The 272,807-nt window shown below is 41.1% G+C and overlaps 23 protein-coding genes, 4 long non-coding RNA genes, 1 other non-coding gene and 3 pseudogenes across 44 annotated transcripts; 21 read left to right on the top strand and 10 right to left on the bottom strand.

Annotated features, from left to right (window-relative positions):
• Window positions 1–1,234: 1,234 nt before the first annotated feature.
• On the top strand, window positions 1,235–9,733 carry LOC103715686 (transcription factor EMB1444-like). 5 transcript variants are annotated; one of them, XM_008803409.4, is made up of 13 exons: window positions 1,235–1,388; window positions 1,783–1,909; window positions 2,021–2,424; window positions 3,333–3,539; window positions 5,632–5,710; window positions 5,809–5,850; window positions 5,988–6,047; window positions 6,824–6,916; window positions 7,016–8,062; window positions 8,262–8,363; window positions 9,085–9,225; window positions 9,296–9,421; window positions 9,505–9,733. In XM_008803409.4, exons 3-13 carry the CDS (start codon window positions 2,324–2,326, stop codon window positions 9,601–9,603), a joined length of 2,097 nt encoding a protein of 698 aa, XP_008801631.2. In that variant the 5' UTR covers window positions 1,235–1,388; window positions 1,783–1,909; window positions 2,021–2,323; the 3' UTR covers window positions 9,604–9,733. The 5 variants fall into 5 exon arrangements, with proteins under 5 accessions (XP_008801631.2, XP_038980022.1, XP_008801630.2 ...); XM_039124094.1 differs by lacking the exon at window positions 6,824–6,916; XM_008803408.4 differs by having other exon boundaries at window positions 6,824–8,062.
• A 44-nt stretch (window positions 9,734–9,777) lies between these two features.
• Window positions 9,778–12,691, bottom strand: LOC103715687. The gene is made up of 2 exons (XR_005510863.1): window positions 10,540–12,691; window positions 9,778–10,128 (listed from the first exon to the last, which is right to left on the bottom strand). It is a non-coding gene; the product is annotated as an uncharacterized LOC103715687 (long non-coding RNA).
• A 991-nt stretch (window positions 12,692–13,682) lies between these two features.
• On the top strand, window positions 13,683–26,909 carry LOC103715684 (annotated as a pseudogene).
• A 2,401-nt stretch (window positions 26,910–29,310) lies between these two features.
• Window positions 29,311–29,471, top strand: LOC113463283. The gene has a single exon (XR_003387271.1). It is a non-coding gene; the product is annotated as a U1 spliceosomal RNA (small nuclear RNA).
• Window positions 29,472–36,052: 6,581 nt separating this feature from the next.
• Window positions 36,053–39,405, top strand: LOC113461837. Its single transcript, XR_005510862.1, has 3 exons — window positions 36,053–36,458; window positions 37,386–38,941; window positions 39,086–39,405. It is a non-coding gene; the product is annotated as an uncharacterized LOC113461837 (long non-coding RNA).
• A 2,810-nt stretch (window positions 39,406–42,215) lies between these two features.
• Window positions 42,216–52,415, top strand: LOC103715683 (very-long-chain aldehyde decarbonylase GL1-8-like). Its single transcript, XM_008803404.4, has 7 exons — window positions 42,216–42,501; window positions 45,727–45,864; window positions 49,403–49,548; window positions 49,832–49,951; window positions 50,020–50,232; window positions 50,320–50,400; window positions 52,031–52,415. Exons 1-7 carry the CDS (start codon window positions 42,466–42,468, stop codon window positions 52,098–52,100), a joined length of 804 nt encoding a protein of 267 aa, XP_008801626.1. The 5' UTR covers window positions 42,216–42,465; the 3' UTR covers window positions 52,101–52,415.
• A 1,271-nt stretch (window positions 52,416–53,686) lies between these two features.
• Window positions 53,687–61,016, bottom strand: LOC103715682 (tropinone reductase homolog At5g06060-like). The gene is made up of 5 exons (XM_008803403.4): window positions 60,643–61,016; window positions 60,336–60,543; window positions 57,250–57,466; window positions 57,033–57,139; window positions 53,687–54,046 (listed from the first exon to the last, which is right to left on the bottom strand). Exons 1-5 carry the CDS (start codon window positions 60,738–60,740, stop codon window positions 53,867–53,869), a joined length of 810 nt encoding a protein of 269 aa, XP_008801625.3. The 5' UTR covers window positions 60,741–61,016; the 3' UTR covers window positions 53,687–53,866.
• Window positions 61,017–69,827: 8,811 nt separating this feature from the next.
• Window positions 69,828–71,165, top strand: LOC103715702 (zinc finger protein 10). Its single transcript, XM_008803430.3, has one exon. The coding sequence runs from the start codon at window positions 70,036–70,038 to the stop codon at window positions 70,882–70,884; it is 849 nt and encodes a 282-aa protein (XP_008801652.1). The 5' UTR covers window positions 69,828–70,035; the 3' UTR covers window positions 70,885–71,165.
• Window positions 71,166–85,166: 14,001 nt separating this feature from the next.
• LOC103715679 (ethylene receptor 2-like) lies at window positions 85,167–93,586 on the top strand. 2 transcript variants are annotated; one of them, XR_005510861.1, is made up of 3 exons: window positions 85,167–87,284; window positions 89,202–89,466; window positions 92,209–92,598. XR_005510861.1 is itself a non-coding variant. In XM_008803398.4 (2 exons), the coding sequence occupies exons 1-2, from the start codon at window positions 85,596–85,598 to the stop codon at window positions 92,752–92,754; spliced, it is 2,235 nt and encodes a 744-aa protein (XP_008801620.2). In that variant the 5' UTR covers window positions 85,228–85,595; the 3' UTR covers window positions 92,755–93,586. The 2 variants fall into 2 exon arrangements, 1 of the variants encoding a protein (XP_008801620.2); XM_008803398.4 differs by lacking the exon at window positions 89,202–89,466 and having other exon boundaries at window positions 85,228–87,284; window positions 92,209–93,586.
• Window positions 93,587–101,310: 7,724 nt separating this feature from the next.
• On the top strand, window positions 101,311–103,449 carry LOC103715680 (AT-hook motif nuclear-localized protein 15-like). Its single transcript, XM_008803399.4, has 2 exons — window positions 101,311–101,734; window positions 101,852–103,449. The coding sequence occupies exon 2, from the start codon at window positions 102,274–102,276 to the stop codon at window positions 103,234–103,236; it is 963 nt and encodes a 320-aa protein (XP_008801621.1). The 5' UTR covers window positions 101,311–101,734; window positions 101,852–102,273; the 3' UTR covers window positions 103,237–103,449.
• Window positions 103,450–109,973: 6,524 nt separating this feature from the next.
• LOC113460899 (protein PLASTID TRANSCRIPTIONALLY ACTIVE 16, chloroplastic) lies at window positions 109,974–114,216 on the bottom strand. Its single transcript, XM_026807924.2, has 5 exons — window positions 113,527–114,216; window positions 112,929–113,393; window positions 112,771–112,839; window positions 111,702–111,760; window positions 109,974–110,646 (listed from the first exon to the last, which is right to left on the bottom strand). Exons 1-5 carry the CDS (start codon window positions 113,977–113,979, stop codon window positions 110,133–110,135), a joined length of 1,560 nt encoding a protein of 519 aa, XP_026663725.1. The 5' UTR covers window positions 113,980–114,216; the 3' UTR covers window positions 109,974–110,132.
• A 349-nt stretch (window positions 114,217–114,565) lies between these two features.
• Window positions 114,566–127,617, bottom strand: LOC103715678 (serine/arginine repetitive matrix protein 1). 5 transcript variants are annotated; one of them, XR_005510860.1, is made up of 17 exons: window positions 127,478–127,617; window positions 127,267–127,356; window positions 126,791–126,913; window positions 126,551–126,718; window positions 126,381–126,467; window positions 126,101–126,240; window positions 121,832–122,377; window positions 121,628–121,750; window positions 121,268–121,507; window positions 121,071–121,175; window positions 120,771–120,971; window positions 118,795–119,360; window positions 118,372–118,695; window positions 118,186–118,248; window positions 117,946–118,016; window positions 117,701–117,815; window positions 114,566–114,796 (listed from the first exon to the last, which is right to left on the bottom strand). XR_005510860.1 is itself a non-coding variant. In XM_039124090.1 (12 exons), exons 1-12 carry the CDS (start codon window positions 127,496–127,498, stop codon window positions 118,577–118,579), a joined length of 2,628 nt encoding a protein of 875 aa, XP_038980018.1. In that variant the 5' UTR covers window positions 127,499–127,617; the 3' UTR covers window positions 118,345–118,576. The 5 variants fall into 5 exon arrangements, 1 of the variants encoding a protein (XP_038980018.1); XR_005510857.1 differs by having other exon boundaries at window positions 118,372–119,360; XR_005510859.1 differs by having other exon boundaries at window positions 118,372–119,360; window positions 120,771–120,953.
• Window positions 127,618–134,613: 6,996 nt separating this feature from the next.
• LOC103715676 lies at window positions 134,614–136,641 on the top strand. Its single transcript, XM_008803391.4, has one exon. It carries the CDS (start codon window positions 134,990–134,992, stop codon window positions 136,418–136,420), a length of 1,431 nt encoding a protein of 476 aa, XP_008801613.2. The 5' UTR covers window positions 134,614–134,989; the 3' UTR covers window positions 136,421–136,641.
• Window positions 136,642–139,800: 3,159 nt separating this feature from the next.
• LOC103715675 (transcription initiation factor IIA subunit 1-like) lies at window positions 139,801–151,043 on the top strand. Its single transcript, XM_039124089.1, has 11 exons — window positions 139,801–140,230; window positions 140,373–140,543; window positions 140,696–140,848; window positions 141,079–141,133; window positions 141,252–141,310; window positions 141,616–141,741; window positions 145,105–145,236; window positions 145,319–145,373; window positions 145,491–145,669; window positions 145,758–145,841; window positions 150,720–151,043. The coding sequence occupies exons 1-11, from the start codon at window positions 140,114–140,116 to the stop codon at window positions 150,741–150,743; spliced, it is 1,155 nt and encodes a 384-aa protein (XP_038980017.1). The 5' UTR covers window positions 139,801–140,113; the 3' UTR covers window positions 150,744–151,043.
• On the top strand, window positions 145,848–150,211 carry LOC113463282. Its single transcript, XR_003387269.2, has 2 exons — window positions 145,848–147,147; window positions 147,276–150,211. It is a non-coding gene; the product is annotated as an uncharacterized LOC113463282 (long non-coding RNA).
• Window positions 151,044–152,331: 1,288 nt separating the features above from the next.
• Window positions 152,332–153,107, bottom strand: LOC103715700. The gene has a single exon (XM_008803427.4). It carries the CDS (start codon window positions 152,940–152,942, stop codon window positions 152,568–152,570), a length of 375 nt encoding a protein of 124 aa, XP_008801649.1. The 5' UTR covers window positions 152,943–153,107; the 3' UTR covers window positions 152,332–152,567.
• A 2,303-nt stretch (window positions 153,108–155,410) lies between these two features.
• On the top strand, window positions 155,411–159,474 carry LOC103715669 (ribulose bisphosphate carboxylase/oxygenase activase 2, chloroplastic-like). Its single transcript, XM_008803380.4, has 7 exons — window positions 155,411–155,522; window positions 156,087–156,406; window positions 156,525–156,630; window positions 156,748–156,833; window positions 157,601–158,073; window positions 158,700–158,981; window positions 159,130–159,474. Exons 1-7 carry the CDS (start codon window positions 155,478–155,480, stop codon window positions 159,246–159,248), a joined length of 1,431 nt encoding a protein of 476 aa, XP_008801602.2. The 5' UTR covers window positions 155,411–155,477; the 3' UTR covers window positions 159,249–159,474.
• A 13,220-nt stretch (window positions 159,475–172,694) lies between these two features.
• On the top strand, window positions 172,695–175,890 carry LOC103715670 (L-type lectin-domain containing receptor kinase S.4-like). The gene has a single exon (XM_008803381.4). It carries the CDS (start codon window positions 173,360–173,362, stop codon window positions 175,445–175,447), a length of 2,088 nt encoding a protein of 695 aa, XP_008801603.2. The 5' UTR covers window positions 172,695–173,359; the 3' UTR covers window positions 175,448–175,890.
• A 2,513-nt stretch (window positions 175,891–178,403) lies between these two features.
• Window positions 178,404–188,293, top strand: LOC103715671 (glucose-induced degradation protein 4 homolog). 5 transcript variants are annotated; one of them, XM_026807921.2, is made up of 10 exons: window positions 178,486–178,677; window positions 182,186–182,247; window positions 183,050–183,143; window positions 183,266–183,303; window positions 183,552–183,695; window positions 183,871–183,944; window positions 184,048–184,102; window positions 184,173–184,235; window positions 184,331–184,458; window positions 184,593–184,888. In XM_026807921.2, exons 4-10 carry the CDS (start codon window positions 183,301–183,303, stop codon window positions 184,711–184,713), a joined length of 588 nt encoding a protein of 195 aa, XP_026663722.2. In that variant the 5' UTR covers window positions 178,486–178,677; window positions 182,186–182,247; window positions 183,050–183,143; window positions 183,266–183,300; the 3' UTR covers window positions 184,714–184,888. The 5 variants fall into 5 exon arrangements, 4 of the variants coding, with proteins under 4 accessions (XP_026663721.2, XP_026663722.2, XP_038980015.1 ...); XM_026807920.2 differs by lacking the exons at window positions 183,050–183,143; window positions 183,266–183,303 and adding an exon at window positions 178,404–178,468 and having other exon boundaries at window positions 178,557–178,677; window positions 184,593–184,874; XR_005510856.1 differs by lacking the exons at window positions 183,050–183,143; window positions 183,266–183,303 and adding an exon at window positions 186,657–187,252 and having other exon boundaries at window positions 178,487–178,677; window positions 184,593–186,117.
• On the bottom strand, window positions 186,516–189,015 carry LOC103715672 (low-temperature-induced 65 kDa protein-like). 2 transcript variants are annotated; one of them, XM_026807919.2, is made up of 5 exons: window positions 188,677–189,015; window positions 187,866–188,123; window positions 187,620–187,760; window positions 186,908–187,510; window positions 186,516–186,838 (listed from the first exon to the last, which is right to left on the bottom strand). In XM_026807919.2, exons 1-5 carry the CDS (start codon window positions 188,732–188,734, stop codon window positions 186,792–186,794), a joined length of 1,107 nt encoding a protein of 368 aa, XP_026663720.1. In that variant the 5' UTR covers window positions 188,735–189,015; the 3' UTR covers window positions 186,516–186,791. The 2 variants fall into 2 exon arrangements, with proteins under 2 accessions (XP_026663720.1, XP_038980014.1); XM_039124086.1 differs by having other exon boundaries at window positions 186,516–186,835.
• A 95-nt stretch (window positions 189,016–189,110) lies between these two features.
• On the top strand, window positions 189,111–192,066 carry LOC103715668 (light-harvesting complex-like protein OHP1, chloroplastic). Of its 2 annotated transcripts, XM_026807922.2 has the most exons (4): window positions 189,111–189,304; window positions 189,422–189,544; window positions 189,646–189,734; window positions 190,578–192,066. In XM_026807922.2, the coding sequence occupies exons 1-3, from the start codon at window positions 189,122–189,124 to the stop codon at window positions 189,712–189,714; spliced, it is 375 nt and encodes a 124-aa protein (XP_026663723.2). In that variant the 5' UTR covers window positions 189,111–189,121; the 3' UTR covers window positions 189,715–189,734; window positions 190,578–192,066. The 2 variants fall into 2 exon arrangements, with proteins under 2 accessions (XP_026663723.2, XP_008801597.2); XM_008803375.4 differs by lacking the exon at window positions 190,578–192,066 and having other exon boundaries at window positions 189,646–189,868.
• Window positions 192,067–193,168: 1,102 nt separating this feature from the next.
• Window positions 193,169–202,806, top strand: LOC103715666 (protein TOC75-3, chloroplastic-like). 2 transcript variants are annotated; one of them, XM_008803374.4, is made up of 8 exons: window positions 193,169–194,581; window positions 196,939–197,160; window positions 197,305–197,412; window positions 200,367–200,558; window positions 200,667–200,915; window positions 201,447–201,701; window positions 201,908–202,190; window positions 202,346–202,806. In XM_008803374.4, the coding sequence occupies exons 1-8, from the start codon at window positions 193,397–193,399 to the stop codon at window positions 202,348–202,350; spliced, it is 2,499 nt and encodes an 832-aa protein (XP_008801596.2). In that variant the 5' UTR covers window positions 193,169–193,396; the 3' UTR covers window positions 202,351–202,806. The 2 variants fall into 2 exon arrangements, with proteins under 2 accessions (XP_008801596.2, XP_038980013.1); XM_039124085.1 differs by having other exon boundaries at window positions 201,908–202,245.
• Window positions 202,807–210,635: 7,829 nt separating this feature from the next.
• Window positions 210,636–213,006, bottom strand: LOC108511589 (annotated as a pseudogene).
• Window positions 213,007–213,014: 8 nt separating this feature from the next.
• On the top strand, window positions 213,015–221,557 carry LOC103715699 (pentatricopeptide repeat-containing protein At5g59600). The gene has a single exon (XM_008803426.4). It carries the CDS (start codon window positions 213,807–213,809, stop codon window positions 215,184–215,186), a length of 1,380 nt encoding a protein of 459 aa, XP_008801648.2. The 5' UTR covers window positions 213,015–213,806; the 3' UTR covers window positions 215,187–221,557.
• A 1,505-nt stretch (window positions 221,558–223,062) lies between these two features.
• LOC103715698 (transcription factor PCL1-like) lies at window positions 223,063–225,283 on the bottom strand. Its single transcript, XM_008803425.4, has one exon. The coding sequence runs from the start codon at window positions 224,459–224,461 to the stop codon at window positions 223,436–223,438; it is 1,026 nt and encodes a 341-aa protein (XP_008801647.1). The 5' UTR covers window positions 224,462–225,283; the 3' UTR covers window positions 223,063–223,435.
• A 2,611-nt stretch (window positions 225,284–227,894) lies between these two features.
• LOC103715665 (hsp70-binding protein 1-like) lies at window positions 227,895–233,258 on the bottom strand. The gene is made up of 6 exons (XM_008803373.3): window positions 232,964–233,258; window positions 232,542–232,684; window positions 231,225–231,275; window positions 229,751–229,972; window positions 229,529–229,631; window positions 227,895–229,219 (listed from the first exon to the last, which is right to left on the bottom strand). The coding sequence occupies exons 1-6, from the start codon at window positions 233,047–233,049 to the stop codon at window positions 228,637–228,639; spliced, it is 1,188 nt and encodes a 395-aa protein (XP_008801595.2). The 5' UTR covers window positions 233,050–233,258; the 3' UTR covers window positions 227,895–228,636.
• Window positions 233,259–233,838: 580 nt separating this feature from the next.
• On the top strand, window positions 233,839–234,951 carry LOC103715664. The gene is made up of 2 exons (XM_008803372.4): window positions 233,839–234,245; window positions 234,556–234,951. Exons 1-2 carry the CDS (start codon window positions 233,901–233,903, stop codon window positions 234,715–234,717), a joined length of 507 nt encoding a protein of 168 aa, XP_008801594.2. The 5' UTR covers window positions 233,839–233,900; the 3' UTR covers window positions 234,718–234,951.
• A 1,714-nt stretch (window positions 234,952–236,665) lies between these two features.
• Window positions 236,666–246,795, bottom strand: LOC103715663 (annotated as a pseudogene).
• A 2,701-nt stretch (window positions 246,796–249,496) lies between these two features.
• LOC113463281 lies at window positions 249,497–249,986 on the top strand. The gene is made up of 2 exons (XR_003387268.2): window positions 249,497–249,677; window positions 249,751–249,986. It is a non-coding gene; the product is annotated as an uncharacterized LOC113463281 (long non-coding RNA).
• An 8,415-nt stretch (window positions 249,987–258,401) lies between these two features.
• LOC103715661 (E3 ubiquitin-protein ligase RDUF1) lies at window positions 258,402–260,266 on the top strand. Its single transcript, XM_008803370.4, is given in 2 exon segments — window positions 258,402–259,848; window positions 259,850–260,266. Coding segments are annotated over 2 exon segments (1,236 nt in total). The 5' UTR covers window positions 258,402–258,762; the 3' UTR covers window positions 260,000–260,266.
• Window positions 260,267–264,182: 3,916 nt separating this feature from the next.
• Window positions 264,183–265,343, top strand: LOC120110139. The gene is made up of 2 exons (XM_039124084.1): window positions 264,183–264,552; window positions 264,979–265,343. The coding sequence occupies exons 1-2, from the start codon at window positions 264,302–264,304 to the stop codon at window positions 265,115–265,117; spliced, it is 390 nt and encodes a 129-aa protein (XP_038980012.1). The 5' UTR covers window positions 264,183–264,301; the 3' UTR covers window positions 265,118–265,343.
• Window positions 265,344–272,807: the final 7,464 nt, after the last annotated feature.

Here is a 272,807-nt window from a genome sequence, read left to right as displayed (position 1 = left end):
GGAAATGAAAATAAATGACTTTCATTTCAACAGTTTTTGTTGGTAGGAGTTCATTCCCATTTCAATTCTTAGAGGAAATAGAAATATCTCAATTTTTTAAAATCCAATTCTTACTCTATTCAAATTTTATTCTGATTCAAATTTCGATTACAGTTGTGAACCGGATGTTCTAGAGGGTATAGCCATTTCAATTTTCATTCCAATTAATTCCAATTCCAATTTTGGTCACGAATCATATATGTCCTAAAGGTTAATAAGGTGATTTATATGGTGGCTCAGGCAGTTTGGTGATCAATCAAATGGTGGTGAGTTCCCATAAGCGAAATTAGGGAATGCACGGCATGAATTGCAATGGCACGATGGTTTTATCCTACCTTAAATGAAAGTAAAGTGAGACGTCTTTTTGGCTACCAGAGATACCCCTCCACTAATCTAAATTTGTGCATAAATTACTGCTAAACAACTGTTTTTGAAAGTTGGAATCCGTGAAGCTTCCTAGCATATTGAATATCCTAATCTCAATTGCAGACCTTTATGTCGCATGCTATCGACCTCTTTGAACCCCTGAAATCAATTAGTTTTGTCCATGCTTGGCGTATGGGAGCATGCCCTCCGAGCCTAAAATCTTTTAACTAAGCCATAGTTGTGAATCGTAGATGATGGTTAATTTCCTGATACGTAGAGACGGATTTACAAGTCTGCAGATTCAGGATTGCGCAAAGTATTTGATAAGATTTTTTATTTCCTTTCTTTAAAAATGAACTTAAACATATATATCAAGACTTCAGGTCTATTGACACGTCGAACTCACGCATTTCAAAGTGGCGTTGCATTATTGCTTTCAAAAGTCAACGCTATCTGAAATATAGAAGTCGACGTTTTCTGTGGACATTTAGAAATAATTGTATATTTTATAGAGCAATGCTACTGTAACTGAGAAAAATCATTCAAACAAAGCCACTTCTGGTGCTTTGCACCAATCAATTTGCCTCATTTTGCTTGATTCAATGCGCCCAATCTCCACGCTGCGGCTGCTGTAACGTGACGAGAAAAATCGGGGAGAGAGAACAGTTGATGTGAAATTATGCTGTTGAAGGTGCGATCTTTAAAAAAACAAAAAAGAAGTGGCAAGAAAGGGTTTGACAATCACGTGCGAGGAAATGATTGGTGGTGGCGCATCATCCGACGTGGCGTTGACGCGAGGGGAGGCCTATTAAATGCGGTTCTTGGACGTTTCGTGTCCGTAAGGTGAAAGGGGGTCCCTGGACTTCGCAAGGCCCGGTGAGAGAGAGAGAGAGGGAGCGCAGGGGTTTGTGTGGAGGGTTTGGACTCTGGGCGAGAGAGTGGGAGAGAGCCCTCGTTCGCGCTGAAACAAGGGCAAGATCCAGGTGTACTTTGCTTCTCCTTTGATTTCCGTTTATGGATTCTGGTTTAGTGGTCGAGTTGTCTTCTTGATAGTTTTGATTCGAGGTGATTACGTTTCTCGGCTGCGAACTGTGAAATATGGCGATTTATGGGTTATCTTGCGTGGTTTTCTGTTTTCTTGATCTCTGATCGATGATAATACCTAATTGTAGTGATCTTTTGCCTTTCTTTACTGCTTTGTTTTTGCGCAGTGATCATCGCTTGTGTTTCTTGGCGAAACTAGATTTAGTTGGTCGCAGCATGATTTCAAAATTTGGAATTTTCAGAGTCTAGGTTTTTTTTTTTTGGTCTGTCTCCTGTTCGATCTCTGAAGAAAGTTCTTTTCTGCTAATTTTCATGTTTCTTGAAAATAAACAGATTGATAACTGAGGCCATAAAAATGTTGCCGCATGAAAAGACTCTGAAAATTGTCTCTCTCTGAAGTCGCTACCGTGGTAAAAGATATAGTGGAGGACGGCAAAGTTGGCTTGATCAAATTCTGACAGTTATGGTCTAGAGGGCAGCAAAAATTTGCCCAAGTTTTCATCTTTATCGAGATATCTTTTAACTAGATTTTGTCTTTGCTGATTTTTAAGTTTAACTGTTGGTGAGACAGGTTATCTTTCATGGCTATCATCTCCAGCAGCGCCAATCGCATCGAGAAATTACTTGCCTTCTCCACCATCAAGTTGTGAATTGGATTGTTCTCGCTTTAGATCTTAGGGCATTTAGATACTGAGAGGTAGAGAAAAGGTATGGGCTGCTTGCTGCTTGGTTCAACTGGACCACCGATAAAGCGACGAGCTGGTTTGCGTAGGAAACAAGCAGGACGGGGTTCTTACAGAGGCAGTTAGGGTACTGCAAGGGTCTGGTGGCTTGACATTCTACCTGGTTTGAATCACTCTGTTTGACTTGGGCAATGAGAACTCCTGCTGCATTGAGGCACCTGTTAAGGAGCTTATGCCACAATTCTCTGTGGAAATATGCGGTCTTTTGGAAGCTTAAGTATGAGAACCATATGTAAGTTGTTTCGCTTTTCATATTCTCAGAAGTTACCTCAAGTTCTATGCTAGGAGATTATCGAGGTCTTCTTTTAATAATACTGTGTTTTACCATTAATCTGCCGATGCCATGCGTATGCATGAACTGGCTACATCAGACACCCACCGGTTTATTCTTAACATGCAGATGGGTTGCTCCTTTTGGTAATTCTTGTTCTGGATCATTCCATATCTACTTAAAATGATGCTTCCGGTAGTTTTTGGATTTGAAGCAGCTAGTTTTCCAGAAAAGGATGATCAGAGCTGTACCAAAGCCTAACAATGAAGTCGCTGCTTACTTTATATATATATATATATATATATATATATATATATATATATATATATATATATATATATAATTTTGATGGTGCAACATCCATGATAACAATAACGTGGAAGTTATATTTGAGCTACATTTTCAGAAGCTAAGAAAAATATGCCTAAGTCAACATCCATATTCTTCAATGTTATTTGTGTGGCAATGCTCTAAAGGGGTTTGTAGATAGGCATCATGGTAAAACATCAACATCATGCACAAATAACTAATGAAATCAGTATTTGCTTTCTTTACATTATCGTATTTGCGTATCTATACTATGGATAGCGATTTACTTTTAGGGATAATTACATTACAGTGTTTGTTTATATTCCAATCACATAGGCTAGAAAGTGGTGCTCCTGTTGCTTGTCTTGGTTCAGGAGTATCTTGAGGTATATAAACCAAGATACTATTTCATCCAGGGGAAACACTTATATAGTCTTCTTTGCTTCTGTTATGGATTTTGAGTTTGGAAATAATTTCCTCTAAAACCTATTCATAAACATTAAAGTATGATTTTTCATATGTTAGTATCCATTTTTTGTGTCTTATGGTTATTTTTGCAGGACATTGACATGGGAGGATGGTTATTTGGACAATGCAAAAGAAGATGTTACCATGGAAAATACTTTGCGTGATGGATTACCTAGTGCTGAACCTGGGATCATTTCATTTCGCTGTGATAAGGATGCTTGGGTTGGAAGTTCTGCGGGATGCCCCATTGAGATGGTGGTCGCAAGCATGTCATGTGAGCTGTACTCACTTGGAGAAGGGTATGCTTACTTCTTTTTACTTTTTTAACAGATAGATTTATAAACTTCCTTGACATGTTAAAATATTATGTGAAATTTTCCTGTACTTCAATCTTTCCATCGGGGAGGATTTCACTCAACAAAGCACTCGCTCCCTCTCTCTCTATATATATGTATACACACAGACACACTCTATTGCTTGATTGATTTTTGGCTGCAAATTTAAAATCAACAGCGATGCTACCAAAATGCCAATCCATATAGTTCAGAAGCTAATAATAATTCATAGGATCTATAGGTTTGTTTTAAATCCTTCATAGATGATGACAGGCATGGCATTCTCTTTTACTTCAGTTTTTAGGAAAATCTAATATATTGCTTTTTGTGTGTTGATTGGTGCAGATTTGGTGGTTTTGAAATGTTTAAATTCAATGTTTTGATGTGTTTGTTTCATCATATTCCATGACTTTATTTGGTGGATGTTTGCATTTGGTCTTAAGCCAGCATTATTCATCAACAAATGCAGCCCGCGAGTTGCAGTACATAGTCATTTTTCTCTATTTGGACTTCTAGAATCAATATTTGTGAACATGCTTCTACCATCGGTTAGTCTAGCCCGGTGAGTAGAAAACATTGTAATGACGGAATTGTTTAGTGCAATATAATATTAAAGCAATGTGAAGTCCGAGGAAATTGCTGAATGTACTGTAAACTTTTTTTTTCAGTTAATGCAGATCAATATTCACGTTATCCTCACTAAGGAGGTATAGGTCTTTTACCTTATACAGTTCTCTACCTTTGCAAGGATTTTCCAGCTCAAGTACTTAGAACCTCAATTTAGTCCAGAATAGTTACTTTTGCATAGTCATGTTGCAAAGCAGTGTTAATCAATTTATGCAATTCGTTGCTTCTTTGGAGAACTTACCATATCTTCTACTTGTGTGTTCAATGCTTATATTGTGGCTGATGATCTTTCTTTCATTGTTCTAAAATACAACATAAGTATACTGCTCTCTTTAGATCATTTGTCCAATTGTCCATCATTTTATAGAGCTCGTACAAATTTCATTGACAACTCTTTTTCCAATTAATGGGCATCTATTCCTACAAATTTATTCTTCACCAAAATTCTGATGCTCTGTGTGACATAACGTTCCATTACTGTGAGTAAATGCCACTTGCAGTTCAGTGCATCAAGCAACCTGAGTTTCTTCAACGCCGTATATTTCACCCCACCCAAAGTATGTGTTGCTCCAGTCAAACATATTCTTATTCTTGTGCTAATGATCTTGCAGTTTGAATTCTTATCCTGCAACATAGGAATGAAACCAATATTTATGAGAGCTAATACTTTATAAAAACCTGCTCAACAAATAAAGTTCCAGTGGATGTAAAGATTGTGACAATGTGTCAATCATCTTGAAAATAACCAGTATTTATGTGTAATACTTCATTCAATGGATCTTCCTTTTCACATATTGTTAAAACATTTTTCTTGACCTGCACTCCTTATAATGGTAAACTCGCACCTTTCTGTCCAACCAAATTCTGTACCATTTCTTGCTAGGGTTGAAAGACAAAGTCAAAATGATCTGGCTTTTATTCCCATACAAACGTAATTAAGGCCCTATCCTATCTGCACATTCTACCTGATCTGCATAATGCCAGGCTGCATATGCAGGTTGCCTAGGCTCAGTATAGGGCGTCCAAGGCAACATGTACCTGTGCAGCCATATGGACAGCTTTCTAGAGAAGCGTTTCTAGCCATTTTGTAGAAATATAGATACTTCGTTCTTTCCCCTGTCTAAGATCAGAAAGTGCCACCCATAATTTCATTCCACGAGGAAAAAAGGTGAAACACCAAAGATGGACAGAGACAAAGGAGACAAGAAGTGTAAAAGCCAAAATCATTAAGCAAAGTAGCAATCTTATGACGAGACTCATCCAAGTTGGTGTGTCCTAATGCTGCATATTAGTTGAACTTTGCTGAGCTAAATTTCTGGGAATCTAGTAGGTTATTTCATTAAAATTGTCTCTAGAATGTTACCCCCAAAAAAGATCTCTTGAGAGTTCCTTTTGCTGCATAATTAAGTAAATGCTTATTACATAACAGGATTATTGGTAAAGTGGCCCAAACGGGGAACCATCGTTGGATTTTTGCTGGTGAATTCAACTCTAAGTCACCATCAAAGGTGAGATATTAATCAATCATTCCTAATTCTAAATTGATTAGTGTTGTGTTTTGACTTTGAATAAGGATGTGGACTGAGGCAGATGTTGCTAATTACAGTGCAGTGAGAAATGGCAACTTCAGTTTGCAGCTGGTATCAAGGTAATTGAAATCTTTGTAAACAGGATCAACAAAAACCTTTTGCTTTCAGTACGGATAAGTTAGTTCATTTTCAACCAAATTCTCCATGCATGACAACTGCTAATGTATGCACTGGTCATTGTTTCATGGTTTTGCAGACAATTCTGCTTGTACCTGTTATACCTCATGGGCTTGTGCAACTTGGCTCATCAGATATGGTGCGTTCTGTTATACCATTTTCATTGGTTGATGTTTGAATATCCTTAAACTAATGAAGGATGAATTGGACCTACTCTTAGGTAGTTGGGATAAGGCTTGTTATGATTTTCTATAGTTTTGAATTGTCCTTTTAATCTAGGTTCCTGATAAAGGGTATTTCTTTTGACTTAAAATGTTATTCAGTGGTGAACTCTTAAATCAGATTGTTGGACATTTCTATATTCTTTTTGTCTTCTACTCCTTGTAAGGCATAAGTTTTCCAGTTTGCTCCATTTAGAGCACTTAATACATATTATAGTTGGATATATGGTATTTTATCTTCTTGATTATCAGAAAAGGTGCTTACTGTCTGCAGTGAAGCACGAGACATGGTCGTCCTAAACTTTTAGAAGTAATAGCCTCCTTTTGCATTGTTTCTTCAGGATCAAATTAACCAATAATAATCTAGATTTTAGAACTTCACAGTTTGAATGTATCTTTTCAAGCTTATTCTGGAAGCATATTTGATCTTCTATATACATCATACCAAGGTTCGCCATCTCGGTACCGGGCCTTATACCATTATCATGCTGGTACAGTGTCAGTATGTCCGGTATAGGGGTCGGTTCAGCGTATCAAGACTCAGTACGTCCCCCATATCGAGTCTTGGTTCAATGCTGATATTATACGGCACGTTTAGTATGGGGTAGTATGCACCAGTATGGTGAACCTTGCATCATAAAATTATTGCATATATCCTGCCTAATACAAAGTTTGTTTTCCCTGCAAAGCACAGGTCATGGAAGATTCAACACTGGTGGTTCACATTAAAGATTTATTTTCTACACTTTATGATATCTCAGGGACTTGCAGTTCCTTAGCCCCAAGGGTTTATTGTCTGAATCCTTTCTCATCATTCACCATGCCTTTATTGGGGAATATTTCAGCTCCTTCAGCACTTAATAGTGAGTTGTTTAATTCTATCCAGATGCAACAGTTGCCGACTATTAGCCCTCATGTGCTACAAGATAATGTTCCAACCTCACAAGATGTTATGGACCATATATTTGATACAAGCACAAGATCATGTAAATATGACAACTTATGGAATGCAAGGTACAGCGACCTGTGGATAGATCCTGCTGAAGAGCCATGCTTACTGAATGGTTCTACAGACCTTGATAAGATACTCGAGGGTGATATCCCCTTCATTGACGATGAAACGAATTCAATCTCACACCCTAATGATGTGAATCATAGCTTGACCTATGAACAGATTGCCTTATCAAATGTTTTTGTGAAGGATGCAGAACTTGGTGACCCTGATCTTTGTAAAGTCAGTGATGTGACAAATCAGGAATTTGAAAAGGAGCATGCTGATATAGATGACAGATTTGTCAATTTCCCCATTGGCTCTGAGCTACACAAAATACTTGGGCTTCATTTTAATAACGAACATGATGACTATGTAATGGCTGCTGCTACAAAAGCTGATGAACTAGGAAGCTCGACTGCCATCTGCCAAACAGCAGGACCTGAATTTAATGGGTCATTGGTTGAGGAATCGAATGCATGGTTTGCAAAAGAAAGTGATGCAGATTATCTCTTGGATGCAATGTTAGCCAATTTACAGCATCCAAATGATAATTCATATGAGACATTCAGTTGTATGAAATCATGTAGTAACTCATCAGAAGAGTGTATGGATTCTTGTCTGACACACTGCAGAAATGAACGGAATGTCTGCAATTTGGGAGATTCATCTCCATCCAATCACGAAATGCTTACATTTGTTTCTGAGAATGAAGGTTCCACGAGTGCTCCGACTGATTCTTCATCCAAGAGCATTTGTATGTTGATCAACAAAAAGCAGAACAGTTGCATGGCCTGGGACAAAAATGACGGGGGCCCAAAGTCGTCGCAGACTAACAAAAGACGAAGAAGTAACAAACTTCACAAACAAAGGCCTAGGGACAGACAGTTGATACAAGACCGAGTTAAGGAGTTGCGGGAGCTTATTCCTGATGGATCAAAGGTGACTCTTTGATTGTCTTGTTGCATTACCTCCATGTTTGTGACCAAAATTATTTGTGTGTGCATATTGAACACAGCATAGTTGGCTTCATCTTTACAAATAAGTTTTTGCTTTGTTGGTCTTCTATGTGATCATATGACATAGAAGATGTTTTGCATCTGGCATCAGCCTTTTGATATCATCTTCTTCTATGATACAGTGCAGCCTTGATGCACTTCTGGATAGAACTGTAAAGCACATGTTGTTCCTTAAAAGTGTTTCCAGCCGAGCTGAAAAATTGAGGATGTCTGCAGTTCCGAAGGTACATTAGCCATTCTGGTACCTATCTATGATGACTAACTATAGGATATTCTATAAATCCAGGTTAAATTAGCTCTGGTTGATTGTTAATTTGGACTCTCCGAAAATAGTGTTACAATTGTAAATCTGCAGCATTTCCAGCTTCTTGGCAACTCTTAACCATTCCTTGGAGTTCTTAATCCATCCAGGAATGGGATTGCATATGCATTCACTTGCATAAATTGGTGTTTGTGTTTGTATCCTCAGGTTTTTTCATCATTCATGCATTTCTTTTGAACAGATTTCACTTGCTTGAGGAAATGACAAAATTTGGCTGTCTCGTTATTTTCTAAAGACATCCTTACTGTTATAACAGTTGTATTTGAAACTTGACACATCAATCCCATTAATATTGAGGTGGTAAATGATAGCCAGAAAATAATGCCTGTTCATGGAGACTGCCAAGGCCACCCTACACTCATGTTCTTAAATAATACCTGACATTGGCAACTGAGGTCTGTTGTTATTTATTTCCTTGTCACCCAGACTTGATTTTTTTAACAGGTTGGCAGTTTTTTTCCCTGTATTCTTGTTTTTATCTCTTTAGTTAAAAATCAGTGAAATGCCGCATCATCTTAGAACATTATAAATTTGACGATACGGATACTCTGTATGTTTGTAATTAATTACTACACACTAGGCATTAGTGAGCTGATGTCAAGTAACACCACATCAATTTACAGGTTACAGGTGAGGGTTGGAACTCTGAAATTTCTCAAACTCAGCAAAATGGAGCCAGTTGGGCTTATCAACTGAGATGCCAATCTGAAATTTGCCCTCTTAAAGTTGAAAACCTTGACCAACCAGGCCAAATCCTTGTAGAGGTACAAGACTATATCATTGGTTAAATTCAATGCTATACAGTAACTTATCGCATGCGATTCTACAATTCAGATGCTATGTGAAGAATATGGGCTCTTTCTAGAGATCGCTCAGGTTATCAGACGTCTGGAATTGATCATCCTTAAGGGAGTTCTAGAAACTAGATCAGACAAGCTATGGGCTCACTTTATTATTGAGGTAGGTAAATTGTATCCCACTTTGCTGCAAAATCCTCATTTTAAAGAACAGGATCGATATATAACATTAGCGCTCGTTGACAGGCTTCCAGAGGTTTCCACCGAATGCACATTCTTTGGCCATTAATGCAGTTGCTGCAGCGCAATCCCAAAGCTAATTCTGGTTGTTTGGCAAGTATGTAAATGCTCCAGATTTGTGATCATCTGTTGACCAATGTGAGCCACTTTTATTAAGGTGACATGAACAATTTCTACAAACTAGTCTGTGTAATTCATAACTGATATGAAGAGCTGGCTTTTTAAGTTGCATAAATTATTACAGAATATAAGAAAGCTACTGCACACCAAAGAGCATACTGAGACTTTAAAAGAATGATTGCATGCTTGTGATATATGGAGCTACCGATAAATACATCTCTTTGGGTGAAATCTGTAAACTCTCGACAAAATCTATGAAGTAAACAAATCCTTGAGGAAATCACACTCAAGTAGGTGATTTGACCAGCACGATCATATGCCACCAGCCACGGTATACAGAAGTAGGGTGGTATGTCTTGACTGGAACAGGCAGCGGTATGTTTCTGTCAATTGCATCTCCTTGCATCTCCCAAACCAAGCTGTTAGATGCAATTGACGGAAACATATCACCCTTTTATGAACAGATGGAATGGTGAGATGAACTGGCCGTACCAGCCGGTTCGGTCCGGCCTGTAATACAAGAAAGAACGTAAGAATACCTGTAGAAATTATAACAAAGATTTACAATAATTAGCATTGGCAAAGGATGTTGACCCTAATAAAAACCATGGTGAAGATGGGTTAACCTAAAATATGCGGGATGATGGCTGTAGTTACTTAAGCATCCACAAAGATTATTAGACATAGTATGAGATTTCATAAAACATAATCTTCAGATAATAAAGTACATCCAAATTACGACTCAGCATGGAACAAGAAAGAATTTTAAATGAAGCTTACAAAAGTTAGCAAATAAATTTTCAAGACATAAAAAAAGTAAAAATAATTTTCCTTCGATAAACAGGTCAAGTTCACTATCATATAAATTACTTATAGCTATGCAAAAATAAAAGCTAAAATCAAACTTTGCACGATCATTACCTTGAAACAGGAGGTTTAGCATCTTGCACAATCACTCCATCCATCTCTGGATCCCCAGTTAGCCCAAAGAATTAGGCATCAGACACAGGCGAGCAAGCAGCAAGAATCTGCTTATGAGCTTGGAATGTCTCATCACCAACCTCAGAGTAATGTGCTTATGAGCTTGGAATGTCTCATCACCAGCCTCAGAGTAATGTTAGAACCAATACAAGATTCCAACAGCTCCTTAAGACCCTTACCCATGTTTGGTGGTGGCAAAGGTATAGAAAATTGCCTCGGTATTTCTATGCAATTTCTAACAACCACTGTGCAACGCATGACTAGGCAATCATCCATAAGATAATCTGATGTTTCCAATGCGGTCCTGAAGAAAATGTTTATAATGCCTAACAAAAGATTTTCAGAATAATCTATAAAACCTCGCATTAAAAAAGAAAATATAGTTATGAGTCAAAAAGGTACAGAAGTGGAAATATACCTGGTGTGCACAAAGTAGAGAACCAGCACAGATAATACAAAACAGAACACCTTATTGAGAAAATACCAGTCAGGTCAGGGCTGATAAAAGATCGACAACAAATTTGTCCAGCACAGGACACCTTTGCCTAGTAGATGACACTGCAGAATAGGGAGTGGATTGGTCTCACAAAATGAAATGCTTTTGACAGCGCGTCTCATCAGATTTTAATCTGTAACCGATCACACTCCTGCTGACTCCCATATTGGTTGGGCTTTTATTACAGAAATTTTCAGTGCTCCACTTACATTTGTAACTAAGCTGTTTTTTCTACTAAAAAAAATCCCTTTTCAACATCCCTGAATTTCTGTCAAATAATTTGTTAATTAATTATCTATGAGCATTTCTTACAAGAAAATCAGAAAATGTCATTAAAATCCTCCTCTATAGGCATCAATTGTGAGGAAATCAGATAATATCGTATATTACTTAGATATCTCTGACTGCTTAAAGTCTGGGCTTTTATTGTTCCAAGAACCAATGCTGACATATGCTGAACTCAGTAGAGCTTAAATAAGAAAACTTAGCAAGAGTCAAAACATCGTCAAGAACTCAATTTGACCTCAGCCTATCCTCTTTCTTTACAGTTGCCGGCATCTATGCCCCTTGCCCAGTTTAAACACATAAATCAAGAAGCATTATTTGTATTCTATCTAAAACATTCCAGCACAAACAATTTAAGAAGAATTGTAGCACAAAATCATATCATAGTGACACATGAAAACATGATGGGAGATTTGAAAAACAAATAGCTATAAAGAAACTATAGCTAGAAGCATATCACATTCTCCGATTCTATTGAATCCAACCAAGAAGCAAAATAAATAAACGAATAGCGAAGCCTGGAACACAGCTGCAAATAGGAAAAGAAACAATAAAACATTCGAGAACCAAATATGTTCCTGCAACGTACCACATTCGCCCACCCCCTGCATTCAATAACCAGCCAGCGCCGGATCGAAGTTGCTGTGCACCTTGTGCTTCCCCTTGCCGCTCTGGTCGAGCAGCTTGAACAGGAATAGCACCCCCGTGCCCTCATTTGCGAGGGCGATGAACATCGGCACATAGAAGGAGTTGTCCCCGAAGTTCTTGCCATTCCGGGTAGAAGTAGACCGCCCACGGGTAGCCGCCGACGCTGAAGATGTCTCTGGTTATGTACATCCCGGGACCCATCCCCTTCACCAGGGAGCACCCCTTCGCTGTGTTCTGGTGCGACCCATTCACCGTCTCGCACACCCACTTGGACTGCGATTCGCTGAGGCAGCGGAGGAGGTCGGCGGTGGCGGGTTGCGACTGAGCCCCCCAGTCCCCTTCGGGCTTCCCCATCTCATCGGATTCTTGGATCGCTTCCCGAACCACGAGCGCCAATCCCTCGAATGTGGAACCGAAGAGAACGGAGATCTTGGAATTGCTCTGGGATCGGTTCGGGGTTCTCGGAAGCGAGGGAGGAACCCTCGTCTAATCCTATCCTTGGTTCTTGATCGAAGAGGGGATGGAAGAGGGAGGACTTTGCGAAACGGTGGACATAGAAGTGTATGGGGCGAGGGCTGATACTCTTCTTGGGTTGGGAGTCAGGGCGTCGGCCGGAAAAATCGCAGAGCTTTCTGAAAAGAACTCAGACAAGGAAAGGGGGCGAGGAGGTTTGTAATGAATTGTTAAAAAAAAAAAATACATGGCAATAAATTATTACTCTCGTGAGAGCAGCCAACAAAGTCATAAATAAATAAATAAATAAATAAATAAAACAAAAAAATAGCAAAAAAAATTAAAAATATCTATTTGATTTACTCCAAAAAAATTATGAGAATAATGCGCCGCATAAAATGCCACCTAATCTACTATATTATTTGCTTTTCGATAAACATAGATAGCTCGAAAAGACCCACAAGCCCTGCGAACCTTCGGATGATAAATTAATAGTAAGCATGTCGATTAGTGGAAGGACACAATAAAATATACTACCAAAGAAAGATTGGACCTTTTATGCTCTCCATATAACTTTTGGACATCCACTTGCATGGCTTAAAGGGTCGCTCAACTAACATAATCATAAACCTCATGCAAGAGTTCAAGAGCTTGAATGGATTGCAGGAAGCAATTAGATTTTCTGGTTGATAAAAGTTTATTTTTTAGATATTATCATTCAAAAAATCTATCAAATTATTATAAATTTCTCTAAATATTCTAGATTAGGTTAGTACAATAAGTAAGAGCATACACTACGGATTAAATTAGGGTCTATTTTTATAAAATATTCAGAAATAATTTTGGGATTCGAAAAGGCCCACTTAAATTATTTTTGAATATTTTATAAATAAAAATCTAGCCTACTGATCTTACGGGTTGTACTCATGTTACATTCCAATCCCAAGAAAAATTATATTAATTTTTAATATTTTAAAAAAATTTAAGTCAAAGCTGAGCCGTTCCAAATTCAACCAGGATTAGGAAATCCCTCCCACCCAACACCTGATTCCCACAGATCCAATGTAGTGCAGGTTAAGCCCGCGTCGGACGGGTCGAGGCGTCCACGTGGGGAACATCGTACGAGTCACACGAACCAAGCTGGTTAACGTCTAGAAAAACCGGTCGACGAGATCGCACCCCAACATCTCGTTTTTAAAAGTCGTGCCTCCGATGGATCTGCGACCCGAGCTCGGAGTCCGGACCTCCTCGGAGCCTCGAAGGCATCCCAAAATTTACGACCTTATCGCCTTCTGAAGTTTATAAGCGACCGAGAGGCAGGTCATGATCCCTGCTCCAAGATCCGGCGCTGACCGCCCGTTCGTGTCCCTTTCTTCAACTTCGATCCAAAAGCCCTCGCTCCCCCTGTCCCCAGCGAGAGCACAGAGAGTTTCGTGGAGAATATAGAAGAATGACAGGCCTTCGCGAGCTGGGAGAGGTCTTCCACACGCCGCTCTTCGCGAGGATCACCGTCCTCGCCCTCACCGCCGTCGTTGCCTTCTACCTCGGCCGGCACTGGTCCGACGGCTACCCCCAGCTCGTCTTCTACACCGGCGGCGCCGTCGGCGACCGCCACTCCCCCTACGTCGCCGTCTCCACCAACGACAAGCTCACCCTCTCCGCTCTCCTCGCACCCGACGCGGCCGTAGCGCCGCCGCTGCAGGACGAGTCGCCGGAGGCGCTTCCCTCCCCTCCCCCTCCTCCTCCTCCTCCGCCCTCGCTCCCGCCGACGAGGGTCGGGATCGTGGACGAGAATGGGACGATGAGGGAGGACTTCGACGTAGGGTCGTTCGACCCGGATTTGGTGGATGACGATGGGGGAGCGGGGAATGAGATGGGGAATGGGAATGTGGAGGTGGAGGGGAGGGCCAGGGTTAAGATTAAGACGTTTCACCTCTGTCCGAAGAGCATGAGGGAGTATATTCCTTGCTTGGATAACGAGGAGGAGATCAAGAAGCTCAAATCGACTGAGAGAGGAGAGAAGTTTGAGCGGCACTGTCCAGCAGAAGGAAAAGGGTTGGACTGTCTGGTTCCTGCACCGAAGACATATAAGACTCCGATTCCATGGCCTAGAAGCAGAGATGAGGTATTCTCTTTCTCCGTTTCACTCTCTTCTCCATTTGTCAGTTAATGTATCTATCGTGTTTCATGAACGCGTTCTGTTTTCTTGTTCCTTCGGTGTTGTTGATTTGCTGTAGTTTTGCTTCGATTAATTTAATTATTGAAGCCCGTGACTTTGGAAGCATGATCGGTTTGGCCAATTTGTACCTTTTGGTTGAGTTCTGAAAATGCCAAGATATTCTGTAGCTCCAATCAGCAAAATGCACTTATGTTGTTTGTTTAATTTCAACTAATTAAATCGAAGTTTAAGCAACTAGTACAGTTTCTAATTGCCTGAATAAAGAGGACTTAAAATCTAAAAGTTGCAAACTGCAAGAGAAGGTCAATTAATTTAATGTAGTATTTGTCTGATCTTTCAAAAAGTAATACAATGGAAGTAAGGATTGCACTAAAATCTGATTCCTATTCGTACACTATAAAATTAGTTTACCCATCATGCTTCGACTGTTCTTATGCTCCCACCTTTTCTTTTTTATCCGCTATTATTCACAAGTCTTTCTTGCTTGCATTTTTTACCAGAGCCAACCTGACTGCCTAGGAAACAGATTTTTTTTAACTGCCATGTGTTAATATCTTTGAGTACAATACCTCCAAACTACGCATTAACCATTTCCAAGGGAATGGGCTCTGAGCATGTATGTTCTTCGGACAAGCCCGTGTCCTCTTCTGATAAGGCCCCCAGCTCAGAATGCAACTAACAGAACTTTCGAGACATGTTATGCTCTGATAGGGCAGTGCCCATGAATAATTTGAAGATAGAAGATCTGTTGCATCTGACAATTACGGCATAGCACACAGAAACTCAGTTAATATAAACGCATTTTTTTAATTATTCAATTATGCGATGAAGTTCGCTAACGATTACAAAATCATTTCTGCCATCTGTAGCATAAGTGCCAACGAGGTTAGCCTTCTCTAGTGGGAGACCTTCTTAAAGTTGTTGTTTTGAAGAGAGAAAATTGAAGAAGTTGGTTTATACCTAAGCATTAGATAAGAGGAGAGGCTGGTAACATTGAACTAGTTTGGCTTTGTTGAAGGCTAATGTCATCTATGTTTTTTTTTTAAAAAATAAATCCTCATTTTTGAGTATGGGTTTCTTCTGAAAGCTAGATTCATCTTTTTGGAGCGTGAGATCCAAAACTAACAAGTGAACCAAGAAGGTGGAATTTACAAAATCCGCGGAACAATGGAAAATTATATAGAGAAGTAAATCATATAGTCCAAAGGTAGTCAACTACCCAATTCACCAATATCTACATCAAAGTATTATGAAAGTTAACCTGGAAAAAATCAGGATGCTCAATTTTAAAAACTTCTTTTGCTTAAAATCTAGCCAAATGGCTGTTGTTTTTCTCCTAGCTCTGCTGCTGCAAGCATCTCTTACACCATACGATCAAAATTCGTAAAGTGGCATTTTGTAGCTACCAACTCAACCTTTGTAATTTGCTAGAGGAGTAACAAACTTTGTTTACTGAATATTTCGAGAGGCACAAGTTTTTTAAAGTTACTGTATCTTGAGTTTTTAAATATACCTGTATCTCTTTTCCTTTAGAGCAGCCTTGAGCAAGCTGCAGCCATAAATTCAAAGTTTTTTTTTTTTGACTCCTAAGTAGCTTTGAAAGTGCCAATTGAAATGCAACACTCTTATCCCAAAAAAAGTAGAAGATAACTGAAGCTCGTACCCCAATCTTCAAATTAAAGTGTCATTTGAAGTGTCACTGAACTACATGTGAGAATCAGTGGTCCTTTGTTTCTTTCCTCATAGATAGATCATACAATCCACATTATTGATCCAATTTACTTTTGGAATATCTTGCTGTCATCTGAAGACTTTTACTCTGACATGCTATTCTCTTATCTCAAATTAAAATTTTATCACAGGTATGGTATAGCAATGTACCACATACACGCTTAGTGGAAGATAAAGGAGGGCAAAACTGGATTTCAAGGGATAAAGACAAATTCAAATTTCCAGGTGGTGGAACCCAGTTTATACATGGAGCAAAGCAGTACTTGGATCAGATTTCTAAGGTTACATAATGCCCAAAATGTCTAGTTTTTAACTTATGTTCATCTTGTCTATCTGAGTTTGATATTTCTTATTCCTCACATAAACATGCAGATGGTCCGAGATATCGCATTTGGTACTCATACAAGTGTTGCCCTGGATGTTGGGTGTGGTGTGGCAAGTTTTGGTGCTTTTCTATTGTCACGCAATGTCATCACCTTGTCCATTGCTCCAAAAGATGTTCATGAAAATCAGATTCAATTTGCTCTCGAACGTGGTGTGCCAGCAATGATAGCAGCTTTTGCAACACGACGGTTATTGTATCCAAGCCAGGCATTTGACTTAATTCATTGTTCAAGATGTCGAATTAATTGGACCCGTGATGGTATGTCATTCTTCCTTTTTCACTGAACCTAAAAATCACTAAGCTTTAAAATCTTGAAGTTATTCTTACATGCATCCATAAAGACACTAGCATGCAGTGCAAGCACTGTATTCTGATCTTCACTAGTCCGACTGCTCTTGATGGATATATATCTGCACTATCTCTAAACTTGGTGAAATTGATGTATATTCTCTGCCAACTTTCAATTGCATGACATGTTCCATGGCATATTCACAACAAGGACCATAAAATGTCAGTCATTTTTTTGGTGTTGAGTTCAGATATTTATACCTGCTTAAAAAAAAGTTCAAACATATAATTCTAGAAAGAGTAAAGTTGTGATTGCTAACATTTGCTTGGCTTCTTTGTGCTGATAAATTTCCGACTTTTGGTGAAGATGGAGTTTTGCTCCTCGAGGTCAACAGAATGCTAAGAGCTGGAGGATATTTTATTTGGGCTGCACAACCGGTTTATAAACATGAAGAGAGCCAGCAGGAGGCATGGAAAGGTATCTTCCTTCTATGTTCAAAGTTTTTGTGATGTAATTGGTGCTTATAGGCGGATAGCATGCTGCAATTGGCAAGTTTTTGAATATGTTAAACATGTTTGCATTTGTACCATCTCATATATCATCTCTTTTATGAGTTCTTATTTTCATATAAAATCAGTTAACACATTGACCTTATTTGACTTTAATGCATAGCAAATTCTATATTTTTTTGTTATAAATTGGATAGACTGAGTTTGATACATGTAGCATTCACCAATGATGCATAGTTTCGATAATGCATTTAGCACAATCTTTTTTTAGCCTTTAACTTTTCGGGGTGCTCAGTACTTTTTTTTTCATTGTTGTTTGTTTGACAATGTAATAAATAAGAGACTGTCATCTGAATAAGTTAAATAAGTTCAATTCTTTACCCTTATCCTTAATTCCATTCCCATTTTAAATTTGGGAAAATACCTCTTGACCTCCTCATGTATGCCTGACATGGACCCTCTTGCCTATAAAAAATTGCAATCAGGTTCCTTATCACAGGCATTCGATGAAATGTGATACATCCATCTCTCATCCCACAAAGAGTGCTAACGTAGTGCTTCAAAAGTCCAAAATGTCCCTTAATAGTAACAGAAACTCTAGAATAATCTGATAGGCCAGTAAAAGAAATAAAGCACAACTAGACCAAAGGGAGGAGGCCATGAATGCTTGCCACAAATGCCTCCTCGCTAGAGATGAAGAGAGAGACAGAGAGAGGAGGTGGCTTAGGTGGAGATTGAGAATGATGCAATGGCTCTTTGGGAGAGAAGCTCTTCCTCCTTACTTCCAACAATGCTCTAATATTTGTGGATTTATACAATTTGGGAGTGAAAATCTTGCTCTAATATTTGTGGATTTGGCTTCCAAGTTGACCTTTTTGGAGAAAGGCTTCCAAATTGACCTTGGCTGGATACCAAACCACGACAGCATAGAAGAAGAGGTATAGAAGAGGATTTTCAGATACCAATGTTGGATTTGCTAAGAAGGTAGAGAAGAAACCCAATCCTAAGCAGGTCTGGCCATTTTTTGGCAAGAGTATATGCCTAGACTTAAATAAGGTGGCTGATATAGAGATGTGCCACTGTCTCTTCTACCGACAGTATCCTACTGCCTATCCCCAAGTCAAACAACCTAAAAGATAAGAAACTCTTTTTTGTCCATAGCACAATTATCAAAAGGGTGTCTAATAATATGCCTAAGAGAGGTTTGGTTTCCTGGAATGCATTGATTTCATGGTATTGTTCAAATGGGTCTGGCCTAGAAGTTTTTGAGGCTCTCCAACTGATTCAGGAGAGTGGTTTCTTCTCTAATTCAAGCCGTAGAATGTTGTTTGAATTACCTATCAAAGATTTAGTTGTTTGGAATCTAAATGGGAAATGGGGTGAAGCCCTTGAAGTTTTTCAGCTCTCGCATCATGCTGATGCAAGGCCTACTTTAGTCACACCGGTGTCTGATTCTTCCTTCTTGAAACAATCTCTTTAGCATTATCTATTAAAATCAAATGCTAAGATCTTGGCCATTGCTGCCCTTGTGTCAATAGACTAATGTCAACTATTGGCGCAAGGAAGAAAATGCCATCTACTCTTTGAGATGGTGGACGAAGTAATGCTGTAGCATGAAATACTCTGATGTCTTTCTATATCCAAAGCAAACACATGTAGAAGAAATGTTTAATTCTTCTCAGGAAATGCTTTGAATGGAAAACAAGGCATGACTTTGCGGCAATGTTATCTCAAAATGCTCGTAGTTAGAAGTCCTAGATTTAGCACAACGTGTGATGGGTTTGATGCTCACGAGGGCTTTGTGAAGAACATATCTGTGAGCAATTTCTTGTTATACATGTTTGCCATGTGGGGAAGTATATTAATTGCAAGAGAGCTGTTTGGTGGCTCAAAAGACAAGGATCCAAACACATAGAAATGTGATGATAAATGGATATGGGATGCAAGGGGATGGTGTAGCTGTCCTTGGTCTCTTCTTAGAGATGAAAGAAGCTGGGTACGAGCGAAATGATATAACTTTCATTAGTATTTTATTGGTTATAGTCATGCTAGCTTGGTTAAGCAAGGATGTTGTTCAAGTCAATGTCAAAGGAGCACAACATAGCACTAAGGATGGAGCACCATGCCTGCATGGTGGACCTTTTTTGCAATTGTGCAGGAGCCCGCCATGGTGATGAAGAGCCAGAGGAGAGTCTCGCCATTGAGGAGCATGATGGCCTTTATGGTGTTGATCTTGACTAGGACGTCATTTCCCTCCAAGGCCTCCTTGATCTTGTTCACCATTGCCAGCATACCCTTGTCAAAGGAGAAGCCGGGCTTGGGGGGGGGGGGGGGGCAAGGGGGTGGCATTCCATGTGGGGAGAGATGCTGAGAATGGAATGTCATCAAGCTATTCGCTTGGCCCTCTTATTTCTGGTGCCTTCAGCAGATGTAGACCTAGCCTATAGCAAACACCAATGCCTTCTAGCTCCGTAGCAGCAGTAATGCTCCTATTTATTCCTCTTCTGCTTTAGAAACCGGGTTAGTGCTGGCTAAAGCTTAGCAGAATTGACTTCTCACTGAAAAAAGGATAATCATCAACTTCTAGCTTTAGAACATTTCGATACTTTGAAAAATCGACCTCGAACATAGGATGTCAAACCTTGCCTATAGAGGGTGGTTTTTAGTAGGCATAAGCTGAATCACAAAGGATAGAATTCTTACCATCGGTTAGAGCGGCTAAATCGAGATTGGGGAATACAGCTCCAAGCTAAGCTTTCAAAGCACGTGCCGCTAGAAGCTTGCCCACCCTCCAATGGACGAGGAGGTGAAGGAGGGGGTCGAGGGAGGCAGAGTCAAAGCGGCATTTTGTCGAGGAGAGGGCAATTTGAGCTCCATCTCTTTTTTCTTCCTCTACTAAATGGTAGGGTCAAATTGGATCATTCAAGTAACTTGAAGGTTCTAGTTGCAAGTTTTTGTAGTCGAGAGAGTCCATGTGCAAATCGGAATAACTTGAGGGGGTCAAGGGGTATTTTTCCCTTTAAATTTTTAAAGTAGCTATATCATTTTTGTTGCTTAAATACCATGGGTCTAGATACCTTTGATGTTTGAATATTTAATTTGAGATCATCCAAGTAAATATCCTTTTGTTAGTTCTTATGCTCATTTAATGTCCTATTCTGCATGGTTTTCAATAACTCTGTAATTTTTCAGTGTGCAAGCAACTCTTTTATTAAAAGAGAAAATCTGCCCTGAAGATTTTACATTTAATTATGTAACTATTGTTTTCTCGACTGAAAACCCTTATTCATAAGATGACGAAGTGCTTGATGAAGTGCTCCTCTAATTTTTTTTGTTTCAGCAAAAGGATCCATCTTTTTCGATTGGCTGCACAGAAATATTCTTTTCTATCAGTCCTGTCAATAACAGGCACAGAAATATTCTTTTCTATTGATCCTGTCAATAACAGTAGAAATTGAGGACAGTTGCACATATGCAGTGTGAGTTTCCACATGTTGAACTGAACAAGAAAATTATCAAGATTTTATAAATTTCTTTGCGATACTGAAATATCAAATTTAGTTCTTTTTAAACCCCCTTGTAGAAATAAAAAATTACATAAATAATGACTTTTCTCACTCCTATTTTATTCATAGATATATAAGGTTTTAGGATATCTATCTTCAGAATAAATAACACCTTTCCAAATCCTATTTTATCTGTAGAAATATAAGGTTTCAGCATATCCATTTTTAAGAATCAATAATTTCCTTATTAATAATACCTTTTCTTCTCCTATTTTATCCACAGAAATGTAAGGTCAGAGTATATATATCTTTAGAATCAATAGGTTTCTTTTGTCTGGTTATATCTGGTGAGTGCGTTGATGAATCTTTTTATTGTTTCTCTGCATGTGGATCTGATGTGATTTATGTGTATAGAGATGGAGAACCTTACGGCTCGTATTTGTTGGGAACTTGTGAAGAAGGAGGGATATATTGCAATATGGCAAAAGCCTTTAAACAACTCTTGCTATATGAGTCGCAGTTCTGACGTCCGACCCTCCACTATGTGATGCAGAGGATGACCCAAATAATGTTTGGTATCTTTAAATCCTTTAAGCTTGCAGTATTGTAGGAAAGGATCCAAAAATGTTTTCTATATAATGCTCTTGTTTAGTTTAGGAATTTTAGACAAATAATGAGTTGCAGACTAGAAGCTTCTTTCTAGGCATCCCCACCTTCTCTGCCAACCATATATGCAGTTCAAAATCCTTCTTAAGAAGTTCTGTGAAGCTTATTCTCAGAATCTTATTCTCACTGTTTATTTTACTAATTATAACAAACTATCATCTTAAAGATCATTATTATCCCTATTAGTCACCTTGGATTGTTGTTGACTTGTTGAATGGAAAGATAGCATATATGTGGTACATAAGTTGAACTTTTAGGAAGAAAAGGAACGGTTGGCAGTGGCTTTTCTACATTTCAATATAATGCATGGCCATGATATTTTTGCGATATTCATGTTTTTGCCAGTTATAACTGTATTCAAATTGAATTCCGCTATGTTCTGGAAATTCACATAATGCCTAAGTCATTGCAATTGGAGATTTGTTTGAGTAGTAATTTTGAATATCACAAGCCAGCTGGACTTGGGTCTCCTGATCCACACCCTCTCCACTCCCACCATTATCTATTCCTTTTTTTTTGAAAAAAAAAGAAATCAAATTCGCAAGCCCTTCCATCTTATCCTTCCCTACTTGGATTTCTCTATGTTACAACTGATGACCTCTTATAAGTCTTTTTTTTAATACTTTAAATTATTTAATTCAAAACAAGAAAATAAAAAAACATGAATTTAAAGTGAAAACCTTCAGTTACAGCCTAAAATCTTTTAGTGTAGCAAACTATGCATTCTTGAGACCTTTTTTTTTAAGGTGCATCAACTCTTGTAGACCTCTGAAAATTATTAGTTTTGGCTGAAAATAGATCTAGGATCATAACTGAGTAACAAGATCCCTTGATTTAGCAAGAAAATTTTGTTTTCTTCTGTTCACCAAAAATGCACTGCATGATGTTTTCCATGTTTATTTTTCTTCAATTTTCTTCATTTTCTCAGTATGTTCTGTAAGTAGCTCCATGCTTTCTGCAGGTATGTTGATCTAAAAGCGTGCGTCAGCCGACTTCCTGAGAATGGATATGGAGCAAATATTACAGCATGGCCTGCTCGCTTGCATGTGCCACCACAAAGGCTTCAAGGTGTTGAGATGGATTTTATGCAGCAAAAAATGAGCTCTTCGAAGCAGAGACAAGATACTGGAATGACATTATTTCAGGCTATGTCTCGGTTTTCCATTGGAATGAAATGAATTTGCGAAATGTGATGGATATGAGAGCTGGATTTGGAGGGTAAAATTTCCCCTTTCATCCTTCTACTTTGGAGTGTTAATGTGATACTTGACAACATGACGCTTTAAGATGCTTTCAGCAACCTTTGTGAAAACCTGATTTAGAAACATTCCATACAAAAATTCACACACTTAAAAAAAGAGTAACAGATCAAATAATGGAGATATTAGAATTTACTAGGAATAACTTGATTAATGTATGTTTATCATTATGTAAATTGCATTCTCGTACTTTTGAAGCAATTGAAAAACATCAATAATTTCAAGGTCTGAAACTGCAATATAATCGGATAACTAATGATATCTTGACCAAAATAAAGCAACTTAGAAGAAAACTTTGTAAGCAGTAATGAAATATATCATTCAGATAGTTCTTCTGTTTCTATAGACTACTGAAAGGAGAGTATTTCTATAGGGTAGATGGACTTGGTCCATGAACAATGTGTCTCTGCTGTATTCACCAAGCAATTAAGTTGATGGAGGTTTTTTTTCTCCCTCTGTTGATCTTCCCTGTTAAGCTGATTATGTTGATAATTTTATTGATCAAAGTGTTAGTAGACAGGGAAAAAATGAGGATTAGGATGTGAACTAGAAATGCTATGTGCTTGACATGGTGTTTTAAATTATCTCAGTTTTTTATCCAGTATATTGGCTGAATTTTACAAGATCCTGTAACCATACTAGTAAATATAATATTTCTAAAGAAGTGATGCTATTCCAGATTAAGTATCTCTAAGTTATTTCTCATAGGCTAGGATGATTTGATTTTTAACATTGACCGGTTTGAATTGATCTTAAGTACTGGTAGAAAAAGATTAATTTTCATAGTGGTTGATTTGATTGTTTATTTGGGCCCTTAGTTTAATGAGTTAGGGGGCAGGTGTGGCATGCAAAATAGATGCTTTCAAAACTTAAGCATATTATAGATATTTAATTATTATTTATTTAAAATTATTGACAACATAAATAATCTGCAAATTCAAATTATTTATAGAATAATGACTGATGCATTTTTGTACAGTTAAAACTGATTTTGGATAAAAGATACTTGATATAACTATATAAGATGGCATAAAAATGCTGGGAAGCCGTAGCAAGAGTAGGAACAAGCTTCTAAAGATGGGTTCAGTGTAGTACTTGTCTATTGCATTTGGACGCTGGCTCATGGTCCTAATCCATAGTAGATTGAAACCCACTTGTTTGCACAAATCAAACTATTTCATTAGATTTTTGAGAAAATTAGTTGGTCTAATCAAGGTTTGCTAGACCAAATCCAAGGCTTGTGTCCGCCGGTGACTGGTTTGGTAGGGTTCAGGTTCGTACCATACCATGCCGGGGTATGCTAAACTAGGGAGAGGGATGGGGAGAGAGCGGGGAATGGAGGGAGAGGGATAGGGAGAGAGAGGTGAATGGGCTTACCTAGGCATCGATCAACATCAATCGGCATTGATCGGTGTCAAAGTGGAGCGAGACTAGCAGCTGTGTGAGCGAGATGAGTGACTGAGCTATCGAGACAAGCCATCGAGCGAGCAAGATGAGCGACTGACGCACGCGATGGAGCTTGATCATGGTGGAAGGGGGGAAGGAGAGGAGAGAGGGAGGGGGGAGGAGAGAGAGAGAGAGAGAGAGAACGGAGGGTCGGGGGCGCCGGAGGAAGGGGTGAGTGACACTTGAATCGTCCCGGTTCTTCATTGGTTCAGTTTAGTATGGCTCGAACTGCCTGGTTTGGGGACAATTCAATGTACTCTTGGTCTAATCATAGTGGAGAAATCAATTCATTTAAAAGTCTCATATATTTTATAACCGAAATTTCTACTATTGCTGGCTATGCAGAGTGCTTAGATAGTAATAAGATTGATCTTTTGGTACAGTTGCTATCTTATCACCTTCTGGAAATAGCAAATAGATGACGGTCAGTCTTTTCGTTAGTGAAGTGTTACCTGTGCAGATCCTCTTTCTGTAATTTTTTTGCCTTTTGCCTCCCTTTTGATGTACCATGGCCCTCATATCATCCTTTCTATGGCTTGGCTCTATTCCTATTACCATGCTATTTTATTTCTGCTTCATAATTTGTTTAGTTCTGGATTTACTGACTAGAAAGGAAAAGAAAAACTAATCATTCTTCACTTTTGCTCTCCCTACTGCATCATGCTGCTGAGCTGGTATTCCTTGTTATATGATCATGCATCACCATTTTTGTGGCAGGTTTGCAGCTGCATTAATTAACAATCAGATAGATTGCTGGGCGATGAATGTTGTCCCAGTTAGTGATCCAAACACGTTGCCTGTAATATATGATCGTGGACTCATAGGAGTGACACATGACTGGTAAGAGCTCTCCACTGTCTTATCTCTATCATTTAAAGAAGAAAAAATGACTAGCTATCATGTTTCAGTTTGAATATTTAGACTGTTTTCTTTCTTTTGATGGATGTGACGTAGTTAGAGACAAATTTCTTCATCATTTTATGCATGATTTGCTGCTATACATGTTTATATGTGCTTAGATTCATCTAGGCCTTGTATTAAGCTGAATTATACTAGCTTTGATCAAATAAGCATGCCAAATATCTTGTATCTCAACTAAAAACCTTCATCTGCTTTATCTAAGCTATTAGATTGATACAGTAAACTATCGCATTGGATTGTCTGCCTAGGATCTGCAGACCTTGAATCCTACTAGTCTTTCTATGCAAAACTATGTAATACTATTTTCAGAGCATGGAACCTAATCTATAGTATGAGTATAACTTGAGGTGTTTTGAGGTTCATATGGTTCTTGCAGTTCAGCTACCTCTTCTTCACTTTATGCTTTTTACATTTTGTCCAAAGTCCTTCCACCATTGGACTTAACATCAGATTTATAATTGATATTCAACGCATTGGTCATACATTTAATTTGTTTAAAGTAGGCTTTCCAATCAGTCCACTGTAATCTATCATTACCTTAAAATAGACAAATATTTTCTTCTACAGGTGCGAACCATTTGATACATATCCAAGAACTTATGATCTACTGCATGCTTTTGGCCTGTTCTCCAGAGAGCAAAAAAGGTACTATCAACTATGAGTTTTTGTAGTCAGAAATTTTAATTTGCATGGTTATATTTGATATCCATGTCAGTTCGGTTTATGTCTTCTTACACAGTTGCTTTCTGTCCATTTTTACCCTCACGAAAATATTGGGGTTGACTATTTATGAAATACATTTATTCTAGCTGGTAACTGTGGTAAACCTTGGTTGGTGACAATCCTCATTACGGGCTTTCTATGGGCCTTTTTTTGATATTTTAGAAACCAGTTGGTCTAGATCAGTCATTGTACTCAGGATATGCAAGCAGGTAGGCTTATTCCATTGTAGCAACTACCTATACTAATCTCTCCTATTGTCAGGTGCAACATCTCAAGCATCTTACTGGAGATGGATCGCATATTAAGACCTGGCGGGCGGGCGTATATTACTGACTCAAAATACATTATGGATGAGATTCAAGAAATTACAGAGGCCATGGGGTGGAGGACAAAGCTGTGGGACACAACTGAAGGCCCACATGCTAGTAGGAAGCAATTGTTATGCGATAAGCCAATGTCGCTTTCATAAAGTTTATGCAGCTTATTCCCTGTTGTCTTCAGGAAGAAATATACCTCCCCTCACGCTCTCTCCAGGTACAGATTGAGAACTAGCAAGCACACTTATTTGGGCAATAGTGCTTGATGGGTGTAACGTTGTGCATGCTCTTGGCTTCCAGGAAATGGGATTTAATGTTGTAGCAGTTAACAATTCTTTATCAATAGCCTATTCGTAGTTCCATCAATTTAATATCTCAATTTGTGTTGCTATTTTTTTTTTTGTCATAAGAGTGGATATTTTGTGCATGGAGGCTTTTCTTTCAAAGTTAGGTACTGTGACGAAATGTATATTTGTGAAGGAGACAGAATGGCATCATTTCTCAAGAATGATTCAGAAGCTTGTGGACAAGGTGATTTCCATAAAAGATAATTCTCTGAAGGTTTTTTGTCAAAATTCATGCAGTTTAAGCGATTTTCCAATCTCCTATTTTGAGTTGCTCTTAATGGGGCCTTATTTCTCTTTTCTGGCCTCGCTAAATGAGTTCAAGGACTAAAACTAGCAGGCAACTGATCATTTCTTGTGCACTTCAAGATCCCTCTAAAGTGTTGGCTACCATGTGAACTAAGCGGGCTGCTCATATATATAATTATTTTTTCTTGAATGACCTTAAGTATAGACGGTTTCAATTTTGCACTTTAAAACACTATTTTGAATTAACAGATCTACTAGTAAGTTTCCATATGAGTGATTTAATATACTATGATCTTAAGTTAAGGTTCAGATTAATGTTTATCTGAAGATCTACAGTATTGACATATTCTTAACAGAGATGCCTGGTTCTCTGTCGTCTGAAAGATCAGGTAATTAACAATAAGTGATTAAAGGACTAGCGAAGGGCTTTTGTTTGCACGGCACATGTCATGGTTCTGGGGTCACCATAAGGAAGTATATTTCGGGTGGTCTTTGACCTCCCTTAAAATCCAAAAACTTTCAGGCCTAAGCCCGGTCCAAAGCCCAAAAAAGCCAGATTTTGATTGGGGCATGGCCCGGCCCGGTTCCTCGGGGACGGTAACCTGCATACGACACCATGCGCAGCGGCAGCTGTCAGCATATTGATTCGTATACTGATTTACATCCGCCTAGAAATTTTATGCGCCTGTCCTCACGTGTCCACACAAACCACATATCCGTGTACCCCCGCTCCGCCGCCTCCTGCCGTTAGCGGAACAACGCCACCGCTGGCGGCCGCCCCCCCCAAAGTTCGGAGGATGCGGCGATAGAAGACACCAGTCCGGATTAACGTACAGATTCCTCCCCTCTCCTCTGCACCTGATCTCGCCGTCGCCGGCAACGGAAGCTCTTCCCGACGAGTCCCCAGGTCATGGACTAACGTAGACATTCTTCCTCCACCTCCTCCACGGCCGCCGTCTCTTCTTCCTTCTCGTATATAATCCACGACTCCCTTCTACTTTCCCTTTTCCTTTTCCTCGTTTTTTACTTCTCTAACTGAAATATAGACTGCAAGAGATTGCTGAAAGTTTCATGCCTCAAGACATAACATATCATTAATTAATTTGTCTTTGCTAATTTTTCCTTCGCATTGCCTTTGTATTGGTCTCTTCTTCTTCTTTCGTTTTTCTCTTTTTTCTGACGTTATCGATTTTCAAAGATATGTTTTGGAGCAATTGTTGCTTTTCTTAATAATAGAACAAAATGATATGGAAACCGAAAAGACCTTTACTACTATATCTTTGGTTCAGGATGTGTATGCTTGTAGCTTCTGTCATCATATATGCAAGCCAAGATTTACGTCAGGAATCTTTTCAGCATCGTGTTCTTGTTATTTATTTAATAATTCTATTAGTCTATCATCTTAAAAGATCTATTTCTTCATGCCCGACAGGGAGCCTTGGTAACTTCTTGAATGGGAAGGTAGCTTGTTTGAGAACATAATGTGATGCACCGATAAGCTTCTGATAACGAAAGAAAAGGCTGGCGGAGACCTACCTGCTTGCATGTAATTCGTAATCATGATATTTTGTGATTTTGCAATGTATGCTTTATCTGAAATGAAGTTTAGCTACATGTTGTAAATCCAGAAAAATGACAAGATCATGCAACTGAGAGTTTATTTGAGTAGTATCATTCAAGCTCACAGCCCTTTTCTTCACACACTTTCCTTCTTAACTCTCTTTCTTTCTCTCTCTCTCTCTCTCTTCTCACAATCCAGACATCGTAAAACAATCTTTTTAGTTTATTTTATTTGAAACAAGTAAGAAAAACGGAATGGGAATATATATATGTAAGTGAAAACATTCAATTTAACATTAATATTCCAGTCGATCAATTATGCAATCTTGAGATATTTTGCTGGTGCAGTAATTCTAAGAGAGCTCTAACAACCGTAGTTTGGCTAAAAAGATTCAGATTTATAGGATGATCACATATCAGCCAGATCCTGTGATTTAGCAAGAGATTTTGTATACTTGGCTGTGGGGGGAAGGAACTTGTTTGTTGCAACAATTAAGCAATCCTGCAGACAAGTGCTGCTAACTATCAGGCCCATGGCCAGAAGTTTATCAGTTGTTTCGTTACTTTGAATGTGGTTGTAAATTTATTATCACAAGAATGGATGTTCTGCGGGTGGCCGGGCTTTTATTTCAACGAGCATTCGCCGATCATGCGATGCAGGGCGCTTTTAGTCCCACATCGGGTACGCGGGCAGCACGAGAGGACCGACAGTCTATAAAAGGAGGCGCCCGTTGTACGTTCAACCATACTTACCTGGACGGGGTCGATGGGTGATCCTGAAGGCCCATGGCCTAGGTCAGGGGCCCACATTGCACTTGGTGGGGGCCCTGGCCTACCATCTCCCCAAGTGGGAGAGTGGACGTCATAATTTGTGGTAGTGGGGGTACGCGTCCGCGCGGCCCCTGCCAAATTCTTAAGCTAATTTTTGTCTTCTGGCTAGGCTTGAGTTCCTTGATTTAAAATCTAGTGTGTTTTCTTTATTTCTGCATGAATATTTTTGATTTTGGTGGGCCAAGATCGGTCCTGCAGAGTCGTCGTTGGGTCAGACCAGTCTTCGATCGGCCAAAGCTTGAAGCTTTCCGACGGGAGAAATTTGGGACCGGGGTCTGGCTTAGCTGTCTTGCTGATACCCTTCTTTGTGAAAATTAAGGTGAAAAAAAAGACACCTCACCATGTCAATGCTGCCTTTGCTTCCTTGCCTTTAACTGTGTTTTTTGACAACAACAGTTTTCTTGGCGTCGAATTATCTCTCTTTGAAGGTGCAACCACTTCATAGATGATTGCATCCATAGTTTGTTTATAGATGTTGACATAACTAATAAACAGCCTGATTCATAATGGTGTATGTATAAAACTAAGATGCGTTGATTTTTGTTGAAGGTAACTAAATTGATATTCTATAGCTCTACAATTAAGAGTATTAATGGCAGAGTTGCTAAAATCGCTAAGGGGTTGAATAATAGCGGCTTGTTATTTCAATCTTTTCTAATCATATATTAAACCTGTCTGGAGATCAACCCAACCAAAGAGCCAGGTTATCAAGTCATCGATCTAACAATCTAACTATTGAGTTAACCGGCCAAATTGGATTGATAAAAATACTAACAATATAGAAAAGATATAATACAAAAATGATATGAATTATTATTAATATTTTTCTACTATAAATGATAACTTTTTAAATAATACAGTTCTACATCGTTCGGTATTTGTTAATTGTAGTGGAAGTAAAGAACAACCATGAATCATTTATTTACTTAAATATATAATTCAAAAATACTTAAAGATATTTTTAATTATTTTCAATAAAAAATTTAAAAGAATAAAATAAACCTTTTTTTTGTGTGTGTACTACTAAAGACGAAGAGATTGGATTTGTTCGATGAAAAGAACTGATTATTGAAATATTACATTACAATTACAATCTGCTAGAAAATAGGAATACCTTCAATTGATACATAATTATATCTTATATGCAGAAGCATAAAAAAGTATTCAGTAAAGTTGCTTCGAATTGTGCCCAAGTGGTTTACAGGTTTCTTACTAATTAAAAGGCCATCAGGAGGTTCCTCATGCATCTTGAATATCCAGTATTTATATGTGTTGAATAAACTAAATTCTTCAGATCTTTTTAATAATTGTTTTGCTTCTTTTACTGATATCATACAAATTCCTTCTCCTGATGTCCACCATATATACACTTTCATTGTCTCTAGACGTACTCAGATCTTAATATACACAATGTCGGCTTAGTATTTCTCTTTTTCTTAAGAGGGAAATGAACTAGCTAAAAATAAAAAAATATTAATCTTGGATATCTAACCATATCCATTGAGTCTTAATTGCCTTAATTATACATGGAATGTTATCACAGCATTGAAATAATAAAGAAACCCCATATCTCTATTTTCATATATATATATATATATATACACTCCAAAATCAAGCTAGGGCCACGAGCACACACCTAGGAATTTGAGCCCTAGTTAGTTATGGTAGATCAGCCTTAATCCTTTATTTGGCACGAAGGATGGATTGAAAAAAAGAATGAATAAGAAAAGAAAGATGGATGAAGAAAAAGAAGGAAGAATTTTTCATTCATCTTTTTAGGTGTTTTATGAAATGTAGAAGAGATGGGAACGATTTTCTTACCTATTTGGTATCAAAAGAATGCAAAAGGATGAATGATACTTGTACGATAAAAAAATATTAGAATTTTATTAAAAAATTAATAAAAGATAATTTTGTTAATATAGAAATCCAATCTTCATATACTTCATTGTTTCATGTATTTTTTTAAATTAGAAAGATGTAAATTAATGAGCCAGAATGGACAGATAATCTCTTATTTTTATCTATTTTTTTAAATTTTTTTAAATCAAACGGTGAATAAGAATTATCCATCCCTCCATTGTACAGAATAAGGAATCCTCGCGGCAAGAGACGTACGGGAAGCGCCGAAAACGAGCGACCGAGAAGCAGGGACTAGCGTTGTTCTCATCTCGCATACGGTGGGAGGGAAGTTCTGGTGGTGACTGGTGATTAGATTGTATGGTGACAATTCTACCATGCAACATGACGTGCTCTTCAACGTTGTATAGCGACAATTCCATCGTGTGACGTGGCCGCACAACAACGTGTGATATTGTATAGCGACAATTCCATCGTGTGACGTGGCCGCACAGCAAGAAGTGCTCTTCAACGTTGTTGGTATTTCCGCTCGGATTGTGCATCGAAATTCTTTGTTTTTCGAGTGACATCGACCGACCCTCGGAACATTGAATCCGCATGAAAATGACCATCAGTCATGCACCTTGACAAGAAGGATCAGGATAAGCTGCGTGGTATCAAAGAAATTAATTATTACCTGTACTGAATGACATGCAACCAAAAACAACCGCAGGTTTCTATATAAATATATTTTTGATACACTTTTATAAAAATTCGAGGTTATGGTTGATTGCATACACATACGTGCAGTGCGAGCAATAAGTTTTCTATGCATCAATCAATGCAAACTAGGCAATAATATCTCATATCATGTGGTACCTTCTTTTTACAGTATGTGAGAGTAAAGTCTCTGCAGAGTATTTCTGAAATCGGAGGTTAGAAGACAAATTTTCTGAGCTGCGACTTAGGTTCGGACTCTGGACACTTAGTTTTCAATGGAAAGGGAGATTCATCATGGTTTTATCATTTCACCTGCCCAAATTTGTTGTGCATATTGATTATGGGAAGAGTTTTTAATAAAATTTTATCATATATACCAATTATTGTAATTTTTTACAACTACAATTGTAGGGAATCTTGTATCGTACAAATATACTATTCAATCTTTTTAGGGCCTGCACTGAGTTCATTACTTTTTAAGCTTGAAAATTATTTGGACTTAGGCTAGATCATAGGATGTGGTGCCAATCTAGTTGCTACGACTTGTTGGTTCCCGGATATCATAAAAGAGCCAAAATTATTAGCTCATAGTCAAGAGTTGCGTCTTGTGGTAAAAACAAGGTGCAGGGGAAGGGGAAAGCTTGCTTTTAGCTTAGGAGTTATCCAGCAAAATGCTGGACTTGCTAAGTAATAGTCTGAATTATTAAATAAAAAATTAAACCAAATCCAGGAGGAACGTAGAAATAAAATTTAAAATCTAAAGGCTAAGAGATTAAGAAACTAAATTACCTAGAGGATAACCTGTGGGTTAGTGTCTCACTACCAAGAGGGCTTATCCATATTAAGGACTTCAGTAATTGAAGCCTTGAAGCATGTTGTGACCAAAGAATTCACCGATCAATCTCGTTCTCATTCACAGAATACACCAGGGCCAACATAGAATCCACCATATAAAAGGAAGAGGGGTAGAATAGCATCTAAAAGAGAATAATTCATTGACTGACTGATCAAGATAGGGTATTTATGCATGCCCTCTAAACCCCTTACAACTGAAATGGGCGAGTGTATTTACACCTCATCTCAACAACTTAATTGGAGATCATAAGTAAGCATCACATGGATTAAGCGAAGTAAAGACGGATGTAAATCACGTGATACTTACTGGACTGGATAGCATCTGTCAAGATAAATCTTACCTATGGTGGTACAAACCCTGTCATAATGCTGATGAGCAAACCGATAGACCAACCACAATATAAGGCATATCAAGTTAGATGGTTGGTAGGAGTAGATCAAGGTGACAAAATCAATCTCTAAGATATTTTCGAAGTAAGGAGATCAAATTATAAGCAGGAATAAAGAGAGACAACTAATGTAAGACATTTGAATAGGCAAATGCTAAAAAGATAAATTTACTAGTCTGATAGTTAGTGCAAAGCAACTATACCAATAAACGTGCATAGTGAAAGGACAACTGACTTCGGTTATCAAAATTATCAGGACTGGACGTTAGACATAATAGCAACCGTTAGAGTAGGCAATTATTGACTTCTAGTATAGATAAGTGAAAATTGTACTTTCTAAAGAAACACATTCGATAATCCAAATCAATACATTTTTTCTTATTTTAGTTTTTAATCTGCCATTAATTTCTATCTTAGGAGCAGCTATAACTTAGAATCTCTACTATTGTTGCCCAGTACTGCATTCCTATCTTTATCTAAATCCATCTTCTTCGAATAGTGGGATGACAACGATGAAAGTTTTTGAAAGTCAACGCACCTGAACCTACATTACTTTCCATCTCTTTTCGATCACCATCTTTCCAACTAATCCGACACTTATGGCACGTCCGTGCACATATCTACCCCTTGCCATCTAACTTTCTTTTCTCTTTACGGATGAGTTTCGTGGTGCACCCGGATGGGATGGAGCAAGAGCAAGCATGGTGCCATTGGTTACTTGTTCTGATGATGAACCCAAACAATTAGAGAATTTGCCCGCCATTATGCTCTAAACTATGGTGTCCAATAATCATAATTCATTCTGAAATAGATAACAATGCTAAACAAATCATGATCTAGTGCATGAGGCTCCTAACATTGTAGGATATAGACAGGGGCGGCCCAGTACATTTGGGGGCCTAAGGCGAATCCAATGAATGAGGCTTTTTTTAATAATAATTTTTTTTAATAAATATAAAATATTTAAAAAAATGATATGAAAATGGATAGGTATCAAGTACACTATTTCAACAAAGGTACATGAATCTAACAAAGATAGGCAAGAAATCTTTTTAATTTAATATTATTTTTGAATGGAAGTGCAGAAAAGTAATTATCCTAAAAAAAGGACCATAAAATTGATTAAATAACTGAGATAATGCTGGGCAATATTGTTTATCATGTCAAGCAAGAGCGGAATAGGAAAAGGTCATCCCATGGCACTTCATGGTCAAGGTAAAGAAAAGAATTTGTCCAGAAAAGAGCTTCTCTATAAGAGAAAGTCACTACAAGAAAATACACTTTCAGCGACCACTTTCGGCGACTAAATGAATAGTGGTCGCTGCAAATAAGGCCATTTGCGACCAACATCCTTGTTAGTTACTGAATGATTGTCCTACACCGACTAAATGCATATTTGGTCGCGGAAAATCAAAACCAAGTTGGCGGGGTGGAGGTAAAACGATTGGTGACTAAAGTTTGGTCGCTGAAAATAAAGCTATATACGACCAACATTCTTGTTAGTTACTGAATAATTGTCCTACACTGACTAAATGCATATTTGGTCGCGGAAAATCAAAACCAAGTTGGCGGGGTGGAGGTAAAACGATTAGTGACTAAAGTTTGGTCGCTAAAAAGAAAGCTATATGCGACCAACATTCTTGTTAGTTACTGAATAATTGTCCTACACCTACTAAATGCATATTTGGTCGCGGAAAAGCAATACCAAGTTGGCGGGCTGGAGGTAAAACTTTTGGCGACTAAATTTTGGTCCTTAAAGGTTCACCTCCAGCGACTAAAAAAAATTTAGTCCAGGAAAACTTTTACGAATGGCGCCTTTTTTCGATGAAAAAATTGGGCAGAAAGTTTGAGTTTTTTAGTGACCAAACTTTTGGTAGTGGAAGGTTCCCGTAAAACCGAACGATGTTGTACTAGCCCCTGTAAGATGCTAATTTCTAAGTTCAAAAAAAAAAGGCTTATTTTCAAACGGTGCCGTTTAACACCTTAATTCACTTAGGCATATCCTCGTCTCTTCGGCTGAATCTCAATCCCACAAAAGTCGAGAAAAGTATGCATGTAGGGACGTCGTGCGAGAAACCAAACAAACCCTAATTCCCTATTCCTCTATTCGGCTTTAACTCCTTGCCTTCACCCGTCGCCGTAGTTAATTCCTTCGCCCGTTCGCCGTTCCCCTATCCAGAATCCCAAATCCCTCCCACTCGGTGCTAGCCAAGCCTTCTTCGCTTCCGAGTTCCTGCCCTATATATGGAGAAGAGGAAGACCATGTCCGGTTGCGGCGGACACTACCAAAAAACAAGCGTATAGTGACGGAAAACTAGTGACGGCCCGTTATCAGTCACTATTTGTGATGGAGTAGTGACAGACAGAAATTTGGTCACCGTGGTGTGAACTTAGTGACAGATTAGTGACAGACCGGTCACAGAATATACGGATAGGATCATAGGATGGACGCCAAAACTTAGTGACCACTGTAGTGACGGGATATCTGTCGCAAAATTGGTAACCAAAATTGCAACCAGACAGTGACAAATTCAGTCGTCACAAAAATCGTAACCCAAGTATTTATAAATTTTTAAAAGATTATTTTTGGCAGTGACGGATTATTGATAGAAATTTCCATCACTAAATTTAATTTCTAATTCCAAAAATATTAAAAATATTATTTTTAAAAAATTATAAATTAAAAAAAAAATAAAAAAAGAAAAATTTAGAATGAAACTAAGTGTGCCCCGCCCAAATCCCCCCAGTCCGGCGCCAACACGAAAGCAAGGAACGGTAAATTCTAATCCTCCAGCCCTGCAGCCGCCCCTCAACCCGCGCACACCCCCCACCCCCCTCCTCCACCCCCCCCCCCCCCCCCAGCGATCCCTAACCCCTCCTCCTCCTCCTCCCTAACCCAAATCCAACAAATCCCTAACCGGAAGGCCGTCCACGGCAGGGATGACCCCTCCCCCTCCTCCTCCTCCTCCCTAACCCCTCCTCTCTCCTTTGCGTTAACTCCAAAACCCTAGCTTCCCCAATCCCTCTCCTCTCGAAACCCTAGCTCCCATGGCGGCCCTCCTATCCTCCCAGTGCCAGTGCCGCTTCTCCGCTGCCGCCCTGAGATCCTCCGTCTCGGCCAGGCGGAGCTGCTTCGATGGCCACCAGAGACCCCTCTGGTTCCGCCGCCTAGGGTTCTGCTGCTCTTCTTCTTCATCGAGGTTTCGCAAACTCGATTCCGGATGGGGAGAGGTACCGGTTGGTCCAGTTCTCTTCCAACGTAGGCAAATTTCTCCTCTCTCTCTCTCTCTCTTAATTTCTGTTACATCATAATTTCCTCATTGTAAAGATTCTTGAGTCACAAAGAGATGCTTTCTTCAAGTAGGTAGTGTAATATTGAAATAAAGAAAAAATTTCTCATATGTTGGATAATTAATGCTATTTGTTTCCTCACAGGAGGAAATGGGATTACATTTTTATAATCGTATCATATGTTCTGTGAAAATCACCTTTTGAATAGTTCCATTCGGTAAGAAGGCTGAGATTCTTGGATCACTTCACATGATTTTCTTCTCCACTATGTAATAAGAAGGCTGAATATGTATGCTGAGGAGATATTAGTTTTCTCAGGCTCAAAGTTACTTAAGCTGGCAAGTTCGATATGAAAAAAATAGATCTATGTACCATATATCCAACATATGATGATTCTTTTCTGGGTTAGGCTTTTCCCACTGGTAAAGTGCCTGAACTGCATAAATTCAAGCAATATTTTTGGAGGTTTCTTAAACAATCTCATGGCTTGGGAGTGTAATACCAGGTTTCATTTCCAATACTATTTCTAAAATGTTAGGATTATCGCTTGCCAGTTGCCACATGGCTGAGCATGAACCACTGAACCAATGTTGCTTGTCTCATTACCCAGGCTTCTCTTGTAAGAGGTCTCTAGTCTCACTGGCCAGAATTTGTTAAAAAGATTCTGTAATCAATGTCATGCAATTGTTTGTTTGTATCCAGTGCAGTGACTTTGTTTCTGGTGCAGTATTTATTTAACACTTTGTGTTATATGTGAAAACATTTCTGGTTATTTTATTTAAATATAATTGCTCATGCTGAGTTTATTCCACATATCAACTATGAGAAAGGTTTAGTAGCTAGATCTTGATGGAATTGGAAATTGCTTCAACTATAATTATACTTGCTCATGCAGCGTTTATTCCACATTGTGATCATGAAAGGGATTGGTAGCTTGATCTGATGATGGATGGAAATTGCTTCAACTATAATAAATGGCCATGGAAGAATTTGTTTGGCAGAGCCCTAGCATCTGGGATGTATGTTAGTCTGACTCTTTCTGTGGCCATTGCTTTGGAGCTTTAATTTCTGCTGCTTAAAAACTCATCTGATTTGAGAGATCCATGCTGCGATTTGTGTTTACCAAAATGACAGCAGTTTGTGCAGTTGAAATAACCATTTTCTAGCTCTTCCATATTTTGAATTCAATCAGTTCACAGATATGGTTCCTCCCTGCTCTTAGTGGAGATGAATGCGGTCAACTGGTGCAGTGAGGAGGGCTGTAGCACAAGTAGCTCAATAAGATGAGAGTTGATGGGAGAACCCAGCTCTTTCAGAAATAATTCAAAGAAAATAATTTTACTTGGATGATGCAGATAAATTTTTGTATGCATGCCTGAATATATACAGCATTTCTGTTTATATGTACATTCTAAGTATTTTTCTGCTTTCTAGGTAGAGTACATTCTATTTGTCATATTTCACATGCAACCAGGCAGAGATAGCTAATCAGTGTTATCACTTACTTTGCCATTGAGGTTGGATTCAATTATTCTCTAGTTTGCATCGACTTGATCTACCACCAGATCAACTACATCCAAAATCTGATCAGCAACAAGGTTTAGGCACACCTCCTATTCAATTTGACTGCAGCTCAGCAAACACAGTGCACTCTCCATATGTTAAAGCTGATTCGGAGCTTGAATACCATTGAAAATTTTGGTGTGTTGTTTATAGGTAGTATATTTCCTTTTAGATAAAATCTTGATTTTACTATTTGCATGAATAATACATTACTAAAGCTCTTTCTATCATTACATATTTGATAACTGAGGTCCTCTATGTGTCTTAAAGTTACAGATGCTGGATTATTGTTTTAGGTGAAAATTCAATTTAGCTCATTAGTTTTATAAGATCTATTGATCGTCAACTTAGTGCATGCTTATAAATCTGCAACACAACTGCATAATGCGATGGAAAAAGTTTGCCTGAAGCTTTATGAAGTTCCCTTGAATCTTAAGGCACATGTCCTCAATTTTCATGTACTCATGCCCAACCAAAAGGGGAAAAAAGTGATCAGATTATTTTCCATTGCATGTCTTTGGTTGGGAATGTTGTGTTCTATCCAATCTTCAGCTCAAAGAAAATTATTGCCTTTTCAAACTATGCCCTGCAGTTGAAGCCTTTATAACCTGAGTATTATCCCCTTTATATTGTTGTTTCAAGGCCTGACAGTGATATTGCACATGTTGTCTGCTTTCTTGGTTTATTTGCTGTTGCAAATCTTCATTAAATCTGTAACCTTTCCTTCCTTACAAGTTTGGTGACAGAGTTCTTAAAGGAAGAATAGAAGCAAATTGCACATCTTACAAGTTTGGTGACAGAGTTCTTAAAGAAAAAGACTCAAACGCACAAGTCATCTATCCATCATGATGGGGCCATGTATTCAACTGGTGGTACAAATACTCGTTGGTATGTATTCTCATTTATATTACATAGGTTATTTAGAGATTTTGACCAAATTAAGCGAAATGTCATTGTGAATTTATACTTGAATTTTAGTTTATTATTTTTCACATGTGGTTATTGATTTTGTATTCTTCTTTGCTTTCTCAGATACATGGTGGAGTTATGAGCATGTGAAATTTAGTTTTTGGTACATAGATAGCTTTTGTTCAGATGATCATGGTGGAGTTGTCTACAAGCAGAATCTAGTTTTTGGTATAAGAATATTTTTGTCTACATGATGGTTGTTTGGATGAATAGCAAGATCAGATATTTTGGGATTTTTAATTTACATTTTGATGTATTTGGTGATGATTATCACCTTAACATATGGTATGGATGAAACATTGTGATGTATGGTATTAATAGATATGCTTGACTTTAGACTTATAGATGATGATATTTATAATGAATGATTATGGATTCTCCAACATTGTGTATACTTCTATTTGGATGAGCAAATGTATTATGCAATATGGATATTGGATAGGCTGTGTTGGTTGTACAGGATTTGGAACGAGCCCAAAAATAAATATTAAGCATATAATTTGAATTGTTAATTAAATACAGGTTAATACTTTCTGCCACCAAAAAATGTTTGTTGCCAATGCATTCCAATATATTCTGCGACCAAACTATTGATGGGGGAAGATAGACATTCAGTGACCATTTTTTTTGGTAGCGGAAGACAAACATTCCACGACCAACTATTTGGTCGGCGTTGAAATTAGCGACAATAGATTCGGTCGCTGAAAATTTTCTTCGGCAACCAAACGTTGGTCGTTGTTGGTGTACCTTAGGTGACCACACAATATTGGTCGCCAAAACCTTTCAGTGACTAGGGTTCGGCGACGAAGGGTATGCTAGTCGCGAAAAGGTTTCGGCGACCAAATATGATTATTCGGCGACTAGAATCTTAGTCGCTGAATATGTATTTTCTTGTAGTGAGTAGGGGCATTATGTGAAATTGACTCCATCTAATTAATAAAAGTCCCATCCCTCCATCTCCCCTTCAAGCAAGTACCCAAGCAGCAACCGCAACATCACAGCACAGCAGCCATTCAACCCCCTCCCTCCTTCTCTCTCTACCACCCAAGAGGGGAGAAGAAACCGAGAGGAAAAATTAAAAGAATCTCCACCCTCCAAGAAGTCCATTTCCAATCCCCCTTTCTTCCTGATGGCCCAGCTGGATCAAGAGTAATGTGAGGGAAGGAAAACCAAGACCAAAACCAAACAAGAGAAGGGATGAAAGATAAGAGTGGCTTCAGGCGTGTATCAAGCCAACCAAATCCCTCCTCTCTCTCTCTCTCTCTCTCTCCATCCAAAACAAAACTACCGTCCCCAGCTTCCTAAATTTCCTCTCTGCAGGCCAAAAAACTCTCCACCTCCCTTCCATCAAGGGGGAAGACTCGTAGCCAGCTCCTATTCCCGTTTTATATGGAGCCTTTGCTTCCTTTTGGTCACGGTCAGACCCTTCCTCCCTCCCTCTCTCTCTCTTCACCTCTCGGGGGCCTTTCATTGGCCCGGGGCCTTAGGCGACCGCCTCGGTCGCCTAAGGCTCGGGCCGGCCCTAGATATAGAGAAGGTTAGATGCATGCAGTCAACTTTGCATGCGGAGAAGTTGTTTCCATATTTTAAATCCATGACCTCTAAATTAAAATAAAACAAGTTTATAGTTGCACCAATACTCACTCTTTTACCAATGCTATTCACCTAGCTTTAAGTATGAAGCATGGATTCTTTCTTTCTTCTTTTTTTTTTTTGTGATGAGGAGCTTTCAACTACCTAACTCATAAGCAAACCATTCAAATTGGTTCAGGCTTTGCTTTGGAATAGTAAAAGCCATAAATATATAGTCTTGCGTCCTCTTCTGTATCTATGTACCATCCAATTTTATATGTAACTGTTTTAAATATTGATGATTGTTTCTGATAAAAGAATATGGAACTGGTACCACAAAAACAGCAACAAGAAGAATATATTCACATGCAAGGATGCTAAGATATGAAAATTATTGAGCTTCCTTTAATGCACATATATATTGCATTGCTTAGTGGAAGATTTTCATCGGCTTCCTAATATACTATCTTGTGGAAACATTATAGAGTACCGACTGAGAGGTAACTTTTAAGAAAACCATTACAAGAAGAAACCCATCTTTTCTTTCTTTCCTCCTTTCTTCCCTTCTTCTTCTTTTTGCCATTTTTGACTCGTCAAATGAGATATAAGATGTTGATTTATCTATATCGGATCTTGCATTTGCAATATTTTGGTAAACTATTTTTTGCCCCAAACTTAATGCTCAGTTTTAGAGAACATGCAAAGAATGGGCATCTCAAACAACTTTGGTTTCCATTTGTTTTTTCCATATAATTTTGTACTTTCATTTTTGAGTTTGTATTACCATCTTTGTATGTAACTAGCATAGGACTGTGCAATGCACAGAGTTTTTTTTTTAACTATTTATGAAAGGCAATACAATAATATAATAAATTATAATTAATAGAAGATTTTAATAGCTCAAAATTTATTTCACAATAAGCAATAAACTTTAATTCTTTGGTCGATTAGAACCTTTTAATATCAATACTGATATCGTTGGTATGCAAGGTATAATTTTATTTTTTTAATTACTTTTGAAATATAATATAATAATATAATAAATTATAGCAAATAAAAAAATAGAATATATAAATTTTTATTGTATATTAAAAACTAAATTTTGATGATAATTACACATATTAACATCAATATTATTAATATCAGCGGCCGAGGTTTTTATTTTATTTATATATATATATATATATATATATATATATATATATATATATATATATATATATATATATATATATATATATATATATAGTAGGAGAGAAAAAGATTTGTATGATACATCCATTGAAAACTTGCTACCCTCGCTGGTCGCACACAGATTTGGACACAGCAAAGCAAAAGGTTAGGTGGGTACCGTAGTTAAAACTTGCCACTCTCGCAAACCACCGGTCTTGGTTGTATCTGGCCGTGGTTAGGATCAATTCAATGGTCCTGGCCGGCCGGGAGGAGCGATGGGTCCGGGGTGGCAAGTTATGAGCATGATGCGTCCAAATCGGAGGGCAATTTGGGAAACATGTAAAATAATCGAATCTCCGGGCCGGGGAGGCAAAGGGAAATCGATTTCAGTTGAAAAACCCCGCCCCAGGAGGATCCCATCTCCCTTCCGTATATATATGGGGGGCTTCCCCCTCCCCCCTCCCCCCTGGACGGCAGCCTGTTCGGCCGGGACGCGTGGTCTCTGTTCGCGCTCCGCCTGCACACACACACACACACACTCTCTCTCTCTCCCACTCTCCTCTCCACCGTCTTCCTGTCCTCCTCCTCCTCCTCCTCCTCCTCTCCCTAATAAATCTTGCTCTCGTTTTCTCTCTCATCAGTCTTCGGGGTTCTGATCGCTCGCGTCGCATCGCCGCCCGCCACCTCCCCTTCCATCCATGGCCATGGCGTCTCTTCTCGAATCCGGCTGGACGGTACTCTCTCTCTATGCTCATCTCGCTCGCATTCTTTGAAGCGCCGTCTCTCAGCTCCAGTGGCTTTGTTTATTTGCTCTTCTCTGCGATCGGATCATCGCTTGTCGTTCTTTTCTTGCTTTTCGCTAAAAAGTTCCTGCGATCTATCTGCTCTTGATATTTTTGTGTTTTCTTGAGGGGATCCTTCTTGGGCTTCCTTGGATGGTCGGCTGTTTTGATTTTGACTTTTGGGATCGTCGTTAGGGTTTTGGAGATGTTTTTGATCGGATTTGGTGCGATTCTTGATGTTACTTTGGCTCTTCTTTCGGTGGATGGTTTTATTAGAGGTCGGAGTTTTTCTCCTTTTTTTTCTTTTTTGTTTTTTTTGGGTTTTGGTTGGTTGGCTTTTTTTTTGGGGGGGGGGCTGGTGTCGAAGGTAAATCGGGTAAACGAATCAGTATTTACTGGCACTGCCCAAACGGTGGCAAATATAAAAGATCATGGTCCTCACCAAGCTGCTGAACGGGAGGCGATATAGTATTCCATCAATTCCGAGTCCAGATTTTCATGTATTTCGAGAAATTTCCAAAAGAAAATAGTCATACTACGGTTGATCACTGGTTATTGATTTGGCACCTTCTAACGTCTCATTCTCATATTATATACATCTGTTTGTTCGTAATGGGCCATGACCTACTTGCTCATAACTCTGTAATGAAATCAGCCAATCCATTAATTCTGTCTTCCCATCTTCAGGGGTCTAGTAGTGATATTGTCTAATTTTGGAAAACATGTCGATGATGTTTGGGATGGCTTCATTTACACGAGTCACAAGCACTGTCATTAGAGCTAAGCCATAATTTTTTGACCGAACAAGATTAATAAAAACACTCTTGTTTCTTTCCCTTGACATAAATTAAGGAGAATAATTCTTTATTTGATTTGCATTGGAACTTTTCTGTACAGTCAGTTTGTGCCAGCAATGTTTGACTTGAAATTGCATGCTCATGAAAACAATGATGAAAATCACATGTGCTGGTGCAAAGTCGCCTAGAAATTGCTATGTTGCTGTTTTCAAAAATTTTAGAATAGTGCTGTAAAAGAAAAATCTAATAAAAGAAAATCAAAAGATTGAAAAGATTTTGTCTGGATTGAGGCGGCTGATGCATATTGCCTTAAGAACGTGATTCGCTCCCTACATGCGGGCCTGCGGCGATCTAGTCCCTAAGGTATAACAACCTAGCTCAGTCCGATCCTTCTTTAACGAGCATGATCTCTGGAAGGTTTGATCTGAATGACTCCTTTAGATGCTCAAAAAGAAAGATTGCGAAAAAGAAAAACAGTAAATGGAAAAGAGAGTGACAGAGTGAAAACAGTAAATGGAAAAGAGAGTGATGGAGTCTGTATCTTAGATTGGGAGAAGAGAAGAGTCTCTCAGGAGATAGACACCAGTGAGTGCATGTGATGCATTTGATATATCCTAGGGTGCTGAACCCAGAGTCAAGATGATGTTTCAGAAACACCATAACCCCTCGAAAATCAACGTAGAGAAGTGTCTGGCAAAAAAGGTATGCGGATCGCGTATGCAATGCGCCCGCACCTTGCTATGGGCACGGCACGTGCGCACGTGTGTTCACCAACCCACTTTCTATTTAAGCAAGAAGACTTGCTTTCAAATATCCGATGTGGGACTAAAAAAGAAAAGTGCTTTAAAATATTTAAACCAACTAAAATTTAGGGGATAAGGTTGGTTCATGTTTTTTAAATTTAAATCTTTTTCAAATTAAAACTCCAACAACATGGACAAGCACGTCCTTAGTATCAATGATATTTAAACAATGTCATCTTTCATATAATCAAATGATCTAACTTGCTGTGTTTATTGGTAATAGCTGTTAGAATGATGGGCTTTCATGATGTTGATGTCATGTTGGTATTTGTTTTTTTGTCCTGAGGTGTTTGCCTAGTTCAATTTCCAAATAACGAGACATGCCCCTACCAAGTACTATGCTTTTCAGACTGCTTTGGAAGAAGGACGTGTTAAGAGTTTGTGTTTTGGCTATGGGAAGATGAGGCTTTTTAAAAAAAAACAAAAAATGTCTTTGAGTGCTTTTTTCTCCTCCTTTTTGAAATGAAGTCCTTTTTTCATCAAAAAAAGAAAGAAGAAATGAAGTCCTTTTATTTTTTGCTCATTTCATCTGCTTTATCCCTTGTATCTAAGCCTCTTGCATATTTTTATACATCGTACATGGGAATTTTACATGTATATGGTAATCAAAAGCTGTGCCATAATTTTTCTCTGTACAAAAATGTGTTGCTTATACTAATGTTGATATTGATAAATATTAAGGCTTTTATATTTTAAAAGAAACATAACATGATGCATCTAAATAATTGCTTATATTAACGTGGTTGTATATTGTTCCCAATGGCTTCCATGACTGTTGAAATACTTGCGATATTTAATTCTAATGCTTATTTACCAATTACCATGTTTATCATTAATTTTGAATATACGATTGCTACTAATATGTATGCTAAAACTGTTATGATTCATTTACTAACATTAACAATAATTCCAAATTGTTATTATAGGAAAAATGCCCTACAAAAGTTTCTTGGTTAACAAGAAATACCAAGGGAATCATTTTGGTCCATGGGGCCCAGTCTAGGTACTTCCTGAGTTCTATGGTGCCAAAAAGCCAACGGTGCAAGCACCACTATTCGTAGGGACCTAGGTACCTGAGCAAGTGCCAGTGGTAACCACGAAATTGACATTGATAGCATAGTCACGTTTCTAATTTCTTGATAGCACATAGACAGCATTGTTACCCCATGGCCTACTTGCATTACGTTAGTGATTCTTATGCAGATTTTCCGAGGTATTTGTGTTAATAATTCAGTAAATTAGTCTACCTGGTTTGAATGACAACAACATGATCTCCTTTTTCCTAGTTGTCTGTAATTTGCATCTGCACTCTTTTCTTGTCACTATTTATTTGAGTGCTTTTAAGACATTAATATGTTGGACAAGTAGCTTTTGCATCAAGTTGCAAAATGCACATCTTTTCTCCATATACTAGCTTGCACATTCAACTTTCAACTACTGGTAGTAGATCCACATGTTTCCAGCAAATTTATAAAGAATCTTGGTGTTTGCGCAAGTTCCTTTTTGCAAGTTCTTGATTGGATGCCAACTGTTATTCACATGGTTAGTTTCTTATCGATCTTTATTTGGTTCTGCAGTATCTGATCACTCATTTCAGTGAATTTCAATTGTCTATCCTGGGCACGTTCATAATACATGAAAGTGTTTTCTTCCTGTCTGGGCTTCCATCAGTATGCTTTGAGAGGGCAGGCCTTTTCAGCAAATACAAAATTCAGGTTTGCTGAGAAATTCCCAGCTTATGTTATTAACTTTTGGTCTGTAAAGTTCAGGATCTCTTCCCCATTCATGTGCACTTGAATTTTGTTCTATCCTATGCTGCAATAGCTAAATCATTATGATGTTATCGTTCCATACAACGGGATAATTATTTCCTCAGGAGAATTGTCTGAACTACAAATTGAAGCACAATTTTTTTCTTGTTTGCTTAGCTTTGTCTTACATTTTGGCTGGTTGTGTTATAAGTTTCAGTATATTGCAACTTTTCTTCTATTTATATTTATTGGAATCACCACTTCTGATAAAGTTCTAGATTCCTTGGAAAGGAGGGGAAACCCCTTAATCAGATTGCAATGCATCTTTTCCATCTTCTTCAGTTCTTGATTTTGAAAATGGAATAATTGTAATTGTTGGCACTGGACCTTTTTTTTTATGGGTACAAATTGATTTCCTGAGTGTCTTCTTTTTCCCCTTTTGTTTCCTTATAGGTCAACTAGATTCTTATCCGTCCATCAGTTGGTTCTACCTTATGTTGCATCTTATCTGTAGTGTTCATCATGCTAGAGTCAATGAGATATTCTACTTCGAGTTTCAACTTGTATATATAGACCAGGAGTTACTTTCACCTATTACCTAAAACATATTATAAACCTGCTGTCTTTTTTAGGAAGTGCAAAATATTTGGCTTTGAGACCTGAAGACTATTTAAAGATGTGTGTGGTTCACACTGGTGGAGATCTCACTATTACAAGCTATCAGATAAATAGAGATCATATACAAGCTATTACTTAGAGATCTCCAAGAAACCCCCCAAACCATGGCCCCCCTTGCCCCCACCCCCCGAAAGTGGAAAAAAAAAATAATGACATTTTGGATACAATCATATGCAAGCTATTGCCTAGAGATCTTGCTGAGAGTTTTTTTTTCATAAAATTCGAAATAGATTTGCCTTTTCTGTTTGGACTATCTGAAATCAGAATTAAGTTGCCCTTTTAATCTGGATTCTCTAAAATCTCAGCCATCAATAAATCATGATTACTGTTATTCCACATCGAAATAAGATTCCACTCTAATCCAGATATTAAGGATTCTGTTACCTAGACAGTAGGTGGTAATTGCTAAGCAATCCCATCAAAATATTGCTCCTATTCCCCCACCCCCAGGGTATGAAGGAATGGATGTGGTGATGCTACAGTAACAGTCCTTATTTCTTTTCCACCTCCCATCTTTGGTTTTCTCCCTCATACATGTCCTCTCACTCTCATTCTCATCCTATTTTTCTTGTGCTAGTATAAGAATGATATCATTTGGTCAATATTTCTTCAAATTATTTTGATGTGTGGTAACTTATTCTCTTTTTTGTTTTGAAAATATTCTTTGTTTTCATCAAAACTAAGACTAGCAATATGAGACTATAGATTGCATCATCAAACTTGCAATCTTGCATGCAATTTATGCATTTGTGGTATTGAAGCTGGGTTAATTAACAATATATATATATATATATATATATATATATATATATATATATATTTATTTAAACAAATTGTCCTCTCAAAAAGAGAATGGTGATTAGCTAAATCATTTACTTGATACAGGATGCATGCTTTCATGTTAATGAACTCATCTAATTGTTAGGCTTCATGTAGGAAAAGTCAATCTCGAAAAATATGCCCAATTGGTATATGCTTAATTTGTAAGAGACATAATATGTATTTTCTAACATTGTATTTCAAAATATTTGATAAAACTTAGATAAATTATTGCTTCTCTTCCAAAATCCTGGTTCCGCCACTGGTGGTTGATGAGAGAGATCTTTATTTGGCTTCCCAAATTACTAACTGTTATCCCGATTAATTCTTTATTCCTATTCTTCCACCTTTTGGACTGATTGTTGCAAATTTTCTTTTAATAATTTTTAACCAAAAATTACAGATGATGTATCAAAGAGGAAATGTGACATATAGAAGCAGAAAAAGAATGGCAGATACTGGAATGGTGATTGAAGAAAGAAAAACAAAGAGGCTGTCGGACATTTGATTAAATATCTCTCTTAAGAAGGATATTATATAAATTACCTCCTGAATGTTGGCCTCCACAGGCTATCTTCTTTTTTACCTCTTCACATGACACTGGTCATGTGGTATCACAGTTCGACTAATTGTTGACGATATAACCATTGTTGGTGGTGATGACTCCATTGCCTCTTGAAGCAGCATCTTTGACAATCATTGCAATTTATAGAGCTTCCTTCATCATTTTGCATGTCTCCTAAAATTGCACTTTCTCCTTAATGGCATCTGTTTTTGGTATAACATAAATTTGACTCTTGTAATGGATGCATATTTAATTTCTCTATTGATGAAACTATGATGGAACTTTGTTTGAAGTTTTGTTCCGTAAAAATGATGATTTCACTAATACATTACTTGGTATAGGCTGGTGGGTTGTCTTGACTTATTTTATGCACCTTACTTTTAGTGCTATGCATTCTTTCATGTCTTCTTATGTGTTTTCATTGGAAAATCAAATTTTCTTCGAAACTGACCCACAGTTCCTGTACTATCTTGTGCACTTTCTTTGAAACTTCAATCATCAATTAGAGTAACAAGTAGCAAGAAACTGTTTTCCTCTCTTTCCTCTTATGCTTTTCGAATGGAACATCAAATTTTCATCCGACATTGATCCATGGTTCCAGTACTAGCTTTTGCACCTTGTTGGGAACTTCAATCATCGATTGGTGTAACAAATAGCAAGATACTGTTTCCCTCTCTGATCCTGAGATTCGGTTTTCTGTTGTTTTTATTGTCTCAAAGGCTGTTTTCCCTCCATACCTTTTCTCTGACAGGGGCTTCACATTTGCCACTCCTATTTCTTTATGTTGAGATAACCAGGGTGCTATTTATAATGTAATAACCTGGTTTTACAATAACAAGCAAAAACTTGTTTTCAGGTTAATTTACTTTATCCAAAAACCAACTTATATGGATGATCTCTTGTCCTTCAATATCTGACAGCATTATACTAAGGGTATTATTCTTGTATTCTACCATGAAAATGTATAAGCATTCATGCTTGGTCATGAACGAGTTAGCAGGTTGCATGTTCCTACTGATTAGATGAACTTTCTTTAACCATGTTGATGTTAAATAGGACTGCTAATAAAATGTTGAAATCTGATTTTAAGTGCTCAGTTATGAAATCCATTTCGTAATGCATCTAGCAGTCTCTGGCCCAAAAATTGTGCAATTAGCTGAAGTCTTTTGAACCTTATAGCAGTCGTTAAGTGACTTGGCATACTTATCTTCCATCTGCTTTTGCATTTTTTTCTTGCTCTGTAACACAGAATTCTTGCTTGCACATTAGTTGATGTCGTTTTGGGGAATAAGTTTGTAGTTGTCCCTATATTAGCTGATCTGACATGCATTCCTCCCCACATTCCATCATAAGTCATGGTTTTAGCATTCACCATTTACACCTTTTTCCTATGAATTCTTTTTGGTTTTATATCTCAATGACCAGACTTTATCTTTGCAGAGAAAGAGTAACACTCCAGATGTACATGGAAAATGTATTATGCGCCTAATCTTCTACCATGTCTTTGTGAATTTACCAGTTATGATCGTTTCCTATCCTGCCTTCAGATACATGGGCCTGAGACGCAGTCTTCCATTACCGCCCTGGTATTAACAGGTTTCCTCTGATATGATGCTCTAGAATCAATCATTCTCCTAGCCAAGCTTCACCTTTTCAAAAATGCCCATGCAATTTTTAGCAGAATCAAAACCCACACTTTGCTGTGCACCTGAAAACATTTGAAGAAGCTAGTGATGTCTCTGTTATATGGCCTGAAATGAATGAGGAAATAAAAAGATTAAGTGCAATCCAAATAGATGGGAGTTGCTTATTGGTTTCAGTTAAGGTTCATGTCATTTATGCTAATCCATGGTTGATTATGTTTTGCAGGAGCGTTGTTCTATCTCAAATACTTTTCTACTTTTTCCTGGAGGACTTTGTGTTCTATTGGGGACATAGAGTACTGCATACAAAATGGCTGTACAAGCATGTCCACAGTGTTCATCATGAGTGAGTAGCACTGCTTCCACAGTTTTTGTTTGCTCATTACTGCTCTCCTTATATGGTACATTGTGCAGACATGCTACACCATTTGGATTGACTTCTGAATATGCACATCCTGCTGAAATATTGTTTCTTGGATTCGCAACCATTATCGGTCCTGCTCTCACTGGCCCTCATCTATTAACTCTGTGGCTATGGATGATATTGAGAGTCTTGGAGACAGTTGAGGTTCATAGTGGTTACCACTTCCCATGGAGCCCTGCAAATTTCCTGCCATTGTATGGAGGGTGAGTTCCAACCTTTTTCCATTTTGATCTCGTAGGTGAGGGTTGTGTGGTTTTCATCACCTGAAACCTGGTTGGCTGATGTTATAGTGCGGAATTTCATGACTATCATCACCGTGTGCTCTACACCAAGTCTGGAAATTACTCATCAACTTTCATCTATATGGACTGGTGAGTATGTATTTTGTGCATGTGCATAATGAAACAGTTAGGTAGCAATTTCCTTAGACATAGTCATGACAACTTGCATTTAGGCCGCCGCTTGAATTTGTGATAAATCACAAGGATGTTCTATGGGGAAAAATTGTCCTGTTATCAGCCCATGTCTTTAAAAGACTGAATGATATTTACTGCTTATAGCATGATCATTCTAATACATCGAAAGTTTTACCTGTTGTAAGGAATATTACCATTTCATGCTAACTGGTTTGAGCATCTTTGTCAAGATCCTATCTCTCAGCCTACTTCCTGTTTAGCCTGACTACTTTAGTACAAGTGATCAAAGATCAAGTTTTGAAATATGGCGTACTGTCAAAAATTATGAGCGGTTTAATTTTAGTAAGTTTGGTTGTTAAAAAAGGTTATTTTTGTTAGCATCCGGAAGATAAATTAGCACAAATAAATTATTTACATGTAAGCTCTAGTGTGTTGGATCCTTAAATTTGTTTACTGAATGAAGTGGGCCTTAAGAGTATCAATATGTTAGATTTCTCAAGTGTTGGGCATGAACAATTATAGAACGTCAGTCACACCATCTAATTTTGATATTTTTTGAGGCTAGTTACATGAGACATTAGGACTTTCCAATACACTATTAATGTACATATACTCTTAAAATCTTGTTATACGGTACATATATATATATATATATATATATATATATATATATATATATATATATATATATATATATATATATATATATATGTATATGTATATATATCTGCAAACAACAATAGAGGCTAACCAACCATGAATAACACAATAAACAAACAGTCGGATATGTTAATCTTCCCATGCAACATTGCCTAGAAGTGCACTCCGTAATAGCCTAACATTTTCTTGGCCATAAAAGTGCATCATGATTGATTCTCACATTAGCGTTTAATTTGGTGCATGTCCCATGCCTTGACTGATCTTTAAGGATACATCCTTGTGGGAACAACTCTTGGTGCATTTCAACAGAGTTTTATAGTTGCTGACTTTGGAACTGACCCTAATCATCAAGATCTAATGGTCATGGTTGTGGTTTTTTGTGACTGCTTGATTCAAGTAAGAAAACTAAAAGGCCACCAGAATCTAGCTTCAACAAATTTGATATCATTAAGCAAATTAATTCAATTATGGGAATTATAACATCATATAAACGTGGACTTTCTTTTCTTCATGTATATCTTTGTGCCATCTTTGCAGGTTCTTCTGTTAGAATGTATTCTTTCCTGATGCCAGGAAAAATTGGCAGTCCTAATTAACATATGCGCTCACACATGCAAAAATTTGCTGGCTTGTTTATATGAATTTTGCTGATTAATCATTTTCAGTTTTAATAGAGTGAGGACACCAATCTTGCTTGTACAAATTTTATATTCAGAAAACATGGTTCCCAGACTATGGGCATGTTCTATGAAAACTGACTTGTTTCAGCTGTTCTCTTCATCCCAAGACTAATCCATTGCATTGGGGCTTGAGAAGCTAGAAAGCATTTTAGATATGTTTTTCAGAGCTGGTATATGCGAGTAGTCTGGGTGCCTTATTTTTTAAAACTATCCTTTTGACCAATCCAACTTTTTGTCACTATCAGGTTGTTCGGAACTGATAAAGGTTATCGGAAGCTAAAAGCGCTTGAGGAGCAAGAAGGAAAACAATGTTAATTAGTGAGGCTTTCTCAAAAATATGCAATGAGGTGTATTCTTTCTAACATCCTGAACTGGTCTAAAAGCATCTCGGAAGTCTAATGTTGTGTCTGATGGTGCAATTGTGAGCAAGGATTATATGAACTTGAGGCGAACTATTTGGTGAGCTCTCTTGTGTCCGTACCGTAGTGTACTGATGAAGTGATGTAGCTGCTTTTTTCTTGATTAGAGAGCAGTGATTGAGTGACAGAAACATGTGTGCTTCCACCTTTTTGGCATACAACGATTCAGGCTCATTGAAGTTTAAAACATGAGCAGTGTTTGCTACCGGCAGTAAATCTTGTCGGCTGTCGCTTTATTTGTTGTATGCGTCCAACAAGCATTTGGGCTGGTGCTACGGGCAGGTGGCTCGGCTCTTGTTCTGGCCTCAGGCGACTGTATGTATGTATTAGAGCATGGGGAGTACATGCGAACATCAGTTGCGGAGGTTTGTTGTGAAGGTGTCCGGTCCTCTCCGGTTTGGTATCGAAGCGGAGAGGCCAAGTTGGGACCTACACGGTACACTGCTTTATGTACCGTATAGGGTTTATATAATCATGACTGTCCTGCCGGACATGGACAGCCGTGATGTGATCAACCAGATCCCCAGTTCAATACCGAACTGAAGAGGATCCCAACTGCTTATGAAGAGTGCTTGATGGATACTACAGTAAAATTATTAGTTGGGGGAAGATGAGTTGGCGATAGAACTAGGGAGCTTGAGGAGCCATCAGCTGCTTTTCCAGCACGAGATTTAGATAATGATGCTCCATCCCCAGCTGTGAGGTGGCCTACTCTTGCGTAGCTTCGGCATTTTCACTTTGTTTAGCTGTTGGCTAGGCGGGGATTAGAAATGTTGGTGCCACGAACGCTTGTGGAGGCCAGCCCTGCTGCATGTCAATCTGTTATGTTCAGTCGTGGTAAAATGGGTCAAAAGCGCGCTAGGTGTCGAACATTTCTATGGCATTATCGAGTAGTTCTAATCCATGATTGCAGACAGGCCAACGCATCCAAGTCAGGGTGCAGGTTTGGCCTGTTCCCAGCACATTTCGATGGCTTATGGCATATCTATCCAGACCGAGGCAGATTGGTTGTGGCTATATTGTCTCGTATGATATTACCATAGATGGTAGAATTTTTATCCATAGAGTTTTGAAAAATAAAACTTTCACTAATAGAGTTTTTAATAATTTTTTTTTTAACTATTTGTTAACTATATTTTCGAAGTGCTGTAAAAGTTTAAAACATCTATTTGGTAGCTAAATTGATTTTTTTTAGTATCAAAAAATATCCAACTACGAGAACAATTTAGCTATCATTAGTTGGGAGCAGGAGAAGAGACCGTTCCCAGCAATTCCTCCATCAACCGACATAATCTGTCCGGTGATTTATGAAGCAGCAGGCAAAGGAATGCCTCCAAAGGTGAAATATCCCCTGGCTCTGCAATTCGTTCAGGAGGCGTTCGACACTGTCGGATGCCTATGCATTTCCCTCATAAATGATCTGCAAAGCTACGTTAAGAGATAAGATTAGAGCATATATATTGCATCGGCCACTCCATTACACACAGGAAAACACGAAAGGCTCATATTAAACCAGCCTAAGAACCTGCTGGGAGCTATTTAATACTGTTAAAATTTGCTGCACGTCCGTCACACACAGTTGTAACCTTATCGAGAAAGGAAACATAATAAAGAAGACGGCCAGAGCATCCACGGAGGAGACTTGGTGTTATCTGATAGTCCCTAGAAAAAAAAACCATTTACAGACATTCCTCCATCAGCGATGATGACCTGCCCGTTTATGTAAGAAGCAGCGGGTAGGCAAAGAAATGCTACCAAAGATGATACTTCCTCTGGCTCTCCCACTCGCCCAAGAGGGGTTCGATGCACAAACCTTTCCATAAATTCCTCATCTTTGATCACCTGGGAAGAATCACGAAACATATAAACAAACATGTTGAGCAAGAAGCTTATAACGTTTGCAACAGTATAAGAATATAAAATAAGAGCTCGCAAAAGCAATTGCACTTGCGGCAATTTTATCACATGCATAAACCCACAGGTACAAGAAAATTCTATGATTTACCATGAAGCAGTGTGAAATCATGTAAATTTATCATGTTATGGTAAAAGAGGGGAGCACCCTTCTGCTCACCAAAATCAAACAAGATCCTGGATATCATGTGGATGCATTTGACTCAAGGCCGGCCTAACCCTTAGGCTGGCCCAAAGAAGGTCCACTGTGAGTTCACCTAAGGCCGGCCCACTGTAGGGAAGACCTTAAAGACAAAACGACCTTAGGCCGCTCCTGATTTGACTTGCACGGTATCAAGCAAAGTTGCAGAAAATCACAAAAGGTTCAGAACAAGAAATTCAAATATGGTCTAAAACATACTTCCTTCCGGAAGATGTAACCCCTTATGGATGAAGATCTGTGCTATGGTCAATAGTTGCAATGATGACCCATCTGCATCTCCTAACTCATACATGTACTGGTATGTCATATTCCCAAATTATATATACCATGTATTCGAAGCAGATGTAGCCATCAACACATAAGACAACTGAACACTGAATGGGAATACAAACCAGGCTTGGCGAACTGTCACAGCTAAAGATGCAGGAGAGGGACAAGAAAGAATATAAATAATAAAACAAAACCATGGCCTCTAATTTGAAAAAACAATGTAACAGTCCAGGCATGATTCATGACTGTATGTTAAATGAATCATGATGAGGTAACTATCTATAGATGCCCCTTAGGATACGACATAAGTTCTTAATACCAAAACTCATTTTGATTAGACTTAAATTAAGGTTGAGAGTGGTATTATCATGGTCATTTTAAGTCTGCAAACAAATAACATGGTCTAAGCAGTACTATAAAAGTGCAGCCCAATGCACGAGGCTCCCGCCATTGCATAGTCTGGGGAGAGTTGGATGTACACAGCTCTACCCCTGCATGTGGAAAAGCTGTTTTCGTGTTCCAAGTCCATGACCTTCAGATCATGATGGAGCAACCTTTCTTTTATGCCAAGGCTCAACCTCTTGTAATTAGCATTGTCTGATAAAATATTTATACATCTTTTTTGAGAGAAATCAAATATTTATATATTAAATGAACTGAAATGAGAGGAATAAACTGACAGAAAATAATTTATAGTATTCTAAAAAGTCACTTGCCCTTCTAACAAAAAGCCTCAAGTCTCAAACTCTTGAGTTCGAAACTTCTGTGATTGTCGACTTCCACATTTCCTCTTCAATTTAATCTAGGAGGATTCTTTGGTGATTCAACTAATGACAATTTCAAGAGTTATCATTGAATGTTCAAAGCTATTTGTGCATGACATATGGTAGCAATCACAATGAATCCAACAATGGTATCAAGAATCAGTTTCCACATTCCAAATCACATTAACAATTTCTACTATTTCTCAAATGACAGTACACTAAAATTTGAATCCTCGCAAACATTAAGCTACCGGTTTGAACAAGAAACTATGATAGTATCTAATATATAGTCGCTTGAAGTGAGAGCAGGGGCTGATTTGGGTGCATCAAAAATTGGTAGGAAATTGATGTGCCCAGGATGAACTATATATAAACAAACCTTCATGCAACAATGAAGTCGTATGATTGCATGATATGTAATATTAAAAAATGACAAAAAAAAAACTATGCTAAAAACCAATTTATACAACAATAACCCCAATAAATGATATTCACATGAAAACACTTTGAAGCATCCAACATTGCAATTACGCTAAGGCATGAAAAGTTTCAAAAGTGTAAATACCACCTAAGGCAGATGGATCTTACAATTACGCTCCAATAAATTTCACTTGAACAATCATAAATATTCCCATCAAACATACTCTCAACATTGCTTCCTTGATTTCACAATCTTTCGGTTGTACCCATTTCTCAAATACTTTTGGACAACATTGGAAATCCATTTTACCTAAGATAGTTCTGTCTGAATATTCATTAGCACATAAAATAAAAAAAGTCATAATTTTGCCCTTCCAAACCCGTCTTTCTAAACTTTCTAAATAATTAACTTATCTTGCATTAGTCATAGTATACTTGCAACTCCATATTTATCTCCTTATCGGATATCCAATTCTCTAGATGAGATTAATTTTTAGCCTCAGCTCTTGAGCAGGTTTAAGCTTCCAGCAATGTCTATCTAGATTCAACCAATATATCTAATATAGTTCACAATTACCCTTGTTCTTTAAGAATAGATCAATGGTCTCTCCATTCTACACTAGACCCTTTTTATTCACCAAGCTTACTTTCTTAAATAAGTTCCATATCTCCATATGTAGTCATTGCTGCCGATCAAGAGTTGCATGAGAAGAAATGGTGAGGTTGCTTAAGAAAAGCTGGGGAATGCCTATTTGATTTGATTTCCTATTTGATTGCCAATTCAAGGAAATTACATAAGCCTACTTTGATCATATAAATAAATGATCCAATTAAATGAAGTGCATTTTGACTTACTAGCTTCATCTACACTGAGGCTAGTGTATGTAAGAACATTACAAATTTTGGTTCATTGTTCTAAAGTTAAATCATCATTAACTTTTATCAGATATTTATCTAATCTGAAGATTCAAACCAGGTTGACTTGTGGCGACTCCAATTGTAATAGTGGACTGAGTGTGTGAAGCAAGAGGTGCTTCACAATTGCTATATCTAAAGAGAGGCTATATACAAAGACCATAGCCATGACCAACAAAACATATGCCAATCATTCAGTCTATAAATTAGAATCCAATGTGGTGGAAAAGAGCTCTCTTGGACAGAAAAATTATGTGAAGATTAGTTCATAGAATGCAAAAATACCCAGGTTTTGAAGAAACTACATAGCAAGCATAAATACAATAACCAGAGATAAACTTACATTTTCCACGAGTGAAGTCCTGATGTACCACGGTGCAACAGAGTTGGTTCGAATATTGTCTTTTGCCCACTCACATGCAAAATTCTTTGTCAATTGATTAATTGCCCCTGAAAGAAACAGACAGGAAAGGGGTAACTATAAGGTCAAACACCATAACTCTCCTGTTTTGCATAATGAAGGAAATGGTATGGCCATATTTTGCTATATATGATCTTACCTTTAGTCGCTGCATATATGGTTCCACTAGGTACAGCAACCACACCAGCAACAGAAGAGATGAAGACAATACTTCCCCTCCCTGATGCTTTTAGAAGGGGATGTGCAAGTTGGCACAAATGGAAAGCAGACTCAAGGTTGGTAGCCATAACGAATGAGTATTCCTCTGCAGTATATTCAATTGTCTTTTTCCTTATATTTGTTCCAACATTATTTATCTGAAAAATGTATATAAGAAAAAGAAGACATTATTAGACATATAAATAGAAAACAAATACCTGAAAGCACTAAAGCATTGGGGTTATTCACAAAATGCATGATCAGTATGGAAACTATTACTGCTATCGCATTAGGTTCAGAAACACTGATACTGAAAGTTTGTTTATCTGTTGCATCAGACAGGAAGAGCATATGTCCTCCCTCAATTCATCTATATGATAGAAATTAGTTAATGGAATTATAAGAATGAAAGAGCCAAACTAGCACAAATTTCATAAAAACAGTTGAAAAAAAGAAGCAATTAACACCAACGATGATGGAAGAAAGCAAATACAGAGGTCATCGTATACAATCGTTGCAGTGTGGAGTCAAATCCAGAATTCACAAGAATTCTATGAAGTGAAATAGCCATCCATGAAATGTAGGATATCCTTCCTCTCATTAAGAATATAATAATAGCCAACTCATCACATTAGACTAAAAAATAATTAAAAAAAATGGGATAATTTGTTGTAAATAACTGATTTATCTATGGAGGACAGAAGTACGAATAGACACTGTTAATATAAGCAGAATTAAAAACACCATACAGAGATCAGAGATGATTAAATCAACCATACAACATAATATAGTTAAAACATCTGCTGTACATTAATTGCATCAAGAAAGATGTATTTTAACTGAAACCAGGACCAAGTCTGGGACAAACAACTACATTAGGAAAATAACTTTTATGCCACAATCTTACTCATTTCGAATTTTTCTGGTTTAAAATTTCATGATCCTACAATATCCTATCCACAAGAGCAAGCATAAGTACCATATAGTGTTAAAACCAATTACTGGAACAACTATTAGCTCCCGCTTATCTCATTGCCCCTGGGCCTTGGGTTAGACTATATGTCAGAAAAAAGACTATACAGACACAAATTATGAACAGTTTGGAGGGAAATGTATCTCATCCATTGGTAAACCCCAACAGCTTGGAAATTAGGAGCGAAGCAAGCAGATGAGAAGAGAGGAGTCACTGCAGGGAATCTCCAGATAGCAGAATCTTTAAAAAATTGGGGACTTAATATTCAGCATTCCAGTTTCCATGGCATGAGGCATTTGGTTGTCACCCCAATCACTAAACCTTTTGTCTCACTCCTGCTACCTAACTTTTCACCTTCAATCTATATGGGTAATCTGGCAGTCAAGATATGTGGGCATCCAAGCAGGCTTGAACGTTGCAAAGGAAACATCAACAATCCTAGAATCTCTTATGGTCAAGACAAGTAAGTGGTCTTGCATGAAACAATTTTAAAATTTCAATATCAGATTCTATATGCCTGCTAAACTGTGATATCCAGGGTATGGATTCCAAATTTTGGGTGTTTAAAACGGTAAATTGTGGTGGGCAAAGAAGGCCCATATGAGGGACAATAGGACCAGCAAAACCAAAGTTCTAATAACATGAACTATCAATTAGACCAGCAGCATGATAATAGGGGAAAAAATCAAGAGTTTACTTGATGTAAAGTTGGACCTACCACGTTAAGTTAAGAAGAAGCCGATGCGATTACTGTTTGATGTTATGCAACATAGTAACTGTTCCATGTCTTGCAGTCATGAAGTGTGATAGTGTCCAATATGCCACCATAAGTAGTAACAAATGCAAACAGCCAAATTAAACATTACTTCCAAAGGTTTAGCTACCAAAACCTCAAACTTGCATAAGAACTTTTGAAGGTTTAGCTACCTAAAACTTCAACTACCAACCATACCAAGCTTCAAATAATGAAATTTCACCAGTATTTTGTTTTCCGACCTTTGGACACTTGGAAGTTGGGACAACTCCAAGTAGGACTAAGTTTGAGCCCATTGCGATGCTCCAAGTGGTTCGCCTAAACCACAGCCATCCAAATATAAAGCACTCAAACCAACCGAAAATAAGTCTGAATGATTTACCACTTGTATGTGTCAAGTAAAATTAACATGTGCCCTGGAACAATAGTATCTTGGGCACAGATGATGCAGAGCATTGTGTTCAACAATTGAAAGATCTATCGGTGTATGCCACCATTAACATTGAATTTCAGCAGCTTCAAAGATTGACCTGTTGATTCAATCAAAAAAAAAAAAAGAAGATTGACCTGTCGATCCAATTTGCTCCATTCTTGGATTCACTAAGAACTACACCAATTGGTTAGCTAAATATTCCAGAAAGCTACTCAATTAGCCTTGTGTTATAAGCCCTTGCATTTACTCCTTCTAGTCCCTTTTTGAAGCTCACGAAAAGAACTGAATGGAATGTGCAATCCAAACAGAGTGGGTCTTTCTTTATCTAAGTTCAGGAAGATCATCATAAGATGCTTTACAAACAGAGATCAAATTGTACCGCGCTTCATCCACATGAACCATTATTCATTCGGTCGAACATGTTTTTAAGCTATTGAAATTACTACTGAAACCGACCTCATTTCCGCAAGCAGCTCTCTGTCTGCGAAAACTTGGTCGAACACAAAGAACAACCCCTATATCGCCTCCAAGAACCACATTTCGGCCTTATTATCCAAAAGGGAACAGCACCAGCCCTAGTCCAGGTTTTTTTTAGATGGAAAAATGGAGGAAGTGAGAAACTTCCCGGAATCTTTATTAAGAACTAGTCCATGTTATACCAACAATTCGAGAATATTGCATTCTTGATCATGAATTCCCTCAGGCCATTATTTCTCAGTGGAAGTGTCGATTATTAAGAACAGATAGTAATTAGTAACCGTGCACAAAAAGAGAAAGATGAATGCAAACTAAAGAAATAGACAGGGCGAAGAAGAAGGTTACAAGAAAAGATGATCGAGAGAGAGAGAGAGAGAGGAGGTTGATGACCAGGATGTTGAGCTTGCCATCGAAAAGAGAGGAGACTTTGCGCATGAGGTCGTCGCGCTGGTCGGGGACGGAGAGGTCACAGACGGAGCCGGTGACGCGGAGCCCCTGAGCCTCCCATTTGTTCAAGCACTCGCTCAGCTCCCCTTCTTTCCGGGAGCACGTGTGCACCGTCGCCCCCAACCCGGCCAGTTCCTCCACCACCGCGTGCCTACCAAGACAACAACAAATATACAAGGACGAGATGAGGGAGGTAACGGGAGAAGGAAGAGAGGGAGGTGGAGAGAATAAAAAAGAAAAGAAAAGAGACCCGATTCCTCTGGTGCCGCCGGTAACGAGAGCCGTCATGCCCTGGAGAGACCATCGACCGGGTTTAGGGCCGCCGCTGCATCCCACCACCTCTCCCATCCCTCTCTTTCTCCCTCCCTCTCTTTCTCCCTCTCACGGGTCCTTTGCGGATTGAATCCGAGTGGTGCAAGTTGTGCGAGCACGGATAGCCAGCTGCCAAGCTAAACGGAGGGCTCTCGTAAGATCTCGCAATATCACATGTTTGGGAGCTATCAGAAGTAGTTGGAATTCCGCACATCGTGTCGAGATAACCTCTCCATGTCATATTACATCAGCGGAAGGGCTCCGGCAGCTGGCGACATTTGGAGTTTCCATCCTGCTCCGATAGTACTTTATACGATGTTCTTCATCCGAGAGCTTCCATTTTTGAGCTTGCTCCAGATCAATTTTAGTGGATCTGTTTCGAACGGAGGTACGCAAGGTGGCGTGGAATTTATTATCAGGATCCGAATGCCTGGTGGTAGCAGGAAGATATCAGCTATTCAATGTTTCGATTTCTGGTGCAGAGTTGAGGGCCGCATAGGCAGGTTTTCGACATGTCCGACTAAGTTTGCGGCTCACTCAGTCATCCTGGAGGACGACTCGGCCACAATTATCAAATGGATCCAGGAGGTCCGAGGGGTGTGGGTGACGACCACCCTCTGCTTCGTGACTCTGGGCTATGATGTGGGATAGAGTGGCCTTTCAGGCCAAGCATAACTTTCATGAAGCTAATGAGGCTACAAATTGGGTGGCCGCCTACGTGGCCAGTTATAAGGGTAGTACCATGTGGGCTGGGGATGAAGAGCTGCCTCGGGCACTCCAAAATATTCTATTTTCTGGTTTTATTGGATGTTTTCGTACTCGCCGAATATGAATTGTCTGTCCTACCCAAAAAAAAAAAAAAAAAAAAAAAAAAAACAGCCTCTCCATGTTGGAGTTGGACGGGAGGCCACGCGGCCCATGCCAGCATGCATGCATTCTCCATGTTGGTTCGAACCTCATCCCGAAGTTTTTACATTACATGGCAAATTCCCATGCGCTTTTGCTCGTCGGTTGCGACTCAATCCGGCCTAGAGTTGCTCCAAACAAGGGCACAAGCCTAGATTATAATGCAAATAAGATAGACGAAGTAATTGCTATCCCATCCAGATCCACGTTACATAGTCAAATGCATTCACGGGCGATCGATAAAGTTCCCATTTAAGCAGTCTAACAAATAGACGAACATAAAAGTTTATCCAACTAATCAAGTTTAAAGGTTTTACTCGGTAGTGATTGGCTCGACGGGACGTCAGCCCAATCAATCGAGGAGGCGTTGTAAATTTAATCATAATAGGAAACATGCATTCACATCAATCTATGTAAGAAAAATTAGCTTTTAAATGGACACGACCTCTTTTGCCAAATAAAAAGACAACACATTTTTTTTGGTAATATTATGCAGCTCTTGTAACGTGCAAGTGAATAATCTATTAATCAGACTGCAAGGAGGGATTGGTGCGACCTAAAGATTTGTTACTAAAGAAAAATGCTTGTTGATACATCTTAGAACCCAACATAGCCGATGCTTGTTGCCAATTTGGCTACATCTCGCTACCAACGGACCACCTGGAGCGAAGCGTTTCCTACCCAGCTTGCACAAATTTTTGATAGTGGAGTGTCTTTCTTGAGGTCCTAATGGGACTTTTGCTGCTATTAAAAAAAAAAGAAGCCAGGGACTGTTTAAATTCCAATTCCAGAGATATCCTTCTTTTGAATTTGACTAAACCAATGAACTCATATCCCTCCCCACCTGAGCTTACCATCGAAGCAGTCCAATTAGTTCTATCCCACTTTTGGGCCTTCCAGGCTGCGAGAATCCGTTGATTGTGGGCTTACCAAGGCACCAGTAATGGGCCTGATGGCTTTTCAATGCGCATGTTATGGATGCCCTAAAGTACTAGGTTTTTAAGGAGGGGATTTGCTTTTGCTCGATGGAGTGTTTGCTGATTGATCCTCCAAGAGAGATCTGCATGTCTCTTCTTATGAAAAAAGAAACTGAAATAAGTTTCGCTTGTTTCTTAACAGAAAACCTAATTTAAACAATGGAGAATACGTTACCACGGAGGGCGTTGTGTTTAATATGGAGTAGCTTGTTTCCCTCCTCGTTTGTGTCCGAGAAAGAGAGACTGAGAGCAGGGAATGATAGGCAAAGCCTAACGGTTGAATAAATTTGGTGACTAATGGTTGATTGCTTGTAAGCCCTTATTCTCCTTCATCCTCCAAAAAAAAATAAAATAGAGCCTACACCCAAAAAATTTAAAAAAAAAAAGAAAAAAGAAAAGAAAGCACATTTCTATGTAATTTCCTGTGCTTAAAATCGGGCAACCGAGAGGTCAAATCAAATAATCGCCTACGGCAGGACCAATCCGTGGCCTGGAGCTTTCGTTGCAAGGTCTGGGAGGCCTCAAATTTCTCGAGACCAACACTATGGCGCTTGATACTTCTACAGCTTCGACAAACTGACTTTTGGAATGTGAGTGGGATATTATCGAATCCAATAAAGCCTGGGCAAATTCTGGTTGTGGGCTCTAAATCTGAGTTGGAATTTCTGCAGCCTTGCCTTCTGAAACAGCCACGTCAAGGTGCGGTGCTCCTCTCCGGACGAATAAGCCAGCTGACCGAATACTTCCATGCACTTTTCGAGTTCTCTCCTCGGATAATTTCTTCCCTCTTTTTCCTTGGCGGCTTTCCTTTCCGCCATGCCTTATGAGCCTCTAAAGCACGTCATGTCATGTGGGGTCAGAGTGCGCGCAGAAGATGCTGGACCGGTGAAAAAAAGTAATCGTTTAAAGACCACCTACGAAGTATTTGATCTTATTTTCCATCGAACTCCGATAACAAGAAGCTTTTACGAGTGATATAACAGATGTTTTTGGTACGTAATTGATACTAGTCCATGTAGAATGCCCGCCGTTATCATCGACAATCTGTAGTTGTAACAAGATTGTGGGAAAGAGCCGTAAGAAATTCACACACATTCTACATTGCGAATAATAATGCAGATCGTGCATTAACTGCTCAATTACAGGACGAGCTATAATGTCCCACGACATGCTTTATAAATAGCAAAATCATTATCATGTCTTCGACATGCTTTAACTGCTTTTAATGCACCGTGAATTGAAGACACATAGCTCTACGGTCGGTTGATGAGTCTACTCGGACCAGCAACTCGATCGATGTTGAGGTTAGCAACACGGTCGACTATAGTGGCTGGTGGCTTGGTTCATGCCGAGGACGTCACTTCGGTTGATTGCCGAGGTCGGGCTGACGAATATATACTATATCAAACACTTATATTAAAATGCATTCAAATTCTTAGAAACTCCATTGGGACAATCAGGATTATTATTCGAGTCTTGCCTCGAATCATGATGAAAGACTCTTTTAGCATTAAAAGTTGGCTTTCTTGTTGTTATTCAAATATTTCCACACGTCATAGAGTGTATATCCTTCGAATGACAAAGACCTTCCGTTGTGACATATAAGGTGGTAAGTAAAATACGTCCCTTGATTGGTCAATATAATTCAGAAAAATGACAGGGACCTTTCATTAAACTGTTTCAGTTTTGTGCCACCAGAGTCCTGGACCTCATGCTGTCAAATCTACACCTCTCTTACCTTCATATATGCTAGAGTTGGACGAAGAATTACTTCTCCCAGTGCTGCTTCTCCTATGTTTTGGCCCACCTTCGATCACCATGTAATAGAACTTTGTTTTCTAATTGTTGTATATTCTCTTAGCAACCATTACAATTGATAAGACGAATAAAAAAATAAAAAATAAAAAAATAATAAGAGCGCATAATATTTATATGATTTGGTTTATTGATCTACATTCACGGGCGGAGACGGTGCAAATTTTTTACTATAAGAAGCAAGAAATTACAAAATACAAAATCTCCTCACAACCTTTATAGCTTCCAATAGATCCGTATCTCTAGAACACTGAATTATATTTTTTTTTCTTAGGATTATAAGATATATATATATATATATATATATACACGCACAGAGATAAGTCGATTTAGATTTGGACCAGTATCTTAAGTTGATTCAAACTCGAGGTGGTGTCTTAAGTCAATCTAGATGTGATCTCATAAACTCTTAAGACATGCTAAACAACAGTTTATATAACTTTATATTCTTTACATCACATCAATAAATGCCGGGTAGTTTCTATCTCTTTTTTAGTCAAAAAATATATGTATATAATTCATTAATAATAAACTTGGTAGCAGCTGCTATCGTTGCAGTCGCAATCGCTAACAAGTGGGCGATCCCATCAGCAGCTTAGTAGGGGGGAAGAACCTATTGTTGAACTTTCACGTGATAACGTGTCTTAGTTTGCATCGAGTGATCCAGGAAAATAAATCAAGTTTGCATCAACAATATTAGTGGGGGATTAACATACCAGAAGTAAACTTGCACTGTTAATTGAAACTATAAAGTTTTGTAGCCGTAGAAAAGGAAACGAGAAAAGAAGAATGTCACCGGCGGGGCCCAATTTTGTTATGGTGATGCATGTGAAGGCACAGAACTCATGCTCTTTATTTACTTTGTGCAAATTATGAACCTTCATAGCTCCAATATTTACTGTTTTCAACATATTCAGTAATGTTTAAGCCAAGAGAAACGGATTCTCTATTACCTGAATTAGATTTAGTGAAAAAGTCTGTATTTTTAAATGAAATGAGAAAATCTACTATTTGATTTCTACCGTTTGATTCATAAAACAATATATTTGGAATCAAGTTAAAGACCCAAACGAGAGAGAGGTTTTATTCCTTTGTGGGGGAAGCAACAAAGTCGCGTGTACGAAAAAGAATAGGGATTGTTTTTTTTTTTTTTTTGAGCAAAAAATAAAAGATTATTGTAGTATATATGTCATGGATCTGCTCTTCTTGATCAATGCGCACAGTATCTTCTCAAACGAAGTTTTTGACTGCAAGAACTTGATTGAGTGGACTGGGGTTCTTCTGTTGTATTCTACCGGCACATTAATTTTTAGGTTCTTTTGGTTGCACAAAAGATGATGTTTTTAATTTTTTTGGGGGTGTTAAATCTGCAATAAGTTAATACCAATACTAGTTACACCACAATTAATTCTACCTTCTAAACTAGATTTTGAAATAATGAAAATTGAAAAGTTGACTATGAGTATATGTGGCCACAAATTACTTCTTTAATGATATGAAAAGTAGATAATACCTTACGTGATGATTACTATTTTTTTGGCTAGCTCTACATTAGGTCAAAATAAAATTTAAAAATGTAATTTTCTCGTAAATTTTTCTCCCACACTCCCACCATTTAAATTTTGGTATTATTGTCAGACTAAAGATCTAAATCCAATCAAATTCAAATGCAAGTACCATCATCAACCTATGATCAGCTCTAATTGACTTGTATTGTAGCATCTCCTAACAATACATATAGAACATGAACCGAATCCGCTTTAAAACCAGTTGTAATGATCTACGTATTAATTCAAAAAAGATAACTAAAATGCATATTATGAGATTTTTGACCATTATATAAATCAAAGATCTATCCAGTATATAATCGATATGGAGTAAACATAAGCCTACATGATTTTTTTTTTTTTTTTGTTGAAACAATATAGAGTTAATACTTTAAGTATAGCTTGTTGCATCTTGTCATTCTCCAGGTCCAGGCTTGTTTGGCCATCATCGACCAAACTTTCCAAGCTACCAAGGCCAAATAATGCCAAAACACAGAAGTTTTTTAAGTAGACCCCACAGTTACGGCATCATGTCATGTATTTATACCATGATGCCTTTCAAACGGATTACCGTCACACACTCAATGTCACATGGTGCAAGACCATTTGTCACGTAATTGAATCTAGAATATTTGACAAATGACCAGTTAAATATCGGAAAATCCAGGAACTCGACCTGAAGAAGGGCCAGAAAATAGAAAAAGGGTGACAACTGCTCATAACCCTTCAAGTGTATATCTACATTAAGCACTAATGCTGCTGTGAACTGTACCGATTTGCAGTCCATCTAGCTCAGAAAACTAGATTATTCCGACCGACACCGATGACGCTTACAAATACTAGTTTTATGGATCTCTCTCTCTCTGTCCCAATCCTTTGATTTGAAGTGTGGGACTACGCCACCTACTCCCTCAAAAGCCTCTAATCTATAAATTGACACTATAACCTAACTTTCAATGCCATGGGTTTTCATTATGAGATTATTTAAGAACATGAGGAATCTCCCAACACACAAAAGATATATAAGCGAAAAGATATAGGCCCACAAAAAGATATATATGGTTGAATTCAAGGAGCATGTTTTTGAATAGATACGCATTGCATGGTACCTGTTGCTGGTTGTTTTGCCAGTCCCACTAAATAAATGTTATATTTCATTCAATGTCTCACTGTCATGCCTCAACCAGAATATCTTGATGCTTTGCGTCCAAGTCACCAGTTTTATATATTATATCCATCTCTCTTCTCACCTCTTAATATTTATTTGTCTGTAGTCTTCTTTTTTCTTTTTTTTTTGTAGAGAAACAAAAAAGATAATTTAGGCAGAAGCTGTAACAAAGGGCTGTAATAGTTCTCGCTTATCTTTGTTTCCTGACGGAGAAAGTGCTATGAGTGTTTCTATTGAAGAACATCAATACCGCGGTAGTGTTTATTTGTCTGAGCCAACGGAATTGATTGGGGATAGATTTCGGAGTGGCACCCAAGATGTATACCAACCTTTCCTAAAAATTCTCAGGAGTCTTGGTCAATTTAGAGCAATGCGTTCTTATTTTGGGCCCCAGGAAAATCAAGAGGATTTTTTATTTCAGCATTAAAAGTTTCTATATACTTGGATCGGATGGCTATAAAATTTTCTTATCATAAGAAGTATCTTCATTTGTCGTATAAACTTATGAAAGTCACCTCAAAAGAAAAAACTTATGAAAGTCCAGATAATGTGTTTCCTTTTAAGGGGTTGAACCATTGAAGGTCATTCATAATCTACATTTTTTTGATAATAAAGGAGGCTGGTAAAACAGCCACCTAATTTTTATTGAAGAGCAAAAGTAATTACAGAAGAAAGAAAAAAAAAAGAAAGAGTTACAATAACTAACAGAGATTAGATTAGAACGAGGTAATATGATAGAAACAAAAATAGTTGCAGAAATAGAAAAGCAGAAAAAAAAACTCAAAAAAACAAATGATGCAACTTCAGCTCAACAAAAGAATCAGTTTGCTATCCCATATTAAGTAATCCTTTTGCTTAAGTACCAGCAAAGTCAAGCTCTATTTAATGAGATAGATAATCTCCTAATTTTGTGCTAGATTTTTACATGCTTATTAAGCAACTTCACGTTGCAGAAGTTGAACTAAAATAAGACTTACTGTAAACTTTCTATAGCAACTGAGCTTGTAGAAGTTACTTGTTCATAAAAGTTTGGTGTTGCTTTCTTTCTAGCATGACCATGAAATAGCACCAAGCAGCATTAGAACCACCGGCTGTGTGGCTTTAGAAAAATTCCTCTTCCACAAATCCAAACATGGTCCTTCAAAAGTTCTATGAGATTGCAGCAATACACTAGCCAAATGACAAAATATTCTCTAGATGGTAGCAAAAAAACTGTACCCAAAAACAAATCATCTACAGATTCAACAGTGACAATACAATATGCATCCTCCCATATTTTTTCCAAGCTTCCTTCTGATGCTATCTCTAGTATTAAGTTGTTTCTTCCAACAAAGCCGTAAGAAACATTTTACTTTAATAGCACAAAAAAGTTCCAAAGTAAGGAGGCAAAGTTGCACTTTACTCCTCTAGAATTAATGAACTGATAGTGGGATGGAGAGGTGAACATCCCTTTAATGCTCAATTTCCAAACAATCTTATCCTCATCGCTATTCAAGGTTAGGCGAGCAAAGAGATCAATTGATTTTGTTATTGAAAGATCTCTGCCTATTGATTGCTAGATGGTCTAAATTTCCACGACATAGTTCTGCAATTGAAAAAATCAGAGATCTGCATGAAAAACAAACATCGCAATTTAATCAAAGATCATTTATCCTCAAAAAAAACCAGAGAGAGAGAAAAGATCAAAGATCTTTTGATGAAATAATTTTGGCTACCAACTATAAAGAAGTACCAACAAATAACAAAAATAAAAGAATGATTGTTAGGAAGGAAGAAGGGATCCTTCGACTACATTGAGAAACTCTTTCGATAAGATGATTTAATTAGCTCATTATATCGACCTAATCCTGAATATATAACTCAGGTATTCCAAACACATGCACTCGACAGACAAAACAAACCACAAATGAAGGAAGACAAGCACAAGTTATCGCTTGTTTATTGAAACATGCTGTTTAAATAAACATAATGATTGAATGTTTGTAGGAAACCTGTAATATTATTGGACAAATGGGACGCTGCATAGAGGACGGTTGTCGTTTATATTATTTTTAGTTAATTTGGCATAAAATTACTCCCGCAGCACTGACAACCTTTTGATCCTATCCATACGCATTCCAGCCCTCCCTAATTATATTAAGAAGATTGGGCCAGCCAACTCTTTACATCGGCAACTGTGCAAAGTCTGTTTCTAGTCATCAAGACCTGATAAAATAGGACGCATGATAATGAACTACAAATTTGTCATCAGATGGGCATGATTTAAATAGATATATTAGTTCTCGAAGTTGTCTATCAGATAGTTAATTTGTGCGCATGTATATCTTATAATTCTAATAATTATCAACACTAAATAAATGCTCAAAATCAATGTACCAAATCTGGAATATTTGCTTCATTGATGACCTAGCGAAACTAGACTGTTGTTGAAGTGCGAGAAGACCATGTAAAGGGTGGTCGATCGTTAGGAGTAGGCCCTGCTTAATTACTTGAAGCTGTTTCATCTTCAAACAGATTACTGCTGCCAATTAACTGTTTTATGGCAGATGATACTGTTGAGTTTTTGTTTTATCTGAATTGACCTCTTAACTATTTCCCAGCAATCTTTCCGAGGAAAATTTAATTTTTATTTGTTTCTTTATGACTGTCTGAGAAAATCCTCTTAAGTCACCGCTTTTTACAAATAAAAGTAGAAGAAGCTTCACAAATACAAGCACCCAAAACTAGCTCCGAAAGACTTTTCAGCTCAGCTATTCTCTTCTCCATATATTCTCATGTTCCTTTCTATGTCTCTAACCTGGATACCGATGCTTTCTTCCATGTACATCCACCTTTCCTCAAAATCCTATCCAAAACCATCCTAGCAGCTTCCAAGTTTCAGTCCATTTCTCAGATTTCCTTCGTCCACGCACAGTTCTATGGAGAAAACAAGGTACTGGATGTGGAGTAGAAGGAAATTGAGCGAGAGGCCTCTCAGCTCCCAGATCCCTCCAGCCTCTGTTGGCTCCTCCTACAGCGAGTCGTGGGAAGAGCAAGCCTTTGCAGAAGACTCTGCAGGCCACTTGGGTGGCTGCATATGGCCTCCAAGATCCTACTCATGCAGCTTTTGTAGACGGGAATTCCGATCGGCTCAAGCTTTGGGTGGCCACATGAACGTGCACCGGAGGGATCGAGCAAGGCTCAAACAATCTTCAAGCCCTACCAGCGAAGCCCTTGAAAATAGTGACCATCATCTTAATCCCTGCAGTGTGCCACTGAAACGCACACAATATCCAACCCAGCTTGGACCTCTGGTATTCAACTCTAACCCTAAACCTAACCCTAATTGTGGTGTTGTAGAATCACCTCTCTCTCCTTCTAAGGTCTCAGCAGCGTCCACCCAAGAAAATTTGAGTGCGCACACCTTAATTTCTCCTTCATATTCTTCCTGTGTCATTCGAGAAAACCTGAAGGAATCCCTTTTCTCTACCACTAGATCGCTCAAAACTTCGATACCTGATGGACCATTTACCATCCCAGAATTAAAGATTGGAAGAGAGAATTTGAGATTAAGAGAAGCAGGTTGTCAGGCACGAAGAGATCCAGATGATGAGGAGGAAGAGGCCATCACTATCAAGAGACGGAGGATTGATTCAACATCTTTCTTCGTGAGACGATCTCCAGATGATTGGCAACAAGACCAGGCCGAGGTATTGAAATTTAGTCCCGGACCTGTTGAAGAATTAGATCTCGAGCTAAGGCTTGGAGATCCCCCTAAGGTTAAGTAGAATTCCATAGCCCTTGTTCTTAAATGAACAGACTTCTTGCCTTTGTATTCATCCTTATTATCCACTTCTCCTTAGTTTAACTTTTCGTCTTCCTCTGTCCTTCTCTCTCTCTCGTGAAAGGCCCCTTTCCTTCTTCAAATTGAATGTTTGAATTTGGAAGTTTCTCTTTGGTCAAAAATTATAACCATATCGATGTGTCAAACAATGGAATGAGATTTTATTTTCTAGAAAAAAAGTCGCAATCATTTATACTATGGTAATATATATCCTTTTTTCCCTGAGATTCTTGCAAAGAAAAGAGATGATATTGCACCTGTTGACAACTTCTATTTTGAGGGAAATAATTTCTAATCATCATAAAATAGTGCTTGTTCTCATCGTCGCACATATTGATATTAAGATAGAAGCCGTTTGCAGATGTCTAATATGGCATTCATCGATCGTTTCTACAAGTAGCAGATGAAAATATCAAGTCTTCGTGCACTATTACTTGTATTGATGTTTCTGCTGTTAGTTTTTTGAAAATTAACTTTCGGATAAGTGAAAGAATTCATTGCATCACTAGCTTCGATTACGTCAGTTTCCACCGATCTGACTACTAACATATGCTCCTACTTCCCCTCTAATTGTCGATCTCCTATATATCTAGACTCTCTTCATGCACCGTGGCTGTACTGATCGATTACCTTTTCTTCTCTTTGCTTTGTCATTTGAAGTCATCTTTTTTGCAGTAAGAATTTCCTCAAAGGAACTTCTTTTTTTTTGTTGAACATCAAAGAAAAATAAAGAACAAGCTGTGAACTTCAACAACTAAGAACTGATTTAAATTGGTTTATATTCTTTTCTAGACTGATGTTCGATAGAGAAGAATCTGTGTTATCCTTTTACACCAGAGGAGAAGGTGGATGACTCATTAGAAATTGTATTTGTCTCCATATAATATCTCCACAGTAGCCCCTGGAAAGGAGAGAGTGAATTTATTTCATTCTTCTATGCAAAAGAACTCCCAAGCCTCGCAGCGGGCCGGGGGGTGCGGCCGCTGTGTGTGTGTGTGTGTGTGTGTGTGTGTGTGTGTGTGAGAGAGAGAGAGAGAGAGAGAGAGAGAGCTTGTTGCATGAACACCAACTGCTGATTTGAAGTGCATGGGAAGTGGTGAGTGAGGTTATCTTTTTGTTTGTTTTTTTTTTTCATCCTACCGAGCGCACCGACTGACACATTCCAACAGTAGAACTAAACCACATGCATGTGAGTCTGTTTTAAGACGTATGATCTGATGCATCAGTACGTGGATTCCCTTTTCTGCAGTATTCCTGGACGAGACACATCTCTCTTCTCCATAATCCCACCTGTTTGAGTCCTGTTATTTTTCCTTTTCCAAGGCTCCAAACCCAAGCACCCCATGGACATCCCACTATAGTATTACTCCATCAGCCATTCATAATACCAGAAGGAGGAAACCCAACCGCTTTCTGCACTCCTTTTGTTTCTTCTCTTGCACGATTATAGTCGCTAGATGTAAACCTAAACTCGAACCCTAATCTAGCCCTTGCTCGCCATGCCAAAGAAAGGCTTAGCGCTAGAAGATATGCAGTGCATAAAAATGGCTATATGTACGCCTGGATATGTTTAAATGCTTGAGGGGAACATCCAGTTTGACTTAATGGATGGCAGAAAATTTTATGATGGGTTGCAGAAGAATTTAAGAACATACCCAACAACTGCTTGCCATTTGAGTGGGTGTGATTGAGAGAATAGTCTGGAGAAGGAGGGTTTCTGAGAAGGGTTCCAAAGGCGGAAGCTGCTCTCTTGGTGCAGGAGGCTTTTTGTAAAAAGGTTACAGGAGATACTGGTCGCCTTGAATTCTACAGTTTTCCAAAGCTGTGAAAAAGGATCATTAAGGAGATCGAGGAGAGGTTTTTGTCTTGTCTTGCGTTGGGATGTTGGTTGTGGGGCAAATCTGGTCGCGTGATGAACAGCTAGAGATGTAGGAAGTACAGATAGGGAGAGTGGAGTTTATGGCAGTGCCGGAGGAGCACATGGGGTGGAGGGTGTCGTTTGTGGGGTAGAGGGGCGTTACAGAATTCAGCAAAGGGAATGACTTATGCCCTAGGGTTGTGTGTGGAGAAGGGCTGTCTTTTTAAGGTGCTCTTGGGCATTACATGCTGAGCCACATTATACTAATTAATTATACGGACAGAGCTTTAACAAAGTGTCTGAGCAGAACGGAATCAACTGCGCTGATCATTTATTTCATTGTTTATTAGCTGTTTTGGACTACATGCAAGTATGTACAACTGGATCCGGTCTTAATCTATTCACTTGAGACTTTAAAGCATATATGTTCTAGATTCTCTCTCTCTCTCTCTCTCTCTCTCTCTCTCTCTCGCCCTCCCTCCTCAAGCATGCACGCACCACACGCAATCATCAACATGTCCAAGCCAAGCCAATATTAACATCCATCTTGGAGCTGCTTTTGCAAGTTCACCTGACAAGTGGATCGAGCATCAAGATTAATTTGCATATCAGACTCACACTCTTAAGTTCCGTTGTCCTGTTCTTTTTGGTCCAATAATTGGAAGGAGACGAGGCATCGTCTATAATCAGAAACTGTATTGAAGATTTTCCCCTTGCACTTGCAAGCTGCACTGTTTTTGCAGCAGTACTGCTGTGGTGCACATACAGCACGCATGCGTTATCAGTATCATGATCGTTAGGGATGGAAATTGATAAAGAGACCCTGGCATTGACATGATTTGTTGACATGCGCATGTCAACAAACTTTTCTTGTGCATCCATGTCCCACGTATGCCAGATGTCTCCTTTCTGTACGTCAACAAAACCATGTCAAACGCTTACTGTTTCTGATGCAATGCTCAGCATGATGCACCAATCATACCTACAGGCGCATCAAAGTAGGTCGGTCCAATTCTGGCATGTGAGGGGCTTCCTTCATTTTATCTTAATCAGAGTGATTTTTTTTTTTAATTTGGAAAAAAGCTCATTGTGATGGACTGGAAAGCCGAGAAATCTAAGAAATGAATGAAAAACGGGTTTGCAATGTTTAGATGATTATATCTTTCTTTGAATTACAAAACTTTGTAGCGAATCATTTGCAACTGCTACATGAACTTCTGTTTCATTTAGTAGGTACACGTATGGAACCAAATAAACCTAGAGCAGTTGACTTGCTTTAGCTTTATATGTTGATGGCACTTGGAATTTAGGTGGCACGAGATGCGCGACATGTCCCAGCGAAAGCTAGTATTTGAACTGCTATGTCCATCATCATGCAGGAAGGATATGGACATGTTTTTTTAGACAACATGCGCATGGATGTTAATGTTTTAGTAGAGACAATTGCACAATGTCTTACTATGGTTACAAATTAATAAGTGGTTCTCTGGTTAGACTGGTGTTTTGACCCTCCTAAACCTTAAGTATGTTCTGTTCCTTTTCCATCTATATATAGCACTTAAATTCAAAATTCAGACTACGCGCTTGCGAAAAATTTAGTCTGCCCGATCACCTTGAAGTAGGCTGTTACAGGCCTTAATTACCATGAGGATCCAGTCCTCTTTCCAATACTTTTGAACGAGTCTCGCTATCAAGCTTCATATACTCAAGAGAAGCACTTGATCTTTACAGCTCATTTCCTTTGCTTTCCTTATTTTGCTGACAATTTGTTGCCTTAAGAAACAAGTCCAGACAAGACAACATTCAAAAGTTTTAGCTGTCATCAGATACGAAGTAGTTGTTAAACTAAGTTTGAATTAAAATCACTCCTACTATGGTAGACAAATTTATTAATTATATGATGCTGATAGGTGAATGTATGTTTAATAAGATATAAGAGCATTGCAATAATGGTATTGGAGACATCTCGTGTATACATTCATGGTCAATCTAATAAGCATACCCGTTACCATTTAGGTCTAAATTTTCCCCTTCTACATCTGCTGATTATGATAGGGTCATATATATAATTGTGTGTGTGTGTGTGTGTGAGAGAGAGAGAGAGAGAGAGAGAGACTGGCAAGACCATCATCACCGTAAAATTACCCGTCTGTTTCAGTTGCTGAAGATCTAGGAGGGAAATCCAGTCAAGAAGGATCATGCAAGTTTACTTTCTAGCTGGAGCAATATGCCAACCGACAAGAATAAACTGGGTGCCGTGTTTGCGTAACCTTTGTAGCTCTACCTGTCCAAATAATTCCTTTTGGGGTGAAAACTGTTGAAAGGAAATCCACTAGTTAGAAATTCTGCGATCGCTTAATCCCCGGTAGGTGTTCTACAACGAGCCGGAAGGTTGAATTATTCTGCTTCCCCGAAATGCAATGGACGGGTTGTTTCATGTAGAGAAATCAAGGATAACTTTGACCATATCTGAGTGCAATATTTCTTTCTCTCTCTCTTTTTTTAGGGGGGAGAAATCTAAGTGCAATATGGACTAGATAGGGTTCTCGCATAGGTCAGCGTAGTGCTGCTGGCTTGACTTTTGGCAGCCGACGGGTCCAAGTATCCGAGCTGAAAGACTCGGAAAATTTACTTCTAGAAGACGAAATTTTTATCGTTATCTAGACGACGAGGCCAACGGAACAAGGGTCCGCCCCACTATCAAATCGGGTTTTTCTTCTTTTTTGACAAAATAAGAAGAATAATGGAGTTGCGCGATGGGCGCCTATCTTACTAATAATGGAGTCCCGCTGGCCTCATGTACCGTCGTCCGCTGGGGCCTGGGGGCTTGGCCCCACCAAATTATGGGCCGGCTACGACCTTGAGAAGATCAGACTTTATGCCATTGTGAGCTGGGCCTGGAATACAAACAAGAAAGCATGGGACCTTGCCGGAGAATGGAGTTTGTGGCGAAGTCGAACAAGAGATCTTTTATTTTACCCCTTTTTTTATAAAAAAAAAAAAAAAGTAGTGGGACTTACAAATCGTAATTCACGCTCCATAGCACAAAATGATCCCTGCTAAGTCAACTGGAAGACGGGTAGTTGGGGTGGATGGCAAGATTCACTTTACCTGGGCCTAAGTTGTGTCTCATTGAATTATCTAGTATCATTTCATTTAAAGTAAGATTTTGATAGATACGGCCCAGATCATTCAGCGGTACCAGCATTGGAACAGGAAATCTATTTTGCCTCCTTTTGGAGTGCCCTCCGTATATAGAAGGCTTTGCCACGAAGGCCTCCGCCAGTATGTTCACATTAACGTGCAAACATGTGAAACTCTACAGCGTTTGATCACATTCAAGATGGGGAACTCTTTCAGAGTATAAGTAGCATATTACTTACGATGATGACTCCTCTACACTTACCAATAATAATTAAATAAGAAAGAAATCCTGAACGCAGGTCTAGGTTGCATTGGAGAAATTTGCCAGAACAATTGACCAGCTAGCAGGCCAGCCCTCAAGCTGGGCATCTTGAAGCCAGTAAAAAGCCCAAAACGATGACCAATAGTCAGCGGTAGCCAGCCACGTGGTGTGTAAACGACCGAGGTGGACCCCAGCCAGCACCAGCAGCTCTTCTGCTAGAGCCTTCCAGGACTGCCCCTGCCTCAAATAAGTCAAAGATTTTGCTATGGTCCGCCAAAAGGCGGAAAGATATTTTTGTTCTTTTACTGCTGCTCTGACCATCTGATTCAACAAGGATAACTTGGACTTAGCCATCGGCAACCGATTGCAGTCGGTTAGGAACAGGTCGAGCACTTTCCCAACGCCCTTCTCCCTCCTCAGCCTCCATGCCTGCTCTGGTAGGGGGGAGAGAGAGAGAGAGAGAGAGAGTGGCGGAAGCGCCACGGCAACGTAGGGCTCAACCGAGAGGAGGCGACGACGGAGGAATGACGAGGACCCGGACAGAGGAGGAGGAAGAAGAGGAGAAGGGGTCGCCGGGTCGTCGCCGAGGGTGAGGTAGGGGGGAGGAGGAGGAGGAGCGGGGGTTGGGTCGTCGCCGCCGCAGACGGGGAAGAGGTCAACGAGGAAGGAGGAGGAGGAGGAGGGGTGCTGGGTCGTCGATTGGCTGAGTACTGGAGGCCATGGCGATGGCCGCCTCAACCACGAGGATGTGGTCGCCCAGGCGCGGCGATCGCAGACGCTTTCGATGCGGGCAATGTGGTCGGCGGGCTCGTCGGGTTTGGCAGCGGCGATGGAGAGGAGAGACAGGGATGGAGACGCTGCGGGGAAGTTAGGGGCTGGCTTGAGGGGGAGAGTGGAGGAGGGAGGATAGAGGTCGAGGAGGGCGGCAGCGGCGGTTCCAGATGAGGAGCTTGAAACCGTGATGGTGATCGACGGCGACGGCCATTGGAGACGCTCTGAGGTGGTGGGAGGGGTGCAAATGGTGGGTCACGGGTGCACCCAGCTCTGTTTTTTGCCCGGTCCGAATGTTGGATCTAAACCCAACTCAATAAAAAAATTGGACCAGGCCGCATCGAGTCTACGGCTACAATTTTTTTGATCAAAAAAATCGGATCAGGTAAGGACTATATATAATTCGATTTCAATCTAGAAAAATTTAGATTCGAGTTGAATCCAATTAAATCTGGATAAAAATATAAGTAAATACTCTAATAATTTTACTTATAAATAAATTTATTTAATTTTTTTTTAATTTTTTTAAATAATATTATTTAAATTTTAAATGGATTGGATTGGATTCAAATTCAAAAAACTTAGACCTGGCCCTAAAAATAGAATAAATCAAGTCTAATCGGATATCAACCTCCCTCATTTGCGGTCTTAGTTGGTAGGCATACACGAGTTATCTTTGGTTTGGGACTGTGAGTGTACGCCATGGAAGAGGAAGAGGTTGGGTCGTCTCCGCTGCGTTCGAGGCCGGGGGAGGGGGGTTGTGACTTGTGATGGCCTGATGGGTGGACCGTCGCCACCATAGATGAGGGCTAGCTAGGTTGGGGGCGAGTGGGGCGGTCTGTGGTGGGCGGGAGACCACAGCTGGGTCGTCGCCGATGCAGATGAGAATGAGGCTGAGGATGACGAGAATGGCGACAGACAGTGATGGGGCGGCGGAGGCAGCGTCGTCTTGCACCATTCGGCAAAATAGCAAAAAATAAAGAAGGCTGTTAACTTGTAATTAACCTGTTTTTCTAAATACCCAAGAAAAAAATGAACGGTCAAAATATCTCCTATATTTTAATAAAATAATATAAAAAAGTACCATAGGGAAGACCCATTAATTAATGGCGGGTATTACCGGCCGGCAGAAACCAAATAGAAAAATAAAAATAATGAGAAGCGAGAATGTTGGCGAATCCAATGCCGCGATAACAACAATTGCCTTGGTGGCGAACTGGCGATGAATAGGACCGCGTCACCAGGACGAGTTCAGGAAATTGGTCCTCTTTGTGGGACCGTTATCCCTTCCTGCCTCCTCCTTCGTGCGACCACAGCCACCATATATGACAAGGCCAGGGTTTTGGTTTGAAGTTTGAACGGCGAATGTGTCAGAAAGCTCGGAACTTTCCTTGGAATCCCTACTCGTTCTTGCGAAGGCATGATGGCCTTGCGACAGTCGAGAGAAACTCACACGAGTTTTTTTTTTGCTAAAGAAACTCACGAGTTTCGCAATGGGTTTTAAGGAGACGATAGACAACGGCGGTGCCAAGGTTCCTAATAAAAGGTCACAACTGACGTTTTAACCTGTTTTGGCAAGTCAGAAACACGTTGGTTTCAGAGTCTCCGTCGTCGTATCACCGTGGCCTTGGGATTATTACGCGAACCCCATGTTGCCAGCTTCCTTTAATAGAGGGCCTCTGATAACTACGTCCATGCTCCAATCTGACGACAACAATGATGCCTCCCGTAGCTTGTCCTTTTGTAGCAGCCAACATCAATGCCCTCAAGGTCAGATCAACACCTTAGACGGTGGTGATTGGAAGTATTCAAACACGCCAAGTGAATTTTATAACCAAAGCTGCTTTGATTAACCTTCGGCCCTTTCAAAGCAGCACAATGCGTCCTTGATTCTATAATCTGCTCAGTTTTTTTTTCTTTTTGTTAGGTGGTTATAATGCGGTCAGTAGGACAGTGCTTATTTAATCCGAGAAAAACAGCGTTGCCTTTTATTTACTGGTATAAAAACGGACCCTTTCCTTCAGTCGACCCCTCCCTGGCCGGCTCCCCTCCTTTCATTCGGCGAGCGATGGAAGCCGATTGTCCCAGATCAGACGAGATCGAGCCGGCCGCGTCCGACGAGCATGACGGCCCGAGCAGCCAGACCCGGTCCTACGACTGCACCTTCTGCAAGAGAGGATTCTCCAACGCCCAAGCGCTCGGGGGGCACATGAACATCCACAGAAAGGATAGAGCCAAGCTTAAACAGCCGTCCCCCAGTCAAAGCCAATTTTCTGCTGCCGTCTCCAGCGACATCGTTCCCCCGTATCCACCGCCCCTTCATAGCTACATGCCGCAAACGCTGCCCGGAAGTGAGGATGGAAGGTTCGCCTCTCAATGGCCATGGATGGCACCATGCGATCAGCACCATCACCCTGGAGAGATGACCCCCGATGGCAGCCCCCAGCAGCTGCCTTTGTTTGTGGAGAGGCCATCGCGGGGATATGATCCGCCATCGGGTGGCCCTGGGGGGGAGCCGGTGGGAGAGGTGCAAAGGCCGGGCGTTGGAGCGGACGCGACGGGATTGGACCTCGAGCTCAGGCTGGGGCCGGAGCCCACCGATCGATCCACGACAGACTAGAATGATCTTGTTTGATATGGAGAAGAGGTTGCAAGCTAATTGTACTTACTGCCTTGTTTTATTCTCCCACTAACATATGCTTTACACGAAGGATGAAGATTAAACTAAGAAAAGGCACCGGGTACTTTTCTTTAGTAGCTATAACACTTTTGCCGATCTTCCTGACTGTTTTCTCTATTATCCAATCTCATGCTTGCTCGCTTTTAGCTTACAAGCAATGAAGAACATCAATAATTAGAAGATACTAACACTTGTCTCACTTCATCATAGAATGATATCCTCCTTAATTATTGCGGATAGCACGAAAGTTAAATCAAGAGTTGGGAGGGAAAGGAGACAGGAAATGGAGATGTTTAATATTGTCCAAAATATTTAGAAGTTCAATTTTTTTTTTTCATGGTATTTGGGGTGTGTTTGATCTTTCTGTCAAACCTTCTTCCATCCTACGAGCAGAAAAATATTATTACAGATACTTTGTAATCGATCCCTTGTACCCTTCTATTGCATTCAACAAGCGTTTAGGAGTCATGCTATGCTCTTGATGATACCTACTCTTCGCATCCCTCATTGCCTTCCCTAAATTGGAACCACACATGGCTAGCTAATAACCAAGACGTCAAGAATGCAATAACCAAGGGATTCTAATCTGGAGCTTCTGTGCGAGGCTTAAAACTACAAAAAATTAGGTCTAGAGCAAGGTTCAGATTGGCTGCAAGTTTCAGTCAAATCACCTATGTACATGTGAATTTCCTCTAAAGGAGTTGTTAACTGATGAGAATTCATCATGCTTATTTTCTCAGAAAGAGAATTCATCACGCTTACAAGATTGCTATTAGGGCAAAGTAGTTACTGCCACCTTCCAGTTAGCTGATCTGTCCATATATTTAATAGCCCTCTTCTTGTAATGGTATAAATGCATGCCGAGTGAATGAACTTACCACCTATTCGATGGAACCAACTTTCTGGAAAGGAACAAAAAAAAACTCATAGGTTCATCCGTTGGGGTAATCCAGAAAGTGTGATCCTCCTAACGCAGTTAGAATCATCAACTTATCATTATATATCTACTACATTGCTAGGAGTATATTCATTTGCCTCTGTGAAAATTCTTGCCCATTTAGCTTGTGCATATGATTTGGTGGTCTCATCTCCGGCCTATGATGGATTTTATGTTCAAGATTAGCCTCCTGTTTATTTTTATTTTTATTTTGATGTAGGATTTAGGTTCAGCATAGCACTACCTACATGATAACTCCTGCCCGAAGCCCTATTCTATAAATATTAGGCTGGCCACGTTACTGATAACCGCAGAACGAGCAATGAATCCCCAACGACAAACGAACATGGTTATCACTAATGCCATTCTCAAAATAAGACGGCCTTCATTCATCTTGTGCATTCTTCAGAAATATCTAATGATGCCATTTTTGGCATTATTATTTTTGAGACATTTGGTGACATAAATATGTAGGTTATACTTTGGTGCATGCATACCTAGCTAAGATGTTATTACCATGTTCTCCATGCTCCAGACCACCAGTTTGCACTCTCAATTTTTGAGAAGTAATTTTTCCGAGAGGCATCCTTATCTGAGTACCACCCAAAGCTTCGTTGGGTTGTGAAGTACATGCTACCGCAATAAGCGGTAGTGCAAGGATTTAGCCCCTCAATTTGATTTTTAACCAGTGAGCTCAAAAATGAATTTAAAATGGTGAAGTAGGTAGAACATTGAGATGAAAGGTTCATGGATGCTTCATAATTAAGCTAACGTGACACCTTTGCATGTAGTAGAGGACATATACATTAGCCAAAGCGCAACATCAAGCTCAAGTTGCAAAGTAATGCAGGCTTCATTAGTTTATTAATTAGGCTCCAACTAGACGTTGCTTGGGGAGTATTTGTCCACATCAACGAAAAGGCACTAGTGATTGACTTACTTCGGACCACATATTTTATTATTGTATCAGAGAGTCGGCCATCTCACCAGGTGGAATCTCCAACAATGGCCAACCAGGATTTCTCCATGCACGGCAGCAGTTGGTGAAGAGGCTGAAGAAATAGGAAATTTTCACTGCAAGTTAGGAAACGGGAAGCTTATCTATGTGCATAGCGAGTGTTTCGGTTGCCTCAGGGAGTGTCTCGTTGGATCTATATAACTTAAAACTGCAAGGGACGGCCATGAGTTCCTCTTTCGATTTCAGTTCCTATATCCTTTCAGGTATGAATCGCTGCACTGCTGGAAAACAGAAGGGTATGAAAACTTCAGGATGCCACTTAGAAACAATAACAGAACTTTGAAATGCGGAAAGTACTTAAATAGATCATTAGGAGTATGCTCACATTTATCCTGCGTCTCTGTAAAGATAGATGAGCTACTTCTTTTGCAGCAGGCAGCAGGGCTTTAATTGTTTCGTTCTTGACTTGAGTGGAGAGAAGTGGCAGTCATCAAAGTATTAGATAAAAACAGGTCGAAATAACACCTGTAAGTATCTAATCTGGAGGCAAATCTTTATCCACACCGGACAAAAAAAATAAAGGTAAATCTTTCATCAGCAATGCAAATCTGGGTTCTTGAGATCTACCCCGTCCCCTTAAATGAGATTTTGTTTGTGGGAGACAGGAACTTATTTTCCGGTGTCAATCGAATGGTGGGACCGTAAGAGCGTATTTTAAAGTACGGATCCTGTCTAATTCATATAATTCAGGTTTCCCTTCGGAGTTCAGTCTGCTCAAAATTTCGCTGCCTCAGATTTAGATCGCCAAACCACCTCCTACTTTCAAGTCAATAGTAGGTGCTCTCATAGGCAGAATATTTACTTGACAGTGTTCCAGCATTTATTCAATCAGTAACCATTCATTGATGGGACCCATCTAAATGATAGTGGGCGATTTTTAAAGAATCAATGGGTGTTTTTAATCCCTAAGGTAGAAAGGCCTAACTCAAAGTCATTACAGAAAAACCAGTGGATGAATAACTGAGCAGAAACAAAGCTGCTGAGATCAAGTTCTCGACTAGGATGAACAGATTTATGATTAAGCTGGCCAATAAAGCCCTTGTTCTCAAAAAATTCTAAAATTATAATTTTTAGGCATTCGCATTAAGTACATGCGCAGATTCAATCTTTTGTGACCGGTCAAAATCTTCCAGCATCTGAAATTCAAAGATAAATATGAATGAAGAAGGTTTTCCAACAACGAAGAGACCATGGGGACAAAATAGTTGTCCATCCGTTGCAAGTGCAGACCAGTGTCTACATGATCTGCAGCACGCATAATACTCTTCGTAAAGATGTTCATAGATTAATTTGCTAGCTTTATTAAATAATTATTAGTTTTATCTAGAGTAGTTGCATAAGCCTTTAAGCTGTGTTACAATCACCGGAGGTTGTGAGAAATTGACATTGGGCTTATTATTAGGCAAAAACTATGCTCGTGCAATGTTCTAAAAGATCTTTATCATACCCTTGGTGGAGGGTGCCTAGGCTTCATGCAATCATACTTCTGGGTCTTTGGATCTGCATGTTTTGCACCGCGAGGATTGTATAGCCTTCCTTAGCCACCATATCATTTTATCATGGATATGGATGGTTGTCAAACACAATGTATTGCATTGGTTGTCGAATATGATGCATTGCAATAAGGTATCGAATAATCATCTATTTTCACAATCAGATGATGTGGCAGCTATATAGCCGGCCCTCTGTGATGCAAAACATGCATTATGATAAGGTAAATTGAATTGCATGGGTTCATCCTCCAATTTTACTGTCGGGGTTGGTGGGTGCGGGGGTGAGAGAGAAAATGTAGTTAAATCACATCCTCTACTACTATAAGCTTGTCACAAGTAAGCATACAGCCTATCTCTTAGCAATGCCCGTGCCTCAAGCCGAAAAATTGATGTAGGTAGACATCACTTACCTTCAATATCATTGTTTATACCACCATTCTATTGAAGTAGTGGAATGGTTGCGAAAAGTGAATCTATACAAACCATGGTCTAATCTTGTGATGACCCATGCAAGCGTGTGCCTTGTCCCACATCGATTATTTGTTAGACAGATCTTAGATACTTATATAGGATCAAGAAATCTAAATAAAACCTTCCAGCTAATCTTTTTGGGTGAGGTTCCGAGTTGTGATAAATGGTATCAGAGCAGACCAAGGCATAAACGGAGGGAGTATGTGATGATCCATGCAGGCATGTACTTACTCCTACATCGGTTATTCGTTAGGTAGATCATGAGTGCTTATATAGGATCAAGAAATCAAAATAATATTTTTTGGCTAGCCTTCTTGGATAAAGTCCTGGGTTATGATAGATCTAAAAAGAAACCAAAACAATGTACATAAAACACCTCAAGAGCTAGCAGGCAAAGTAACTTAGTGCTAGTCTGCGGACAAGTAGAATTGCTAAAATGCAAGAGGGCAATAGGTTGTTGCAGTGAGAGGTCTCAATTAAGAAGCCGAAACATACGTAATTAGCCTTTAAGGGATCCAAAGGACCCAGAATGATTTTTAATATTGTACAGATTTTTTAAAATAAAGATATTGGTAAGTAAATATGATGTATAAAATCTATTCCACATATCTAGAAAATTTTGGCGACAAAAGCCACAATTCGATTATTAGTAAAAAAATTGCAAGTCTACTGATTTTATCTATTTGCATCCAATAAGTTATTAGCTATGTTCACTTGGATGGGTTAGAGTCTGGTTGAGTCTAGCCTGATTGGCTTGTGTTGGATCTAAGTTGGTCGGATTGGGTTTGATTTAGTGGAGCAAGCTTCGTTTGGCCTTATTAGATATACTCAAAATTTTGTATAATTGATATTAATTAAACTGCACATTCAAATGTGAGCTATATTTATTTAATTAATATCCAACAAGATAAAACAAAACCAAATTATAGGATTCTTATCGCTGTTGTTTGGTGGCATGTAGATGTCTTCATATAGTTTATATTGTTATCGAGGCAGATCAATCTAAATATAATCTTTCTCCAAGACCATGCAATATCTAATTAATTTATAGCTAGCCGTGACAACCTATAATGGTAACAGCCGAAGGCATATGACACTTGACAAATGGGTAGCCTTCATGTAAAATAACAACTCAAAATCTCCCTCCACTCGACCGTATCAATTTCCCTCTTCCCTCGCAAAGTGGATTGCATCTCGTGCTCTTGCAACGAGCCAAGGGACCAACAAGGCAAACAAAAAAGTCCGACAAAAGATTAAGAATGCCAGCGCAAGAGACCTAATTAATTAGACATTAATTAGAGTACTAGCTCTTCATAGGCTTAGGATTCAGCCTCTTTTAAAATTATTTAAGTATTTATGAATATAAATTTATAGTTTTATTATTTTGTTAGCTGTATTGGTTTAATTTATAAATTGTATAAATTTTTCAGCTTAATTATTTAAATAAACTCTTACCCATGCTGAAATTTAGTGCCAAGCGGGGGAATGGAATGGCGGCGGAGCAAAATATTTTTGGATCCTATGAACCCGAGTTTCAAATCGCATTCATCGTCTCGTAGTCGTACGCCACGGTGCTATCAGTCTCCTCCTGCCGTTAAAGCGGTGAGCATCAAATGACCCGATGAATAGCTGGTGCAACGGTGATTGATGGATGAGGTGTTTGATCAATAGACTTGGATGCTCCCAGGTTCAACCCTATCGCCTCTCCCGTGAACTTGAGACCCCACGTACCAAAACCAAAACCGAGAGACACGGCCGCCGGTTTTCCAGCACCCTTCTCCACTTCCGGACGCAAGTGCAGTGCTGACACCCCCATTTGTTTGGGGTCCGACAAAAGATACGGAGGACGCCGCCAAAACAATCTCCAGAGGAGAGGGACAAATAGATTAAAAAAATCTCCCAGTGGCAAATTTCTTGCAGTCACTCTCCTCCCCCCTTGAGTTCTTTTTTAAGATGCCCTGCCTCCGACGTTGTCATCGCTACCTCCAGCCGCCCGCCGCTCGGACATTCCGTCGAACACCATGCGGTCGTCGTCGTCGTGGTCGTGGTCTTTCGCCCGCTGCGGCGGCTGCGAGGAGAACCCCACCTCCCTGTGGACCCTGGAAAACGTCCTCCAATGCCAGAAGGTGAGCGACTTCCTCATCGCCCTGGCCTACTTCTCGATACCGTTGGAGCTCTTCTACTTCGTCACGTGCTCCGCCATCTTCCCTTTCCGCTGGCTCATCCTCCAGTTCGGCGCCTTCATCGTTCTCTGCGGCCTCACCCACCTGGTCGCCGCCCTCACCTACGCCCCCCATTCCTTCTTCCTCCTCCTCTCCCTCGTCGTCCTCAAGCTACTCACCGCCCTCGTCTCTCTCGCCACCGCCGTCACCCTCCTCCCCATCATCCCACAGCTCCTCCGCCTCTTCGTGCGCGATGGCCTCCTTCGCCAGAAGGCCCGCGACCTCGGCCACGACCTCGGCCGCATGCGCCGCCAGGAGGCTGCCACCTGGCGCGTCCGCTTGCTCACCGCCGAGATCCGCCGCTCCCTCGACCGCCAAACCATCCTCGACACCGCCCTCGTCCACCTCGCCGACGCCCTCTCCCTCCACGACTGCGCCATCTGGATGCCCACCTCCCCCGATTCGCTCTCCCTTACCCACCACCTCAACCGCCGTCGTCTCGACCACCACCACCGCCACCAAAAAGTCTCGATCCCCACTGCCGACTCCGACGTCGCCGAGATCATCACAAGGGAGGAGGTCTTGACACTCGACCCGAACTCCAATCTGGTCCGAGCCACTGAGTCGGAGCCCGTCGGCCCGGTGGCCGCGATCCGAATGCGGCTGCCTCGAGTGTCCAAGTTCAACGAGGGCATGCCGGAGCTCGTGGAGGAGTCGTATGCCATTCTCTTCCTCGTGCTTCCCATCGGTGGGAACAGGGTCTGGACGACCGACGAGGTCGACGTCGTGGAGGTGGTCGCCGACCAGGTGGCCATGGCCCTCTCCCATGCCGCCGTCCTGGAAGAGTCCCTGCTGATGAGGGAAAAGCTCGTGGAGCAGAACCTGGCTCTCGACCGAGCCCACCGCGAGGCACTGATGACGAAAGAGGCCCGGAAGTCCCTTCAGAGCGTGATGACTCGAGAGGTCGTCGGGCCCATCCGTTTGGTGGCGGCACTCTTGTCAGCATTGCAGCTGGAGAATTTGAGCACGGAGCAGCTTGCCATGGTGAAAGCGGGGCTCGTCCTGTCCTCCCTCATCGAGGAAGCTGCTGGCGTCAGTAGGTTCGAGCAGGGTAAAGTGGAGCTGAGATTGCGGCCCTTTCACGTTCGGTCAGTGGTCGAGGAGGTTGTGAGCGTGTCGAGGCTTTTGTGTGCTTGTCGAGGTGTATCCTTTGAATTCCATGTCTCCGGAGGTAATCCTGGACCAGTGCTCGGGGATGAGAGGCGAATACTTCAGGTTTTGCTATACACGATTCAGAATATTTTGGGCACTGGTGATCGGGGGACCGTTTCTCTCCAATTGTGTATAGAGGATGCTACCGATGATGGAAGCTCACATGGTAAGTACGTAGTTGGGAAGCAGAATTTTGGTCAGGGGATGGTTGCATTAAAGTTCGAAGTTTGCAGAACCGGTTTGGGAAAAGAAGATAAGATCTCTGATTTGAAGGAATCCAAAGATGATGTTGGTGATCGCCAGATTAGTTTTTCCTTCTGCAGGAAGCTGGCAGAGGTGAGCTTTTCTTTCTCTGGTGCTTCAATAATTATTCGATGGTTAACGATGCATTACTTTGTGTTAAAAAAAGAGAACGCGTTTGACTTGTTTTGATTTTGCTATCGCATTGCTCGTGTGCTTCGTTGATCCCTAAATTTCTTATAATTTACCACTAATGGTAGAATAAAAGTTCATATCGAATGAGATCTTGCCATATATTTGGTTCTGTTAAAGCTTTTGTAGCACACTGCACCCTGTATAAGAAGTGGTCTTTTCATCAGAACAGGGTAATTAAGAACTTAAGAATGCTGCTAATTTCACTTCTGCTTCATGCATTGATATCCAGTTGTTTGACATTGTTTGCCATGCATTTTCCCCTCTCTTTATTGTATCCTCACTTGAATTTGATCCCTATCTTATCATTTATACTTTAAGGATAATGTTGTCTTATGGATTTTTAGTTATGTGATAATTAACAGACACAGCGCAATGAATTCCCTTCTTAAGATAGACTACAACAGTAGAACTAGACGAAGCAGAAATCTCATTGACAAAAATATTTGAGATACCACAGTGGTCTAAAGTTGCAGGAAGAGAAGATATGAGCAAGGGATCTTGGTTCTCATGCACCAAATAAATTAAAACTACTGTATGTTTAAATTGAATATTTAAATCTTCTTTTTCATGGTAGATTGCTTCTTTCTTTCTATCTCTCCTTCCTTGATTTCTTTTCTCATTAATCTTCCTTTTCCTCTGTCACAGCAGCAACTACAATAACAAACCTTGTTTTTTCTCTTTTTCTTCTTCAGGTCAATTAAAAAAACAGAACTATTTCATCTGAAGTTCAATTTATTTTTACATAAAGGCTCTTTTGTATAATTCTGCTGCCTTATCTGTATGATATCAAGATAGATTTACTAGAAGTTTGAAATCAGGTTCAAACCTGAATTATATATTTTAATTTCTCCAATACTAAAATCCTATGACTTTCTGAATCTCAAATTGCTATAGACCCCTCATGATTATATCTGGGCTTTTCTTTAACGTCAACATTTCACCATTTCCATTGCCATTGGTGATCCCCTAGTCTAAGAAATAGCACAACTTAGTCCTGTTAGGTATTTTGGAACCACCTAAGAATTATCATTATCTCACAAAGAAAGTAAAACCACTAAAAATAGAAGCTACACAATTACTATGAGGATACAAGTCGAGCCCAAATTAAGATACCTCCGTAGGATAGTTACTGACAGAGATAAACAAATCCTTCCACACCCCCTTAATCCTAGATTAAACAATTCATTTTCAAATGTTTAACCCTCACCTTGTCTGGATTTTTGTCACGCCCCGAACCCCTCTCTTGAGTCGACCATGTGACACGGCCACATAATCCCTAAAGCGAAGCCCTAGAGATCATGTATGGCCTAAGATGTACAATATCCACATAATACCAACAATTATAATCCAATCAATCTAATAAAACCACCAACATTAAATAATCAACTAGTTCAATTGCAAAGATTCAGATGTCCATCGGTATCAGAAAAATAATAGAGATAACTAGCTAACTAACTACTAGTTGCACAAACTTCATGTCCCTTCCATTCAAAACTACGTCTTCTATGACTGAAAAAATTGTAAAAAAGAATATGAGCTTTTTCAGCCCAGTAAGAATTTCGAACCGCTACGCCATAAGTAATAAGAAAATAATCAAGTGAACAATACCAGATAAAATGAATACCATATCAATATTGGAAAAGCTCATGCAAATAACATGCACATAAGCTATCATTATTACCTTACTAAAGAAACACACACACACACACACACACACACATACACACACATATATATATATATATATCAAATTTAACCAATTATTCAACAACAGTTTCTTTTGTTATGTCATTTGTTTCTCATTAACTTGATTTTCAGGTTTCATAGCAATATTTTTCTAGCTTTGGACTAAGCAAGATCATAACCCAATCTAAGACTGCTAAACAAAATCCCACGCGTAAATCCGTGGAAGCTATCTCACGCATAAGCTCATGAAGGCTATTCTACGCATAAGCTCGTGAAGGCTATCCCACACAAAAGCTCGTGACGGTTATTCCACGCATAAGTTTGGGGAGGCTATCCCACGCATAAGCTCATGGAGGCTATCCCATGCATAAGCTCGTGGAGGCTATCCCATGACGAGGTTAGTCCGAATTATATTTTATTCGTCTAATTTACATGTTATTCTTGTCAAATCAATTTTCACTTATACAATGCATATCTCTCAAATTCAAGATATCATTATTTACATAATCATGTTTTCAATGTCTGATATATAAAATAACCATACAAGTATATTCGTACTGAAAATCATATAAAACATACCATCACATTCCAAGCTAAATCTATCCATGTAAATTTTGCGATGCATATCTAACGGTACAAATCAATAAACATGTATATATATTTATATTGATGACCAAGTATAAGAATTCTTACCTCTACTGAAGACTAACTAAACACAGCAATCACTAACCCACTCACAATCTATGAGCTGGGGTGCAAAGTACCCCGATCGGAACCTTCTTACGCAGATGACTCTACTTCTATAGAATCAAACTAATTTATCAAAGAAAAATCATATAGTGGACTAGTAACCTAGACCGCCTACCGGCATCCACAGGGGTCCGTCACTAGGTCCTCCGAATCTCTTCTACCAATTACTCGGGTCAACAAGAGAGAGAGAGAGAGAGAGAATGCTAGAGAAAAGAGGTAGGAAGGGAAGAGAGAGATAGAAAGAGGAGAGAGCGAGAGAAGGAAGAGAAGAGAGGGAAGAAGAGAGGAACATCTCTCTCTTCATGAACGGGGAAGTTCATCTTCCCCTTTCCCCTGCAAGTCAAAGGGGGTGGCAACCACGGTGGCCCAAACCCCCACCCGACGGCGACTGCAGGTGGTCTGCAACCTCGGTCATCGCCGGTGACGACGATCGGCCATCACAAAGAAGAGATGATAAAACACAAAAGGAGCTCTTGAATCTATCCAAACTCGGCCAAACCATGGCTGATTCCCCCAACAACTGGTCATACCATCCCAAAGATCTCGAGAGGTGAAACTCGACCAGAATTCAATGGTCACGACGGTCAATAGGGGAAAAACAACCGAAATAGAACACCCCTATTTCAGATGGTTTTCCAGCGATTTGCCGGCTCAGATCGAGGTGAATGACAACTAAAACACAAGAAAAGAAAAGGAAGACAACGTGGAACACTTACCTCGGTCCGGCGAGGTGATCCGGCAGCCCTTTCCGGCGAAGAACTTGGGACAAGAGCTTGGGATCGGTGGCTTGTTTCGAGATATTTGTGATGGGTTCAACCAAGGACCAGGAGACCTCCCACGATCGAATCAGCTCAGGATTTTCGGAGTCCGGCAAAATCAAGTAGGTTGGGAGTCTTCTTCTCCACCTCCCATGATCAACAGAGCACGATCAATGGGCTTGGCCTCTTAAAGCCGGGCCATTAGCCTAGAAGAGTTGGGCTATTACAATTTTAGTCACCTATATTACAAATCTAGCTAGAAGAAACAAAATTATATCTCATATTTTGCATCAAGTGTTGAGCCTCATACGACCTGGTCTATGCTCATCCCTCTTGTCGAAAAGCCATATGTTGCAAACTTCTGCAAGTTCATGCACTATATCTCATGCACACCAGCAACTATACCATGTGGTTGTCCTCCATGCATGCGCCATGCATGTCTTGACATTTATACTATGTTTTCATTAGCACTGGACTTTGCATCAAGAGTCTTGGAGTATTACCAACGCTCATGCATGGTCTTCTAGACTCCAGGCATTCCATGAGACAAAACGACAGCACCCTAAAAGTGATTCATGTAGATAATCATGCAACTAGGATGAAAGATAGATCCGAGGCGCACCACCTTGGGCTCTTAAATCAGGGAGAACAGTAGTTGTCCCCACCTATGACCTCACCTAAAAAGGTTAGATGGAAGGTATTATTTGAGTTTTTTAGCCCTGTATAAGTACCCAAGACTTACCTAATGCATAGCCAATGTGGGACTAAACAAACCCACACGGATCCTCACATACTCCTCCCGTTTAGGTCTTAGCGTCCTTGTAAGGCTAAGAGTTCAAATTCATTTAAATCTAATCACAAGCACCACGATCGGCTTGTGGTCAATCTCAATAGGCCCGTGCTGCATTGTTCCCTACTCCGCATAGGCCATAGGCCACGCTTTGATACCATTTGTCACAACCCAAAACTTCACCCAAAAAGGCTAGCTGAAATATTTTGCCATGTATAAGTATCCAAGATATGCCTAGTACATAGCCGATATGGGGCTAAATATATGCCCGTACAGATCCTCATAATTGTAACAACCAAAAGTAATACATGCAGAACTCTCTTTTCCGGTTGATCAAAAAAAATGCAAAAACTGAAAGTTTTGGCTTGAGCATAGAATAGAACATACCCTATTTTTGATAATTGATAAATTGGGACCTTGGGTTTTTTTTCCCCATCCCGAAAAAGGTTCAGAATTTGCCTGTCGCTTTTAAATATACTACCTATTTGCTAGAACAAATAAATGCACAAAGCATAAATGATATGTCATTCGGATGTAAGAGAAGCGTTTCTTACTGGAACTGATTGGAACCATGTATTCTTTTATGTCAACACTTGATGTGCTTAGAAAACTATAAATTGCTCCCTTTTTTTTTGCTGAAAATTTTGCTCCCTTCCAACAGAAGGTCAGAAGTAACTCAGTAATATTTTGGTAGCTGTTTTCCCTTTTCCAGTTCTTTCATCTTTTCCTCCAGATCTATGTGCTGATGTTCTTTTAAAGCTTTAAATATTTTTCTTGCCTAATTTCAAGTGCTTCTGCCATCAGATTATGATACAATATTGACCTTGATCCATATGTGCAGCTCATGCACGGGAGGATTTCAGTTTCCAACACATCAGCAAGTCTGCAGAAAAATATGGAACTGCTAATCAGAGTACAACATGAGCGGTCAGGGGAAGGATTTGTTTGGCCAAGATATATGGATATTGAGGCTACCAGATGCCCGTTCAAAGGAATGAGGATTCTCCTTGCGGACAATGATTGTTATAATGTATATCTCACCAGAAAGCTTCTTGGAAAATTTGGCTGTCATTTATCCATAGTGTCTTCTAGGTACCACTGCTTGGAGATGCTGTATTTAAAGAGAAACCAGTTCCACCTGCTACTTATTGACATGCAAGTTTTTGAAGAAGACAGACATGAACTTTTTGCTCACATCAAAAAAAATTGCACAGAAAACAGGCCACTGATTGTTGCACTCACTCCTAATGCTGATAGGAATGCCAGAGAGCAATGCCTTCATAATGGAATTCATGGTGTAATATGTAAACCAGTTATATTGCAAGATATGGTAGATGAATTGCACAGGATCACCCAAGGAACACAATCTTCACTTCCTTTATGGTGACCGAGAAAACAAAGATATTTCGACAATGTTCTCTTGATTTGTGCAGAATTCTGTGTCGTTAATTGGAACGATGTAGAAGCTTTGTGAGACTGCTTGAACTTGTTTGAATTTCCAGAGTTTGGTAAGATCTGTGAGATTAAATTAGCAATGAAGAAGTGGTTTATAACTTAAGAGTCTGTTGAATGATATTCATCTTCTTTGAGGGGCTATTCGGATTTCCTTTTGAGTACTTGGACAAATAAACTGGGTTCCCATTAAGAACCGTGCAGCTGCAGCTATGTTGCCTGAACTGTGGAGAACCCAGTATGGATGTGTCTGAAATTGCTCTTTTCCTCTTGTTTGCAGCAGCGAAATGATGGCTTCTAGTGATCGTATGTCAAAAGGTAATTATCATGGCCCCTATTCATGGTTCTTTTAACCACTATTCAGATCCCCTGTTTCCCAAAAGCAGTAGAGCAGGAAGTCTCAGATGCAAGAAAAGAAGACTTGATGATGGTTGCTATCCCATTAAGAGATGAGGTGCATATGATTGACTCGAGATGTTCATACTAGACTGGCTGCGTATAATTTGACAAATGGTTGCGACTTTATCAAGGTACATTTTCAAAAGTCAAAAGGAGTATCCTGTGAATTGTTGTGTTATGGTGTATTCTTCTCACAAGTTAGCACATGCATCTAAAGCCTGTCGTGTATGGAACAGCATATTAATTGTAATATCCTGGTCAAACATTTCCAATCCATCTTAGTTCATATTTCATACTGCACCTTAAGTTGCCTGATTACCATGAATATACTTAATGCAATAATGTATGCACAAAATTATTTCTTGAAATCAAGAAGCATGTTAGTGGAAATTTGTTTGTTTATTAAGATGAGAGCAGAAGCTTGTGGAGGATATGTCCAGTGGAATACTCACCTCACCATTTGATTTTGGGGTACATCTGATAGTTTTTGATTTTGGGGTACATCTGATAGTTATTGCACCATTTGATCATTTATTGTTATATAAATATAATGTTACGAGGCTTTCAATGTGTGCACACGAACAATTCTCTTACTATGCGGCAATAAGTGAATTGTAGCAATTTACAGGATTGATTATAAAGTTGCCAAATCAGCAACACGGAACCCCATAGGTGGCATTTGTCTCATTTTAATGAACACCTATTAATTTGCAATATGTGTAGCATGTGCAGCAGAAGTGCTGTATGCAGGTGTAGTGTATTCTTTGTGACACATGTTCAAGCATGGCACTTACAGGCTCATTCTCCGTGAAACAATATGAACCCATGCCTCTTGTTTTATAATATTTATCTTGAAATCAGATCCAAGACTTAGGTCAAAAGATATGGGTACTGTTGCTGCTAGGAATCAGCCTAACCGAGGTGCCAAGCTGGCTGGGTTACTAGAGTGCTTAGACAATCAGATGCTCATACCTTAAAAATCAGCTAAAGATCGCGATATGTCTTCCAAGTGGCGATATGGTAGCCGTTATGCTCAGGTGGCGATGGCTTCAATGTTGGTCACTCTTGAAGTAGTATTGGGAGGAAAAGATCTTGCCCAGACCTTCACTTCAATGCTAGATCCGATATAAAAGAGCAAAGACAAGAAAGTCCTCTTACTGGAGAGTATTCGATGGGGATCCTCTGATGCCTAAACCAAACGGATTTCTAGGAGAATGGCGGAGGATTGGGAGAGCAGCAGGGTAGTAGCACAAAGACGTAAGAGGGCTCAAGACCACTTACCCAGAGGGTCCTCCAGGAAAATTGTAAGAGGGGCAAAGTGCCCATCGCCGAATAGTTTGGGAGTGCGGATCGGTCGTTTTTGGTAATCGATCGCACGTTTCAAAGATCTTGCACGAGCATTTCTCTCGAGCATCATGTTCCGCATGTCTTGCTCGTGATTATAAAAATCGTTCGCAATCGTGGCCAAGGTGTCATCGGCTGGAAGGAGAGTTTAAATTTTAAAAGGCTCTCCACTTTTTTTTGGGGCCGGAGGCTTCGTGGCGAGCTCCCGATCTACCATATCAGCTGTGGCTGGTTCAGAAAAATATCAAGTACCAATCTATGATCCTAGATCCAGCTATAGGCTATGCATTCAAACAAAATGGGGCAGTATATCACCTGCACTGCATGTGTAGGAATTGCTCGCTCAGTCTGTTATCAGAGGCTAACATGGGTCCAGGAGTACCCTCTCTTCGTCAGGGCTACGTTAACGAGAGTTATGGGCCTCCACTACGCGACTGCATTCAAATCTTTCAACGCAAACGTCGCGGGCACAGGCGCCCTTTTTTAGGGTCGGCCGGCAATGCGGCTTTCAAAAATAATGGGCAGCAAGGCGAGGATTTAAATAAAGGCCAAGGTGGGGATCCAAGTCATCAAAAGGCTCATCCACCCATCTCTTATCTCCCTTCCTTTTATTTTCCTCTTCAAAATTTCGACAGTACCCCTTCTTTCGCGACATCAACCGTTCCATCTTCGAAATCTATACAGACGGATGGGAGGAAGCGATTGAAATGCTTCGAGATCCGTCTATTATACGATCCAACGGTTGACGTTGCGAAAGGACGGTTGACGTTCTCTGGCGCGGAAGGTGCAAGCGAGCCCAGATGGTACCTCCGGACGGAATTGGTACTGGGAAGGGGTTAAAAGAGGCATATCCAAAGTTTGGAAGTACGACCGGCGAAATCTGGAGGCTGCCAAATGGCAGGCATGACGTGAACTCCAGAGTCCACTCTACCTTCTCAGTCCTCCCATGCCTGTTTTTTTAAAGCTTTTTTATATAAGCACAAACTATATTTAAAGCATGACTAATAAAAAACAACATGGAGCATCGCACGGCAAACAATGGCTGTTATGACTGTTATATATATTGGTGCTGTAAATAAAGGTTACAACAATCGGTGTTAGGTCTTTTCACTCTATAAAATAAAGAAAACTACTTAACATATTAGCAATGTTATAAAACATAAAAAAACTCACTCAAAACATAAAAAACTGAATATGTGCGGGAATATTTCTATTTTACACTATTTTTTTACCTAAGGGTGATTGTTATGATAGGCACTGCTTTAATAAATAAACTAAAAACTAGGGTGAAAGAATAATCAAATATCATTAGCTACTGTGACTGGTAATAATAATCTTAAGATAATGGCATTTTTTTAAGTTTTCATCAAGCTATAACATGCACTGCCTTGACATAGAATAGAATGCAACTTCTATCGCTATGACATTCATGATAGCTATGGGCTATATAGCCATTATCATAGCTAATTTTCAAAAAAAATATATAATTTTAATTTTTAGTACTGTAATGGTCATAATTAGCTAGCTCTTATTACTGGCTTACAATCGCTCTCTTTATCTACGTTTCTGCCTATCTTTCTATTTTGTATGTGAGATTTGTCATCGCTATGATATAACTATCATAACATGATGTCGCTAGAAACATTTATACATCGCTCCTTGTAAAGGAGGCATGCCAACTTCTTTATAGAATTAGACAGTTTATATGAAACCATGCTACCTATTGGCATGGGAAATAAGGGGATTTCATGAATAGACTTAAAAGCTTGGTTGCAATTACTGTCACAAAATCAAGGCATCATGTTTTTGATGCTTCTTGGAAGGAAAGAAGCTCTTATAGCATTCTGCCATGTCATAGTTTGCATTTGCTTGACAATTGGTATGGTAAGGTTCATGAGAGATGCTTGGCGTGAGACAAAATGAACCATATACCACAGGATGTAATACTATTTATAGCTCCCCTATATGGACGGTCTCGTTGAGTTTCCGCTAAGTTTATTGTTCCACTTTTTTTTCTCTTAGAAATCTTAGTTCCTATCACCATTATGAACCGGCTTGACCAAGATGTCAAACTGACTGAGGTGCTCGGACGATTAGCTACTCAGACTATAAAAATCGGCCGAAAATAGCAATGCATCTCTGAGGTGGCGATGCGATGGACGTTGTGCTCGGATGGTGAAGGCTCCAACATTAGTCATTCCCAAAATGGCGTTGGAAGGAGGAGATCGTGCTCAAATTTTTTGCTTCGACATAGAATCTACCTGAAACAATAAAGATAATGAAGTTTGCTTATCGGAGAGTATTCGGTGGGAGATCCTCCGGTATCTAAGCCAGACAGATTCTTAGAAAATAATGAAAATATCATGAGAGTGACAAAGTAGCAGCACAGGAGCATAAAAAAGGCTTTTTGGAGGGTTCCTTAGATTCTAAGATTTGAGGGTCAAGTCCGTCGCATAAGAGTTTAGATGCAGGGATCGGCCGTTTTTGCTAACCAGTTGTGCATTTCGAAGATCATGCGCGACCATCATGCTCTATGCTCATTGGTCACGCAATTGTGGAAGCCGCTTGCAATTAGGACCGAGATATTGCCACTTAAAGAGAGAGTTTAAAATTTAAAGGACGCGCTTATGAGGTTGGCTATACGGTGGACTTCTACTGATTGGTTGAAAAAGCTTTATGGTGACGAGCTTGTAAGTAGTTGGCCTGCCGTATCAATTCCTTTGCAACAAAGAAGCCTGTTTTTGGATGCTTTTCTGCGCATGATCACATTCTACGGTGCCAAGAGGCCGTCAAAGTTCATTCCATCATCCACATCCACTCGATCTAAAAATACAAACAAGGGAAGCCGCATCTAGGGTGTCGTGCACGTGCACATTGATCAACTCCTTACAAGCCTGTGGAGTGGCGAGAGAGAGAGGGGGTGGGCGTGTCCCTGATCTGATCCAATCTGTCTGTCCCCCATTCACCGCCTCGGAAAGCCCCCCCGTTTGCATGTGGAGCCACACCGTGCCACCCACCCAAACCGCAAGCCAAGGCTGCCTTCCCTTCAAACAGACAATGGGATGCCATTAATGGACACGATCACCCTCTTTTAAATATATATATATATATATATATATATATATATATATATATATATAATTAGTTTATGAGGGCAAGTAGGATTTTGTATAAGTTTTTTTTATCTTAAATATGATAAAAAGAAATTATTTGTTAGATCAAATCTACTAACTCAGCAGTAGACCAGTTCTACCAAAAAGCGTTAAATATCATATTAAAAAAAAGAGAGAGATTTGAGCGTATTCGAAGCTCCATTGCCTCTCAATTCATCCCGAGCAAAACCCTAGCACCTAGCCTCGGTGTACCGCTGATCTCCCTCGTCTCTTTGCACTGCCATTCTTCGGTTTCGATGCACCTTGTTCTCTAGCTCTATATATCATCTACGTCCTTCCAAGCCTTTCTTTCCGCTCGATCCCGAGCAAATCTATCGAAATCATAGACCAACTCTCATGCACAACCACGATTCTCCGATCTACTTGCACCATCGACCTCCTCCTGAGCCCCTTATGGGTTCTCCAAGTGTCGTCGTTCTCCTCTCCAAGTCTTCCTATAAGGCTATCCAAGTGCCAATCTACAGCCTGAGTGCTTTGCCCTCTTCTTGCGCCACTTAAGTCCCCTTCTAGGTTTTACCCTCCAAGTTCTTTGAGAAGTATTGTTCTCCCCTCTAGATCTTCCAATCGAGCTACCTGAGCTACAAATCAAGCGCTCCACTCTTGTCCCAAATGTTGTCCACCGCTTCCCATGTGTCACTTGTTCCTTAGTTATGATCGGAACATTATCTCTGCTCAACTTGATTCCAACTGTTCAACCTCCATTGTTGCCAGATCTACAAGTTCCCAATCTTTTTGTTCGATTAATTGGTAAGCATTGGAGCTAGAGACCACCGGTGCACGCTAAACCTTAGGGTTTCTCTCAAGATGATAGGAGAGGAAAAAGAGAGAGCAAGAGAAGTGCATTCGAACTCCATTTCTCTCTTTTTTTGTTTAATAAGTCGGCTAATGTGGATCCCTTGTGGATATTTAAATTGCATGGATCGATCTAACTAATATTTTCTCCGTGATGGAAAAATTAAATCTTAATGCAAGCGATTAGTAGGCTCGCTAAGGTGCACAAAACTATCAAGCTATTGCTTGGTTGCTGGTGTTTGGCACGTGTGATATCCGTAGGAGGAACAGAAGCCTTACCATGCAAAAAAATGTTATAATTCCATCTCGCATATTGCACTTCAAGCCCTTTACATTGTATTAGAGGATAAAAATCTTATAAAATCATTAAAAATTAAGGTAAACTATTCAAAAAACACGAGATTTCACAATTCCTGCTTCCCTTTTACAAATCTCACTTCATTAAGACTTTGTTAATTTATCACCATACTTTTATGTTTAAAGCAAAAGCGAGCGCAGTCCAGTGCGCACAAATTAGTGATTAATCACTTCGTAACAATTTTCTCTGCGTTCCATATACTTTGTAAAAGTGATCATGGCTGTGCGTAATCTTTCCAGCGAAAAAGATCGACACAAGTAAAGCTAGACTCGATTAATACTCCCGTTCATCCAGGAAAAGGTTAAAAAAAAGAAAGAAAAAAGTGCTTTCCTCTCAGACTCGATTAATACTCCCCGTTCATCCAGGAAAAGGAGGGGGGGGGGACGAAAGAAAGAAAAAGCGATGGTTTTCGAGTGTCAGGCAGAGGCAGAGGCAACGTGGATGAATGGCACCAGAAACAGACCCTGTGCGAGAACGGCCATGGATGATGGCGAACGACAGACCGCAGGCATCCAGGGATCGAGTCTAACGCTTTGAACAAGTGGACGGCTAGTGCAGCTTTAATTAATTAATACCATATACTTTTGTCTTCCTCCTGCTCCCTACGCCCATGTGACGCGACATGCATTTCCTTCTTCCGAGTGCCTGCCCGAATATATAATACTGTATATTATAATCTTGCATCCATTTAGCGATATACCGTGAGCTAGGTAGCCAGCCAGCGAGCCGATCGATCGCTCGCAAGATTTCTACAGCCCCAAGTCCCCAACATTGGAACCTCTGCGGGCTACAGTCCTGTCCCCCTCCGCCGCAGGGCCACCATGCCCCACGTCTAATAAAATCCGCTTTCTGGTGTCCTGCAGGATTATCTCTGGGCCAGCCATAAAGCCGAGTGCATTCACATCATACAGGGCATCAGAGCACCCGCATCCGCCATCCTGTCAACTCAGAAGACCAAGTTTACCGGTGTGTATCAACTTCGCCTTGATTGCTAGGGTGGGAACGCGGGAACGCTACAGTTTCCTTTTTTGGAAATTTGGTGCACTACGGAACGTTTCAATCCGTCAAGGACGGATGGTTCGGAGAAGCAACCCTCCGCGTCGGTCGTAGCTACCGAGCAAGACTGAGTTTATGGCGGCGAGCACTGTACCTGAAATAACAAACAGAGTACAAAAATGACATCTTAGCATACAATGCCTTTGAAATTTCTGTATCTTTAGGTAAACTCTTAGAGATGCGATCTGTTCTAGGGTATCCAAATTTAGTCCCATATCAATCAAGTAGCAGAAAAATCTGTGCCTTAAATAAGGAGGGCTCAAAGCCTCTTCCTCAGAATGCATTTTTTAAAGGACAAAATCGTGAGGGATATATACCTACGCGGACCCCAGAGCGGACAATATCTTCTGCTGGAGCGCAGCTCGCTTTCTCTGCTCGACTCGGTGTGGAACTATGCTGGTGACTGTAAGAAGCTAATACCTATGCGGACCCTAAAGCGGCAACAACACGATCATTTAAGCATTTCAAAATTGCAGATGGCCAGGATCAGATTTTGACCAGGGCAAAACTGCATTAAAGAAAGGAACAGCTTCAATAGGTCAAAAGTGCCAGGCTTGTATTTGCTGGCCGCCAGTTGATGCATTCCCACGAGTTGACATATTCCGACTCCATTTGCTTGATTTATATAAATTTCGCTCGATTTGCTCGATCTATATGAAATATTATAGGCCGATAAATGGTTGGTCAAAAGAAGTGCAAGTGGATGAAAAGATGAAGTCAAACATGACAAGCGTGCGATTCAACTCATCCTTATCTTACATACAGTGGAGGATTTGAGAGGGTTACAAAGATGCGGGGATAGGATAATCGAGAGATAAGAATACATGTAGTGCAGATATTTTACGACTTCTCTATTATGTTTTTCTTGTCATTCAAAAATAATAGCAACATGTCACTTATTATTTCAATCTAAGCTGAAACTAGCTCAAACCAAGCTAAGAATTGGCCATCTATGATTCTTGCTAAAGATAACATTCAAGCTGTAACCTTAACATGATGCCAAGTTATGGTGCATGATGTCAGAGCTTAAATTGGAGAGAAAATAATCACACAGGAGCCGCATGCAAAATTCTCAGCAGCATTACTCGTCAAAAAACGCATGTGTTGGTGGATTGAGCGCTGGCCGAATGCGATGGGCGTGTTCGGGGGAAGGCGGGTGGGCCCCTTTGATTGATGCCCGTTCCGGACCGTGACCTTGGCCACTGCGTGGGGACTCGAGACGGTGACGTGTTCCCACTCCGCCCCACTTTGTCGTGCGCACGTTACCCCACGCCACCTCCCCAATGGCCCAAACCCAGCCCAACATTTCTCTCTCTCTCGATAGAAAGATAAAGATGGCGAGAAAATAGAGAGAGAGGAGCTCTATGGGGAAAACCGAGATTCCACCAAAGCAAGCATGCACCCAGCTATCGCAAAGGGAGCACCAGAACGAATCCATAGCGAGGAGTCAAGGCGAGGGGCGAGGGGTCATTTTCTTTCTCTCTCATAACAGATGGGTGGTAGGATCTAGATGGAAAGATAGACGGACCCGGGGGGCGAGAGAGAGAGAGAGAGAGTGTGTGTGCTTCTGATAAGCCCATGTGTCCTGGGAGCGGATCATTCCTGTACTGGATCGGCCGTATTCTGTGGAGTCAGAAAGCGGAGAGGCCAGGGGGAAGTCTGCCGGTGGTTTTGTTTATGAAAAGAGAAGGCTTCTAATTGCCAACGAAAGCCCAGCTACTTCGTTGTTCAGAGGAGTAGTTGGACTCCCATCCATATGAAATAGACGACGACGACGACTTACTTGCAAGCAGGTGCTTCTATTCTTTGCTAACCACTTTATAACCAGAGACCTTAACCATTCCTCCTCTTCTCTCTCTCTCTGTCTTCTTTTCCCCTTCTTAATTTATATCGACCTCCTCTTCCTATAGTTTGCAGTTGGCTGTAAAATATTTCATTGAAGAATAGGATTCGTGCAAGGAAGAGGAAGTCTAGCATGCAGAGCTCGGAGGAGAGCTGGAGTTTGTTATTCTAGCCGGGATATCTTCACGGGATCTGAAGCAAGAATAGTAGCAGCTAAGGAAGGAGGAAGGAAGAAGCTTCCAGAAGAGGGTATAGCCACTAGATCTAAAAGGAGGAGCAGGAAGAAGAGAGAAAGAAAGAAAGAGGAGTATCGGAATAACAAGTATGCTTGTACCTGGAATCCACCCAAGAGCCTTTTGCACGGTGATGATTTTTTAGAAGGAAAGAAAGAAATCATAATCAAGCAGTGGCCATCTTCCCTTGCCTCTCTTGTGTGCGAATTTCGAGAGTCGACGAGCTGGCAAACCGGTGGTGGGCCGGGAGCGTGGGCATGGGAGGGGTCGACCCGGTGGTCACTTCCTCGGCCGCCGCCCCCCCTCCCCTCCATCTCCGCAACCCCAACAACTCCCATCTCAGCCCTCACCGCCGCGAACAACAGCAACAACAAGATCCGACGCCCAACCCCGCCACCCCCAACAGCAGCGCCAGCAACAACGACGGCGACGACAGCCGCGCCGGCACCAATGCCGACGACCACTCCTCCGGCGCCGGCCTTGAGGTCGTCGATGCCGGCTCCGGCGGGGGAGGCAGCTCAGGGCGCCGCCCCCGCGGACGCCCCCCTGGGTCCAAGAACAAGCCCAAGCCCCCCATCATCATCACCAGGGAGAGCCCCAACGCCCTCCGCTCCCACGTCCTCGAGATCGCCAGCGGGACCGACATCATGGACGCCGTCGCCGTCTTCGCGCGCCGCCGGCAGCGTGGGGTGTCCATCCTCAGCGGCAGCGGCGTCGTCACCAACGTGACCCTCCGCCAGCCCGCCGCCCCCCCTGGCGCCGTTGTCACCCTCCACGGCCGCTTCGAGATCCTCTCCCTCTCGGGCGCGTTCCTCCCGCCGCCGTCCCCGCCGGGGGCCTCGGGGCTGACGGTCTACCTTGCCGGTGGGCAGGGGCAGGTGGTCGGAGGGAGTGTGGTCGGGGAGCTGGTCGCCTCGGGGCCGGTGATGGTGATAGCGGCGACGTTCACCAACGCCACCTACGAGCGGCTGCCCCTGGGGGACGAGGAGTCCGAGGCGGCGGCGGCCCCGCCGGGGTCGGAGGGCATGCCATTGCAGCAGAGCCCGGGCGGCAACGGAGGTTCGTCGTCGCAGCAGTCGCATGGGGGGATGGGAGCGGACCCGGGCTCGATGCCGCCGCTCTATAATTTGCCGCCGAATCTACTGCCTAACGGTCAGCTGCCGCACGACGTGTTCGGCGTTTGGGCTTCCACGGCTCCTCGTCCTCCGCCATCCTACTAGGTTCTCCTTCCCTATACTATTTTCATCGTGAAAAAACAATTGTTGCTCTCTTTCAAGTCCTAGTTAGAAATATTGTCTATGTTCGGGTTCTTGTTTTGTTCATGTCATTGCATGGTTTTTGTAAACTTTTAGCGATGTGATATTAGCTACTTGTAGAATTGGAGGACAGTTTTAAAAGAATGTGTTGCTTTTCTTCCCCCTTGTTATGTTCAAGTCATTGCTTGTTATGTTCACAATTCCTGTTTATCTCGTGTTTGGTTAGCATAGAGTTATGCTATCTGTTTCAGCTATATAATTAGAAGATAGATATATAGTTCTTTAATAGTAGTTTCCCCCTTCTCAAGAAAATAAAATGCTTTCTTTCCTCCAAAACGTGTAGCTCAAGTCCATTTCTGTGATACTAGCTACTCATGATATGTTATGTTATTTTGTTTGGTAGTTCTTATGTAGGCTTTCCACGATTTTTTTTTTCTTGGTGGGGGGCCAAGAAGTCTAACGGAAGGAACAAGAAGATAACTAGTAACTAACGGTAGGAAGGAACAAGAAGTCTAACGAAAACAGTAGCAACCCATGGAGTCCGTTTGTAAGATTATTGAGAAATCTGAAGGCAATAAGGCTCCATTCGTCCAGTCGAAATTACTTTGTCCAACTGCCAACCAAGCTGCTGCATAAGTTAGCCTCTCTGTAAACATGACAAGCCTTGAAAAACTCAAGATTCGGTATATAGTCTGATGAATATCCTGTAGAAGCGGGTTAGCCATCATTGTATCTGATTTACCATCGATCCAATTGATGACTACCTCACAATCTCCCTCAAGAAATTTTTTTGTGCAATTTAGAGTATATGAACAGCTACCATCGAACCTTTCCGTGCTGCCCTTAGTTCAGAGAATGGGATCGGAGACGATGGAAGACGCCTCGATCCAGCATAAAGAACCCTCCCCCAATATTGGTCATCATAGGAGCCATCACCTGCGAGGGTTAAAATTTCAGAGATCTCGAGTTTATGTTGGATCAACAAAGGGGGATTCTAGTGTGAGATTTTGCCATTTTGGTGATCGTTTCATGTTTGGATCTCTAGTAAATGATGAGAAGAGCCGTAGCTTCGATCTGATGGTTTTTGGAGCCTTTTGCATGCGAACTTGCCGAGTGCAATGCTTCCATTTATGAGAAAGATATTGGTGGTTGGCAATAATTTTAGGTAGAAGATTCCAGCAAAGGCTGATTTGTTTGGAATGGATTTGGTTTCTTGAGGAAAAACCAAGGCGTGCAAAACTAGGATGATGAGTTGGAGAGATCGAGTTTTCGGGTCATTGGTGCCTCGAATGCTTATCTAAGTGGGCCATCTCAATTTCAAGTTTTGGGTGACGTTGTTGTGGGTTTGGAATGCAAGCTATCACATCAAAATAATTGCTCGCTCATGCATTCCTCTAAAGGGTCTTTTGTGCGATGAAAAAGATTACCTGTTAGGAAAGTAACCTGGCTCTTCTGTGCCATTGGAAAAGATAACCTATGAGGAAAGTAACCTGCTTTTGGGAACTATGCATGAGTACACAAGCGGTACGAATCTCCACCCATTTCTTCTCTGTATTTAATCTGATCTCGTCTGGTGGAATCTCATGCGTCTATTTCCTGGTCGACATTATGATAGATTAAGTGGAGCAAAAATATTGTCGGCAACGCTGCATTTTTTCCCCGATGTTGGATGACATTTCATTTTTCATCTAGACGTAAAGTAAAGTCTCTGGTAATTGCCGATTCATGAGTTTGTCGATATGTTCGCTTCTTAGATGAACTTGTGTTTAGCTAGCTATGATGAATCACTGGTAAGGTTGGTCTTTAGAAGGTTATGTGTTCGGCCATTTAATTTTCAGTAATAAATAGTATTGCACTTGTTTCTGGTCTCAAGGTGAATCTTTTGCAAGAATGGGGCAGTATGACCCAGAGGCACAGACTTAACAGTGGAGGAAACATGGGGATGAGGGACATAGGGTCCACAAGGGCCATCGACAGAGACTTAACACTGATCCATTCATTTGCATCCTTGACCATATCATGGGCAAGGTGAGATTGTTCTTGCTTCTTGACTAGGCTTATTTGCCGAGTTTTGAGCTTTCGGGCCACTGTCCTTAGCCTTGTTTATACACGGCGAGTTACTACTTCCGGGTTGCCTACTTAGTTTTCGGACCTTGGTGATCACATTCATAGTTTTAGACGACTGTTGTGTGTGCTTAACTTGCAAGGAACTTATGACTTGAAGACTTGATGAATTGGGTGATTTTTCACTGAAGACACGAACTTCATGTTCTTTCATCTTGCTTTGTGTCACCAATATTTGCTTACTCTTCTTTAAGTTATACGTTAATTTGTTAGAACATCAACAATATTCTTAAAATCTTACCATTAATGTTGGTTAATTTTTGACTTGTGCTTTTATAGTCATGAGGATTTTTTGCCTTTTGAGACGGTCTAATTCTTTGCATCGTTCATTTGTCGTATATTAACTTTTGTTCGTTGCAGGCTTAATGACTATTGCCTTTATGCACTAAATGAATTTAGTCATTCTCAAATATCACTCTGATTGTTTGAGAAATCAGCTTATTACCTTCAAATATATCCAGAAAAGTCTTTGGATAGAATAGCCTTTTGCCTTTTTTTGTTCATGTTCATGTGTACTTGTCTAGTGTCCTTTTTACAGAAAAAATGAAAAAAAGAGAGAAAAAAAAAATAACCTGATTCTTGTTTGACAGTTCTTTAGTTTGGGACCTAGAAAGGTACACATAATATTCATGAGATTAAAACTTAGAAAAATGATGAATAAATTATATTCCTTATATGGTTACAGGTAACCAAGAGCGAGTTCTCTTGTCACTGGCAGATGGTCGCCCTTGTGTTTATCTTCCTTCTGTTTTTAATCATGGATTGAGTTGCCCATGGATCTCATGAGCTTTGTTTAAATGTCAATTATCCACATGGTAGTGCCATGTTTGACAGCAGACCATTCATTTAAATGGCTGCAAGTGATTAACATATACCTGGTACCTGGAACATTGATCTGCAACCATATCTATTTGACTCCACCTTGATGGTATACATTTTGTATTTTGCAAAGGCTATTGAGCCATGATGATTAGGCTTCCAAATCCACATTAATTATCTCTATTGTTACTCTTATTGGATTTATTTTGGCCCTACTAGAGTAACCCCTAACTCCTAAAATGACTCGAAGTTGTTCTTGCCTTGAGTGTAGCTCGTTAGCAGAACTCATGTTTGTACAAACACATTTTGACAATAAATTCATTCAGTGTCAATTAATTAAATCTGTGACATGACTTGGAGTTGTTCTTGCCTTGAGTGTAGCTCGCTAGCAGAACCTATGTTTGCACAAACTCATTCTGACATCAAATTCATTCATTGTCAATTTAAGTAAATCTGTGCATGATTCAAACCAGTCTAATGGACTTACCAAACCCAATTCACTCATAATCTGATAGACACAGTATCAACCAGAGATTTTGGTTATTGCATCAAGCTCTCCTGGTTGTGAAGTCATCCTTGGGTTTGTAATACTTTGATATGTTGAAAATACTTTCTTGATGCCCATCCAGAAAAATATTGCTGTAGCTCAGTGAAATCCTATATATATGTCGACCACAGTCATATAGAACTTGGTATATATCCTCTGACTTGTATACGATCTTCATCACTGCATCTCTATGTATCAATTATGTAAACCATTTTGCTCCAGTTATGTTAAACTACATGTAGTTAACAATTAGCTTGCCTTGAGAGTTCATCAGTCGACTGATGCCTTCGAAATCTCTCGCTTGTTTAAGTTAGCATATTATCTAGCTGAAGCAGTTTTTTCAACTTCCAACGGACTTATTTGATCTTAATGGTCTTGCATTGGAAATGTTTCAGAAATATGTGACCACCTTTATTATTGTTTGGCATCAGGAACATGTGCATTTGTTTTATAGATAGATGTGTTTTTGGTTTAATCAGAAATCTCAATTCAGCATATCATATTTCCTCACATTTCTTGTCCAAACGTCGCTTCAGCTCAGATGAGTATGTTTGAAGCAGTCACCTTTCTTCAGCATGTGAACAATGAAATGTGTAACAAACCTTCTTTCCAAGCATCAAGAACCATTCTTTCATGCGATTTACTGGCTCTAAAAATTATCTTTGATTAGCCTCTCATAATTTAATTTAGTAAAACATAGGCCGTTGCCTAGTTTGCGGGGCAACAATTTACATGACATATATTGAATTCATAAGCTTGAGGTCGAGGATCATATTAGCAATTAACCAGAATAGAACAATTATTGAGCCCTCGTCTTCTTCAATCTTAATTAAGAGACCGATTCGTACATCATCTACAAGCAATTCTAATTGCTGCATTTATCTTTTGAATTTTAATCAAAGAGATCATATTGACAATAAGCAACCATTTACAGAAAGTCAAAACTCATCCCGACCGCTTTGGTCTACATAGAACTTTAGTTTTGAAGCACCTTTCTGCGATAAGACAAAGTAGCAGTTAAATATTTACCTTTGGCTATTCGTGGGTGTGGATCCTTTCATCTCCAAACCAAAAAAAAATAGAAATAGAAGTATGTGCAGTTTAAAATTAGCCCGTGTTCCTTAATTTTTACCTTCTTGTTTCAGATAAGATTATGAAAATAAAAAAATAAAAGCATGAGCTCATCAACGATTCCTCTTCTTTTAAAAATCCAGAAACAATCATTACGTATGTACTTGCTTTCTTTCACTGGCAAACAAATAGAGAGCCGATACCATCTGTTTATAGTATACTTGTCGACAAGTGTCTATTCAAAAGCATAGATCGAGAGGTTCCGTGCCAGCTCTTCGATTTGAATGGTTCGTATTTTATCAATGAAGGAAACTTCCCTCGTGAGGAATCAAAACATGAAGTTTGGTGGATGCTGGATAGGCTCGATGGTCCATCCAAGGGAGGAACTGTGTCGCTAGGCCCAATCCCATGCTATCCCACGTGCGTGTAGCGACCTGGCGGATGTCAAGCTATCAAGCTTTCTTTCTTCTTCCCCATGGGCCAGTCCTGCCTAACTTATTCAATGGTTTGTTCCCCCAGCGTGCACGATTTCAAGGGAAAATTGTCGTTTTTTCAAGTGGGCGATAATGACTTTGCAGCGCAGTTTGAAAGAGCGGCTGCAACTTGACCTCGGGGGATGGTAGGGTTTTTGACCCGAGTTGGCTAGGGATGGAATAGAGGATAAGGAAAATAGAGCTAATTAGGTAATGAGTTACTCTGGCCATCGACTTCCGATGGGTTGCTTCTCCATCAGTGCGATGGACAAAGATGTGGACCTTTTCCAACTGGCGCTGAAAGATGGGCAATGATCAAAGAGTCACGGTGCTTGGCTGATTGCCTGAGATGCTTCTGGAGAAATTTCATGCTGTTCGTGGATGACTCTTTGATCATTGAAGATGACCGTGTATCTCGGTCTCCCCTGAGGATGCGGGAAATATACATACCTATATTTTTCCACCACGACACGCATATCGTGTCATTGCTCTCCGCCCCGCTTCTATCTGTCTAACTGTGATCCAAGCAGGTTCAAGCGACGTATCCGCCTTAAATATATCGACAATTTCTTTATTTTCCAAGCGCCTGGAAAGGACGAAAGAAACGCCTTGTTTTTTCTTTGCAGCGCTATTTGCAATCGTTGTGAAATAAACCGGACCACTTGTCCATGTCGCCTAAATCTATCCTACTTATTATGGGCCGACATATAGCCTGACAGGAAGCCAATTTCTAAGAAACGTTGAAAGGTAGTACAATTCGGACTCTAAAAAGTCCAACTTCGATGGGACTCCTAAGCGTTGGAGGATCCGACTAGAGCTAATCTTCTTTTTGTATGCATATCGGTTGATCTCTACGGTAGATGGTTGCTCCATCTTCCACCGTGGCAGACCAATCAACATTCTCGTCCCTGGCCTCTACCATCATCCGGTAGGATTTGGATATTAACACTGTTTGATAGTCTAGTGGCTGCAACCGTCCTCCTGTTTGGGAATTGGGAGGTGTTCCCCTAGACGTCACCCTCACAGTCTGTTTCTCCGACGCTTGAGTGCTGCTTCCTAGCACCATTCTATTCATACAAGTCGAGGATTAATGCAGTAGAGTGACAAATAGGGCCCTATATACCATCCTACCGATCACCACAAAGAGGCCCCGTTTATCATCCTACCTACCGATCCCCCCGGGGGTGGCGCCATGAAGAACTTTCTTGGGCCCGGCCGCCAATAAACTAGACTCACTTCGCACACATGACCACTGATAGCCCGGCCCAGAGCCCAACTTGACTGGCCTGCTCCTCCCCAGTTCAAAGCCAACGGCTACTGTCTCGTGCGCGAGCCAAGCCCGGGATGACCGTGACGGACGTGTCCCTGCGGACCAAAACTCTTCGACTCGCGCGTGCACCGATCCTCACTTGGGGCAGGCCCATGCTTGGCCCAAAGTAACTAGAGTAAACCATGGGCGACGAGCCCAAGATCCAAGTGTCGCAGCACGCACGCTCTTGGCTAATTAACGATACTATACTACATGAAATGTGCCATCCAGGAAAAACACTTTGCCCAACCTGACGTGCTAAGACATGAATGAAAATTATAAGATCTATAATGCATGCTTTAAATATTCATTAACACATTTTAAATTTTTTTTAAGTGTTAAAGTTGGTCGAGAAAGCTGGTGGGCAAGAAATAATTCATTTTACACAGTTTTCGAGGAAGATCTTCAATTCAAGAAAAAAAAGGAAAAGAAAAGGATGTTAATAGGCTTTCAACAAGTCCCTCAATAGTTTCAAAAGACGCATGCCATGCAATTCTGAACAAAAACTCTGCGAGACTCAGTCATCATCCATGTAAATTGTTTCTTGCTTAAAAAGGCCACCAAACACGTTCCTCACCTCTGGTTTTTTTTCGGGGCCATCTGGCTGCTTAGGTTTTGGTTTCTGTGCTGGTTGCTTTATGACTGCCTTCTGTGGGGGCAGATTTCGAGCCTTGGCCTGGCCTCTGATGGTGGCAATTTGTGTTTTTGGTTTGTCCTCAGTCTTCTGAGAAACTGCAGTCGCTACTTGCGAACTCAGTTTCCCCCACGAGAAGTCTGCACCAAATCCCTTCGCCCTACTCAAGAGTTCGTCCAGTGAAGTCCCTGCTGCCTCTGCTCTCTCTCGAGCTTTTTCGGCGACGCTAGCAGCCTGAGCTTCTTTCTCTGACAATTTCTTCATCTCTTCTTCAACCTTCTTAGCAGCCTCTGCTGCTTCGCGAGCTTTCTCTGAGGCTATTATGGCTTCCTCCTCTGCCTTCGCCTTTGCCAGAGCTTCTGCATACGCTTTTCTTCTTCCATCTTCAGGAATGGCGCTGAAAACAGGGAAAGTTGGCTTGGCTTAAAAATGCTTGAAGCTACATATATAAAGCTTTATGTTCAAGACTAGTCAATGGGAGGAAACGAACACAATGATCTGATATTAGCCATTTCATAAATATAAGACAAGAAGCGAAACTTCATATTTTTTAAAATTAGAATTGTTTACCATACTGCGCCATTGAGAAACTATGTTGCATACGATTAATAGATAACACTAACTGTAAAAGCATTTTATCAAGTGCCTGTAGCTCCGTGGACAGGGCATCTGTTTCCTAAACAGAGAGGCATAGGTTTGATCCTTACCTTTAACATCGATTATAAGCAACCATCCCTAAGGTTGAAATCTATGAATTCAAATTCCATAAGGCAGATATACTGATCTGGCAGAGAATTAAATAGTAAAGCATCACACTGAAGAAAGCATGAGATTTTATTCCCTGAAGGCTATTCTTTATGCAGTAGTCCTACCTTGGTTATCTTCAATTTGTCTCATTATTTGTATCTTTGTGTCCTTCATGGGAGCTTTATCTCTTGTAATTATGGGTGGAAAACAAGCTCGAAGATGAACCAAGTTAGGCCTAGCTCAAGCTCGGCTTCTTCATGATACAGCCAAGCTCAATGCTCACCAACAACTTGTTTACAAGATCTAGTTAAAAGATCCAATAAGAGTTTCAAATCATTTGATGCTTGTATTTATGTAGTTTGAAGTAATAATTTCTATTATATTTAAAATTTTATACATGGATATTGATTTTTAATAAATAATTATAAAAATAATTATTGATAAAATTAATAAATTTAGAATAGGAGTCGTGACCAAGTTGTATAAGATTGCTCGTGCCACTGTCAGTAAAAACCTGACAGTTCAAATGAGAAGTTCTTTCAAGATGTAGATTTTCTTGGTGTTTGGAGACATTCGAATTATTATGATTTTCTGGGTGACTATGATTTGGCGGTGCAAGGAGCACAGGTTTGCATAAATTCCTAACCAATACTAAGGCTTAAAAAACTTTATTAAAAAAAAAATGCGAGAGAAGTAGCCAATCACCTGAAAAGATCAACTATTGGCTTTGAGGTTGAAGATGGGTTGGTAGAGACTTCAACAACCTGAAAGTAACAACAGAAAAGCTCAAATCTCCTGCATGAGTTTAAGAAATCCTTAGCACTTCTTTAAATGGCAGTCAGCTACTAACTTGCTTTCAGGTGGATTGCTGGCCATCTTAGGTACCCAAGATAGCATTGGTACTAAGAACTGTGCATTCTCAAAGTTGCTCTAAAACATCATGTCCTTGGTAATGTAGCTTGTTGGTTTAGCAGAATAGAAACAGCAGATATATGTCTTCTTTCGAATGATTTACACAAGATCACTGAATGTTAAAGGAAACAACTTTTCGGGAGTAAATCAGTCAGTATTTAGTTGCATTAGGTAGTTTAATTATAAATGGGTTGAGTATCATGATGCTTTCCAGTCTTGTACATGATTGGTACAGAATTATCCTCCATTTAACAAAAATTTAGTCTGTAAGCCTACCATCAGGTATTTTATGACAAAATCAGCCAGCATCTCTCTCTTTCATTTTCCTCCAAATGAGAAAAGATTATGCATATTATATGTATACATGCAGAAAAAGCATGAAGTCGGTATTCAAAGGAGATCCACTCTCAACGGCGATTGAAGGAGAAAACTGGGTACAGAGTTAAGGGGGGTAGCCAAGGCTCCATAACGATCAACAATAACCTTTGCAGGAGTGAGAAGAAATGACAGGACTGAGAAGCAAGGCAACAGAACCAAACAAGGTTATGACTCCGATGAGACCCATCGTCCGTTTTAATCCTTATCTCCCATATTTGTAAGAAGACACCAGCTTGCCTAAAAATTGAAGAGGAATGTGTTGGTAAAAGTTGAGCACCAAACGATCTTTTCTTCAGAAACAAAAAATGCAGCTAGTTTGAAGTGTTAAGCCACCCGATGGACCAGAATCTGATAAATGCCATTTTAGGAAAGCGTAGCCAGAAGTAAATTCCGGGTAATTAAAAATAGATGGCCTAGATATATAGCAGAGCAGCCGTACGCCATCCCGATTCTGTAATGATAAATGTGTCGCAGAGCTGCATACCTTATTCTCCGCGATCGAAGTATTGGAGAAAACGTCGGCGACGAGGGTAGCAATCTGCGATCTCGCCACCTGAAACACGCACAGACCACCAGTGACGGTGAGGAAGAACGCAACTACGTGAAGCAATCGATCATACTAGGTCGGGATCGGGTCGGCACCCTGGAATTGGTCGGTGCTCCCGCGCTGGTCCCTTCCTTGGAGACGACCAAGGCATGGGAGCTCTCCGCGGCGTAGTCCTCGGTCAGGCAGGTCTTGATGAGGGTGTAGCTCACGTCCGTCTCCGCCACCTTGGAGAGGAACTCTCCCAGCGTCAGCTGCTGGGACCGAGCGAAGAGGTTGGAGAAGAAGGACGTGATCCCGTCCAGGACGTCGTAGGTGGACGGCCCTGATATCCCGGTCGCCGAGTCGTAGACCACGGCCACGTGGCCCACACCGGCCACCTGGGCGGCGCGGACGACCTGGAGGGCGTCGTTGGTGGTGACCTCCGCGGAGGGCCCCTTCTCGGCGGGGCCGATGGTCACCACCACCTTGGTGGCGGGGCCGATGGCCTTGGCGATGGGCTCCGGCTCCTCGAACGTCGACTCCACCGCGTTGAGCCGCTTCGACTCCTCCGGCGCGATGACCTGCCAAGACATCGGGCGGTTCTAGTGATACCAATTTCTTCTACATCATTCTCACGCGCGTGGACACCACATATTATCGACCCTCGCTCCAATCCAAGAAATCCGGGAAGGTGTCGTTATCAGATGGGCTCACCTTGTAGGTAGCAGCGATGCGGGCGAGGTCTTGGGCGGAGGGGAGGTCGGGGACGCCGGCCCGGACGGCGAAGCCTTGACGGAGGAGAGTCTGGACGATGCGGACGCCCGCTTGTCCCGTGGCACCCGCAACGAACACCGTTCGCGGATCCTTTCGCCTCGGGCTGAGAAAGAGAGACGTGGATGGAGAGCTCACCACCGGGATGACGGACTTGGCGTCTCCAAGCTTGCCGAAATCGATGAAGAAACGGTTGGGCTTTGCAGATCCCTGCTCGGCCTGGGTCTCGTCTTCGGATGCGCCCTTCTTCCGCTTTCCGAACCCAAACAGGTTCTGCCTAGCATATATAACGGACGCTGCCTTCGGAGCCACCTTGGATTCGGTTTTGGCACCGAGACCAGAGGATAGGCGGAAGGAGCTGGAGGTGAAGGAGCTGGAGGTCAGGGCCGGAGCCATGAAGGAGAGGGAGAGCGTACTGTATGCAACAGCCTCCTCCCGCCACACAGGTGAGGCGAGCTGGGCCGAGCCTTGGTGAAGGTTGAGTTGCTGACATCCGCATATTTGGATGGGATGGAAGATAGTAGTCCTATAAAATGATGCCGCGTGCCAACAATCTATCTGCAACAGGATTTTTGACACCAGACAATTGAGCAGTCCCCCAGCCCCACCATGGGGGTCAGCCCTTGGCTAGATTTCATGGGTAAGAGACCCCGTGACCCCGAGAGAATAGAAGATCCAACCCAGAAGGGGAATGCAGAGCATATGTGCCTGCAAAAAGTTTGAAAGAACAATCAGGTTGATTAATGAACGTTCGAATGATGATGTCTTAGCACCATTCCATCCGCGTAACAATCAAGACAGCGCTTTTGGCCCAGAATTGCGGTTCGTTTGTTATTGCCGGCGCCAATCTTTTGAAGGTTTTGGCTTACAGGAAAAGAGGACAGAGAAGAATGCGGTGGACTGAATAGCGGAGAGAGGTCAATCTGTGGCGGTGGAGCGGCCAGGACACGGCAACCAGTTACTACAATACTGCTACAAACAATTAAACATATATCGTATTTAGATTATCTATTTAATCATCCACACCAAATGAGTCTTTCCACTTAATTCGCATGTTTCCACTCATACTTTTCCAGTTTTTCTTTTGCAAAGTAATTCTCCATTAGTTATCATAAACCCAACGCAAAATCTAGCAGGACGGCAACTCTAGCACCAGATTGAACTGCTACAACCACCGCGCAACGGTACCATCTATCCCAAAAGCACGATCCACCTATATCCAACCATAAAATCAGTCTATCAGTCATCATCTACCAAGATTATCCAGTATATGGATACAGAATAATGAAAATTCATCATATTAGGTTGTTAATGGTCAGGAAATATGATTCTCACAACTTTTTTTCAAACAACTTGTATTCTATATACAGCATTTTGGATCTATCAAAATGTTTAGCGTGCTGAGACAAATATATACGCTTACGAGGAAGCACATCATGACAATTGCCGCACACAAGTTCACACTTTGTATAACCCAATCATGACAATTCACACAAACATAAAAAAAAAAATCCACGAACTAGGACAAAAGACCGAACAAAAGATGAAAAATTGCATACCACAATAAAGATGCAATGCTACAATGTAGACATAATTCAAGTTACAGAAGTTCAGCCATACATTCTACCGTATCTACCAGCAGCAATAGGAAAACCATGAAAAGGCAATAATGCATAAGATCCTTGTCTAGGAGTCCGTCACCCTATAAAGTGGTGTATCGGTCTACTATAATGTAGGCATAAAAAGTCAGTTGTTCAGCTACATATTCTGCCGTATCTAACAACAGCAATAGGAAAACTATGAGAAGGCAATAATACAAGAGGGCATTCTCTTGGAGTGCATCACTGTGTACTAGTCCATCCTGAGCCCATTTAATTTAGTGCAACTCTCTTATTCTGTTTCCAGCAAATTAAGAACAAGCAATATTCGCATCTATTGTCCCATTCCCCATTTACAAGTCAAATCCAACCTGATCTAATATGGACCAACACTAAATTAAGCATCAAGCAATGAAATTGACAATGCAAAGTTCAGACTTGGTGGTTGTTTTGTTGAAGGAATGTTGGATCGAAGTCTCTTTTCATTGTTTCAATCACTTGATGGTAGCCAAAACTAACATACAAACGGATGATCAGCAAATCCAGAGCTGGAACTGAATAAACCAATGATTGAGAGAACCCAGCATGGAAAAAGAGGATTAAATAAACATGGTTAAAACTATTTATAAGTTCAATTTTTGATACCTTATTTGCTTAAATCATTTATTAATCACGTAAATTAATTTTAGCTTTTTCCAACTTTTGTTTAAACAATAATCTCATATATGATATAGTAACACTAAAAAAAATAATTAGTTTTGAGTCTATGGTATCTTCCAAGTATTCGCTGTAATGATTTGCAATATATTTCAAATGTCTGTGCACAAATATTCTCACTGGAAGAACAAAGTTCTGTCAAGTGAATAACTTTCAATGAATAAAAAATCGAAATTAAAATAAATAACTTTGTTACACTCTATATTTTCCATCACTCATCTGATACTGATTAAAATTGCAAAGGTGTTTCACACCTAGGAATCTGCATGATGGCATTAAGCTGATTTTTGCGTGCATGAAGCATATGAAGCTGATCCGGCAACTCCATATGCCAAGAGGAGAATAGTGAAAAAACATAAATATAGGCGAGCAAATTCAACATCAATGGGCAAATATGCACGTGATGAGTGGAAGTAATTAGGTTAACAACATAGTAATCTAAATCTTGGGGTCAGCTAATGACTATTAGTGCCCAGAACATCCACTTGTTGCAGACAACGTCACAACACACTGTTACGCCACGAACATCACATGATGCTGACAACGTGGATGACGAACATAACTGAAACATATTGGTAGCTCCTATAAGTGGAAAGGGAAAGCAGTGTTGGCTAAGATCAGTTCATGAAATTGTGGCTCAAACCATGAATTTTGGTAAAATCCAGTATCGTGTTTTTCTTCTTTTTAATGACCCTAGATGGAATAAGAAAGTTATAAAAAATGCTCAGGATAAATTGGAGTATTTCAATGATTCTGACAAGCTGCCACCATGATAATAATCAAGCTTTCAGATGTGTCAATAAAAGAGGAACAATTTGCCATCTTCCCCTAGTAACAAGCTTACTATTTTCAGGAGCTATTCTAAGCATTTTATATATTTTAATAATTTAGCAATATATAGACACCATGCGTTACCAAGTCCACCATGCCAACATCCTACAACTTGGGGATTCATGCTGAGTGCTGGCCAGGCTTTCTCTTTTCCAAGATGAACAGAAGACTCCAATATACAATTAACTACTTGATTTGCAGGATACATGGGAAAACCAAAGCAGACAAGACTTATGAGCATATAAATATCACAAAAATTCAATACAACATGCTGACAGTAGAAAATAAAGTATGCAGCATAATCAGAAGGAAAATAGTACAAGAATTAATCAAATTTAGAACTTCGCCACATGTTGAGCTATAATTGTGCAATTGCAATAGTTACTCAAACTGCAGAAACCAGTAAGAATCATTTGTTTTTCAAAAATCAAAACAAGAAGATTAATTACGAAGTAAATGGCCTTGTCAGAAAAATAGCTCAACAATATTGGCTTCGAACATGCAGTTTCTATGCATGATAAAGATGATTAAAAATTCAGCCATTCAAACAATTTCTCCGTATTGAACCTAAGATTATAGGTATACACATTCATATAGGTCACTGCATTCGCAAGAAAAGGAAAAGTGCCACCATAAATAGACATAGTGTGTTTGGTCATGAAACTGTATATAATATAATTGATGGGCCAACAAGAGCTCTATAATTACTTTCCCAACATTAGGCAGTAATTTCAAGTCAACAGCTCAGAATCACTATCTTAGCATGACTATAATAGAAAGATAAATCATATCAAGAATTAATACGATGAAATGCATAATAATTATGCTCAAGTAAGTTTCTTTCCCCAAAATCTTACTTGCAATAACTGGATGTAGAGCAAGATTTTACATGTACTAGCTGTCAAGTTGCAACGGTATCAATTTTGAAACATATAAAACATAACATCTATTCTTACAGCACATGTACATACACTGGAACGACTTCCATAAAGGGAATTATCAGCTTGGCATGACTATGAAGCTATGATGTGATGGAAGCTTATAGCACCCCGATGCATATTTACGAAGTCCACAAAACGAGTCCAGCTGCCAATCATCCAGAGGTTAAACCAAAAAAAAAACAATGTAACTAATCACATTAATTACATTAAGCATAGCTTTTATCATAATTGCTAAATCTTTCTGTGGAAAACTATAAAGCATGTGCGACTTTCACCTGATTTGAGGTTCTAAAGGTGGTTCTGCACATTGCCAGCTCTACCAAGTCTTACTTGAAAATATTCTCATCTATCAGTCAATCACAAAACTGTTTTAGTTTCAACCTCAACTACAGGAAATAGCCAGCAACTTAAATCTTGGAGATTTAATATCTGCTAATGTTGTTTCCTTCATCAATGTCAACATTCTAAGTCTTAACTTGAAAAAAAAATTACATAAATGATGGTTCCTGTGATACCTTGTAAGAGTTTTCAACTGGAAATGTACTAAACTTGCACTACAATGATCACCATATGAAATCCTAGGAAGAGTACCAATTACTGGATATTAGCTACAAACAAACAAACAGTCGGCTCTTTTTCCAAGTAATTAGAACTCCTACAAGACAATAAAATCATCCAAACAAAGTTAGGGCAAACATTACCAGAAAATCTAGCAGCTAAGTCTGAACTAGGATGCCACAAAATACAGCTCAGGAATCCTCATTTATCCACTTCAGCTGCCAGAATAAACACAGGTTCCATCAAACAGTCTGCTATATGAAAGGATATGCTCACACCTTATGGTGAATATCTCATTCTACAGAACATATGAATGCATGGTAAAAAGCAAAAGTCAGATATTCTAATTTAATGACTGATAGCCTTCTTTGCTCTGAGAGATTCTAGGGCCTTTTCTCGCAGCTCGATCTCAAGCTTCTTCTGCTCCGACTCTGTTTCTTCTATGTCACCTAGATGAGGATGCTTTCCTATGGCACCATCATCATTTGATCCATCAGCATCATTATAAATTTTCTCCAAATCTGAAGGGGGAGTAACAGTATCCACAGACTTCACTTTATGCTTGCCTGCACGACGTTCTAACTTTCTGCGATGCCTCTCTTCACGCCTGCGACGCCTCTCCTCCTTGCGTAGCCTTTTCTCATCTTTCCTTCTTCTCTTGGCCTCCTTCTTGTCATCTATCTGAAAATCAGACTCAGAACTGTCGTCCAAATCTCTTTTATGCTTATCAGACCTTTTGCGCCTTCGCTTTTCCATCTCCTGGTATCTATGGGCACCAATTTCTTCAGAATCAGAATCATGGGTATCGAACTGGTTGCTCTGGTCCACCTTTTTCTTGAACTTTTTATCAGATTCTGTTTCATAACGTGATTCCCTATACTCATCACTTTTTGAACGTGATTGTTTTGCAGCTTTAACTGCATAACCATCACCATAGATGCTCTTCACTGTGTGCTCATTGGATACCCTTTCCTCTGAAGATGCATCTCTCACATGTTTCTTAGCCAAACGCTGTCTATCATAGAAGTTATCTGGTGGATAGCTTTCATCTACTATTCTTCCAGGACCATATTCTATTTGTTCTGGTGATTGTAATACTAGCCGTTTATGCCTTTCAGGAAGATCTTCTTCACTGCCAAACAAAATGTCAAAATCATTACTAGATGTTTGTTCATACATATCCTACAGTTCACAAGAGTACTAGATAACACAACTTCAGCGAAAATAAGTTGGATGCATAGACCTCTCAATTATCAAAGGGATCAGCGCAATGCATCCAATATAGAGTAGGTGATGTATCAAATACAGACCAAAAGGATCTTATTGCTGCCCTGTATGAAAGTGGACATTTTCAAGATGGATGCAGTTTCTGAAAATGTATGTGACGAATGAAGTATGATAAGACTAAATTAAGGAGAAAAGACTCCCTATCAGTAAAGTTGCAGGGAGCCCCAACTGTTTCCACATGAACCCACTTTTTCCATTATAACTGCTGAATTATATCACATTAGTAGTGGGAAAACTTCTGAGAGAGCTTGAATTCAAGCAGGCAGCTACGATTGAAGAGCTTGCTTAGGTGGCAGCAACAAAGGCACTCTCCAATAGCTTCTCCAATGCAAGCTTCCCAAAAAAAAAATTGCCTAATATCATGTGAACTACATACGAGAAGTATGTTTCACAGCCATGTGTACATTAAATGTTATTCAGACCCTTTAATTAATCCCCACATACCCGCACCCAACACTTAGAATTGGGTATTGGTATAACACCTGTGTCTGCAAGAAAAAAAAAGTTTCTAATAGAATAGAGGGATCTCCTTAGACACATAGCAACACCTGATACTTGTACAAAAGTCCCTGTAATATTGTCCACAACTAGCAGATGCTGCAAAACCTGTTTACTCTGAACCTTGTAGATTCCTGCAAGTTAAAGGACCATACTCCAAAAGCACCTATTAGCTGCTCCTAACCAAGCAATAGATGCACATTTCGTGCATTGATGTTTCCTTATTTTCATATAGATTTCATTAAGTACTAGTTAGTTGCTGGAATAGACTGCATAACAAGAGACCTGAGAAACTCAACCAACAACTTATAGACATCAACCAGAACAGGTTGATCAATACACATTCATAATAGGAACTTCAAGTCAACTATATAGTTTCGCTTTACTGACCCTTACTGCTCCATTCAAGATGTCAATAAACGTCAAAAATGAAACAAAAATGAATGTCTAGACTTCTGGAAGTACACCATTGTTGGTACAAGACATGACGAGCTCTCAAAATGTGTAATACTTATTTCTCTAACAAAAACAAATGCTGCAAATATGTTATTTTACCTTGAATCAATCTCCCAACAGCCTGTTCCATGATAAAAAAAAAAATGAAAATGCATTTGTGCATGCACATATCAGAATGCAATAGTAAGGAGGAGGAAAGCAGAACAGAATGGATGGGCAAACTGCCACCATTAATAAACAAAAAATGAAATGGGTAAACAAGTGAGAAGAGAGATGGAGGAGGCAAAGAGGTTGTGATCACCTATTTTCCTCATGTTCCTTCTTTCTGATTTCCAAGTTACGAGCTTGACCTTGGGCAGCTGGAGAGTAGTCATCAGCCAATCTTCCAGAAGAATACTCTTGTGGACTGAAGTCCTTGGCGTGGGAATCCTTTTGCTGCACATTAGCAGGTGAATCTCTTCTTTTCTTGCACGAGGAATCAGACCTATGATAAGCATCCTCCCTAAAAATTAGAATATCCATGCAAACTGTAATAAATATGAGAATTATTGAACTTGAAAAATTTGAAAGTTGAGCAAGAGATGGTAAAAATAAGTTTGACCTGCCATAACTGGGTTGTTCTCTTTCTCTATTTGTTTCTGGACTGTCACGACGAGGCATCTGTCTTCTAGTTTGTTTAACAGGACTCTCCGAAGGGCTACAAGATCTTTAAAGAAAAACAAAATATAACTTAATCAGTAGAGGAAAGGAGAAGAAGCACTAGATATTCACACCACATGAATTATTAGAGACACAGACCTAATTCCTCTTGGGGCTATTCTTCGCAAACGGGATGGTGACTCTGACTGATTTGGAGATTCTTCAGATGTTACACCATGCTCCCTATCATGAATGTCATTTTGATTTCTTGAATCACGTTTGGGAGACCTTGAAGAAATTGGAAGTCGGCGTGATTCTGAAACCTTGCGTCCTGAGACAGGGCGTTCAGTCGCTGCCCTATCCACGGTATGATGAACAGGTAACTTTTTTTCACGAGACCTATAGAGATTGGGAGATGTGTGATAAGAGTAAGTGTATTACAAAGATTTGCATGTCTTCCTCTCAACAAAATACCAGAAGGAAGATGAACTGAATGACAGAGATGCAAATAAGAACTACCTCTGAGATGTGTATCCATCACGATAATATTTGGAATCAATGCCCTCAATACGGTTATCAATCTCCTTGCTCGAACTCTGAGATGGATATGACGGACTCCGGCTCCTATATGGACTGCGCCTCCTGCACAAATACTACCACGTCAGATGCAAGTACATTAGCACAGCTAATCCAAACAAAGCAGTAAACAATATGCATCAGAACCTCTTTCTTTGCCGTGGAGATGTTTCATAATCCCTGACACGACTTCTTGGTGAACACAGAGGTGACCTTCTTCGGTGCTTTGGAGACCTAGGTGGGGGCGATCTTCTCCTTAAAGGAGATGGGGATCTGCGCCTTGCTGGTGACAAAGACTTGCGTCGGATAGGGGACCTATAACGAGAGGGAGAAGGTGATCTCCTGCGGACTTGAACTGGAGACCTACGACGCAAGGGAGGAGATCTGCGCCATGCATATGATGGAGATCTTCTTCGTGCATAAGGAGATCTCCGCCGGACAGGAGAGGGAGATCGGTGCCTGGAGAGTGAAACTGATCTTCGCCTAGTATGAGGTGATCTTTGTCTTAAAGGTGATCGAGCGTACCGTGGTGAATGCCTGCGGCGAGGAGAAATGGACCGTCGAGGTGGAGATCTGTATCGCCTCTCAGAAGATATAGACCGTTTGGATGGTGAGCGATGCCGCCTCTTAGGAGAAATTGAATACCTTTGAGACTGAGACGAACCAGATACGCTCCTTGATTTACGTCCTTCCCTGATAGAAGGAGCCATTTGTCAATTACGCTTAAACAAAACAATCAATGCAATAATAAATTATAAAGTACATAAAAGATAAAAGCTTACTAAGCTAATATTAAATCATCAACAAACGACATCATAAAATAATTCTCATTTCAAAAACTTTATTCTTTTGCAGAACAGAACCAATAATCATAGTTATGAAGAACACTTCCCAGAACATGAATTGACAAATTTCACGAAGTATGTACCATACTCTGAAGAGGATTTTTTTGGTAATTTTGGTCCATTTTCATGGCTGGCCACCAAGAAATTGATTAGGCATGTTTCACATTGTGGCCATCATACCAAAATATCTCATATTGCAAAGTCATGATATGCAATAGATGCTAGAACTACTCAAATATCTGCCATTGTCATGTTCAAATAATTTTAAAGGTCATCTTACTACAGAATAGGTTGCTAAAATCACAAACAATATGAAGAAAGCATGAAACTGATAGGAAAAAAGGAAGGAACTTTGAGTAGCTCCAAGATTTTGAAAACGATTTGCTGAATGATCCACTTGGAGAAGGTGTCCGCCTAGAGGGAAAATTAAAGTAACATGTTAACGCTATCAGCTATCGGTAATAATAGCCATAATAAGATAAGCATAATATTAAAAATCAAACCGAAGAAAGGTATTAATGGAGAGTGGGAAATGATCATTTGAAAATGGAGATAAAGAGTGCCTAAAGAAAAAGGGATAATTTAGTTTGTGAAAAAAACTAGCCCATGCAACAAACAAATGCATAACGAGCACTTCAGCTGCCTTCATATTATTTATTAATGAGAGGCATACGTAATCAGAAAGCCAACCGATTTATGCCCCAACTCAGAACCAACAAATACTAAACCGATCTTTACCTCAGAGAAAAATTGGTAAAAAGCATAAGCTACAATAAATAGTGGAAAATGCTTACATGCTGAAAAAGATTTACTAGATATACTTAAGTAGGCAACAACATAATGGCTCCACCACACTTAATACATCAAGTAAAACATGCCAAACAGTTCAATCATCAATGGTACTTCATGACAAAATGACAAAGCACTCCACATAAACAAGATAATAACAATTCTCAAAATAAAAGTGAAAAAAAGAGAGTATGAAACATCTTCTGTGCACAATTCATCAGCATGCAAGAGAGAGAGATGCATACACATAGCGTACAGCCACAGTCATTCCAGCAAAGAGCAATTGCTACAGATGCAATCTGCAGTACTTTCTTGCAAGTGGAATTAAAGAAAATATAATGGCATAAAAATAAGTCAGGAGAAAAAAGTTTCTAGAAGCACATCAAGTCAATGTGTATACGGAGCAACTTGTTTCGAATTTAGAAGCTATCCTAAACCTCCAAAGCAAACAAATGAATTATCCTTTTATATTGTAGGAAATTAAAATTCCTGCATGTAAAAAACCTGACACAAATTTCCAAGCATTAGTTATCATCCATGCCACATAGGACAAAATACAACCTTCTTTTATTTCCCAACTTTCATTATTCCACATGAAGTGGAAACAGGACAGATGGACGGAGGGGATCGTGAACTACGGAAGCAAAAGAGAGAATACAATTCAACTTTTTGTTCATTTTGAGAAGTGATTCTCAGTTAACACTATCGCCTTGGAACTTAGTAAAAGAGTAAATGGGACAAAGAAGCCATTTAGTTAACAAGATTTAAACATAAACCATAAAAAATCAATCTAATCCAAATATATCAACAAATAAATGGAAAGTTTAACGATAACAATGTCAATCAGCTAACATCATATCCTATGACAAACAAGAATCTAGTTTGCCTTTAATAGATGGCAAATTTTGGGAATCTAATGAATGATAGGAGAACCGAAAAATATAACAAATATATGCAGATGTTTCTGCTTTTCACCACAATCAGAAGATGTCATTCAGCATATCTTCTATTGTAAGTTCTGATATTTAGTGACTAATCATGAATTTAGAACCCTTTGCTCTATGTCTCCGTCTACGCATGCCTAGAAGCCCTATCATCCTCAATAAATAGAGTGATCAACCAGATTATATGCACAAAATCTTTTAATCTTTCTCCCTCTCGAAAGGAAACTGTCCAGTCATCTTTTTCTATTTTAAAATTATTTTCCCTTCTCCTATGATTTGGGAGCATATTATTTCCTTTTCTATCAATCAGGAAAGCGTTTTAATTAAATCTTACTTCCTGTTTTCTGATCTTCTTTCATTATTTCTTTTCTGCTCTTTGTTTCTTAACCATTCCCCGACTATCTATGATCATGTACACTAAGAAGTAAGAACCGAGATGAAAGCTATTTGTTCTATATAGCAAGCTCGCTAGCCAAAAATATTCTCGGTCCTCCTATTATCCCTCTTTAGCAATGTTTTTCTGCTACTATCTACCTGCCCTCCTCAATTCTCCACCTTCCTGCCAAAATTTTAAATCTGGATATCTCGATTATCTCAGTGGGTTCCTGATACCAATATAATCAAGACATCAGGTTACTTCTCCACCGCAATCGAGGGTGGAAATAATTTAGAAAAGTTAAAATTTCCATTATCAAGGATGATGTCTGGCGACCGAAATATCGGGAAATCAGCAAAATTTCAGCCAAGACATGAGAAAAAGAATTAACTTCCTTCTAAGAAGACTAACTCCGCTTCTGTTCCCCTCCCCTTCCTCCAAGCCAGTCCCCACCACCACCATCCATGGATAGCTCATCTTCCTTTCTCATAAGACCATCCAAACTCACCTCACCTTGAAGAACCACCTCTTCCTTTGATTTCCTCCTTTTGTTCCCTTCTCCATTGAGCCCTTCTCCTACTTTGACACCATCCATGCTGTGAACCCACCCACCTTTCTTCTTCGCACCTCCCCATCATCTACCTATCTCCTCCCAAAAAAAAGGAGAGAAAAGAAACTGAAACAATCCATTTTCATCTTCATCACCACACCATGAACCAGATCTGGCCATCAACGGTTTTAGACTCCAACAGTCATGGCCATGTCTAGCAGTCCCAACCTTCTGTCCTCAGGATCTGACCAGAGCAATACCTGAAGCGCTGAACATGAAGTTGTCTTTGATTTTATCATTAACCCATAACGCATTAATAAATGCAATTAAAATATCTTAGACAATACAACCCACCATTTTAACCAATGTTTCAGGAGATATCAGTTCATATCATCAGGTACATTTGGGTTGATTTTTGAAACATCTCGTATCAGCCGACCGATACAAACCAAGATCTTGGCCAAAATAAACGCATTGCCCTCAGCCTAGATAATAATAGCAATAAGAATGACTGGAAGGGTAATATGTTGGAAAAAGAGGTGGGGGCAGAAAAAGGAAATTTGGCGGCTGGGCGGAGGGGGATAATCTAAAAACAGCTGTAAGTTGTTGCATAGATTACTCAATGCTTCAGTATGATGTCTGGCCATATCTACAAAAAACATAGAACTTACATGCTTAAATGTTGAGCACTTGCAAGGGTAAAATTAATGATCAAAATCTTTATAAACCTTAGGAGGAAAAAGAAGTTTATATGACTACATTAAGATCAGCTGATGCATGCAAGGTTTTGAAGAATTTTAACCTAAACAACTGTAACTGTGATCAGATTGCTCCTTGAACATGACATGAACTGCTGTCTTGTATTAACGATAAGAGGGGAGGGGGGATGAAAGAAGGCATGTGGCTGCTTACTGGCTTTTTGATCTTGAATCGTGCCCAGTGTCCACTTCTCTATCATCCTCAGGGTGAACACTAAAAGCCATTCGCGGTGATCGCTTTGAAACTGAACCCAAAACCGCAGTAGAAGACCTCGACTTGTCAGCTGCCCCGTCCTACAGTAGTTTGAGGTAAAGAAGGATATGAACCCAAATAATCGGAGAAGGTAGCTGAATGGCATAGAGACAAACCCAAGTCAAACAAAAAGATTCCTCAATTAAACAACAAGAATACTTGCTCAGACAAGTTAAGTTACCATCCTCCTCTGTTTCTCTTGTTCTAACTCTCTTCCCTCTTTCTCTTTTCTCTGTTGAATTTCCTGAGCAATTCTATCAGTCTCCGCCTACAAAACATCAAAGAGTTAGATAGTTCAGGACACAAAAGCACAACAGAAACAACAACTCGATGCTAAGAATTTAGAGAAACCTTTCTTTTATCTGTTTCCTCTTTCTTGGCATCCAAAAACTGCTGAGGAACCCCGCTGGCATTATTCTGAGCACTAAGCAGTAGACCCCAGAGCTCCTTCATGAACTTCCCAGTATTTTTCTCCATAAACCCAGTAAGCTGGATCTGCATCTGCTTCCCGTCCACCTCCTGTTTGATATAATTTGATTACAGTTAATCATAATTCTCGATGAATGTGCATGAAACAGTGATGGTACAAACCTTGCCATCCAGAAGACCATAAACAAAGTTAATGAGGACTTCGTCTTCGAATCCAAGGAGCTCAGTCACCCTCGTTGCGATCCATGGCCTTATCACATCCATCTGTACCTTCGTCATATCCACCTACGCATCGAGCATAAAATAACAAAAAATCAGTTCCAGACAAATAAAACGGAAAAAAGGGGCTCTTTTCACGACTTCGATCTCCTACCAAACCATAAAAGCTCTAGTTTGATCTGATGGTCTGTTGCCCGCCTTTCCCTTAAAAAATTTAAGAAAAAAAAAACTAGTTTGTACTGAAAATTCTAGAATTTACAGGGAACAACGTACGGTGCTGGCAGGAATTTCCAAATCATCCTATTCTGCCAAAACCCTAAAGTCCTCATGGAAGATTCCGTCAAGTAGATACTAGATAACGGACGAACGCTAAAGGAAATCAAAAGATCAAAATCAGTTTGTGGAATCGACGCACTAACCACGTGATCGAGCTCCGGTGCGAATTTTTGTGACTTCAAAAGCTTCGCTTGCTTGTTGGAGAAGCGAGCGTCCTGATCCGCCGAGGTTCCCTGAAATCGATGCCAAGAAAACCGTTAAAACCCTAACCCATCGCTAGATTGCAAGACATTCGAACTAAGGCGGCGAAGGAGATCGAAGGATAGACAGGATAAGGGAGAGGATTCCGCTCACCCGGAAGAATCCACCCGACATCTTCTAGGGTTTTGCGAAGAACCGGAACGGCTTCGGCACGAGGAAGGCGAAGGGAAGTCACGCCCACGCGCCTCGGATTCTTCCGCTGCAAGGGTTTCTTGCGGAAGCCTATCTAGGGGTCCAGGACAGCGTTGAGGGGGCGATCGCTTATTTATATTTCTCCGTACGAAAAGGCCCTGACTGCAAGTCCAAAATTACGAAAATGGTACCGTCAAGGTCCAATCCGTGTCTTCCCGCTGGGGCTAGGGCTCTGGTATTGCGGTTTACGAGCAGGCCTGCTTGGGCCTCGCTGTCCGGGGTTCGGGCTACCCATCGCCTTGTACAGGCCGAAGGATAAGCCTATTCAGCCCATAGCCTCAATCCAACTAAATTACATTTTTGTAAAGCATATCAACAGCATGGTAACTGGTAAGATGTCCATTCCAATAATCTATTTTTTCAGACCAAAAAAAAAAAAAAAACTTCCAATATGACATTCAGATGTGTCAAACATAATGTTCCTTTTTTTTTCTATTTTGATGCAGAGGAGGCAAAGTGGTAGCAAGTTGGACTTGCATGTCTTGTTTGTAATTAGCATGGAGTGCTGGGCCATCCAAAGGATATTGCAAAGGTAAAAGGTCCATCCATCGCTGCTAGGTTGATCCAGATGAGGATAAGTTCTGACTAACTAGAAGGCATGAAACTATAGTAACTTATGTATCGATGATTGTAAGACAAAAAAAAATAGTGGAAGGCAGCATAGTAGCAAATTGGACTTGCATGTCTTGTTTGTAATTAGCAATCTACTGGATGCTGCAAAGGCTGATATGTCCATATGTTGATGCCAGGGGGCAATACAATTAAAGTTCTCACTACCCAGAAATCAAGAAATTATAATACTTATGTAATTATGATTGTAAGGGAAAAAAAAAGGCTAAGTTGTAGATTTATATTTATGGATTAGTAAAGTAGGTATGATATTTACCAAGGTAGATATTTCCTTTCTAGAGTGCTTAACACTGTTATGTTTGATCAACATTTCTGTACTAAATTTTTCGTTAAAGATGAAGGATACTTAGTTTTGCAATTATTCATTATAGATTTACTGAAATCTGATATGTGCAATATGTGTAAGAGTGTGTTAGCTTGGAAACTTGAATCTACTGCATGAATGAAAGAAAAATAAATAAGGTGGTGTCTCGAGTTTTGCATGATTTGTGATCGCAGAGGCGGCTCTAGAGTTAGATGTTAGTTGTAAAGCTAGGCCCAGAGGCTTTCCTATTATATATGTGGACTATGTTATTTTTCGAATAATCCAATGTAACTTCTATCTATTGCAATAGACGCAATTGCAAGGTTTTGCCTGATACAGTTGATATAACTCATTGCTTTAGATTTAGATGTGATAGTTACGAGTGTCGATGCATGATTTGAAAATTTGTCATGAGCAGCATTCCATAAGTCAAATAACATCACACAATGAAGGAACTAGGTCGAGAGGATTCGTTATCTATTTCCTACAATGTATTATAATCAAGATACTTGTTGATCCTATTAAGAACCCATTTGTTCTCTTGCATTTAGCCCAAAGAAATATATGTCTACATCACATGCCAGTGCTTTAGAGGTTGTCAAAAGAGGAGAAGAAGGTGAAGAGATGGGAAGGGACGGAAAGAGAGAGAGAGAGAGAGAGAGACATACCAAACGTAACCTCATCAGTAAGTTGTCACCATAATCTTATGGCATCAGGGCCAGATAGTGGAGGCTTGTCTTAAAAAAATAAGAACTCTTATATTTAGATAGTAAATTCTACTGTTTTGTTTAAGATTCCTATGACTCATCTGGAATTCACTGGTCCTGTAGGCATGAATCCAGCGGATGAATATATATATATATATATATATATATATATATATATATATATATATATATATATATATATGAATAATAAAAGTTGTGTATCGAGCTACGTGATATATGCTTTACCGGAGGAGCCTTAGATCGAGAGGCCAATCGTAAGAAGCTAGCCCCAAGCCTTTCATATTATATACATGGGCTATGTTTTTTCTGAACAATCTGATATAATTTGTCTATGTGCAATTAAAATGATCCATATATACCCTTTTTCTTAGGAAAAAATGTACTGAGAAGATTTGCATGGTAGCAACCAAAACTATGATTGGCAACGTACATCTTTATTCTTGGTAATAAATGCTTGAGGTTGGACTCCCTCTCCTCTCAGTATATATATATATATATATATATATATATATATATATATATATATATATATATATGTAAGTAAATGTAAAAAGAGTTGGACTTGGTTATACTCTAGTTAATTTTCAATCATATCTACATTGAACAATGAGAGTTCTATATATGTGATCTAATATCTTTAAACTGCTTACATATCAAAAATAATATAATTTGGAGACCTTTAACTTATGCATCAAATAGTAATATATAAAATATTATTTAGACTATCCAATTTTTTGTCTACTTCATACATAGGCTACAAGTCTCCAAATCATATATTTTTGGTATATAAGCAATTTAAAATTAGTAGGTCACATCCAATGGCTCGAATAATCAATGTGAGATGTGCACCATCCAATCTAGATTTGACCTGATCTGAATGGAGATTCACTCGAGTGTAACTAAGTCAAGCGCTCTCTCTCTATATACATATATACATACATACATATGTACATACGTACATACATACATACATATTTAAAAATAATATAATAAAAAATGAAATTGAAAATGCTATGAAAGGTATGTCCTCTGAAAAGTTACATAGTCCGGATGGATTTCAACCATTTTTTGTTAAATCTTTTTTTGCATGTCACCAAAAAGGATGTTATTGCAATGGTTAAAGAGTATTTTAAGATCGCAAGATACGAATGGATTGGAAAGCTACATTCATCACTTTGATACTTATGAAAGTAAATTTACAAGCCTATAAGTTTTCTTGACCTTATAAATGTTGCTGCTGAAGTCTCAGTGAATGCTTTTGCTTAAACACATCCTTCATCTGATTGTTAGGGCATTTTTGTTGATGGTAGAAATATATCTGATAATATATTGTTAACCCAAGAAATCTTTCATTCACTGGAAAAGGCTCCAAAAACAAAAGCTCTAGTTGCAATTAAAGTTGATATGGAAAAAGCCTACGTGGGAATTAATTAAAATTTTCTATGGCATGTCTTAATGCATTCTGATTTTCAAAGAATATATATACCATAGATTCAAGGGTGTGTAGTGATTTTAGTGAATGATTCTCCAAGCAGATGGTTTGGCTCTTTCACGAGGGTATGACAAGGCTACCAATATTTGGCCTCTTTCCCATTCATCATGTGCTTTGAGATGCTTTCTTTATCTCTTTAGGAAACATATTTAATGAAAGGATTACTATAACGGCCCAGGACCTCACATAAAAATGCTAGCTAGTCTAATGTATTATTTGGGTCCCTTGGTTCTGTATAAGTATCTAATATGTGGCCAATATATAGCCGATGTAGGACTAAATATACTTATGCATGGATCCTCACATACTCTTTCTGTTTCGACATCCTCACCAAGCTAAGAGTCCAAATCTATTCAAATCTAATCACAAGTACCATGATTGGCTCATGTTGCAGTATCCTCTAGTCCATATAGGCGATGGCCCGAGTCTACTCTGATATTATTTCTTACGATCCAGGATCCCATCCAAAAAGGCTAACCAGAAGATATTATTTCGGTCCTTAGTCTTGTATAAGTACCCAAAGTTTACCTGTGCATAGTCGATGTAGGACTAAATACATGCCCACGCGAATTCTCACAATTATGATATATCAACCTATCACTAATAGAATATTTTTTTTATGTACTTTTTGCAAATGACTGCTTCTTGATGACCAAAGCCACCACCCAGGATGCAATTAGGCTCAAGCAACCAATAGAAGATATTATTACACCTCTGATCAACTTGCAAATTTGGAGAAATCTCGCATGTACTCCTTTATATGTCATAGCCAACTGTCCGGTTCCTTTGAAAGTTAATGATAAATTGGGAATGGAATATATATTATTCTTGTGGGGACATAGTGCAGAGAAGAGGAAAAATCCACTTTTAATTGGATGGGTCAATCCGCGCGAGCCTAGAAAATATGGTGGTCTTGGTTCCTAATCTCTAGAAGACGAATTGCATGCTTGAAATAGTTGCTGATCAAATTATACTTCAATCCTAGAGCTTGGGGAGTAAACTCATCAAGGCAGAAGAACAATTTCAATGGATCTTGGGAGGAGTACAAACCTGCTAAGAAGTGTTCTTACATATGGAAATCCATTTGTCAAGCAGCCTCCTATAACAAGGATGGTTTTACTTGGGCGATTGCTTCTAGAATGGAGAATTGGAGATTGACCTTTCTAAAGATCCTTGGCTTTCAAAATATGCCTCTTACTAGCCTTCCAATGGCTATCAAAAATATTTCCTATGCGGGGCTGATGTTGGGCGCATATTGTATCTTCTTTGAGGAAGACTTAGCCATGGTGATTGAATGGGTTCGGAGTCGGAGATGTGGTGCGGAGATGAGGTCGCTGTTCCATGACGTCTGGAGATTATTGGGAGAATGTGTCTTCTATCAGGCCACGCGTGTATACAGAGAGGTAAATGGTGCTGCAGACTACGTTGCCTCTTATGCAGCCCACCACTCTAGAAATTTTATCTAGGCGAACCACGGGGCAGTGCATGTGCCTTTATATAGTTTTTTATTTTTTGATCTTGTTGGCCATATTTACGTCCGTCGAATGTGAGCCGCCGTTGGATATACAAAAAAAAAAAAAAAAAAAACAGATCAACCGTGTCACTAGAGAAGTCCCTTTTGTATGAGTTAGCAACCAGGCAGCCCGTGGCCTGGCTGCCCTCTCCGTATATATGGGTTGCTTTGATGGAAGATCCCATCTGAAAGGCATCTTTGAACGTAGGATCGGTATTAAACCCGTGTCAGCAATAGTCATGCCGTGTATGGATTAAGAAATTAACGAGACAAAGCCAGAATGCTCACAACGTCTTCGATGGCTTACGTATTTGCAATTCTAAAACCAATGGCAAGGCAGTCGTAGTGATGACCTGAGGACTAACTTCGGTGATAATGTCCACAAATCGATGCCATGCATGGTCACATCTGATAAAAAAAGTGATAAACTTGAAGACAAACGGAATTGGGTGCTCCCTACAATCACGTCATCACGAGATCACACAATGTCGACTGCGAAGCTATTTTAAGTTACAGAGATAACAACGCGTTTAGACCACGGCGGGGCGGAAACGCTGGGAGATAGCTGATTAATCGTAGGCCAAATGACCTTCAAAGTTCTAACGCCAGAAAGCCTCAGTCATACCACTTGCTTTCTACAACCCTCGGAATTTATTATTCAGGTAGGTTGACCAGAAGGTGTGGATGCAGTGAAGAAACAAACAGAAAGGGGAATCCAACCTCTGGAAAACCGGATATCAAGATATTACAAAGCTCACATCTCTGACCAGCTGATAAACTTAATTAGTAATTGCTATTTTTTTTGTTTTCTAGTGTTGAACTTAGAAGGAGCGACCTCACGACCTCTGTGTGCCACCCCATATTTCAATTAGAACAAAAATCATGTTGGACGGACACTAGAGAAAGAAATATCAAGCGAGCTTCCTATTTTGTCATATGTTTGCTAGTATCCATCAACCCTAAAAGTTAGAAACTCGTCCAACTAAGAAAGTCATCAAACCCATGATTAAAAAAAATCAAAAAAAAAATCGTACATGGCGTCCTCTTTCTTCTTCATTTCTAGAATATACTTTTTATCGATATACACTGCATGATTAAGCGATACGTACCAAACAAATTAGTCGTCTACCAAATCAATACGCATCTAGAGATACATAGTTAGGTAATATGCACCAAGCAAACTAGTAATCTAGCAAGTCAATACATATTTTTAGATAAATCAATACATAGTTTCTAGAATATGGTATTCAGCAGTACACAGTGTACGGTTAGATGATACATACTTAACAAATTAGTCATTTAACAATTCAATATACATTTTCAAAAAAATTGATACACAATTTTTAGAATATCATATTCACCAATATATACTATATGGTCAAATCATATATACCCATCGACTTTCTGATACATACTACAAGTTTTTTTGATACATGCCCAACAATAATTTAATACACACATACATGTAAATTGATATACAATTTTTAGAACATACCATATGATCACATGATACATCAAACAAATTAGTAATCTAACAAACTAATGCATGTCTCTAAATAAATTGATATACAACAAGAAATTATGTACATACCATTTTTTTTAATTTAACCAACTCTTATGTGCAAAAGATACTTAAAAAAAAAGTGATTTAGAGAAGAAGAAACAGACTCAAAATAAAAAAAGAAATCCTCACGGATAGAAAAGACGGCTAGATAAGGAAGGAGACCTATGGAGAGGCCTAATGAGAAAGAAAGAGGATGCATGTGCAATTTCTTTTTCTTTTTTTTATTTTTTAATTACGAGATTGACGATTCCGTTAGTAAAAAAAATTCCTAACATCTGAATTTCTTCTTTAAGATGAGCACTATAATAAATATGACAAAATAGGAAGCTAGACATTTTGGTGGCCGCTCCATATGATTTTTATTTCTTCAATTATAGATAAAATTTGGTACAATACCGCAACAGCCGGACCCAAGCTTACGCCACGAACTCGTCACTTAGTCTAAAGCATCACCAATATAAATTGAGGTCGTGTCAAGATCCACCAACACACAAAATCGATAAAAATCGAAATACTACCTAAATGGAGTTCATGAGATGGATGGATAGGATTGGAGGTTACCCTCAGCTAGCTGGCTATTGTCCGCCATTCAAGTTAGGCGTCAACTAAATGTAATTAAAAAAAAAAAAAGTTTGGGCCTTTTTTGGTGCATTTTTTGTACCGTAGAATATGGTACCTGCCACGTCACCTATTTTCGAGACACTGTTTGCATTCATTTCATTAGTACAATATGCGGTGCGTTGCAATGACGAAGGAGAATTGTCTGTCCGAGATGGATTACGTGACGGTTATCTAGAGGCCGCGATTTCGTTTCATTAAAAAGGCGTTTGTCTGGTGCCGACTACCTCCAGCTTGGCGGTAAACGCCCGCTATTCGCTTCCAGTTCCTGGTTCGCCGATGTTGCCATCAAAGGTTTCCAATCCGGGACCATTCCGTATGAACTTCCCGCAACCGCGTCGCCGAGAAAGCTCTTGGAAATGGTGACCCCCAGCTCCCCCTTCCTCAAATAATAACCCGCCTCCAACCTCCCAAGTCCCAACCAAACCAACACCAATAATTCCATAACAAAAAAGAACCCCCCGTCGATCGATCTCGTGTCTGGCCAGAGAAGGAAAAAACGACGGAAGAAAGGAAAGCCGTACGTGCATCACTCGCGTCTCGCCTCGTCTTGCCTCTGTTCCAATGGTCGTCGTCATGGCCTGGCTCGCCGATCTGCGGGCCCGAGTGGGAACCGGTGACCGCGGCCTCCGCCGCGACGACCCTCCGGGCGTCGTCGGGATCCTCGCCTTCGAGGCTGCGGCAACCATGGCCCGCCTCGTCTCCCTCCACCGCGCCCTCTCCGAGCACGAAGTCCGCCGCCTCCGGTCCGAGATCATGCGGTCCCAGGGCGTGGCCTACCTCAACTCCACCGACCAGTTCCTTCTCTTCCGCCTCGCCTGCGCCGAATTGATGGATGACCTCGACCGCGCCGCCGCCGCCATCTCCCACCTCGGCGTCCGGTGCCGCGGAGCCCTCCCGAGAGGCTTCGCCAGCATCTACGCCGACTTTAAGGCCGGCGGAATCAGTACCGATCTACGCCGGCTCGGAATGGGGTCCACGCCGAAGGCGGTCGAGAAACGGGTGAGAAAGATGGAGCGCTACGTCGCGATGACCGCGAGATTATACGCGGAGATGGAGATGCTGTCCGAGCTGGAGGCGTCGGAGCGGAAGATGGAGCAGCAGTGGAGGCGGTACAGCGGGCCGATACCGATGCAGAAACATATCGCCGCCGATCCGCTCCGGCTCGAGATAAAGTCGCAGCGCCAGCGAGTCCGGCGGCTCAAGGAGGAGTCGCTCTGGAGCCAGAGTCAGGACAAGGTGGTGGAGCGCATGGCTAGAGCCGCCCTCTCTGTCTTCGCCAGGATCTGCGCCGTCTTCGGCCAGTTCGTGCCGGGGCTCCCTGATAACCGGGTCAGTCTCAGACCCCGAACCTACCCGATATTTTTCAGCAAGCACTCGTCCGGTCCGATGGAAAGGCCGATACCGAGAGAATCAAATGTCAGAAACTCGGCTCCGATATTTAGAACGGCGGAAGCGATCACCAAGCCATATGCTGACTGGAGGAAGCAATTGGTGGCGCCTCCGACCACGGTCGGGGGATCAGGCCTGGCTCGTCGTTATGCGAATGCGATCGTACTGGCGGAGAGGCTGCATCTGATGAGGTCCGGCGGCGATGGGTTGGACAGCGAGGAGGCCAGGGAGGCGGCGGCGGTGAGAGAGGAGCTGTATGGGCTGTTGCCGGCGGGGATGCGGGGGACGGTAAGGGCGAAGCTGAGGGAGTGCTGGAGGAAGGACAGCGGGGTGGTGGATCAGTGGCTGGCGAAGGGGTGGAAGGAGGCCGTGGGGCGAATTCTCGGGTGGCTGGGGCCGGTGGCGCACGACACCGTGTGGTGGCAGGAGGAGCGGAGCATGGACCGGCAGCAGCGGTTCGACACGAGGCCGAGGTCGCTGCTACTGCAGACGCTGCATTTCTCCGACAAGGAGAAGACGGAAACGGCGATCGTGGATGTGCTGGTCGGGCTGAGCTGCGTTTGTTGGTACGACGAGCGGCGGCTCGAGTCATTGAGGTGTTGAACTATATTTGAGAACCAGGTTCCGAAGGAGACGAAGCTCAGATGAACAGCGGGACTTAGGAATTTGTTAGGGCACGGGGAATTGGTAAAAGCATTCATGGATTCATGTCTGTGTTTACCCATTCCCTTCATTGCCGAGACGGAAGTAGTAGGAAAATAACGCGAACTTGTGATGATTGATTGATTCAATATAATAATACTTGATTCGGACGTTGGTGCTTACTTGGTCACGCGTCCGCTCGCTGCTGCTTTTTTTTTTTTTTTGTTGTTGTAAATCGGCGGCTCACACTGGCGAGTGTGAAAAAGCTTTTTTTTCTTTCAATCAGGTCAAACTACACCATCATCGGTATCACAACGGCTCGTTCCTTCTTTGGACTCCGGATTGGAAGTCGTGTGTCTCACGCGCCAAAGCAGTGGACCGGTCAAACTCATCTAATCATGTTTGAGCACCACAAGCTATCATGATATTGTTCCGCGCTTGCACTGATTCGATCGTCTCGATCCAAAACAAGCGCGTTGTATCTGCGTCGTTCATCTTTTGGATGCGACTTCCGCTGTATTCCCGCTTGACTCCACATGATCAGGACCATGAACGTGCGACTATTAAAGCAGCTAAACAATAGTAAGATTGGAAATAGTTCCTCCGTTGTCGCCAGACTAACTGATTCGATAGGTTGTACAGGAAAAAAAGATCCAATTCCCTCATACTACCAAATGATTCAAATATGCGTGAAATATAACACTTGCAGTCAAGTAGAATGGTGTTAAGGACATGGATGATCGACAAATTGATTAGGCAAATCCGATGGGTCAATAAGTCTCAGATAATGACAAATATGGGTTATCTAAGATCATGCATGTAATGCATTTTATCTTGAAAGGCGATTCAGCCACGGTGATAATGTTGATTCAAGGAGGTTCAAGGGGCGTGAGTATGGACCACCTCTTGATTCGAGATATTGAGATGATGACAAGAAATGAGGTGGCCTTTCAGGCCAAGTATGAACTTAGAGAGGTCAACGGGATGGCCGACTGGGTGGCGGCCTACGCGGATCACGACTCAGGGGAGCTGCTACAGACGTTTCGTAAGCTTGTGTTTTTTTATTTTATTGGATGCATTCGCACACGCATTATATGATGAACCCATAAAAAAAACAAAACAAAAAAAAGGCTGGATGACCTAAAAAATATATATGGATAGTGTGTTATAACTTTCTTGGTGCAGTCGCACAAGCATATATCCATATCAATGCCAAGCAAGAGGATCAATTAAATCTTTCATGTTCAAAGATCAAAGCTGTCAGGACCGAATTGCAGCTTATTCGCCATTTTTGATCCAAGCAGTGCTCTTTTTTGTTTTGAGTGATGACCTAATCATGGCAAATGGAACGTAGAGTTGTTGCCATCTGAGGTTCCTTGTCTTTTTTATAGGTGCCATGCACCAAGGATAGTGTTAGTGGAAATGTGTATTCATATCCGAGATTTTGCTGTCTTTAAATTATTAAATATCTTTTTTCCTGGCATGTTCGCTCATGAAGGGTTCGTGTTAGATGGATATTGTATCCCATGGAGTAGATATTTAACTTGTACTCATTTATTCTTATTTTTTAAAAAAAAATATAACAAGTAAAGATATTTCCTTGAAAAGCATAACAACGTCAAGGATAAGCACCTTGGAGATATGCAAATTCAGCTACATGATGAGGTTAGGGCATAATATATATACGATAGGACTTCAAGTGGATACTTTGATGATGACAGACATTGAAGTAGCAAGACACCGTATAAAGAAATTCGTCGAATCGGATCAAAGATATATACCTTCGTATGGAGCATCGTACTATAGGGTGAGTGAAGAAAGAGATGACCAAGGTGAGCTATTATGAGCAAGCCGAGTGAAAACTGATTGTGTCAGCTTTAAGATCGAACGAGTATAGCTATCAATCTAATAGATAGTAGAGAATATGGCCATTATGATAATGAAAGTAGTAAAGGACAGCTAGCGCTAGACTTGCTAAAAAATCGAGTGGCCCACCCAACCCATCTGAGCCCAGACCATTTCAAATGGGTCTAGGCTTGATTTTTAAGCGCAACAGTTTGGGCTGGGCCTAAAATTTAACTCTGCCCATTTAACGAGCCGGACTAGCAGTCTAATATCTATCTAAATATAATATATATATATATATATATATATATAATATAATATAAAAAAGTTTATCTTCTTTCTTATTTCATCCTTTCGTCTCTCTCCCCCAACTTTCCATTGCCCTCACCACCCCTCCATCCCACCTTCCCTCTCCCCGCCTCCTCTTCCTCCTCCCAATGCCCTGGCCGCCCCTCATTCTAACCCCCCCCCCCCCCCCCAAGCTAGAGCACTATTTTTTAAGAGAGATTTTTTTAACAAAGCTTGTGTCTTGGTCTAAAAGCTCAAAGTTTGATACGTAGTGAGCCTAGAAAATAAGCTCAAATGTTGGATCGGATGAAACCCAAGTCTAAAAAACATTAAGAAGTACCTTAGGCTTAGCTTGGCCTACCCGTTGAGCAGGTCTAGTGAGTACTAGTTGCTGGAATTGTCAAAAAAGATGATGACCTAGATGTGAGGGAGGTTACCATATCGCTTGTCGTTCAGTATCTTTAAATTATTATTATTTTTACCTTTCGAATTTTACACTGTAGGATGCTAATATATTTGTAAGAGTAGTATTAGACTATCTCATAACTTTGGCTACACACTACTTTTTTTTTTTCTTCCCGAACAAGCGGTAAGAATACTTTTTTAAAGAAGGTAAGAATATCCGGGATTCTCCTTTAAGAAGGTAAGAATACTTTTTTTTAAAGATATAATGATCTATTTTGATTTTATTATATTTTTCTTATTCTACTCCAATTATAACATTCATTGAGCTAAGCCACGTGCCTTACATGTGCCAAAGTTCTAGTGCTATTAAAACAAATTCGTACAATGAGAAGGAAGACAACTAATACGAAACAATATCACACGTCTATCCATCTCCCACTTGTACTTTAAATATTGTAATCGCGGGTAATTGTATGTAGAGGCAAGGTATGAACTGTCAAGGATATGCTATCAAGTTCTTGCGTGCTAATATATTATCACGGGCATGTCGACTTGGGCTTTTTGCAACAACTATGAATAACGGGCTAATTTTATCCAGACCAAAGCGCTACTAGTTGCAGGCCCATCCCATCCTCCCCCGCAGGTCCGAAACGCATATGGATCAGGTTCTTTCAGCAATCAGTGGTGCGCGATTCCCCACCTACGCGACTTCTTTAGGCTTCGGCTATATATACCCTCGGGTCTCCATCCGCTAAGGCGGTGCATGGTGCGGGCGTGGGCTCGCTTGTCCCGGACGACCGCCTACTCCCGAGCCTCCTACAGGAGTCTGCAGATCTCGACACGTGGCCCCACGCCTCCTCACGGATGCAAACCTATTTATATTCTTCTCTTAATACCCAGCTTTCTGGTCCGATACCCCTCCTCCCCCTTCTCTTCTCTCTCCTGTCCCCGTAGCGATCGCCGAGCTCGAAACCCTAGACTCCCCCCCAAAGCGCCCAATCCTCCATGCTCCTGCCCTCGATCCGGCCCCAAATCGCGTCCCCTCCGCTCTCCGATCTCTCCGGCGGGTTCTCCTCCGCCTCTCCTTCCCGTCCGTTCCGTTCTTAATCGCCGGAGATGGCGAACAACGTGTCCAGTGTGTACATCCATGTGGTCGACGACGTCGTCAGCAAGGTCCGCGATGAGTTTATCAATTTCGGCGTCGGAGAGAACGTCTTGAACGAGCTCCAAGCGGTAATTTCTTCTTCTCCCCCTTTTCCGCAGGGAAAATTTATATTTTTCTAATCCGCCCTATTTCTTGGTGTTTGGATTTTGTTTCTTTGATTTGGTTTAAATGCTTTGACTTACGAAATGATTCTTGGGAAAATAAATCCAGCTCTGGGAGATGAAGATGATGCAGTGCGGAGCCATCAGCGGGACGATAGAGAGGCCGCCGCCTGCCCAGAAACCTGCCGGACCCATTACCCCCGTCCATGATCTGAATGTACCATATGAAGGGCCTACGGAGGAGTACGAGACCCCGACGGCTGAGATGCTCTTTCCGCCGGTGAGCTCTCTGCTTTCGTTGTGCATTTTGACGGCGAAGTAACGATTTCTGTGAAACCCTCTTCTTGTAGCATCACCTTCGGCTTGTTTTCTTGATTCTTCTTTTTCTTTTTTTCTTTTTCATTTTCCATTTTCTTTGGGCTTTGCTTGCAGACTCCCCTGCAAACTCCCATCCAAACCCCGTTGCCGGGGACAGATCAGTCGATGTACAACATCCCTACAGGCCCCTCTGATTATGCTCCATCTCCGACAACTGATATCAGAAATGGTGTTGATTTAAAAGCTGGAAGGCCTAGCCCATACATGGTATGCTAATATATGAATGAGCTATCTAAGTTATATAAATTGTTCAACAAGATTCCCCTTCATCATCAACATCATGATCATCATAATGATTATTTTAATCTAGTTAGTGTGGGGGCATGCTTGCTATCGTGAACATATATGACTGCTGTATGAGTATTTCAAAAGGTTTGCATGGTAAATAGTACTAATGCAATGAGATCTTCCTGATATTTGGACACTAAATTTTGCAGCAACCGCCTTCTCCTTGGATGAGTCAAAGACCTCTGGGTGTTGATGTTAATGTGGGTAAGTGCAGGGAACTTGATAATATTTGTTTGAGTGCGTGAGGGTAATTTTGGTAGCCAAGTAATATTATATGCTCAAGTGGATAGAATTGTGGTTTATGTGGTGTTGCATCCTGCAGCTTATGTGGAAGGGCGTGATGAGGTGGATAAAGGAGCTCCTAATCAACCCATGACCCAGGTATACTGCTTATTGATTCCGACATTTTGGTTGTTAATTTATTGTTCACACATGCAAACATATATTTGTAGATATTCGAAAATGCTTGTTCTTCATAGGGAATTATGTGTAAAGACTACTGCATACCTATTTGACAGTTGTTTATTGCTTGAGGAAACATTTCAATATATTGCAGTATACTCCATATGATTTCCTTTTTGAGAATTTGGTACACAAACTTGTCTTTTGAAGTATATTATCCCCCGAGAAAGGGTGTCAAATGCAATGGTTGAATCTAGACTAAGAATTTTGATTTGGTTTTTCAGGACTTTTTCATGATGTCCTCTGGAAAACGCAAAAGGGATGATTATTCTTCTCAATTAACTTCTGGAGGTTATATGCCACAACAAGATGGAAGTGGGGATGCGATGATAGAATTTATCCTTCCTAAGGTACTCTGTTTTATTGAATTGCAAACTAACAAAATCATTGCCTGCTTGATTGTTTTTTTCCCATTTTTATTGCACTAGAGATTAATTTGTTGTCGATGCCCCCAGGCTTATTAAGATGAGGTTATTTCAGGTATCATAATCTGTCAATTAATCATGTTTACTGTTTAGGAGTCTGGAAAGTGCCTTGTTGTTTGATGATGTCTCAAAACACTTGAGTATTGATGGTTGGCTGTAAACACTACATGATATGGATAATTATCATTTGCACCCACAACAGCAAATAACATGCTTTGACTTACCAATTTGGTCTATAATTATTTGCCCACTAATTCCTTGAGTCCCGTTACTGACTTTTCTACTGATTTTTTTTAAAATATTGCATATCGAAGTTCATGAGAGCACTGTTATCAGTCGTCATATCATAATTGATAAAAGCTATGACATCTATTACATACATTTTGGATTTGTAAGTATAGATGCTTCATAATTGCCATGTGGATGTCAGACATCCTAAATATATGAAGTGCCCCTTTAAAGCATGTCCTTTATGGGGCCAACTAGAATGATCTAATGATAAATTAAATGCAAAAAGGAATATATTGAAACCCAACAACATTATGTGTTGAGAGTTATCTAGAGTTTCATCATTAATTTATTAACTTTAGTAATGTTTAGCCTAGTTATGTTTTTCTACCAGAACATTGTAGTTGCATAATCATTGGGGTCAGGCCTACAACTCCATAGCAACAAATGTTTCTTTTAGATATTTTTATTCCAGTTCTTTTTTAGCTCAACAATCATGTTTGTGCCCTTGCACTAAATTTTTTCATCCCCATCTTTGATCAAACATTTTTTTGATAGCCATAATCTGTAGCTTGATCTTTGTTGTTTTCATCATTGTTGTATCATTGCTAAATGCCTGTAACATTTTGGTGGCACTGGGGACTGATAACCTGATCCACATACAACCATATTTTGGGCTGGACCAGAAAATTGGATTTGTTATGCCATCATGTTGGACTCAAATTCATAAAAAAAAAGACTGCAAAAAATTAGCAGATTGAGTCTCACGTTTCACAAGATCCAAACACAACAACCTAAAATATAGGAACACTCATAAAAATTTATATCATAGATGTGTCTAAGTTGACAAATGCACTCCCCCTTTTAGATAAATGTACATGACTACATGTACTTGAATCCCTACTCATGCCTACTTTCATTTCTGACATTTTATAATTTTCTTAATATTAATTCACACTATTTTTCTTCTTCTCTCCTACCCACTCCATCTTTGCCTGCCTCTCTCTCTTCTCTTTGGAGAAAGCTACATACCTAAACACAATTTGCCTTGACCACATGATAAAAACAAAAGGTCCAAAGCTTGCGCCAAATGCATCATAAAGATTATTTCAGTTGGAATAAGGCACTGATTGTTTATGCTCTGTGTTGTTTGCCCTTCATAATAAAGTTTTTCTATAAAGTTATCTGCCATTGGATGTGCTTATTGGAACTGTATTGGTGTGTCAAGGACCAATGACATTCTTAATGGATGGTGCTAACTCGCATATCTACACTGCATGTTTGTCTTTGAGGCACTGCTCAATTTTTTTCCACTAACTTGCATATATTATTCTTGAATTATTGCATTATAAAGTATCATTGTAACTATCAAGCGTTTTGATATGTATTCAGTGTTGGGTTTGGAATCCTTCTTGCTAACTATTCCTACAAAAGGATTTCATCTAATGTCCTTGCAAACTCTCCTTTTGTACAATGTCTTTTCATGTTCTGTTTGGCAAGCATAGTGATGCATCTCCATATAATATATGGTAAAGTTTTCAAGTTGACTTGCTGCGCTTGTTACTAATACCAAAAGACAAGCAAGGTTTTGTGATGCCTGCGACACATGCATATATGGTAATCTTCAAAAGCAGGGATCTTCTTAGGTAAAGCAGACTTGATTGGAGAAGACATCTTATAAACTACTTTATTTCCGTGGTTCTTGATGCATATCTTGAGGCCATTAAGAACAACTTCATCATAAGATGGATCAACCATGGGTGTCTCTTGTCCTTCATTGAATGCTATTTTAAGATATCTGACATTGATGACCAACCCTAATTTCTTCATTGATCTTTCAAACTTTGTGCCGCTGTTCTCTTTTTTAATGTGATTGTCTTTTCATCTAGTTTCGTCTCTTCCATAGCTTTACAAAATTCTCCTTTTGAGCTTCTCGTTCTTGTTGCTTAATTTTTTTTCCTTCATAATGGATTTAGCATTTTTTGTTATAAGATAAACTATCATGTCTTCTCCACCCAAGTCTCAGTTGACAGTAATAGGTTATTTAATTGACATTGCCTTCAAACTTACTGATTTAAGAGTACAAGTTTTTTTTTTTTGGGTTTTCATTTCCTTGTTATGAATGATTAATAGTCTACAAAAACAGGATTCTAATTTTGACTTTTATTTTTCAAAATTCAGATTTTAGTAAATTACATTCTACTGTGCGGATCATAATTATGTTCTCAAGACAAGGTTCTGACTGGAGGATGTATGCTGCATTTTTTATATTTCTATTCATTCTGTTTGATCAATTTTTATAAAACATTGGTAGTGCCATAAAAGAGATATTGCTGGGCACCTGGCCTAATAATGAAGTCATTAATTGGTATCCCCTCTCATATGCTTCATGCAGAGTTGTATATATGGTAATCTCTGACTCATGATCTTTTTTCTCTCCTAATTACAATCAGATATGCTTCAGATTGAGTTGGATATATAGTAATTTCTTACTTGTGATCTTTTTCCTTCTCCTAATTACAATTAGATATGAGAGGCTATTGATAAAAGAAGTGAATGAGTTAGAAGTTCATTCTATTCCATAAGCAAGAATATCATGCCAATGCCAACTTTCAAAGGTGCAACATCTAATGTCCACCCATCTAGTAAACTGTTAGGCTGACTTCACTTTGGTTTAACGTTTTGAGAGGGTTTATTTTATATTTTTCAGCAAGATTATTGTGCCAATGCTAAATTAAAAATATTTGAGATACAAAACATGCCCATCTACTAGAAAATGTGAACCAATGAATATGTGCAAAACCTTTATGATTTTGTCCAATAAATTTAATATTGTGTTTATAGACTCGGAGGGCACTGTCCACTATCACAAGCAAAACAAATGCTAGTTTTAAAATTTGGATGCTCTCATGGTTTCAGTTGGGAGTACAATATTTCTTTTCTTTTCTTTTCTTTTCTTTTCTTTGTTGAAAGGAAAAGGAAGTAAAATTTTTCTATTGTTAAATGTAATATTTTAGCTCTTATCATGTGTGCCTATGATCATGATTGTTCATTCTTTAGAATCAGGCAGGAGTTGGAAAATCAATGACGGCATGTGCTCGAGATACTGCAACTAAGATTCTATCTAAGAAAGAAACAAAAACAGCTCCAGTGCTTCCTCAGCAGGATGGGGTCCATGATGAATATGATGATGTATTTACTGAACATTTGGTTAATTCTAAAATTTACTATTTTTATTGTGTTGGCATTGACATTAGTGTTATTTTTGTTGAAGTTGTTTCATTTCCAAGGAGTTGCCACTGAAGACTACAATACTCCAGCAGAACAAGGTACCTTTTTAGTAAAATGCTGAATTACATGTTAAGCATGAAATATTTTGAGACAAGAATATGCTTTGGAGAATTCTATTACAGGCTGACCTTTATGTTTTTATCTGATTTCTTTAGTTGAACTGCGAGCTGCTACCCCTGCCGTTGGCACACCAAAACCAGCTAAAAATGAAGCAGCAGAGGATGATGAGCCACCTCTTAATGAAGATGATGATGATGAAGAAGATTTAGATGACCTTGAGCATGGAGAAGAAGAGCCGAGCACACAACATTTAGTTTTAGCTCAGTTTGACAAGGTAATTTCTATTCCTTTTCTCATAGGAAAGGCATGTTGAGACAAGGTATTTGCTGTCTTCATGATTCCCTTTAATTTTTTCTGAGTAGGTGACGCGGACAAAAAGTAGATGGAAGTGCACACTCAAGGATGGCATAATGCATCTCAACAATAGGGATATTCTTTTCAATAAGGTATGTGCTTTCAAAATACTACAGTTTACTAGTCATAATTTTTTCCGTCAGCTACAATCTCTCAAGAAGATTGTTTTAGCTTTTTTAGGGGTATAATCCTGTAACATATATCCATAGTAGTTTGTCCATGCATTTTATTAAATTTTCAGTTGGTAAACTTTTCAAGATTGCTTGCAGATGTTTTCTCCTGTCCCTTTTGGAGAGGCAGTAAATTCATTTTGATACATTCCTTAAATTTTAAATGTCTTTTACTGAGATATATTATTGCCGATAGCAATAACTATTAACTTCTAGAGTTTTGTAGATGGTCATTTTATTAGTTGATTGTTGCCTAGGCTATCTTTCTACAGCTGAATTAAATTTCATGTGTCATATGCCATTGCAAAGCTGACTTCTCTCTCTTTCCCCCCTTAAATTTAAGCTGCTTTGTGCTAGCATTTTAGTGCACTGAACTATGTTTAAAACTTTGTACCTGGATATCTAGCATGGATATCTAGCATTGATGCAATTATCTGGTTCTGACATAGTACTTGTAAAGTCTAAAACTCATGCTCTTGTCTAAAAAATAATGTCATTGTGGTTAGCGAGAACTATTAGCCTCCAGATGTTTGTAGATTGGTCATTCTATTAGTTAATTGTTTGTTGGACCATATTTCTACAGCTGAATTAAATTTCATGTGTCATATGTCAGTCGCCATGCTAATCTTTTTTGCTAAACTTAGGATGCCCTTTGTTAAAAATTTTATTGCACTGAACTATGGTTGAAAATTTGTTACGTGGATATCTAGCATTGATACTATCATCTGGTATCCAACATAGCATGTGTAAAATCTGAAACTCATACGCTTGTCTGGAAGATAATGTTATATAAAACTGATCACTTGTCTAAAAGACAATGCTTTAAATTACCAATAACTTTTTTACCAGCTAGTTTGGATCAATGTAGATCTATGATAGATCATGATTTAAGCATAGCACTATCATGTTATTAAATAACAAATAGTACTCTTCTGTCCAAAATGGAAGATTATATGATCTCTTTTATTTGATGAACGTTCCAAGGGGGCATATTGGTTAATGTTAACAGCGACATCTAGAAAACCTTTAAGAAGTGTTTCACAAGTTTAATAATTATTGTTGTCTTATTTTGGTTGATGCATGTTGGTTGTGTCACATGGAGATCACATTTTAGGGTTTTACCATGCCTCCGTGTGAACATGACATGAGGAATGGTGGAACGTGCCTTGGACATACCTGGTTCCATGTCTCAGACTGGTGGTGCCCCTCTTACTTGAGGGAAATGTTGGTAGTAACTCAAGCCCGCCACCCCACCCCCCCCTCCCCCCCCCCAAAAAAAAAGAAAAGAAAAAGAAAAAAGAGTTCTGCTCACACCTAACTCCTCTTTGCCTTGAATATTTTTTTGCCTTCTCACAGTCTTTGATGCCAAGTTGCTGACTGAGGTTACTTCGTGTTCCCCCTTTCCTTACCTCCTTTCTTAAATAAGTTTATAATGGTGGTTGTTCATGGCATACTTGCTGTTCCGATCATAATAGCAACATCAGTTCTGCTATGTAGGTAAAACTTCCCTTTCTTTAATATTCTGGCCAACCCACTTTTGTTTGTTTTTTTTATATTGTCTGAGTTATTTTTTGAAGAAAAACTTGTGATGAAAAGGATCTTCTTCTACACTTCTTTCGTTTATTAGATAGCACATATATACACTTTGTGTTCGCTTTTATCTCAAAATTGTCCCCATGTTAGACAGATTCAGATTATCATGAGCAGTGAGATCTTGTCATATATGAAGTCTAAGACATATAAGCACAACCCATGTATAAATTGGTCATATCTTATACAAATTTCAATTCAAATCTCAAAATGTCTGGAACATATAATGGCAGTTCTGAAACTTTTTGAAGATAATTGCAATCTGAAAAAAATCGACTTTCTCAATACTACCCTTTAGGGTAGCCTATGAATATAAAGAACTCCCAACATGTGCATGAACTGATAAAAGTAATTTATCATTTTCTGGTCTAAACATAATTGTTGAGAGGTAGGGCCCTTAAGAGGTTATGATGCTTGAATTTCTTCTCAGATGAAATGACAATCGAGTTCTATGTGTTCTCTTTGATTGTTAAAAGCCAGATTGGCTGTAAATGTAGAGGTAGCTTAATTGCCACAAGCAGAAGTGCAAGTTGGGGATGAGCAACATACCATAACCATGTGACTTCATTGTATATGGATACTTACAGAACTTGCCAAACAAGGGGAGATCAGAGCCTGCAAATTAAACAGATCGCTTGATGACCTAGAGAAAGCCTTATGTTAATGGTTGCTAAATTCCTTAGGTCTGTTTGCGATGTTGGCTATAAGCAAACTTTGGCAGACAAGGCACAGCATTCACTGATCCTTGTCTATGCACAAGGTATCTTCGTGAATGAGTTTAATATGTAGGATACTAGCGCTCAAAGAATTTCATGGATAATTTCTTAATTTGAATACTTTTGGGCATTTAAGTTGCTCAATCATGTCTTGGCATTTGCTTAACATGCAAATGTAGAGGTCTGCAAACTTTTATCTGGAGCAAAACATACGCCTAATTACAGCCGATGGAGATTTATCAGAGAATCCTCCTCCATATTGACATTTTTGTGTATTGCTTGGTATTTTTGACTGTCATTCAACGTCAATATTATTTACTCTGATCACATTCCAAGTCATGCTGAGTTAGGCCTAAAAACCTTGGTAACAAACTTCACTTTGAGTGCAAGGTTATCTCTTAAACTCAGCCAAACAAGAATTATATATGTGTGCCTATAGTATATTTCCAACTTTGTGTGTGTTATGACTCAAATTAAGCTAGTTGCATTGACAGTAGATACTTTCTATGGACTACTTTCCCGTGCTTATCCCTAATCCCATTACTTAGAAAGCCAAAAAGCAAACTGCCGTCTCTTGGGCATTAGCTGATGTGGAGCTCCAGGCCATGGCATCTAGCAGTCATATGGTAGTGACATTAATAATTATGGCTTGCTAATCCCTAACCTGTGCTCCTGGTTTGTGACCATCAAACTTCCTCAGAATTTGCAGCTAATCCCTTTTTCACCAAGGAAACAAAAACATGTAGAGCTTAATTGTCCTTACATCCAAGTAAAACCAAACTGGCATCATAACCTCCTATACCACTAAACAAGTTGCCAATTGTTTCCACTGGACCGGTGATGAGGAATTCTTGTTGTTTGCGTATGTGCATGTTGGTTGTTTTGGATGTCCACACACCACCTTAAGGGGAAGTACTTAGAAAATTGAGGTTTTGGAAATGGAACAATCTCCAAACAATTCAAGACACTTTATTACATATAAAAAAATATGTTCAGATTTGGTTTTGAATATGTAGAAGTTACGATCAATTGCTAGATGGGCTTGTCATGCATGGTATACTCCATATATGACAGGATCCTATCACTCATGAATAACATAAGAAAACCACTTGATTGAAAATCCTTTTAGCATTTTGGTATTTCATAATCAAATTATCAAAGATAATACTAATAACAATGGCAGAAACGAGGCTGCAAGATATCAAGGATAATAATTTTTAAAGATGTGGAATTGTTAGAAAAAAGAATGAAATACTTGGAAATAATCAATCATGGGTGGGAAAAGGAACAAAACAGACACACACACACACACACACACACACACACAGAGAGAGAGAGAGAGAGAGAGAGAGAGAGAGAGAGAGGAAACCAGTATCCATCAGATTAGTTGGAGATCGTGGCTGCTTCAAAGAAGGTGACGAAGAGGACCGATGCTTCGGAATTGGTATGCCGTAGTCCTAGCCTCCCACTCTTTTTTTTTTTTAAAAAAAAAAATAGTTTGGTGTGTGGGGGGAGGGAGGGAGTTCTTTGGATCTCTCTCTCTCTCGCTCTCTCTCCTTCTTTCGTTGCCCTCCTTGTCAGTTTTTTCTGGCTTGTTCTTTCATCAGGCTAGGAAATTACGGTCTGTTTTTTTGGGCTTTCTTTTCTTTGACAAGCTATGAAATGGCAGGACAGATTTTGTTTTGGTTTTACCTTTTGATGTGATAAAAAACCAGGGTTATGAGCATTAAATCAAGCGAGAGTAAAACCATGAAACATTGTCTGTGAAACATGTCACGTAAGGCATGAAAATTTCGCTAGAAAGTGCCATGTACAAATGCAGGAAAGTAGTGTTAGGCAAATGAAGTGTAGAGAATGCCAGGTTGTTGCAGGAAGTCTTCAGTTCGTTGAAAGCATTGTTATTTAAACAGAATTCAAAACTGTTTGCAAGTTTAAAAGGAGATTTCCAAAGCTAAGTCTGAACTCCAAAATTATGCACTCTTGTAATAAATAGCCTACCGTGTTCATATTCAATGACATCCAAGGCCAGATGTTGGTTTCAGTATTCTGATAAATTTAGGGAACTTAAAACACTTGCAATCAACAATTTATTAATATCACCATCTGACAATCAAACAAATCTTAGGGCTACCCACATTGCAGTTTTACAGTCTAATCCATGGCATACAAACTCAAACTCTTCAATACCAAGCATTTGATGGCTTTGGGTGCTGCTTGATATAGCCTTTTTCTGTCACTTTTTTATAATAGTTTTTCTATTACCCAGTTTACTCATGAGTGGCTTTCATCTGAGTACTTTATGAGAACATTTCCACATCTTTTTCTGATGTTCATTCTGTTCTAAATCTGCATGTAGAAATTGGTTTCCCGGCATGCCTTTTCCCCCTACATTTCATGAAGCTTGGTTGCTATCATTTGACAGGATATATTATCAATATATTTGAGATTATCTGAGAGCCCAGAAACTATTTGAGAACTTATTTGTTAATTGCAGGCTACTGGGGAATTTGACTTCTAAATTTTGTTATCAAGCTGTTTCTTGTTGGAGTGACGTCAGATCAACAGGTGCTTGTGTTGAGTATTATCCTTGCTGGCGCTATGTTATGTGGTGAGCATGGGAATTGATACTTTGGAGACAATGTAAAAAGAAAATTTCTCATCAGACGGACTGTCAGGGTTGTTGATTTTTCTTTGTAAAGATGCTAAATTAATTGGACACTGTAAATTTGTTTTTCCTGCAACAATGAGAACAACTATATCAGTTATTTGTTCCGAGCATTTTATATTGTTGATGCTAGGCAACTCTTTGATCAGTTTATTTTGCCAGTTATGTATAATATGGTCTCTCAAGGATGATTTGATGGTAAGTTACTCTATCAGTAGTGGAAGTATTTCAGCCTGAGGCTGCATCAATGGGGTCCATCATGATTTTGAGTTCTAGAAGACTATTTCATGTTGCCTTCAAAATGCCACAGGTTTGAAGGTGTAGTTTATATTTGTCTCAATGTCTGGCATCAAACTGTACTTTTTGATTGTAATCCAGGTAGACATCAATCAGAATAATGACAGGCTTGAACCATCGTCGCTGAGGGTTGGTACATGATGTGTTTGATTTGTGTTGTTTCATTCATTGTGCGAGGTTATAGCGGTAAAAACAAGGGAGATGGTTCTAAAATTACAAGAAAGAGAATATGGAGGCTTGTACACCGCAGCTTGTGTGACTGCGTTCATGAATATCCTGCATCTTTCATCAAAGGGAGCTTGGATTGTTAAAAGGTCAAACTAGCTTTTCTCCATGCTTATTTCAGATGCGGTTTGAAGTTTGATTATGCTATGCAGGATCTGTATCATATGAATAAGAACGAGAATATATATTTAAATTCTGAGACACTCTGAACTAGCATCACCCTAGGAATCGCATCAAGATTGGGTGGCTGGTTGCAGACTTGGTGTCAGAGAGCATGGATTCCTTTCCTCTGCTACTACTGCACAAGTATGGTTTAAATATGCAACCCTGATGGATTAGATATTTATGCGTGGGCATCCAGGATGCCTGGTGCCTACCAGGCTACCACTATGCTGAAGGAAGGCAGTTGGTTAGGATCATCATAACAAATTGATTCAGCGCTTCATGAGAATTTCCAAAAGTAATCAAAAAACTGGATTCCTTATTAATGAATATTTTTATGAAAATGCAAGGTTATATTGTACACGGTGTGTCACCTTACGAATTGGTGCTTTCCGTGCAAGGTGAACATTCAGATGTGCATTTTTTAGATTTTTTTTTTCTTCCGAAATACTGTCCCTAAATTATAGTACCTCTCTCAAATTTCATTTAAAAATTCATATAAATCATCTTCAGTTTTCTGTATATTTTCATCAAATTGTTCTCCGGATCCATACCAGGCCAGCATTTTGTTCATAAATAAGTCAAAAGGACTGACGGTAGCATACCGATACTACATTGATGGTGAAAAAAAAAAAAAAACTTCATCTCCTCTTTTGGATAAATTTGTTCTGTAAATTTATCTTTCCGCAATCTGCTAATAATTATCAAACGGCAGACGTGAACACAACTTCATGTAATCCACACAGGGAATATAAAATAAAATAAAAAAAAGGAAAAAAAATGGCTATCATCCTCCTTTAACAGGTCGCAAGGAGAAAGTCCACACCAAACTTCCACAGCTATTTATTTTGAAAATATTTTTGTTCTGTTTTATAGCATCGAACCGATGGCCACATTGAATCGGTGGAGTTTGCTTACCCAGCATACCACCCATGAATACAAGGGAGATGAATCGAGTTCAACTACACAAAAATCTGAAGCAGAATAATGCGGTCATTGCACGTTGCGCACCAGAGCGCATTGGAACTGAAACATGGGAAGCAGAGACGCGGGCTCCACCATCACCATCGGCAAAGCCGGGTGACGCCATCCACCGGGCGGCGGCATCGGCGTCCTCTCCTCGTCCTCGCACTCGCCGCCGTCTTTCTTCTCTGCCTCCGAGACCGGGGCCACATCAGCCTCGAACAACGGCGTGGGGGAAAGAATGAGCGGCGACAGCAGGGGAATTGGCGTAGGAGAAGAATAGGCCTTCTCCCAGGCGAAGGCGTTGATGCTGCGGTCGAGCTGGAGGGACGCAGGGGCGCGCTTCTGGAGCCGGGTGGGGGGCTTCTTGGCATTGGATTCTCCTCTTGGGATTTTGATCTCCATGACGACAACAAGTCTGCTGAAACGTACGGACGATTGTTTGCCTTCTTATTTTGATGCAAAAAAAGACTCGGAGGAGTTCGGATTGGCTTTATACGAGAGGGGGAGGGCAGGGCGTTTGGGAGTGGGAAATGAAAGGCGGAGAGGAGAGCTGTGGGGAAATGGCTCTGAAACGTGAGGTAATCGGAGATGGATGCAACCGTTTTTAAAGAGAAAAGGTCAAACCGCGGGAAACGCGCGCCAACGGTAACCACTGCAGCAAGCAAGCAAGGGCAGATTGAAAGGTGGCGAATGAAAACAAAATATCAAGCAAATAATTAGCTGTCGCTGGATGTTGAGGAGTATGTTGTTACGTACGGCTGTTAGAGAGGAATGTTTGGAAAATATTCCATTTCCTTGAGGTGACACGGAATCATGCAATGGTTATTCTTCCGAACAACCATATCTGTTAAGTACAATAAGGGATTTCATTGTAGAGCAATAAATTTTCTTACAATACATTGCTTTTTATCTCTGGGATTTTTTTTCTTTTTTGCATATAAATACACCATAAATATGTATGTATGTACATATATGTATGTGTGTATGTATGTATGTAAAAAGCAAAAGCTTTGGAAAGCCAAATATAATTTCTCATAGGTTTTCATATTATGCTTATTAAGGAAAATGTAAAGAAGATTCTGTACATGTAATTGGCAATTGGTATGCCATAACTTTGTAGGAACTTTTGTGTTCTTTTCAAGGATCTTTTAGAAAATATCAAGTATTAAATCATACCCTTCCATATCTCCTTCATTGGAGAGGTTGTATCATCTTATATCTACCATATTGTGACCATGGCCAAAAGATTTTCTATATTTTGAAGACTAACTAAAAAATTTATCTTAAATTTATATTTCACATATTCCACATTGTAACAGTGCAAAAATGAAAAATAATAAATTAACTGGGTGTAGAAATTTTCAAATCTGCCACTCTAGGTGGGTACGGAACTCCTTCCCAAAAGATATGCATCATCTGCTATATTTATGCTTATTCCACTTATCCTGAGGCTTCTGGAATGAATGAAATAGATGCATCTTCTTTTGCAGAGGCGAAAATATCTTACTACTTGATGACTGGTCCCTACTCTGTGATTTCAGTGACCTTTTTGGATTCTGCAGAGTTGAAAGAAAATTAAAGAATTCCACTCCATCCATTAGCCTTTTGATTCCTGAGTTGTTTGCTCTTGATTGAATTTTTGTGATTTTATTGAAGGCTTTGGTGCCCTGGCTTCGGCATACCGCTGGCGTATTTGGTTGGGATTTGTTTCTATTGAAAGCTCTAGTTTTACTTCTAATGATGGCTACTAATCCAATGATGAATTCTCGGTTTCTCTGTAATAGTTGCTATATCTTGTTTCAATCCTTCCTGTCTCTTATAACTCTGGTATTTTTTGTTCTCCTCACTTAGTTCCCATATGCATTCCTATCTTATCGTGCTTTTCTTGTGTATATCCTTATGAATAAAATCTAGTGGCTGATGGAGGCTTCTACCTGCTTAGTCTCTTTCTTCTTCTTCTTCTATAAAAAAAGGAATAAATTAAATAAATAATAATATTTAATTTTATATTTGACATTTTTCGGATAATGATCTTGGAACTACTCTGAGTGCACCATACAAATATATGAAAATTTTGATTATCTATAGCTCTCTATGTAGATAATAAATTGCTTCCAGCTCCTCCTTCCCTCTTCTCACACTTCCCCTGTAGTGAGTCCTGCAATGTTGGAAAAAAAAAGCAAGCAAGAGGATAATGACTAGGGGAAGAAGCAATTTATAATATTTGTGCAGTCTCGTGTTTCTTGTAAGTATTTATTGAAGTCATTCAAAGAAAAAGGAATATTTCATGTCATAAGTTTACATACACAGAAAACCACTATTTTTCCCGGACATAATTAGCTCGCATATATAACATAAATTTTTTGCATAGATCTTATGTCCAGGTCTTTGGTACTTACAGCTCCAAATAATTTTAAATCTATGCTCTAATATCACGTTTGAGAAAAAAACAAATAAATATTTTTTCTATAAAAATTTTGTAAAAATAGAATGAATAATTCCAGTAGAGTCCGATCTTCTACAACGTTCCATAACCTGCTCGAGAACTCTCTGCACCCCGCCATACTTTCTATGGCGATGAACCCCTGAAAAAAGAGTTGGTGGTAAAGAAGAGTTTCCAAGTCCAAACAATCCTTCATCATCCGTGACGCTACCACCTACCGGAACGCTCTATTTTGGACGCGCTTCATCGGAACGCCTGCTGGCGGCCGGGAGAACGCCACGTGTGACTCGTCCTAATCGCGAGCGTGTGGCCATTAGGAATTCGTAAGCCAAATCCATAGGATCCGAAGCAACGCAAACCCACGAGCTTGACCCAAAACCCGCGCCTCCATTCCGCAACAGCATATATATAAGAGCCTCCGGTTTCCAACAACTTGGCATCCCGGTGGCGCACACGCTTCGCATTCGTCTCCTCCATCCCTCCTCGGTTTCCAGATGGCTGCCGCTGTCTCTACCGTTGGAGCTGTCACCAGAGTACCGGTAGTACCCTCGTTTTCCCTCCCTCTTTCTCCACTTCCTTCTATGTGGCTTCCCATCGGTTTCATCGCCTCTTGTTTTGCTCTCTTCTTTTAAATGCATGGGTCCATAACTCGACACCATATCCATCTTCTCCTTGTTCTTTCATATCTTATGTGTCGACTTTGGGCTTCTTAATTATTTTCTTGGTGTGCTCAATCTTGGTCGACTTGGTGGGAGAGTGCATGGCTTCTTTAATTTCATTTGAAGTGGCTGGCCTTCCAGGCTTGAAGAATAAGTTTGCTCCGTCGCCGCCGCTTGGGTTGCATGTTGCTCGTCCTGGGCCTTCGGTATTGCTATACCAGCTAGTCCCCTCTGGCTGTTCCCTTATTCCTTGGAAATCTAGCTATATGCCTGTGGTTCTATTTCGGGTTTTTTCACTCATGTTGTTGTTGTTGTTTGTCTAGATTTTCTTTCTGGTTTATGCGTACATGGTGCTTGTTTATTACCTGAATTAGTTAAGTTTTTGGCATGGAAACTATGGTTTGCTTGGAGTAGTTGACCTTGGTTTTGGTTTTGTTGGTGTAGTTGAGCTTGCAGGGCTCTGGCTCGGGATATCTGGCCCCTAGCTCGGCATTCTTTGGGAGCAGCTTGAAGAAGGCGAACTCTAGCTTTAGCCATGGGAGGGTCTCCACTGGTACTTTCAAGGTCATGGCTGCCGACCTCGATGAGACGAAGCAGACCGACAAGGATAGGTGGGCAGGTCTTGCATATGATATATCTGATGATCAGCAGGATATCACCAGAGGGAAGGGGTTGGTCGATTCCCTCTTCCAGGCTCCCATGGGAGATGGAACTCACATCCCCGTCTTGAGCTCCTATGAGTACATCAGCCAGGGTCTCCGCCAGTAAGGAAACAAACTAAGCTTGAAGATTCGAGTATTTCAGCTAGAAGTCTATGCTCTGTTAATGTCGCAGGAACTGCTTGATCTTGACAATTATACAATCATATATAATGGCTTTTAGGTACAACTTGGACAACACCATGGATGGGTTTTACATTGCTCCTGCTTTCATGGATAAGCTTGTTGTTCACATCACCAAGAATTTCATGAACCTGCCGAACATTAAGGTAATGCCCTCAATGTGTTTCTCATCTTTGATCAGGTTTCTTATCCACCACCGTTTCTGTTCAAGCTCTCTGGATAGCTGTTGGTTGGAGATTAATGTTTGTTGCGGTTTCTCACAGGTTCCCCTCATTTTGGGTATTTGGGGAGGCAAAGGCCAGGGGAAATCCTTCCAATGTGAACTTGTATTCGCCAAGATGGGAATCAAGTGAGTTTTTCTTCGCTTGCTGTCCTCATGGAGAATCAAAAGCTTTGGGAAAGTTAAATTACTGCCTCGTATTGGTGTTACCAAGATCAAAATTGGCTGTCTTTTTGCATCTATAATGACTTTGTCAGCCTCATTTCTTGATTCAGAATGGATTGCTGTTGCCAATTACATCTGGGGTCATTTTAAATTCTGATGATGCTTATACCTATTAGTCATTTGGGCTCATTTCTTTCTTTCTTTATTAATGCGCAAGACAATTAATCTTTTACCTACCTGAAATGCTTGCCCAAATCTTCTCAATTGGATCGTTGTGAAACTTGTATTATGATAAATAAATTCACATTATGTATTTGCTATCCAGCGAATAATCAATATTATGGGACTAAACACACACCCACACGAATCCTCACGTACTTTTCTCGTTCAAATCCTGATGTTCTCGTCAGGCTAAAGGTTCAAATCCATTCATCAAATCTAATCACAAACACCACGATCGGCTCGTGGTTAGCCTCAATGGATCCGTGCTGCAGTGTTCCCTAGTCCACAAAAACTACAAGCCGAATTCGCTCTAATACTATTTGTAATAATCTAGAACCTCATCTAAAATGGCTAACCAAAAGGTATTATTTGGATTGTTTGATTCTGTATAAAAATTTAAGATCTATCCAATAAATAACCGATGCGGAACTAAATACACGTCTGCACGGGCTCTCACAATTAGCTCATCATCATCTAATATATTGTGTTTTGGTGCTCGGCATCTATAGCCCTGTTATGATGAGTGCCGGAGAATTGGAGAGCGGCAACGCCGGAGAGCCTGCAAAATTGATCAGGCAAAGATACCGTGAGGCAGCAGACATCATCAGAAAGGGGAAAATGTGCGTCCTCTTCATCAACGATCTGGATGCCGGAGCCGGAAGGATGGGTGGCACCACCCAATACACCGTCAACAACCAGATGGTGAACGCCACCCTGATGAACATCGCCGACAACCCGACGAATGTGCAGCTCCCGGGAATGTACAACAAGCAGGAAAATCCCCGTGTTCCCATCATCGTCACCGGAAATGACTTCTCCACTCTGTATGCCCCTCTCATTCGTGACGGCCGGATGGAGAAGTTCTACTGGGCGCCCACCAGAGAGGATCGAATTGGTATCTGCATGGGTATATTCAGGACGGACAATGTTCCCAGGGAGCACATCGTCAAGCTAGTTGATGCCTTCCCAGGCCAGTCTATTGGTAAGCCTGCCAACATTTTAAATAATCATGGCCATGAAACCATGCACAACTCTTCTTCTTTTCTTGAGGGAATGATTGCCATACCCCTTAAATTTATTGATAAGCAAAAGAAGAGAATATACAAAGAGAATTGCCTGCAAAGTAGGTCAAAGTTAAGGGATAGAGATATTAGAGGCGATTGTCTTGTGGCTGTCTCTTCTTTTTTAAAGAACTTCCAGCTGAGGAATTGGTGATTAAAAGCCTGTGAAACAAACCATTTCAATTCTTCAGAGCAAGCCACATAAAAATTTTTATCTTCTCAGGAACTTCGGCCATCCATAGTACTTCATGGTGCAGAAAATTAATCCAGAACAAAATGCTTTAGGAACTCAAAATACTAGGAGAAAATACTAGGAGAAAATTGGAACCGAACTCGTTTTCTTTCGATGCAAAGGAACTGAACTTGTTAAGTGACCAAATTTCACTTGTTGGACAATGATAGCAACCCTAGTAGCAGAGTTTGCCACTTGGTTTTTATTGTGGTGTCACGTCAAAAAATGCTAATACGGAATCGCCGCTTTGCTTCAATAAAAACGCAATCATTCTATTAAGAATGTTAACCAGCGCATTTTGGTGCCAACATGCAGACTTTTTTGGTGCCCTCCGAGCCAGGGTCTACGATGATGAAGTGAGGAAGTGGATTGCAGAGATTGGAATTGAAAAGGTCGGCAAGAGGCTCGTTAACTCGCGTGAAGGACCGCCAACCTTTGAGCAACCTAAGATGACCCTAGAGAAGCTTATGGAGTACGGTAACATGCTGGTGAAGGAGCAGGAGAACGTGAAGAGAGTGCAGTTGGCTGACAAGTACTTGAGCGAGGCTGCGCTTGGAGATGCCAATGAAGATGCTATCAAGTCTGAATCTTTCTACGGTTAGCACCTTAATCCTAGAGGCCTTGATGGGAGGGTCTGCATCTGGCTTCCAAGATAATTAACACTAGGCCTTGGAAAGGATCCTCTTGTGGAAAGAGTTGCTGGAGTTTATGCAAGATGGCTAATATATTTGTTCCTTGGGTGCAGGCAAAGCAGCTCAGCAAGTGAACCTTCCTCTTCCAGAAGGCTGCACAGACCCAGCTGCTAAAAACTTCGATCCAACCGCTCGGAGCGACGATGGAAGTTGTGTCTATACATCAAGCTGATTCGAGTCCTCTCTCCGAGGGGAAATCCTGGGATGGAAATATGGAATTATCCTTCAAGCAATGTAAGGATTAGTATTAGCAGATACTGCATTGTTATAGGCGTACGTGTTCTCTCGACACTTTGTAGAAGGTTTCTGGTTGCCACTGACTGGCAGTGAAAGATTAATTTCTTTCTGCCTTGTCCTTTTTTTTTAGTCTCTCTCAATATTAGTATATTACTCGATGACATGAACCACCACCAACCTAGCATTATCACGTCTCCTGCTTAAGCATTCGTACCAAACCGTATTGGATTTTGAAAGACTGTAAATTGGTTGGAGATAAGACTATCGAAATTAGAGTGGAAGAGCTGAACATTAAGATTGAGGTAGAGTTGGCATGTGGGAATGGAGTCTCGCCAAGTCGCCATGTACCGAGCAGAGAAGAACAAATCGATACATTGGGTTTCAGTTTGATAGCTCCATCAACCGAGCTGTGGGAAGAATGCAGCACGTCAGTAGTAAAAAAAAAGGGGGAAAATGAAACTTTCTGCAGCGTATATTGCCATAGTTCAGGATTTCTTCCCCAACTAATGGGTTATACAGCTTACAAAAAATGCTTAATAATTGGAAAGACATGTTAGGGGATATAGCCAAAATATCTTCAGAAATGTGGACCGAAACAGAGAAATCGAGTCTTGGTTCTTCCTCTCAAAATAAAATCTAAATCCCATGCATGAGATATTACCAGTTAACAATTCTTTCCATACATTAAAAGTCGAAATATGCTTAATGTACTTTCAAGATATGAAACCTTTGTTAAAGTTAATCATGAACCAAAATCGAGGAGTACTCAAGTCTTGGTCATCCCCCTCACAGTAAATTCAATATATTGTGCAGATGTGTTTGGGCTACAATCTACGATGCTCTTGTAATTTATATAATCTTTATTCATCCCCTCATAGTCAAATCTTGATCTTATGGTTATTTGTTTAGTGTACATTATTTTTCCTTGCATTAAAATTTAGATATACACGAACAAGGTATCCTTTGCATGCGCTATTTAATCTTTGTTCGATCCCCTGTTTTATAGTCCAGAGACTATAATTATAGGTTGAAATCATCTGAAGCAAGAAGGACAAGCAAAATATCTTGCACACGGCGAGCGGTGCATGAAGATTAGCACACGTTGATATTGGGACTCCTCTTAAGCGGGTCAGGAGTAATAGAGGTGACTCCAAGTCCCTGCTTCTATGCCAAAAATAGTAATAGAGTTGACTCATGACTCATACCTCTCAAACGGGTCTTCTTCTTATCTCTTAGGTGGGTCTGGAGTAGGGCCAGGAGTAATGGAGGTGAGCCCAGTTCCCGACGTCTGCACCAAGAATGGTAATAGAGCTGACCCCTACCTCCTACGTCTACGCCAATAATAATAATAATGGAGGTGACTCCTGCCTCCTACATCCATGCCAAAAAATTATAGTAGAGGTGACCACTGCCCCTTAAGTGGGTTTTTTTCTTCAACGGTCTTAAGGCCTATCTGAATGATTGGGTTTCCTTCTACAGCTACGGGATTCAGCCGGCCCACTCCAAAATTATTCCTAAATATTTATGAATATAGATCGAGCATGATCTGTAATCCTATAATTTTACTAATTTTACTAGTCGAACCTACAAACTCTATAGAATTTTCAGTCCAATCATTCAAATAGAATTTTTGCAAATCGGAGGTCATAAAGGTGACCCCAATTCCTAGGCCAAAAATAAAAATAAAGTTAACCCCTGTCACACAAGTGGGTCTTCTTTTTCTTTCTCACTCTTGAGCGGTTCTAGAGTAAAAATGGGTAATAGAGATACCCCGATTCCCTATATTTACGCCAAAAAGATTGGAACACGACCAATCATCACTAATGGGAATAATATTTAGGTGGAAAAGTAGAGACAACCATCGATTTATTTGACTGCGAAGAATACTCGGTTGACAAAAAAATAGTAGCTTATGGATAATATCTTTACTTTCCATCCATGTAAGATGCGATTTGTCTCATGAACCACTGAAGGGGTGATATTATAATTAAAGTCCCACCTTTTGAATAGCGGTGCGCCAAGTCCAAACTATGAGATCACGAGGACGTGGAAGAAACGGCAGCGGATTTTGTTGACCCAAGGGGTCGGTTTGGTCCGCTATCAAACCACTTTGGGTCCCGCATCCAAAGGCCAAAGTCGCCGTCGGGCACGGTTTCGTTGACTGCTGAGCTCCACCGAGTCTCCACTGGACGACCCGGTTTTCTTCCCATCGTATTTGCGTCCCGCCCGCGAAAAAAACGTCGGCGGTTTACCACGGTCGTCCATTAAATGTCCCTTAATGTTCCCGATCTCGACCGATCAGATCCGGATGGAATTCTTGATGGAACATCAGGAATGATTTATGGTCTTGCAAGCTGCATGCCATGCGATCCGAGTATTAAAAACAAGCAAAAAAAAAAAAACGTGGGCCAGGTTCCGCCATCCTATAAACGATCTATTTCATTTTAAACCACATCAAATTTTCTCAATATTAAAATTGATTGCAGGTGTTTTAAATAAAAATAAGTATAATAGGGCTAGCTTTGTGATTAGAAGTACGACTGATGCTCTAATTGTAGCTGACAGTATTAAATTGGTTGACGCTATAGTTTATATAACAGAATTACATATTGCATAAGAAATTACGTCATATGCAACAAGAGTTTCGAAGACTTTTCCTATAAGATTTTTTAATAATAGCTAGATGGCTATCTGGTTTGGTACTTCTAGAGATAAGTATCTATTTGCTAGGACAGAGTTACTAAAGAATAAGAAAAAACTTAGATCTTTCGAGATGACACATGCATATAGAGAATGGCAGTAGATGGAGCTTCTAGATCTACTGACAGTTATTCTATTGTACTTTTATATATATATATATATATATATATATATATATATATATATATATATATATATATATATATATATATATATATATATATTGCTGGTGGTCCAAACCGAGAACGATTGGCACAGCGGTGTGAACGGGATTCCGTCTGAGTTGCCTTGGTTGGTATTGATTGCGCTCCACCTTCCACCGGGAAACCTGCAAGCAAGCCTCGCACCACCACTGGGGTAGTGGGGGCCCTCCGACGATCAAGTCAGAGGAGATTGGAGGAGAAGGAGAGATAATAGTAGCAAGTAGGAGAATGCTCTGGAAGTTCTTGCTTACCTCCCCCCTTCTTCCCCCAGCCGCATATATACCAGGCTGGGGGGTCTTTCAGGGGGGTTCGTCATCGTGGGGCACGATGGAGCTGCCACTGACACGGCCGTTACAGGGCGTCGTGGGGCAGCGCTGGGTACGGACATGACAGGGCGTAGTGGAGCTCCGCCTTGTACGGCCGTTACAGGGGATCGTGGAGCAGCGCCAGATACAACCGTTGCAGGGAGTAGTGGAGCAGGAGGCTGCGGCGTGCCTCTAGGGAATAGCCTGTCGTTGTCGATAGATGTCCGACTCGGGGTCGGGCTGCGGAGACGAAGATGTCCGACTCGGGGTCGGATTGCTGGATCAAGGGGCAGCCGACTCGGGGTCGGGCTGCGGAGCCGAAGATGTCCGACTCGGGGTCGGATTGCTGGATCAAGGGGCAGCCGACTCGGGGTCGGGCTGCGGAGCCGAAGATGTCCGACTCGGGGTCGGATTGCTGGATCAAGGGGCTGCCGTAGTCTTCCTGGGCGCGCGTGCCGGTCACGTGGGGCATGGTGGCTAAGTTTCTCCGTAACAGTAGCCCCCCACTTCCGAGCCTGGAACCAGAAGGGGAACGGGTGAAGGGAGTGATGCTTCGTGATTGCCGCCATCCCTCGGAGAGGCGCGCGCGCTTCGAGCTCCCCGCCTACTTTATGGCGTATGGCGGTTGTTGCTGACCTGGCAGTCTGAGGATTTCGGCGGACATCCTTCCTTAATGGCGTCGATTCGCCTTTGGGGCGCGAGCGACCCTTCGGCAGCCAGGCGTCCTCTGGCGTCACCGTGGCGTCACCCACCTTTCCGCCTATTTAACCGGGGGCCCTCCTCCGTCCGCCTTTCTCTTTACAGATATCTCCGAGTTTCTCCTTTGCGCTGCCGTCATTGCCGTCGGACTGTTCGCTTGCTCCTCCTTTGACGCTCTCGGAGCCGTTCTTCCTTTTCTTCCGGTGAGTTGCCCCATTCTTCAATTTAAGGCTCTCCATACTTTCTCCTTTTGTATTAGGGTACTCCAGTCGTTCCGGTCCTTTCCCCCTTCTTGACCCCGTCCTGACCGTAGATTCACTGGCCATTAGGGATGGGCGAAGTGAGAGCAGACCGCATTAAGTCGGAGCTGGTCGCTGAAGACCTAGATAGGTTCGTGGCTCGATACCACCTTCCCGAGGTCTGCAATGTTACGCTCCCGGGGCCTGAGGAGAGGATGTCCCATCCTCCTCCAGGGAAGGTCGCCATCAATGAGGGCATTCTTCAGGCCGGGTTTCGCTTTCCCCCCTCGGACTTAGTCGTTCAGGTGCTTCGGGGTTTAAGAGTGGCGCCGACGCAACTGGTGCCGAACTCATGGCGCGCCCTGACAGCCTTTCAGGTTCTCTGCCGCATGCACGAGGTTTCCGCCACCCTGAATGTCTTTTGGGAATGCTACGGACCCCCAGGACAAAGGGTGGTGGTGCTTTGCGGCGCGGCGAGGGTGCGGCCTCGTCAAGGAGGCTCCTACCTCCATTCACGGCTGGAAGGGGCGCTTCTTTTTCGTTGACGCAGATCCCTCTTGGGGAATCAGGGCTACCTGGGAGACGCCGATGAAGTCCCCGATTGGCCTATCGAGGTTGTCGAGGGAGGAATCCGATGGCGTCGCCGTCTTGAAGGGGTTGGTTGCCGAGGGCCGGCTCCCCCCGGTGGCTCGCCTTATTTCCGAGGATACCTTGGTGAACGTCGGTCTGAGCTCGGTCCCCGCTGACCGTGAGCCCGCCACCATTTCTTTTTTAGCTCTTTTCTCCTATTTCGTTTCTTCTTTCCTTCAGTTTCTCAGCCTCCGACCATCTCGTTCTTTTTGCAGAGATCGACGACATCATGCGGTCGGACAAGGCAACGGCTGTCGGTAGGACGTCCCTACTGGAAGCGGTCCGGAGGAAGAAATGAGCTCCTCCGAGCGGGGCCCCTCCGGCGAAGAAGTCCCGCCGGCAGGCGACTCCGACGCCGACAGACGGGTCCGGACCCACCGATCAGGGGGACGCCGCGGGCGCGGACCGGGAGTTGACGCTGTATCAGCCCTCCGATGCCGAGACTACCGTTTCTCCGGAGGCATCACCCGGGCGCGCCCGAGATGGACGGGTCGGACGTGATCGGTCCCCAGCCCAGCCTTCGACTCGGTCGGCTCCGGATGATACGAGGAGGGACGCGCCGAGGCCCCGGCCGAGCGGGACCCTGTCAATTCCAGGGGCGGTCCCCGCCCCGAGCATGGTCAGCATGACTCTTCCCCAAGCGATGGGTAAAGGTAAGGCTGCAGAACCACCGTCCGACTCCGGGGAGAAGTCGGGGTCGGCCTTCACTTTCGCCGGCGCCCGAAACCTCATCGAGACGGTGCTGCTGGAGAAGGACCGCAGGCGGGTCCGGGAGATGAGGGTCCCTGACGTTGGGGCTGCCAGCTGCGTCTGTCTCATGTCGGTGAGTGTTCTTTTGGTCGCTTTCATCATTTATAGGCTATGTTGATCTCCGCCTGACGCCCTCGTTTTTCCTATCTCTTAGCTCGCCCAGTACATGATCCGCCTGGAGGAGTGCTACGAGGAACAGGCGAGGCTTCTGGCGAGGGCCGAGAGCCAACTGAAGGCAGTAGAGGAGGGAGGTCAGGCTGCGGCGGGGAGGACGACCAGGGACCTCGAGATGAGGCTCCAGGTGGCCGAAGAGCGGGCACTCGGCTTCGTCACCCTCGAGAAGCAACTGTTGGAGGCTCAGGAGCAACTCAAGGTCGCCTCGGGTCTCGAGGGCGAGATCAAGAAGGCGGAGGAGCGGGCCGAGAAGCAGTCCCGGAAGGCTGCCGACTACCGGGAGAGGTGGGAGAAGGCCCAGCGGTCAGCCGACAACGCCCGCAACCGAACCCGGTCTCTTGAAGCCAAGCTGGGCGAATTGGAGTCGGCCTTGGAGAAGTCCCGCGCGAGCGACCAGGAGCTTCATTCGCGCCTGGAGGAGGCTGAGGCTGCTCGCATTGCTGCCGAGGCGAAGCACAAGGAGGCTCAGGCTGATCTGCTGAGGGTCTCCTCCGAGGCGGATGACCGGATTGTGGCGAAGGTCTTGGAGGCGAAAGCTCAGATTATGGAGCGGGCAGAGGCGGCGCTGGCCGAGAAGAGTGCGGAGATCGGGCGTCAGGCGGTACAGGCTTATCGTCAGTCCGCCGAGTTCACTCGTGATATGTCGGAGGCGGTACAGGCCTATCGTCAGTCTGACGAGTTCGTCCGTGACATGTCGGACGTGGGGTCCGACTCCTTCATCTTAGGCTTCGAGGAAGGCCTGGCAAGGGTGTCGGCTAAGTACCCCGAAATTGACCTGAGTGGAATCTCCCTTCTCGACTCCCCTTCGGCGCTATTGCCTGCTGATTCTCCAACCGTCTCCCTACCCCTTGCGGACGTTCCGGGCGTTCCCGACCCGGGGGTTCCTCCAAGCTGACCCTCTGTACTTTTCTTTGTGTGTTGGCGTTTTGCCAAGTTGTATGGGTCTCGGCCCTGAAACAATGAAAGTTAATGCAAATAGAGTTTCTTCATTTCACTTTCGTCCTTCTTCTTTTTAACTCTTGGTAGCGTTTCGCTGACTCCCGACTCTTGAAATTCTTCTGGCGCTAGGCCAGGTATCTGAGGGTTAGGCCTCAGGGAATTCTTCCAGCGCTAAGCCAGGCATCCGAGGGTTAGGCCTCAGGAACTTCTTCCGGCGCTAAGCCAGGCATCCGAGGGTTAGGCCTCAGGAAATTCTTCTGGCGCTAGGCCAGGCATCCGAGGGTTAGGCCTCAGGGAATTCTTCCGGCGCTACGCCAGGCATCCGAGGGTTAGGCCTCAGGAACTTCTTCCGGCGCTAGGCCAGGCATCCGAGGGTTAGGCCTCAGGAACTTCTTCCGGCGCTAAGCCAGGCATCCGAGGGTTAGGCCTCGGGAACTTCTTCCGGCGCTAGGCCAGGCATCCGAGGATTAGGCCTCAGGAAATTCCGCTCGTTGGTCGGCCAAGGCTGGCGCAAGCCGAGGCGACCGGTCGGGGCTTCAGGCTAGTCTGCTCCCGGGATGATCATCGGGTTAGCCTGGCATCCGAGGGTTATGCCTCAGAAAATTCTTCCGGCACTAGGCCAGGCATCCGAGGGTTATGCCTCAGGAAATTCTTCCGGCACTAGGCCAGGCATCCGAGGGTTAGGCCTCAGGAACTTCTTCCGGCGCTAAGCCAGGCATCCGAGGGTTATGCCTCAGGAAATTCTTCTGGCGCTAGGCCAGGCATCCGAGGGTTATGCCTCAGGAAATTCTTCCGGCACTAGGCCAGGCATCCGAGGGTTATGCCTCAGGAACTTCTTCCGGCGCTAAGCCAGGCATCCGAGGGTTGGGCCTCAGGAAATTCTTCCGGCACTAGGCCAGGCATCCGAGGGTTATGCCTCAGGAAATTCTTCCGGCACTAGGCCAGGCATCCGAGGGTTATGCCTCAGGAAATTCTTCCGGCGCTACGCCAGGCATCCGAGGGTTGGGCCTCAGGAAATTCTTCCGGCACTAGGCCAGGCATCCGAGGGTTATGCCTCAGGAAATTCTTCCGGCACTAGGCCAGGCATCCGAGGGTTAGGCCTCAGGAACTTCTTCCGGCGCTAAGCCAGGCATCCGAGGGTTGGGCCTCAGGAAATTCCGCTCGTTGGTCGGCCAAGGCTGGCGCAAGCCGAGGCGACCGGTCGGGGCTTCAGGCTAGTCTGCTCCCGGGATGATCATCGGGTTAGCCTGGCATCCGAGGGCCAAGCCTCAGGAGATTCCGCTCGTTGGTCGGCCAAGGCTGGCGCAAGCCGAGGCGACCGGTCGGGGCTTCAGGCTAGTCTGCTCCCGGGATGATCATCGGGTTAGCCTGGCATCCGAGGGCCGAGCCTCGGGAAATTCCGCTCGTTGGTCGGCCAAGGCTGACGCAAGCCGAGGCGACCGGTCGGGGCTTCAGGCTAGTCTGCTCCCGGGATGATCATCGGGTTAGCCTGGCATCCGAGGGCCGAGCCTCGGGAAATTCCGCTCGTTGGTCGGCCAAGGCTGGCGCAAGCCGAGGCGACCGGTCGGGGCTTCAGGCTAGTCTGCTCCCGGGATGATCATCGGGTTAGCCTGGCATCCGAGGGTTGTCAGGCCTCAGGAAATTCCGCTCGTTGGTCGGCCAAGGCTGGCGCAAGCCGAGGCGACCGGTCGGGGCTTCAGGCTAGTCTGCTCCCGGGATGATCACCGGGTTAGCCTGGCATCCGAGGGCCGAGCCTCGGGAAATTCCGCTCGTTGGTCGGCCAAGGCTGGCGCAAGCCGAGGCGACTGGTCGGGGCTTCAGGCTAGTCTGCTCCCGGGATGATCATCGGGTTAGCCTGGCATCCGAGGGCCGAGCCTCGGGAAATTCCGCTCGTTGGTCGGCCAAGGCTGGCGCAAGCCGAGGCGACCGGTCGGGGCTTCAGGCTAGTCTGCTCCCGGGATGATCATCGGGTTAGCCTGGCATCCGAGGGCCGAGCCTCGGGAAATTCCGCTCGTTGGTCGGCCAAGGCTGGCGCAAGCCGAGGCGACCGGTCGGGGCTTCAGGCTAGTCTGCTCCCGGGATGATCATCGGGTTAGCCTGGCATCCGAGGGCCAAGCCTCAGGAGATTCCGCTCGTTGGTCGGCCAAGGCTGGCGCAAGCCGAGGCGACCGGTCGGGGCTTCAGGCTAGTCTGCTCCCGGGATGATCATCGGGTTAGCCTGGCATCCGAGGGCCGAGCCTCGGGAAATTCCGCTCGTTGGTCGGCCAAGGCTGGCGCAAGCCGAGGCGACCGGTCGGGGCTTTAGGCTAGTCTGCTCCCGGGATGATCATCGGGTTAGCCTGGCATCCGAGGGCCGAGCCTCGGAAAATTCCGCTCGTTGGTCGGCCAAGGCTGGCGCAAGCCGAGGCGACCGGTCGGGGCTTCAGGCTAGTCTGCTCCCGGGATGATCATCGGGTTAGCCTGGCATCCGAGGGTTGTCAGGCCTCAGGAAATTCCGCTCGCTGGTCGTGCGCCTGTCGCTTGCCGCCCGACGGGATTTCTCCGTGGCCAGCTGCGATCGTGTTTCTCCTCCTCTCTAAGCGTTGCCTGGGGAACACCAGATGGGCATTAAATGCTAATTGAGGGGTTACCTGGGAAATCGGATCGCCAGTTGCTGCTTGCGAGGAGTGTCAGTTAAGCGGCCGCGATACGCGCGTTCTTCGAGGCGGATGCGGCCTGGGCGCGAGCGGAGATACGTGGACCTAGGGGTACAGGCCACCTGGAGTGTCCTGCACAAAGAATGCGATTAAGGAGAATGACGCTTAGGAAATCGCGGGAAGATACGCCTCGAGAGCCGGATCGGCTCCGGATTCAATGCGCCCGCATTTATTGGAGCCACCCGCATCGGAACGACCGGGGGGCCGCAGTTCGGCTATAAATATAGGTGCAGGTGCGATGGAGCCTGCCAAGCCGGAGCTGTTCAGATTGCCATGGATCGTGGGCCTCCTCTCCGGCGCATGGTTGAGAGACCCCTATCGAAGGAACGGGAGGCGCGCCCTTCGCGACTTCCGCCGACTAGCCGTTTCATCTGGGATCAACAAGGAGGTTCTCCCCGGCGGAACTCCGCTCTAGGCGTTTCATCCGGGATCACGTCTCCCCTCCTTGAAGTTCAGCCTCCCGATTGAGCTTCGCACCAGACGCTTGATCCGGGACCGCGCCTCCATATGCTCTTCTCCCTTATATTCCTTCTCTCCCCTAACACTGGGGAGGACCGGAATATCCCTTGGAGGTGGCGTTCCCCTGGAGGCAGCGGGAGCTTCTTCTGTGGCGGCTCCTCGTCTTTTTCGTGAGGCGTGGATGGCGCCTCTGGGTAGGAGCAGTGTGGACTTCTCCTTCGTCCACTTCTTCTTCATCCGCGCCGGCTCTTCGTCTTTTTCGTGAGACGCCGATGGCGCCTCCGGTTGGAAGCACCCACTTCCGGCGGGATTGCAGCCGCTTCGGATGGAGGTTTCGGGATCCCAGATCTTCAGCTCCTCGGAGTCTCCACCTCTTCTTTACTTTCTTTACACCCTAATTCCCCTCTGGGAATTCCTTGTAATCACACGAGCACGCCATTGTAACCAGAAATTATTGAAATGAAAAGTGTTATACATTTTTGAACTGTCTTTCTGGCATTGTCGTTCTACTGGTAATACATCCGTAGGTTAGCGGAATTCCAGCTCCTTGGAATTTCTCGACCATCTGAATGGGAGGTGGAGCGGTGGAGTGTTGCTGAGAATGTGTTGGAGACGCAGCGGCCTCCCGGCCGGAGGCGCGAGAGGCCCCGCGACCAGAGGCATTGGAAGCTCCACGACCACCTCGCCGTGCCATTACGATCGCTCTGAGATTCGGGCCCTTCCTCTAGCGCCAACTGTTGCTGGTGGTCCAAACCGAGAACGATTGGCACAACGGTGTGAACGGAATTCCGTCTGAGTTGCCTTGGTTGGTGTTGATTGCGCTCCACCTTCCACCGGGAAACCTGCAAGCAAGCCTCGCACCACCACTGGGGTAGTGGGGGCCCTCCGACGATCAAGTCAGAGGAGATTGGAGGAGGAGGAGAGATAATAGTAGCAAGTAGGAGAATGCTCTGGAAATTCTTGCTTACCCCCCCTTCTTCCCCCAGCCGCATATATACCAGGCTGGGGGGTCTTTCAGGGGGGTTCGTCATCGTGAGGCACGATGGAGCTGCCACTGACACGGCCGTTACAGGGCGTCGTGGGGCAGCGCTGGGTACGGACATGACAGGGCGTAGTGGAGCTCCGCCTTGTACGGCCGTTACAAGGGATCGTGGAGCAGCGCCAGATACAACCGTTGCAGGGAGTAGTGGAGCAGGAGGCTGCGGCGTGCCTCTGGGGAATAGCCTGTCGTTGTCGATAGATGTCCGACTCGGGGTCGGGCTGCGGAGCCGAAGATGTCCGACTCGGGGTCGGATTGCTGGATCAAGAGGCAGCCGACTCGGGGTCGGGCTGCGGAGCCGAAGATGTCCGACTCGGGGTCGGATTGCTGGATCAAGGGGCTGCCGTAGTCTTCCTGGGCGCGCGTGCCGGTCACGTGGGGCATGGTGGCTAAGTTCCCCCGTAACAATATATATATATATATATATATATATATATATATATATATATATATATATATATATATATATATATATATATATATAATATATATATATATATATATATATATATATATAGATAGATAGATAGATTTCCTTGGGCTGAGGTAGCGTTTGAGAGCCGGCAATTTGTACCACCAAATCAGCGTTTGAATTCGGCTGGCGTTTGGTGCTATGTATGTAGGGCCAGACCACATGAATTTTGAGTCATAGACAAATAGAGAAAGAGAGACTCCATTCTCCAAGTGGATGAACTGGCCCCTCCCCCAATATTCCGGTTATGGAAAAAATTCCTCTTCCCTTCCAATGGTAAGCGCCGAGTAGGTCCCATAGCTCATATTTTCAGGCAAATTCAGCAAACGACTAACAAGGAAGGTTCGAGGCAATCAAATATCGCAAGTCTACTCAATGTCAAAGAAAGGATTGGAAAGAAATATATTAGATATCTCGACCTTAGATTAGACTGACCTTCTTGGTCTCAGGTATTAGCCAAGTTGAATAACTTCAATGAAAAATAAGGAGCCACTTTTGTCGTGCTAATAAAGACTAGCAATTATGGCAACACTACAATCAATACATGATCGGCATAATTTCTGCCACGTGTTGCTCATGCGGAACAGCTTCTACATTGTAAACATGCACTGTTACCTTATAATTAAATCACGACGCGCCAAATCAGATAACAAATCATTATACTACCCTATATAAAGGGGTGGCCTAAAAATTCTAGATAAGCTTATGTGGAGACTCTACTCTACAAAATTTCTTCCTTCCATACTATTATCCTATCATTCTAACTTAGACATCGGAGGATCCTTCATTGGAAATTTTTTGGTAAGTGAACTTCTTGTAGATCGTCTTCGAAGGCAGCCAGTTCTTTCTCATCTCGATCATCTCATATAGTTTGGTTTTCATCAACCTCGAAGCAAATTGAGTAGCATACTGACCTCAGTTCAGAATTTAGCGGCAACAGGAATACACAAAAAAAAAAAAAGTTAAATGTACGTTAGCCTATCAATCTTTTTTTTAAAAAAAGAAAATGCTTGCGTGCAACCCAAATCACGCACAACCTGCCAGCTTTAAATTTCCGATATAAAAAATAAAATCCATGCTAGGAGAGGTTTATTTGTGTCACAAAACTTCATGTGCTTTTTCTTGTTTTTTCTTTTGGTACATCATGCACACATCGTGCAACGCTCATTATCAAAACTTTTAAAATATAATAACATGAAAAAGTTTAAAATGTAATTGAGTAGAATGTTAGCTTTTAAAAATCAATGATATTAGAAACTACAATTTTGACTGATATATTTTATTAGTATAAAATCTAAAAAGCATGCAAGTATATAAACAACTACTCATACTTAAACAGGCCTAGTAAGTGCCTCTTCAAGTTCCCATGATCTGGGTCTCTGATAAGTGACATTCATTATACTCTATTGAATATATATTAAGTTTACAAGTTCTAGAGATCGAATCTAAATCAACTTAGAACATCAAAGCGAGTCTAAATCGATTTACTCTATTTTATATATTAGTCATAGATTTAGATCGATTTATTTTATCATACATATGTCTTGTAATTCGAAAGAAAGAGAATAATTGAGTATTTTAGTGTTAGAAAGTATTGAGAGGTAGAAGTTATGAAAAATTCTAGTAATCTATAATTTTTATATTTTTATAATAAAATTTTTACATTGTCCCTGTTCGTAAATGTTGATGGATAAATAGAACCACATAACTATTATATTTTTTTATTTTATTTCATTATTTTTCTGTATGGCACATGACATTCAAACATTTATCCCCAATGAATTACTCAGATTGTATTGATTCCGCATGGCGTGGGCATTTCCATGCGAATGTGATGACCATGATCAATCAAATCATTTTTTTTTGGTACATAATAGAAGGGGAGGGGGAGGGACCAGCCCACCCACGTAGCAGCCTCATTACTGGGTCCCCCTTCCACTAGGGAATGTTCGATACAGGTCGCAGGTTTCGCGTGCCTTCCCCGACCCGTGGGCTCATCCCACTGGGTTCACCGCCTCACGTGTGGGTACGTCACCCCAGCGCCACCTTGGTATAAGTGGAAGGAAAGCATAACCGCCAACAAGCCAGCCGAGCGTGGGGCATCCGGTCCCCTAATTTAATCGACGCCCGCGCGTTTCGAACCCGGGCAACTTGGGCGGAATTATCGCCCCCTTACTACCAGGCTACTACCTTGGGGCTCAATCAAACAATCAAATCATCGCTTGCGGTTCTCAGCTGGACGTTGGCTATCTGCATATTTTCTTAATTATTAAAATAGTATCCTCAAATTGTAGGCAACTTGCCAACTCTTCCCCTACCGTGAGAAACTGGCCTCGCTTATCTCGACCGCCGATCCCGGCCGTGGAAATATTTCAACCGAAGCCGACAAGCGCAAAGCACCCGCGCGTCACTCTTACGAAAGAGAAGGTCCCAACCCAAATTACCGCATCGACCCACTTACTGAACCCCAGCTAGACACGGCACCAGTACACATGGCTCCCACGTCTGAATACGAGGGTGTCCTTCTGGGTGTTTTATATTTCAACGAGATTTAATTAAAATACGGGAGACGGGACCAGGGCAAAGAACAAAGCCAGCCACCAGCCATTGGCCATCACCGAGGTCTCTTTCTTCTCTCCTACGTCTCTCTACAAAAGCCCAGGCAATATGCTCGAAAAACTAATGCTTACCTCCAAGCCTTAAACCCGTAATACTACCAGAGCCCCCATTTCCCATCTACGATGGCCAAAAATCTCACCTTTTTCTTGGCTCTCCTCTCCTTTCTCCTCCCCGCTGCCTCCCAGCAAGATGGTTTCAGTTACAGCGGCTTCAGCGGCGGGGGTGCCAACAGCAGCAACATTAGCTTGAATGGAGTTGCGGAGATCGAACACAGCGGGATCCTGCGGCTGACGAACGAGACGAGCCGCCTCCTCGGGCACGCTTTCTACCCCGACCGACTTCAGTTTAAGAACGCCACCGACGGCGCCGCTTTTTCCTTCTCCACCGCCTTCGCCTTCGCCGCCGTCCCCGAGTACGCCACGCTCGGTGGCCACGGCCTCGCCTTCGTCATCGCTCCCTCCAAGGAGCTCGAAGGAGCTCTGCCCAGCCAGTACCTCGGCCTCCTCAACGCCAGCGACGTTGGCAACTTCTCCAACCACGTCTTCGCCGTGGAGTTCGACACCGTCCAGGATTTCGAGTTCGGCGACATCAACGACAACCACGTCGGGATCGACATCAACAACCTGGCCTCCAACGCCTCTGCCGCCGTCGCCTACTTCGGCTACGATGGCAAGAAGAACGAGCTCAATCTCAAGGGCGGGCACACGATCCAGGCGTGGGTCGACTACGACGGCGTGGGGAAGGTCCTCAATGTCACGGTTTCCCCTTTCTCCTCCAAACCCCCAAGGCCGCTCCTTTCCTTTCCCGTCGACTTGTCTCCGATTCTTCATCTCCAGATGTTTGTAGGCTTCTCCGCCTCCACTGGGTTGCTCTCCAGCACCCATTACCTCCTCGGTTGGAACTTTAAGATGAATGGCATCGCCCAGTCCCTGGACCTCTCCTCCCTCCCTTCCCTCCCTCAACCCCAAAAGAAGGATCACACCTTTGTCATCGCCGTCTCGGCCACCTCCGTCGCCGTCCTCATCGCCGTCATCGTCGCCGCCGTTTACCTCTTCTACAAGATCAAGAACGCGGACATCATCGAGCCCTGGGAGCTGGAGTGCGGCCCTCACCGATTCTCCTACGGGGAGCTGAAGCGCGCCACCAAGGGCTTCCGGGACCGGGAGCTCCTGGGCTTCGGCGGCTTCGGGAAGGTCTACAAGGGGACCCTCCCCGACTCGCGTGCCGAGGTCGCGGTGAAGCGGGTCTCCCACGAGTCGAGACAGGGGATCCGCGAGTTCGTGGCAGAGATAGGCAGCATCGGGCAGCTCCGCCACCGGAATCTGGTCCAGCTCCAGGGCTGGTGCCGGCGGCGGGGCGACCTGCTCTTAGTCTACGACTACATGCCAAACGGAAGCTTGGACAAGTTTTTATTCTTGGACAGCGAAAACCAGCCTTCGAACAGCCTGCTCTCGTGGGACCAGCGGTTCCGGATCCTCCGCGGCGTGGCCTCCGCCTTGCTCTACCTTCATGAAGAGTGGGAGCACGTGGTGATCCACCGCGACGTAAAGGCGAGCAACATCCTCCTCGACGCCGATATGAACGGCCGGCTGGGCGACTTCGGGCTGGCCAAGCTCTACGAGCACGGGGCCAACCCGAGTACTACCCGGGTGGTGGGCACCCTGGGCTACCTGGCCCCCGAGCTCACCCGGACCGGCAGGCCTACCTCCAGCTCCGACGTATTCGCCTTCGGCGCCGTGGTCCTCGAGGTGGTATGCGGCCGCCGCCCCATCGAGCCCAGGGCGATGCCGGAGGAGCTCGTCCTGGTGGACTGGGTGTGGGAGCTGTGGAGCTCCGGGAGGTGGACCGACGTCGTGGACCCCCGTCTGGGCGGTTACTACGTGAGGGAGGAGGTGAAGGTGGCCATCAAGGTGGGGCTCATGTGCTCCCACCCGGCGGCGCCGTTGCGGCCCAGCATGAGGGAGGTGGCGAGGTACCTGAACGGCGGGAAGGGGGAGGAGGTGCCGGATCCGCCCAGCCCGCCGGTGGACTTTGAGGGGATGAGCCCGGTCGGGTTCGACGCTTTCGTGCCCTCATACCCGTCCTCGTCCTTCGATAAGCTCTCCGCGTGTTCGATCACCTCCGGCAGAGATGTGCCCGTTTCAGCGGGCTCCGGGAAAGTGGGGCCCTTGGTCTACTCCACTCCGCATTTTCGCGCCTCTCACGTGTGAACCTGTGACATGGAACAGCTCCGATTGAAGTGTCCTCAGACGCGACGACACGATTACATCACATTATGGTGCGGAATGAAATGTTGGCACGCATCACGAAACGTGTGTGATTTTCTTTCATTTTTTTTATTGATCATGTTGATGTTGACTGGTCAACAAGTCAAAAGCCAGGTGTAACAAAAGCTGTGGGTCGATAGCACCTAGCCGTGTGATGAGCTGGTGATGTTTTTTATGCGTGCGTCGCTGGATTGGTGCAACCATTTAACGAAGTGGTGTCAATTGAGGTCTGCAGGGCTCCGTATTGACGAATGTATGAAAGCGTGTGACCATCTTTAATTAGTACTCCAGTTAACGGTCTGGGAGTTCAATGAATTACTATAAATTATACTTTTTAATAATTGTCCAATAGAACTAAATGCGTGCTGTTTCGATGCCTTGCACAAGTGATGAATACTTGGATACTAATTAAATTTTAAATATCTTCTTTTACATTTCCAAGCATGATGGTAGGTGAACGTGGATGCCTGTTACATGATAGGACATACAAAATTATATTGTTTATATAGTGATGACATGTCCAAAGAAGATATTGAATTATTTAAATAGAAAAATGATCACTTTGTATTACCCGTGGATTCAAACTAGCCAATAGATTCGATCGGATAGTCGAATCAAACTCTCAACTTTTGGGAACCAGGTCAAAACACGAAATCTTAGCTTTTTTAAATTAGACATAGAACCAAGACTAGAAAAACTATAACGAAAACCAATTTTTTTTTTGTGCGTGTATATAATTTTATGATAAAGAAATGATACAAACTGACCATATCTCCGCAACGTTTTTATTCAAAGAAAATATCTTCCTGGGATCCAAATTTCACTCGCAGGGGAAGAACAAGGACACTATTTATTGGTTTGAGTTCATGGATAGTTATATTAGCAAGGTGTTAGATATACCAACTTTAACTTTATGGTGCATATCTAAATTTTAATGTAACAGAACCATACATTATAGAGTCTTGATTTGCTATGAGAAAAGGAATCAAGACTAAATTTGTTGACTTGATACCTAAATAGATTATGTTCGCTGCTGGTGTCGTGTTTGGACATTTTTGTTGGGCCTATCTAAATCATGGTGAAATGGGAAAAACATAGAAGATAATGTAATATCCCAGACGATGGTACTGCAATCCATCCATTGGTATGGGGGGGTAGGGGATGAAGCAAGAACGGGTGTTAAAATGCGTAATCCTTCCTGTTTGATTAACCTAGCCAGAAAATTTATCACTTGCCGTTATCTTTTAAAGATTTGTTTATCTAGCGATCTATGTGGAGATGTTGGATATTCCAACCGTTCTTACAACTTAAAATTATTTTATTTAATTATTTATTTTAACTTGCAAACCATGCTTGAAGTATGTGCAAGAACATATTTGATATTGCATTTTTTCGTACCATCAGAATCACTTTATATATATATAATTAGTATTTCTTATTTTAAGCTTATTCACTTCGTTGTTTCATTTATTTTGGTTGGTCCTACGTTAGTCTTGCATTAAAGCAATTTTTTATACTTCAAAAATTCTAAATGATACTTTTCAGCTAATTTTCCTTAAAAAGTTATAATTGTAATAAGTAGTATTAATGTAGGCACGGTCAATAGTTTATATAAACTAGAAGATGCTGCAATATGAATTCATATGAAATTGGCAATATTTGTAATTAGTTTTTGACCTTTAGATAAAGAACACCGCACAGTCCGTGCTTTTGGGCAAGATTTTGGGTCATTATATTATCTTGAGGTCATCCATCACCTCAAGCTCATATACCTTCCGGCTAGTTAGCACCGGCCTTTACATTACTTTAGTCTTTGGTCAAGTTGAAAGGAGTGCAACAATGGCATTTCAAGAGTCTGACTAGACAAATGCAAATTATTGATGCCTCCCTCATATTCTGCTTCAGCAATTGGAGCAAGATAGCGGGAAGAAAGCATCTTCTGCAAGAGTTATTTTAACATTGCGGTTACATCTTCTCTCTTCTTTTTTCTATACTTTTATCCCTCTATTTGTAATATACTATGCTTTATCTATTTAATAAAATCTTTTAGGTGGGCTTAACCCCTCCCCATTACACACACACACACACACATGCTTTCTGTACCCCAGCAAAGATGGGAGATGAGGTTTTGTGCAGAATACACATAAGTAGCTAAGTAAGTGATTTAGCCCAATTTACTTCTAGTAGTATATCATAAATCTAATCTAGTTACGTGATATGCTATAAAGTGCATATTTTTTTTAACAGTTTGCTTGGTTGGAATATATCAGATTATAGAAGAATCCGATGGTTTTTAGAAATAATTTATCTAATTTTTTTTTTACTATATTTCATTGATGGAAAAAACTACTCAAAAAATGGCATGGACAAAAGTTACTATAATGATATTTTTTTCTCGGTCTATTTATTGGCTATTTATTTCCCACTTGCACAAACATCGATAATATTAATATGCCGACTATTGAAATATATTTATATGAGTTAATACATATATTTTAAAATTAATTTTATATTTTAGTAAAAAAATTATTAATAAATATTATTTTAGTTTTACTGATAATTAATAAATGTTTATTATTTATTAATAATTAATATTTATTAATAAATATATTAATATATTAAATAAAATATCATTAATGAATATATTAATATATCAATATTATATTAATATAATTAAAACTAATTATATAATATAGTTTATATTATATTAATATAGCATAAATAAGGGTATTTTTATTGTAGAATGATAAATTTAAATTATATTCACTCCATGATCTAGTATGAAAAAATAAATATCACAATGTGATGGTATTTATTTTTTTTAAAAATATAATACCTATTATTTATTTTATTATTTTTTGGTCGCGTTTTGCGCTAAATATAGAGGGATTTGTTTTCCCAAGCCTTTTTGCGGGCAACCAATTGGGCCGTAAAAGAGAAGCGAAGGCAGCATGGATAAAAGCAGTAAGGATGATGATTTTTTTGGGCTACCGTAATCTCTCTTTTTGTATCCATAATACAGCTCTCACTTTTTATACCCCTGAGGGAAAAGATTGAAAAAACCGACGGGCGAGCACCTCTCCGAGCGCGGGCGAGATTTCTTTTGAGATCCAATCGATCGCCGGAAATGCCTGTGAGAGTGGTCGAGAGCTCGACTACTTCGCAAGTTTCAGGTCAGGGATTTCTTCGCCCTTTCTACTTTCTTTCGCCCATCCGATCGATTTCTCTGGGTTTCGTCCGATAACGCTTTGAGCCTAGGTTGGGGAGCTATGGCTATGTCAAGAACTGGAACTAGGCCGGTGTTTCTTGTCCTCGTACTGCTGTGTATGTGAAATCCTAGATCGTTAGGGTTTGCACTATGAGACGAGGGAAATTTGTTTCTGGTTACATTTCTGCGTAGATATCTCATAGAATTGCCTTTCTTGAGGTGGTTCCGACTCAAGAATTGTTGTTTTAGCTGGAACCTTTTGGGATCTATTGTTCTTGTATGCTCAAAGACTGAAAAAGATTCTGTTGGGATGATCTATTTCCTGTTCGATGGAATGCACGAAGCGATTAATTTTGTGATGTGAATGTGTCATAACTTGAAGTTGATTACTTGCATGGTTTGATAAATTGGAACTCAAGGTAGATGGTCAGGTCTGAATTTGGATGTTATTATTTGCAAAAATGATTTTTTTTTCTTTTTAAATACATATTTCCCTTTTTATATGAATTTCAACTTTTTGAAGGAAATTTTACTTGGTGGTTATATTTATCTTGATTTTTCTACTGATAGTTTAATCTCTCGAGCACAAGATACATATATCTATTAAGTCAGTTGTTTTCAATTGATTCCTTCTGATGTTCTACTATGGCAACACTAAACAAATTGATTATGTTTGCTTCGTTACATCATACACTCATATTTTGCTTGTCACCCCCCTCCAAAAATAGGATTCAAGGACGTGGCAATCGTCGCACATTCATAGGGACTGACCTTATGAGTATGCAAGGCTTTTTGACTTGTTAATGAGTTCAGCATAAATCTTTTGATAATGTAAATAATACACAGGTATTGGTAAATATTAGAACAGCTAAACTCCTAAAATAAAATATTTGATATATTCATACATATCGCTAAAAGTGACAAACGAAATAATTTTAAAAAATTAATATTTCTAAATAAGCTTCAAATACTTAACATGTTTACATATAATTCTCAAGCGAATTTGATAAATAAACTAACAAAGTTAGGTCTATTCTATACTACAGCTCTGGCCTTGTCTCTATTCACACCTCCACTCACACGTCCCAAAAGATAATATCACATGAATCTTTAGGTTCTCATATTTTAAAAAAAATACAAAAATAATGAGCTTGATAATCCAATAAATAACAATCTACTCTAATTAGATGGATCAAGCAAGTAGCAAAGAAATTTAATTCCAAAAGTTCGTATTGTAAAATAATATATTGTTCCAAATTAAATCCAAATATTATATTCAGGATAGTACATGTATTTAAATATTCATGATATCAAATATCAAATCTCAAATCTATTTCGAACTCTACAGCCTATAAGACTAAGGCTGTATTTATATCCTACGACTGGGCCATAATACTGCATCTACACCTTGAAACGAGGCCATAATGTCACATGTATACCTTGCAGAATGAGTCAGAATAATATAGGTGCTGGAACATTCATAGATGCCAATGTATAACCTCCATTGGTGGGTCTCGGCTGATAGTGAGAAAGACATATATATCCAATTCAAAATATTCATAACTCATTTGTATACTAATTTTTTGAATATTTACAATTTTAGGATATTTTCAAGCATTTTCTAAACATAATTCTTCCAAAACTTCAGTATTTCCAAATAATACATAATTTACAAGGATATTCAATACATGTCACCTGATTTACAAAAAGATTTTGAACAAATAGAATTTTTATCTACTTGATCCAATTTATATAAAGGCAAAAAGGATTAGGATAACAATATATGGAAACAATGCAGCTAATTTAAAAGATATAATTTAGCATGTGGCATGTCCGACCCCTTGCTAATTTAAATTATATCTTTTGAATTATATAATTATATCTTTTAATATAATCTGCAGCTATCCAGTGATTAGAATAACCCAAATAACTGGCTGGGGCTGCTACAATACTACATTACAAAAATGATGGTTTTCAAATTATAAAATAAATCTCACCTGACTTAGACTGTCCACATCATTTTTCATCCACAATTGCTGTTAAATTTTCATCTTCAAACTTCATTAAGAGACATTATTTTCTAGTGGAGTATCTGTATAACACCCAACTACCCCTTGTGTGTCAATAGTATATTGTCATTTCCGAATGCCCACTCATCTCTCTTTGTTCCTAATACTTTTCTTTCTGTTTGTCTTCATCCTCTGTAACATGCATCATGTGGCCTTCCCTGTTGCAGCATGGTGCTTAGTTCATACACTGGGAATTCTTCCTTCAAATTTCACTTGGCGTTATGTGTTTCCCAGTTGTTTAGACCAATGGGACCAATCCCTGCAAACCCATGCTCTTGTTTATTATATTGGTCTAATTTATTTAAGACATTTTTTGCCACAAAAAAAAAAAGCTTCAATAAATTTATTTATATATTATTGCTCCGAAGAAACATTTGTTTTCATGTCCATCTCACATTTCACCTTCATAGTGGACGTGTATGTACATGGTGATGTATGTTATATTGTTATGGAACCTTAATCCCTATACTCAACTAAGTTCCCTTGTGGATTGGCTGCCTTACAACTTAACCAAATGATGAGTAGCCTATGCTTGACATATCATCGTCGACACTTTCTTTTTCTCCAATTTAAAATTATTAACCCACTAAACTGACTTGTTTCTTGAATCTTGGAGCACTTTTAGTTTTTCTTACTGTCAATATCAAAAGAATTTTTAGCTCTAGAAAAATAAGTGCAACATCTCTTGCTTTATGTGATGGCTTTAGATTGGTAGGATTAAGGAAATATTGAATTTTTTCTACTTTGTATTCTTTTTACTGTATAAGCTTTGCAAATCCAAGTGCCTTGGTGCTTTGGTTGCAATTTGGGTGGAAATATTTTCGGTTAAAGCTAGCTCTATGACATACATTTAAACTACCAAATGCACAACTTCTTGAAATAATAACCTGTAGGGATGATAAAAATGTAAACTGAAAGGTACAGAGTGAAAAGGTCTTCCTTTGCCTTGCTAGTTATTATTGATGAAAATTTGTAGATATGTTTGAGCCTTTTACGATTCGCCGTTTAGACTGTAATCATTTGTGTACTGACTTTGAAAGAACATGTATTAAGAAAGAGGAGGTGATCACAATGTGTAAAATTTTGCTTGTACTGTTAGGTTATTCTAATCACTGGATATCTGCAGCTGAGTTGGCTTATTATACATTCGTATATAAATACATATATAGATGCTTACATATATGCCTCCACCTAAGAAGCCAACCAAGTTCATTAGATATTCTAGCAATTAAAGAGTATGACATATAAGTTCATCTGATATCACTGTTATGCTTTCTACTTGTTCTTTATTTTTCATGTCGCACTACTGTATTTAGAGCGAACTGTTCTAGCCATTTGCATGTGTTTACATGATTTTCTTCATAAAGCTCATGTAATATATACTGATAAAAAAAGCTTGCTCAGGACAAGATGCAAGTTCTGGACATTCTCTACCTCCTGCTTGTACACTTTTAAGTGTTGGACGGGTAAATTCTTTCATTTCTTGATTAATAAATTTTCCAATATCATTACAAGGTTTGCATAACTTTTTGATGGCTCTTAATGGTCTAAGATAGGAGTCAGTTTCTTCAAAGATGTAATTGTCTATATCTTGTCCAGTGGTTTATTACATTGATCATGTCAGCATGTGTACATGTGATTGCATCTTTACTTAAGAAGTCTGAAATAAGTAAATGATAATCCCATGATGACTAGATTGTATTAGAAATAAACCTCTCATTTTTGCCTTATATGTCACAGTATGAATCAACTCAGACATCCTTCTTCGATCTTTCATATGCTTAAAATGTGCATATTGCCTCTATGTTTCACTAAATTTTATCCAGTCTAATATTCTTTACCGTATCTATGTTAGGGCTAGCTAAGCAGTTATTTATATGAGAAGAAATATGAGTTGAAGCGATCATGGTTCATAGTCTCTTTTATATATATCACCAGTAGTGTGGATGTACATAGGTGAAGACAAGCCAAATAGTAACAACTTTTTTTTTATAATATTTGACAATGGAAGAAACTAATAAATAACTGGAAGGAAATGAACTCTGGAGAAAAACAACAAAGGCACAGGTTGTAATCCTGGACATCAAGGTGAATACTAGTGTAGGTAAAATTTTGATTCAGACAAAGCGATGCAAGTGATGGTAATGAATATTATTTCTGTTCAACTATCATATATTTATGCTACTTACAGATTAGGTTATTTTGGATGACTTGATTATGATGAACTGTCATGGTTTCAATGTTCTGACGGCCTGTTTGATTTTTCAGGCAAATCGTAGCATGGGGTACCTATTGGATATGCATTCCATTTAGTTAAGCATTTCTAAGATTATATGTGCTGCTAACCAATCCAAGTGCGAAGGTAGCTTTAAAATAATACTGTTAAGGAAAATAAATGAAACAAATACTTTTAAAATGGTTTTATTCCTACAATTATTATCACTATTTATTAAAGCTTACTGATTGATGTGTTACAATGTGAAGCGGTGCTTGTTGATGGTAGATTGGTACATCTCAATATGGTATGTTCATGTTGTTAACTATGTGAACCAGTCTTCATCCATGCAAATAACATTTTTTTACAATTGTTGTTGTTCAAAGCAATATCTCTGTAAATATTCCTTCTAAATTTATATTTATCGCACCCTTTTATCTGTTTCTTCTATCTTTTTTCTTGCAATACATCCAAGGCATGGATGCCAAAATGTTTAATGAGTTCTGCTGCTTTTTAAACCTACTTGGAATTACAAATACCATCTCTTTTGCCCAGGCTTTTGCGGGAACTCAGAATGTTTCGAGTTTACAGAAAGATGAAGCGTGGAAAGTTAATGTAAGGATCCAAGGATGTGATCTTGATAATGGTTATCTATGTGGTACGATGGAGGCACTCAATGTTCCTTTAGCGGACACACCTGTAAGTAATTTTGGATCCCTGGATTTCAAAATGTTTTTACTTTTTTAAATTCATACGCTGATGGCAAGTAATTTTGTTTAATTTTTATATTTGCCAGTAATTTAAATAGTTTTACCGTTATAGGAATTATGCAAGCTCTGCTCAGTTGTTCTTTCTCTTTTCCTTCATATTTCAGGTAGTTACATTCTGGGAGGGAGAAATTGTTGACAATAAGAACTATACATTTTTCACTGGCAAGTGGGAAGCAACGTATGGCCCCACTTTTCTAGTAGTTTCTTTTACATTGTTGGCAACGTTATAGGGCTCGTCTATATTCTTCTCTCAAGCAAGCTGGTTGTGGGTTTTCTTACAGGCCAGAGGATGACATAAGGCACTGGTCCAAGTTTCCATCTTTTGCTCCACTTCTGGTAAGAGAACCTTGGTGTAAGTTTCCATATTAAAGGTTCAGATGAAGAGGGTTCTTCTTTCTCCCTACAGAGCCAGGTTGAGGCTGATGGTGGTAAATCTTTGGACCTGAGCAACTACCCTTACATATTTATGGTATTGTATTTGCCGAACCTCTTCTCCAATTTCCTCTTAGAGCATTACACTTAATTCTATCAACAAGATAATGCCTACTTCCCTGCATGTTTCAGAGATGGAAGGAGCAGTACTTTGTTAATGTTGGAATAGACTGCGGCTTGACTATTGCTGGCTTCTATTATGTTTGCTTTTCCTGCAGTGATGGCTCTATTAATGGCTTTTATTACGATCCAAACAGTAGGTAAGCTTAAAGCCATTTCTTTGTGGCCTGCTTCTTTATCCTGTTTTGACATCTTATCTCTAAATATTAGGCTTTTATTGTCATATTTAACTAAAATCTTCTTGTTTCTACATGGTATGCAAAACCCAAAACAGATTTGACATTGTTCTCACAAATTTTTGGTTGACAAACTGCAGCCCATTTCAGAAGCTTGAACTAAAGTGCAGCAATGAGAAGCACTTAGGTTTCACTTTTTCTTCATATCAGTTACAGTGAACCAATTTTCTTGATCATAAAAAGCTATCTGTGCGTTAGTTTCCATCTTCTGGTTACTGTAACAGTTTAATCTGCTGATACTGTTTAGGCTTTTGGATCTTTGAACAGCAATCTTGTGTCACCAAATGATAATTATATTTAAAACCACTTCATCTCTTTTACCGGGCATTCCAAACTTCATGTTTTACATTTCTGAAGATTGCCCACTACGTGCATCCAATGAACCTTGTGACAGGGAAGCTCCTAGTGGGAGATTAATATGATTGAGGTTCGTTCCTATGGTATGTTTTGATAGGAAAGTGCCAGCCCGAAACCATTTTGACCATTATTAAAGCTGCAAAATATTATTAATGTAAAACATAAGAATTGATCCATAGTAAAATTAATATGTTATATTAACTGATATTGACTGTTATTGCAGTAAGTAATGGGCTCTAATATGTAGCAGCATTGTATTATTTTTAGTACTTGACTATACATGCAAAGGAAACAGAAAATTAATATCAGCGTCTGGCAATGCACCCACTAGTATGTAGCACATTCTATTTGCATTGCCATGTCAAGGGAAGGAGTGTCTGCTGGCTAGCTGTGATCTTCCTATCAGCAAGTATAATTTTTGGAATCATGGGTTGCCATTGAATTTCCTTTTGTGTGCATTAATATGTATTAGCTGAAGAGAGAGCATTGAAATGGTTGCATCACATAAACAGCGAGTGGCTTTGCTTGGAAAGGATGTTAGGCAGCTTCCAACTTACGGTGTGACAGATGGCCATTTTATAGCATACACTTCGATGATTCACCTGACCATTAAGATCCAATAATGCAGACGCGTGTACTGGAAACTGAGATGTGGTGAAAATGAACTCGCTCTGCTGACTTTATGTTGATCTGCCGCCTCTCGTCCATCTGATTCCCACAGAAACCGATATGAGATTGCCTGTTACAGATTCTTGTTCTGTGAAGGGCTTAGAAATATATGGCAGGTGTCATAAGATCATGCAGCCTCCTGTGACGGAACGAGTGCTACTGCTGCTGCTCCTCTCCAGAATAAGGCTGAGATGTTACAAAGATGTTACTGGCCACCCACCAGTTTCATCGCTGCAGGTCAAAATCCAATCACCAGAAGCTAAAGGCTGAAACTTTAGTTTAGTGACCTGGGGTTATCTTAAGGGCATTGGCTTGCGAAGGCATCTCGAGTGTATCTCTGAAATGTTTCTATACTTGAAGAATGCGCTTATACGGGAGTTAGGATCCTTTTTTTTTTGGGTCAAAAGTTAGGATCCTTTTCAGTTTCGCGACTGAGCATTAGTCCAGCTTTGACTTCAGTGCACTATAACATGTTTGGAGACCCAGGATTCATATCAGAATCTCATAGCACACAAACACAGCAACATTGAGATAAAGGTATATAAATGTTTTTATCATTTTGTGTATACACATTTGATCAATAATCTAGGTTCATGGTAGCAAGAACTCTTATACAGAACTTTTCTTCTCTATCTAGTCTGTCTTCTTTGATTCCATATCCCTGCATCATCTGCTTTTGTAGTGATTATGAATATTATTTTTGTATCACAAAGATATAAATTTTCTCGACATAAAGATATTACTGTTGATATTTTGATTGATACAGGTATTCCAATCCTTCAAAAAAGACACCTGTATTTTTTTATTCTTTATATAAGTGGAAAAGAACCTGTAGGGTTAACCATTCACGTAGTTCGCGTTTTGCATCTTTTGTAGCTTGCAAGTTTAATTAGTTGTGCAGAACATAATAAGTTTATAGAAATGAATGTTTCTGATTTAAAGTAAAAAAAAGGCAAGCTATTATTCAAGAAATGGTTAATATACAAAAGGTGGAACATCCGAACTGATGCTTGCAACCACCTTATGTTTAATTAAAGAAGGTAATGAATCTCATTATTTAGGGTACATCTCTTCAGGGATATCAGAAGATCACCTACAAAATGTTCAAAACCAGGAAATTACTGCTACCCAACGTCCACTTCTTGATGACCTGAACGGTGATTTCCGCCGGTCCTGTTGATAAAGTGTGCGTATGTACATGCCGGAGCCTCTCAGGTGGTGTATGCTTGCAGTCTCCTTCCGCGAATTTCAACATCTTCTGCAATTTAGTCTAATTCACTGCATTGCCAAAATTTCTACCGTTACGTACTGCCATGTACACACGTACCTGTACGAGGATTCGTGGAGCCCGGGATGGATGACACATGCGCTTGAAGATTCGTGAAAACTGGGTTGGATGACTCCGATGCATGAAGATTTATAGGAACTGGGATGGGTGACACGTGTGCGTGAAGATTTGCAGAAATTGGGGGAGGTGCCTCGTGTGCATGAGGATTCGTAGAAACCGGGATTGGTCCCTGACGTGCGGAAACTGGGATTTGTGTCCCATGTAGCTCTTCCCCTCCCCGCAAAGAAGAGGCCGCTTCCTTCACCTTCTCCGCTATGCCCACTTCACCAGCCTTCCTCGGGCTCACAGCCTCTGTGATCACCTGACAGAGTGCTCTATCTTCTTCCCCAGGCTCTAGCTTGTGCAAAAGATACTCCTTCACCGAAATCCCCTTATCCCACACCTGCTTCGCTCCCAACTCATATCCGGTTCCTGGACTTTGGATCTTCGAAGCCATCATCTGGGTTGCCTCCGAGACCATGGTGTATGCCGGTGCAAGCATCTCCGTGACGGTTTCCGTCAGCGTCCTCTTGGTACCGTTCTCTCCGACAGGGTTTCGGTGTGCGGGCATGTTGTGCAATAAAGATCTATTAGCAACTGAATCTTCAATCAAAAAAAAAAAAAAAAAAAAAAGCAGCTGAATCATGGGAAGATGATGTCTTCTTGATCGCATCAAGGTGGTTCGATACCGGTTGTTCAAGCATATCGTTACCTCGTTTCATTTCTGATTCTTTGTTTGCATTGTGGAGCTGAAAAACTGCTGATTTCTCCACTGCGCTGGGGCTTTGAACCGCTGGCCGAGGTCGGGAAGTTCCCTCTCTATAGGTTTCAGGAGCTGTCTCCGATTCATACACTGGAATCACAGGCAGCCAATATCTCAGCCTTGTGCAGATGGAAATCAGAAAGGAAAACTAGCTAGTAAGAAAAGAAAAATGAAGTGGCAGCTGTAGATGATGACTTGGAGCGCCGTGGTATTCAGGATCTTGTTCGTCATCCTCTTCATCCAAGCTAACTCCCCATGGAGGGGTCAGATTGTCGTCATCATGCCCATGTTTCTTTTTAGCAAGCATGTGTCTCCACTTCTTAGCCTTCTCCTTCACCTTTCCCAAAATCGACTTCTTCGCATGGTGGTGATCTTGATCATCTTCAAAGCTGAAGCCGCTTGCAAAGGTTGGAGTTACCGGTGCCGACCAGTGCCCAAGTGACACATCCCGACCTTCACACAAATAAAATTATCGCATATATGTTTATCAAACATAACTAACAAAGGAAGTCTCCACACTTCAGTTGCTTGATACCACTGCTTCTAAAGCAATCCCAGTGGCTTTCTTCTTTAGCAATTCCTAAACGCTTATCAGTTCTTAACAATTTCAAGGCTTTCTGTTAGGCCGTCAGTCTGCGACCGACAAAATCTGAAAAACATATGAACTAAGAATTGATGTGATAAATGCAAATGCAAATGCTTCCTCGTCAACCATATATGAACTGAAAGTGTGAAAGAGGGAGGGACATCATAAGCACATGGTTAACTTTTCATGATGAACCTATAATCTTGTGTTAGAGCTACCTACGTTGGAAGAACAACATCGATGTACGTACCACTCTGTTTCAAAAATTTAAGCCACCATCAAGAACCTATGTCAAACTCATCTGTTTTTTTTTTTTTTGTTTCTATGAGTTCATGGTTATCAAGATGCAGAAAAGCTTTACCACCAAAACCAGAGAATAGAGGACTCGGATTGGAGCGGGTAGGTGATAGAGAACTGTACCGTGATGAAGAGCAGAAATGCTCTCCACATGTCTCTGCAGCCCTTCCGATTCAGACATTTTTTCCCTCCCTCACCTGAGATTAATTCCAAACAAAGGGACCCAAAACCAATCGAGTTTGGATTATAACGTGTGGGCGGTTAGGAACAGCCACCTACTTTTTAGCAGCATTGGTGGTCAGGGGAAAACGAGGCTTTCGCGCCACCCCGAGCTCCTCTGTCTAAAAGAAGAGGATGGCCACGTTTGAAGCCGGTCTTGCTACGTGTCCCTCTTCTCGGCCTATCAGAGGCTGGATGAATTGAAGCCCCACATGCTTTTAGTCGTCCCTTCCTGGAATCCCGCTTCCAGGGAGTGGACTTCTTTGGCTCCAGGAAGAAAGGAAGGTATAGAGACCGGGTGGTAGCTGGATCTCAATTCTAAAGAAGATAAGGTGGGAGAGGGAAAGCAATGGCCAACACTCAAAATCATAAGAACGAGAGAGAGAGAGAGAGAGAGATGGCAGCTATACCTACTATTTCTTCACCTTTTCTTCAGCAGCAATCCCTTTGCAGTCATCATCTTAGGAGGAACACCGGATACCTTGGAAAGCAAAGAACTTTGAGGATCAGAGCTGCAAGGCTTCCTGCAGGAGTAAGTGATATCCCTCTCGCTGTTAGCAGCATGTGGTTTTTTCTGGTCTTTGTGGATTCATAAGTAGGTAAAAAAGTATGAAAAAGGTGAGGAAAATCTATATTGGATCGGTTTCAGGTGGAAGTGCCAAAAGTAGAGCCAAAACTTACAGAACCGTTTCTTGGATTCACAAAGACTGCAGAGATATGGAACTCCAGGGCTTGCATGATTGGCATCATTGGGATCTTCATTGTGGAGCTTGTGGGTGCATTCCAACCTCATCTAGTATTAGAATAGATATATTAATTCTCAAAGAACATGTTCTAATGTGCTCTGTCTCCCTTTCTTCATTGTTATCTCAGGTATTTCACAAGGGCTTACTGCAGATGATTGGTGTGGATGTAGGGAAAGGGCTTGATCTTCCTCTATAGCTTGCATCTAATGGATGAGTGTACTAAACATCATTTTCAATTTTTATTTGAGGAAAATCAGTAACCTGTAGTATAAAGTATTTACTTCAATTTGCTCCATTTTTCTCCCAGAATTTTATCCAAAAAATAATCCCAGAAACATGTCTTAGTTACACTTCTTTTTTTTGGTTTAAAAAAAGTAAAAAACGAAAAGGGGAAATCTTTAAGCACTAAGCTGCAAGCAAGAGGTGAATAGAACAAATAACCTTCTTGCGGCCACAGAATGGTTTCGACAAATTACGGTTTGAATAACTAGCTTTTAATAGGACTATGAGAAAATTGAAAGCAATTCACTATCAGGTAGCAGAAACTATTAAGTACTGTATAGGATAATAATGTTTAGGATTGATAGTTACCAAGAAGAACAAGTGAAATTTGGCTTGCCGGTTATCTCAGTATGCAATCTTGAAATGAACTTGAATAATTTCAGAAGCTTTTACTCTATTAAATGACTACAAAATTGAGACAGATGTCATGATGATGTACATAAATGGATGCCAATGCTCTGCTGTAACTTGTCTGGATGCTTGGAACTATGTACAAACTCATTTTCGTTCGATGCTTTGTTTCCTTATGTCCTTAACTTTCGACTCACTGAATCCACTGAATTTTCATTCCAGTTCAAAAGCAATCATCTTCAACAGTTAAGAAAAACCGAAAAAGCAAAGAAATTAATGCTCATCTCAATTGATCGGCCTTCCATCAGAACCATCTATCTTTCCTCTGCAAAATAGTTCATTTAGAGCATTTAAGATCAATATATTCTTCTATAAGTCGCGTACAACAGCAGCAATATTACGCCGATTCTTCCAATGCATCAACAGGAATTCGATCCTCGATCCAAGTCCATGCTGGCTTCTTCACCACATGGTTCTATGCAACCCTGCAGCATTGTCCCAACAACCATCACCTGGCAAGGTCTCTATTATTGTGGCTAATGGAACTCTTGGATAAATTATTCTAGTCTAACAAGGAACTTCAAAGGAAGATTTATCATTTGAAAGAAGGAGCTTCAAAGGGGGGAGAGAGAGAGAGAGAGAGTTGGGTTGGTCTCCATTTCTTTCTTTCCAACCTGCATTGTTGGAAGAGCATAAGAAACTGAGGAGCTCTCTCACCCACCTAGTTCATGAAAGGTCCCAATAAGAGCCATTAATCTCCTTCCTCCTGTAAATACTCTCATGTTTTCACTCCTTAATAAAATTAGGGGAAATCCCTTCATTTTTTTACCAAAAAAAAGAAAGAAGGATAAATGGGAATCCTAATTGTTGCACCCTTTTTCCTAGTGACTGAAAAATTTGAGTTCGAGTCTTGAGTGGTGCATCCAAGTATTTGAATCAGGGTAATTATAAACATACGGATCTCCTTTCCTTACACTCAAGAGACCGAAAGAAAGAGAAGCCAAAGTTTTAGGGTTTAGGATCTCTATAGTCAAATTCTCCATACAAATAAGGTCACTTGGGGGTGGACGCGCAGCTGCCAGATTCATCCTTCCTCAATCTTCTGTGTCGACGGCCTCCTAATCAGTCTAACAAAGCTATTCATGGATGCCTAGATAACAAAAAAGAGGGTGTGGATGTATGGATTGGACCTCTCAAATTTGGCTTGTGGTAGCAATTACTAGCATTCGAGAATGTAATGAAATTGTACGGGGGACTATCATGTTCCAACAACTAAAATGATTCTAGTATTTAAATCCATATAATCTATGCACATTCAAACTTGACATAAAAACACATATATATTTAATTGTGGGGTGGGGTGTTCTGTTAAATACTTGCATTTGACACTTACATTGTACATCGATGGAAATATTAATGGCTATGATTTGTACAGCAGGCAAGTGTGATGCATTCAAGATTTTCACATGAACCAAGGGTTGTAAGTAATTATCGATGATCATATGTTTTTGTTTTTGAGAATCATGGGAAAAGCAAACTGAAGGCTTTTGCACAAAGAGGGGCGTATAAGTAACCGTAAATTATGACAAAAAGTGCATGGTGAATTCAGATTGAGAGTTTAGCTGCATATTTTTTTTTATTTTTTTCATTTTGAGGTCTCTAAAAGCTGAAATCTTGGTTATCTTAGTGATAAAATTTAGAGATGCCTTAGATTTTCCGAAATCTTAGCCCACATGATCAAAAATATTTTTAAATATTAACTTTTAATTAAAAATAATTAAAATTATTGCTAAATATGTTGATATTATATTCAGTTTATGTCCAACAAGATAATAAAGGCATATTTTCAATCTAATAATATCAGCGAGAGGCATGCCAACATCAATATATGCAGCAAAAGATTTGTTGAGGCATATAAAGACTCGAAAAAAAAACTACTTTTCTAGCTATAAATATAAGATCCTATTTTATATTTTTTTTATTAAATAGAAATATAAAATCTAATGTAGAAAATATATTTAATTATCTTGTTTTTGTTTCTTATTTTTCTAAATAACTTTCGTTATTTCTAAAAAATTAAAATAAAAAATTTTCAATACTATTTTTTTAAAAGTTACTTTTCCTCATCAACCGCCAAAGCAAGAGGGTAGGGGTACGTTCAAAATTCTGCTACTCAAATGTACTCTAAGATCCTCCATGAAACTGGTACTAAGCTCTTCGTGCCCTTTGGCCACGATTCTGAAACCGTTCTTATTATCCTTCACGAAACTATTTCTTCCAGATCTATCTTGTATTCGTCTTTTGCAGAAAAAGTGACAAAGCATTCCTGGAGCAAGTGAAGAAGAAGGAGTCGTGACCCGACCAATCCAGATCCTCGACCCAGAAGACATGCAGCCAGTTGCTACCAAGACACCAGGGCAAAAGGGAAAAAAAAAAGAAAAATATAAGCCCAGTTATAAGGGCAGTCTTGTCAAAGTTTTGAGTGACGAGGGTCATAGGCTAGAAAGTATAGATTCTTGGAATGTTCCTTTTCATTTCAACCCAATTTTCCAATCTCGGCATCGCTCCTTTACCTCCTTAAGGCCTTCACCGCCCTCCTCATCCCCGTTGTCGCTCGCCTCTTCGGTATCTTCCATCGTCGCCCTGTCTTTCTGAATTCCGCCACCTCTTTTATTTATTTATTTATTTGTTGTCCATGCCTATCTTCTATAATCATCCATCCGTTCGTCCATTTATTCATTTATTTTAGATATCTGTCGTCATTTGTCCATTCTTTTGTTTTCTCAGAAGCAATAGTAATCCGTCCATTTTCATCATTTGTCAGTCCGATCAAGCATGCTCGTGTTTGAGCGATATCTTTTATAATTTATATCAATATATTTTTTATTAAAAATATTTTTTTTATTTTTTAATAAAAAAATTAGAAATCATGCCAAATGCAGCCAAGCCTACAGTTGTCTGGTTTTTTGGTCCATTTCTACCTAGAATCGATCCGACAAGCAATTGGAACCGTTATGGGACTCAATGGCCGACCCGCTCAATCATTGTCACAGAACAAGCTCCAGGTATAAACCCCAAAACCCCAAATCCCTTGGCCTCTCCATCTGAAGATATCGTCCCCGGGAGACGGGGACGAAGCGCCACTTTCGGTACCCATACCTCCTCCACATCGATTTAATCAAAAGGAAAAAAGCCCTCCTTTCCTCCTAATCCTCACCCTCTCTTCGTCTCTCTCTCCCGACACCATGGCCTTCTGCGCTCAGAAGCTACCCTTGGGCGCCCAAATACCCCTCTCCGGTTCCGCCCGCCATCGCCGCTCCGCTTCCACCTCCGCCTCCGCCGACGCCGCCGCCTCCGCCGCGGCCCCTGTGTCCGCCGCCCATCACCCCGAATGCGTCCTCTCATCCGCCAAAACCCCATCGCCCAAATCCCCCACCAACTCGACCCGCAAGAAAACCCTAGCCCTCATCTCCTCCTCCGCCCTCGCTGCTGGCGGCTTCCTCCTCCACCTCTCCACCCCCGTTCCTCCCCCCGGCAATACCGGTGGCGGCGGCGGCGGCGGTTGGGGCTGGGGAGGCTTCCGCGGGGGCGATGGCGGAGGCTTCTGGTCTCAGATATTCTCTCCCCTCGCGGCGATCGCGAGGGAGGAGGAGCCCGCGGCCGGCGGCGGCCCGGAATGGGACTCACACGGCCTGCCGGCCAACATTGTTGTCCAGTTGAGCAAGCTGAGCGGGTTCAAGCGTTACAAGATCTCGGAGATCCTCTTCTTCGATCGTCGCCGCGCCACCACCGTCGCCGGCACCGAGGACTCCTTCTTCGAGATGGTCTCCCTCCGCCCCGGCGGCGTCTACACCAAGGCCCAGCTCCAGAAGGAGCTCGAAACCCTGGCCTCCTGCGGCATGTTCGAGAAGGTCGATCTCGAGAGCAAGACCAAGCCGGACGGCACCCTCGCCCTCACCGTGTCCTTCGTTGAGAGCACCTGGCAGTCGGCCGATGCCTTCCGGTGCATCAACGTCGGGCTGATGCCCCAGACGAAGCAGATGGAGATGGATCCCGACATGACCGATAGGGAGAAGCTGGAGTACTTTCGGAGCCAGGAGAGGGACTACCGGAGGAGGATCGAACGGTCCAAGCCGTGCCTGCTGCCCTTTCCGGTGCAGCGGGAGGTGCTCCAGATGCTTCGGGAGCAGGGGAAGGTCAGCGCGAGGCTGCTGCAGAGGATCCGGGACCGGGTCCAGAAGTGGTACCACGATGAGGGGTATGCTTGCGCCCAGGTCGTCAATTTCGGCAATCTGAACACGAGGGAGGTGGTGTGTGAGGTCGTCGAGGGGGATATCACACAGCTGGTTGTCCAGTTTCAGGATAAGCTCGGGAATGTCTGCGAAGGGAATACCCAGCTTGCTGTTGTTCGTCGGGAGCTGCCCAAACAGGTGAATTTATTTTTACCTTAATAGTGCTGGAGCTTTAGGTGTTTCATAGTTGATAAATGCTTGATTTTTTTGCTAATTTTTTGATGTCTATTCATATTCCATAAGATGAAAACTAGGATAGATGGGAGATGAAAACCTTGAATGCTTTCATCATTGTTTAATTTGTTCCAATGCTGATGATTTAATGTGTTGGCAGACAGACATGTGAAGTGTTGGAAAACAAAGTGTGTTTATAGGCGGCACCTTACCTTTCCTTTTGATTTGAGATTTCATCTGTATTTGACATGGTCATTAGCTTTTAAAGTGGTTCATTGGTAAACATAGGAACAGTTTATATCAGGGTGATGATACCACTATCATCTCCAAATCCAATATTGAAAATGAATATTAGTGAGTGAATCTGACTAATTTTGGGGTTAAGGGGATTGAGGATGGTGACGAACAAATATCATAATGATGTTAAGGTCTTCCTGGTGCTTCTAAGATTCATTATTATTGGAAATACTGTATCAAGTGGACAGGAGGGATCAAATAAGATATTTTGAAGCATATACCTGTATTTAAGATTCACATCGTCAATAAAAGGGTCCTCGCATTGGGCTCAGTGGGCAAGGTAGGTTTTCGGCATGTCCCTTGCTCGCGAACTTCTTTAGTAGGGCGGGTATCTATGGAAATCTTAATTGTTGAAGGTGACTCGGAGAAGGTAATCACTTGATTAAGTCTTGATGGAGAACATGAAAATCTCCACTAGTGTTTGATGAATTCATAATCATAGCGGGGCATGGCCAATGAGGTGGACTAATGAAACTTATGATGGGTAGCTTCCTTTCAGAGAAGGTAGAAACTGGTACATGTATTGTTGCTAGGCTTAGCTACCTTGATTTTGGATAGAAGGGGGGAAGCAGGATACCTGAATGTGAGATGATCGCTAGTTTTCCTTGGTCCCCATTTCAAGATTTACTAAAGCTCATACTTGAAAGGGGAAACGCTAGTGCAGAATGTAATGATAGGCCAATATGACCTTATTGTTGTGTCTGCTCAGGACATTATCACTGATTGATGCTTTAATCGAGATTTAGGCTCTAAATCAGAACATTTTATTTATTAAGACATGAAAGGGGCAGATTGGTAAGCAAGATACAAACTAATCCATGAATTTGAGATGAATGCTAGTATTCTCTTGTATCCATTCCAAAATTTGTCCGTCTTCTTTTTGAACATATTGCAGAATGTAGATATTGGCTAATTTGACCTCAATGTCACGCCTGCTTAGGACATCATCACTCATTGATGTTTCAATTGAACTCCATTCTTTTTAAATCAGGATATTTTATTATATCCGGACTTGTGAGGGGCAGATTAGCAATAAAATGTCTGTTTCACTCGCCAGTCAAGGGAAAACGAGTCAGTTTGCTCTGGAAACAGCTTGATACCAGTTCTGTTACTTACAATAGCTTCCATTTGTTATGGACAATTGTTTCCATTTATTAACTTAAGAAATGTGCATTTTGGTGCCTACGATGCAGATCAGTTTTAATCATTTATGCTTGCTTCCTTTATAATGTGATATCATGTTCTTTTCCTTTCAAATTTATTTCTTAAATCTGCAGCTTAACTTTGATCATCACCTGGCTGTTTCTTGCACAATTTTCTTATCAAGGTTAATACTTGTGGAATAGATATGGTGCTATTTGTGTACGTATGAGAGTGGTTTTGTGAGGAAAGGTTTATGTTCTTACTGGGTGAAGGTCTAAATTATATTGCCTTGGTTTTTAGCTTGTGGAAATGTAATTTATATCCGTCTGTGAGTTATTCATATACTTTCCTTGTTAGGCGGGTACAAAAGTATGTCCAAGTTAGATGATACAGTGAACTCCTTAATCTTCCATCTTTACCTCATAACTTGATTCTTTTCAAGGACTTGATACTTAAATAAGGACAAATCTGCATGAATTGAAAACATATGCTTTCTTAAGGAGGGAGAAGTCTATTATCTAATGTGCTAAAATTGTCTTGGTAAGTTTGCCATGCCAATGGAATGAGTGAAAAAAATATATTTGACAGTGTATTCCTATTTGAGAAGTCTATTGAACATTTAATTTTCCCATATTTTGTATCATGGTCATGAATTATGTTCATGCTGGAAGGTTGAAATCATGTTGTAAGTGGATCTCTTGATAGATGCTGTCAGAGGCCGGTACAGTGTGCAAGTAATGCCAAGTTTTGCTTCAACTTAAGAATCATGCTTGCACCTGCTATGATATAAAGGATGTGATTCTGTTAAAGTGGTTATTGTTTATAGGTAGCATTTGGATATCTTATGCCTTTAACAACCTTTGATGTCAAATTTATTGCAGCTTCGACCAGGACATGTCTTTAATATTGAAGCAGGGAAACAAGCTCTAAGGAATATAAATGCACTTGCTTTATTTTCCAACATTGAGGTGAACCCACGACCTGATGAAAAGAATGAAGGAGGAATCATAGTTGAAATAAAGCTCAAAGAACTGGAACAGAAATCAGCTGAAGTAAGCACAGAGTGGAGTATTGTACCTGGACGTCAAGGACGGCCGACTTTGGTATTTTGACACTCTTCCTTTTGGCCTTACAACTACTGGCCTACATTTCACATAATTTAGACTGTTTGTATCCTAAATATTTTGTCATCAAGCTATAAGTTAAGCAAGTTCACTCAAAAATTTGATGGCATTCTTTTTTTTCAGGCATCAATTCAGCCTGGTGGAACTGTTTCATTTGAACATCGGAATATCAAAGGGTTGAACAGATCCATAGTTGGCTCTGTGACATCCAGCAATCTGCTCAATCCTCAGGTCCGTTGGCAATCATTTAATGGAGCATTGCTGTAAATTTAGCCTGCTTGAATTGGCTTTCACCAGAATTATAGTTAGCTTGGACCACAATTGAAGTTACAATTATTTCATTTTGTCCTTCCATTTGAGTAAAAAAAAAACCCTTTCATTCTTCATTTTTTCTTGCTTTTCTTTCTTTCAGTTGATAATCTACCAACGAATTTCTGATGCTAGCATTTCTTGCATTTTGTAAGCATTTATTTCTGTTAAATACTTTCTGGGTGGCAATTTATTCTATATATACGGCTAGAATCATAAAATATAAGGCATGATATACAAAGCGACCAAATGGGTTTATGAGAAAAATATCCATGTCAAGTCCTAATCAAAGCCACCAAGCTGTTCCTTATTTCTTTTCCTATTCTGAGTGTAGCTTCTTGTCTGCCCCTTATGAGTGATATATTTGTTATAATATGTGCCTCAGCCTTTCTAAAGATGTCTTATCTTTGTTCTGTTGTTATTTTCAGACTGAAGTAAGAAAAAGGGAAAGGTTTCTTGAGGGTCATAGGTTGTTTGATAGGATATTGACTTGCTTGTAACGTTTAAAAATATTTCTTATCTTCTAGGAGCAATAATTTCCAAAAGGATCATAAGCTTACTGCATACCAAGGTACTAGCATGCACTAGATCAAAGTGATAATATAAACAAACAGAATAAAGGTCCGATAGATGAACCTATCATTCTCCAATCGAGAACTTTGTGGATTGACAGACATGTTTTAGACATGTTAACCCATATTTGTATGCAGAAAAATGTTATACTAGATCAGAGTTTGCATGTCGGTGTTTATAATTTAGAAGTTGTGAATCGAATATGTAAATGAGGTAATTATCTTGCATTAAACAATATAATATGTTGAAATTTTAAGACTGTTAACTAAGTTAAGATAATTTAATCATTCTAATTATGGTAACGCAAATAGAGCACCGCCAACCAAAGATAGAATCAAGACTATGTATAAGAAGTAATGGATTTTCTGTTATTCGCATATGCAGTTGTTATCTAGAAACTTCAATATAATGGGCCTCTCAAATTTGGGATTCTGGAGAATGTTTTAACTAGCAAATAGTTTACATAATTGATATGATATTTTCATTTTCTTTCGACAATATGTTGCATGTCTATGAACTGGTCAAATAAATAGTAAGTACATCATATGTAACTAAACAAATGTTTGAAAATCAATTGTATATCAAAGCCTATTTTTAAAAACTTTTTCTATATCAGAAATTTTTTCATAAATATTGCTTAAGAACATTAATCTGTTATTTGAATAACTGTATCAATGAAGGGCTTGCTTTATCTTTATGAGAACCAGTATTAGTATTTGGCATGCACGATGCATGTGATGGATTCAAGAGATGAGCTAACTCAATGAATGTCTATGATCTCGCTGGTCAATATTATTTTTAGTAAATTTGATAAATATAGTTCCTGTCCAATGTCATTGAGAGTGAATTTGGGAGAGTGTTGTTATTTTAAAAATGGTACACATGTAAAAGGGGCCTGCCCATGGTTTGTGGAAGTTTGCGACCAGAACGAGGGGATGGAGATGCAGGGGCCTGCCCATTGGAGCTTGCTTTTAATAATTGTTCTCATACCTCAAATAATGTTTAATCTATGTATAACCTTTTGCTTCTTGGTTTGAAATGAATAGCCTTTGCCAACACAGTAGAACTCGCTAGACACCCACTACTTCCAAAGGTTTCATGGTAAGTCCCTCTTGTCTAAATTTCCCTGCCAAGGAAGGGAAAACCAATTTCTAGAGGTTTGAAGTCCCCTCTCATAATAAATTTCCTTGCCAAGGAGGAGAATATCAATTTGTAGAGGTTCGAGATCAGGTTGACAATTACAAAATCTGCTCAATCTTTCTCAGAGCTATGACATCTTATAGTTGTGTTGTATAGCTGACCCAATGGGAAAATGCTAGGATGATGATGGCATAACATTTTATGAGAACAAACAACCATGTAATCATCAAGCAAAAAAGGGAAAAGAAGCATGCCGAGTCTTAGTATACTAAAAAAGGTCAGACTGCTGCCGGTTTAAAAATATTAGTGGGGTGATGACTTACAGTTAGGATCAGCGAATTATCAATTCATTGATTTGTTCAGATCTATGCCAAAAGTGGCAACGAGTATATATCTTACTGCAAAATAAACACCTATTATGCAACAAACTTAGGCCTTTATTTCAGGTATAGATTGGATGCGTACGTAGCTGCATAGATATTTGAACATATTGTGCGTACGCGTCATCTGTTCTGCATGGCCTTTTGATGGTTATGTTGGTGAAGAGGCTGGGGGGTTTTGGGTCAATTTGTGGGTTGACTGCTTTCTTTTTGTTGTTCTATGTGCCTATTTATGCTATTAAATACAATCAACTTTTGTATTGATACAGGGGAATGCTAAGAATTAGTTTTTTGTATTTTTCAAAACTTGCATCTGTCCACTTGATCATATACAACAAAAATTTGTTCAGAACTTTTGTATTCAGATTAGCAATGTGGCCATGCGTGTCTGAAATCCTATTATGTTCATTTCTTCCTAAAACACATATCATTTCCTTTATGAACTGGGTCCTACATTACCGAGTCCATATTCATTAAAGCCTTTGTTAAGTCATATTTCCACAATGTGGTGTGTGCGCATGAGTTCGTTCGCTGTTCATCAGCTTGGGTCACAAAGATTACATTGTTCTTTTTGTTAATTTATGATCTTTGAATCTAGTTACCGAAATTTTTCACACAGGGAAAATATAATAGGAAAAAGTATATGTGTTACTATCAGCATAAAGTATCCGTCTTATTATTAATATTGTTGTTATTATTATGATTATTGTCCCCGTCATTACCATCATCATTCTTAATGCATCATACCAATTTAACTTCTAAAATTTTACAATGCCTGTTTAGGATGACCTATCCTTCAAGCTGGAGTATGTGCATCCGTATGTGGATGGTGTGTATAACCCTCGTAACCGCACATTCCGCGCTAGCTGCTTTAACAGTCGGAAGTTGAGTCCTGTTTTCACTGGTGGGCCAGGGGTGGATGAAGTTCCACCTGTATGGATTGACAGAGTGGGGTTCAAAGCAAATATAACAGAGGTAGGTGTTGATGTTTTCTCTTAGCTCAATTCTCAAATTTATTGCAGTGAATTTGTTCTCTGAAGGATCCTCTATAATGTTGTATGAGATGCATTACTCAAATTTCAGGCCTTCACACGTCAAAGCAAATTCACTTATGGACTTGTGATGGAGGAAATCACAACTCGCGATGAAACTAGCAGTATATGCACTCATGGTGCTCGAGCACTTCCTACTGGTGGCTTAAGCATGGATGGACCTCCAACAACCCTCAGTGGTACTGGTATTGACCACATGGCATTTGCACAGGCAAATATTACTCGTGACAACACAAAGTTTGTAAATGGTGCAGTTGTTGGCGAGAGAGACGTCTTTCAGGTGTGTACAGTTAGTTTGCTTATCAGTTATTTTGAATTTTCGGTAGAGTTCTTGCATGTTAAGTTTCCACCATAAGCTGTTGTCTCCGAGCCTGTAAGTCAGCAAAGGCCGACGGAGGCATGGATACACAGAGAGAGATCCTACAATCCTATAAGTAGCATATGCTAAAATGTTCCGTAGTAAGTTTTGGATGATTTTAGATTATTTCTATATGTATTTATAGATCAGTTATAAATATGAATCTGAAATCCTAAAAGGTCACGTAGCAGTTATTCTATGCTATATTTGAATTTGTGTTAGTAGCACCAATTTTTCAAATTATGGTAGGGCAGGTGGTCCCTTTTCACATAATAAAACTATTCTGAGGAAAACCTATGCTTTTAGATCTGTTTAGGACTGAAATTTCAGTGTCCTATTTTTATTATGTAATCCATTTTTGACTTCTTTGTAAGTAATAAAACATTTTGTTTCCTGACATACATTTTCAAACTCTTCTTATCTTTTGATGGCTGCATTTCTCTTGGATTGCAGTTAGACCAAGGCCTTGGAATTGGCAGCAAGTTTCCATTCTTCAATCGTCACCAGCTCACAGTGACACGCTTCATTCCGTTGAAGCAAGCAGAAGAAGGTGCTGGCAAGCCGCCACCACCTGTTTTGGTCCTTCATGGACATTATGGTGGTTGTGTGGGAGACCTTCCAAGCTATGATGCTTTCACACTCGGTGGGCCCTACTCAGTGAGGGGCTACAACATGGGCGAGCTGGGTGCCTGCAGAAACATTCTTGAGGTGAGCATAACGGGAGATCTTTTTGCATGTTAGCTTGAACTTTCATAAGTGATACACAGTTCCTTTTCAATTAAGATTAAGAATAAATCATGATTCTGACAATTACCACAATCATCATTATTGGTGCTTGTAGATCAATCAACAGATCTGGGTGATTTTTCATTTCAATCACTTGAGATTTAACCATTCCTTTTCATACTGTTCAGCTTGCTGCTGAGCTGCGGATCCCTGTGAGGAATACCCATGTATATGCATTTGCAGAACATGGGAATGATCTTGGTAGTTCGAAGGATGTCAAAGGAAACCCAACCGAGTTCTTCCGCCGAGCTGGGCATGGCTCGTCTTATGGTGCAGGCGTCAAGCTTGGGTTGGTAAGAGCAGAGTATGCAGTTGATCATAATGCCGGTACTGGTGCAATATTTTTTAGATTTGGAGAGAGGTTTTTGAGGGATGTTGCCTACATCGCGGAGAAGTTCAAAAATTTTGCAGGTGCCATGGATATCTGTTTACAGGATGCCTGTGTCATTTATTCCAAGTTATCAAGGTTCATGTGCACTGTATTTTAGTTGATTTTTCATATTATTGAAAAAGTTTATGAATCTTGCTTATTAATTCGAACTTTATTTTGACAATGTTATCAACAGCATAATGGCACAGAACGGGTGACTAGGGAATTTGCTTCATGCGGTATAAATTGTGCAAGCCTCGGTGAGTGTTGAAAATCTAGAGTAGGCTAAGTTCCCTGAGAACCAGTATCTTCGCAACCGGGTGAAGCTCCAGGATGGGGACTTTTATGATGGCTGTCACATTTTTACCATCAGGATTATCGGCCTGTCGAAAGACCTATGATAGTAATTGCTGATATGTTGATCTTCTGAAATTAATAGGTAGAAATTTGATATTTCCATGCGTCGAAGGCTTGGGTTCGACGGCAGGCGCCCCGCTGTCTTGTTCGAGGGATAAAGTACAGGGCTGTGACTCTTGTGGTAGCATCATACCTGTGATTGTCAGGGGGCGGTATGATCTTGTTCCTTAGTACCTAAATTTAGGTACCGGCTAATGGATTAAAATCAATATTTTTGTAGCTGATTTTCGAGGTAGCCCATCTGTATTTTCAAAACTGATAAAGAACTAATGATGGTGGTACCACTCGACCACCCCCCAACCCAAAATTAAAGAAAAGATATCCGTAATCGTGTGGCAAATAAAGCACATTATTTAGGACTACCGAGCGTAATATGAAGCACTCGGGAATCCCAATGGTTGTGGATGATGCAAGCTCCGTTCATGTACGAAACATGGGCACAAAGTTGTTATGGAATTGTTTGAATGTTCTCTTTAACGATCTGAACCAATGTACGCATTCCACGGTGTTGGATCAATTGTCTGACCTTTTAATTTCATGGCCGCGTTGGCAATACCGGTCCAGATTTAGATCACGCAAGGCCCGAAGATTGAGATCAAGGGCCCGGGCACCTGCGCTATTCAACTCAAGAGTGCAAAAGAGAAACATCCGTGAGATCAGCATAACTAGGAAAAGCAAAAGGAGCCTATCGAAAATAAATAAATTAAGTAAATAAGTAAAGCTACATCCTAGAACCACGTTGCTCTGGATTACTTATCATTCCTCCAAGTGGTTGTGGCACATTTCATGGCAACGAAGTCAGGGAAGCCGCTACCCAACTCTCTGCTCTTCCAAACATCACGTCACCCAAAACACCCAACACACACCACTAAGCCAGCATCAGATACCCAGGAGAAGGGAGAGAACAACACATAATTTCCATAATTTCTTCCCATGTCCGCTTGCCCAACACACTATAATGTAAGACTAAATGATGCCGCACAAATGCGGAAAAAGAGGAGAAGAAGGAAGAACAAGAGAGGAAGAAGGAAGAAGAGGTTCTAGAGACACAGGAAGAAGAGAAGGGGAGGAGGAGGAGGAAGAATAAGATCTGAGGGGAAAAGAAATTCTTAATCATTCATTAAACCCTAATCATGAAAATAGTTCCCTATATATAGGGCCCAAATACACAACTTGCATAAACCCCCCTTACACAGAAATAAATCCTAATGAACCCACAAATAACACAAATAAGCCCTAAAATGCAAATAAGCCCAGAAATAAAATAAACCACAAATAAACCCTAGAATACAAATAAGCCCAAAAATAAAATAATAAAATAAATATGCAAATAAACGGGTCTGGCTCAATCCGGGGCTCAGGATCATCTGGATGAAGGGCTCTGATGTCCCCATCAACTCCTCCCGGGTGAGAAAAACTCGACCCCGTCGAGTACAGGTCTGGCCGGCTGTCGTACTGCTCCAGAAGATCGGGGTCAATGCGCTGCAACTGTGCTTTGGAAATCCACGTCACATCAGACTTTGGTCGACCTTTCCACCGAACAAGGTAACGTTGGTAACCACCGTTCCTGCTTGAAATAACCTGCTCATCCAATATATGTTCTATTTGTTCTCTGCGTGCATGAAATTTGGGAGGTGGTGGCTCAACAGCAGGTAATAGGGCAGGGTGTCCAACATGGGCAGGTATATCAATAAAGGGGTCAGAAGGCAGGAATATTATCTTTTTGTATGGGACTAAATCTTCAATATTAAATGTCGCACTAATCCCATAGTCATCAGGAAGATCCACAACATATGCATTCGAACAGGTTTTCTTTAAGATTTTGAACTGTTCTGCACTACAAATTTGCAATTTCTTAAACGTTTCTGAAGAAAGTCGTTCAAACCTAATTCTTATCATGATGTAATCTCTTTCACTTAACTCATTATAACGTCTGTGTAAATCAGCAAAGGATTTATATTTTAAGTTATTAAAGTGACTACAATTGCTGATTTCTCGATGCAATGAATGTGGATGTGATACAATTGATTGTGCAGACTCAAAGACTCTATACTGATGAGACATGAAAAACAGGTCTATGGGTTGCCTAGGTTTGTAATCATGCACTACTTCGAATGGACTCATACCTATGGACTTGTTAACCGAACTATTACATGCAAACTCAACTGTCGGTAACATTAAATTCCAGGTCCTAGCATATGCATTCGGTCTGAGCCTATGATGTAGAAGGTTGGGCAGAGATGCTCCGGGAACTAGATCGATTGCGCGTTGGATATCATGCATTGGAGAAAGTGCATCCGGAAGATCATCAGGGAGTGCATCATGAAACTCCTCTAGAAGGGAAACTACTACCGGGGAATGTTCAAGGTTGGACTCCGCATGGGTAACTTTAGCTACAAGTGCCAATTCAGATGATTGGCTCTCAATATCTGTCACTACCTCTTCCACAGTTGTGATGTGAAGTGGCTTGGTTGTACTTAGATCACTAGTCTCCCTTTGGGAATCATTTTGGACAAAGTCTAATTCTGTAAGTTCGTCTTCAAAGTCTTCTTCATAGTCTTCTATATTTGGTTCATAGACTTCTTCGACATATTCGGCCTCTTGGTTCCTAACTTCTGGTCCAGTAATCGAGTAGGTTTTAGTGGAACATTGGGGCGCTATGTGGCCGAATTGTTGACACCTAGAGTATTGGGTTTGGTGCCTAGGAGAGTGGGGAAGGACTACAGGTGGTGCGACCAAACTGATTTTAGGTTGGGCTGTAACAGGGGTTGGCGATTTAGGGGTCCTAGAATTTTGCACGAGCTCACGGATCTCTTGTCTGAATTCCTTGTATCCAGCCCGTATGGCAACGATCTGTTCCTTGATAGACCTCAAAATGTCGGAATTCATGGTAGCTACAGGGGTTTTAGGTTGACTGAGATAGTACTCCATATCACTACAGGTTGGCATGCAATGATGACACTGGGTGATGATGTGAAATGCAGTGTCACTAATGAAATCTTAATAACTATAATGTAGGACCAAAGTTGATGCTGGACAACCTACTAATGCAATCTGTTATGACTTCAGAAATCAGCAAGTCTTCACAATAATAACTTAAAATTTAAATGTTGCTGATTTTTACTTCGGTTATTCAGAATTAAGGATTAAGATTATTCAATTTAAGAAGTTAGATTGCAATCAAGTAGTACAGTTGTTCTGATCCTAAATCAATATGATCGAAGAATGTTGAGAAGCATCCAGTTGTTAGGGTGTGCTAATTTAATATTTAGATTTTAACAGGGCAAATAGGATGGGTTTGAAAGTAGGGGTTCTATGTTCTGAATTTTGACAACAATATAAATTTTCAAGTATATGGCTATCATGCAAGAGAACTAGAACATAATTAAATGAACAAATCCAAGAAAAATGGAAACCTATCACCTGTGGCGGATGCAGTCAACCAGAATGGTGCGTTCGAGGTCTGGGGCGACTATCAGAAGCGAAGTGCAGCTGATGGGCTTGAAAAGGGAGGAGGGAGGGGGTGGTGTGGCCCCCCTGGAGAAGAAAAGGCCCGTTGAAAGGGGCTCTGCAGTGGCTCGGCCTGCTGACTTGGGCTCGTGAGAGAGAGTCGGGGCAGGCTCCTGCTGCGTGGGCCTGGGGTCGGCCCGTGTTGACTTTAGAAGGAGGGTGGGAGGCGCGTGGGATCGGCCAGATAGGAAGGGGTTTGAGGGGAAGAGGGGCGGCGGAAGGTGACAGGGGTTCGAGATGGGGACGGCCGGCGGCGGAGCAGAGGAGGCGGCAGGCAGGTGGCGGCGGTCTGGTGCAGCGGCAAACGGAGGGCAAGCCGGAGGCGGCGAGGGGCTTTGGTGGAGGGGACGGCGATGGGAGTTCGGAAGGTTGCGGCGAGGCGGAGGCAGCAGTGGGCGGCGTGCGATCGGAGAAGAAGCGGTGGGGGTGGCGAAGGCGGCCAGGCGGAGCGGCGTGGTGGAAAAAATGCTCGGACCGGCGGTTGCGAGGGCGGCAAGACGAAGGCGGCGCTGCGGTGGAACGGCGACGGCGGTCGCGGCAAGGACGAGCGGCGCTGTGGACGGCCGCGGTGACGAAGGCGGACGAAGGCGGTGGCAAGGCGGCGAGGCGGGCGGCGACGGCGGACGAAGGCGGTGGCGAGGGTGCTCACGGTGAGGAAGATGAACAGGTACCTTTTTTTTTCCTTTTTTTTTTTTTTCTTTTTTTTTCTTTTTTTTTTTTTACTTTTTTTTAACTCAGACCCGTTAGGATTCGGGTTAACGGGTTTGACCCGATCCGATACCCTTTACGGACCCGTCACGTGTGGGTCACGTGAAACTTTTTTTTTTTTTTTTTTTTTTTTTTGGACCCGGGTTACGGGTTGTGGGTTAACGGGTTGAGAACTCCCCGTTACCCTGATTCTTTCTTCAACCTCCCGACGGATTCGGGAGGGCGTCGATCTTCGCGGCGGCGGCTGCGGGCCGGGACAGGGATCACGACGGCGGCTCCACGACCTGCGGCGGCGGCGAGATCACGGCCACGGCTTCGTGGCCTGCGGCGAAGGTCAGCGGCGGTCCCCTCTATGGACCCGATGCAGGCGGTTGGCGGCAGACGCGGGCGACCCGGGTTGCAGCGGCGGAGGGAGGCGTTAGGGCGGCGACGGAGAAGGAGAGCGGTGTCCCACTTCTGGATCTGGCCACGGACGGTGGCCACAGGGGTTGCGGCCGAGAGCTTCCTCCGTCAGGACGGTTGCCGCGCGGTTGATATCAGGACGGCGGGCTTCCGTGGGGTCACGGCGACCTCCGGCAGCGAGTCGAAGCGGCGGCGCTGGTGTTGTCGTCGGTGAGGGATGGAAGCGGTGGCCGCGATCGCGGTGACGGGTGGTCACGGGAATAGGGAACCTGCAAAGGTTTGTTTTTTTTTTTTTTTTTTTGGAAGGCTTGATGATGGAAGCGGGTGGTAGTGGGCAGTGGGAAGTCAAAGGAGAAAGGCGGAGGCGGAGGCGGTGGGGTGAAGCTGTGCAGCGGGCGTGGGGGTGACTATTCAAATGGCAGCAAAGAAGAAAGGCGCTGTGTAGGATCTGGGGCTTTGGCACAGGGGCAAAGCCGAGGCTCTGATACCAAGTTGATGCCGCACAAATGCGGAAAAAGAGGAGAAGAAGGAAGAACAAGAGAGGAAGAAGGAAGAAGAGGTTCTAGAGACACAGGAAGAAGAGAAGGGGAGGAGGAGGAGGAAGAATAAGATCTGGGGGAAAAGAAATTCTTAATCATTCATTAAACCCTAATCATGAAAATAGTTCCCTATATATAGGGCCCAAATACACAACTTGCATAAACCCCCCCTTACACAGAAATAAATCCTAATGAACCCACAAATAACACAAATAAGCCCTAAAATGCAAATAAGCCCAGAAATAAAATAAACCACAAATAAACCCTAGAATGCAAATAAGCCCAAAAATAAAATAATAAAATAAATATGCAAATAAACGGGTCTGGCTCAATCCGGGGGCTCAGGATCATCTGGATGAAGGGCTCTGATGTCCCCATCACTAAATTTACACTGAAGAATCCTTATATTCTTACTTCACTGACGAGAATTTTAATTCATCCTTCTGCGCTTTGTTGCAGGTGAGATCCAACTCGTACTGGTGAACAATTGCAACCATAGCGTGTGGCCTGGGCCACTGGGAAATGCCGGACGTCCAACCTTTGAGGAGACATTCTTTCATGTGCCTGCCGGATGGTCTGGGAGGATATGGGCCAGAAAAGGCCGCTGCCTCAAGGCAAGGGCTCCTGTGACACGGAGGATGGGTGAAACACCGACAGCCCCAGTAGATGACCTTTGGGACTTCCAGATCACCCCTTCACTACGATGACGTGAATTGCAATGAAACCAATATGGGGAGGAATTGGATTCGGCGTGGCAGGATGTGAGATGGACTTCAACGTCTGCTGCCCTATAAAGTTTGAGGAGAAGCAGCAAAGGAAGGAAGTTAGGCGTAAGAGTGCATGCCTGGCTCTGAAGACAAACAAGTACTGCTGCACCAGGGACCATATTTCCCCAAGGAGTTGCAAGCCATCGCTACTCCCACATCTTCCAGTTCATATGCCCTCATGCATACAGTTTTGCCTATGATGAACCCTCGAGCTTGAAAACCTGCAAGGCGTCACCTCATCTTATTACCTTCTACCCTCCTGCAAGTTAAGGACTGAGGAGTTAATATCCATGTTTGCAGCTGAACAGTAATAAGTCACATGTGCCTTCAATGCTATCTATCATGAACTTTGACTTTTCCAGTTTGAAATCTTACACCAGGGAAGCTTTTTCAAAAAATCATATGATCTACAGCATCGCATAGGATCTCTTAGATGCAACAATGACAGCGAACAAATTTAGTTGTTCTATGTAAGATCAAAAGATTATGAACCTTCTGTTTGCAAAACTTTTGATAACCGACTGGGGGTTACAAACAAAGTACAGCAGTTTTGTGATGATTTTAAGGAAGCAAATCATCTCATCAAGTGGATGCAGACGTATAGTGGATACAGAAATATCATAAAGCATCTATCATTTTATAAGTTACATGAATTGGCTTAACATGATTTATACAGTTGAGACTGAAGCAAATCAAGTTCGATCAGAAGCTGAGACTTTAACCTCAAATATGTCTCCAGCAATAATGGTAAGATATCCAATGAGAGCAATCCATTTACACAAAGACCATCCTATACACAATGTTCACTTTGGATGAGGTCAAGATGCCTGAGTCACTTGGAACTCTGTGTTGTACTAAGAAGAAAGAAAGAGACCACAATTATCATTGTTCAATGCCTTGATCTGTTAATCATAATATCATCTACTCAGTATAACATAGAACATGGTTAAGTATCAGACACTAGTTCACAGTTAAAATGTTGAATTTGTTCAGTTCATCATATTCAACACTGCAAGGATGCTATAAGAGTTTGTAGTCCGGGCATTTGTATGGTTGGTCCACTTCCCTAATTAGCATACCTTATGTTGCAAAAATGAAAAACAAATAATTACAACCAACGCTCTAGTTCTAGGACATAATTGTACAATAAAATGAGAAAACAACTGGGAGAAATTTTAAAAATAAGAGTTACATAGTCTCTACGAGACAATACTAACTGCACATTGAGATCTTTCTTACATGTAATGGTTCGAGAACACATCTGGTCCTAATCAAGTAAACATGATTTGATAACTGCTTCAAAAAGAGCATGCTCTGAACTTCCATTATGGAAACAAAGTCAGGTCAGTCCATGGCTTCCGTGAAACTGAATTTTACTTTTTCCTTTTCAAACCGAAATCAATTACAAAAAACTATATTGAACTCTATTACCAAAAAAAAGACTATATTAAACTCCGGTAAACGAATTACAAAAATAAACCATATGAAACAAAAGGAGTGATTTTTTATCACCTCAAATCCCTTTGCAATAACTCTGGAAACTGGCCCTGCATCTCCATCCACTATCGCATAATTAAACATACAATTTCCATGCTGCTGGCAGGGTTGCTTCACTCTGCACTTACCTGCCAATATATCACAAAGATCTCTATATAAATATAGATAACAAAGGAAAATATCAAACCGACATATGTTTTATTATATCATAGATATAATGAAAAACTATGTATAGCAGGTAATGAGACTCTGCAACTGCAACAACAATAACAATCTTTGAAGGAATTTACATTGCCCAGGAGAAACAAAAATAACCAGGCATCTTGAATGTCAGCATTGCAAAATATATTAGTACTGATACCAAGGCTTCCTTCCGCTGTTAACTCTCAAGACTATCCATGGACCTGAAAGCCAGGCACATATATCATGTCACAGTAGGACAGACTTATGAACCATGCAATTGTATACAAAGAATAGACATGTTTTGTTCATCCAAACACCAAGAAAGCCTTATCCAACTGATATGGCTTTGGCAATGGAAACAACCTTAAGGAAGGATATATGAAAGGCCTGAGATGAACTTTGCAACTGCTTGTCATCTTGATGTCAAATCCAACTGTGTTTTGTGCCAAAAAAAAAATTATTCTTTTTTGGAAAATTACATTTAACCTCCTCGACTGCTGCACACCTACCCCTCAGGTTTAAAATTTTTTAATTGGATCCTTTAAGTTAGCATATTGACCTGATGAAATCCTGCAGCCATTCCACTACTGAACACCATTAGTGCATTGTCCTAAATGATGAAAATATACATCTCCTTCTTAAGCCTTTTATAAAGCCCTTTAACTTTTCTAAATAGTACTAGTTCATTCTAATCCTCCACTCCTGTCTTCCCTTCATGGCGATTCTCTATCAGTCTCAAGTAGTCATCAGACCATCCCGAGCAATCATTCGGCCAGTCATCCAGCCATCCCAAGAGGTCATCCAAACCCCATCTTCAAGCCATGAAGAATGCTTCTCCTTTCCTAAATCCAAACACAACCTATGCCATCCTCGGTTGGGTAGCAGTCAAAAAAACTGAGATCCTCATACATCATAGGTCTAGCCAGAGACACCACACGCTACAAAACTCATGTGAAAATCATGCAACGATGACATTGCCAGGCAGTAGATGGTCCAAGGAGATTTGGCAGTTAGGGGAGGGAAGAGAAGGGTTAGTAGGTGCCCCAAAGGGCAAACCCGGCCTAGGACCATAGTCCTTGGACTCGTCTAGAGTTGCAACCTCAATAAACCTTGATGGTAAACCAAGTGGAGAATACAACACATGGGACCAAGACGCCCCAATAGCAGCCTTAATCTTGTTGATGAGAGCATTATGTGCAATCTTCCAATGACCTTGGCTTCATGGCCACACGACCAAGGCAAGGAATACTAGCAGATCCCAAGTTGATGGGTGCATCATTAGACACGAACACCAAAACCAAGATACAACCACTTGAACTCTTGGTGCCAAAGGCATCCAAGTTAGTAGAGCCAAACTATATACACCTTCATGCATGGCAGATGAAGGGTCCTAGTGGACGTCAGCCACCTCCTTGCCCTTCTCCTTATGTACTGAAGTGTCCCACGATAAAGCCCTACCATGGACTAGGGATCAACACCAAGGATGCTCTCAAGAGAAGGTGGTGCATAGACGAGATTTTGCCATTTTGCTTTTCAATTCCCACTCGAATTCCTAGATGAACCCAAGATAAACTACCATGTGTCCAAGGATGCAAGTAAGGAGAGTCCACATCGAAGGAAAGTCTCGAGGACCAGAAACCAGAAAAACACATCGAAGTGACACCTGATACCATAGAAAAAGAAAATTATCATGTTCTCCAATGAAAAGAAATGTTGGATCAAACAAATCCAACATCCAGGAAGAGTTTAACTCCTTCGGAACATTTTGTCCAGAATATGACAGACTTTATAAATATCTGTGCTTTGACAAAGACCCTCCCAGGAAAATACCCTGATTGTTGTATCATATATATGGATATCTGGAAAAAAAAACCCTGCTTCTCCAATCCTTTATATAAGTCTAGCATTTCTCTGAACGTTCTACTCCCAATCAGCCCATAAATTAGACAGACAACAAGATCTGTAGAACATCCACATTGTTAGCGATCTGAAAAAACCATCAGTAACCTCCAAAAATTTTCTTCCTCACAAAGGCTGTTAATCATAATAGTATAAGTGATTGTATCTGGTGCAATCTTCTGAACATCCATGTTACAAAAAAAAGATATGACCAATGAATTATTGAGTTATATGTCAACCACATGCAACGAATCCTCTGCTGCTAATAAGATATTTTGCATTGCGAAATTTTCCACCTATGCGAAGACTACGAAACGCAATATTAAATGTCTTCATGTTGGGGCGATAGCTTTTTTAAAAATGTCAGTCAAGAGCTCAAGAACGGATGACCATCTCCCAATCTCACATAACCTGCTCATCACTGTGCTGCAACCAAAAACACCAACACCATATTCCATTCTAGGACTCCTCTCCAATAGCCATTTGGCCTACCAAAATGTTGAATCATGCTGAAGGCAATCAAGAAGGATATTTAAAGTGACTCCTGTGGGCCACAATCCATTCCCCAGAATAACTTCCAGTTTCTGGAATGGTTCCTTAGCCTTGTAGTACAAAGGACATAGATATACTCAACCTCTATAAAAGCTCCCGACATGACAAGAGGCATCCATCAATATATTATAGGTCACCGAATTAGGAGAGCAACCGACACTCTCCATAGTGGCCATCAAACTTTTAGCCTCTTCCATCCTTCCTTCAAGGCAATAACCTTGCACGATGGGCGTGTAGGTGTGGACGGTGGGCGGGCATTTCTCCTCCAGCATCCAATCCAAAACACCACATGCTCCCACTGTGAACGACCTCATAGGTCCAATCGAATCGACTCGCATAACAAGAACGCATCTCAATGAGAATGTTATAGGAGGAGATATTAGGGCTTACCCCGAGAAGATCATTTCCTCGAAAACTGCTTCGGCTTCTTCCGGACGCTCAGCCATCACCTTCTTCCGGACGCTCAGCCATCACCGGGGCATTGATTACCGCGTTTTAAGCCTGAGGACTTCATCAATCTCGCCGACCTGGCGGAAGGCCTTCATCAGCCGGGTGTTGGCGGATAGGTCTGGAGCCGATCTTTGGAGTGGAAACATAGCCCAATCTCGGTAGTTTATTCACTGCGTCGAAGAACCTCGAGTGTAGCTTTTGGCCAGAGGGTTCAAGAAACTTCTCACCAGGAGGGGTCTCTGACGGGGAGAAGGAAGTAGCGGCGGCTTCAGCGGTCTGTTCGGGCGGAGACGGTGGCCGCACCCAGTCGAGGGCGGAGACGGTGGCCATGGCTCGACCCCCGTTCCTCTTGGAGCGCAAGACATGGCCCACGCCGTTCATCAAGAACTCCCCGGTATTCAGGGCGGTTCTTGCGGCGGCTGCCAAAGGCGAAGGAGGAGATCAGCACTTCGAGATTTCGGCGGCGGAACGAAAGGCTTCTGCTGCCTTGCAAGATTTCCCGGCGCGGGCGCTCCCAGTTTTCGGACGGTCCGATCCCCAGGAGCCTTGCCTCGGCCGCGGAAGTTTCGATCAGATAACCCTACAGCCGCCTTTGATATTTTTGAGACAAAGCTCTTACTGACGAGTGACGAGCGCATAAAAACTTCCATGCCATATATATCGGCGTTTAACTTACGTTTAGGCGTGGGCTTTGTTCTCATAGATATCCAGTGGAGGAGGAGATCCTACGAGGATGTGTAAAGCAAATCCCAGCCATTGGATCGCCCAGATCAGCTACTTCTCCCGCCAAGGTCTCCACAAGGAGACCCTCCGTGTCTTCCACCGACTTCTCCACGAAGGCCTGAGACCCGACCGTTACGTCCTTCCCGGCGTTCTCCGGGCCTGTGCCAACCTCTCTGACCTGAAAAGCGGAAGAGCAGCGCACACTTTGGCCACTCGTTCTCTGCTCGATTCTGATGCTTTCATTGCTAGCGCTTTGATCGATATGTACTCCAAATGCGGAAAACTTCACGGTGCTCGGAGGGTGTTCGACAGAACGGGCGAGAAGGATCTCGTGGTGTGGAATTCCATGGTCTCGGGCTATGCCCATGGAGGCCTAGCAGAAACTGCCGTGGTCCTAGTCATAAAGATGAGATCTTTAGGAGTAAAACCAGATTTAGTGACATGGAATGCGCTGATTTCTGGGTTCTCTCGGATGGGCAATGATGTGATGGCAATGGATCTGTTTAGATCGATGCAGGTTGATGGAGTTGAGCCTGATGTTGTTTCTTGGACATCAATTATATCTGGTTATGTGCTCAATTTCAAGTACGACGAGGCCTTTGGGATGTTCAAGCAAATGGTAGTGGTTGCAGGAATAAGGCCGAGCTCGGTCACAATCAGCAGTCTTTTGCCGGCTTGTGCCCATGTTGCAGACCTGAGACATGGAAAAGAGATTCATGGTTATGCTGTGGTAACAGGGGTGGACAAAGATTTGTTCGTTGGTAGTGCTCTTGTTGACATGTATGCCAAGTGTGGGCTTATATCGGAGGCAGCCAGGATTTTTGATAAGATGCAGGAGAGAAGTTCTGTTTCATGGAATTCTATGATTTTCGGATATTCGAACCATGGATACTGTGAGAATGCAATCAGGCTTTTCTATCAGATGCAACATGAGCATGCGAAACCTGACCATCTTACATTTACGGCAGTCTTTACAGCTTGTAGTCATGCTGGAATGGTCGAACTAGGGAATCATTTATTCATTTTGATGCAAGAATGTCATGGGATTGAGCCACGGTTGGAGCATTATGCTTGCATGGTGGACTTGCTTGGCAAAGCTGGGAAGCTCGCGGAGGCGTATGATCTCATCAAGGGAATGCCTATGGAGCCGGATTCTTTTGTGTGGGGAGCATTATTAGGGGCTTGCCGGTGCCATGGCAATGTTGAGCTTGCTAAGACAGCAGCTTTGCATCTGTTTGAAATCGAGCCAGAGAGTGCGGGAAGCTGTGTAATATTGTCAAGCATGCTTCTCGATGCTGGGAGACAGGCAGATGCTGTCAAGATGAAGAAATTGATGAAGAAACAGAAAATGAAAAAGTTCCTGGGGTGCAGTTGGATAGAGTCTACCTGATTTAATGGAAATGGCTGTGGACAAAAAACTCTAGTTTACTTACTCTATGCACGTTGGTATGTGCATTTGGAAACAGCTAGATATGCTATTTTAATATCGGTCATGCTTCGTAAACAAAGATTTATTTGGTGGACTGATTCTATGGAACAAAGGTAGGAGAGAGGTCTTTCTAATGATACCAAGGAAAAATATAAACAAACAGGAAAGATCTTCGGGCATAATTTAAGGAAATCGGTAAAAGAAGGGAAAGTAATGTCCGAGAGCAGGTGTCTTCCAATAGATGGATCTATGCCAATTCATGAAAATTTAGCAATATTTGATAAACACAATCATATGGGCATTTAGTTCTGATGGCGCATCAACAACTTCTGAATAACAGAAGGTCTGAAGGAAGAATAAAGAGACATATAAAGAGGCTTGTACGGTGCATCTCAATGGATAAGAGAGATAATTTGACTTTGATAGTATAGGGAAATAAAATAGAAGAAAGAAGAGTGCAAAATCGTCTAAAAGATGGGCGCAAAATTTATGAATGCAGAGAAGAAATGGACTGAACAACCTGGTAGTGACTTTTAAACAGAAGAATGCCTTGTTTTTCGATGGAAGAAGAATGTCTATTGTGACTTGATCTGGAGCCTCAACTTGTAAGGAAATGCTGTCGGTGGAAGCAGATTAAAGACAAAGAAATAGTAGTCCCCAAGGTTGAGCCGTAGTAACCTTCATCTGGTCTCTCAATGGTCAATCGAACCAGCTGTGTTCGAAGCATCCTACATAGAATTATGCACAAATAAAAGGTCATCATAAATCAATGATGGATGTGGAGGCATTGTCATACAAACAAATGGTGAGTAAGCCAATGCAGATGGAGCGGGAGAAAATTAAGCTATAAAATTATTGTGGAAGTTGAAAATTGGTGCCTGAAGAGGCCTTCAAACTCCAGTTGAAATAGAAATTGGGAGAGGCATCAAATGGCAATATTAATAAGCCTGTTTTGCTTCTTCTTCCTCTTCTCCTCCCTTTTTCTCTTTATTCTTCCTTTCTTTCTTTTTCTTTTTCTCTCTCTCCTTTTTTTTTCTTTTTTGAGATGCAGTTTTGTCATCTTAACATCAGAAGTTATACAAGACAAATGCATTGTTATACCATTTTGCCGCAAAGCCTTGCCTATTTTTACAAAAAAAGGCCTAAAATATTTATGTGATTTTATCATAACTTACTCCAGAATCTATAGCAAGACATGCATTCATTAATCTGGAGTGTCTCTACAGGATATTGGTGCATACTACTCACATCCATAGTAAATGTTGAACATAGCCCTTTATTTGGATGGTTATGGCTAACGGCTGTAAATTCTATGCATCAATAAGTTGTACAGATTATACAATTGGCTTTTAACATGGTCTCTCTCTCTCTCTCTCTCTCTCTCTCTCTCTCTCTCTCTCTTCTCCCTAACTTAAACAAAATCCTGATTTAATTTCTGAGTTAGACAAAATCTTCCCTCCTAACAGTGGCCTCTTGAGCTACGACTGGTAAGTAATGCTTCATTAGATTTTTATTAGGTTGCGGTTCAATTTTCTTCTGGACACTTTTCAGCAGTATTCTATGTGTTGTAGGAGACTATCAGCTACCTAGATAAGAGGAAGGAATGCACTTTCATGCAATTCTATGATCTTCGGATTTGCTAATCATGAACACTGTGACTTTGCAATCGGGCTTTTCTATCTAATGCAAAAGGAGGGTATGATACCTGACCATTTAACATTCTGACGGCTTGTAGTCATGCTGTAATGGCTGAACTGGGAGAGAGTTTATTCATTTTTTGAATGAAAATGAAATATTAGTTGGAAGATTCTACTTTAAAATGCAATATTTCCTTCTACCATTTTTCAATATTAAGGAATTCTACTTCAAATGAAATACTTTTTTTATGAGAAAAATACTTTATATGAAGATGGTAGAAGGAAATACCTTCAAGCAAGATGGAATTATTAGACGGATGGAAGGTTGACTCCGAACAAGATCAAGTTATCTAACAGTGAAACAAGGTTTGAGTTGCAGATTTTTTACTGTATCAATCAACAGCAAGTCTGGACCCTGGTTGCTACAGTTTTTTAATACTTTATGATGCCACATTCCAGAACCTATCATTTTCTGGAATCACATGATCTAACCAGTTATGTCAAACAACTCAATTTCAGCGCGCCCAGAAATAAATTATGAACACAGCGTGTTCTTGAGAGACTGAAAGTCATGCTTCTAACGTTTCAGCATGCGATGGCCTTTTGTGACAGTATAATGGAACCCTTTCAGTTCTATTTGGACAAGGTTAAACGATGGAATTAGATGGTAGCAGATTGCTGTATTGGATCCTCTTGGAGCATTCTCGTTGTCTTTCAAACGGTCATAATTAATAAACTAACCTCTTAGATTGCGATGCTGTTATGCACGATACTGCTATTTTAATGTAATCCAAAATTGCCTGTTTTTAACCCTCCACATGTTGGCCCCAAAACGATGCAATAAGGCTAGCTTTTCAGATGTAACCTTTTTTTTTTCCAGATGTAATGATAATAAGGCTTGCTCTTTAAATGGTTCATCAACAGGAAGTGGACCCAAAGGTTGACAATTCTGTCATTGAAAATGATCCAGGACTGGGACAGGGAAGATCCTTACCTGTGCCTTGTGTTCGGGGGATTGTGAGGAGAGATTTATGTTGCGTTCCTGAGAGAGACATTAGAGATTATGTTGATAGCCCGAGAGACACTAATCTCTGTCTTCTTTCACCTAATATCCCTGTTATTGATTTCTCCTTGCTTTCAAGATGGCAAGAAGGTAAGCAAAGGAAACTAGATATAGGCTGCAAGGACTGGGGCTTTTTTTTTCAGGTATGTAGAGATTCACAGTCATTTTAGCAGATAAGCAGGAGAAACTCATATGGCATTTACTGTACATAATGTACCATGGCACAATCATTGAACTATCCAGACCCTTTCTTAAAACATGAATAAACAGATAATAATAGATAAAAAAAAAAAAGATTGGTCATAGCATTTTCAACATGTCAAGATGATTGACCCGATAAGTGCAATTTCAAAATTGAATAGCTTATGCATTCATCTCATTTATTTCTAAGTACGTACCAGTTTACAGATTATGAACCATGGAGTACCTGTAGAAATTTTATGCAGAATCAAGCATGAAATGGCTGGATTTTTTGATCTCCCACTAGAAGAGAAGAAGAACTACTCAAGTGTCACCAAACAATCTCCAAGGATATAGGCAAGCATACATAATGTCAGAGCGGCAGAAACTGGATTGGAGTTATTTGATATTTTTAATGATACTCCCAACTGAAAACGAGGAAAACTAAATCACCGGCCAAATGTTGTACCAGATTTCAAGTATGTCCTCTCCTCCTTCACAGCCAATGCTCAAATATTTTGCAGAAAATTAACAGAACCCACCTCTTATTACTTGTAGAAATGATGTCAGGCTGCTAATTTTTCTGACAATATTCTCATGATCCAAAAGAAAAAATAAACTAGTAAAAAAAAATTACAATTGATCAGGAATACAGTTTTCCTTTTATTTGATAAAACGGTGGTTATTAACTGACACGATGTTTCATTTTGATTGTTTATTGAACCGCATAGCTCAACAGATTCCCTGCATAAGATCAACTAAATTATGTATTACTTACAAATTTGAATTAAGATCCTTCAATCACACATGGGAGAGCAGCCTCTAGAAGCAGTTCTATTTTTTATTTTATTACACTTCTACATTCTTCCAACCAGAAATTGTTGTCACCTTAAAAAAGCAGAGTGAAATAACATAAATAGAGAACCAAAATAATATTGCATGCATCATCATGTTTAAATTCCAGAACAACTCTCGCTAGTTAACAGACATCTTCAAATAAATTGTCGGTCAGTTGATTCCGTACAAATTTATATCAGTGTTTCCCTTTTGGCACTGAATGCAGTTGAAATGTACTCAATGGAAATGCAAAGGATAACTGTAACGGGTTGCCAATCTTTCCTTGCTAATGAACATGCATAACAATGGGCTCTTAAGACTAATAGGGCTCTAAAACAAGCTATGCATATGAACTACTATCCAACTTGCTCCAGGCCTGATCTAGTTCTAGATATGAGCCCCCATTCTGATGACAGCTCTATCACCATACTCTTGCAAAATGATGACATAACAGGCCTATATATCAAGTACAAGGGGGAACAGGGCTTCCCGTAAAATGAATTTCAGATGCTCTAGGAGTAAATATTGGAGATTCTATTGAGGTATTTCAGAATCAAACTAGCAAATTTTCTATTTTTTCGAACCCTGAGAAACGTAATAGCAAGCATAAACAATGAGCTTTTTCTCTTATGTCTGGCCTCATCAACATAAATTGTTCCTCACCACTGTCATATCAGAAGTATTCATAAACTTTTTTTATTTTAATCCTCTGTTTTGAACATGCAATCAGAATTAAAGGCCACCACCTCATCAATATTTTCTAAACATGGTTGCAGTCCAATCATCTCAAATATCAACCCCATGATGTTGCAGATTTATACCCCAAATGGCATTCGTTAATAAATCCTCCAATTCTGCAACTTATAAGCTTCCTTAAGTTTGTAAGTCTTCCTTGTTTAAGCATACATCAATCCCCCCATCCTCATTCAACATTTGATAACTGCATTACCAGGTGCATTTCCACTTGTCCATAGTTCATTCATCCAATAATATACACCATACATCCTTGCATACATTCTCTTTTGTGTTTTAACTCCACAAGTTAGAACAAACTATTCCATCTGGAGATCCACTGGTCCCTGATAGCACGCTTCATTATACACATATTCCAACCAAAATTGTGCTCCCTGTATTTTGCTTTTGCTCAACTAATCCTTATTTCCAATTTACATTAGCCAATGCCCTACACATTACATGCAAATAACATGGACCAAGGGGCTTCCTGATACGTCAGTCAGTAATGCCTCTCTAAGCAGTTATAAGGAGGTAAAAACCTGAGTAAATATCTCAAACCACACAAGGAGTAATAAAGTGGAAATAACTTTTCCTATAAAAAAATGCACAGGAATATACATGCACATTCACCAGAAAATCATGGTATCTGAACATTGCATGATTATGAACATGAGCATGAATTGCTTGAGTGCTGTAACTGGACTGTATGGCCACTTATCATCCACAACACACTAGAATATTGCATCTCACAAAAAAATGATGCTGGTGGAACAGGTTTTCCATAGTCATGACTCAAAGTGACGGGCATCAACTGATCCATCCACTTTTAAAAATATCTATTTGAAGACAAAATTACTTCAAATCCTAGACATGATGTAATAGTATCTATTACATAAGTTATTAGTTTCTATAAGCTTATGTAAAATTAAGAAATTCTGATAACTTAGTCCACCCACAAGGATGTCCATAACCAGTTTTACATTTTCTAACATATCCCAGTATCGAATGATCAATACTAATTGAAAATGTTCTTCATATTCCCCTTCAGATATAGGTGACAAAAATATCTAGACATGTAAATCCTTACTGAATTCTTTGCCCATGGAGTTAATTAGAATTGAGCAAAATAGAAAGGAAAAGATAAACTAGACCAAGAAAAAGGTAAAGTAACTGCTCTTTCAACTGAAAACTACTGATTTTAAGACAAGATGAAAAGGTAGAAAGTTGATGTTTGGTGGACTTCTGGTAGTAAAAAAGAAAGACTCGAATAATGAAGTTAATGTGAGCTAATTTTCACTGGTGGAATATCTGAAATTTTGAATTCAATGAAAAAACCAGTATAATTGACTAAACAGGAGAGAGGAAAGGAAAAATTTTGTCATTCACAAGACCTGGCTTGTCATGTATGGTTTTTTGTTTATTCTGTTTGCTGACAAGAATGATTAATGACTAACATGTCTCTAGAATCAGTGGAATTAATCATCTGTTTTGTTGAATGTCAAAGGACTGGAGCAATGGAATGTATGAAGGCATTGAGCACAGGGTTGTCACAAATGAGAGATACCAAGAATGTCACTTGCAACATTTGTGCCAGATGAGAATGTGGAAATTGGGTCACTGAATCCAAATGGTAGATAACACTGACCAACCAAGATAATACAGTCAAATATCTTGATTACATTAGACATACTTTAGGAAGGAAAATGGGGGGGGAAAGAACACAAACATATTTTAGAACCACATAAGGAGTGCTTAGGTTGCAATTTTCTGTTTGTTCCATGGATGATGCCAGTCTAAACATGGAGAAGAGTATTACATTTATTAAACCATAGGTCTCTTCATATTCAATGTCAGTAGTCTAGCATGGAATCTGCACTAAACTGTTTAATTTCTTGTATTGATGATAAACATATTCTAAATTTTAATGCCAGTAGTCTCTTCATTGTCATTTTCTTATTTCATAACTAAGTTATCTTTTATCTATTTGGTGATAACATCTAAATGTTTTATATGGATATGCAGTGAAATGTAATGATATTTTGACTTTGAGTTAGGGGGAAGGTCGGCATGATCACATGTTCAAAAAAAGAATGTCAAGATTCTTCTAAATGGACTTGATAGCCTATATGCCAGTTTCATTTTCATTACTTACATATTAGTCCAGCCACAAATGTTGACACAATAAACTCAACATTCTTTTGTCGATTGATAGCCCTTCAGTGCAGATTTTTACCATATCTGCATGCTTATGGAGTCTAATATGTATATATCAACTTAAATTTAGCAACAAAAAAAAAAGTTCTTTTTACAAGTCTGCTTGCAAATTAAATAGTAGACACTCCAGCTACAACACCAATTGTCAACTTCGAGAACACCTCTAAGGGCATCATAAGAACTTGTTTACTATAACTATCGCTGTTATTTGGGAAGAGTTCGAACATGAATATTTGAAGATATTAAAAGAAGAAAATATTGCAGGTATCTCATATGACAGAAGCATGATACAAGTGTCCAATTAAACTTTAATGGTCGTATTTGTGAAAAGGTGGAGATATTCATGAAACAAAACCACTTACCAGTATCTAACATGAGATATTTTGCAAATTTAGTGTCCAAGATAGTGTACCAATGAACCATGACAAACAAGCCCTTAGGTGTCCCGTCCCCCATCTCAAGGCTCTTAAAATCAAATATCACAATTGTTATCCAGGTCTTTTTCCTAGGTCTACCCCTTGTTTTACTTAATCTCATGATACAAAATCACAAAATGTTCTTGGATCTCATTGCACAGGCCCATATTTTCTCAGTCAGGCTTATACAAGTGAAGTTTCTATAATTAAAACATTTACAGATCTACCTGACTATGAGATGGTGCTTGCATTCAGTTTAGTCCATGCTTAAGTGGAAATACCTTGCTGAAGACAGATTTCCATAGGCTGAGAACTTAACTATTATCACCATATCATTGAGCAGCAGCATAGGTATTGGTGTAAAAATAATTGGAATAAAGATCAATATTTTTAGAAAAGAAAATAAATAACATACTACGATCTGTTTATCATGTGGAACTACAGTTATCTAAAGATCGAGCAGTATCATGGAATAGCAATACATAGCTAAATAATTTATTTTATGTTGAGAAATTTGACAGACCTTCTACCACATAACATGCTTAATTCTGAGATGATTTATGTATATTTGAAGATATGATCAGAGCTATCAAGTATGCAAATGTGAGATAAAGGAAAAAATAGTCAGGTACAGCAGGGGAGGATACTCTGAGAAGGACTCCACCAATATTAAGATCCTTCACAAAAGTGGAGCAGGGAGTGTGTATACAAAGGAACAATGACATTAGTCAGTAAACCATGGAATGTGCATTAAATTTCAGTAAAATTATTTATTGGGAAAAAGAAGTAGATGAAAAAAAAGTACATAACTGTGGTTGTCTCGGTGTGAGGAAAAAAAAGTAAATTCCCAAAATAACAAGGGTTATTTTGTCTCAGTGTGAGTAGATGACCTAACACTTCTTAACTTCAACAACGACAACACAAGTGATGAATGAATTTGAGTCCAGAATTAATAAAGTATCTCAAGATGTGCTCCTAAAACCAAGAATTCGCCATCTTAATGCAAAATCAGATTGGTTAAAGTAGCAGAAGACTGTGCATTCCACAGAACAAAACATAACAGGACAGAGTATCAACCAGACATACCACTTCAGAGAAATTTAGTCAGCAAACCTTTTTATTTTTCCGTTATTTATCATTAGGCATAACATGAGGATAGGAAACAATCGAACCAAAGTTGTTACCACCTGGCCAATCCTTGGGCTGCTCCCCGAGAGCTCCATAAGGATTGTGTCCATGATAGGCTCCATTGCTCTGGTGGTTATTTACCGGCACCATCCCCACGGGACCTCCATGCCCATGGGGGTGAGCCATGCCAAATACAGGCATCGGGATCATCGCTGGCACTGCATAAGGCATGGGCGCCGGCACCGGATGTTCGTGCATGCTCTGCGGCACCGGCGTCGAGGCAAACAGATGGTCGGAGGATGACGGCCCCTCGTTCGAAAGCCCCTGCATCCTCTTGAGGTAAAGGCGGTACTTTTGGAGATGGCTCGCGACGTTCTCCCTCGTCAGCCCCTCGACGTTCATGAGCTGCATGATGGTCTTAGGCACGGCGTTCTTGATGCCAAGATGGGCGACGACATCCACGAACCTCTTGTGGAGCTGCGGGGTCCAGACGAGTCGGGGCCTCTTGAGAGTCCTTGCAGAGTGATCGTCGTTGGAGTTCTCTGGCCGGGGAGCATTGGAATCGGCCTCCTCCATGGCGGCGGAAGCGGCGGCAGTGGCGGAGAGGGAAGCATCAGCCCTCCGGACCTTGCGGGAGGGATTGCCGGCGCCGTCCGTGCCGGAAGGATCGTCACCCTGAAGAACCATGGGGTCATCGGCGGCGGCGGCGGCGGGAGGGGAGGGGAAGGGATTGAAGGATCTGAGGGCGGAGGAGGACGACGGCGGCGGGGCGTGGCGGCGTAGGTTGGAGAGGGTTTTCTGGGAGGCGCGGTTGACGTCAAGCATGGTTCTTGGGGGCTCCGGCGTGATCCTGAAGGCGGAGGCGAGCTGCGGCGGGATCAGAGACTGGGACAGCGGAGTGAGATGGTCGGCGCTGGGGAGCCCGATCTCCCACTCGAGGACCCTTCCCTCGTCTCCGCCGCCGCCGCCGTCCTCGGCGGCGGCGGCAAGGCGGTCGAAGTCGCCGTCCTCGGCTTCCTCCCCCATTACGGAAATTCAAGATCCGAGGAGAGGATTTCGAGCTAGGGTTTAAAGAGAGAGGAAGCCATAGAAGGAGGGGGAGACGATGGAGACGACGGCGGTGGAAGCGGTGGAGGTGTGGTGGGGGGATAGATATTTCTGAAGGGCGTGAGATTCCAGAGGGGGCTTTTTGGGATATTTATTAGTTTAAGGGGTCTCGTTTTATGTTTGGATAAAAAAGTGCACGGTCCGATGCCACGATCGTACCTGTCCGATTGCCCACGTGGAGGGGATAGTCGGATATTTTTGATTCGCCTTCACTTCTCCAATTTTTCACCGATCTTCGTTTTGGTTCTTTCTTGGTCCCCAAGATACGACGGCGAGATATCTACTTCTATCCATGCCGATGATTTAAGATCAGACGCTAGCCTGCAGCAGGCGGCCCGATATCTCCCTGTCTTCCAGATGGACCATATCGCGGGAGGAAGGCGATGCCACGTTGGCGGCAAAAACTATCAGGGGCCGGGCACGAATCTTGTCGTGTATTTTAATGGGGGGAAAGGGAATACCATTATCCCGAGGTGGTCCAGCTGTCCAATATTAGCATCGCACTTTTCGTTTCCTTTCCAATCGGCTCAGCTAAATTGATGTGCGCTCCTTAAGAGCGATACCTGTGCATATGGCATGAACTGATTTACGTTTGAAAGTTTTTTAACACACACACACTTTTCTCAAATCATCTTTTGTTTTTCTTTTTCTTCTATTAAATTTCTCCTAAATACTTTAAATACAAAATGCTTTTATTAACCTTTTATATTAATATCCAAAAAAAATTATATAAAATTTTAGCTTTTTCAACATAAATTGAACGCTAGATTTTTTTTATAGTGAAAATAGCATTTATATTACTGTACGGTCTGCCAAGTTAAAAGAAAAAAGTTAATTCAAAAGACAGGATATATCTACAATACTCGTTCAGATAATCTCTCTGAAGTGCCGAGCAACAAAGAAGATGGCCCAATCTACCGCACTGTTCGTATTATGATACACATATGCTGCGTAAAATATTAGTAATGTCAAATAATACTCAATATAGTTATTTATTAATATCATTGACTAAAACTCTCGTGGGAACTAGATGATTCGAAAGATTATATGCAAATGGTGACTATAAAAAGATAACTATGCATGATGCTGTATTGACAAAGGTATATAAGTTACAAACTCCTTTTCTTTTATTAAAGGAACTCAAGAAGATTATTTCATACAGAGTATGGGCCAGCCTAACTGCCTCGCCTTATTTGCACAAGCACCGAATGGATGCTTGGCCCAAACAACTACAATTCCTTACCTAACATGGATTGCAACGGCTCGTGAACGCCAGAAAAACCAAATACGGGTCGATAGATAGAACAAGCCCCAATAAAGGCCAAACCAGGAGACAAGAGAGGACATCGACGTCCTTTCTAGCTAGAACAATATTTTCTCTTGTGCTTCCAGAACAAAGAAGCTCTAACTTGCTCGCAACCAATGAGAATACACTTCTTCAAATGAGTAGGATGAGCTTGTAGAAGAAACTTCCTTCTAACAATGAACTAATTGGTGGTTTGGTTGCTATCAAATGTCATTTCATGGCGACACCGTTCCTTTAATTAGATGCCTTGGCAAGTCTTGGAACCGAACTCAGCTCCATGATCTTCGAAGTCTGTGCGCAGATGGAGGGACGTTGTCAGATGTGGGGAAGTTCATCTTGCATTTGGCTGCTTCGTGGCAAGCCTTCTAGAAGTTTCTTTATGACGATGAGTTGGGCAATATCTATTGGTTTCTAATTATGGTTGCGACAGTCTCAAAGTAGTGCTGATGGGACCTACACCGTTCTAGTTCGGACGATAAACTTAGAACTATTGGATATATTCGAACGATAACCTTGGCGCCATCAATATAGTCTGGGTCTGGTCTAGGCATGCCTTCTTCTAATAGCTAGGCTTGATTGATAGTGAATATCACACTATTGAATCTATTTTGATGGTGTTTACATTATATTCAAACCGATGACTATAATTTGGGGGCCGAAACACTAAGTATGCATGCCGAAACATCAAGATTTTGGGCGATATATTCTTTACGTAGGTTGATATGCCCATGAAGAAGCAGATCGAAGTAGTAAGGATGCAAGCCGAAACATTAAGAGTGCTAGATGAAATATTAAGAATGCAAGCCAACTTGCCAAATATGCACCAAATATACAAGACGGGAGGAGCAACCTAGAACACCAAGGCTTTAGGCCAAAACACCAAGGTGCAAATCAATACATCAAGAGTTCAGGTCGATACACCAAGGAAGGAGCAGGCCGGAATACCAAAGGTATACGTCAAGACACCAAGGCCATAGGCCGATGTAGCAATGGTGTGAATCGAGTAACTATGTTGTGGACCGAGAGGAGCGAGAGTTATTGGCCTAAGATGAGGTCTTTAGTGGAGCGAAGTCCAAATATGGTGGTTAGCCAATAGTTGCTACTGCCCATGATGTGAGAATAGTCACACTATTCAGAATGTGAAAAGAGTAGTTGCACTTTCTTCCATGCATAACAATACTAACCCATATATTACGCAACAGTAAGGACGTGTAAAATTTTAGTGGCTCCTACCTTACTACTATCCAAGACATGAGCAAAATAGTAGCACAATGACATAGTGATCCATGTAGTATACAATAGCAAGGATAAATGTCAAGGTTAAATGATGACACCTATCCCAGCAGTCGAGAGAAACTACTTATAAATATCAAATTATAATCTAAACAAAGAGCCTTTTGCTGCTCAAAGAATCAGAATTTATCTAAACAGAGAGCCTTTTGCCGCTCAAAGAATCAGAATTTATCTTTAGCCTTTATTTATTGTTGCTTCTATCCTTTATAATTCTTTAAAATTCCTTGCATTATACCTGTGGAATTTCTTGTTTTAATTTTTGCTTAGAACTTTTAATTTATCAATAGCAGTAGAGTACTTTGTAGCCCCAGTCATACCCCAGTATGACAGTAGTGAAAAAAGTGTGCGAACAGATGATGAACTTTTTCCCGTTGATTCAAAGCTTGACTTGTTTGGCTTGGGTACTATTATGGGGCCCTTAATTTTGATTCTTAGGAGTACCTAAACATGGGGGCTGATGTTACTAGAGACATGGTTGCCAAACCTAGGGTTGGACATCTCTGTCCGACATCACAAGAGCCCTTGCACCACCACACATGAATGCTAATGGCTAGAGTTTGGCTTAGAAGCCAGATGTGCCCGAAACTTGGGGAAGGCATCCGAGGGCCCAACAAGGAGGCAGATATGAGACATCCGAACTTTCTTACTCTAGAAGGGACAGTTAGAGAGACCCTCACATGGTAGGATGTGATCGATCAATGCAACGTTCACCACACTATGGCATACAGCACTAATCCCCGCATGATACATCGCAATAGATTTTTATGATTTTTGAATATTAGGGGTGACCCCAAGATATTGTTTCTAAAATGCAGTCATAGTCGTATCACACATTGGAGCATGTCATTTAACCAGGCCATCTATCAGCTAAAATCAGCAAGAGAGAGAGCCTGATTGCGGACAACATCGACTCCCGACGCCGTGCAGGCAGCTCCATTTGATTGAATCAATGGAAAAGATAGGCCTTATCTCTTATGAACCAGTCGCTGACAGCTGGGCACAGGGGTGATCAGCAGTCTAAAACCAATAGTCCAAAAAGCAATGCAAGCCAATCATTAACTCAACACTTGCACTCTGAAGAGAATAAGGTAGGGCCGGCCGGCCATGCACCGGTACCTGCAGTCCAGGACCGCCATCAGAAATGACGAGACTTGCAGTGCTTTTCTTTAAGAATATTTAATACCATCTGCGGCACTTTCTGGCAGCTTCCCTCTGGATTCTAAATTCGTCGAGTCACAGCCCCACCCACCAAAAAGGGTGGAAGAAGGCGAGGAACGAGCTGAGAATATTTTATTCCTCCTCCGCTTCCCAGATGAGACTGCTTTAAGAAAAGGTTTCTTTTTCTTTTTTTTTAAAGGAGTGAATACTTTCGTTAAACCATGTTATTGCCTCCATGCGGATAACACCACCATATACCAGATCACTACCATAGATAAACATAAACTACCGAAGTACCAAAGACAACCGGACTGCTCTTACAAAATTGCGGCAACCGCTAAGGACCCATCCTTTCACCACCTGAGCTGGGATTCATATCCTGGGAATTGGAGGTCCCACCTGCAGGCCCAAGGCCCAACAGCAAAGGGCTTTCTTTCTTTCTTCCACCAGCCGGACTCCTCGTGCCCTCGGTCGCAGGTCTCGCTGCCCAAGCTCGAAGTGGGGGCTCAAAAATTTTTCCAGCAACATCAGGTGGTTGTTGGGGTGCTTCCTCTCCCGGAAGCACTGCGAGACCCATTTCTCGAAGTGAGGATGGCTCGTTGTAACATGCGCTCCACAGGGAGTCCACAAGCTGCCTCTCCTCCCTGGCAGCTCCGAGATCGTCAGAGGACATCGAGCTTATACCCTCGATGCGACGCTGCAGGACTTGTCGCAACTTATCTTCTTCAGTTAAGACGCTGCTGTTTCCTGATGTCCTGTCCTGAGCAAGCTCTAGAAGACCCCCTAGAGCAGCTTCTCGCACGTCTGAATCATCGCTCGAGGCCAGATGCACCATCAGCTTTGGAAACCCGAGCTCCGTGACCACACTGCAATCCGAGTTGTTTTCTCGTAATAGGTACTGAATCAGGTTGAGAGCCTTCCTGGTAAAGTAAAAAAAATAAACATCAGTACAAGGATTCTTTTTTCAATCAAAAAAAAAAAAAAAAAAGTCAATACAACGATAACATCTTGTATCAAAGGACCTTTTCCGTATCCAACCAATCGATAGCAAGACCGGTGCATCGACCGGTTTAATTTTTTTTAAAAAAAAAATAACAATATGGCTGCTCATATGGCCCAACAGCAAGCACAAGTTAAATTATTCATGATGGCAGCTAAGCTAGTTAATCAGCTACCAATAAAACAGTGTCTGAAAAAGAAAGGGGGCAAACTGTTCTAAGAGCAAGTACCTCTGAAATCTAACACTTTCCGAACTCAATGCATCTCTAAGTCCGGCATAACCGTTTGCAAGACGAAATGCAGCAATTCCCAGCTTATTGTTCCGTATCAAAGCTGGAAGTCACAGGAAGAAAGGGGGAAATCAGCTTGATGAGAAACACGAATATGGAAGAATGAACGCCATCACCTTATGATTCCGGTCTAGCACATTATGCAGTGCAGCAAATACTTACAGGATATTGCACCAAGAGCTTTTGTGCGGACAGTTACATCAGGATCCGAAGTGAAATTTGCCAGGAGAGGTTCTAGTCCACTAGCTTCCATCACAAGTTGTTGACTCCTAGGATTGTTTTGCACAATGGTAGTCACAACTTCAGCAGCCTTTGCTCGAATACCAGCATTGGAATTTTTAAGATAGCCAAGCAGAGGAACTAAGCCACCAATGGAGTGCAAGTCTAACACATTCGCAAAAAACCACCATAGAAAGTAGGCAAACATTAATAAACAAAGTTTCTGGAAAAAAAATATACTTCAGTCCAAATATCTAATGCTAAGAACTAGACGATATTAACAATCCCAAGCTGTTTCTCCAACAGAGAGCTGCAGTTTACAGGCTGTAATATCTCCAACAGAGATACTAGCAATCCAAATATATAATGCCTTGCTTGGTTCAGGGATAGTAAAATGGGGTTAAAGCAATTACCTACATTTCTTCTGAAAAAAAAAAAGGCCGGCTAACCACTTCAAGATATCCCCCCTTTTTTTTTGGTGGAATAGTTTTCATCTAGTCAAACTAGATTTAGAAAACAAAAAAAACATAAAGAAAAAACAAAGATTTGCTCAGCAGAGGTGTCTCCCCCATACTCCAGCAACTAACAAACATTGCAGTACTATTTTTTGAAATAGTTCACATAAACTAAACATTTGTGAACACATCACCATAATATCCCATTGGGAAAATACAGGTTTTTTTTTTTGGGGGGGGGGGGGATCAGCTAAATCTTACAGGCACCTAGAACTTTTGCGATCAAGTTGAATCAACCTAAATTTCAACATTACTGAGAAATCTATCCTTTCCAACAGTTCTTCCAAAAGTGTTTTGCCTATTACAGAAGACTACAAGCTCATGATGTTGTTTTGGGAAACTACAGAATGCTAAATAACCAGTCATGTCAAACCTATTTGAGATCTCCTGCCACCGGCTATGCTTGCTGAGATGCTGCCTTAAGTTTCAATGTAGTGCAAACAATTTGAATCGATTCAGAAAAACATCAATCATGTTATAATCAACAGATATGGCCAAATGTGCAGAAGCAAAATCAACTAAATGCTGAAGTTTTAATCCTCTAAGATAGTAATAGGCTGCTGACCCAAATAAAGGTCATCAATAAGCAACAGTAACACCAGTTAGAAACTGCAGTACACTATGCTTGATGGAATTGAACTATGAGGTATTTTAATAAGGATGTCCATCACTATATATTTTAGTTCCAGCAATACTATATCAACTGAAAACAAAAAATTGTAGACATTAAAAAGTGCAGCACACATAATGCTTGATGAATGATGCAAAGATGATATTTCAACTAATTGATGTGATCACAGAAGAATGTGCAATCAAAACACAGCTTAACTAATGTGTATTTAACAGTTAGAAAAAGAACACCAATATATAAGGACAGGTTATGGCAAAATTAATAAACTTACCATTGGCCATGTCAATAGATTCAACATGTTCTTGTAGCTCATCCAACATATCTGCAAGATTAAAAAAAGCAGGTTTTGACTATCCAAGAAAATGAATAAAATAAGTTTCTATATAACATAACTAATACATGCATTGGTTTAAGATTGCACTCAATTTGTACTTAGAGCAAAATACAGATAGTCCTGATAGTCTCTTAGGTTATGAATCCATCATCATATGTATAAAGGACTAAGGGGTCCCATGAAAGAGCAAATACAGCAACAAGTTCGAACAGATGAAGAAACATAGAAGGATTAAATGGCTTTATTCAGAAGCTAATGTTGAATCAAACACAGGCATTGGAGCAAGGATATAGTTCTCTCTAGAAAATGAAAAGAACATAAATAAATGAGACAGGAAATAAAAGAGCTCAAAAAACATCTAGAAAGTAATGTTTAGCACTATTATCTAATGGTGGCATATTTAAATCGTAACTAATTGTTATATTATACCATGGTCTCATAGTGGAAGATAATTTTGAATATCTTCAAGTCATATGATTGGTTTTTGATAAACAATGGTAGCCAGAAAAGAAAATAACCAGTGGCATCCTATGCATCATATCAATTGTATACTATGCATGGGAAAGACAGGACTGAAACCATTATGCACTGATTCCTGTGTGGGAACAATAAACAAGTTGCAGTACTAGATGCAGCAAATTCCTATTACTAGGTGAAAACCACTTCATGAGATAAAAAAAATCAAAACAAAAAACTAAGCATGAAGAAAGGATTCAGCTCCCCAGATCTTGACCACTCCTTTAGATGCAATGGCATTATATGAAACCAAGGGAACCAAACTATATTATCAAAGACCCTTTCAAAGTTCCCATGGCTAGATATAACCCACAAGCAACTCATGCATAAGGTTCTTGATACAGACAGGTGATGCATATTACCGCATCAAATTTTGACTTCAATAACCTATTCATGATCAACTCGCAAAATGTAATAAAATGATGCTATCTGAGTTTGGGATTGGTACAAGTTCAAGCCTAACCTTGGATGACACGTTTGCTACTTTTTAGCATCATCACAGTCGATAACACCCATAAGGTGGGTCTAATTTCTACATATTAGACTAACAGTGAGTTTAAATTCAATAAATCAAACAATCAGATAGTTACATTCAATATATCAAGCTAATTGTTTGACAATTAACGAGCTCCCAAGTCTTGTTTGCTTAGTCCAAGACTTTCCGGTCTCTCTAGCGCACACAATTTTCATATGCAGAAGAATCACAAGGAAACGTAATTCTTGTGTCCCCGATTTTACCTTCAATATCTTCTGAGGTGACGCCTTGAGCTTCCAAAACATCCTCTGGAGTTCGCATAACGAGGGTGATCTCCTTCATTCTCCTAATTACGTCAACAGTCTGCGCTTGCATGGCTTCCATAAACCATCTCCGATCCTCCTCGCTGTTCCACAGAAAGTAAAATTAATATCAATACAAGTAATCAGGAAGGAAAAGGAAAGGAAAAAAAATCTAACAACGAACAATTATCGCATCGATTCAACAGCTCCCAGTTTACAATAAGTTAATAAAAGCGAAAACCTTGCTAATACCGTCAGAAAGAAAAGAAACAAGCAAACCCTAACCAAAGAGGGAAACGTCATGCAAACATGAAAACCTAACGCTAGAAGGCCCATCCAAAACTGAAAAATTGAAAAGGGAGAAGAAGGAAACCCTAGAATACCTCAAATTCCGAGGAGGGGCAGTCCCATCAGAATGGGAAAGGCTCCATTTAAGCAATCCATCCCACTTCAGCCCGTCGCCTGCCATGATTTCTTTCTCTCAGGGAAAAGGAAGAAGGTATCGATCTCGAATCTCGCGATAAAAGAGGTTGGAATCAAAAGGATCTTTTATAGACGCTGATAGTTTGGAGGTGGAAAACGGGCGAGAAATCTGAGGAGCAGTCGAAGAAAGGAGGAGAGCTGGACGCAGACGAGTGGCGGAGAGCCTTCTCGAAATGTCGCGAAATATGTGGAGGCTTCTGTCTTCCGATCGAGATTAAAAAGTTAAAACCTGATACGTTGAATCTGATTTTTAATTTGTAAGGGGTTACACTGAAAAACGCTCAAAGTTGTATCAACTAGTCGGCAAGGTGCTTGCCGGCATTAGTACTTTTCCGATGCAACTGCCCGCCAAGGTTTGAAAACCGCCCGGTTCGGTATGAAATATGGATCGATGTTAATATCTAAATTCATACACAAGCCGGTGAATGAAAGTTCAAATATTTTTTTGTATCAAAAAAAATTCAAACATTTAAAATTTTTGAATATTTTCATCGAATCTAAAAATATATATCCAAAATTATGAGATTAATTTAGAGCGCGTTTTACGTATAAACCCCTGTCAAAGTGAATATTATATGTCAGCCGGACGTGCCAATGGGCTGAGCGGCCCCGCTTGGTCATCCTGACGGGATCGCATCGGATGCGTTGCATCCCGCTTCCATCATCGCCATCAATACTTCATCTAATGACTTTGATTCAAAGATCAAAAAATTTGGCACCATCCTGCGCATCGCGTCCGTCCATTGGTCAGTCCAATGATGCAAGACCACCGGTGTTACCTCTCCATCCCCTCCGAAACGAAAGAGGAACGAGCGGAGGAGGTTAACGGATGAGAGGATGGCAACGGTCACCATATCTCCATCCCTCCTCCCCCCTGTCTCTGCTCCTAAATCTCTCTCCTATTCCACCTCCAAGCTCGCCCATCCAACTCTCCCACCACCCTCGTCTGCTCTCCTTCGACCGCTCTACTACCATTCGAGGAGGAGACTTGGAAGGGTTTCGACGAAAAGGTCGCAGCTTGGGAGGGTTTCTGCCGCATCTGGAGATGTCCTGCCTTCGGAGGCTACAATAGAGAAGGCCCAGCAGATACCTGCAGCTGCTGCTGAGGATGGCGGCGTCTCCACCGTTATCTCTGTTCTTCTCTTCATGGCCTTTATCGGTCTCTCCATTCTCACTATAGGGGTAATTCCCTATTGCCACGGCTTCTGCTTTTCTTAGCTTCTTTCGCTATTGGATGATGCGAAGTGTGTGGGGGTTGGGATCTATGTATGTGGAATTTACCTTTTGGCGGTTGTTATGAAGTAATTCTTTGAAGTATGCGTTTGCTCTTATAATGTTTTTTAGTAAAGGTGTGATTTTGATTGACCTTTTTTGTTAAATATTGTTGTTGACTGTTCTCAGTGAGCATTTTTTTTTTTTTTTTGATGTTCTATTCTTGGACCAAAGGTTTGATTCGTGATGTGGGTGACTATTATTTTTGCAATTGGGGCAGGTGGTCTACTTGGCAGTGCAAGATTTTCTGCAGAAAAGAGAGAGGGAAAAGTTTGAGAAAGAGGAGGCTGCCAAGAAGAAGAAGAATGGAAAGAAAAGGAAGGTCAAGGCAAGAGCTGGGCCAAGAGGCTTCGGCCAAAAGATTGAAGAAGATGATGATTAGATTTAGGGAGAATTTTTTCGTCGACTCTTCAAACTTGTGAAATTAAGAAGAATGTGCCATTTGATTACTTGAGTAATGCAAATATGGTCCTAATTTCATTTGTTAGATGTTTATCACCATATAGAAACATTTGCATCGGTGCGATGGATTATTTTGTTATTGCATCTGTAGATCCTGAACAACTATGAAGGGAATTTTCCAAATTGTGCACAATATACAAAGTTCTTGGAACAACATCTTTCTTTGCTGGATCAGACTTCATTGGTAAAGCCAGCTCCGCATATTTGGGATCATGAGGCTTGTCGGTGAATTTTATGTTTACTGATAGGAAGATACTATGAATGATTTCATTGCTCTTCATCTTTCTTCCTGCAGTAGGTCGGATAGATTTAAGATCAATTTCTTGACTTTTCTAGAAATTCAGAACTACCTTTGTGAAAAGGGTTCTATTCTTCTAGATGTGGCACCTAAAGTATGCATGCGAACGTTGTACATATATGTAGGATCTAGTTAGAGCCCAAGCATAATCCATGTTGTATGAGTGCAACCAAGCAGCTTGAATTGGAAAAGCAAGTATCCATCTGGTTCATCCTTTTTCTTGTTTTTTTTAAAAAAATTTTAACTCAGCATCATGGATAATTTTCAGGTGATAAATTTTCCTATAGGCTGAAAGATAGTTGATAATCTTTAAATAGGAAAATAGGCAGGCTTTTTAAGGGATGAGACACATTATTATTTATTACTGAGGTGGAGCATGCTAGTTTAGATATAGTTACATAAACTAATGCAAGCCTAGCAATTTTCAGCATCCTAAATGCTCGACAAGCTGCAGATTCTGGCACAAAGTTTCACTTAATCAAGCCAGATAGCTAGCTGCATGGGCCAGGAAAAGTCCTCTTACAGGGGCAGAACTCAGCCATTTTTCTATCTGGTAGTCGCAGAAACAGTGACTGAAAACAGTCAAGATATGTGAAGCAATATATCTCCAGATAATTGCAGATCATCTTTGGCATTCAGCATGCCATACAGCATGGAATATCAAAGAAGGATGTAGGCAAAGGCATCTTCCCCGTTCCTGCCTCCGCATTTAAGTTTTATTTGATTCCTTATCATTATTATTATTAGCGACTGGCAGTCTGGCCCTGACTGGTACTCTTTGTGCGTTTCTTCCCTTTACCTAATTGATATTCAGCTTTGTTTTTTACCTGAAAATTTTACTTGTAGTTAAAGATACACCATTGGCATCATACCCATCCAACTTTACATTGGCATCAAAATGCACAGACACACCATTACTCCATCATGCTGTTGGCCATGTTTTTTAAAATCTCTGCGGTGATTGATTGCGGTGTCCATCTCATTTATGATCTTAGTGGTTATTGCTGTAATCTTGGAGCTCTGCCACAAGGAGAACACTAGCCATGGTGCAACAGCTCCAAAATCCACAATCTTATTTCTTAAACGGGTGTGAGATAGAATAATGGGTGTTGATGTCAAAGCAGTTATTCATAGAAAATGAAAGAATGCATTTTGAAACAGCAGAAGCCAAAGCCTATTTCACAGGCACAAGAACCTTCATATGATGCACCAGGGCTAGCCACAGATCTGGCACCACAGAAACCAGAAACAGCAAGCCCTTACAGCAGGTAAAGAATTTAAAAATCCAGTGATTTTGAACAATTCGATACCCAGGGAAATCTCAAAATGGTCAAATACTCGACAACTAGTGGATGAACTAAGAGCAACCATTTGAGAAGCTCAAGCAAAAATGGCCGCTGCTCAAACAGATCTTTGAAGAAAGATAATATACTAAATTACACGCATTACCATAACATTATGGCATGACTAGATATGTCAGCAGTTGCAGCATAACATATTATAGCTAAAATTTAGTAAGGCATTCATATCATCAGACGAAATATCAAGCCCACCATGGAGATAATAATAGTAGATTAAAGTATGCATCCTCAAACCAGGGAATTAAATTAAAAAAATTGTATACCATAAGAAAAATAAATGGATTCCATACTTAACAAATGAAAGATACTGGCCTCACCTAAACAACAGACCTCTCCATGTAGCAACATTTGTACAGTCACGCTAAGATACCCTCTGCCCTTTTTCTCTTTATCATTTCTTTACACCCATAAAACTTGTACAGACACATATCTCTTCAGGGGCCCCAACCATCACACAAGTCACTATAACTGCAAACTACAGAATGTACAATTCTCAGTGCAAGCAACTAATTTATTTCCATCCAGCTTGTACCTGTCTATACGGATAGATAAATGAAAAGGAGAGCCTGCACTAGCCTCTGTTAGCTGTACAACTTCCTGCCTTAGGCCTTCTAAAAGGTATACGAGGACTAAACTCCCATTCTTCTTTCTGCATGAAGCAAAACTTCTTGTTCTAAAAAACAAAGCCATGGAACATGAACCAAATGAAATAAAAAAAAATGATGGAAAGTCCACTGTACTCTGGTTATTGAAAATAATTTGCATTGGAAAGAAGTGCATGCCACTGACCTATCTACCATTATCTATATTGCAAAAATGGCTGTAGTATCTAATGTTAATATGAAAGAATCTTGTGGGCAATACCTCCAGCTGCAACAAGTTTCTCTACACGTGCAACTATATGCTTTCCATAAGTATACTTTTTCAGCGCATTCAAGTGAACCTTTACTCGTGAGAGTATCAGCTCACGCTGCTGGTCATCGCAGGTTTCCAATACTTTCTGCACAACATAGTTTGCAAACTGATCTTTCATCATTGCCTGCAACCATATACACAAACAAGCATGTAAGTTTGACAGGCATGTATACAACAACAGCCAGCAAGCTGGAAGCTCACAAACAATAGATACAAGCAAAATAGATATTGTCATGCACTATTTAAACCAATGTTTTGGAAAACCACACTATATTTCAGATATCAAGTAACCTAGCATTTGCTCAAGTTACTGAAATTTCCTATAGTACGACACTTGCTTACAAAGAGCTTTTGATATAGGAAAGTGTTGCTATTTAGAGAGGGTACACATTTTATAAAATATGCACCATCAAATAACATCCACTCGACTCCTCTGCTTTTCTTGTCATGATGTGTTCATGTAATTTGGAAATCATGTTTACATGCATATAGTCCTACTGAATTAACAATTGCAGGCAGATATTCTGAAAACCAAATAACATGTTTCAAAAAAAAAAATACAACAAGCCAGATAAGAATCATAAGATGTAACCAAAAAGAAAGATACCGGGTAACATTATTGACAAATTATCTGAGATTAAAGAAGGGTGTTGGACATGCTAAGTTTAAGAATATTTAAGAGGATATAAAACTAGCTGCAATGAGGAAGAGGAAATCTTCTATTATAGATAATCCTAGGTGCATAAGAGCAAAGATGATCAAACTTAAAGATGGTCAAACAAAGATATTTCTGCAAGATGTTGAATGAGGACTGGCAGACTAGTTGCTTGCAAATTGGCATGTGTGTTGCACAGCTGGTACAGGGTGCCAAAAGCTTCAAACTCCAAGAACTAGGATCCAGCAACACTGCTGAATTTTTAAAAGTTGATGCGTGCATACATATACATATCCAAGACATTGTAATTTAAAAGTAACTGTAAACAATTATTTTTAAAAAAATGAATATCAGCAGAGAACAAGATAAAAAAACCACATATAATTTGTTAAAAAAAAAGATATTTTTGGATACTGGGAAAAATGACATCGATTAGTTGCAAGTAAGGTTTGGCGTACCGGTATCGAACCAATATGTAGTATAAGAGATGTACCAACACTCGGTATGCCGAACCGGATACCGTAGCGGGCGTATCAATACCGTAATAGGATAGTACCAATACAAAGTCCGATACAGAGACGGCAAACCTTGCTTGCAAGGAACAAGTCTTCTCAAAGCAACATAATTCTGTTCTCCAACTAAAGCAAACTCAACTTATTATAATCATTTCAAATATACAAACATCACATAAGTCCAAGAAAACATAAATTACAAGTACCAAAGATGGTCAACATACATGCTGTACAGTATATAAACTGAAGATGTTTGAATTGCAATAAATCAATTATCAACCAAAGTTTTGAACTGGTTCAAAGCATGCAATCTACATAAAAAGTCGAAAACAGGATTGCAAAATTTCATAAAAATTATGCCAAAAAGTGAACAAGTAACAAACCTGCAGAGGTTCGTTTTCATCAGTAGAACCGAGCATCTCATCTACCAACATCTGACGTTCAGCGGGACTACCAAAAGTTAAACACTTCTCAATGACATTCGAAGCAAACTTCTGTTGGCTCATTTGTACTATCTGTCCAGCTAACTTCTTGATAATAGCAGATCGTTCATGAGGCTTTCCATGCTCCAATACATGCTGTTACAATTCAAACTTAGAAGATCCATCACAGCAACAAACTAAAGAGATTCACTGAAGCATAAGGTAAACATCATACAAAATGATTATGCTTCAAGAACTAGATGGATGCAATACATGAGGCCATAAATCAAGCAACATCATCAAATAAGATCCACCTAGGCATCAGAAATAAGTTATACAGTGGCTTGGACATGCCTATTCCATACAGAAAACAAATGTATACAGTGAAGGCATGAAGCAAACTAGGTTAGGAGGCGAGAGAAACAATCAAAGGTAAAGTAGCAATGCCCGGAGTTAAAGTTTCATAAGATATAAATTTTTTAATTATTTCGTGAATAAATAAAGACAATGATAATGCAACAGCAGTTTAACATTTGAAATCTGTATCAACGTTTCATTCCCTTTATATCAATTATGCATCTAACACATGATTGTCCCTGTTTGTCACAGTCAATATTCTTAGTGCTAACATATTTTCAGCAGGGAAATACAAAAAAATCTTGATAGCTCATGAAAATATAGCATTTGCTTTTCCTAGCAGAAAATAGAGGCTAGTAGGTGTGTAGATTTTGTTTGCCACTCCCCCTCCCAAGACCAAAGAAAGAGGTGTACTTTCTGTTTTCCTTATAAAAAGAAAGAGAGGGTGGTGCTTTTGGATAGATAACTTTCAATAAAAACTGCATACCTGAACAACATAATTCCCATACTGATCTTGTGACAACATACAAACAGATTGCAAAATCTCATCCATCATGATCTGCTGAGTTTTAGGATCATGGCAATGCTCCAATACTCTCTGTGTCACATAAATTGATATCAGTTAAGAGTGCATATAGCACGATACGTGAATCCATGCATGCTTGTAGCCTAAGATTGTTACTTATGAACCTGTATGACACGACAGCCATATGGATGGGTGGACAATGTGACAACTTGATCGTAGAAGGTTGAGACGATGAACTGGATTGCTTCCTGAGGAATGCACTCAATGGACTTCTGAATAACATGGTTCCCGTTCTGATCACGTACGCAGCGCATGACATGGCCATCAAGCTCGGAGACCATTTTAGTCTGTTGATCCGAATCAACAACTTCGATTGCCTGCATTCATAGGATCATACATAAAGTGGTGCTGCCACAACTACTAGAACAAACTAAAACCAAGCTTCTTCATACAACACAAGGCACGCTAGAGTTATAAAACTAAATTTACCTTCTGGATAACTCGACAGCCATACATCTGAAGGCTGAGTGCCAATACATGGTCAGTGAGCTGATCAGCCAATTCCCTTATCTGAGCTGAACTTCCATGCTCAAAAAACTGATACAAAAGCAAACTGTTAGCAACTTCTGATAGAAAACATGCCAAAAAAAAAAATAAATCTCCAGGATTGGAAATCTGAATACAGTAAAAAAAGCATCTCAGTGCGTGAGGTTCTCAACACTGCAGGGTCTAAGGACGGTCAGAATTGCGCGACCTTACCCCCTCATGCGGAGAGGCTGTTTCTATGTTTCGGACCCATGAAATCCAGGTCAGAATTAAGCAACTTTACCACTGGACCAAAGCCTGCCCTCAAAAAGCAGAATACAATGAAGAAATAAGATACCTTTTGGACCACATAATTTCCAAAAACATCAGTCATCAATGTAAGAGCTTGAGGCATGATTTCTTCAAAAACCATGTTTTTCTCTTCAGTTGTGGCTGTTTCAAGCTTTTGCTGTATGAATCGGCTACCATACTGGTCGGCACTGAACAGATAAAGAGAAATGATTTGATCATATGACAAGTTGGATGAAGTTAAAGAAAAATAGAGCATCTACAAGCATGTTCACATATTTTAGGTCATATTGAGATGCATTGTATAGCAGTGAGGCAACAATGGTTGTATCCTCAAGCATTCAATATTATGCTCCAAAGGCCAATAACATATCCTGATATCAGCACATCTATGCTGAAGCAGAATGGCTTCACTGGTAGTATTGATTTGACATCATGAATAAAACAAGATGCAAGCTTACATAAACATTTTCTTTTAAACTTCTTTTCTTGTTTTTTCATCTAATAAACTTGAAAGGTACAAGTTTCATGATACAAATTAATAAATACGGCATAATAATACTAGGTTTGCTTCATTTGGATGGCTCATATACCGAGAAGACTTACAATTAGGTATCAATATCTATAAGTGATGGCAACAGTGATAAATCTTAATAAAAACAGTATTAAGATCAAGGTTCACAATCTCGGCACCGGGTACCGTATCGGTACCTCATCGGTTCGGTACAGTACACCTCCATACCAAAATAGCTCTCTTATACATTTTTCAATTTTCATCTCAGTATGCCTCGGCATAGGGCGGTACCAATTTGAATGTGTATTTCGTACCGATTTTCTTCCGGTACGGTGTGGTACGCCCCGTACCAGATAGTACAGGACAGTACGACATACCTTAATTGAGTTGTTTAGACCTGCATATAAATGGCGCTTACCTAAATTCAACAACATGGCCAGCAATGTCAGAGAGTTCATAACATTTGGTCTTGCTGATCTTGAACTCCTCCAGAAGCGATGACACAGAATTTTCCCCCTTCATACCTATACTTTCTGACTGCCAAGATCCCATGACACCTCCAGATGAGTTTCTTATACCAGAAGAAAGGCGTATATTGCGCTCACTGTGCCTAAGAGAACTACCATGTCCACCCGGAGAAGCAGGAAGTACAGGACTCGATAAAGGGCTTCCTGGATAACCAAGGCCAAAAGCAGGGTTTCCATAGAACCCATGATTTAACCCCCCAGCTTTACCTATAAAGGGCATACCATACTGTTTTTCTTGTTGGAGCAATAGCCCAAGGTATGTCTTTTGGATTCCAAGTAAATCCGCATAATAATTGCCCATGTAACCCCTTTCCATGGAAGGACCATTGAAGTTAGCCGCTACTTGAGCTGCATACTCAGCTGCTCTCAAATACTGGACATAAAGAGGATTGATAGGCATATGAAGAGCAGCCGTAGCTGTGTGATTCCCAATGCTGTTAAGAGTTTGCAAGTCAGCTACTCCAGCAAAATTTGATCCTGAAGAAAAGCCTCCCCCTGGTGCCCTGGAGTCCATACCAGGAGATGCCATTCCAGATACAACAGCAGCATTTTCAGACAGTGGGGGCACACTACTAGAATGAATATTATTTGCCAACATTGCTGGTGCTGCTGAATTCATGGAGCACCCACCTGGTCCATAGCTTGCAAATGCTGCATTTGCAACATCTACATTTGGATTATAAAGACCACCTGGACTAGCAACTGAAATTGCCGAAGGTGCTTTCAGATATGAATTGGCAGAAGAAAGAGTGGGCCTGCTCTGTTCCAGAAGTCCATTTGGCCTTAAAGTTAAATTGCTTATGTCCACTCCAGCCCCAGAATCCCAACCCAAATCATGATATGAGGACTTGGTTGATTGTGGAACTGAGGGCAAACTCAAGTGTCCTGACTCAGAAGTTTTCAGGTAAGGATGCTGATTGATATGGTTCTGACCACCTTGCAAATCAAAAAGCAATGGCTGGTGATCCTTTGTTGGAGCTTCGACTGTGGTATGATGTCTTCATCTATTGATGCTGTTGTCGACAAGTTCAAACCAGATAAAGCAGCTACAAGATCATCAGATTCAAAAGTACCGGATGAGACATCATTGAAGGACCATGAGCCATTGTTAGCCTTCTTTTCAGTGCCTACAAGTCTCTCACCCACAGGTGGTAGGCCAAAGCCAGGAGCCCTTGCCACCAGCTGAGGATCAGGCGTAGTACTTCTCGAAAGGGACGAGCCCCAAACAGATGCAAATGTCTGTGATGTTGGAAAGTCATTTTTTTGAACCGCAGCCACATTTTGGACATTGCCACCAGACTGTAGGCCATTGACAGGCCCTATTTCATGACGTAAAGAAAACTGTGCTTCAGCAGAACCAAAGGGATCAGCCCTATCATCAAATGCATTGCGACTGGCTGCACGAGATGGGTGCCCCGAGATTGAATTTGTGCTACCCAGGTCGTCCTACAATAAAGACTGACTACATTTTACCAAAAACAACAAATAGAAAGGTAGTGTATAACCAAAACTCATGAACATAATGAAACAACATTCAATTTGTGATAAATGAACATAGTAGTGAAGAACTTCAAACAGTTTCAAACCTGTGAGAATATGAAAAAAATATCTTTTGTTCACCGGATAAGGTTGACCATGTTTACCGGGCTACATGATATCTGGTATCCAGTAATTTGAGTTAACTTATCAATAGATTTAATGGTTTTTACATCACAGAGTCCAACATATGCACCCCTAGTCATTAAATAATTACTGGTGCACTGATCCAACATGTATTTATTAATTATATTATCTACCAAGCATTGGTTATCTTCCACCATTTTATAGCATTCTTGAATACTCACTGCAACATAATTTTTCTATTCTTTCTTCTGTTACTGAGTTTATTATGCAACGAAAGCCACAAATTTAAAAGTGAGAAAAACAACATCATTTCTCTTCATACTTGTCCTCCTACTGCATCTCCTTGCTATGTTTTTCTCCATAAGCAGCATAAACATGGTGTTGCAAGGTGACCCTGATATGGATTTAACATGGCAAGCACCAAAATATCTCAATAAAAAAGAATGTGAACAATTAGTATTTATATGCTTTCATGTGCACATAGAGCGAGCGAGCGAGAGAGAGAGAGAGAGAGAGAGAGAGAGATCATGAGAAATCCAAACTAACTATCAAATTTGAAAGAAGTTTGATTAACAAGAACATGTTATCCAGGCAATATACATGTTTTTTTCCCTTCAATTTTTTGACATGTGGACATCAAGGGTTGAAGTTTTGTATGCCAGTGCTATGCCAACCTAGCAATGGCATGATACATACCGCAATATGCCATGTGTTTTGGAGGTCCAAATTGCATAAATAAATCTCTCTTAGCGACATAAGAACTTGATGGGATGTTGAATAGCAAGCAAAATTGTAAACCAACTAATTATGTTCCATATGCAGAGTCTAGAAAGTACTTAAGTACAGCTTAATGTTTTAAAAAGTAGAGCCCTTCATAAGTTCAAAAGTTTGGTTAACAAGAAAAGTTTAGTTGAACAAGTGAATGAAGGTCAATTATGTGCATCTATCCTTTAATAAAGAAGGGACAAGCTAATCATGCTTGTAGAACATCAGAATAATTTAAGTCAAATTAGCGAACTAGTAATGATCTAATATATTAATATACCAAGCTCTGGATAATAACATGATGAAAATGAATAGGAAAAAGCAATAAGTAAAATGATTGAGCTTAAAGAAAGAAGGTTAGATTGCATTGACAGCAGACATATATAAACTAAGCCAAAATAAAGAACCGCTCTGAATAATATCGAGAGGTGGCACTGGCAGATTTTCCAACAATATTAGAGCATACAACTGAAAGGGGTACATAAATAAATAAAATGGACAGGCCGAAACAATTAAAGGCAGGAATGAGTCTCCAGAAGAAGCAGTGGAAGCAACAAGGTGGTGGACTAAAAAGAACAAAGAACTAAAGATGTAGCAATATAACAAGCGACACAAAATGAGACGACATGAGAAGGCTACAGAATGACAGGTAAGCAAGTAGGAAAATTCATGAAGTTGCATATCGTGTCACAATTAACAAAAGCGTGACATTCATAATAAATCACGATAAATTTGGATGGTTTTCTTCATGATTTTGCATCACTTGATTATAAATCCAGGTATCAACCAAGCAGAACATGTGTTGAAACTATGGTTCAGAAGTTTAGTTATTCAGATTGTTCAGGAGTTCTTGGCTTGCATATTTATTGGCAGCCACCGATCAACCATTGCAGAAGAATCAATAAAATGGAGAGTTTGAGATTTCATTTACAACCATTTCAAATCAATATGCTTGTCTATCCCTCCTCTGAAAAGACAAAAAACAAGTCAAACTTTTTATTGTCACTTACTGCTATAAACTGGCCCATGTGACATCGTGAATCTACCAGCATTCATTCGTAGTGTGCCTCCGAACTACCCAAGAAACATCACATAATCTATTCTCACCATAAGCAAGCATGAAACATACCATAGCGACATAAAAGATTAGTCAAAAAACACCAACAAAATAAATGGATTAACACTAATATATCACTATGAGGATTTAAATCAAACCCAATATTTCGGCGAGGACTATCCAGTCTTCAAGTAAATTGCTAAAAGGAAAACCATCGGAAGAGGTGATCACAGATAATACCAATTAGACAAATATCATCTGGTAGTTTCCAAGCGTCATGAGGTTAAAAAGGGCAGAAGCTTTTACAGCATATTGGTTTTTTCATAACATAGATAGAACAAATAAAATCAGTTTATAATATACTATATGGTAAAAGAAAAGAAGATCTTGGGTCGTCGAAGATCACCTGAAGGATGTCGGCAAAGCTCTTCTGCCGGCCAAGTTCTATTCCCGGCAGCCCAATGAGCCCATCCGCTCCCTTGTCCAGCCACTCCCCAGAACCTGGAGGCCTTCTCGGCTCCACCTCACGATCTTCCTTTTTCAGATTGAATCCTAGCTGCATCGAGAAGAGCGATCTGCTCCCCCCGTCCTCCGCCCTATTAGACTTCCTCTGGTCCCCAATCCCCCCAAGTCCCGAGCTGCTGGCCCGGAACCTCTGGGTGGACCGCCAGTCCTCCTTCGAGAGCAAAGGCGGAGGGAGCCTGGGGTTCAGATTTACTTGCGAATAGTAGTAAGAGTGGTAGGCTGGACTGGATCGGAGTTCCTCCTCCGTCGAGAACTCGTTGCCATTCTTGGCTCTCGAGATATCAGGCAGCACACCAGCGACATCCCCGCCGAAAAGGCCTTCGATGGCACTTAGTGACCCCTCCACAGTGGGAGGAGCGGAGCCGCTGCGATAAAGATTCAGATCCCTCTCTCGCTCGATCGCCTCCAGCCTCCTCTGCTCCCGAAGCAATAACCCCAGATCCTCCCCGCTAAGCCCGTCTCCTCCGCTCTCCATCAAAGGCCTCGTTCCCATCTCCGACAACATCGTCAGCGGGCTCTCAGTACGAATAGAAGACGAAAAGAAATTGGGAAAAAAGAAAAGGCTCGCGAAGAAGAGAGAGAGAGAGAGAGAGAAAGCAACTTGCGAAGCTCGCACGAGGTTTAGGCTCAAAAGATAGAATTTTTCGCCATTAAAACCGTGAATCCGACAGCAAAAACCCTAACACCAGAGCTCCAGAACCGACCATTCCCATGGAGAGGAAACCGAAGGCGCCCGGTGGCACCGAACTCGAACTCATTCGAGAATCCAGTGACCGGAGAGCCAAGGCGCGATCCTTTTTTTTTACGCCAGAGCTAGCCGTAATCCGCGATCGACCACGGATTCAGCCATCAATCCCTCTTCGATTCTTGGAGCCGTTGCAAGGAGAGGGAGAGCAGGGAGCAGAGAGGGAGTGTGAGAGAGGAGGGAGAGGCGAGTGCCGGGGAGTTGATAAACACAACGGCCCGGGCGATCGAGACCGTCGGATTCACATACGGGCGGCTGTGATCGATCGAGTAAGGAGATTTGGCCTGACGAGAGCCCTTAGGGTTCTATTGCAAGGATTTTGATAGCGAATTAAATGCCCGAAATGCAAAAATCCTGTTGGTGCAATGCATCTGAAAGGATTAAAATGTTTCCTATTAGCGGTTTTTCAGCAAATATTTCGCCTTAACAGTTTTAAATCTGGAGAATTGTTTATTTATATAGTATTTTTTTTCTCGTAGTAAGCGGAAAGAGAGAGAGAGAGTCCGGTTGGTGGTTGGTGATTTTTGGGGGGTCCGAATCATGATGTTTCGAGGCGCCACGTCTGCAGGGGATTGGATTCTCTCGTGAGGGGGCGCACGTGCCCTAGGGATCCCTGACGGAACATATCTCGCCTAAGATTTCGTTGTAATAATTACTTAACGCAGAGTAGGGCTCAGAAATTTCCATCGTTAGATTAAATTCATGGATTGCAGCTCTCGCGATCTTTCCGGTTCTTTCCCGATCTAGAGCCGTCCAATTCAGGTGTTCCATGTCTCATTGGGCAAGATACTCGATGTGTGGGCCCACCCTACGCACCATGAGGTTTTAGCGAACGGACTCACAGTCCAAATAGAAACAGATTGCATGAGAAGAAATTAACTTGACAGCAGAGCTACTGCAAACATGGTCCAGCAGGGTAACGTAACAGGCTTCTGTTGATGAAGAGAAAGAAGTGAAGCTATGCGAATGGAAAAATTCTATAAATACAGACCGAAAGGGGATCCATTTGGCTGGATTTCTTTGCCAGATAAGTATTAGATACGTGTGATTCACTTTTGCCGGCCTGGGTATCTCCGAGCATATTTCCTGCTGATTGTAAATCGATGATGAGAGGAAGCGGCACTCTTGGATATAAGCCATGGAACTATAAATGAAGATCTTAAGCCGTCGTTGTTTAGATGAGTATAAATGAGGAAGATGGCGAGGTAGGTGGTCTCATAAAAGATGCCAGCAATGCATGGGATAGATATTTTTACATTTTTGTAAAAATATAAAAATAGAATAGAGACAGATAAATCCAGTCTGTGAAGAAATGCAGGCAGGGGTACCAATATGATTGAAAGGGAATGCATTACATATGCTCCCACAAAAGCTCGATGTGACCTAGGTTTTGGTAGGGATAAAAGTGGATCAGATAATATCCATCTATATCTGTTTTTGTATCTGAATCTATTCAGATATGAATAGAAATTTGATCATCCGACGAATAACTGTATTTGTATCCATATTTATACAAAAATAGATATGAATATGGATAGACAGCTATCTAATATGTATTGAAATATTTTATTCTATTTATAATCCTAAATAATTTTATATAACACTCATGAATTTTAAGAAAAATAAATGATCACATTAACATTCTATTAACTTGATTTACCATTTACTTAATAATATCTTCGATTATGTGGTCATAAACTTTAATTATTCAATTTATATCTGTGTTTATACTATACTTTTAGTATCTAATTTGTACCTATATTTATTTAAAACAAATATGAATATAAATTTTAACATCTGATTAAAATCTATTTTCGTTTTATATTTATTAAATAAAATAAATATAAATATTAATGATATTCAATTCATATCCAATTCGGTTTCAATTCTTGGCTTTAGCGGTGTCTCTTGTTTTGGATGCTAAATCGTGATGGCAAAAATCATCAAAATCATATCCGGATGAGGAATGTGAAAAAAGCAAACGGCAGCAACGTGTCCTTTATCGAGGAAAAAAAAAACATCTTTAAGATATGTTCTTGTAATATATCCATATGTTGCTATCTACTTTGTTGGCGACTTGGAAAATGGAAATGAATGGAAAACTGCCACACAAGCAAATGCCAACTTTTAGTCAACGACGACATTTCATTGCGCATCTCAATCAAGAAGTCATTTGTCTGCCAAAACCTAATATTTTAAGAAGCTCGTTTTCAGATTTTGATGATTCTGCAAAAAGTTTACGACCATCCGCTCGACTCCCATCCCCTGCATCGCTGTGTGGATGTCGAAAGCAGAAACAAATTAAACTACCATCGAGATAGCTTAAATAAAACGAATAGCTAGTCTTCTACCATGTCGAGACCACACAAAGGCATCTACCATCCAACCATCCATGCCCTTCTTGGTCATTTACTCCAGCTTTGCTTCACTTTAATACATATAATCTCATCCAAATTCCAAGCTTCGTTTTGTTTTTTTCTTTTTAATGAAGGGGAGGCAGGAAAGCCGCCCCATTTTTTTAAAAAAGGGAAGTTTGCATGAAGAAGCGGGTATAAAGAAGCTCAACAACCTCATCCTGTCCATCCTGGATGTGTGTCACAACAAACATAAAGCTCGCATAGCAACTAGCAAGCGATTAGGTATGCGGTGCCTTGAGGAGGCTCGGACTAGGATTCTTTTCCTTCAGCGATTTATACGAGTGGTTTGGTAGACCAACCTTTCCACCGATTGGGATAAGGCTTTTTGGAGGGGCTCCGAGCCACTGTCTCCTTCTCCAAGACCCCTTTTTCTTTTATAAGCAAAAAGAAAATAGTAAACATACTCCTAAGCTTGGGAGTTGGGAGTTGGGTTTCACATAAAAATCTGGCGGTGATGGATAGCTTGCGTGTGAGAGCTTTAGCATAGGCGAGGAAGATGCCTCTCTTTTATTTTAATATGGTCAAGAAATGAAATGGGAGCACGTGCATGGCGTCATCTTCTGGTGCGGAATCAATTACGTGCCCGACTTGGGTTTCAGAGCTGATATCATGCCCTCGGGAACGGCAGGTGGGGTGGTTTGGAGGTGTCCTTGCGGCGAGCCAACGGGCCGCCCGCAGGGAAAAGAAAGGGAAAGGGTGCTCGGGTGGTCGTTCCGACGGGAGGCATCGGCTGACGATCCTATCCGGGGCATTTCGACAAACGGGTCCCGCTTACTGTTATATGAACAGGAAGGCATGGTGGAATGACAAGCGGCAAGCGCAGCGTGGTATTCTGTGCATTGATTAGTGGGGTCCCCTTGCATATGATTGGGATTAAACTAATAAGGTGGTAACTGGCAGGAAACCAAGAGGGACTGAAATCTAGATGAGGATTGTGAGAAAGGTGCGTTTATTGTCGATATTGGTGCTTGAGCAGTTTGGATCCTATTCAGCTTGTTGATGTTTTCACCGGGCTCAACCCATGTTACAAGGTATCAAGCATGTCTTTAATTTCTTGATTCGTGTTATTTAATAATGAAGTTTGATAAATTTGGAACAAAGATTAATTAGATATTATTTATATTATATTTTAATATTTATAAACCACCATACATATGATAATTTTGAAAATGATTAGATCGGTCCTTGAGTTTTGAGCTAAGACATGTATTTGCATGGATAGTCGTTAGAAGGATTAAACCAAGACGGATAAATTGGGCTTCAAGATATTCCTAAAATACGGAAAACTGCATTGGCCGAATAAAAAGAGATGGCCGATGCGAGCATGCTGGATAAGTTAATATTGATAAAATAAAATTATTACACTGACAGTTGATGCGAAGCAATTATATCAGTGAATATATATGGTGGGAGGATAGCTAATATCAATTAATAGAATCATTAGAAGTACAAATCAGATGCGGATGGTAACCATCAAATTAGGCACATTTCCTTGATTTGATCATCATCTTTTTGAATGTTTTAATGCTGGCAGATTGCTTATGCACCTATCTATCCTGCCATCTAACTTGTGCCAATAAATTTTTTGGTACGTCCTTTTCTTTAGACGGTGCGAGAGAAACTTTGAGCAAACAAATATTTATTGTAAAGTTCAAGATAGAAGCATAGGGCTTGGGCCAACAAGCCTAAGTCCCAAACCCATCATCAACCTTCCGTAGGTGCAAGGACGGAGCCCCCCACTATACATATCCAACTCGATTTTGATATATATATATATATTTTCACTTTAAAAAAAAAGAGAGACATTGAATTAGGATTTTGTTGAGGAGTGGCTCTATTCTTGTACGCTATCATTTTAATGGTTGCGGTATCTCTACTCAATTTATGGCTGAATCATGTAAATATATGGGTGTTGTATTTTTTTCTCTCTCTTTGTTCACGCATATCTTCGTCCTTTTTCAGTTCCGTCTAAATCTATTCGATCACAAAGTTTTGTTGCTGATGGACACGGACAAAATGCCGTACTCACAACCTCACAATGATGAAACCATGGAATCAACAAGAATTGCGACCTTGATAAAGATATATGAGCGATGGAAAAATGAAACCTACCTTTTCTTTTGGCAGATAGTATAATAGCGGCCTTGGCCACGTCCACAGGATATGATCGACAGGTAACTGCAATTTGATTTGCCTGCCGGTGACACCATGAGACCATTTACGCGGGCAGGCTACCACCGCAAATCGTATATACAAGAGCTATCGCCTCTGGGTCGGCAGAAACTTTCATTGCCCTCTCCAAGATTAGGCAGGCTCTCAAACACTTTCCAAGCAAGCATTACAACTTGTCGCCAGTGTAAAAGCTAGCTGAGACTGACTTCCCACCAACTTGGCATCTATGCAAACATGAGCAGTTCTCTTACCTAAGCATATATGCCAATTATATGGTAAATCAACTTGCTGAATTCATTAACCTTCATTTCAGGAAAAGTAATTAACCTTAATTTATAAGCTACGCACTATATTTATATATAGATACATACATATACGTATGTATGTATGTATGGTATATGAAGCATCTCAATAAATGGTGCTTGGCCATGACCTGTTTGTATATATGTGTGTGTGTGTGTTTTGGAAACTTCTAATCCATGCACTGTGTTGTTAATGTTAAGGAGTATTCAAAATATATGATCTTTCATAGATAAAAATATTTTAGAAAATTCTCTATTGTATTTTAGAGGATAAAAAATTCTAGAAAAATTACGGGAGGTCAGGAGGCTAGATTAATGAATTGGTTGGATCAAGACACTCAATTAACCCAAGTTGATTCTTAATTTATAGGCCATCCATCAGAGGTCTCTCATTCAATCACGTAGGCATCAGAGTACTCTACTTATCACAAATTTTGTTTACAAAATATTCTACTTTTAGCTAAATATGTTCCAAATTTTCTCGAGAAAATACATGTATACAAAAGTCATACCGCATCTACGTCCTTATAGGTTCAATGGTGCTAAGTTTGGCCCACAAAGGGGGCAAGTAAAAAAGCAGGCCCAGGTCCAACTAATAATTTCTCCTGATCACATCCTGGAGCTGTTTTGGAGATATAAGATCACGCATGATCAGGCAAGATTACATATCCCAAAGCACGATCAGACAGCACGAAAGACTCACCCCGGAACCTAGGAGCACTCGGTATTCTACGTGGACCCATTGTTCTGGAGTCCGTTCTGCTGATAGATTCATGCATCTCAAAATTTGGCGATCTTGATGCATCGAGATTCATGGTAGAGCCGTCCATAGTTCTGGAATCCGTACCATATGAGGTGCACATGCTTTTTTTTTTTCTTTTTTTTACCGCGTCCCCACACCATACACATGCTAGCATAGCTAATAAAATTAAAAAAAAAAAAAAGCTGGCGAAGAGAGTAGGAAACATCCGTCTAATCCACCACCCAGAGAAAACCCCAGAATGATGTGCCGCGAAGAAGGCCATCCAAGTCAGTTGCAATGTTCACCTTCCGATAAATATGAGTGGCTTTAAAAGAGCCACAGCCCCTGCAACCTTATAGATCTCCTGGAGTAGAAACTACTCGTCTGTCACAGTGCACCACTTTCGAATCTCCTCAATTACAATAGCTAAATCCCTCTCGAGGTGGATACAGTCTGCATCCAGAATGTGCCTCGCATAGAAGAAACTCTTCAATGCCGCCCTTAGCTGGGCTTTAATGACCGAGATGTCATAAATCCGTCGTTCACTGGCCGTGATAAGCCTAGAGTGGTGGTCCGGTAACAAAGCCCACTCTCCCCTCACTCTTTTTGCAAGGCATCATTTATATATTGCGAGCACCGTATCAGACCATCGAAATCGTCTGATCCTAATCCACGCCAGTTGTCTCGCACGAATGATCCATAAAATCTATGATCGAACCTGAGAGCGGCCCAGTAAGATTAGTACGTGAAGGACCATTATTAAGCCACGGGCCAGATTCACTGTACATTAGCCACAACATCAAATGGGCCAACCGGAACCAGAAGTTAAACTACCCAAAAACAAAACAAAAAAATGAACAGAATTTCGTGGAATTGATAAAAGAGATGGGATATAAGAAAATGGTTCACATTTTGTGCCCATGGATGTAAGATTACAAGGACCTGATTATATATATATATATATATATAGTAACTCTATAAAATTAAAGTTAATATAGGATTTCTATCATCCAATTCAAAAAATTGCAACACTAAGAAAATTATACCAGGTGCAACTTGAGCCTAACCTATATGTACATGCATGCATGCATTCTAAAATTCGATTTTGCAAATGACCCAATCAATCCAAATTCACTTGCTCTTGCCAAAGAATAGAAATAAAGGCTTGGCTCCTCCTCTCATAATAAAATCTAAATCACAAGTATATACCGTAAATCTATATTCCTTCTTTAACATTAAAGTATATGCTTTTGAATAACTGGAAACTATCATATAGTCCATTTAGTTTTCATTTTAATCCAATCTTTCAAACGATCTAATTAACCAACCTAAATTCTTCTTCTTGTAACAAAAATATTTATCTGTGGTCACTAGAGATGATTGCTAAAGAATCAAGAGTTGGATTGGGCGATACCATTCATGATATCTGCCTCTATAACATCAAACTAAGACATGAAAAATATAAAAACGGGATGGACTCCAAGCCATTAGATCATGCAGGTAGTAGTAGAAATGGACAACCTATTCTAGTATCCTATACAGGCCTTATTTCATATTATTCAGGTGTCCATGAGAATATGCAGTTCAAAGTTTAGGTATAATTGGTCCAATCCCAGCCCATACGCGTCTCTAGCTTTGAGCAACTCAAAAACTTACACATTTTAAAGTGTATTTAAAACCCATAAGATTCAAGCAAGGTCCACGATTTCACCTGGCTAGAATTAATTTTTACGGTGGTTCCGGTAAATGGTTTATATAATTCACATAAATGCATGCATGGAACCATATCCATAGAATCCATTTGGACCGACTCCTTGTCTTGCTGAAAGATGGTAGACCCAACACCACTTCATCTTCGAATATTTCTCCCTCAGATTTCATAGTGTCGAAATTCTTGTAGAACTTGCTCCTGTTCTTGTCTTCTAGGTTTTCTTGTAGAAGTAGCTGGGGTGAAGAGGCCAGATAAATCTCTTGGATCAGCGTACTCATACATCTCGATTGCATAGAAAATCAAGCAAAAACATATCTTAATCGAAGGTGTTGGATTCATGTGTAATCTGTACTGCTCTACAAGCGTACCTGCAGCCCATGCAGCAAAAACAATTGGTTGATGATGGAGTTCCTATGGCCAATTACTACTTTTAAATCCATTATAATTTTTAAGCTAGATGTGTTTTAAATTTTCCCTAGACTATATGTTACCGAGTATGACTCTACGATCTTCCTGTTCAGTTTTTTAATATTTTATTTTTTGACTTCTACAGGTATATCTATTTTGTTTAATTTAATGCATCCGGTTTATCAAGAAAAGCTCAAGCTTTTGGCGACGTAGCTGGGTGATAAAGAAGCTAAGAACGGCTTGTGAAACTTCCTCCAAAAGGATTGGCATGTAAAAGCAAAAAAACAGAAGAGCAGGGCCAAAATGAATGATTTATTCTACTCTCTACTACTTGCTTTCCATCTTCCGTCGTTCAGCCAACGCAAATTACCAAAGCTGCAGTCACTCGTCTAATCCCTTCCACGCGAGGTTTCAGTGTTTTTAGAACTCTTCGATCGGAAAACAATAACAAAATATTTGCCGATACGATCAATTAAGCTCCAAGAAAGATTCCAAGTATTTGCAGCGCTACTGCCCTCCTCCTCCAATCGTCCTTTCATCAAAACCAATAGGTTTAAGCTTTCATAGCTATCTGGAGATTGGTTTATATATTTCTTTATTGCGTAGTTGGGTGTTAGTCCATGATAATGCTGGATGAGGAGCAACTAAAGTACATCATATGAGTTGGTGCTTGTCGGCTTTCTAGAAGGGTCAAACCTCAAACCAGCTTAGATTTTGTTCGATGTATTTGTACTAGATATGCTTGATTGATTCGTCTTGTTTAAAAAAGTATACAAAAAACCTAACCAGCGAGAAAAAACCAAGGGCGGAAGGAGGCGCATTGATTACTGCCCTTTCAAACATATCTATCATTCGAACCTTCCAAGAGTTAATACATTGAAAATTCGTGACCGAGATGCCAAATGCCAGATTAATATAAATCTATCTCCATGCATCCGGTCCACTTGTCAAGTGGCTCCTGGTGGCAGGTCGTGCCTCTCTTTAGCCAACCAAAGGTATAAATCCACTGGAAAAACTTTGCAACAGATGTCGAGCAAGAGAGCTAAGGCTGCGTCAAAAAAAGCCCAGCTTCTTGCGTGCCTTCGAGGCCATTTCCCCACACGAACGTTCCCCGAAGGGGAAGGTGGGTGGGTTTCATGTTCTTTATTGCAGCCGGCAACTCGTGGCATCACTGATCTTATCGCAGGCTTCGACTTTGACCGAGGCTTGTAGCTCAACGGGCAGAGCGACATGGGACGAAGTCAAAGTTTGCTATGAGAGTCCTATTTTTCACAGACGTGGAATGGTAGCCAAGACTATTTCAACCTATATATTATTGTATTCTCTAATTTCAGAATGAGATACTAATTTTGTTGTTAATTCTTATTATCCGTTACTTATATATGATTCAGGCAATCCAACAAGCAGGTAGGATGCATAGGATTTTGGCCATTAATTAACAGAATTGTCAACTGGCTAGCTGACAAGTATTCTCCACCTTGAGTCGGCCTTTGCGGAGCTCAATTGCAGCTGTTTCCGTCCACACGGATGGCTCTTCTGGTCTGAAACAGACTTGCAGCCATACCAATCACTTAATAAAAGAGCATTGATGCTTCTCTCATCGTCTTCGTCCTGTTGGTTGGTTTTGGGTAGATGGCCCGATAAACCTAACGACGGAGACCACCAGGGATAGGGAACAGTGAAAACCGTACAGTCTCCTGGGTTCAAATAGTTCTCCATCAGCTTCAATATCATCCTCCACCTTCGGAGTTTATCTCTCTGTTTGTGTAAATAAAACAATCATGGTTTCGGCCCATCTCATTCATGATGGCTCTAAATACCACTTACATAAAAAAAAATCTGGATCTTGAATTTCTATTACATGCTCCTTCCCTTCAATAAGTCTTCTCATGCAAATACGTACTTATTTCTATTTCATGCTACTCACGAACCTGGTTATTATTATGCGAGTAACATTATTGAGTGAGAAGACCAAGAAATCATGCAACCTCCCATGATCCATACTGTGCTAATTAGAACAGGACCAAGTCATATGGACCGAGTTCTATCACATGTTCCGAACTTGCAGGCATGGAGAAATAATTTTGTGGGATAATTTCAAACTTGGAGCAACTACCAAATTTAATTATGCAGTAATCATACCTAGTCGACCAAACTATATATAAACAATAAGCTGGTAGACTATATACGAGCAATTAAACCAACCAAGAACGGCGGGTCATGGCAATTGATTTCACCAGCAAAAACTCCAAACCATGATTCACCACAACACTCTTGACGTCCTGATATGAAATGCATAACCCTATCATCATGTATCTGTGCATAAATTGAGAAAGTTTTCCAGTATGACTTCCTTGTCTTTTATGTGTCTTCCTCTCATATATCTCGATAGGCTCTTATTCAAGTCCTTGGAGACTCCACATTTTTTCCCACTTTTTCTCTGTGGCGACCATGGGCCAAACCCCCCCCTCGTATTGTTGTTACAGAAGGGAAAAAAAGCCAAAAAAGTTGGAAGAGAGGCACGTCGCTAAAAGCACTCTTGGTATGCCTGCTGATATTCCTCTTGTTAAAATCTGTATACGAGAAGGACCACAACATGGCAAGTAGCAAGAGACCGACCACTAAAATCTACTTTGCACCAAAAAATAGAAAGGGACCCTTGCATGCGTATTGCCAATAAAAGTGTGCGCGACAAGCGTCGCACTCACTTTTTTCATAGAAAAACTATGCCTTGCTTTTGCCCCACCTGTTGCAGTATAAATGCATGATAACAGGACTTCTACAACATATATGATAATAGAAGGAACCAATTCCCGAGAAATTATACACTACATTTGGTATACCAGTGCACCTCGCGCACAATATATAGTGTAGGATATAATTTCTCCTAATTATCACACGTAGGAGGATCTCAACTTCCTCATCTGTGCTTCCATAATTCATCCTATCTCCCCTTATGATCGACTGGAGCCCATGGTATTGCTAGGGTTCTAGTGGGGTAAGCATTGGCTGCGCAATTTTTGATTGTTTGAGCAAGCAAGAGCCACTTGCATGGATGAATTAAAAATTTTAAAGAAACTAAAAAAATAACTACATGGAGCCTGTGGGAGCATCTGACACGTGTTGAGATAGTGAGCTCACGTGCAGTCAGACTAAACTTTGTCTAACGGAAAGAAATGCCCCCACATAAAAAAAAAAAGAAAAAAAAGGGGACACGGAAGAAAAATAAAAGGAAAAAGGATTTCTTCTTTGCTAGAGAAGAAGTCGGAATCTCTTTCCCGCTCGAAGTGGGGCGCGGTCTCCTCCACGAAAGGGACCCAATGTCCTCCGCGCCTTCTGCGAACTCTCCTTTGACCGCCCTTTGTTTTGTTCTTATTCCGTTAAACCCTTCGCATAAAGAAGATGCTTGGAAGCATAGAAAGAATTATATAATTATTAAAAAAAATACTTATTCAAAAATTTTGGGTTATTTACTTCTTGAAATGTTGCCTTGCTTGAGCCCAATCCACTTAAAAAACTAAATAATTCGTTAGAACCTGATGTGAAACAAAAGGAAATAAATAGGAAAATAGCATTAGAAGAGTGCCCAACATTAGAATAATTTCAAAATATGAACTTCCATTGGTTAAGTATTTTTGTTTTATAAAATTAGTTAGACGTATGGTGGTTAAGCCCAATATGACGTGGATGTATGATAATTTTATTTTATAGACTTTTGGTACATAGAATTGAGTTCTATTTATGGTGGTAATTTTTGTATGTAAACTAGAAAATTTATTTAAGAAAGAAAAGATTCATCCATTATTATTCTAAATGGTGCCATAAAAGAATTTGACTGAAATACTTTTATTCCAGTCATCTAAAAGTTTCAGATTCGACGGCGATGCAAGTCGCTAGAATTGGTGCGGTGCATCAAAGGAAGGAACTTTCGGTGTGAGTGCTCCAGGCCCCATGGCATTTAACTATGCCCAGGGCCATTCTTCCGGTAAGAAGAGACGGACGACTTGTTTAAGGCGGCGGAGACCGTGTGCACATTTCAACGCGTCGTCGCCCAGGTTTACCCACCCCCGGACGCGGCTCGGCCAACTCGATCGAGTATCGTATTCGGGTTCCCTAACGCCGTCAGTTTCCCGAACCGACCGACGAGCCCACCACCGCTCACGGAGCACGCGCACGCGGTTCCGCCGTCGAGGCTTCGTCAAGCCCCTTATAATCCCCACCACCCCCTCCCGCTTCCCCCCCCAAACTTCTCCTCTTCTCCTCCGCCCCTTTCTAGGGTTTCCATTTCGCCCTCCATCCGGATGGTTTGATGGTGCGTGGAGGAGGGAAGGAATTATCTTTATCTTCTTCATCTTTCGATTTTTCTGTCTTTGAAATTTGAGGGGATTTCTATTTGGAGATCGGATTCTTGTCGTAATTGAAGGGATTTGGTTAGTTTCCTTGTCGAAATCAGAGGAAAGATCGGATTTTTGCGGCCTCGAAGATCCAGCGAGGATTTGGAAGGAAAGGTCGAATCGATCTGTTTCTGGGCCTTTGTTTTCCTCGATAATTGTCTTCAGTCTTCCTCTTCTGCGGCTATGGACACGGCCTCGCCCTACTGGTGCTACCGCTGCAGCCGCTTCGTCAGGGTCTGGCCGCACGACGCCGTCGTCTGCCCCCACTGCGACGGCGGATTCCTCGAGGAGGTGGAGACCCCTCCGCGTTTCCCCACCGCCGGCGGCGAGTCTCGCAGGCGACGCTCCCCTGTCGCGGCGAGGTATATGGCGAACGATGATGGCGCCGCGCCCCCCTACCACCAGCACGCCGACCTTCGGTTCCGCCGCCACCGTCGCACCTCCGCGGGCGACCGCTCCCGCTTCAACCCGGTCATCGTCCTCCGCGGCCCGTCCGCAGGTGGCGGCGGGGATGCCGACCGCGCCCCTGCTGCCAGCTTCGAGTTCTACTACGACGACGGGGCGGGATCCGGCCTCCGGCCCTTGCCCGAAAGCGTGTCGGATTTCTTGATGGGCTCGGGCTTCGAGCGGCTCCTGGAGCAGCTCACCCAAATCGACATCCGCGGTATTGATGGCGGCCGGGCGTGCGAGCACCCGCCCGCATCGAAGGCTGCCATCGAGTCGATGCCCACCATCGAGATCGCCGCCGGCCATGTCAAGATGGACGCCCACTGCGCCGTCTGCAAGGAACCGTTCGAGCTCGGTACCGAGGCTCGGGAGATGCCGTGCAAACATATATACCATCAAGATTGCATCTTGCCATGGCTTTCGCTCCGGAACTCTTGCCCTGTGTGCCGCCATGAGGTGCCTGCAGATGTCCGTGGAAGGGGTGCGGCGGAGACGGACGGTGATGAACAGGCTCCCATGGGTGGGAACGCGGAGGATTTGGTCGGCCTCACGATATGGAGGCTGCCGGGAGGTGGGTTTGCAATCGGGAGGTTCTCAGGGGGGAGAATAGCCGGGGAGCGGGAGCTTCCGGGAGTTTACACGGAGATGGACGGTGGATTCACCACCGGTGGTGCACCCAGAAGGATCTCATGGACCTCTAGAGGGAGTCCGACGAGGGAGAGAAGAGGAATTGGTCGCGTATTTCGCAATTTCATCTCATTTTTTGGGCGCTTCCGCTCATCTTCGTCCGCTTCTTCAAGATCGAGTTCAGATTCTGGTTCCACTGTTTCACCGAGGCGCCTCAGACATTTGGCCTTCGATAGGAGTTCACGAAGGCGCAGCTCGAGTTGGGCAATGGAAGATGGGAATATTAGAGCAATTACAAGATGGTGACAAAGGAAAAAGTCGAAGAAAATTTGCCTCCTTTGTCTAATTTCAAGTTACAATAGTTGTAGCTATCCGTTTTTTCTTTCATGTAAGAGGAGGAAAATAGGATCATAACAGATGGAGATCATTGTTTTTTTCCTCCATAATTCCGTTGTAAGTAGAAGATATTCGGGAAATTTTTTTTGCAGTTTCTTGCTATTTGTGATCTCTTTTGCCGCTGGGGATTAAGCAGCTGTAGTTTTTGAGCTGGACTTTGTAATATTAGGAAGGTACATGCTCTGTGAATAATATAAGATTCATCATTTATATTTAAGCTGTGCATTTATTTCTGATGCTTTTGTTAGCATTATGTTCCTCCTTTTTTTTTTTTTGTCATGCTATACTGCTTTTGTATGATCTCCATTTTTCTTTCATTGTGCACTGCAATAAAGTTAAACCTCGCTTGCTCTTGGTGGATCGAGAACTTTATGGCTACAGACTCCCAGGCTTCCCATTTCAAGTTTTCTTCAACGGTGTTACTGGATTTTGGTTAATGATGACTTACGCACAGTCATGTACAGCAGTGAGATAGGTATGTGGTTCGAGCATTCTTGAAGATCTATGTGCTTTGTAGTTAGAATGCATACTCTTTGTGGACAACAAATGTGGTGATTTGATTAAAAACTTGCTTTATTTAGGTCTACTAAAGGGTTGCGATGTTTGAATCTTACTCATAAGAGAAGTTGATTATGTGACTTTTCAAATATGCATTAATAATTTGACATTGAGGTTGCATCAATTGCAGTGTCTAATATATGCAAACCAGTAATAGTAGAGATATTGTGTACATTCTTTGATATGATCGGTATATAGATTGATGCTCTGTTGACTTCCTTGGTGTCTAATACTCCTATTTGGAGAGCACTGTAGGACACTTGCATTCATATATTGCTGTTTGCTTCTTACAAATCATTAATTTGTTAAATAATGTAAGAAATGTTGTTGTCCCATCTGAGTTGATCTTTGTTATTTCTATCTTGCTGTTTACTGGGATGTCCTATCTAAGAGCGTGACCTGTTTTCCAGATCCTTCTGAATCCATGGTCTTTTATTTCTAAATCAGCTTGGTATCTTTTTTTTCTTTTGAGAGAGAGTAATTTCATTTGCAAATGTGTCTGCTGGCATAGTCCTTTCTGCTGTACAAAAATATTAATCACATTGATCTGATGCTAACATAGTAGTCATTTGAGAAGTCCAACTTTCCCTGGTGATTTTATGCTAATACAACTCTCGATTACATATTGTGTTTCAGATTCTCTAGGTTCTTCTTAACATGTTGACAATAGCTTTTCTTCTTGTTCGAGATATGACATTGACTTGCCTTTGAAGATTTTCTCTGTTATAGATAATCGTCATATGCTATATTATTGCCTCATGTTTCTATAGTAACTAGCAAATTCGCATCTTGCACTGTTATATATTTTTTCATTGCTGGGTCTTGGTTGATGATTTCTTTGCATTCATATCATCTGGATAGAACCCCAAATAGCTTCAGGCTGCTGCAACGGTGTTTCTTTTGTTAAGAGTGGTTGACCTGCACCAATGTGAGGCATTCTCTGTGAAGGCCTTGTTTTGCTCCTTTTTGTGGGACCTTTTATGATTGTTCCTGTAGCTCTTCTTGTATGCTTAGGCTGGCAATGGGTGATAGATGGTGCTTCGCCTTCCTAAAAACTGTGTTCATTGTTTTTGTCTTCATTTAATTATTAAGGGATATGATTGATTCAATTTTTATTAAAATTTGTCTGCTATCTGGCCTCCAGCTCACTTGGTTGGCATGTGGTGTTGTAGCATATTGTTCTTTCTTGTCAATAGTATTAGATATTTCTATTGTATGCTGTTATGATGCATCCGACTTAAGCATAATTAAGACTTGAATCCTCACTTCGATCTTAGAAATTACTTTCACAGATCTATTGCCTGCATAGTTATTTCTCCCCTGCATGGGCTACCAAGTCTTTGTTGAGTTTTATTATTAAGTTCATTTCCTGAAACACTTCTATTGAATAGTTTGAATCTTATACTAGCTATACGATTTTATGGTCAATTGGCCTGAAACTGAAATCTTATGCTGGCCTGAGAGTTCCAATGCTGGTGCTGTATATATGCTGCATCAAAAAGTTTCATCCTGATAACATAGGGCAGCCAGACTAGTGGTAATCACTGGTTTCTCCCCTTTTACAGTACTTTTCCTGCCTTTGAAATTTCAAGAAATAACATTTTTCTGAACGTCAGATTCCCAGTTTTAGGTTTGTTTAACCAGGGGCAAAAGTAGATTTTCTCCTTGCAATGTTCCAAAAGTTGGTTTAAGCAGAATTGACACTAGAAACAGTGAATGAAACGAATTCAATTTAGTACAGTTGCACAGTGAGAGAGAGGGGCAAAGTAACTGCAGAAACAAATTAGAAGCATGGCAGCTTGAGACATTATATATGTTCTCGCAAGGTGGAAATGTCATCCTAGGTGAAGTTGGTAAAATAATTGGTTCTTTATGATTTCAAAAGTAACTATTTCTTGGGGCTTGAACTTTTGTCCCTTGATTTGTCCCTAGGCCTTGCAATAGTGGATCTGCTCTTAGAAAAGCTAGTAAAGGTCAAAGCATATAATGAACAGAAACACAAGAACCACAAGATTCCGAGCTAGGGGACTGAAACTGTACCAAAGCGTAAGATGCCATTGTTCTATCCTCTCTCACACAAATGCCTGCATTAATTGGATCGCTCACGCTAAGATGTTCTTTCCTTGTATGTTTAAATTATCTTGATATTGTCTATGGTGGCTTGTGTGCAACCGGGTCAAAAAATTCATAGCATCTCTCTCTCTCAACCTCACCTTTTAATTATGTTGCTGATGGTATCTTTATTCTTTCCAAATAGTTTAGAACTTAGAACATATGTTAGTTTTCAGTATCTTAAGGTTCATTTTATTCTTCTTATGTCGAGAGGGCTAGAGCGTATTATTGCATGTCAGTGTGTGGTCCACATTCTAATGGTTCTCTACGGAACTTACATTAATCCTGATGGAAGATGATCCATGGCCTTTAAGGTGGAAGGCGAGCTGTGGTGGTGATTTGTATCCGACTAGAGATGAAGGGAAGTCTATTTTTCATGAGAATTGATCCCGTCTCCTTCAATGTGAGAGAACCACACTCCCCTGTGGACCCAAAGGCCATCCATTCACTTCCCCTAAAACCTCTGCCATTTTAAATTTCAAATGCTGTTGTTTGTTGGCTTCTCTTTTTCTTCTGTATATGAGACTGCAAATTTCCTTTTCCTTTTACCTCTTTTAATGGGAGAAGTCTCCAACCCTTGGATGCAGGTCATGGCAAGTCATTGTCTTAGTTGAGATCCAGTCTGCAGATGAAATTGGAACCCGATATCAGAGGTGGATGAATGGAGCAAACCAGCAGAATTCAAGGACCTATGCTTCAGAAGATGGACGGCTTTCAAACAATGTGTTGTTGACAAAACAGCTTATGAATCTATCATGCTGATGAGCTGACCCCCTTGAGCTCCAGAGCCTTTTAAATTTCCTGATTCTCTATGCACCATTGACTGTTCCTTCAATATTTTGCATGCATCAAGCACGCAAAACAGAAGGCCCTGCAAGGGTCATGAATTCAATTCTCTTTGATGCTGATCATGCCTAGCTGCAGCTGCTGTCTCAAAACTCCAAGGTATGAGCGTTGAGGCTTTGGTGATAAATGATATGCCTCAAAGGTGCCAAACCAATTCATTAAAAGGAGAAAAACTGGGGTGGCCCTTTTCTTTTCTTTTTTTCTTTTTAGAAATAGGATGGACTTTGAGCTGTCGGATCATGTTAATATTAGTTTCTAGTGCAAAATGAAACATCCTATCCTGGTAATGTAAAGGAATTTATAACTTTCCATATTCATGTATTACTTCTTGCAATATTTATATTTACATGTTAATCCTTGTACTATTTTTTGCAGTACAGATTAATCCTTTTACCTGTGCTCCTTAATCAAACCATGGTCATGTGTTATAACTACAACTGGAAAATGCTAAAAAAAACATTGAAGAGGGTTGAAGTGAAAATAAAAGGGGGATTTATGAAAGTCTGAGGCAAATCTAATGAAAACCCATGCCAAATGTCCACATCAGATGTCGTGGCCCGCTTCATCCGCACCTATCGAACAGAGACCTGCCAACCTCCGAGATATGAAGCGCTTACGTGTTCTTATCCCCTCCTTGCGGCCCCAATTTAACCTTCTTCCGCCGCACCGACGAAAGAAATCTTTAATACCCATACGACTCCAATCTCGCACGAGCTTCTTCATTCCCACCCTCGAAATGGCTTCCGCGGCCCCACTCTCACCCCCGTCGATCGCCTCCGCTCGACCACAAGCCACCGCCGGTACGGCGTCCCAGCGACCGGCGCTCGTGCGACTCCCTTCACCGGGGAGGAGATCGTCTTCCAGGGTGGTGGCTGTTTCCGCGGTGGGGGAGGTGTCGGCGGAAGGCAACACGTATTTGATCGCCGGTGCGGTCGCGGTGGCGCTCCTCGGCACCGCCTTCCCCATCCTCTTCTCTCGCAGGGACATGTAAATTTACTCTCCTACCCTTTCCCTCTCCGGCCTCCTTTCTTCTGCTTTAAGGTTATTATGGTCATTGCAACTATAATTTGGGTCGAGCTAGACCACTGTGTTAGTATAATGAACCTGTCTTTCACCTAGTCTGGGCTCAGGTCTGAGTTGGATTCGGGCTGAGGGGTTTGGAAATCTATGAAATCCTAAACATGGATCCAATTCAGATTAATTTCTTGCAAGTCAGACCAGCTGGATCTTAATTGCATTTGGAGACTCCTCTTTTTTAAGGAAATTCCATGACTCTCTTTAACACATCCTGCTTTCTTGGTTTACATATGTTTACGTAACACAATCCATAAGTAACCCAATGTAGATATTGATTTACGAAACTAGGCCAAATTTGGTGATTGACACGCAATTGTTGCGGCTTGGATGATTCAGATGCCCAGAGTGTGATGGAGCAGGATTTATCAGGCAATCAGGTGCGACATTGAGGGCTAATGCAGCCAGAAAAGACCAATCTCAAATTGTCTGTGCTCGTTGCAATGGGCTTGGAAAATTAGGACAAACAGACAAGTAAGACAAGTGTATTTTGAGCAAAACAAGGCATATGTAACTATATAGATTATTTAGAAGTTCTTGGTCATATCTCTCCTTCAAGAATGCATTCCTATTCCAACCAGCAGTTTATATTTGTCCATTTGGGTGTGCCTACTCTTATGTATTCTCTTGTCACAAATTAAACCTCTATTCTTGTAAACTATAACTTTTCTCTGTTCTTCAATCAATGAAGAAGCTAACCATAACGTGGCAGCATTGTAACGTCAATCACCATGAAAGTACAGCACTGGAACTTTCAGGGGTAAGGCTTCAAAACCTCCAGTATATTGAGGGAGAAGTTGATTCGGTTGGTCTTTTACATGGAAAATGCTTTGTGACACTTGCTAATACGTAAAAATATTTTCTTTAGTCTACTTGTTACTAACTTCATAACTCCAAATTTAGTCTTCTTTTGTATCCCTCCGGTTTTTGCGAGTCGCGCAGATCCTCTCATGCCATATGTCAAGAGTAAATTTTTGTGAGCATAACATAGGCACTTTTTACACGATAGTAGAAAGAAGATCAAATAGAAAATATTTAATATATATATATTCAGTTGCCAAAAAGAATTTGTTAGTAAATTTATTTCTCAAAAATCTGGTTTTTCTTTTATTTATTTTTTAAAATAATAAATTTTAAAAAATTATAACTAGAGAAATAAAAATCTTTTTGTTTTACAGAAAAAGTGTCGGTCTTCATTTTCATTAGATTTCATTACAACCGAAGATATTATTAGTTGACGGATAGTGACGATATTGATATTAGTATGCTCGACTATCATAAAAGTTCATTACTTAACATACAATGTAATTAATAGCATCCATATTAATATGTTTGGCCATGTTCATTGCTTAATAGGCAATACGAAAGGAACCTTTATTTACTAAAGATGGATAACCTTATTAGGAAAGTAGGGTCCAAAACCAAAACCCATCAACCACTTAGTAATAAGAAGACAGTACAATGTGGTGTGAGTTGAAGTCTCCATTGCAAACTTTTTCAGCAACTGCTACAGATGCAGCGTATAGAGATGAAGTAAGGCCAGCATATTCCCTTTTTTTTTTTTTTTTTTTTTGGTCAAAACGGCAATTCATATCCAATAAATCAAGATTGAGTACATCCTGCCAGATCAAGAGACAAAAGGCAGTGCAGCAAATGGGGAACGGCTGCTAGGCTAGTCCAGATGACGTCCCCGGAGTGACGAGCCACATATGAGGCGACCCAGTCTGCAGCTCGATTCACCTCACGATATACATGACCAATCTGGACAGCTAACAACTCCTGAACTAGTCTGCGAGTATCCCGAATCAAAGGGTGACCATCACCATATCTATCCACTCCCCGTATGCAATCAATCACCGTGGCAGAGTCTTCCTCAATGCACAGTCTGTCGGCCCCCAATACACATCTCGCATATCGGATACCCTCCCAGGCAGCTCGTAGCTCTGCCCCAACAACCGTCAATCCTGGCGTGCTCCGACCTCCAGCTGCAATCAACCTACCATGCTGGTCCCTGATAACGAAGCCCACTCCTCCAGAAGCTCTATCCATAGCCATACCACCATCAAAATTCATCTTAAGATAACCAGGGGGTGGGGGTACCCAAGAGAGAGAAGCATACCCAGTCGCTGCAACAGCAAAAGAGGTACCCCAGATATCCCTAGCCAATAAAGATGAATTCGATGAAGTAATCGAAAAGACCTCCGCCGCCTGTGTCAAGGCTCTGTCCACCACAAACCTCGGGGCCGACCCTCGCCCCTCAAACAGGCGTCCATTCCTATCCAGCCATATATGAAATGCCAGGTAAGCTGCCAGAATCCCCTGTCGTACTGTACTAGGCCTCCTGGTGGAATCCTGCAAGAACTGTAACAAGTCCTCCACTGACTCCCACCTCCAAAGTGAAAGCCCAGATAAGCTACTCCAAATCTGTACAGCCCTAGGGCATAGAAGTAAGACATGATGTATAGTCTCCTCGGAATCCAGGCATACCTCGCAGAACTGTGTCATCCTCAACCCCCGCCTAACCAAAACACTCCTGGTCGGAAGGCAGCCCCAAGCCACCTTCCAAAGGAAGAGCGCTACTCGAGGATGCAACCTCAACCTCCATATCCAACCCACGTCAATCTGCCTATCAGGCATCCTACCAATCCGAACATGAAGATCCCTGGCTCGGACTCCCGATCTACCCGTCGGCTCCCAAATCAGTCTGTCCGGCTCCTCCCGTGATGGTACAGGTAACGCCATGACTCTCGCCGCTAACTGCTCTCCAAACACCTCCCGTATCAAACCCTCGTGCCATCGTCCCTCTCCGGGAACAATCAGATCACATACCCTAAACCCCTGGAACCTCTCTGTGTCCACCATCGTCGGCATCTGATTGATAGGGAACTCCGTCACCCAGCTGTCCTCTAGTACATCAATGGATCTACCATCACCCACTGCCCATCTAATCGCCGACAGCACTAACGGACCTCTGGCACAGATCTCCCTCCAGATGGGGGACGAATGACGCCCTGCCCGGGTACTAATAAGTAGGCTCCCATATTTGGCCCTCATCAAGGAGGAACACATACTGTCAGGCTCCAAAAGAAATCTGGCTGCATGTCGCATCGCCAATGCCTCCTGTCTCAAAGTCAAAGAAGTCACGCCCAAACCCCCCTGCCTGATCGGCTGGCACACCACCTCCCACGCCATCAGATGAATGCCACCTCTATCACCCCGCCTACCCCATATGAAGTCTCTGATAAGCCTCTCAAGTGATCTCAACAGCGCCACTGGGAGTATGGAGCTAGACATGAGGTATATCGGAATGGAGCTCAAAACTGTCCGTGCCAAGGTAACCCTGCCCATCATAGATAGAGTATGTGTCTGCCAACCCTCTAACCTGTGTCTGAAACTAGTCTCTAGTGAAAGACAATCACCTCTGCGTAATCGTCGACCCGTGATCGGAACTCCCAAGTATCTCAGGCCACTGTCCTGCTGCCTAACCCCCAAGATCTCCATAATAGCTGCCTTCACTTGTGGTATAATCTTCGGGCAAAAATGTATCGTTGTCTTAGCAAAGTTGACTCGTTGTCCAGAGGCAGCACAATAATCAAAAACAATCGATCTAATCACCTGAGCAGCCTGCCTGGTCGCCTGGGCCAGGAGCAAGCTATCATCTGCAAATAATAGATGGGATATCGGCCTGGTCCCCCGTGCCGGCCTATATGCCTCCAGCCGCTGTGAGTCCGAGGCACCCCGCAAAGCCCTAGAAAGAGAGTCGGCACACATAATAAAAAGTAAGGGAGATAAAGGACATCCCTGGCGAAGACCAACTGAGGACTCAAAGAAATGGGAGGGAGTCCCATTTACCAATATAGCAAAGGAAGGGCCCCTCACACATCCCATAACCCATCTAATCCATGTCTCGTGGAAACCAAAGCTCTGAAAGGAATGCTGAACAAAATCCCAACTCAATCTATCATATGCCCGCTCCATGTCAAGCTTGATCCCCATTAAACTTCTCCGTCTAGGGGCCCTACCAAGGTCATACATAAACTCCTGGGCAATGAGCACATTGTCAGTAATGCTCCGCCCAGCGACGAAAGCACCCTGCTCTGGGCTGATAAGCCTGGGTAATATATCTCTCAATCTCACGGCTAAAATCTTTGCCGTTGCCTTATACAATGTGGAACACAAACTGATGGGGCGATAGTGGCCCGGCTCGGTAGGATCCTGTCTCTTGGGGATCAAAGCAACAAAGGTTCTCTGCCAATCAGATGACATCGCCGCCGTGTGGAAGAACTGCTGGATAGCCTCAATCACATCCTGCCCGACTAGCATCCAATATCTACGGAAAAATACCGGAGGGAAGCCATCCGGACCGGGTGCCTTGTCCCCCGCAAGGGACCATACTGCCTCCTGAATCTCCCTCCCCGAAACCGGCCTAATCAGCACCGAAGTCTCCTCTGCCGAGACCCCCACCGAAGGCAAAGGTAGATCAGTAGAAATCCCACTCCCTGTCTGCTCAGTCCACCTAGCTCTGAAGAACTGCTCCACCACCCGTATAATCCTATCCGGCTCCTCTGTCAACTGACCATCATCTTCCCTGATAATCCTGATCTTGTTCCTCTGCCTCCTGATTAGTGTAGATCGATAAAAGAATTTAGTATTTCGATCCCCTTCTAAAATCCATTGAACTCTTGATTTCTGCCTCCAAAATATCTCTTGTTGACGAAGAAGAGAATCATGCAAAGATAGAAGAGATCTGAGTTCTGTCATCTCCCCTGCCAATAACCCTCCCCTCAGTGCCTCCTGAGACTGTAGTCTAGTGATAGCCTCCTCAATTTCCTCTATCCTTCTAAAAATATTCCCGACCTCCTCCCTATTCCACCTGATCAACCGTCTCCTTGTCAACTCCAACCTCCGAGAAACTCGATACATCGCATCACCCCTAACCGGCATACCCCATGCCTCACTCACTACTTCCCAAGACCGGGGATAGCAACACCAAAACTTCTCAAATCTGAAAGGACAACGGTATGGAATAGAGATCTCCGTACTCACCAATATAGGGCTATGATCCGAAGCAATCCTCGGCAGATGATTTACTCGATACTCTGGAAATTCCTGAATCCATTCAGCTGTAGCAAATGCTCTATCTAGTCTCTCCCAAACCCGAGCCGAGCCCTGTTGGTTGTTGCACCATGTGTACCTTGGCCCCACAAAACCCAAGTCAATCAATCCATTCACCGTAATAAACTCTTGAAAACTCCCTCACCTTCCTGTTGTAACTGAAATTCTTTCCCCCCATTTTTTCCTATGGATCATCAATGCAGTTAAAATCACCTGCTATCAATACTGGTGCTCCCTGATCAACCAACCTGGATGCCTCCTCCCACAGTGTCCTCCGACCCCTAAAATCAGTGCTGGCATAAACTGCTGCAAATATCCATGGCCGTCTACCCCCCTCAGATATCACCATAATAACTTCTTGATTACACATATTAAAGATATCCAAATTACCAAAATTTAGTCTCCAAGTAACTATAATTCCACCTGATAGCCCAATGGAGTTCACTGCATAAAACCCCCATGATCTCGGCACTGCTCTCCTAGCCTTCTGTAAACTACTACAGGACAAACGGGTCTCGAGCAAGACACATATGTCTGGACTATGCTGCTGAACTAATCTACGGAAAACCGGAGCAAAGGAAGGTTTCCTTGCCCCCCTGCAGTTCCATAGTATGATCTTCATAAATCACTTGAGTTAATGGCACAGCCCTCTTCCTTGGAGCCGTTTCCACCACTAGCTAAAGAACCTGCATCACAGATTACCTCCTCTGAGTTTTTCTGCACAGAAGCCATTACCTGGAGCAACAACTGAACATGGCTGGATTCCCCCTGTACACTGTTCCTTTGTGCCATCCGGCACGCCTCATCCACAGTATCAGACCCCTTCACTGTGGCCGAAAGCTTCTCTGCCACCAACTTGCCAACCTTGCCTCGCAGTGCCATGGCCTGCGTCGTCACACCCACCATCTCCGGCGACGGCGTTCCTCCCCCGGCCATATGCATCGCTGAATCATCCGCGGAGCCGAGCCGAGAGATCCCGCCCGGCGTAACTTTTTCCCCATCTCGTCCTCCCCCAACTGCCGGCACTGTTCCGGATGGCCGACCAGACTCCGGCAAAGTCGGTGGAGGGGAGCTCCGACTTCGCCGGCAACCCTTGCCTTCAAATCTCCTCTGCCCCTCTGCCGGAAGTTCCCGGCCGTTGGATCGGTGAAGATAGAGATCATCAACCACCAGCAGGCCAGAAGTCGGGCTTCTCACCCGTTTGAGTGAGCTCAGATCCGCCCCATTTAACCCGGGTGTAGCGGGCTGAATCCTGTCGACGAGAGGCGAGCTTACTCCAGCCCATTCCCGAATCGGGCTTTGACTAGCCCGCTCCGGATGTGGCCCATAAGCCTGCTCACCAACCGGTCCGATCGATTCAAGGCCCCCGGCTTGATTGATCGACGCGGCCTGAGTCACAGCTGCCCCACCGGGTCGACCCGCTCCACCGGACGGGACCGCCGAGGAAGCACCCGCATGGGACTTCACCGGCGCTTTCCGACGAGCAAATTTAGATGGTGTCTGCCAACCGTCTCGATCCTCCGAACTGCTTGCAGCACTCTGTCCCTTCACCGCCGCTCTCAGCTCCGAGCTCGCCGGCGTCGCGGCTGAAGTCGACCCGCCACCAGGCTCGAAATTCTTCTTCGGTCGGTTCCCTTCTTTCACCGGCCGAGGGGGGCGAATTCTATGCGTGACCAGCCACGGACCATAAGGCACCGCCCCGGTTGTTCCCTTCCCCTTTGCCATTGCCACCCCTTTGCCTGGGGTTTCCATCAGGTTGATCCCATCTTCCGTCGTTGCCTCCCCACAAATCTCCACCGGTTCTGGCTCCATCGCTGCCGGTGGGCTCTGTCTACATTCCTCTTCATAGTGACCCACCCGACCGCACTTGTAACAAAGGGATGGCAGGTTTTCGTAAAGGAAATCCTGCCAAAACTTTGCTTCCAATCCATCCTTCCGACCTTTCACGAAAATACCAGGTCTCAGAGGCACCTTGAAGTCCAGTTCGATCTTCACTCGTGCAAAGCCCATCTTCTTCCACTGGTCCGTGAACGAGTCCACCTCCAGCGGCTTCCCGGCCATCGCCGCCATTTGTAGAATGATCGGCGTCCGCCAGAACTCTAGGGGTAGCCTGGGCAGCCTCAACCATGCAACACCTCTACCGAGTTCGTCCCTGCCAGGAACGAAATTTGGACGCCATCGTTCCATAGCATGGAGCTGTCCGGCCACCATCCATGGACCAAACCTCACCGCCGCCTCCCGGTGCTCCTCACTAGCCAAGCGGAGGGTCATATAACCATCCATCATCATGAAACTCTCAGGATCGTAATCAAGCTTCAAGGCACGGCGGACCTCCTTCACAACCCATTCCGCTGGGATCTGTCTCCCCAAACTCCTCACCAGAACCGCCAAGTCCTTCCAGAAGCCCCTTGACTCCTCCAACAACTCCTCCTCCACCTCCAGAATGTCAGGGAAGCGATTCTGAATCGCGCCCAGCTCCTGATCAGAGATCTTGTGAGTGGTCCAAGCCTGGCGTCTCGGCATTCCTCTGGTTACCTCCGCCCAGGTCGGAGCCCTCCCTCCTCCACCCTTTAGCACAGACCTCGGACTCCCATCCTTCCATACGTGGCAGTGGTTTTTTAAACCATTATTTTAAATCCAATTTTAAGTAGCGGTTTTAGAGCAGTGGTTTTAAGCCATTACTCTCGGATATATACATTATGCACGGCTATGCAACGGTTTTCAGACACTGTTGCATAAAAGTCTAAATTTCAGCTGGTGCATATGATTCTTCCTCTTTACATATACATGTGTATTAATTATCTATGTAACAAAATATTTTTGTTGTTTACTAAATAAATAAAATAATTTTCATTACATATAGTAAGCCTATATTTTTTAGAACTTTGATTGTTGAATGTTGGTTCTTATATATTTTATTTTTATTCCTGATAGAGACATGCTTCAAGAGGAGATGATGATTTGGAGGGAGAGGATCATTTGTCATAGCATGAAGGGGATCATCTAGGGAGAGATATTGATTACCGAATGTTGTTTCTTATATTTTTTTGGAT

The sequence above is a fragment of the Phoenix dactylifera genome, chromosome 3, assembly GCF_009389715.1.
Source record: "Phoenix dactylifera cultivar Barhee BC4 chromosome 3, palm_55x_up_171113_PBpolish2nd_filt_p, whole genome shotgun sequence".
Taxonomy (NCBI): domain Eukaryota; kingdom Viridiplantae; phylum Streptophyta; class Magnoliopsida; order Arecales; family Arecaceae; genus Phoenix; species Phoenix dactylifera.
Note: the sequence above shows the minus strand (reverse complement) of the source record. Positions and strands in the feature narration are given on the sequence as shown.

Excerpts from the sequence above, each read along its gene's own strand:
- LOC103715686 (XM_008803408.4), top strand. The coding sequence starts at position 2,324 with ATGAGAACTCCTGCTGCATTGAGGCACCTGTTAAGGAGCTTATGCCAC. Across the intron at positions 2,425-3,332 it reads CTTAAGTATGAGAACCATAT|GACATTGACATGGGAGGATG; the intron begins GTAAGTTGTTTC and ends TTATTTTTGCAG. Across the intron at positions 9,226-9,295 it reads CAGGCCAAATCCTTGTAGAG|ATGCTATGTGAAGAATATGG; the intron begins GTACAAGACTAT and ends TCTACAATTCAG.
- LOC103715683 (XM_008803404.4), top strand. The coding sequence starts at position 42,466 with ATGGCCATGGCGTCTCTTCTCGAATCCGGCTGGACG. Across the intron at positions 42,502-45,726 it reads TTCTCGAATCCGGCTGGACG|TATCTGATCACTCATTTCAG; the intron begins GTACTCTCTCTC and ends TTGGTTCTGCAG. Across the intron at positions 49,549-49,831 it reads AGTCTTCCATTACCGCCCTG|GAGCGTTGTTCTATCTCAAA; the intron begins GTATTAACAGGT and ends TATGTTTTGCAG.
- LOC103715682 (XM_008803403.4), bottom strand. The coding sequence starts at position 60,740 with ATGGGAGAGGTGGTGGGATGCAGCGGCGGCCCTAAACCCGGTCGATGG. Across the intron at positions 60,544-60,642 it reads GGCGGCACCAGAGGAATCGG|GCACGCGGTGGTGGAGGAAC; the intron begins GTCTCTTTTCTT and ends TTGTCTTGGTAG. Across the intron at positions 57,467-60,335 it reads ATGGCAAGCTCAACATCCTG|ATAAATAATGTTGGAACAAA; the intron begins GTCATCAACCTC and ends TACATTTTTCAG.
- LOC103715702 (XM_008803430.3), top strand. The coding sequence starts at position 70,036 with ATGGAGAAAACAAGGTACTGGATGTGGAGTAGAAGGAAATTGAGCGAG.
- LOC103715679 (XM_008803398.4), top strand. The coding sequence starts at position 85,596 with ATGCGGTCGTCGTCGTCGTGGTCGTGGTCTTTCGCCCGCTGCGGCGGC. Across the intron at positions 87,285-92,208 it reads TCTGCAGGAAGCTGGCAGAG|CTCATGCACGGGAGGATTTC; the intron begins GTGAGCTTTTCT and ends CCATATGTGCAG.
- LOC103715680 (XM_008803399.4), top strand. The coding sequence starts at position 102,274 with ATGGGAGGGGTCGACCCGGTGGTCACTTCCTCGGCCGCCGCCCCCCCT.
- LOC113460899 (XM_026807924.2), bottom strand. The coding sequence starts at position 113,979 with ATGGCTCCGGCCCTGACCTCCAGCTCCTTCACCTCCAGCTCCTTCCGC. Across the intron at positions 111,761-112,770 it reads CTTCGATCGCGGAGAATAAG|GTTGTTGAAGTCTCTACCAA; the intron begins GTATGCAGCTCT and ends TGTTACTTTCAG. Across the intron at positions 110,647-111,701 it reads CCAATAGTTGATCTTTTCAG|CGCCATTCCTGAAGATGGAA; the intron begins GTGATTGGCTAC and ends CCCTGTTTTCAG.
- LOC103715678 (XM_039124090.1), bottom strand. The coding sequence starts at position 127,498 with ATGTCGGGTGGATTCTTCCGG. Across the intron at positions 126,241-126,380 it reads AAGAGAAACAGAGGAGGATG|GACGGGGCAGCTGACAAGTC; the intron begins GTAACTTAACTT and ends AAACTACTGTAG. Across the intron at positions 121,176-121,267 it reads ATAGCCCCAAGAGGAATTAG|ATCTTGTAGCCCTTCGGAGA; the intron begins GTCTGTGTCTCT and ends TTTTCTTTAAAG.
- LOC103715676 (XM_008803391.4), top strand. The coding sequence starts at position 134,990 with ATGGTCGTCGTCATGGCCTGGCTCGCCGATCTGCGGGCCCGAGTGGGA.
- LOC103715675 (XM_039124089.1), top strand. The coding sequence starts at position 140,114 with ATGGCGAACAACGTGTCCAGTGTGTACATCCATGTGGTCGACGACGTC. Across the intron at positions 141,134-141,251 it reads GGGTGTTGATGTTAATGTGG|CTTATGTGGAAGGGCGTGAT; the intron begins GTAAGTGCAGGG and ends TGCATCCTGCAG. Across the intron at positions 145,842-150,719 it reads GGGATATTCTTTTCAATAAG|GCTACTGGGGAATTTGACTT; the intron begins GTATGTGCTTTC and ends TGTTAATTGCAG.
- LOC103715700 (XM_008803427.4), bottom strand. The coding sequence starts at position 152,942 with ATGGAGATCAAAATCCCAAGAGGAGAATCCAATGCCAAGAAGCCCCCC.
- LOC103715669 (XM_008803380.4), top strand. The coding sequence starts at position 155,478 with ATGGCTGCCGCTGTCTCTACCGTTGGAGCTGTCACCAGAGTACCG. Across the intron at positions 156,407-156,524 it reads ATCAGCCAGGGTCTCCGCCA|GTACAACTTGGACAACACCA; the intron begins GTAAGGAAACAA and ends AATGGCTTTTAG. Across the intron at positions 158,074-158,699 it reads CTTCCCAGGCCAGTCTATTG|ACTTTTTTGGTGCCCTCCGA; the intron begins GTAAGCCTGCCA and ends GCCAACATGCAG.
- LOC103715670 (XM_008803381.4), top strand. The coding sequence starts at position 173,360 with ATGGCCAAAAATCTCACCTTTTTCTTGGCTCTCCTCTCCTTTCTCCTC.
- LOC103715671 (XM_026807920.2), top strand. The coding sequence starts at position 178,632 with ATGCCTGTGAGAGTGGTCGAGAGCTCGACTACTTCGCAAGTTTCAG. Across the intron at positions 184,103-184,172 it reads CATCTTTTGCTCCACTTCTG|AGCCAGGTTGAGGCTGATGG; the intron begins GTAAGAGAACCT and ends TTCTCCCTACAG. Across the intron at positions 184,236-184,330 it reads ACTACCCTTACATATTTATG|AGATGGAAGGAGCAGTACTT; the intron begins GTATTGTATTTG and ends TGCATGTTTCAG.
- LOC103715672 (XM_026807919.2), bottom strand. The coding sequence starts at position 188,734 with ATGTCTGAATCGGAAGGGCTGCAGAGACATGTGGAGAGCATTTCTGCT. Across the intron at positions 188,124-188,676 it reads CATTTCTGCTCTTCATCACG|GTCGGGATGTGTCACTTGGG; the intron begins GTACAGTTCTCT and ends ATTTGTGTGAAG. Across the intron at positions 186,839-186,907 it reads CTCCACGAATCCTCGTACAG|AAGATGTTGAAATTCGCGGA; the intron begins GTACGTGTGTAC and ends ACTAAATTGCAG.
- LOC103715668 (XM_026807922.2), top strand. The coding sequence starts at position 189,122 with ATGGCCAACACTCAAAATCATAAGAACGAGAGAGAGAGAGAGAGAGAG. Across the intron at positions 189,305-189,421 it reads CTGCAAGGCTTCCTGCAGGA|GTGGAAGTGCCAAAAGTAGA; the intron begins GTAAGTGATATC and ends GATCGGTTTCAG. Across the intron at positions 189,545-189,645 it reads GGATCTTCATTGTGGAGCTT|GTATTTCACAAGGGCTTACT; the intron begins GTGGGTGCATTC and ends TTGTTATCTCAG.
- LOC103715666 (XM_039124085.1), top strand. The coding sequence starts at position 193,397 with ATGGCCTTCTGCGCTCAGAAGCTACCCTTGGGCGCCCAAATACCCCTC. Across the intron at positions 197,161-197,304 it reads GTCAAGGACGGCCGACTTTG|GCATCAATTCAGCCTGGTGG; the intron begins GTATTTTGACAC and ends CTTTTTTTTCAG. Across the intron at positions 197,413-200,366 it reads GCAATCTGCTCAATCCTCAG|GATGACCTATCCTTCAAGCT; the intron begins GTCCGTTGGCAA and ends ATGCCTGTTTAG.
- LOC103715699 (XM_008803426.4), top strand. The coding sequence starts at position 213,807 with ATGTGTAAAGCAAATCCCAGCCATTGGATCGCCCAGATCAGCTACTTC.
- LOC103715698 (XM_008803425.4), bottom strand. The coding sequence starts at position 224,461 with ATGGGGGAGGAAGCCGAGGACGGCGACTTCGACCGCCTTGCCGCCGCC.
- LOC103715665 (XM_008803373.3), bottom strand. The coding sequence starts at position 233,049 with ATGGCAGGCGACGGGCTGAAGTGGGATGGATTGCTTAAATGGAGCCTT. Across the intron at positions 232,685-232,963 it reads GCCCCTCCTCGGAATTTGAG|CGAGGAGGATCGGAGATGGT; the intron begins GTATTCTAGGGT and ends TCTGTGGAACAG. Across the intron at positions 229,973-231,224 it reads ATCTATTGACATGGCCAATG|ACTTGCACTCCATTGGTGGC; the intron begins GTAAGTTTATTA and ends CGAATGTGTTAG.
- LOC103715664 (XM_008803372.4), top strand. The coding sequence starts at position 233,901 with ATGGCAACGGTCACCATATCTCCATCCCTCCTCCCCCCTGTCTCTGCT. Across the intron at positions 234,246-234,555 it reads TCTCCATTCTCACTATAGGG|GTGGTCTACTTGGCAGTGCA; the intron begins GTAATTCCCTAT and ends CAATTGGGGCAG.
- LOC120110139 (XM_039124084.1), top strand. The coding sequence starts at position 264,302 with ATGGCTTCCGCGGCCCCACTCTCACCCCCGTCGATCGCCTCCGCTCGA. Across the intron at positions 264,553-264,978 it reads CTCTTCTCTCGCAGGGACAT|ATGCCCAGAGTGTGATGGAG; the intron begins GTAAATTTACTC and ends TGGATGATTCAG.